At 40.7% G+C, this 271,100-nt stretch overlaps 4 protein-coding genes, 1 long non-coding RNA gene, 2 other non-coding genes and 2 pseudogenes across 15 annotated transcripts; 4 read left to right on the forward strand and 5 right to left on the reverse strand.

Moving 5' to 3' along the window:
* Positions 1-25,022: 25,022 nt before the first annotated feature.
* Positions 25,023-96,357, reverse strand: MCCC2 (methylcrotonyl-CoA carboxylase subunit 2). Of its 2 annotated transcripts, none has more exons than XM_025982129.2 (17): positions 96,040-96,357; positions 86,353-86,419; positions 81,329-81,413; positions 79,350-79,451; positions 73,131-73,258; positions 71,330-71,442; positions 59,323-59,436; positions 50,681-50,745; positions 44,713-44,812; positions 44,506-44,601; positions 40,409-40,481; positions 36,745-36,821; positions 36,011-36,077; positions 33,685-33,841; positions 32,716-32,830; positions 29,781-29,866; positions 25,023-27,116 (listed from the first exon to the last, which is right to left on the reverse strand). In XM_025982129.2, the coding sequence occupies exons 1-17, from the start codon at positions 96,166-96,168 to the stop codon at positions 26,999-27,001; spliced, it is 1,692 nt and encodes a 563-aa protein (XP_025837914.2). In that variant the 5' UTR covers positions 96,169-96,357; the 3' UTR covers positions 25,023-26,998. The 2 variants fall into 2 exon arrangements, with proteins under 2 accessions (XP_025837914.2, XP_072601457.1); XM_072745356.1 differs by having other exon boundaries at positions 73,215-73,258; positions 96,040-96,353.
* LOC112906991 (large ribosomal subunit protein uL15-like) lies at positions 66,238-66,698 on the forward strand (annotated as a pseudogene).
* On the reverse strand, positions 73,343-73,809 carry LOC112906981 (ATP synthase subunit g, mitochondrial pseudogene; annotated as a pseudogene).
* Positions 96,358-96,980: 623 nt separating the features above from the next.
* On the reverse strand, positions 96,981-103,155 carry LOC140597293 (uncharacterized). The gene is made up of 3 exons (XR_011999160.1): positions 103,027-103,155; positions 102,787-102,903; positions 96,981-97,094 (listed from the first exon to the last, which is right to left on the reverse strand). It is a non-coding gene; the product is annotated as an uncharacterized lncRNA (long non-coding RNA).
* Positions 103,156-105,298: 2,143 nt separating this feature from the next.
* BDP1 (BDP1 general transcription factor IIIB subunit) lies at positions 105,299-197,217 on the reverse strand. 3 transcript variants are annotated; one of them, XM_072745366.1, is made up of 39 exons: positions 196,829-197,217; positions 192,905-193,181; positions 190,804-190,913; positions 189,434-189,493; positions 187,172-187,300; positions 185,887-186,020; positions 184,700-184,794; positions 177,524-177,578; positions 174,262-174,405; positions 171,129-171,407; positions 168,727-168,874; positions 164,912-165,070; positions 164,047-164,206; positions 161,964-162,055; positions 160,712-160,910; positions 159,838-159,950; positions 155,790-157,623; positions 154,432-154,613; positions 153,767-153,989; positions 150,389-150,567; positions 148,663-148,867; positions 147,500-147,639; positions 142,652-142,850; positions 142,173-142,363; positions 140,751-141,138; positions 136,883-137,002; positions 133,704-133,740; positions 133,135-133,227; positions 131,479-131,704; positions 130,184-130,341; positions 124,121-124,271; positions 123,711-123,891; positions 120,521-120,581; positions 120,012-120,198; positions 118,789-118,996; positions 114,709-114,748; positions 113,823-114,090; positions 112,982-113,228; positions 105,299-108,071 (listed from the first exon to the last, which is right to left on the reverse strand). In XM_072745366.1, exons 1-39 carry the CDS (start codon positions 197,038-197,040, stop codon positions 107,940-107,942), a joined length of 8,016 nt encoding a protein of 2,671 aa, XP_072601467.1. In that variant the 5' UTR covers positions 197,041-197,217; the 3' UTR covers positions 105,299-107,939. The 3 variants fall into 3 exon arrangements, 2 of the variants coding, with proteins under 2 accessions (XP_072601467.1, XP_072601468.1); XR_011999159.1 differs by lacking the exons at positions 123,711-123,891; positions 124,121-124,271 and having other exon boundaries at positions 106,769-108,071; XM_072745367.1 differs by lacking the exons at positions 105,299-108,071; positions 112,982-113,228; positions 113,823-114,090; ... (2 more) ...; positions 120,012-120,198; positions 120,521-120,581 and adding an exon at positions 123,284-123,451.
* Positions 151,178-151,312, reverse strand: LOC112908513 (U4 spliceosomal RNA). Its single transcript, XR_011999167.1, has one exon. It is a non-coding gene; the product is annotated as a U4 spliceosomal RNA (small nuclear RNA).
* On the forward strand, positions 158,107-158,213 carry LOC112908328 (U6 spliceosomal RNA). The gene has a single exon (XR_003232896.2). It is a non-coding gene; the product is annotated as a U6 spliceosomal RNA (small nuclear RNA).
* A 1,360-nt stretch (positions 197,218-198,577) lies between the features above and the next one.
* SERF1B (small EDRK-rich factor 1B) lies at positions 198,578-204,316 on the forward strand. Of its 2 annotated transcripts, none has more exons than XM_072745368.1 (3): positions 198,578-198,766; positions 201,149-201,257; positions 204,056-204,316. In XM_072745368.1, exons 1-3 carry the CDS (start codon positions 198,718-198,720, stop codon positions 204,126-204,128), a joined length of 231 nt encoding a protein of 76 aa, XP_072601469.1. In that variant the 5' UTR covers positions 198,578-198,717; the 3' UTR covers positions 204,129-204,316. The 2 variants fall into 2 exon arrangements, with proteins under 2 accessions (XP_072601469.1, XP_072601470.1); XM_072745369.1 differs by lacking the exon at positions 198,578-198,766 and adding an exon at positions 200,098-200,208.
* A 10,278-nt stretch (positions 204,317-214,594) lies between these two features.
* Positions 214,595-257,031, forward strand: SMN2 (survival of motor neuron 2, centromeric). 5 transcript variants are annotated; one of them, XM_025982096.2, is made up of 10 exons: positions 214,604-214,743; positions 227,491-227,562; positions 229,376-229,495; positions 230,608-230,808; positions 230,958-231,113; positions 233,090-233,179; positions 235,210-235,320; positions 243,309-243,359; positions 249,090-249,113; positions 256,676-257,031. In XM_025982096.2, the coding sequence occupies exons 1-8, from the start codon at positions 214,672-214,674 to the stop codon at positions 243,354-243,356; spliced, it is 870 nt and encodes a 289-aa protein (XP_025837881.1). In that variant the 5' UTR covers positions 214,604-214,671; the 3' UTR covers positions 243,357-243,359; positions 249,090-249,113; positions 256,676-257,031. The 5 variants fall into 5 exon arrangements, 4 of the variants coding, with proteins under 4 accessions (XP_025837873.1, XP_025837881.1, XP_025837889.1 ...); XM_072745382.1 differs by lacking the exon at positions 256,676-257,031 and adding an exon at positions 250,604-251,062 and having other exon boundaries at positions 214,611-214,743; XM_025982104.2 differs by lacking the exon at positions 249,090-249,113.
* Positions 257,032-271,100: the final 14,069 nt, after the last annotated feature.

Here is a 271,100-nt window from a genome sequence, read left to right on the forward strand (position 1 = left end):
TGAGTCTCTCGTGAATAAATAAAGTCTTAAAAACTAATAACAACGTAGCCCTCATCTCCCATTAGCTTCCCCCACGTACTTCCCAGTCCCTTCTTCACCATTTATCGTGCCTTGGAGCCCACACCCTCTATCTTTTGGTAAGGGGGGTAGGCAAGCTCCCGAGGCCAACTGATCGAGGTTCTCTTGCTTTGTGAACCCCCACGCAGGTAAATACTCATAACAGTTGCGTGACATTTGTCGTGTGGACGTGCCTGTTGCCAGCTACATTTGCAGGCCCCTGGTCACTGAACCTAAGAGTCACGGAGAAGCTCTCCCCACCTTACATTCCTCCTCAAAGCAGGTTCTCAGGGACGCTGTACCAATATCCGAAACCTGAGGACCTGGAACCCTCCCTTGGAAGGTGAGAAAAGGGGGGGGGGGCCGGGGGGACTGCGTCTGCCTTCAGCTCAGGTCAGGATCCCGGGGGCCTGGGGTGGAGCCTGGCTGGGAGAGAGTCTGCTGCTCCCTCTGCCCCCGCCCCCTGTGTGTGCACTCGCTCGCTCCCTAATAAATAAGTAAAATTGTTTGAAAGATTTAGAATAAAGAAAAGCAAAGCTCGCTGCAGTTTTGGCGACCAGGACTGACAAGGGGCCCCTCCGTGCCGGGCGGTGGGCGGTCGCTGCACCTGCTCCTGAGCCAGGACGCCGCGGGGAGCGCGCTGAGCATCAGGCACCCACGGGACAGGTGAGCTGAGCCGGGGGGGGGGCAGGGGGGCCCAGTTCCCCCGCTTAGACCCTAGAAGCGCTACCTTTGCGCTGGGCCTGATTCTGGACCCCATCGTGGCGCACAGGATGCAGGGCGGCCTGGGCTTGCCCCCCCCCCTTGTGCGATGAGCGTCTCCTAGGCTGCAGGGCCCCCCACCCCGGCCGTGCTGCGTGGTTCTCCTCACCCCCCAGACCCCGGCTCTAAGGCCTCTCGGCCTGTCCCTCACCGGCTGCTATTCCTTATCACAGCATCCGCTTCTATGAATTCCCAGGACCCACGGCTCCCGGCTGCCGCCGCCACCCCCCCCCCCAACTCCATGCACGACATGGGCCCAGGAGAGCAGCCGCGGGCGGGGGGCACCGGAGCCTGGACCGTGCTGCGGCGGAGGGTGGGCGCCCCTCGGCAGGTGCGCAGGGCAGGTGCGCAGTGCAGGTGCGCAGGGCAGGTGCACACGGCAGGTGCGCAGGGCAGGTGCACACGGCAGGTGCACACGGCAGGTGCACACGGCAGGTGCGCAGGGCAGGTGCACAGAGCAGGCGCGCACAGCAGGTGCACACTGCCTGCGCCCTGGGCCGCCCTCGCAGCTACGCCCCCCGGGTGCCTGCCTCCCAGGCGAGCCCGAGCCAAGCCTGCTGGACGCAAGTGCAAGTACCAGCCCCCCCCCGCTCACCCCCACAGTGACACCCGCACCCGCACCCGCACCCGCACCCACTGAGGCTCCACACACTTCGACTGCCCGAGGCATCTCCCACGAGGCACAGTTTACCCCCCGGTGCCCAAGGAGCCCGTGCCAGGCTTCGGCCCCCAGGAGGTGGGGCGCAGGAGGACTCACCCCCAGAGCCGCTGCAGCACCCCTGGTGGGGGGGTCCCTAGGGACCTGGCGCTGGACTCCCCACGCGGCGCGCGCTCCATCGGATCCGGGAAACACGCCGTAGGGATCTCCCTCCCCAGGGATCCGACGGGCGGGGCCGCGTGGGGGTCCCCCCCCCCCCCCGCCCAGTCAAGGCCAGGCCGAGCCCACCCCAGGGCCGCACCCACCGCGCATGGTCCACAGCCGTGGGCAAGGACAGTCCCCGAGACCCGAGGGTCTCAGAAGCCGCTTGGACAGCGGCGCCCGGATGAGCAGCCCTCGTGCTCCGGGGAAAGGGGGCGAGTGGCCGATGGCACTTCCTGTGCAGAGCGGGAGTCGTGGGGTCGCCGGGGGGCTCAGCTGGAGCAGAGCCGGCCTTCGGCTCAGGCCAGGATCTCAGGGTGCGGGGATCCAGTCCCGCAGTGGGGCGCCCTGCGTGGAGCCTGCTTCCCCCTCTGCCTAGGTCTCTGCCTCTGTGTGTGTGTGTGTTCTCATGAATAAATGGATAAAATCTTTAAAAAAAACTATTCTCCTATTTTTTACATAAGGGAACTAAGGTGCAGGGAGGTCAGGTAGTCACACAGCCTGTCACTGGTGAATCTGGGCCCTTTGCCACGTGGCCCCATGGGTCCCTGCCGCCATCACTAGGAACTAAGGGATCAGCGAGAAACGCAGGGAAGGCCGTAGGCTTAAAAGCCACCATCCAGCAACCGCGGCCCATGCAGGTCGCCTCCACTCCAGCAGCCGCAGCAGGCGGCTCCCGGGTCTGCTGCCTCAAAACAAGATTTGCAGGAGCAGCGAGGGAAGTAAAGGGCAGGAAGGCACAAGCCTCAGGACCCTCATCTCCTATCTGCTTTTCGACCATCACACCGGCCGCCCAGACCTTGACCTCGAAACACTGACAGCACCAGCACTCATCACATTTTTTCTTACTGAACCAGAAAACAACATATTTTTTAAAAGCTGCTCTCTTTCGAAGTTCTAGGCACAGAAAGGAATATAAAGGTGCCCTTGGGTACAACCTAGCCCCGGTTCATTTCGTGATAGAATAAGGACGAATGGCTACTGCTCACTGAGGATCTACTCTGTGCCAGATGTTCTTTTTTTTTTTTTTTTTAAGATTTTATTTATTCATGAGAGACACAGAGAGGGAGGCAGAGACACAGGCAGAGGGAGAAACAGGCTCCACACAGGGAGCCCAACGTGGGACTCCATCCCCGGCCTCCAGGATCAAGCCCCAGACTGAAGGCGGCGCTAAACCGCTGAGCCACCAGGGCTGCCCTGAGCCAGATGTTCTACACACATATTCCTCTTACAAGTTCTATCACAGTCATGCACACTATACCCATATTTTAATCACCATCAATTTAATAGTTAATAATCTTACTAGTTTTGAATACACCATTAAAGTGTCTTATTCATCCCTTTTAAATTATTAGCAAAATCAACAATTCAATTCTTCAACCTTTATAGCAATTATAGCTTAGAACGGGGCCGGGTCCTACCAGGATGAACTCATCGAGTTCTAACAATGCTATGCTATTATCTCATGGGGTTTGGCGGAGGGGTTGTTTGTTTGTTTTGCAGATGAGGAAACTAAGGCCCAGGGAGCTTATGTAATTTGTTTAAGGTCACACAGCACATAAGAAGCAAAGCTGAGATTTGAACCCAAGCAATCGGATTTCAGAGGCCAAGCTTATGGCGTTCACGGTCTGCTGCTTCAAGTCCTTCACAATCCTAAAGGCTCTTAAGAGAGTAAATGATAAATGCACAAAACCAGTAATTGAAAAAAAAAAAAAAGAATAGCATATTCAGGGAAGAGTCCACTCTGGTGACAGAATCAAAATCATATGCAATTCAGAGAAACATACACTGCATTAAGATCAGAATTGACGATACGTGCTCAATGTCACATATTACAGAGATCCTAATTTTTTAAGATAAAGCAAAGACTTGGAAATGTTCACAACACAAGCATATCTCTCTGTAATTCAATAGCATTGACATTTATAAATCAACATCTATGATGTTCGTGACGCGTATGCAGGCAGTAACCAGTCACCTGAAACCCACATATAGGTGAGTCTTGGGGGGAACAGGCCACAGCGAAATAATCGTGGGTGTGAGACAGACACAGGCAAAACGGGCATCAGAATGCACGGTGCAGCCTGCAGGGTCCCCACAGGTGGTGGGACACTGAGGTAGAGCACAGGGCACCTGCGGTCCCACGGTTAGATGGGCGCCAGAGCCAGCATGTGAGTCAGAGCTGATCCAGGGCCCACCTGCTCTCTGCCCTCTGACCCACCTCTCTAGAAGAATGGGTGAGGGAGACTTCATTCAGTTAGGTTTTCCTATAAAATCTTGAATTTATGTTGACATCTATCTAATTGGGGTGACACAGCCCTCACACTCAGGAAGTAGAATTTCCCCGCCATTCTTGGATTAATTCTCCATCCTTTCACAGACTGGCTATTCCCAGGGGCTCTCATTTATCACACGGGCTACTATTTAAAAGGATTCTTTAACTGGTTGTTTTTAGTGTAAAATTCTGTGAAGTGTGCTCTGAGTTATTTGGAATCCACATCTTACATTATTTCTGTTTATCATAAACTGCTCCTTGCTCCCCTTTTTCTGGTCTTAAACCAAATGTAGAATAAAAGAAGCCAATGGGTTTTGTGGGAAACGCACCCGTAGATCTCGCTAGGAACGCATTGTCCATCCTTGCCACGGTGGTGATGAACCGGACAATTCTGGGTAAGCGTGCTCTACAAAGGAGGCAAGATTAGAGAGGGAGGAGGGAGGAGGAAATGGTTAGACTTCCTCGCACCCGGTTCATACAAGCAGAAAAAATGCCCATAAGCTGTGTGTCTTCCCTAAGACGCTTTATTAAAAAGCACATTCTGCTTTTCTTTGCCTTTAGCCACATCCTCAAGGCAGGTGTCTGCCCTCTGCTCTGTGTCAGGGGGCTGGCCAGCCCTGAGGTCCATCGAGATCATTTCCCAGATGGCAGGCGCACGTGGGACACCATACTGGCGGTCAGGGCAGTGACTGGGCTGTGCCCGCCCCGACTGGTCCCGCCTGCGGTGAGGCCTCCCCCCCTACCCCCACGAAGGAGCAAGGGCCCCATTTAGTGGGCATGCTTGCTCTACTCTCTGTTGTCTGTGACTGTATCGATTTCAAGCTCCTTCAGAGACTGAGGTCAAGGCTGGGGTCAAGGCTGGGGTCGGGGTCAGGAATAGGGATGAGCCAAAACAATGCCCTGACTTTTCCTAACCCAGAGCGACTTGCCTCTTGCTTTGCATACTCAAGTGTTCCTCAGGGGGATGTCCCAGGAAGCCACAAGGGGCGGCCTATGCCAGACACCCTCTGAGACTCCCCCACAGTACTGGGCGATTGGACGCAGGGAACTGTGTCGTTCGCACCTTTGCCCAGATGAGAGCATGAGGAACAGGCTGGGCCTGCACAAGCAGGCAGGCAGGCTGCACAGCCCACTACCAAGGACACAAGTCGGTCAGGTGAGCCCCCAGCACCCCTGCAGGCATCTCGGTACAGTTGGTAGAAGCACGAAGACTACGGGGCCAGGGATCTGGGGAGAGAAGCCCAAGCAGGGGACTGAGTGCCAAGGACAAGGTCATCACTGTCTGGACCATCCTCTCCACCCTGCGGGCCCTCAGATGTAAACAGAAGCTTCCAGAACTACCTCCGGGGACACCAGCTGGGTCCTCAGAGGCCTGAAGAGGGTGAAGAGGGGCTAGAACTGAATTTCCCAATGTCTTCTTGAGCCCACAGAAAGCTAAGAAGGGTCTGCTTGGGAGAGATGACCGAATGGGCCCTGGAAGCGGACCCTGAAGACAGAACAGGTGGTCCTGTCTCCAGGCCACTGGACTTTCCACCAAAGCAGGATGACGGCCCCCGCCCTGACCACCCACACCAGTGAGGTCCTCTCCTTCCCCTCCTGCCCCTGCCTTTCCCCCCTTTCTCGACAATTCTTCACTAATGCGACATTGTGCAATGCTCCACCACTCGTCTAACCCTCAGGCCCGGCAGCCCGAAAGTCCTTGAGCTCTCTGACATAAGGACGATTAACTGCCCCCTGGCTGGGGGAGAAGACGTACTGTGTCAGAATGAAAAAGAAATAATGTTTCAAAGCTTCTCGTCCCCACAAATCACCACACTTTCAAGTCTGCAGCAAACGTCTACAACCAAATGTCCATTAAACACATACAATCTTGAAAGCTTTTTTCTAATGGACCCTAATTCTTGCAGCAATAAAACCTGTCCGTGTGGCCAATATCCTTGTAAAAGTCCTTTCTTTGCCCTGTTGGTCTTCACATGCATCACATCCGACTCCATGCTCCATGTGGATGCATTTGTGGAGCGAGAAGACTTTTCACATCTCCTCTGCCCGAAGTCCCTCTGGATGGCTACTAGCCACGTCCGGGGATTTTTTTTCCTTTTTTTTTCTTTTAAAGATTTTATTTATTTATGATAGACAGAGAGAGAGAGAGAGAGAGAGAGAGGCAGAGACACAGGCAGAGGGAGAAGCAGGCTCCACGCAGGGAGCCCGACGTAGGACTCGATCCCGGGTCTCCAGGATCGCGCCCTGGGCCAAAGGCCGGCACCAAACTGCTGAGCCACCCAGGGATCCCCTTTTTTTCCATTAGCCACAGGTTATGGCCACTCTCAAAATTCATCAAGTTTATTACGTCTGTACATAATGCAGTGCTTTGCATTGAACAGACTTGAGTTCAAATCCCAACCCAGCAATTCTTTTTTTTTTTTTTTTTAAGATTTTATTTATTAAAAAAAAAAAAAAAAGATTTTATTTATTTATTCATGAGAGACAGAGAGAGAGAGGGAGAGGCAGAGACACAGGCAGAAGAAGAGGCAGGCTCCATGCAGGGAGCCCAATGTGGGACCCCATCCCGGGTCTCCAGGATCACGCCCTGGGCTGAAGGCAGCGCTAAACCGCTGAGCCACCGGGGCTGCCCCCAACCCAGCAATTCTATTCTTCCTCACATGCATGAAGAGCCACATACACAGATGAATATTGCAGTCGTATTTTTAATGGAAAAACATACAAAATAACCTAAATATCCACCCCAAAAGGCATGCATTGATATGGTAAAATATTACACAATATCTCTGTTCTATGGTTAATGATTTCTTTCTTTTTTTTTTTAAGATTTCATTTACTTGAGAGAGAGAAGGAGAGAGAGCACGAGCAGTGGGGAGGGGGGAGACGAGAGCAGGGAGCCCAACATGGAGCTCGATCCCAGGACCCCAGGATCACAACCGGAGTTGGAGTTGAAGGCAGATGCTTCGTTGACTGAGTGACCCAAGTATCCCTAGTTAATGATCTCAGGTGGACATCCCCCCCCCCCCACCCAGCAGTGTTGGTAAGACCTGCTGGACAACACAAGAGGGATTCAGGGGAAGTTCTGCATTACCCATCAAGAGCTCCATCCCTTTGTCCTAGCCATGGATGTTCAGGGGCCTCTTCAGTACAGCAGCACCAAAACTGGCTGCTATCCAGCACTTTCCAACAACTTTCTATGGACTGTATGTGTTTCAGCCCAATGTAGCCTACCAACAACCCAATAACTTGGGTTGAGACTTTTAGGACCCACATTTCACAGATAAAGAAATTAAGGCATCAAGGAGACAGGAAATTTGCCCCAGGTCACACAACTAGTAATAGGGGCACTGGAATTTAACCCAGCCAGTCCAATTCTAGATGCTGCAATCCTCTATTGGAATAAAAACGAACAAGTGCCAAAATAAAATGTGAGCAGGAAAGGAGGAGGATGCAATACTTTATGTGAGACCTCATTTATGGAAACTTCAAAAGCACATATATATCATAATACCTACTGTTGACTACTGATACACAAATGTATTATGTGAAACTATTTTTAAGTGGACTGTAACTCCCCAAGGTGGTTCATTAGGGAAAGAGGGGGCAACGAAGACATGGGGAGGCATCAATGAGAACAGAGGTTGAAGTCAGTCTCTAGCATTTTTTTTTAAGATTTTTTTTATTTATTCATGAGAGACAAGAAAGGCAGAGACACAGGCAGAGGGAGAAGCAGGCTCCCTGCGGGGAGCCTGATGTGGGACTGGATCCCAGGACCCTGGGGTCACAACCTGGGCCGAAGGCAGCCACCCAACTGCTGAGCCACCCAGGCGTCCCTCTAAGTATTTTTTTTTTCTTTAAAAAGATCTTAACTTTGATGAGTATATGAAGTTAATTCACTGCCCTTTCAGTTTTCCCAGGAGTCCAACCAAAGGTACCTATTTCCTCCCATCATTCATATTTACAAAGTCCAGAAACCACAAACATGCTTTAATCTTATCTATTAGCATTTGCATTATTAAGATACAGCTTAAATGACATTTACTTAAATTTTATTAAGCTGCGCATTTTAATGGTGTGAGACTATTAGAAGGAAGAAGCCAAATAAGGTTAAAACAAATATACTTTATTCTCTTCTGGTAAAAGTAATGCAGATTCACTTTAGCAACTTCAGAAAATTCCAATATCCGCAAGAAGACGACACTCTGCTGCTACATCACTGTTTGTGTTTCCAGGTCTGTTGTTCTAGGGTCTCTTATGATTAAATATACATAGAATTTGGATGCAAAATGACATTATAAGATATCTCTCTCCATAAACTGCTATTTTCCACTAATACAGACCCAATGTCTTTACATTTTTTTCTGCATTTTAAACAGTTGTGTCCATTTTATTCTCTCGATGCACATGTTTACCCAATGGTTATTGCCTCCCCCTCCCCCACAAAAGTTAAGACTTTTTCAGAAAAATGAAAGCTGGGGATGATCTGTTGCCAGCAGACCCGCATGACCAAAAAAATGTTAAAGGAAGTTCTGTGGCTGAAGGAAAATTATTCCAGATGGAAACCTCAGACCTACACAAAGGAGGGAAGAGCAGCAGATGGTAAGTATGTGGGTAAAACAACTTTTCTGTTGTTGGGTTGTTTTTTGTTTTGTTTTGTTTTGTTTTGTTTTTTTTACAGGTCTATAAAAAATAACTTACAATTTAAAGCCCAAAGGAGTAACAACATACTGTGGGTTTTTTTTTTTTTTTTTTTTTTTTTTATGATAGTCATACAGAGAGAGAAAGAGAGGAGAGACACAGGCAGAGGGAGAAGCAGGCTCCACGCACCGGGAGCCCGACGTGGGACTCGATCCCGGGTCTCCAGGATCGCGCCCTGGGCCAAAGGCAGGCGCCAAACCGCTGCGCCACCCAGGGATCCCCATACTGTGGGTTTTATAACAGATGTAAAATTAAAACACATGGCAACAATAGCACAAAAGATGGCAGGAGAGGATGGGAGCAAACTGGGGAAAGGTGCTTAATTCCGTCATGAATGCTTTAACGTTCCTGGCAGGAAAATGTGACAAGATGTGCACAGCAAACCCTAGAACCACTAAATTTCCAAACAAAAATTAGGAAATGACAACAAATACAGAATTCAAAGCAACAACTGGTGTGTCAGGCATGGAAGGACCCGTCACCAAGAGGTCTGGGCGGACTGCTGCACTACTTTCAACTGTTGCTCTTCCAGAAATGAAAATACCCTCAAACAATTCAACTCTGGCTTCATTCCTTCATCCCACCTTTCAACTCGAAAGAAAGAGGCGTCCACATCCACCTGAGCAAACTGCTGAAGAAACTGGACAGAGAGACCAACAGGCCACAGAGAACTGAACTAGACCAAATCCAAGTAGCCTCCTCACAAACACAAGAGCTAACCGGCGAAGCTTGGATCCTGAAGCTTTGACATTTATCCTTCTAATTTCCATTTTAGCATCATCACTATCAAAGAGACATTTTCAGTTTCACTTTGTAACACAGTTTGATGCATAATAACCCAAGTGGAACCACACTGGCATTTCGATACCGAGGGATCAATTTTTCTGAGGCTCAGTTCCTTTTTGCCTCCCTGCGTCCACAGACACAAAACCACAGTGACTTGGACTTGAACGAGCCCTTTAGGGAACATCCAGCTGTTGATGCCAAACACTTATCAGAGCTCCAGCGACGGAAATCAAGCAGACCTTCTGAATCATCCCATCCTGCTGCCTGGATACGGGCGTAGCTCTGAGTGTCTCTGGCAAGTCCTCTTGCTCAGGGAGATGCAGACAGTTGCTGCAGGCCTCTGGCAATGGGGATTTTTTTTTTTAAACTGTCCTTGAATCTCATAATATACAGTTATTACTCTTAGACCCACCCCAGACTTTCTTTGTGGCTTTAGACAAGCTGCCCAATCTAAAATCTGACATTATGGGATCCCTGGGTGGCGCAGCGGTTTGGCGCCTGCCTTTGGCCCAGGGCGCGATCCTGGAGACCCGGGATCGAATCCCACGTCGGGCTCCCGGTGCATGGAGCCTGCTTCTCCCTCTGCCTGTGTCTCTGCCTCTGTCTGTCTCTCTCTCTCTCTGTGACTACCATAAATAAATAAAAATTATAAAAAAAAAAAAAAAAAAAAAAAAAAATAAAATCTGACATTAGTCACCTGGTCATTATTATATTAATATCTAACACTTAAGGCTAACTGTGCCCTCCATGGGCTCTAAGTGACTGTGTATAGTACGTATACATAATTGTTATAAATATATATAATAATGTATAATGTTCACTTAATAATGAAACTGAGACACAGAATTTGAAAAACTTGCCCCCAAATTGTAAAGCTAACCAGTGGGGGCAAAGTCCCTGTCCAGGCGCTGGCGAGTCCAGCCGAGCCAACCTCCTTACCCTTAGGGAATATTTTCGTGTGCTCCTTCAGCAGATATGTGTCGAGCACCGATTTGGGGCCCTGCGGGAGCCGGAGCCAGAGCCGGAACCATGCGCTGGGAAGACCGGGCCGCACCAAGCAGTAGAGGCCCCAGCTTCGCAGAGCTTCCACCCATGACCATACTCCAACTGGAAGGGAGAGGGAAGCCCGGGAAGTGTAACCGGAGGGCACCTGACCTGAGGTTCCAGGGCCCGAGGTGGGCAGCGAAGGGCCCAGAGCGGGGGTGGGGGTGGGGGGTGGGAGTGCCCGCTTCCCCCCAGGGGGCCGGGGGAAGGTGCACAGGAGGGAGACCCAGGGCTGCCTGGGATGCTGCACCCAGCCCCTGGCAGCCACCCAGCGGAGAGGTGCCCCAAGCACGCCCTGGGCCAAAGGCGAGTGTGCAGGGAGCTTGTCTGGGAGGTGCTCCCGGAAAAGCAGGGTGGGTGCAGGGGATGGAGAGAGGGAGAAGAGGCCACAGAGTGCGGTTAACCCGAAGGCTCCCGCTGTGGCCAACTGGGAATCCCAGGGGGGGGTGGGATCAAGGGTCCACTTTAGAGCTGAAAGATTTGTTAAAAACCACCCTCCCAGGGATCCCTGGGGACTCAGGGGTTGAGCATTTGCCTTTGGCCCAGGGTGCGACCCCAGGGTCCCGGGTTCGAGTCCCACGGGCTCCCTGCTTGGAGCCTGCTGCTCCCTCTGCCTTTCTCTCTCTGTGTCTCTCATGAATAAATAAATATCTTTTTAAAAAAGCCTCCCTCAAAAAAAATAAAAAATAAAAAAAATAAAAAAGCCTCCCTCCCTCCAACAGGGTTGCCCGGGGCATCAGGCCACCAGCACCTCCGGGCCGCCCTGCACCCGGCAAAGCCCCGGGGATGAACGCAAATTCAGGCCCCCCAGTGAACCGTCTCCCGTGCGCGGCGGCCTGTGCAGCGGAACCATGGCCCTGCTCTTGCCCTATTATCCAACCCAAACTGAAATCCAAGTAGGTTTTCTCCAAAATTCTAAAAGGCCTGCCAGGGATTGTGCCCTTTATCGGTGGACCATGCAAGGTGCAGCAATGTACTGTGCACCTTGCAGGGCCTGCCCCAGCCGGACACCCTTCCCCCTCCCCTTGACGCCCCCCCCCCCCCCCCCCCCGGAAACTTCACTAAGAAGACAGGCCCTTCGATCATAATATGCTCCCCCACCTTGTGGGCCACCTACGTCTCATCACTAAGGCATCCTAAGTCCTTGCTTCTTTCTGCTCATCAGATCTAATTAACATAGTCATGAAAATAGTGACCCACTGGGGGCACCTGGATGGCTCAGTCAAGCATTTTTTTTTTTCAGTCAAGCATCTTGACTCCTGATTTCAGTTCAGGTCTTGATCTCAGGGTCTTGGGTTCAAACCCTGTGCTGGGCTCCATGTTGGCCTTGCAGCTTACTTAAAAATAAATAAAGCAAATTGCTTCCAGATGCTGTTGGTTGCACTAGATAGAAGCAAACTGCTTCTGGTGCTATTTGCAAATTGATAAAGAAAAAAAAAAATTCTGAGCCACTGTCTGCATACCAGGTACCAGGGGCTACGTTCCTGTGCAGCACTGGCTCTTTCCTCCCTCACTTTTTACTGCCGCATTTTGTGTTTCTTTCCTTAATTATGTGTCCAATGACAACAAGAAGAGACTAAAGTGACTCTTGAGGACAATGGGCACCCACTTATAAGGCAATTTCCCCAACTAAGAGGATTAGTCTTCAAGCCAGAGGCTAATCAACCCAGATGCAGAAAAAATAGCCTCCTTCCACCACCAAGGCAAGTTCTGAGTAACTGGGGATTCAGCATGGTCAGCTCTATCTGAGCCCATCAGAGGTCCTCGTTCTAAGACTGAAGGTCCCATTCCTTCTCAATGTTCTAACTGTCCCAAGAGAGTCATGGCAGGGCTATGAATTCAGTAGAAGTTTGAGTTTTGGGAACACTTGGGTGGCTCAGTCAGTTGAATAAGTCTATATTCAGCTTGGGCCATGATCTCAGGGTCCTGGGATCAAACCCTGTATCAGGCTCCCTGCTCAACGGGAGTCTGCTTCTCCCTCTGTCTCTGCCTCCTACCCCCAGTTCATGCTCTGTCTCTAATAAACAAAATATTTAAAAAAAAAAAAAGTTTGTGTTTCATTTTCAGCAAGACTGGCTATCAGAGAAGCTTCTGGTTCTCTATGACTAGAGCTTAGAAATGAAACCTCCAATCTTGTCATTTTCTTTCTCTTACTTTGGATCACAAAGTACCAAGAAGGATCCATCCCAGGCTACTGACCTCAGCCATCCATGCTGCCACAATGGTCAAGAGTACAGTAGCCATTCGTTCCCCAAAGTTACTGGCTTCAGTGGATGCTTCATCACAATTAACCAGGTGTGAAATAGTTTAGAGACTGAATTTGTCATCAAGTGGGTTTTGACACCAAGTTAAAAAAAAAAAGAAGTCTTCAAATTTCATAGCTTTGTGATTTTTTTTGAACTATAAAAGATTCTGAAAATGTGGGGAGAAGGGAAGAGAAACCACACAGAGGAGAGAAGAGGCTATGGGAGTGAGCTAAAATTTTTATTCCTTACAGCAAGAATAGACAAAGCTGAAAAGAAAATTATAAAACAGGCCCCTATAGAGGGATATCCCCAAAAGAAGAAAACAAAACTGTTTCAACGTGGCTGTCCCTGTGGATAGTGGATGGATGACAAACATGAACCAGCAGACTATGATGATCTTGTTGGTTCTATTTCTTCTTTAACCATTTGGCAATATTATTCGACTTTTTTTTTATTCTAAAGAGCATACGCCAGGCCCAGAGTACCCAGGTATGCCAAGGAAAGATATTTAAATTTCAACCCTAAGTGATAGGAAGCCAACAAAAGTCCTTAGGAGAGTGGTATGATGGAAATGTGCTTTTTAAAAAGGTCAGCAGGGTTGGCTGTATCACTCTTTAGGTCCTATGTGGAATCTAAATAAGTTGAACTTGTAGAAACAGTAGAATGGTGGTTCCCAGGGGCCAAGGGGTGGGCATGGGGGTGGGAAATGGGGAGATGCTGGTCAAAGGGCACAGACTTTCAGTGAGAAATAAATACACTACGGAGACCTAATGTAGAACATTGCAACCATAGTTAATAATGATGTACTTTATTCCTGACATTTGCTAACAGAGTAAATCTTAAGTGCTCTTATCACCTGCAAAAGAAAGGAAAAAATAACTATGTGAGGGAGTGGATATTAGCTTGATCGTGGTAATCATCTTAACCGTGTACACATTTATCAAAACATGTTGTACACTTTCAGAATATACAATTTTTTAGGGTCATACCAATAAAAATGGAAAAAAGTAAAGATTTTTTTTTTAAGTGTATATCTAAGGCCTATAGGAGGAGTGGGGCATAGGGTGTATGGAGACTGGTCAGAGGGAAACTTGCCACATGCATGGTTTCCATAGCAGCACAGTTCAGAATCTATTTCACCTGCAATTTCGAGTTCCAGCAGGGAGGCTACATAAACTCACCCAAGCAGACAGCACACGATTACAGGCCTTTTCTTTTATTCATTAATCCATCAGGTATCTTTATCACCTTGGGATATGAAGACCTGCCTATGGCCCCATACTACACTCGGACTCAGTATGGATGAATAGAGGAGAGAAACTTCCATTAGGAACCTAAAGAGGACAGACACCTGAGGTTTAATAACCACACGATAGTGGTATGGACAGAATGAGGGTCTGGATGGCAACCACGTGTCTCCTCTGGGGCCCTGCAAACACCTCCATGCCCAGTCCTCTGCTGGCACACACACGTGAGACTTGCAAGGGAGGTAATCCAGGTTGAACATACTCCGTCTTTGAAAGCATCAGTAATTGGCAAATCATATTTTAAAAGATTTCCTATTAAATTTTACCCCACATGTTTATGGCAGAATGTATGGATGAAGAGAGGAAGAAACAGTTTCAAATAGTGGTTCTGTGTGTGGCTCGATGACATGACCAAGGACTCAGATTCTTTCGTGGTGCTCTGGCACCTTCAACAGCAATTTCATCCCCTGACAGACAGCAACAAGGCTCCACGGATCCCAAGTCACATCCTCACATGACAAGATCCAGAGGAACTCAAAAAAATCAAATGCTCTCACTTTTCCCCGGGACAAAGATATATCTCCTAGAACCATCCTTCAACAGACTTCCTCCCATTCCAACCCCTGGGCTCATTCCTGGGAAAGGGAACAAGAAACACTTTAAACCAGTCAGGCCCACCCAGAGGTGAGGGCTGACTGGCTTCCCTGAAGCACGTGGATGTTTGTAAGCAGAAAAAACTGAAGTACCAAAACAACAACAAAAAACAAAAACAAACAAACAACAAAAAAACTATAGTTCTGTAGGAGAGACAACAAGGGAACGATGCGGGATAGATACCCAGCAGCATCCATTATAACATCTAACACAAGTACTTCCAGACTTAGGAGATCAGGAAATCAAATTATATTAAATTAAAATTTTGGAAAAAAATAAAAATTAAAAAAATTAAAATTTTGGTCAAAAGGAATAGAGAAAATATTAAGTTCCTGATTTGAGGAGGTGAGGGTAAGGGAAAAAATGGCACATCAACTAGTCTTCAACAAAGCAGAAAAGAATATCCAATAGAAAAGACAGTATCTTCAACAAATGGTGCTGGGAAAATTGGACAGTAACATGCAAAACAATGAAACTGGACCAGTCTTAAACTACACAAAAATAAACTCAAAATAGATTAAAGACTTAAATATGAGACAGGAATCCATCAAAGTCCTAGAGGAGAACACAGGCAGCAACCTCTTTGACCTCAGCTGCAGCAACTTCTTGCTAGACACATCTCCAAAGACAAGGGAAAGCAAAAATGAACTACTAGGACTTCATCAGGATAAAAAGGTTTTGCACAGCAAAGGAAACAGTCGACAAAACTAAAGGTAACCTACAGAATAGGCTATTCGCAGATGACATATTGAACAAAGGGCTAGTGTCTAAAACCTATCAAGAACTTACCAAACTTAACACCCTTCCTCAAAAAAATCAAGTAATGGACAGAAGACATGAGCATTTTTCCAAAGAACACATACACATGGCCAACAGACACATGAAAAAATGTTCAGTATCACTCAACATCAGGGAAATACAACTCAAAACCACAGATACCACCTCACACCCGTCAGAATGGCTAATGCTGACAACTCAGGAAACACAAGTGCCGGCAAGAATGTGGAGAAAGGGGAACCCTCTTACACTGTTGGTGGGAATGCAAACTGGTGCAGCCACTCTGGAAAACAGTGTGGAGGGTCCTCAAAAAGGTAAACATACAACCACCCTATGACCCAGCAGTTATATCCAAAAGATATAAATGTAGTCATTTGAAGGGGCACCTGTACCCCAATGTTTATAGCAGCAATGTCCACAATAGCCAAACCATGAAAAGAGCCCAAATGTCCATCAACTGATGAATGGATAAAGATGTGGTGATTATACACACACACACACACACACACACACGTATATATTTATGTTTACATATAGATAGGACTATTACTTTTTTTAAAAATTTTTTTATTTATGATAGTCACACAGAGAGAGAGAGAGAGGCAGAGACACAGGCAGAGGGAGAAACAGGCTCCATGCACCGGGAGCCGGACATGGGATTCGATCCGGGTCTCCAGGATCGCGCCCTGGGCCAAAGGCAGGCGCCAAACCGCTGCGCCACCCAGGGATCCCCGATAGGACTATTACTCAGCCAAAAAAAAGAATGAAATCTTGCCATTTGCAATGCCACGGATGGAACTAGATTCTATTATGTTAAATGAAATAAGTCAGAGAAAGACAAATACCGTATGATGTCACTCATACGAGGAATTTAACCAAACAGATGAATATAAGGGAAGGGAAGGAAAAATAATAAAAACGGAGGGAGGCAAACCATAAGAGACTTGTAACTCTAGGAAACAAACAGGGCTGCTGGAGGGGAGGAGGGATGGAGGGATGGGGTAACTGGGTGATGGGCATTAAGGAGAGGGCACGTGATGAAATGAGCAGAAGGTGTTTTATACAACTGATAAGTCACTACATTCTACCCCTGAAACTAATACTGTACTATCTGTTAACTGACTTGAATTTAAAGAACATCTTGAAAGAAAAGGAAAAAATGCCAACAGGGAAGACATGAGACCCTCAAAAGAAGTATTTCCAGTCATCTCACCAAAATCTGGGGAGAACACCTGCACTTTAAGAGCTCACTGGCATGTTGTATGACACTTTCAGAGATCTCAGGAATCCTCCAAAGATTTAGGAGTTGTCAGAAGGGTAGTAGGGCATGGTTAAATGAGTAAGTTAATAAAAAAATAATCACGGACAGCATGTATCAAGTACGTGCTCTGCATTAAGCACTTCACATACATTAACCCATGAAATGTTCATGAAAACCCAGGGAGAGGTTATTAGAAATGAGGAAAATGAGGCGCAGGTAGGTTACTCGCCCGATTTATAATCCTACTAATGGGCAAAGCAAGACATGAACAGGTTTATGTGACTCTGAAGCTTATGCTCTTGGCCACTCATCTATAATACCTAGTTTGTAGAGAAATCTAAGCGTTGACTAAGTAAATGAAAGTATGTCCCACATCATGTGTTCTGAAGGATTCCAGCGCAGTTCTGGTCACTTGTTTTCCTCCATCATCAACTGATCAACCTTTGCCGAATACCCACCCAGACCTGAGAGCTCATCTAGGCCATCTGGCCAATCTGGGCCAGAATCCCCTACGCCTTCTGCCAAAATGTGGTCCACAGACCAGAGGCATTGGCATCGGTGGAAGCCTCCTGGAAATGCAAAATCTAAGGCCCCACCCCAAATCTATTAGATTAGCATCTGCATTTTAATAAGACTCTCAGGTGATTCAGATGCACCCTGAAGTTTGAAGTATTGCTGCACAGCATCCCTGACACCTGGGCTCCTCTTTAATCTTTTCTCAGACAGCAGGTCTATAACCACACTGCTCTCATTCTCAGTAAATTATTACTAGAGCTCCCCTGATCATTCTACACCTTCCCCCTCAGTCTGCCGTTTCAATTATAAACAACCCTTCAAATTTTGCAAACACGTATTTCATCTCCCCATATAGTCCTCTCAAAACTAAATACCCACATCCTCCAATATTTCCTAGATCATGCTGTTCGTGTCTCCCATCTCAGTGGTACCCAACGTAAGATGTGCATCAGAATGACTTGAAAATATCCAAGGGTGGATCCCAGGAATCTATATTTTACATACTCCAGATGCATGGATCTCAGGACTCAGGACCAACGCCCCACATGCCCTCATAGAGCTAAAGACGATGGTCAAGCCAAAATATGTGATTATGGCCCATGATCAGAACATACTATTTTAATTAGTGCAGCCTAAAATGTGGCCAGCTCTTTTGAGAGAGCCTCATCACAGTGAACCTCTACCAAGCTGGCTGATAACCAAAAATCCAGCATCAATTCCCCTCCTCCCCCCATGAGTTGTTTCAAAGTCAGGTTTCCCTAGTTCTATGCATAAGCTTCCTATTTTCCTGAATTTAGATGTAAAACTCTGTGCTTTGTCCTCTTAAAAAGACACTTGTTTTGAATCCTTGATTTGTCACTGCCGCTAGTTCTGGATCTTTATTCCATCCTTTATTGGAAAGCAATGAATGGACTCGGAAAAGTTAGACTCTAGAATCAGACGTGCTTGGATAAAATCAGATTTTGGAGACAAATGGCCCAAATGGCTATGTCCTTGTAACTTAAGAGGCCCACTCAATGCCCAACAAGCAACATTCAGGTAACATAATACCTGCTGGATGGATTAAGGAAATAGTGACTGATGGCAGCGATACCGATAGGAGACTCGTTGGGTACTTATCCAAGGGAGAACAGATGAAGGTCTGAGACGCGACTAGGTCAGGGATAAAGGAGGAGGATTTAGAGAGCTCTTTGAGAGGCAGAGACAACAAGGTGTATTGGGCAATTGCATTTCAGTGTAAGGAGGAGTGAAGAGTCATGATGACGCCCCTGTTTCGGGGCTGGGCACAGAGGAGGACGTGGCTGCTGAGAGCAGGGTCGAGTGCAAACAAACCACCTCAGCCCACCCACAGGACTGCCTGAAGGCTCCAGGAGGACAGGAGCACCCTCCCACACCCATGTGTTTGATTGAAACAGGAATGATAACCTTTATGCACCTAACTCAGTGGTGACACAGATAATCATCAATTACAATCTCTGAATGAACCTTGAAGACATGATGCTAAATGAAGTAAGCCAGACACAAACGGATAAATATTTTATGATCCCACTTATATAAGAGACTTAGGACGGACAAATTCATAAGGACAGAAAGCAGAATAGTGTTGCCAGGGGCTGGGGAAAGGGAAGAATGGGGTGTTTGTGTCTAATGGGTACAGAGTTTCAGTTTGGGGTAATGAGTAAGTTCTGGAGTCAGGTGGTAGGATGGTGGCCCAGCAATGGGAACGTACTTAATGCCACCAAACTGTACAATGGTTACAGGGCAGCCCGGTGGCTCAGTGGTTTAGCGCCGTCTTCAGCCCAGGGCCTGATCCTGGGGTTCCGGGATCGAGTCCCATGTCAGGCTCCCTGCATGGAGCCTGCTTTTCCCTCTGCCTATGTCTCTGCCTCTCTCTCTGTGTCTCTCATGAATAAATAAATAAAATCTTTAAAAAAATGATAATGGTTACAATGGAAATTCTTGTTATATTTTACAATAACAAAATGTTTTAAATGTAATCTCAAGTTATCAATGATCCAGGTTGATCATTATTTTCCCTTTTTATCTGGTTAAGCTTAGTTGGGGAGTGAGGAACTGGCAAGTCCTCAGAGACTTAAATGTTCTGTTTAATCCACTGAGAAGTTACATCAAAGGCATCAGGGCATAAAAAGATGATTCAGAAAACAATTCTGTGGAAGCAAAATATCAACTGTTATTATACCCCATTACGTAAAAATACTTTTTCCTCCTTCTGCTTATATGTTTTTACTCTCATCTCACGCCTTTCCATCACCTTGAATCAATCTCATTAGAATCTTCTGCTTAAGTACTTTCAGCAGCTAGCCTAACATGAGGTGCGCACCGAAGTCAAAATAAGGCAAATCTTTATTGGGGCCGTAAATCGTACCTTGAAAAAAATGTTTCTACAAACTAAAATTTAAGATTTTAAATCCATGCAAGTGTTTTGAAATGAACAGCTGCTCCATTTAGAAATCCCCTGATGTAGCCTCACCCTGTGACGTGACCCCAAGCTTTGACCTATAATCACTGATGACTGCATCCCACCCTTGAGAGCCTGATTTAGTAACCTGGGGTCCCGTGCGGGCATCAGGATTTTTTTTGTAAGCCAAGTTCCTCAGGTGATTCTAATGCTTCACCTTGGCTTCGAACCAGTAACCAAGCTCTTAAGACAAATTCATTCTACCCTGAAAATGAGCGAGAGAGAGATAATGACCTAACTCAAAATATACAAGAGTGAGAAGACTACCAAAGCAGAAATTGATCTTAGAATCCTAATGTTTTACAACCTAGGAAGGAACATCAACCTGGCGCGGTCAGGGGTTTTCTTTTCTTTTCTTTTTCTTTTTTTTTGGTCAGGGGTTTTCAAAGCATGATCAGCATCAGCGGGAAATGTGTTAGGAATGCAGAATCGGAGGTGGAGCCCAGCAATCGGTCATTTAGTTATTTATCCAGCAATCTGTGTTTTAGGAAACCCTCCAGGAGATTCTGGTATCCGCTGAATTTTGAGGACCATTGTTCTAGAGCAGTGACGGGGGAGCTTTACAAAAATATCCCATCACTCCACAAAGATTCCAATTCAAGTATTTTTTTTTAAATCTCCTCAGCTAATTTTAATGTGAAATCAGGGTAGAGAACTAATTAAGTCCCACCCTGTACTGAAACAAGCAAAGAAGACCAGTTCAAGATTAGTTTGTCACCATCTGAACAAGAACCCAGATCCCGTGAATCCAAATTGAGCTCAGCGTCCAGTAAGTAATTCTAAGTCCATTCTAGTATGGATGTAACTTATGACTCCTTCAAACACTCCATTGCTCCTTTATTGATGATAGTGCTCTGGCCCAGGAACTTGATCCTCTGCTTCTCTTGCCTATGTCCCTCATGGTGGATGGAGAGGCTTAGAAGACAAACCACATCAAAATCAAGACAGAGTAAAAGTTAAAATGCCAATCGCTCCAAAATAAAAACAGGAGCCTCACAAGCATTTACATAACATCCACATAATACATGAAATTTGTTAACATTTCAAAAAAGAGATTATGGACAGTGTTTTGCATTCCTAGGAGAAGGCAGCTCCCCAACAGATCATACAGGTCTTTAAGAAATCCCCAGTTCAGCCTTCTGGGTTTTGGGATGGCTGTTCTTAAATTATCACCGATGGAAGCCTGTCAGATATTTTAGCCAGGTTTCAGTTAAAAGTAACCTAAAATCTTGCTCGGCAACACATTTCAGTTATCAAAACGTTGAAGTTGAGCTTCCCTTATAGCAGTTTTAACACTGGACCCACCCACAGTGAGATGGATTGACTGCTCTTACTTGAAAGCCAATACCCTCTACTTCTCAGGGGACGTGATATGCTTCAATATCCCACTGAAAAGTCTTTAAAACGCAGGTAGTAAAGCTTTCATCACAGCTGAAAAGAGAGTAACTGATTTCAGCCTTTGTCTTGTGGGACAGGCTACCAGCTCCTATTTGTGTCTGCAAGCCCTGGAGCCCAACTCCGGCAAGCTCACTTAGAGACGGGTGGATACAAGGCGCCAGGGCCCCGCACGCCCAGGGCCTTAGGAACCAGAGAGGCGCCAGGGACGCAGGCCTCTAAGCCCCTAACCGGCCACCGGCCACCGACCAACTCGGCCGCTGCCTCCCCCTCTCCCTCCGCTCAAGTCGGCAGGGCCAGGCCCCAGCAAGAGCCCAGCTCTTTGTTCCCGTCTGACGAAGGGCACTGGAGAGGGTTAGCACCCCGGGGTGGGGTGGGGACACAGAGCAGGCGACAACGGGCCTGTTATGACCCGACCCAAGGCTCCACAGCAAGGGGCCAGGCCACACCTACCTTGCGTATGAACCGCCCTCACCCGGAGCCAGACACAGCAGGCCTTCACTAAGTGTGTTCATTTGAAAAAACTAAACCCTGACAAAGCCCATCCTCCCTTGCGGGGTCCGCAGCTCACTGTCACCAGGCCAGCTGCTGCGTAGGAACAGGGCACCTGTGCGGCTCAGTGGGCTAAATGTCTGCCTCTGGTCGTGATCCCGGGGTCCTGGACAGAGTGCGCGCTCTCTCTCTCTAAAACAAAAGCTTTAATAATAATCGTTCCTAGCACACCCTATTTTTTCCCCAGCTTACTTCTAACAGGTCTGGTCATGTTTTCTCTTCAAGTTCTGTTAAATCCCCACCTTCCAGGGCCTTGCCCTGCCTCCAGTGCTGGCCCCTCAGCCCACTCGCCTCTGTAAGTAGCAGCAATAAAGGGGGCTCTGGGGAGGTGGAGAGAAAACTTGAGTAACTGGAGGGATGTAAGGAAACAACTGCTAGGTCAGAGGGGCTGAATTTGGTCCCCGCCCATGGTCCTCAAGGTCACAGAACTTTCTGGTAGCAGAACTAGCACTCAGCTGGCCTCCTCATCTTTGCCCAGTCCTTCCACAACCGTGACGCCATCCACGCATTTATGCGGAGTCTTCACGGCTTGTTGCTAAAGTGACCTTGTTACCTAGGCACAACTTTTAAAACTTAACGATAATGCTAGTTTCCTAAAAAATTAAATTCTAGGGGATCCCTGGGTGGCGCAGTGGTTTGGCGCTTGCCTTTGGCCCAGGGCGCGATCCTGGAGATCTGGGATCGAATCCCACATCAGGCTCCTGGTGCATGGAGCCTGCTTCTCCCTCTGCCTATGTCTCTGCCTCTCTCTCTCTCTCTCTGTGACTATCATAAATAAATAAAAATTAAAAAAAAAAATTAAATTCTACTGGAAGTTACTGCAGCATCTGAAAGCACCAGTGTCATCATGACATTCAGCAGTATGTGTACCACAAATATATTTTTGTAGAACAGAATCCAGCAATAGGTCTTAAAAGTCTACACACACTTTGATCCAACAATCTCAGGCCTAAGAATTTATATGAATTATCAGTTATGTAAAGACCCCACAAGGCACTTAGTGCAGCATTACCCATCACAGTGAGAACCCAGAAACAACGTAAGCACCCAACAACGGGGAAGAGGTTAAATCAAACAGGATGTCCTTACAATGTAGTATCATGCAACATCACAACTGTAGATGAAGTGGCACATGACATGGAAACATGTCAATATATTTACATTACATTCTGTGAAAACGAAGATAACATTTTTTTTGTGGAAAAAAAATGCCCAAGGATTGAAAAAAATAATAGTACAGTCTATCCATGAAATTAGTAATAGTAGCGGCTATCTCTGGGTGGTTAAATTATGGAGAATTTTCACTTTCTTAACGGTCTCTAAGTTTTCTAAAAAAAAAAAAAAAACAGCATGCTGGATTTTAAATCATAACGAATTCCAAAACAAACGTTATTTTTAATTACCTTAAAACATAGCAGTACGATGAAACTATTGGAAAATGTAGGATACATTTCCTATAGAAACCTCTTGAAATTAGCCCAAACGGCCAGTTCACGTCTTACAATTAACACTTGATTACAAACCTCACCTGGATTACAAACCTCACCTTTGCCTAGAAAGGTCAAAAGTGGATAGAAATTCCATTTAGCTCCAAGAGCAACTTTATCCTCAGCATTCCAATTCTATATATGAGGCACTTTAAATTTTAAAAATGTTTTTTCAAGTAGTTGGTGGTACTTTTTGTCAAAACAACAAAAACCTGTCATTAGATGCTGTTGACAATAAAAACCTGTCGCTATTGGATGCTGATCATTAATTTCTAACATTTGTGAAGAAATGTTGTAAATAACCAGAGACCATTCTCTAGCTGTTTTTCCAAATACTGAATTTCAGAACCAGTAATTAAGATTTGCAAGAACTGGTTTTGGTCAGAAAAATCAGCAATCATCATTCCAGGATACCGAGCACATTTCAGAGCTAACAAGGTCTACGTGACCTCTCCCCCCAAAAAAGTCTAATCGTTAATAGACTTTAAATCATTAAAAAACCTAACTACCCCTGTAAAGCTAATATCCAGCCTTTCTAGTTGTGCCTTACACATAAACATGCACATTTGGCAAATGGTAATTTTTTTACTTGCACATTCAGCAACATGCAACAACGCCTTCTGGTAGTGTAAAAAAAAAACCACATTTCAACACATTCTAAATTGAAATTTTTTCTTGAAAACTGAAAAATACAAGCAGTTTTGTCTCTGATTCTTTACGTAGCTACAGTGGCTCATTTAAATTAACTAGCTGTATACTACTTAAAATTCTAAGTTACTCCTATTATCCCGGCTGCAATTCTCATTTATAAAAACTGAAATGTACGAAAACAAAAATACTCTCCCTATACACACACACACAAAGTTCCAGGACGTGAATGTGTTAAGTAACCACACTGTAGTAACCATTTCACAAAATATGAATCATCACAACTGCACACCTTCTCCTTACCTGTGATGTCAGTTGTGTCTCGATAGTTTCAAGGGAGGAGACAAGAAATGCTGCCTATTTCAAGTGAAACAAAGTTTTTTTTTTCTTGGATATGGATAAGCTATGTAACATAATTTAAGTATTTTAGCTGTGGTATTGGTGAGGACTGTAATCTTTTTAGAAGAAACTATTTTTAGACAGGTAAAAACATTCCGAAAAAATCCATCAATCTCTGACTTGATGATTCATAACCAAGAAATATTGCCTACTCCGGATTTTTGAAAATTTTCGTTTTCTGACAAGGACATAAATTTTAACTGCAACTCTAGTATAATTTCCTATTTTAAAATACGTCACGGTTTTTTTTTTTTTTTTAAGATTTTATTTATTCATGAAAGGCAGAGAGACACAGGCAGAGGGAGAAGCAGGCTCCATGCAGGGAGCCTGATGTGGGACTCGATCCGGGGACCCCAGGATCACGCCCTGGGCTGAAGGCGGCGCTAAACCGCTGAGCCACCCAGGCATCCCATGATGTCACTCTGTTGATTCAAAAACTGGCCCCAGAACAGGGAGGCCAGGGGAGAGCGAAGCAGGCCATGCCACAGTGGTGGGTGATGAGAGCAGAGCGCTCCTGAGCAACAGGAGATCACCTCTGCACACATGCACAGGCCAATCTTCTTTATAAAGAGGTCTCAACTGCATTCAGATGGTCTCCACAACGCCTTACTCTCTCCCAAGGCTACACTCTTGAAATGGCTCCCTCTACAGAATGAGGAGCTTTCCAAGGAAAGGGGAGGGGGCGTGGAGCCGCCCACTGCACTGTTCTGTTTAGCGAGTGAAGGAGCAGTCAGGTCCTCTAGTCAGGTCTTCTCGGGGACCTCCTCTGACATCCTTCTGAAAATGCGGCCTGCCCCTGAACTGTGAACATCTGGGCACATCTCAAAAAACCTAAACTGACTTCTGATACACAAATGCTGCCTAAATGGAACATCACACACAATGTTTGAAATATTTTATTAGGAAAGCACCTGATAGTTGCATCAGATCATATAATCACACAATTTTAATGTGGTCTGAAGACATCCATTAAAGTATGGATTTCTCATTCATTCACCATATCATATAAGCACCTACAAGTGCTAGGGACTGGAGGGGCAGGCGAAGCAGGAGATCCTTGCTCTCAGAGAGCAAGGATCCTTGCTTACATCCTAACAGGAGGGCAATATTAAAGAAATGTTTGTGTTTCTCATAAATACGAAAGACAGAGAGAGTGGCTGGTGTTTTACAAGAGCACATACTGTCTGACCCAGCCCGGGGAGGTCATGGACAAAATGGTAAATGTTTAAGGGGAAGTAGAATGGTGCAGGCAGACGGATCCTTGCGGGGGAAGGACTCTGTAGGTTCAGGGAATGAGAAGTCCAGAGCAGCTGGAGCACCAAGGGTGAGGAAGAGTTAAAGAGATGAGACAGACGAAGGGACATGATGGCCACAATCCTGGAGACCATGGAGGGTCTCGCATTTTCACCGGGAGCCAGTGAGACATTGAAGCAAGGGGACAGCCTGACCAGACACGCACTTGGAATGAGACTAGCATGGCCACACTACTCTCCCCACGACGGAGAGGCAGTGCAAGCTACAACTGGACACAGACCACTTCTAAAGCCCGCCGCGGCGGAGAACAAAAGTGATGGGGAATTCAAGAGACAGGAGGCAAAATCAACAGACTCTGATGATTGAATCTGAGGCTCCTGTTAGACCATCATTGTGCACAAAACCAGGAAGGGACATACAGGTCTGGAGCTCAGGGAGATGTGTTGAGGCAGGAATCAGGTGCATTCAGGCAGCAACCAAAGCCAGAAAGGGCTAGACCAACCCAGTGAGAATAAACCAAACCATGAGAAACACATATATTTAAGAATGAGCAAAGCGCCGGGGGCTGGGGGAGAGGGAATGGGGAGTTACCAGTAACAGACTTTCAGCTCGGAATATTGAAAAGTTGTGGAGATGGATGTGGACGATGGTAGTGTAACCGTGTGAATGTTTTCAGGCCACAGAACACCTAAGAGGGTGAAAATGCTGTATTTTATGATACATACATTTTACCACAATTAAAAAAAAAGGATGAGGAGATACTTCCCTGTTATTTTTGTACCTTTTAAAGAATCTGTTCATCTTTTACTAGTGAAAAATCAGGATAAACGGTAAAGGGAGTGTAAGAGAAATCGGTAGAGGAACAGGGCCTGGCAAAGGAGATGAAACAAGAAAGGCCAAAGAGGTTGGTAGAAAACCTAGAGTTACGGTCCGGACGCTAAGGAGAGCACTGCTAGGGGGAAGCATTCCACCGCTCTTAATGGCGCAGAGAGTTCGGTCCAATAAAACCACGAAAGAACCCACTGGTTTCAGCAACGTGGAAGTCAGCCTTGGGGACGGCTGTTGGCAGTAGAAGCCGAGGAGGAGGAGGAGGATGAAGAGCGAAGCGAGCAAACAGGACCCCGAGCGCAGACAGCAACAAATCTGACTGTTACGGGAAGGAGTGGGATGATGGCTGAAAGGCAAAGTAACAGATGCTTTTAAAAACTGTGTTAAAATCGCATCGTGCACAATCAGCAAAACATTCATTTCAGTGGAAAAGCAACTTTCGGTGAATAATCTCCATCATATCTGCAATTTATAGGTTACAGAATTTTCCCCACTATGCGTGGGTGAGGAAGGGTAACTGTAAATCATTCTCTTCATTTTATGGGCGGCAAAGGTGAATCACAGAAAAATTTCTCTGGGAAAATTGACAAGGAATTGAAGTTCATCAAATAAATATCTTCACTGATTTTTTTTTTAAGGTAGAAAAATACAATGTACTGTGTTAAGAAAGCAATTTTACTCTTATAGCCACATGTTGGAGAAGTCTAAAATTTTAAGGCTACTAAGTCTATTAATTTTTGGTACATGTCCAGTGGAAGACGCCGTATGTTCCAGTTACATCCTGAAGATGCCAAAGTCAGTCTTCTGGATTGGTGCGTTGAGGGCTGCACTAAGACTGAGACCCAGGACCAGTCTGGTGTCCACTGGATCAATAATCCCATCATCCCATAGCCTGATAAAAAGAACAAAACACAAGTCATTAGGAATCTATCACCAAATTACCATTTACACAATTTATGCCCAGAGCTGCGGAGGTTATTCCTCAGGTACCATAGGGACCTACTTTGGTGTGCTACATTCTCACGACTGAGGCCACACTCAAAAGGAGGAGGAGAGAGAAAGGAAAATGACAGGACTTTCATCCCAGGCCCTTCCAGCACATCAGGGTGAGCTTCTGACTTTGGGAACTGCTTCAAGGAACCTCAAAATAATCCTTGATTTTAAAACATTTTTACTTATTCCAGAAAAATGCCTGCTGTGCCTCTTCTGTCCATACCTGGGTACAAGTTGCCATGTTCCTGGTAGTAACACGGAGAGGCACATGAACCCAGGTAATAATCTTAAACCAAAGTCTCTATTGGGAAAGGTGTATCTCCCCCAAACTCCCAAACTTTTAAGAAACTATGAAAATTACTGAATAGACTCCACTACATTTTCTTAATAAATGACCTTCCGTATATGTTCTTTATTTTTTGCTACAAGAGGAAAACAAGTTGTTGCTTGAAGTTGCTTACAAAAGAAACTCTGAGGTAGGAATGTGTTTGCTTTTCACTGACAACCTCAATTTTATAAAGAAACACGAATGAGAAATACTGCTTTTTAAAGGTCATTAAGTAGGTGGCAGTTTGGCTTTCTTTAAACAAACTGTCTTCGGTATCTGGACAATAGCATTAATTATTAAACCATACTTACATCGACAGGCCATGAATCAAATCTTTGCTCATAAAACATTCATAATAGGGACCCTGAAGTATCAACAGCCCATAAGGAAAGGCCACGGTTGCCATGCATGACCAGGTCGATTGATGACACTCCCTTCTGAAGCCTACAGCAGAATAATACAGCAGGCACAGTGATGCCGGGGCTGCTTCGGGGTGGTCGTTAAAAAGACCGCTCCAGGTAAGAGGGATAAAAGGACCTGATCAAATGCCTGAAAAAGTTCTGATTATAGAAGGAAGTTAGCAGAAGAAACCAGGCATGTACATGAAGGATGGAGAGAAACCCAGGTCACAGTAGCCCATCACGGACGAGCTCTCTGAAAAGATGGTTCCAACCCTCTGGTCAGCAGAGCCCAAGCAGACCAGAATTTTATTGAGAAGCTAAGATTTATTCAACCTGACAAAGGTGTCATAAACTGGCTTGAAAATCCTTTCATTTTGAAAGAAAATTGTTGTCCCCATGCCGCCAAGGGTTTCCACAGAAGGGTTCAGCATCTTTGGGTTATAGAGGAAAACTTTAGTGTCTGATATTTGTCTCCAAAGATAAATCTACCCAGGCCATTTGCTCTTCTGCCTTGAATACAGTCCATTAAAATAATACTAACACAAGTATGAAAATAATAAGGGATTCAGTCTTTCTCAAAAGATGATGTAATGATGTAGCCTGGGTTGAAAAAAAAGATGCACTATTTTTCAAAGTTTAATATTTCAACTGTCCTTGTGAATTTTACTCAAAATCTTCTGCAGAAACAAAAAACTGTAGGCGAGCTTACAATTTATTATTTTCTCTTATACCTTTCTTGGGGTTTTTCCATATCTTCTTTGCTTTTACTGGCTACTACAGAAGTCTATTTAAGTGATGGTAAAAAGAATGTGTTTAATGTCCCAAAGACTATAAAATACTTTGATCTTAATTAAATGAATCAATGACCTACAACAACAAAATATACCCATAAATTTGCTGGTGAAAATTCATATTAATAGGAAGAGAAATGGGCTTTCTGAAGATGTCAAATGGTGTTATTTTGATTCCGAAACTGATTATACTCTTGAGAATAAGTATGTTCAGCCCTTATGCCCCCAGCGCGAGAAGCAGCACCTGCCACAGACGTTGTGTTCAGATGACTGAAATAAATTTTAATTTATTTTTTCTCTTTCCAGTTTGCCTTCACCAGTAAATGACATAAATCACCGCATAACCCAATTTTAAAAGACACAAATAGTTATATGCTTTATTCCACCTGCCCAGGGGATAAAAGGAAGATAGGAATCTGAGATTATGCCTCAGAATGAAGAACATGAACATTGCTGAAAACAGAGGTCTGAGTGTACACACGCCAGCGAGTCTCCAGCCCGGGCAGGCCACGATCACTGATTACCTTGGTGAGCCATGCAAGAAACAAATAGAACCAAGAGCCACAACAGCATGTGAAGGGATTACTTGGTGTTGACACACAGACCCTGGCCATGAGTAATCACCTTCTGAACACACACACACCCTTGTCAGCAAGTGCCAACAAGTGTCCAACCATTCTCACATTCAAAATGGAGTAAACACGAAGTAATCAAAAGGGATGGTATGATGGGAATCCACGTGTTTAAGCAAAAATTATAGAAGAATGAATTAAAGGTTTCAGCCTCTGTGGGTCCAGGGACCTCACCTACAAGTGGGATGAGGAAGACGGGTGGGGAGACTGCAGAATCAGTCCTATGGTGGTGGATCCCCAGCCCAGCCCAGGGGAAGGGGTAGTATCTCAGCAGACAGTCCCATGATAGTGGTCACAGTACAAAATTAAATGTGTCCCAACGTTCCTGTCTGGTTCCCGTGAAGGCTGGACCAGCCCAACTGCCCAGATCTGTGTAAGGCTGCTGCCCTGAACCCCAGCCCTGGGCCCCACCTTGCACTGGAATAGTAAGGGTTTCCTTCTTCTTCAAACTTCTTAATGATGGGCTCTTTTAAAGCTGCTTCATCAGCACTGGACAACTGAAGAAAAAAAAAAAAAGGACCATAAGCCTTAAGTAAATCCACTGTAATAAAACAACAGACCCACTCAGGAGAACCTCAAGAAAAAAGCGTCAAGCATTTCATGAGTAATCATGTCACAACCAACATCTGCACAGTGACAGATGTGGAGTATAAGAGATGCCCGAACACTCAGGCCCTTACCTGAGACTTGAGAGTCTGGAGCGACATCCCCCTTACCAGACACAACAGCCTGAGACGTTTTAGGGTAAGATTCAAAACCACGGGTATTTAGGCTAGCAGGCTCCAGCAATGGATGTGAATTATACAGCATAGTGAAAGGGCGACCTTACATGTAGCACTTCCTTTTGAAGGTGGACAAATAGGGAATTTTCATTCAAAATAGCCAAATTCAAAGAATTTTAAGGCCTAAAGGATAAAACATCAACCACAACTTGAATAAACCCAAATAGATGAGAGGTATTTCTCCCTAACTAAAAATTTAGTGGCTTGCTCACCAGTATTGCCAGAAACAAGTGATAATTAATTCAGATGCAAAAATCTTTATGCAAACTAATTTTGAAACCCTGAAATATATTCTATTTCTTTTTTTTTTTTTTTTTTTTTAGATTTTATTTATTTATTCATGAGAGATACAGAGAGAGAGAGGCAGAGACACAGGCAGAGGGATGCAGGACTCGATCGTGGGTCTCCAGGATCACACCCTGGGCCGAAGGCAGATGCTCAACTGCTGAGCCACCCGGGCATCCCCCTAAAGAGTATTTTCAACATCAAAAAGTATTTCACACCAAAAACAAATGAGTTATTTCAATAAATCCAACCTTCTTTCATGTACCTTCATAGTTTAATATAATTAATATGTCAAGAATTTGGAGAGAGAACCACTAAAGTCCTGTACTTTCCTTTCATACATAAAAATAGAACGATTTATATATTGATCTGTCAAAGCAATCAAAGAACTTGTTAGTGAGAGACTAGTGCACTGGGCTATATGGTTTAAAATAACAGGTAGAGAGGCGCCTGGGTGGCTCAGTCCCTTAAGTGTCCAACTCTTGATTTTGGCTTAGGTCAGGATCTCAGGGTCATGAGATGGAGCCCACATCAGGCTCTGCACTCAGCACAGGTCTGCTTGAGACTCTTTGCCCCTCTGCCCTCCCACCACTCACGCTAACACGCTCTCTCTCTAAATGAAATCCTTAGGGATACATGTATCAGGGAGCATTTCATACCCCCCACGAGCCCTAACACACGCACACACGGAAACCTTTCATTTTGCTTGGATACTAGTCGGTACTGAAGTGAGTATGAAACCTCGGGTGAAGCCTGCAGAGTTCCTGCCGCTTGGAGAAGACAACTGAGGAAGTGGGGCACGGATGGGATGCGTTGAGAGAGGCAGAGCCCTGCCCTGCCCTTCTCTTATCCCCACTCTGCAAACTGGACAGTTGACTGGAGGATCCCTCAAGGGAGGAATGACAGTCTTAGAAGGAAAAGCCCTGTCCACGCTATGCCCTGTTACGGTAAAACAGCACACCCAAACCATTCCAGAAACACGCATCAACCACCAGAATGTGCGATACTTGCAGAAGATAGTTTTTAAGTTATAACTCATAAAAATTAATGAAGAGGCACCTGGGTGGTTCCGTAGGTTAAGCCTCCAACTCTTGATTTCAGCTCAGGCCACAATCTCAGGACCATGGGACTGAGCCCCGCACCGGGATTCTCTCCGGCTCTGCCAGGCCACCACTCCTCCCCATCCCCCATTGCACTCACGCACACACGCGCTCTCTCAGAAACAAAACTAATGAACTCGGAACTGCAGAAGGATCTCTGAGACACAAACAAAAGAATCCCCTTTGAAAACCTGCAGTGAAGAATTTGTCTTAATAAATTTTTTTGTTGTTCACTCAACCCCTAGACTGTAATGTGTCAGCCCCCAGGATGTCAGCTCCTCACAGGGGCAGGAACCACATTTTCTCTGAGTCATGTCAATTTTCTAGGGTGATTGGGAGCACGCCGGGCCGTGGAGTGCTCAGTACCTTTTGTCTGATGTTGCTGACAAGACCTAAAAAATAATCCCTTAAAGAGCCTACCATTAACACACAGTGAAACTAAAAGCAGCCTCTTGCTGACCTGCCTGTCATCAAGCTGCCAGTGACCTCTCCGTGATCCTTCATTCATCACATGCACAGGATAACATCACTCATTTCTCACTTGGAGGACTGAGCCCTCCCACACAAACACACTGTGAGGGAGACACTGAAACAACAAAATCCCACTCCTCTCAGTCATAAAATCAAAGGTGTAAGTCACATTTATTTAAGTCTCACTAACTGCAAACGACTCAGAGTCAAACTATGCCTCGGGTGCTCACAGGCAGGGTTTCTCAAGTGTTTTCTTGGAAATTCTGAAAAAATTACATGAAGGGACCTCAAAGACGGTGGCTCTGCGAAGAGAGACAGAGCATATGTAAGTCACACTGCTCAAGGTCAGCATCTTCTAACAATTTTTTTTTAAATTTTTATTTATTTTAATTTTATTTATTTAGGATAGGCAAACAGAGAGAGAGAGAGAGAGGCAGAGACACAGGCAGAGGGAGAAGCAGGCTCCATGCACCAGGAGCCTGACGTGGGATTCGATCCCGGGTCCCCAGGACCGCGCCCTGGGCCAAAGGCAGGCGCTAAACCGCTGCGCCACCCAGGGATCCCAAGGTCAGCATCTTCTAAAGGAAGCCAGGCTCTGGAGTGAGACCCTCACCCCTGAACACGGGGGGTTCCGGGCACGCGGCCCCGGCCGCGAGAGCACTCAGTGCTAAGGGCCAAACCCAGACAAGAAGGAGAAGTGGCATTTACCTGTTTCCCTCTGAGTGCTCTCTGGTTCTCTGCTACTGTGGCCAACACATTGGCCGCCTGCTCTCCTCCCATCACTGAGATGCGAGCGTTTGGCCACAGGTAGAGGAATCTTGGGCTGTGGGGGGACAGAAGAAAAAACTATCAGATTAATTCACGGAGGTTTGCACAGGCTTGTGTTTACTTCTAAATGAGTGGTTCTTTTTATCTAGCTGGACATTACAAGGGGATCAAAAAACAAAAACACACCCAAGCCTGGAACCCACCCCAGGCTCATCTCCAGAGGTGCGGCCTCAATATAGTGGGATTTCTACATTCTCTAGGTGATTGCGCTGTCTGCTTTGATAAATTTCATTTTCTCATTTTATCTTAATTTACTGAGCATAAAGACATTCAAATTATCCCCTTGTTATCTGCAGTCATGTCCTGTTTTCCATTTCTGATAAAAAGAATAAATAAAGCCTTTCTGTTTTATTTTTTTAGTTTTACTGAGAGATTGCCAAATTTGTTAACCTTTATAAACACGACAACTCTGGGCCTGATTGTTCTATCTTAATAACATCTTGTTTTCTATTTTTCTTGCATTTAATATGCTGTTCTTTGAACTTCCTGAGCTGGCTGCCTGGCTTATTGATTTCCAGCCTTCCTTCTTTTCCAATATATATACTTATGTCTACTACACACCCACCACAAAGCAAGACTTCAGCTGCATCACACGAGTTATGATATGTAGTATTGTCATTAGCAGCCATTTCAAAATATTTCCTGATTCCTGTTGTGGATTTCTTCCAAGTAGCACATTTAGCCTGAAAATTTCATCTCACCCCTCCAGATGATACCAATTATTGTATAACCGATCAAGATCTGGGAATGTCATTCTGTGTTTCAAATAAACTGGTAACAAACTGACCATTTATACTTATGCTTGAGGTGTGATTCATTCTTTCAGAGAAGACCATGACAACCACCAACCTATATGCTCTGCCACACATCCCGTAGTTTCCAGCCCCGTAAGACCCTCCAATGATGACAGTTATCTTGGGCACGTTGGCACAGGCCACAGCGGCCACCATCTTGGCACCATCCTTGGCAATTCCTTCAGCTTCATAGTCTCTACCAACCATAAATCCTAAGAGAGACAAAAGGAAAAGAGACTTATCCTCAACAAATTGTCTCAGCACAGGGGCTTGGTGATCAAAGAATGTGACAGGACAAGCCGAAGACCAAGGCCCGCGGCAAGCCCTGCTCTGAGGCCTGGTGCTCACGGGCCTGCTTCAGTACAGAAGCTGCTCCTTCTGGAGTGCTGCCTTAAAACTTTAATGTTTCAGAGACACTAAGAGCCTCTGCCAGGGGCTCCACCACCAGGTACAAGAATTTTTCACAATGACAAGGTTCCTCTACTTCCTCAAGCTCCCGACTCTGCTGAAGCTGCTCTGTGGCCGCATTGGGCCTTCTGGGTCTTGGGCACGTTCCTCCTCCCCTCGCAATACCCCCATCAGACTCACTCGTTATGGGACACCTGTACAAGCTGCGGAAACCACCATACTGACGGGACAGCCCTCGCCCTCGCTGGGCCCAACGTGCTTCCCTGTGGCCCCTCTGAGCAGGGCTCTCACTAGAGCTCACAGCTTCTCTTTCCGCCTTGTCTTGACTCCCTGAAACATTGCACTGAGGAGGGCACTTGATGGGATGAGCACTGGATGTTATACTACATGTCGGCAAATTGAATTTAAAAAAAAAAAAAAAAGCAGAAAGCCACCTTAAGCTATCTTCAAGCTCTCATCCCTCACCCGGCAGCCCACAGCCTCTCTGTTCCCTGCGGAGGATTTTGCCTCCAAGAAGACAGTGCCACCTCCCTTGTCTTTCTTCAACCCTTCCCAGTGTTAAAAACACCACAATCGAGCTCCCTTCCTTCCTCTACTCCCATCTCTGGAAGGAAGCAGAGTTACTCAAACACTGTCGCTGAGCCCTCTTCTCTCCTCTCGGGGTGTTCTTATCTCTTCCCACAGCTTTAAGTAACATCTACACATTCTGAGGTTGCCTACATTTTCACCTTGCAGCTGACACACATTTTCTGTGCTCAAGATTTATTCAACTGCCCTCTGCATACGTAGCTCCGTGAACGTCACACAAGTCTCTCAAATGCAAGGTCGCAGAATCAAACTCAACCTCTGTTCTCTGCCCCCATCGAACTGAAAAACCGAAAAACCACAATGTAAGTGTATCTTCCAAGAAGATAATTAATTTACTGTTGGTTAATAAACCATGAACCATTATAAGAAACGAGGCTCCTGGACTAGTGAAGCCTCAGAATCCTTTTTATCTGCCCTTTAATAAGGTTTGGCACCTAAGGCCCCCTCAGGCTGCTGTCTGGATATGACGCCTCTCAAAACTCATCTAACCAAGTAGCATAAACTTAAGAGTAGCACCAGACGGTTTAAAGCCCTGCTAACTGCTATGAGCCACTCTTTTTTGTTGTTGTTGTTTTTTTTTGGTGAAGGCTTCCCTGATTCTAACAAGTAATTAAGAGCCCTCCTTCCTTTGAGCCTGAGATAACTATGGATCACTTAGAAGATGGGGGGCAGGGGGGGTCAGCTAACCAATTATCTAACTGAAACATACAATACAAATAGTAGAACAAGAGAATTCTGGGGAAAAAGAAATCTACAACCATAAGAAACCTTCAAGATCGTTTCATGTACCCTATTAAGATCATGTGTGAAACATGAAATCCAGAGAGGTGATATTGATCATACCATTCTCTGGAGGCTAAACTCAAATCCCCAGACTGTTGTTCAGGATGGGCGTAGACCTTTTATAATATGTCACCTCGGGCAGAATTAACTACACAATAAACAATGAGGGAAAGGGGGAGCCACAGCATGTGCTTGAAATCCTTTTGGGAAAAAAAGTGCTAGGAAAGAGCTGGGTCAGAAAATATTTTCTGGCAGTGAGATCAGAGAACATTCCCGGCGGAGAACAGAGCCCTGCTGCTGCTGCTGCTGCTGCTGCTACTGCTGCTGCTGGAGGGACAGGTATACGTGTGGAGGGGTGAAGGGAGGCCACCAGACTGTATGACGCGGAACTCGGAAACTGCTTTATCCAAATATGGATAAACTTCTCATATATTTGATTCATAAAGTGTTAACCCTGAAAGAGACTCTATGAAAAGTATCCAATAGACCTTTTTGTTATGACAGAACCATCCTGGGTCTACACGGTCCAATACTGGAGTCATACCGCATGCACAGTGCAGCTCTGGGATAACGCAACAAAACTGATTAAGCTATTGTCTTACCAGTGATGTTTTGAAGGAACAGCAGAGGAATATTCCTTTGGCAGCATACCTGGATGAAGTGAGCCCCCTGTAAGCACATGAGATCATCTTTTTAAAGGAGTTAACAAACCTGCATCCAAGCATGCACCCTGCAAACATCATACTTGGGTCAACAATAACAGAGTCCCCTGTGCATGGCTAGTAGCAATATGACCACGCAGACCCACCGTCAGTGGCACGTGTGACCCTGGTGTACTGCGCTTGTTTTGCAGTCACCTGTGTGATCACTGGCACACAGCTGCAGGAACAAGGTCAATCGCTAGTGTTCTGAACAGGTTGCAACTAAAACCCAAGGAACTAAGAGAAGAACTGCTCATCCGTGGGAGCTACGAGGCAATTCTTTAGTTTTCCACTTCAAATCTCCACAGTATTCTTAGAGCCTAAGGATGTGTGCATGTCATCCGCAGCACTTGTAACTCAAGGATCTCATAAGAACTTTCCTAAGACATTTGATTTTTTAAATAGTGCTTTAGATAAAACAGGTTAATATAAATGTCTGTAAGAACTGTTTCAAACACTAACACACACACGTCCACATGCACATTCACACAGTGTTCAGCCTACTAAGGCATTTGGTTAAATGTTTTAAAGCTTTTAGGCCATAAACTTTCATTCATTACTTGACCTTCAAAAGTTAATTATGTTTCAATTAAAACAGAAAATCTTGCAACACGTTTAACATTAACAGTACTTGCCTTTTTTGCCGATTCAGAAAAGAGAACTCCATTATTTCCGATGATACCTATGGGGTATCCAAATATTCTAGCAAATCCTCAAAAGAAAATTGAAAAAAATATTTATTTTTTCTGAGGGCTTTTAATACACAGCTGACAGACATATTTATGCTTCCTTAATTTCAAATCAAAGTTTAAAATGTAGAGATCATATCTAGGGTACAGAACAGCTCCTGTCACAGTTTCTTATTTCTAAGGCCCCGGAGTCTAGGTTTTTTGCTTCCTTGGATGTGTCACAGGTAAGGCTATCACTTGTCTGACTGGCTGGTTTGGTTAGATGATGGGATTAGGGTGTTGCCCATTCATGGAACGTATGTCAGAGTGTCCACTCAGTCCCAGACGGAGGTTATTCTGGAATGCAATGGATCCCAGACGGAGGGGCCCTTCAAGGCCCACATTCAGAGCTCTCCTCCAGTTTCAGGTAAGTGGCTTGCTTGAAAATGCCTGTGGCGATGACACACACTTGTGGTAAAGGGGATAAAGCCAGCAAAGGCAGACTTGCTTTTAAAAGCGGGAACACAGGGCAGCCCCAGTGGCGCAGCGGTTTGGCGCCGCCTGCAGCCTGGGGTGTGATCCTGGAGACCCTGGATCGAGTCCCACATCGGGTTCCCTGCATGGAGCCTGCTTCTCCCTCTGCTTGTGTCTCTGCCTCTCTCTCTCTCTGTGTCTATGAATAAATAAATAAAATCTTAAAAAAAAAAAAAAAAAAGCAGGAACACAGTCAAGCCCAGAGGGTCATGAGTTTCAAGTAAAAAAATGGCTAAGCTTAGAAGAATGAATGTCACTCCCAGACCCATCGCTGCTGCAAACACCCGCTGCCCATTCGCACAGACACACGGAGCAAGGGAGAAGGAAAGGAAGGGAACTGGGGACGCCTGGGGGGCTCAGTGGTTGAGTGTCTGCCTTTAGCTCAGGGTGCGATCGTGGGATCTGGGATCGAGTCCCACATCGGGCTCCCTGCAAGGAGCCTCCTTCTCCCTCTCTCTATCTCTCATGAATAAATAAACAAAAATCTAAAATAAAATAAAATAAAATAATAAAATATAAAATAAAATAAAATAAAATAAAATAAAATAAAATAAATAAAATAAAATAAATAAAATAAAATAAATAAAATAAAATAAAATAAAATAAAATAAAAAAATAAAATAAAATAAAATAAAATAAAAAATAAAATAAAAAATAAAATAAAATAAAATAAAATAAAATAATAAAATAAAATAAAATAAAATAAAATAAAATAAAATAAAATAAAATAAAATAAAATAAAAAAAAGGAAGGGAACCAGTAGTCAGTATGTGAGGGAGACACTCTGAGGCGATTTCAGGAGGTTTTGTGAACCTGAACACTGTGGCTAGAGAGATCTTGAATTTCAACAAGCCTCTTTAGGACTCTAGGTAGGTGTCAAATACTTGGAAGCCAAGGTCCAAGAAGCCACGCAACCAAAGAGCCCAGAACCGGGCTCTGTCTTCAAGCTCAGGAGGCCCAGGCCGCCACTGACACATGTGTGATACGTGACACAAAGCAGGAGCTCAAAAAATTGCTGAAGAAGAATTAATGGGCAAGAGAGAATGTCAATCTACTGATGCACCAGAAACACTGAGTCGTTAAAAATGTGTTTTCTTTCTTTATTCTGGCCTTGTCTTGGTTTTCTTGGTCTTTCTGTCCTAAAATCCCAACCAAAAGCCAACGCTGTCCATCTTAGACAGCAATGCCACTCACGGAGGCAACAAAGAGGGGTGACGATCCCCCAAGGTCTAGCCATCCACTCTGACTTCCCTCATCCCACAAAAACAGTGAGGAATCTTGCACCCGTCCTGGCAGTGTGGTAACTGCCCCTAAAGTGTTACTGCCCTGTGAGCTGTCTAGACTTTTAACCTCAGCCTGGACTAGGATCTCCAGGCACAGGGCCTGCTAAGGAGGAAACATGCCCCACTATATCAGGGACACGGAGGAAGTACCTTTACCAAACTCCTTCGGGCCAAAAAGGAAAGCAGAATGTCCAAGAAACTACTAGGGCCTATGTGAGGTAAGTGCAGAGGCAGGAGGAAACTTCACAGCTGCCAGACATACCTGATCCTCAGAAAATCCATTCTTCTCCCTCCCTGCCAATACTTGCTCCTCTCACCACCCCCTGCGCCCCTCTTCTCCACCTCACGCCTCTTCCCTTTCTCCGATCTTATCTGAACTCCAGCACAGTCAAGGAGGGACACAGGCGCCACGTATATCCTTAGTACTCTAGGGGACAAAGGTACCACAAGTCTGTCAGCAAGTCTGGGGCAAATTCATAAAAACAGACAGCAAAGACAGCCCCACCCATCTTTGGGAAAGAAGCAGAAACAGCTCTGACTTGTTTCCAACTGCTGCGCGATGAGGGTTACGTCCTGAACTGTTTAGTCACAAATCCTGACTATGTATCAAACAAAAAGCTTCTAATCACTTAAACACCTCAAATACAAAAACATAAATTCCACTCCCAGTGTGAAGCCTTTTGTTGTTCATAAATCAGACCAGGAGAAAGTGCTGTGATTTATCCTTAAGCCTCAACGTATATTTGCAATTTGGATGTTTTGTAGGTTTTTTTCCCTCTGATATGTTGTCTCCAGGTTACTTACTACATTTTCTAGCTTTCATAAGACCTAATAAGATTCACAAAATTCATTTTGCCATTTGGCCAAGATAGATTATTATGGGCCTAGCATCAGTTTCAAATACCTTTCTTTAAAAGCCTACAAACTCAACACTTTAGATGAATGAACTTTTTATAAACTTTTAAAAACGTTTTGTTTTTTCAGATTTGGTTTTCTGTCCTATATTCTCAATCTAGTGTTTACATGGTTCACTGTTAGACCTACATAGAGGTTATGGGAAGGTGTAGCTCACTTTACATCCCTCTAGGAAGCTTATATCATATCACATAAAATCTGCTAGAAGAATTAAAGACTAAAGAACCAAGGAAACAGTGCTGAAATTTTCAAAAATACTACAAATTATCCAGAGAAACAAAAAGAACTACAATTATTTCTGCTAATTTTACTGTGATAAGAAGCTTTTTTTTTTTCTTTTTAAGAGGAGAGAGAAGTGGGGCGAGGGGCAGATAGAGAGGGAGGAAAAGAATCTTACGCAAGCTCTATGCCCAGTAGAGCCTGACATGGGGCTCCATCTCACAACCGTGAGATCATGACCTCAGCCAAAATCAAGAGTTGGATGCTTAACCGACTAAGCCACCCAGGGCCCCCCAATAAGCCTTCTATACAGTGAATGCCAAGCCCCAGACAAGGTCCAATCCCACAGCATCTAGCTGTCATCATCATAAACCCTCTCGATCTATGAAACCATTGAGCTACACATAACCTTCACAAAACAACTCCTTCTGAATAAGGACCCACACACTTGTGCTGCTCTAAATAACAAAGCTCACGCCAAGTACATCAATACCTTGAGACAAGAGATCACCTATTCTCAAAGCCATAGAAAATGTTCAGGGTACTTCGCTGGCTCAGTCGGTGGAACATATGACTCTTAACTGCAGGGTTGTGAGGTCAAGCCCAACTTTGGGGATAGAGATTATTTACAAATAAAATCTTTAAAAAAAAATGTTATTTTCAACTCTTTTCCTTTATACCTGTAACTAATGTGTCTCCATATAAGGCTTTGAACTCGTTGAATCTGCTTCCATCCACGATTCTAGCAATGACCTGAGAAGAAAAATAACAATGTCCCTGAAAGGTCATATTACAAAAAGATTTTTACATTAAGACATTCATAAGGAAAACAAGTTCCCTGTTAAGTTGTCACTCTCACAGAATTTTACCCTACACAGCAAGTCTTCTCTCTAGAATTTCGCTTTATACATGAGGTTAATCCTCTCAAGTCACTCTGGGCCCTGGTTTTACACTGCCCTCTAAGAGCCACAGAACCATGTAACATACCAGAAAAGCAGAGAGACTATAAGGGCTGGAAGGTAGACTCACAGCTTCAGGAACTACTAAAAAATATTAGCTAAGGGTCAGGGATTCAATCATAAAGCAAGGTATAGGCTTAGAGTGAGGAGATTTAGCCTCCAAATGAAGGGATCACACAGGATTTGCGGTCCTAGAGAGAGTCTCAGTTCTCACTTCTGCAAAGGTGGGACAAAGTTGTAAGGATGTGATGAACCTAAAAAGATAATGCTGAGATGAAGACCCAGCTCTGACACCCAGGTCTACTGCTGAGAAACTAGAGTCATAGGCTGATTCCCTAAAATCCTCTAAGCCTCAGTTTTTTCATCTATTTAAAAAAAAAGGTAAGGGGAACCCTCTTACAATGTTGGTAGGAATGCAAACTGATGCAGCCACCCTAAAAAACAGTATGGAGGTTCCTCAAAAAGTTAGAAATGAACTATCCTATGACCCAGCAATTGCATTACTAGGTATTTACCCAAAGGATACAAAAATACTGACTCGAAGGAATACGTGCACTCTGGTGTTTATAGCAACATTATCTACAATAGCCAAACTATGGAGAGAGCCCAAATGGCCACTGACTGATGAATGGATAAAGAAGATGTGGTATGCACATAAAAACTTAAAAAGTTAAAAAAAAAAAAAAGGATCATACTTTAAAAAGTGCTAACTAAAGCACACCACCTGGCCCTCACTGAAAAGTAGCTATTATTATTAAGGCTTCAATGAGGGTTCCTTGATTCTGTATCTGATATACTTGAAGGACCATCCACATATATACATATTTAATCTAAAAGGAGTAATTACTAAACAGTTTATCCTTGGGACTCATCATATACATCAGGACTATTTCAAAGAGTTCCAAACATATTCCAGATTTGTTCAGAAACTATTTTTGATGATACACACCATTTTCTATTTAGTTCAAACTTCCTTTTTCCTGTTAACCCCATCAAAGCCTTGTTTTGTAACATTCAAAGGCTGAATGATGAATGAATACTTCCCAACATCATTCTTTCCAAAAAGCAAGAGCTTACCCTGGAATTATTTTTTATTTTCTAAAAGATTCGATAATGTAACAGGAATGTAAGTTATCTGTTCTAAACACTATGTATTTCCAAAATTGTACCTTCTAAAAACACAATCAACAAATAACAACTACCATTCTTTCACACAAAAATAAATAATAAAGCCACTCAAAGAGCACAGCAATCTAGGGCCACTTAGTATGAAACTATCTTCTATTTGCTATAGGATGACCACCACCCAGCCACATATGATACATTAACTCGTCTTCACAAAGACTCAAACTTCAGGGAACAGACATAGCATTTGGTACTATACCTATTTCTAGAAGTGGAAAGCAATGCTCAGAGAGGTCCCATCCAGAACCACTGACTAGGGAAACAAGGACTACAAGCCAGGTTTTTGAATGAACATCACAGTTCTAGCTCCATAGTAAGACCTCCATACAAGGCTTATTTGCAATCATAGAAAAACATAGGGGATCCCTGGGTGGCTCAGCGGTTTAGCACCTGCCTTTGGCCCGGGGCGCGATCCTGGAGTCCCGGGATCAAGTCCCACGTCAGGCTCCCTGCATGGAGCCTGCTTCTCCCTCCCCCTGTTTCTCTGCCTCTCTCTCTCTCTCTCTATGTCTATCATAAATAAACAAATCTTTTAAAAAAAAGAAAAACATAGCATATTATCATCACAATGATATGCTGAATATGAATCAGCAAAAGGTAGAAAGTCTAGGATACTATTTAAGAAGGTAAAAGTCTAGGGGCGCCTGGTGACTCAGTCAGTCCTGGGATGGAGCCCCAGGTTGTCAGACTCCCTGCTCAGCAGGGGGTCTGCTTCTCCCTTTTCCTCTGTCCCTCCCCTTTGCTTGTGCTCTCTCCTCCTCTCTCTCTCTAATAAATAAATAAAAGAAAAAGAAAAAAGAAAGAAAAGGAGAAGAAAAGAAAAGGTGGGCACCTAGGTGGCTCAGTGGTTGAGCATCTGCCTTTGGCTCAGGTCCTGATCCCAGCGCCTAGGGATGAAGTCCCACATCAGGCTCCCCACAGGGAGCCTGCTTCTCCCTCTGCCTATGTCTCTGTCTCTCTCTGTATTTCTCAGGAATAAATAAATAAAATCTTTTAAAAAAAAAAAAAAAGAACAAAGAAAAGGTAAAAAGTCTATCTTTATAAAAAGACCTCCATGTAAATGAAATGGAACTACCATAAAGGCATGGATTTGCATCTGCTTTACTTATTTCTGTACCCCTGGTGTCTCAGACAATACCTTCACAGAACAAGCATTCAATAAATACTGTCGAATAAATGGAAAAAAGTGGTTACGCTTGATTGGATGAACTCTCAGCCATCTAGAAAACCTGGCTATCTGCAACAACTCATTTTTCAAGCACTTTGGATTGTAAGTACCAAACTCTCTATGCCTGTAATTAACTGAAGAGGCAAGCTAAAATCCTAATTCTATAGCTTGCAATTAACTAAGTCACCTTCCTAAAGTGAAATACCAGCTGGAGTTCCATAAAAATCCAGGATGTTAAGAACCCACAATATAGGGGTATTGCCTAAAATAAATGTGCACATTCACAGGTGGGATATTACATTCATCAATTTGTTCAAAAAAATATTTACTGAGTGCCTACCGTGTCACCAGGTATTATTATAGCAAATAAGACCTAGTCATGGTAAAAGGCTTCATGAAGAACTTTTAAATATTAGAGAAATGTTTATAAATTAAACTGGAAAAAGAATTTTTAAAATACACATGTGGGGGAACCTGAGTGGCTCAGTCAAGTGAAAGTCTGCCTTCGGCTCAGGTCATGATCTCAGGGTCCTGGGATCAAGTACCACATTGCACTTCTTGTTCAGTGGGGAGCCTGCTTCTCCCTCTCCCTCTGTCCTCCCCAACAACCCACTTGTGCTCTCTCTCAAATAAATAAAACCTTAATTAAAAAATTAAAAAACAAATAAAAATACACATGCATTTGTATGTATACATTATCACAGCTATGTAAAAATGTATACATACACAATAAGCCAAAACACCAAAATATTCGCTGCTTTCTCTGGAGGGTGGGATCATAAGCAATCTTATGTTTTTCTGCATTTTCTACAATTTTTCATACAATAACACAAAATAGTTTTATAGTCAAAGGGAAAACTAATAAATATTAAGGCACAGAACCTGATACTAAGATTATTTCCCCATTTAAAAAGTACTGTCAGATATGGATAGTGAACAAAAAGACTACATGCTATATGCACGCACTAAAAATTATTAATCGAGACCAAAGAAGACCATGTCAGCAATCTGTAACCATAGCAACATCTTCAGGCGTCATCAAAAGTCTAATCTCTGTTAAGGTCATATTGATCTGAAAGGGTGCGTTTTTTCCTTTCAACAACTTAATGACATTTCGTCCACTTCCCAAAATAAGAACACAAAAAAGAAATAGATGAAAATTAATAAAGTTGCCTACATCATTCCTAATGTCCACAGGAATAGGGAGTCCTATTGATGAACAAAGCAAGCGTCACCACTGTGCAATGAAAACTTTCCAACCAGTAAGAGATTTTTATCCCCCTCTTCCTTCTAGTAAGAGATCTTGCCCCTTACATGTCACTCCCTACTGAGAGCCACAAGGGGCTCTAGGCAGGAAAGTGGAAACCGATTTCAACCTTAAAAATGGATACACATAAAAAAAAAATGGATACAAACATAAAGAGACAGACAGCAGGGTTTATAGCTCACAGTTCACCCTACACACCTCTCGGACATCAAACTGCCTCTTAAGGTTTGTACCAACTATTCCATACAATTCATCAGCAGGGAATAAAGGATCTTCAGAAGGTTCTATAGTAACCTGCAGAAATATAAAACAATCATATTAATCCATTTAAAGACATAATTCAAGGTAACATAAGCCAAAATGCTTTGCAAGAAAATAAAAGATACAAGAACATAACCAACTCACATCTAATTTCTTCTGATAATTTAGATTCTTCACAATCTTCCTAGTTAAGTGAAGGGCATGATAATCATCCAAAGCATAGTAATCAGTTACTCCAGACTTTCTGCAGAGTAAAGCACACTAAAATAATCAGAACAGGAAAAAGGAAAATAAATATCTTAAACCCCAAAGACCCTCTCTCATCTAAAGATGACATCATTTTTACTTCCAAAATACTTTAATAAATGTCATCTAATTTGGGATGCCTGGGTGGCTCAGTGGTTGAGCGTCTGCCTTTGGCTCAAGGTGTGATGCCAGGGTCCTGGGATCGAGTCCCACATTGGGCTCCCCAGAGGGAGCCTGCTTCTCCCTCTGCCTGTGTCTCTACCTCTCTCTTTGAGGTCTCTTATGAATAAATAAATAAAATCTTAAAAAATAAACAAATAAAATAAACATACATCACCTGATTTGATTCTCATGTCCCTGGCAAGACAGTATTATCCTTTTATTACAAAGAGGAAAACCTGAGGTCTACATAAATTAAGTACCTTGCCCTAGGACTACCAGTAGCTAGCTGTGTAAGAATCCACACCTTCTATTTCTCAATCTTGACCTTCTTCTACTAGACCAGAGAGCCTTGCTGACGAGGACTTCTATTCAATGTGCATCCCATGCACCTCAAACAAAACTGTACATGATGGCAGTTCAATACCACAGATGGCACACTTCCATGATGTAGTCCATAACTACAAAGGGTCTGTAACTAACTGAGCTCCTAACAAAGATCCAACTATGGTCTCTCATTTCAGAGAGACTGCTGAGGCCCCTACCTTACAAGGTTACACCTTAAGGGTAAGCTTTCACAGGTAACTAAAGGCTTGAAGACTGTGTCTCTCAGATCAATGGCAAAAATGAGTATCACTAAAACAGAACTGTGATAAGGGCCACAGACGTTCCTGTTCAATTTCAAATTCACCGTGAATGAAGCATGGGCTTGCTCTGGTTATTAGTTTTGTTCTGATTAGATGGCTTTTTATCTCATATGTAGATATACTGATTCTATAATATGGTATTAAAAGAAACTGCACCTGGGTGGCATACCTAAATGAGCATCAGACTCTTGGTTTTGGCCCAGGCCATGATCTCAGGGTCATGGGATCGAGTCTGTTTGGGATTCTGTCTCCCTCTGCCCCTCCTCTCTTTGTATGTGCATGTGCATGCACTCTCTCTCTCTAAAATCAACCAATCAATCAGTAACTATAGGGGCACCTGGCTGGTTCAGTCAGTGGAGCATGCAACTAACTCTTCATCTCAGGGTTGTAAGTTTGAATCCCACTTTATCCCCCCTATGGGGATAAAGATTACTTAAAAATAAACTTTTTAAAAAATAAATCAATAAAATAACTGTAAAGGCAAAAATATCTATCTGAAAAAAATAGAATTTTGGCTCATTTTATGAGTAAGGACAAATCTGCTGCAATCTAAATTGTGATGTCTCGTCTAGGGAAAATGCCTTGACAGCGGTTTCGTAGGACTGGGTTCTCATGCTGGTTTCAGGGCACTCTCCACCTCTGGATTGGGTGCTTCTAAATGAAGAGTAAAGACCATGTTTACTCCTTGCTATAGCCCTGCAACATTCTGCAAATGGTAGACCCTTCAGTTTTTCGAACTTAACATGACATTTTACGACTAACCATTCCTTTAAATGCTTCATACACCATAACCTATAACTGCAGACCTCTAGCTACACTGCAGTAATTCAGAAAGCAAACAGAAGCAGAAGGAACTACTTTGCAAATCAGCCAATATTTAAAAGAAAACGCTTTCTTTTAAAAACTGCCTAGTATTTACCAAAACAGCAGGAAAGGGAAGCCTCTGATGAAACACTGTATTATGGAAGTCTTTGTGTCAAATTAATTCCTCAGGACGGCTAATCAGAGAGGCTTAAATATGTATTTACAAAGAGAAGAAACCCAAAGCAATTTGTGACTACTAAATCTTATTACACTGTTCAAAAAAAAGCTGTCACCACATAATCACTGTCCTGTGATTTTAAACAGGTTATTATGAGTAATCATAGCTAGTGGTAATAGGGCACTTACCAGGCACCAAACACTGTGCTATGAGGTGGGGACTGTTCTTATTTTCACTTTGCATGTGAAGTCATGAGGCTCAATGAAGTTAACTAGTTTATCCAGCCACAAGGTAGTAAGTAAAGCAAACAGAAGACGAATTCCAGAAGCTACCCCCCTAACTCGGTATACCACCAACAGCTTTTATGGGCACCAGGTGACTTTTGTTAAAATAGTCAAGATAAAAATTTTTAAATTAATGCTCCTCAAATACTTTCATCTCCTCATCCTCGTTAAGCAACCACAAGCAGTGGCAGCCCACTTTGTCCTGTACCCCACTCACCCTACTCTCCCTGCATCCTCGTCCCTCTAAGCTGAAACACCCAAGCCACTGTCTCCCTGCCATGGTCAGTGTGATCAAAGCAATGCAGTGTGGCCACTTGTACACTTCTGCTCACTGTAAATAAACAAGTGTTCTGTTCCACACACACGGAAACTCAGGCTCACCTTGAGCTTTTCCTGGCCAACCTAAACGCCACTCCCTTAACCACTTCTCCTAACTGGAAAATGAGAGCATGCTAGCAGATTCACTTTTGTAATTGTTTTTTAGCTCTGTTTATTTCTCTTATCTGTATAATGAAATTATTAATCCTTGAGGGCAGACACCAGGTGTAGAATTGTTCCATGTTACTCACAATACTTAGAGCCATCAATTTACCCACGGTGAACACTCAGAAAGGAATGAAGAGAAAATTGAGGCTGTGTAGATCCCTCAAATAACGTTTCTAAAGGCGTACCAGTGTTCTTTGATACTAAAGTAGAATGTTTTACCTGTCTCTCTTACCTACCTACCTACCAGGCTGCTCCCACAGTCACCTGCCTCCCTGGGTTTGAGGTCTGGCAGCACAAAGAGAGGTTTATGCACCTGCAGGCCACAGAGCTCAATGATTAGATCTCCTTGCCAGGTATGCCTGGCTTCTTCAGGGACGGTCCAAGGCTCTCTTCTTTATCTACACTCAGCTTGAGGTGAGCTAGATCATCTATTCCCGTAGGTTCAAATTCTACTTCTATGCTGACGATTCCCAAATAAAGATTTCCAGCACTGACTTTGGCTGCAGACTCGTCAATTAACTGCCCACTCAGCCAGCATGCCTACTTGATGTCTCAAGCACCTCAAACATATCAGGTCCAAAGAAAAACCTGACCCCCCCACCCCATCCCCAGATCTCCTCCTCCTCCCATCCTCCCAATCTCAGGAAGTGAAATCTTTTCTAGTCATCATCTTTGTCACCTCACTTTCCTACAGCCCTTGTATGAAATCCACCAACAAGTCCTTCAAACTTACTCTAAAACAGAGCTCAAAACTGATCACTTCCCATACGTGAACTACCACCAGAACCATCTAAGCCACTAGCATCTCTCACCTATTGCCACTGATAAAACTCCCTGACTGGTCCCTCAGGCAGACTCATGCCAACTCCCTAAATGTTCTGTTTAACAGCCAGAGTGACTTTCTAATGAAATATTTGATAATGGCACATCTCTCCTTAAAACTCTTCAATGGTTTCCTAATTGCTCTTAAAAAAATAAGTCCATTCTTGGGAAATATCAGAAAGGGAGACAGAACATGAGAGACTCCTAACTCTGGGAAACGAACTAGGGGTGGTAGAAAGGGAGGTGGGCAGGGGGGTGGGAGTGGCTGGGTGACAGGCACTGAGGGGGGCACTTGATGGGATGAGCACTGGGTGTTATTCTATATGTTGGCAAATTGAACACCAATAAAAAATAAATTTATAAAAAATATATATATAAATAAATATAAATAAATAAAATAAAATGGCAGCTCTTCAAACTTACCTGATCCTCAGTAAAATTGTTGGCAAATTGAACACCAATAAAAAAATAAATTTATATAAAAAAAAATAAGTCCACTCTTTAATGACCAGTTATGATAAACAACAACAATAAAAATAATGGCAGTTAAGATTTATAGGTACTTATTTAAAGCAGGTATTGTTTCAAGCAATTTACACCTATCATCTCATTTAATCCTCACAGAACTCTAGGTCTTTGTACCCCCTGAATACTAACCTCAAACGAATGGGCCAGGGACACGATGGAGCCAGCTGAGGACTGACTCATGAGAGCCAACTGTGTGCACCTCCTGCTGATTCCACACTCAGTGGTGTCCTGCTGGGGCCTTGCAATCAGCCTTGGTGGGATCATTTACACCACAGGAATTGGCAGATGCCACAAAGCAGGACTTTTTCCTTCCCCAGAGAACCAGCTTTTCTGCATTTACCTGATGTTGAGCATCTAGCTAAGCCGCTCCATGGTGCAGCTGCCTCAGCATCTGTTGTTTGGCTGAGCGGACTGCAGGCACCTTCAACTGCCTCCAGCCCACTTGTGTAAGCATATGTGCTAGAGAGCAGCCACAGATTCCCAGCACATCCAAGTCCTGATGGGACTTCCTGAACAACCCTTGTGAGCAAGTCTCCTCTGCCTCCCAGCTCCTCCCTGTATGCCTTATGTGCATAAGACCCATGGGGAACCAAACAAAATATCAATCTTTTAACTTGAACTGACTAAACTAGCCTTGGCCTGAGAACCCCCAGGCACTCCGCTCCAACAACAGACCCGAAGAAGAAAAATGTGCGCAGGTTCTGCCTCTGTCTGTACTCTGCCTTGAGCTCCCAGCGTAGCCCCTCGAGGCGTGCTGTGGACTTCCTCTAGGTTCTGTGAGTAATAAACTTGTCCATTTCAATTTCTCCTGTGGTCTGTTGTTGCTCACCATCCAGCACTCTGTGCTCCACTTAACAAATATTAATTTAACAATGCCACGGGGTGCCTGGGTGGCTCAGTCAATTGAGCATCCAACTCCTGATTTCGGCTCAGGTCACGATCTCAGGGTCATGAGACTGAGCCTCACATCAAGCTCCATGCTAAGCATGAAGCCTGCTTGGGATTCACTCTCTCTCCCTCTCCTGCTGCCCCTCCTTACTTGTGCTCTCTAAAAATAAAATAAAATCTTTTAAAAACCCCAAAAACCAAAGTCATAAGACCTGCACACCAGTGGGCTGGATCAGCCTTCTTTTATTTTTTAAAGATTTTATTTATTTATCAGAGACATACAGAGGGAGAGAGAGAGGCAGAAACACAGGCAGAGGGAGAAGCAGGCTCCATGCAGGGAGCCCAAGTGGGACTCGATCCCAGGTCTCTAGGATCACGCCCTGGGCCAAAGGCAGCGGCCAAACCACTGAACCACCCAGGGATCCCCTGGATCGACCTTCTATATGCTCTCCCTATACTTCTTTACAGGCCTTAACACATGTACACATATCATTTATCATTTTTTGGTAATTATTTATCAGCCACCTCCCTGACTAGCATGTTAAGCTCCCTGAGGTCAAAGACAATGTCTATCGTAAAACCTTGAACATCTAGAACAGTGTCTGCCACATAACAGGTGCTTGATGGATATTTGTTAAAGAAATGAGAAATGTGGGATGCTTGGGCAGCTTAGCAGTTGAGAGTCTGCCTTTGGCTCAGGGCGTGATCCTGGTCTGGGATCGAGTCCCACATCGGGTTCCCCTCAGGGAGTCTGCTTCTCCCTCTGCCTATGTATCTCCCTCTCTCTTTGGGTGTCTCATAAATAAATAAATAAATAAAATCTTAAAAAAAAAAAAAAAAGAAATGAGATACCTGTCTCTCCAGTCTTTTTAGGCTATAATGTAAAAGCTGACGTTCTAGCTTAGAAATGCAACTCTACAATTCAAAGAACTGAACCCTAACAATAGCTCAAGAACAGATAAACTGCGGTTGGATCTGGCAAGTTTAATTCTTAGAAAAAATAATCAAACTCTCTCTTCAACAAAGAGATGGCAATGAATCCTTGAAAGAAACAAGTGCTTCAGTCTCACCTGCAATGCAGATCGGCACCTCCAAGATCCTCAGCGGACACTTCTTCCTTGGTTGCAGCTTTCACCTACAGCAAGGATAAAAGTCCATGGTGAGTTGTGCCCAACTGAGACGTAAAAATGCTTACCTACCGTGCACGGCTTTCTAACCTGCCTATGCTTATTACCACTCCCTCTTCCACAGAGCTAAAGGTTTTATTTTCTCTTTTTTTACATTAAAAAAAAAATGTTTTTAAGTAGGCTCCACATCCAGCATGGAGCCCAGTGCAGGGATCAGACTCAAGACCCTGAGATCAAGACCTGAGCTGAGATCAAGAGGTGGACAGGACACTTTAACCAGCTGAGCCACCCACGCACCCCCAGATTTTGTTTTCTTATTCCACCTACTACTCAGCAAACCTAGAAAAAACTGTCTCTACTCTACAGATGAAAAATCTGAAGCCAGCCTAAGGAACTTCCCCACAGCTCCGGAGCAACAATGGAACCTGAAGTGAATCGGGGTATTTCCAGGCTAAAAGCCTGCTCTCCTTCTCCTACCTTATGCATGTTAAAGCTTTTGTGCTATGCATATGCTCTTCCCACTGCCTGCACTCCCTGCTCCCTGTCACTCACCTGGGGAATCCATGTGACCTTTCCTGACCTGTGCAGGACTTTTCATCATTAATGACACTCCAGAGCAATAAGAGAACAATGCTTGCTCATCTGTGGTCCAAGAATACTCCTTATGCGCCTCCAACAGGGCATCTGCAGACTGTGCATGTCAGTAATCTGCATGTGCCTCTGTTGGCTCCTTTCTACTGTGAATTCCTTGATGGCAGGAACTGTGTTGTATTCGTCTCTAAAAGTTCAGTACCCTTAATGAATTAATGCCTTTTTTGGACCATCCGGAAAAACTGCAGTAACTATCACAAATTCTTAAAAGTGCAATACCTTTAAGATGCCAAAAAAATCTCTAAGATTACCCACATCTAAGATTCAGCAGAAAAAGTAACAAGTCAGGAAATGACAGATGTTGGTGAGGATGTGGAGAAAGGGAAACCCTATTATACTGTTGGTGGGAATGTAAGCTGCTGCAGCCACTCTGAAAAACAGAGCTACCCTATGATCCAGCAATTGCACTACTGGTTATTTACCCCAAAGATACAAATGAAGTGATCTGAAGGGCACTTGCACCCCAATGTTTATAGCAGCAATCTCCCAACAGCCAAACCAGGGGAAGAGCCCAGATGTCCATCAACAGATGAACAGATAAAGATGTGGTGCGGTGTGGTGTGTCTGTGTGTATATGCAATGGACTGCTACTCAGCCATCAAAAAAATGAAATCTTGCCATTTGCAAAGACATGGATGGAACTAAAAGGTATTATGCAAAGCAAAATAAGTCAATCAGAAAGATAATCATCATATGATCTCATATGTGGAGTTTAATAAACAGAGGATCATAAGGGAAGAGAGGAAAAAATAAAGCGCGATGAAATCAGAGAGGGAGACAAACCAGAAGAGAATCTTTTTTTTTTTTTTTAAGATTTTATTTGTCCATTCACGAGAGAAACAGAGAGAGAGAGAGAGAGAGGCAGAAACACAGGCAGAGGGACAAGCAGGCTCTACACAGGGAGCCCGATGTGGGACTTGATCCTGGGTCTCTAGGATCACGCCCTGGGCTGAAGGCGGAGCCAAACCGCTGAGCCACCCAGGCTGCCCCAGAAGAGACTCTTGATCATAGGAAACAAACTGAGGGTTGCTGGAGGGGAGGTACATGTGGGGATGGGGTGTCTGGGTGATAGGCATTAAGGAGGGCACATGCTATAATGAGCACTGGTGTGATACAAGACTGATGAATCACTGACCTCTACCTCTGAAACTAATAATATACTATATGTTAATCAAATTTAAATAAAATTTAAAAAATAAAAAATGATTCAGCAGAAAATGATCAAAATGAAAGACCTCAAGTACTATATTAAGAATGACTTCATCAGAACCTGAGAAATTCTAACAGAAAAGAAAGAAAAACCATTTAGTGACAAATGCCAACCTGACCCCTTAGGAGTTGCTTACTGATTCCTACTTCTTTGGGTTGACTGATTTCTTATTCTTCAAATAGGAAAAGCTTTTGGAACAATGAACATTTATCTAAATTGCAGCACAGAAAGGACTTATTATTCACTACATCAAAAGCTCTGCCTTGGGCAACCCGGGTGGCTCAGCGGTTTAGCGCTGCCTTCGGCCCAGGGCCTGATCCTGGAGACCCGGGATCGAGTCCCATGTCGGGCTCCCTGCATGGAGCCTGCTTCTCCCTCTGCCTGTGTCTCTGCCTCTCTCTCTCTGTGTGTGTCTCTCATGAATAATAAAATCTTTAAAAAAAAAAAAAAAAGCTCTGTCTTAAACAAAATATTATCACACAGAGAAACAATTAAAATTTTCACCTCCAATTATTCCACCCACAGAACTGAATTCTTGGTTCTCTTCCTCCCAAAATATTCAGTGTAAAATAGCCTTCAGCCCAGACAATAATTATAAGAGGTGTCTGGATATTTAAAGTTGTATAAAGGAATAAGCCACCAATAGACTGTGTTTATTTCTAAGGATCTGACTAATATCAACTGATAAAATAAGGATTTGTCATTCGTTAATATTTACTGACCACCCACAACATATTTGATACTGTGACAGGTGCAAAGATGATAAATATCAAAACAAGTTCAGAAGACACAGGAACAAAAAGCTTCTTCAAAAGCTTGTCTTTAAAAAAAAAAAAAGCTTGTCTTATTGGTATGCATTTTTCCAACCACTTTAAGCAACAGAAAGCTATAACAACTCAACCAGACGTTATGCATGGTTTGTGATTTTCAGTAAAACATGTGTCAAAATTTAGAAGCCTCAAGCAGATAGATGAGATTTCTGCTGGTGCTTCCTTTTTTATTTAACCTGTAAACATAGTCTTTCAGGTCTTTCAATGTAGGCTACACAACAGAATTCAGTTGTCTAGGAAGACTGCCGACTTTGGCTGCTAAACTGCTCCTTGCTAAGGTAAATTTGCATCCACTGACCAAACTGCATGGAGCCTGCTTAGGCTGCAAGTGCACCCTTTCCACAAACTCTTCTCTTGAAAACCGCTAGTGTTATTTCAGTATTGTGATGCTACGCACAGTCCCAAAAAGGCGTGTTCAAATTTTAGTCCTATCTTTACTCATTCCTTAAGAAAAAACACCTAAAAACTACTGAAGGTTTGTACCCTTCACTAGACAAAGGTAAATTCCAAATGAATTCTCCTACCATTAACCAATGATAAGTATCACTCATAGCTAGAAAAATATCAAAGAATAACTGATACCACAGGCCTTTTGGATAATGCCTTGAAACTCTTATCACATTTAAAATAGCAGCTCTTGGGGACAGCTGGGTGGCTCAGTGGTTGAGCCTTTGGCTCAGGGCCTGATCCTGGAGTCCTGGGATCGAGTCCCACTCGGGCTCCCTGCATGGAGCCTGCTTCTCCCTCCGCCTGTGTCTCTGGCTCTGTCTGTGTGTCTCTGATGGATAAATAAATAAAATCTTTAAAAATAAATAAATAGAAACGACAAATACCCACCATCTGCTTCGACGTGGATGGAACTGGAGGGTATTATGCTGAGTGAAATAAGTCAATCGGAGAAGGACAAACATTATATGGTCTCATTCATTTGGGGAATATAAAAAATAGTGAAAGGGAATAAAGGGGAAAGGAGAAAAAATGAGTGGGAAATATCAGAAAGGGAGACAGAACATGAGAGACTCCTAACTGTGGGAAACGAACTAGGGGTGGTGGAAGGGGAGGTGGGCAGAGGGTGGGGGTGACTGGGTGATGGGCACTGAGGGGGGCACTTGATGGGATGAGCACTGGGTGTTATTCTATATGTTGGCAAATTGAACACCAATAAAAAATAAATTTATAAAAAATATATATATAAATAAATATAAATAAATAAAATAAAATGGCAGCTCTTCAAACTTACCTGATCCTCAGTAAAAATTTAAAATGAACATAATCATTTGGAAAATACACATACTTCACATCAAAGCAGGCACAAGCTCTTTTTAACGTACTTTTTAAAACATTTGTGTTACTATTCCAAAACCAAAGGTGACTTTTTTGTCAGACTTTTGAAGCAATAAGCTTACTTCCTGAGACAGAATTCATGTACCATAAAATTCACATTTGAAGAATCCAATTCAGTGGGGGTTTTTTTTGTATATTCACACGGTTGTGGAATCACCAACTCCACCTAATTCCAGAAGTTTCCTCACTCCCAAAAGAAAGCCCATACTCACTACAGTCACTCTCCATTCTACCCTCCTCTTGGTCCCTGGCAACCACTTACCTACTTGCAGTCTGTATGAGTTTGCTTATTCTATATATATCATGGAAGTGGAATTTTACAATATTTTTTCCTTTTGTGTCTCACATAATGTTTTCAAGGTTCATCTATGTTGTAGCAGGTGTCAGAACTTCATTCTTTTCTTATGGCTGAATCATATTCCATTGTGTGGATATTACGGTTTTATAATACCCTTGACATTCTTCTTACCTATATAATATTCTTAGATTTCACTTAGATAATGGGACATTTTGTTGTATGATGTAGTAATTATGTGTGGCTTCATCTGCCCTCTCTTTATCCAACTGAAGTGACACAAGCATAGCAAAGACAGCATTACTGAACATCACCAGCATGGAGCTGACCAAAGAGAAGATGGGGAAGAGCCCAAGATTACATAATCTACTCCTCAGTCCTGCAACACAGGCAGCTCACCAGTAAGGCTGCAGGATCTCACTCTCAGAAGGGCTCTGTGCTTGGCGTTTAATGGTCAGTGGTTACCCTACTGATATCCAAATCTTATCTTTAAATATGTGTTCTGTAAATGAAGTCTGATGGCACAATGGGGAGTCTGTGTTGGGGTTCAGAGCCTTGGCTCTTACTCGTCTGCCTCCCATCATCTTTCTGTAAAAGGTTCTTGGCCCCCTGCTTCCCTGCCATCTGGTGCCTAGGTCCAGGGCTCTGTCTTATTTGCTCCTCCCCATCCCTGTCTTGCGACTATTACACCTATCCCCCATGGGGGCCTGGTATGGGCAAAGGGAAGATCAGGATCAGGTGTGCACTCCCTGGTGTCTCACGGTGGAGCACAGCAGCAGCATCCCTTGGTGTCTCACGGTGGAGCACAGCAGCAGCATCCCTTTCCTGGGCTGGTGGTGCTGAGGTGTATTCTCCAGCATGTGACTCAGTGGATGTATGGGTGGGAGCTAAGGGACAGCGTTTCGCCCCTTGCCCATCTGGATATCAAGCACAACCCAACATGGAGGCTGCATATCCTTGGAGGGGTCACATGTCCACTAGGAGTTGAACAGTGGGCCCACTAAAAGCACAGATGCCTGAGAAGGGGAGTAGTCTATGCCTGAAGGAGCATGTACTTAAATAGCAAATAAAAAACATCAAGACAGGTAAAGGTACCAAAGAAGGAAATGTTTTATATTTTAGTACCTTTAACAGGTACTTTTTCCTCCTTTTTGAACAAGGGGTCCTGGACCTTCATTTTGCACTGCGGTCTGCAAATTATGTAGCTTGCCCTACCAGTGATTCATAAAGATTACTAGGATCAGAAATTTAGAGCACTTCTCACAGCTATTCTAACTTGTTCCTTCTTTTTTTAAACTTAACCTTTTTGAAAAGGTAATGTTTCCACAAGACTCAGAAAGTCAAAGGTCTCAAAATGTTTATGTTCAGCACACACACAAAAAGGCAAAGGTCTCTCTCCTGCCCTGTTTCAACTCCTCTGCATTAAAACTATGTTTATTGTATCTTTTCCAGAGTTTCTTTATGCATATACAAGCTTACAAATGTATAATCTGCCCTGTTTTATACAAAAGTTGACATAGTATGTGCAAGCACCTTGTTTACCAACTTCTAGTGATCCCGAGTCAAACAAAAGGACAATTGAGGTAGAAGAAAAAGTAAGTAAAAGTTTATTTCATTAGCCATTCAACAAATGATACTGGGCCAACTACATATCAGCATACAGAACAATGGTGGATTCCTTCCTTAAACCTACCCAAACTAAAAATGGATTATGAACCTAAAAGTAAGAGCTAAAACTTAGAAGAAACCAAAGTATTAAATCTTCATGATCTTGCAACAGGCAAAGCTTTCACAGATATTACACCAAAAGCACAGCAAAGAAAAAAATGCATAAATTGAACTTTATCAAAATTAAACATTTTCATGCTTCAAAGGAAGAAAGTGAAGATAATTCTCAGAAAGAAAATATTTGTATCCAGAACATATGAAGAATTCTCTCAATTCAACAAATAGCCCAATTTAAAATGTGGGCAAAGGGGATGCCTGGGTGGCTCAGTGATTGAGTGTCTGTCTGCCTTTGGCTCAGGGCATGATCCCAGGATCCTGGGATCAAGTCCCACATTAGGCTCCCCGCAGGGAGCCTGCTTCTCTCTCTGCCTCTCTGTGTCTCTCATGAATAAATAAATAAAAATCTTAAAAAAAAAAAAAAAAAAGTGGGCAAAGGAGCTGAATAGATATCTCTCCAAAGAAGATCTACAAACAACCAACAAGCAAGTGAAAGATGCTCAACATCATTAGACATTAGGGAAATGCAAATCAAAACCTAAATGAGGGACACCTGGGTAGCTCAGCAGTTGAACGTCTGCCTTTGGCTCAGGGCATGATCCCAGGGTCCTGGAATTGAGTCCCCATCAGGGCTCCCCGCAGGGAGCCTGCTTCTCCTTCTGCCTGTGTCTCTGTCTCTGTCTGTCTTTCATGAATAAATAAATAAAATATTAAAAAAACATGTGACCTAGCAATCGTACACCCTAGTATATAAACATTATAAAGGAAAACATACCCACTTAAACTTGGATATGAATGTGCACAGCAGTGTTATTCATAATATCCAAACACTGGAAACAACCCCAATGATTTATCAATGATAAATGAATAAACAAAATGCTGCCTATCCATACAATGAAATATTATTCAGCAATAAAATGAAATGAGTGGCTTCTCAAAAAATTATAACACATAATTAATTAAACACAATCCAGCAATTCCACTTCTGAGCATATACCCAAAAAAATGAAAGCAGGGACTTAAACAGCTATATTTGAACACTCATACAGCATTATTCATAATAGCCCCAAAATGGAAGCAACTCAAAAGTCCACTCATGGATGAGTTAATAAACAAAATGTTGTATATACATGCAATGGAATATTATTCAGCCTTAAAAGGAAGTTCTCATGTATGCAGCAACATGGTAAATCTTCAAGACATTATCCTGAGTAAAATATGCCAATCACAAAGGATATTGTATGATTCCACTTATACAATGTACCTAACAGTAATCAAATTCATAGAAAAAAGAGAATTATAGTAGCCAGGAGCAGTGGAGATTGGAGAGAATAGGGAGTTAATGTTTTTTGTTTTTTTATAAGATTTAATTTAAAAATCTTTAAAAGGGATCCCTGGGTGGCGCAGCGGTTTAGCGTCTGCCTTTGGCCCAGGGCGCGATCCTGGAGACCCGGGATCGAGTCCCACGTCGGGTTCCTGGTGCATGGAGCCTGCTTCTCCCTCTGCCTATGTCTCTGCCTCTCTCTCTCCCTCTCTGTGACTATCATAAATAAATAAAAATTAAAAAAAATTAAAAATAAATAAAAATAAAAATAAAAATCTTTAAAAGCCAGAGGCAGGCACTTAACCACTGAGCCACCCAGGCATCCCAGGAGTTAATGTTTAATGGTCACAGATTTTCAGCTGGAGCATATGAGAAAGTTCTAGAGATGGATGGTGGTGATGGTTGCACAATAATGTGAATATACTAGTGCCACAGAACTGTGCACTTAAAAATGGTTAGAATGGGGATGTGTGGGGGCAGCCCAGCTCATCGGTTTAGTGCCACCTTCAGCCCAGGGCCTGATCCTGAAGACCCAGGATCGAGTCCCGTGTCGGGCTCCCTGCAGGCAGCCTGCTTCTCCCTCTCCCTCTGCCTGTGCCTGTCTCTCTCTCTCTCTCTCTCTGTGTGTGTGTGTGTCTCTCATGAGTAAATAAGTAAGTAAATAAATAAAATCTTAAAAAAAATAATAATAAAAAGAATAGGGATGTGTGGGTGGCTCAGTCGGTTAAGCATCCAACTCTTGGTTTCCACTCAGGTCATGATCTCAGGGTTGTGAGATCGAGCCTCATGTCAGGCTCTGCACTCAGTGGAGTCTGTTTGAGGATTCTCTCCCTCTGTCTTGCCACACCCTGGTTGTGTTCTCTCTCTCTCTAAAAAAATAAATAGGGCAGCCCGGGTGGTTCAGCGGTTTAGCGCCACCTCAGCCCAGGGCGTGATCCTGGAGACCCGGAATCGAGTCCCACATTGGACTCCCTGCATGGAGCCTGCTTCTCCCTCTGCCTGTGTCTCTGCCTCTCTCTCTCTCTCCTCTCTGTGTTTCTCATGAATAAATAAATAAAATCTTTAAAAATAAAAAATAAATAAATCTTTGAAAACAATGTTTTGTTTTTTAAAGCAATGGTTTAAAAAATGGTTAGAAGGGTAAATTTTATATTATGTATATTTAACTTCACTCATTCACTCACTCAATCAAGACCATGTTCTTACCAACGGGGGTCCTGCCAAGAAAATGGTACCCTGCTTGCGTACAATGACGTTTTCATCAGCCATTGCAGGGACATAAGCACCACCGGCTGTACAGGAGCCCATGACCACCGCTATCTGAAATCCAAGCATACAAGAAACCCATGAGGTGCAGCTTAAACAGTTATAGTCTCTGGGTCTATCGAGCCATAAATGTTGCAGTACCAGAGGATATTATTAGCTGGTCCCTATACTTCATTTTTAAAATGGTCCTCTAAATGTTTGGAGTATGTTCTTAACTACTTTTACCAAAGCATTCTGAAGGATTTAGGTCACATTTTTACAAAATCTATGGACAGTCTCCCTGTTGGAGAGGACTGGCTCTTTAGGACATTAGCCTGATCAACTAATGGAGAGAAGAAAACTCTGCAATCCACCCACAAGTCAGCAAAACTCTGTTGAAACTAATAATAACCCTTCTCGATAATTACCACTTACCTCATAAGAATACAGAAATAATTCTCCAAATGAGTGTTAATACCTTGTGTTACCCAGAATATGGTATGTTATAAATATAAAACTAATGTCTGCATCACAGTTGAAAATCGCATTCAAAAGCAAATCAGCTGTGTGGAACCTAAGTGATGCATATGCTGAGAGTCCACAGTGCTGTTTTCTCTACTTTTACATATATTTAAAATGTTACATAAAAAGCTTAAAAAAAAAAAACAAAACAAAACTCCTGCTTAGAGTAAGACACAAAGAATAATGCATACGGGTTTGGCTGATTACCCTTGGGCAGAAATAAATAGTATCAGGGCAGCCCCGGTGGTGCAGCGGTTTAGCGCCGCCTTCAGCCCAGGGTGTGATCCTGGAAACCCAGGATCGAGTCCCCTGTCAGGCTCCCTGCATGGAGCCTGCTTCTCCCTCTGCCTGTGTCTCGGCCTCTCTCCCTCTCTCTGTCTCATGAATAAATAAATAAAATCTTAAAAAAAAAAAAAAAAAAAATAATAATAATAATAATAATACCAGAGAAAAATAAGAAAAACATGTAATGGTTATTTTCTTTTTTTTTTTAATTTTTTTAAAATTTATTTATGATAGTCACACAGAGAGAGAGAGAGAGAGGCAGAGACATAGGCAGAGGGAGAAGCAGGCTCCATGCACCGGAAGCCCGACGTGGGATTTGATCCCGGGTCTCCAGGATCGCGGCCTGGGCCAAAGGCAGGGGCTAAACCGCTGCGCCACCCAGGGATCCCCTGTAATGGTTATTTTCTTAAGTTACCACGTGAAAGCACTTATTGCTACTAATTCTAATATTCCAACAGTTTTCTTACGGTCATACAAAGATCCATTTTGGAATAAAAATGCTACATAGTATGAATCCAAAGACGCAGGGCAGCAGGAGTTAAAATTTTTCTATCAAAATGGCTGTCACAAAAAGCATTCTTCCCTACTTCACATATGTTATTAAAAATGCTGCAACATTTCACTGTCAACATTATCACAAACGTGCTTATCACATATCGTTTCTGCTTATCAATCATCCAGAAATTTATTTTCAAAATATCTATGGCAAGAAAAACTCTCACACAAGGAAAGGAACACAGGAAATATCCACAGTAACAGTGTTCACAATAGCGAAGATATGCAAATAATCAACACATCCATCAACACATCATTTTGAATGAATCAATGAACTGTGAATAAATAAGTTCTTTAAAAATCTGAGGGAAAAAACAAATGAAACGCAAACACTTTATGTAAATCCCAGTGGAGGGTACGCGAGTATTCCATTGTTACTGCACTATTCTCTACATTTTCTGCATATTTGAAATATTTCATGGGCTTTTTCTTTAAGGCTTGAGGAGTAAAGAACAGCAGATACAGCTCAAACCATTTCAGTACTAAAAAAAGCAAGGAAATAGAGAAGAGTTACAGTGAGGCAAAAATCTAAAAAGGGACAAATTTCAAAAGTAAGACCTAAATAACCAAACAGGCATAGCAAGGTTCCATGAAAGCAAATTGAAAGCAAAAGGAAAAAAGAGCAACCGTCAGCAAATATTCAGAGGATGGATGGGAGGTGGGGTGGGTGAGGTACCAAGAAAAAAGAATGCAGGTTTTGAAAGGTACTAAGACAATAATGAGGGAAATGAAGCTGAATGCCATGCTATCACAGGGGGAGAAAACATTTACCAATTTAGTAGAAAAGTTTCACAAGTGAAGAACTTATTAGTGCATCTACACCAGGGAAATTTTACCATATTCCTAAAGGCACTTCGCATAAGTTTTTTTTCCCCCACAAGTACTCCCAAAACCAAGGAACTCGACGATCCACTTCTCTCACACACACCGACAGTGGCCCCAATGATCCCTGGCTCTCGGTAGTCACATCCATCCAATCCCACCCTCTTAGGGTGTGGTGGATCGGGTAACAGACTTCTAGCCCACAGATTATAGCCAGTGTCACTGTGGTGATCCAGCTATGAGACCACGTCTTGCACCTTGCCAGCCCTCTCTCTTGCCCACTTGCTTGTTCGCTCTGAGGCAGCCAGCTACCACGTGCTGACTTGCTCTCTACATACAGGTGCCCACTTAGGAAGGAAGCTAGGGATGCTTTTGGCCAACAGCTCATAAGGAACCCAGTGAGGCCTGCAGAGAGCTGGGGCAGATCCTTCCCAGTCCAGCCTGGGGAGGACTGCAGCCACACCAACTCAGCTGTGCCACAGACACTGCAGAGTAATAAATTGCACTTTAAAGTACCAATGGTGGGGGCGCCTGGGTGGGTCAGTTGGTTAAGCGTCTGCCTTTGGCTCGGGTCATGATCTCAGGGTCCTGGGATCGAGCCCCACATGGGGCTCCCCACTCAGTGAGGAGTCCACTTCTCCCTTTCCCCAGTCTGTTTGTGTTTGCTTGCTCTCTCAAATCAATCAATCAATCCACCAAATTTGGGGTTAATTTGTTTTGCAGAGATAGATAACTAACACAGAGATCAAAAACCATCTACCTTAAGTAACTGCAACAGAGGCAAATCTGAAGCCTTGGGACAATCTTTGTTTAGAAGTACTCTGTTGTTGCTATTCTGCAGCACATCTGTTATAACTATTCCTCTGTTCCAGATGGGAGACAGACCATAATTCCAGAGAGTAATGAAAAACGAAGAGACATGGGTAAACCTTGAAACCATCATAGTAAATGAAAGGAACCACTTATTATATGATCCCTTTCAAATGAAATATGTCATGGGCAAATCCGTAGAGATAGAATGTAGATGAGTGGCTTCCCAGGGCTGGAAAGATTGGATAGAAATGGAGAGTAACTGTTAATGGATACGGCATTTCCTTTTGGAGTGATGAAAATGTTCTAAGATTGACTGAACTCTGTGAATATCCTAAAAACCACTGAACTGTACATATTAAGTGGGCAAGTTGTATGGTGTGTGAATTTGATCTTAATACAGCTGTTATAAAATTTAAAAAAGAGCTGGAATTACTAAGTATATAACATTCAAAATTCTCAAACTTTTCATCAAGAAGAAACAGGCTACTCTGGACATGAGTGTCTCATAAACACTAAAATCTCTAAAGCAAACTGACAATAGAAGTAAAGAGGAAATAAAAGAACAGAGATTAGAGAAGTCACCACTGTTACAGAATCTCCTCTTCTCATCATTTAATTCTAAGCAGATGCTCACTCATGAAACTGGGTGAATATGTCCCAAGAAGAGCCCAACCACTGTTTCTGCTCCTTCTTCTCACAAAGCACAGGAACCCCAGGGCCAAACAGCTCCAATAACTTTGTGTCCCAAAGCAGTCGTCTAGGGTACAACAAAGATCTCACAGGCTGAGCCACACTGGACAAATGATGTGGGACCCCGAAGGGAAACCCTGCTGCTCTGTCTACTAAGAGGACATGAAAAGGACATAAGTAAGGTGCAAGGGCATCACCTGTTCTGCACACACTCAGGGGAGAGATCTGGCTTGCAATGGAGGCTCAGCACAGGCACCCAATCAGGAGACCCAGGACAGTGACTCTCTTATCTGCTTCAGAACAAAGGGGAAGCCCCAAGAACTCCGTTGAGAGACTATAGCTCCCCCAGGCACCTGTGAGCAGGGCTTCCTGGGACATGGACAAACCAAGAGATCCCTCTAACAGGGTGGATGAGGGAAACAAAGGCAAGAGAGATGTAGCTTAAATTAAATCTCCTCACAGCGTGCAGACCACTGATAGATCCTGAGACACACAGGCCATGACCTTCCTTGGGAAACTCAGGGCAGCCTTAGTGTTCTCATGTTTAAAGGGAACCTTATCTTGGCAGCAGCTAGCCCCTTGGGGTCCTGAGAGCCTCCCTTCCAGAGTCCTTGGAGACTTATGCTCTCCCTCACTCCTACTAATGGAAAAGTACATAATCAGTCACTCCTCGCACTCCCAGGGCAGCTCTTCCTGCCCACAGGTCCTGTCCTTGGGCTTCAATAAAACCACCTTTCTGCACCAAAGACATCTCAAGAATTCCTTCTTGGCTGATGAACCCAAAAACTTCCAAATTTCACCAGGGTGAGGAGGTCCATGGTGATTCAAGACTTGCACCGAGAGCAAGACAGCAGCAAGAAGGCGAAGAGTGCAGTGTTTCTGACCATTACACTGCTTGCTGTCACTGCCACAGAGAGAACACGCAGAAATTCTGAGTAAAAGGAAACAAGATACTATACCACAGAGGTAAGAGTCTGCAAAAACATTCGACAAAATCTCATTACCCTCCAGGTCTTGCCTGAACAAATAGAGACTGATTCTCATTGCACCAAAACCAAATTACATATTGTAGGTCAGCAGCCTGCCCTATAGAAAGGGTCTCTGAGAGAGTCAAGAGGTTTTATATCTAATTCTGAAAAGCTGTGTAAACTCTAGACCTCCATCCTTCCACTGAAAAATTGCATAAGACTCTCCAGTTCAAGGGTACGTTATGATAAATGTAATAGAACTTAGAGGGGGGAAGGTCTCAGCTGCTTGATGGAAAAGCCATTAAAAATACAGTATGTAAAAAAATAAAAATAGAGTATGTTTTTAGGGGCGCCTGGGTGGCTCAGTAGGTTAAGTGTCCGACTCTTGATTTCACTTCAGATCATGACCTCAGGGTTGTGAGATTGAGCCCAGCATCGGGCTTGGGGCTCCGCAAGGAGACTACTTGAGTCTCTCTCTCTCCCTCTTCCTCTATTCCTCCTCTTGCTTGCTCTCTCTCCTTACCCACTCTTTAAAATAAATAAATAAATATTTGTAAAAAAATTTAGGGGTGCCTGGGTGGCTCAGTCGGTTAAGCGTCTGACTTCAGCTCAGGTCATGACCTAAGGATCCTGGGATGAGGCCCTGCATCAGGCTCTGCACCCAGCAGGGAGCCTGCTTCTCCCTCCCCCTCTGCCCCTACACCCACTCCTGCCCTGTCTTTCTTTCTCTCAAATAATTAAATAAGGTCTTTTTTTTTTTTAAAGCAAATGCAGAAAGCAATTATGTCTGTATCACACTGTTTCTTTCGCCTACCTACAGAGCCTCCATTAAAAAATAAAAGCCATAAAATACACACATTATTTCAACAGCTGTCTAAAATTTAAGAACATTATCAATTATACTGACTGATCATACCACTGATTCTGGAGTACTCGTACTTATCTGTGCTAAATAGGCTGAAATGTGCACAGAAAACAAAGTCCACCTTACCCAGAACGTCCTGTTTCTTCCCCAATCTGTTTGTCAGCCTCAAAGCCATCAGAGTGATTTCATCCCCCGCAGGCCTTATCTGACTTCATGGGCAGGAATGCATTTTAAAAATAATGAGCAGCTCTTTCTGCCCACAGGTCCTGTCCTTGTGCTTTAATAAAACCAACTTTTTTTGCACCCAGGAAAAATAAAACAGGGGTACCTAGGTGGCACAGTCAGTTGAGCTCCCAACTCTTGATCTCAGCTCAGGTCCTGATCTCAAGTCATGAGATCAAGCCCCACTTAGGGCTCTGTGCTCAGCAAAGTCTGCTTGAGATTCTCACTCTCTCTTGCCCTTTCCCTGCTCTCTCACAAAAAAAAAAAAAAAAAAATCATAAAAAAAAGATAGCGATATACAATGCCTGTCCTAACTCAGCCCCTCAAAACAATTACTATCATCTGAAGCAAAGAAACTAAATTTTAAAAATAATGATCCAAGCCAAGAGGGGGGAAGCGAGGGGAAGGAAGGAAAGAAGAAATCAAGAACATTCTGTTCCTGGTGCACTAAAAGATTACAGTCAAACAGGGTAAGAGGTGATGTGGCAAAGATGCATCTAGACCAGACCACTACTAATTTTAAAAGTTAATGGTGATGTGAGACCTAAAGAAAACAAAGGGTCCACCTCTGAAGAGAATTAGCAGTCTCACACTTCAAAAGCCAGCAACATGGACCCACAGTCTGGAAAATAAAAGAAGTGTGTTCCCAAGATCATCAAGACATCACTATGGATTTGCAGAAAGCCCACAGAAGGTCTCCTTAGGACAGGAGACTCTAAGCAAGACCACCAGACACCAGTATGCCAAATCTTTAAACTTCAAAAACAAAAAACAGGTCCTAAAGCATACCAGAAAGGAAGGAAAGATAAAACAGAAGAGAAACAGAGGCAGGTACCTTATATAACCATTTTTTCTCCTGGAGAGCAAAATCAAAAATGTTAAGCCATTTAGGTCTGTAGGAATCTGTCTACATTTTTACCACTGCAAAGATATAGGGAACAACAGAGATAGGGCTGTCAAGATACATACATCTTAGAAGTAAGTGGATAAGTGAATTTACAATAGGCAAAGGTTAATAACATTTAACAAAAACCAACCTTGGGTAGGAAAGCAGGAACTGAATGAGTAAGGAAGCTAGTGCTCCCTATCAATATGCACACATGACGGCCTCCCTCTTTTATCTGGGCTGCTGACATGACATCTAGACTGAGGAAGACCCAGATACTTCAGGGCCCCGTGAGCTGTGGCCAGAGCCACATCGGCAAGCACTCAGGAGGCTGGGCTAATGCTGGTGGCACGTATCACCACAGGGTCACCTTAGACAAATCTCACCCAGGTTACCGTGAAGAAGCTGGTACGAGACATTACCACTTAAAGAGGAACGAGAGCGTCTGTGCAACTGTCAACCTTCATAAACTGAGGACCTTCATCAGTGAGGAGACATGGGTAAAAGCTGCTAAAAACCAGAGTGGAACTGCTCCTAACGCTGATGTGGTGTGATCGGGCTACTACAGAGTTTTAAGAAATGGAAAGGTCCCAAAAGCATCTCTTCCATCATGAAGGCCAAATTCTTCAGTAGAAGAGCTGAGGAGAAGACTAAGGGTGTGCCTCTTAGTAGCTTGAAGCCACAAGGCGGGCGGGTCACTAAATGCTAACAAGTGTTTTTCAAAAACAAAAACAAAAACAAAACAAAACCCAAAATGCACATATAACATAACTGGAGTTACAACAAGTGATTGCTTTATGTAATAAAGTATATAAACAAAAACTTTAAAAGGAATAATCAAGTATAAAAACTTGTTTTTATCAAGCCATCTAAGTCAAAGTTTTAAGTAAATAATAAAGCATACATTAAAATTTAAGAACTAGGGCAGTTGGGGTGGCTCAGCAGTTTGGCGCCACCTTCAGCCCAGGGCCTGATCCTGGAGTCCCGGGATCGAGTCCCGTGTCAGGCTCCCTGCATGGAGCCTGCTTCTCCCTCTGCCTGTGTCTCTGCCTCTCTCTGTCTCTCTATCCCAAAAATAAAAAAATAAAAATCTTAAAAAAAATAAAATAAAATTTAAGAACTAGTACTCGGTATGTATGTCAGGTATCACTTCAATAGTTACAAAGAATTTCACTCTTTTAATAAATATGGAGGAAGTATCTTCTGATATTGTCTCTTATCTCAAGTGGCTTAGTCAAGTCAGCAAAATTAGTCAGGACACATCTAGATAAAATGAATAAATGCCATTAGTAAGGTATAACTCAGAAATTATGGGAGTTGGGAGGAAAAGATTACTTCCAGGAAGGGATTCTAGAAGTCTTCCTGGAAAAGACAGCATCTGAGATGCACTTGGAAAATGAAGAATAACTCAGACTATAAGGAATGCAGGAGGGAGGGCCCAGCATGGACCTGAGTGGTAGTCACAAAAGGCCATGGGGCATGTGAATTACAGTGACTGGTTCCGATCAACAGCCCTTGACAGTGAACAATAAGGCTAGAACGTATGACTGGAACCAGATCACAAAGGGTCTTAAGTATCAGGCTAATAAATATGAAGTTTGCTTTGTAGAAATTGTGGTTTACAGCCAGGGAACCAGATGAAGAATAACTTTCCAGTTAACACGTACAATGGACAGAAAAGGAGACATGAGGTAGTCGGGGACATAGGGCAGGCGAAGCTAGTGCCACAGCATAACCGGCAGCGCAGCTCTGAACTACCTGTGGTGATGGCAGTAGGAATGCAGTAGAGAGGACAAGGTATATTATATATTGATTATCTCTCAGCACCAAAGGAGCTCCTGGGAATACAAAAATTAGGAAGACAGATTTTTTTTTATTTTTAACCTGAGATGATTAGGTAGGGGCAGAAACAGAAGTCAGGAAGCTATTGAAGCTTCAATCCTAGGGATAAGACCAAGAAGGAAGAACCATCAAGACAAAACAGGGACATGGCTGAAGGAACCAGTCAGTGAAAAAGCAAACGTGCTCAAAGTCTAGTTTGAGCCTATAAGTATTAATGGGAAATCCATGCAGACAGAACACCCAAGGGGAAACAGAGGTGAAATGGGAGGTCAGCAAAGATCATGGAGATGAAAGGTAGGTCCTGAGCGTTTACAAAACTGTTCAGGACAAGTTCCTGGGTGGGGTAGGGTGGGGAGGATGACATGGAGACAGCGGGAAACAAGGAAAGGCCAGAGGCCTGAAGCCTAAGGAGGATTTCTGGGAAGGGAGCAAATGACAAGACCAAGGGGGCACATGGAGTGAGAATCTGGTCTCTAGGAGGCTAGCGGGAGAGTGAGCAGTCAGAAACAAAGGTCCTGGGCAAGTTGTTAAAGAGTCTGCTGGTCCAGGGAAGGAGAGAAGCTTCAGGGAACAGAAGCTAGGAAAGGTTCTGTTCTATTGGCAGTTTTTATGCTTTTTCTTTACCCTTTAAAAACAGAAGAAGTCGGGGGATCCCTGGGTGGCGCAGCGGTTTGGCGCCTGCCTTTGGCCCAGGGCGCGATCCTGGAGACCCGGGATCGAATCCCACATCAGGCTCCCGGTGCATGGAGCCTGCTTCTCCCTCCGCCTGTGTCTCTGCCTCTCTCTCTCTCTCTCTGTGACTATCATAAATAAATAAATAATTTAAAAAAAAAAATTAAAAAAAAAAAACCAGAAGAAGTCAATGTAGTTTATTGGCTGTGAGGGAATAAAAGGTGGATGAGAAAAAAATTAAAGTGAGAGAGAGAAGGGATAAATGATGAGGCACAAAGGAGAGGTTGGCATTAGGGTCATAAAGGACGAGTTCAGGCTCGGAGAGGAAGAGGGACAGTTGTTTCTGGGATAAAAGAAGGCAAAGCCACAGTGTTGTAGTTCAACAGTGCTCACACACAGCCTGATTTCTTCACTGAAGTAGAAGCAAGAGTTTCAGTGTAGACATGAGGGTTAGAGGTCACCTACTCAGGAAAAGATCAGAACAGGCGCTATGGAGACTAGTTCACAATAGCAATTGGAAATTTTCCTCAAATTCCAAGAGGTTCATCAGAATAAGGAAGGTAAACCTTTACCCTAAACTTCCTACTAGAGTGAAATAGAAAAAAGATATGATAAGAGAAGTGGCTAAACTAAAGAAATACTGATATTACAATGTTTAAGGGGATCCCTGGGTGGCTCAGCGGTTTAGCGCCTGCCTTTGGCCCAGAGCGTGATCCTGGAGTCCCAGGATCAAGTCCCATGTCGGGCTCCATGCATGGAGCCTGCCTCTCCCTCTGCCTGTGTCTCTGCCTCTCTCTCTCTCTCTCTTTCTCTCTCTCTCTCTCTGTCTCTCATGAATGAATAAGTAAAAATCTTTAAAAAAAAAAAAAAAAAGAAAAGAAAAGAAAAAACTAAGAGGCGTTAGGTATCTCAGTGGTTGAGTGACTGCCTTCAGCTCAGGTCATGATCCTGAGGTCCTAGGAGTATCTCCACCTGCCTCTTCCCCCACTCATGCTCTCTCGCTCTCACTCTCTGTCAAGTAAATAAATCTTTAAAAAAATAAATAAATAAAATAAAATAAAATAAAACAGGAAAAGGGAAAGCATTCAAATGCCCTTTAGACATTTTTAGATTTTTTTTTTAATCATAGGCAGGTCAGGTACTGCTTATTCAAAAATATATGAACATTTTCATTTTAAAAAGACCTTTTTTTTTTTTTTTAAGCACTTTAAGCTGTAGCTTCCACGGGAGCAGAAATCCTACTTGGTTTTATTTGCCAACAAAGTGCTTGGTTTACAGTAGGCTGTTTACAAGCTACACAAGTGGAAAGACAGGGCAAAGAATAAGCATGCAGAGTGGCTGGTCTATAGTGGATTGAATGATGGCCTCCCAAAAATATGTCCACACCTGAATCCCTAGAACCTTTGATTATGACCTTATTTGGAAGAAGAATCTTTGCGGATGTAATAAAGGTAAGGATCTTGAGATAAGATCATTCTGGATTCTATGGGTGGGCCTGAAATCCAATGACAAGTGTCCTTATAAGAGAGATCAGAGCCACAGAGTCACAAGCCAAAGAAACACCTGGAACACCAGAAAAGAAACTGGCAGAGGCAAGGAACACAATCTGCCCTAAAGCCTTCTGGAAAAGCCCAACACAGATGCCTCCTTGATTTCAGACTTCCAACCTCCTAAACTTGAGAATAAATTGTTATTTTCAGCCCCTCAGTTTGTGGCAATTTGTTATGGCAGCCCTAGGAAACTAACACAAGGCCCACACAACTATACAAGTTATAATACCAGATTAAATAGGCTGGTTTCCTCTCTAAAGATCACGGTAAGAATCTCATATCAGGTAATGGACGGACCCTCTGTGCAAAAGTGAGCACAGCTGAAGTTTCTATTTATTTATTAAAAAAGAATTTTTTTAAAGATTTTATTTATTTATTCATGAAAGGCATACATAGAGAATGAGAGAGAGGGCAGCCCCGGTGGCTCAGCGGTTTAGTGCCACCTTCGGCCCAGGGCGGGATCCTGGAAACCTGGGATCGAGTCCCAGGTCGGGCTCCCTGAATGGAGCCTGCTTCTCCCTCTGCCTGTGTCTCTGCCTTTCTCTCTCTCTATGTCTCTCATAAATAATAAAATAAATAAAAAAATAAATAAAATAAAATAAAATAAAATAAAATAAAATAAAATAAAATAAAATAAATAAAATAAAAAAATAAAATAAAATAATAAAATAAAATAAAATTAAATTAAATAAAATAAAATAAAATAAAATAAAATAAAATAAAATAAAATAAAATAAAATAAAATAAAATAAAATAAAATCAGAGAGAGAGAGAGAGAGAGAGAGGCAGTGACTGTCTATATACAAAGCAAGTAACTATGTATTTATTCTATATTTTACTTATTTTCTGAGACTTATGTTGATGCATGCAATTCTACATCATTCATTTTAACGGCTAAAAATTGTATTACTCACCTCCCAATACTGGCCACTTAGGTTGTTTGTTAACTTTTGCTGTGTCAATGCTACAGCAATCTTCCTTGCACCTATCTCCTCATATAGGCACTAGAGTGTCTCAGAGTATAATCCTAAAAAAGCAATTACTCAGTGCCCTTTCTTTTGAAAACCTCTTTTCCTATGGTGAACAGCCTTTATGACAGTATAAAAGTGTGCCCATAATTAAGAGGATAAACTGACTGGAGATAACTAACCTCAAGGCACTTTCTGTGTGGGGAAAAAAACCTAAATTGTGTACTAAGTTCTGTTTTAAGTCATCTCAGCAAACATAGTTAGCAAAAGCATTTGGAACAAAAAGCAGTACATTAATGAAAAGTTACCTGCGCAATATTTTGAGAAGACATAATTGCCTGGTTATAGAATATACGGCCAAAGTGATCTCGATCTGGAAATAGATCTGCTTGGAAAGATAAGTTTGCTCCTCCAGAATCAACTGAAGACAAGGGAAATGACAGAAGTAAGTACATCTGAGTGAACAAAATACCCTATACATAGAGAGACATGTGTCAATGACAACAACAGTTCTTAATCACATTCACCAAAAATATGCCCTACCATTCTAAACTATTACAGCATCTTTCTTCAGTTCTCCAACACAGCCAAAAACTTCTCTGTTTTCCCCAAATCTGTTAGGCTCTCCTCCCTGTGCAAAATTCCACTTGAAAGGTTTAGGACACTCTCTCCTTTAAGGGTGCAAGCCTCAGAAACACCATATATTCTTAACCATTTCAGCTAAAAAAAAGTGACTTTCCCTCTTTTAAACCACTACAAAAATACCTACGGAATTCATGGGAAAATTTATCATATAACTGGCCATGGGACTGTTTTTACTGCAGAGCAGAGAGGGGGATAAGAGCGTCTGCTAAATTTGGAACAGAGCATGATGACCTCATAGCTGTATGATTACTGGCATGTTTCCTAGTCATCCTATGCCTCGCTTTCCTCACCTGTGAAATGAAAGTGACAAAACTAGCTCTCCCAGGGAGCTGTTCCTGGGATGACATGAAATAATGTATGTAAAACACCTAGTTCAGCCCAGAGTGAGTGCACATAGCAATGCTACGAAAACTTAGCTAGTTCCAATGCCTACTACTCTTGCCTATGTCCACTGAGACCTTCATTGTTATTTAATACATGACATGCTGTCTCCAATTCATTCAAGCTTTTGCCCAAGACAGAGACAACGTAATATCCTTCACTCCATCCCCTATGGAGTTTGGCCCAGTACCTGTAAGCAGTAGGGCCCCATTTGCTGTTTTCTACACGTACAAAAAGAATTCACATTGTGAGTCAACCAGGTAAATACACTTTTGCAGGAAAAAAAAATCTCTACGTCAGGACCGGTTTAAATACCCACACAAATGAATAATATACATATGCTGGCATTTCATCAACCTAAACCAATATCCAGGCGGTATCAGCTTTAAACTGCCTTGCTTGGGATCCCTGGGTGGTGCAGCGGTTTGGCGCCTGCCTTTGGCCCAGGGCGCGATCCTGGAGACCCGGGATCGAATCCCACATCGGGCTCCCGGTGCATGGAGCCTGCTTCTCCCTCTGCCTGTGTCTCTGCCTCTCTCTCTCTCTGTGACTATCATAAATAAAAAAATTAAAAAATAAATAAATAATAATAAACTGCCTTGCTTTTATGTTGCTTTTGAAATACTCTTAGACTTAAATGTATTTTTAATTTCAAATATAAATTGACTTTCATTAAAAATTTAATTTCTTTAAACTGCATTTGCTGAAATTATTCAAGTAGTTAACAAAGTACCTAGCACTCAAGAGATACATAAATATTAGCTATTATTTTTTCATAGTTTGAACTCCTTAAGGTTAAGACAAAAACAAAATACATAGAAGGAAAAAATCCACACACATGTAAAGAAAAAACTGGCATACACGAAAATACTGTCAGAGGTTATTCCTGTGATGTTATTATGGGTAGTTCTTATTTACTTTTTCTTCCAGAGTTTTCAGCAAAGAACAATTATTTCTTCTGTAATTATGGAATAAATCAACAGTTTTTAAAAAATACCCATTGCTAATATCATATATAACCTTCTAAACAGTATTGTATTTTACCAGCTAAAAATAGTTCATTTTATGACTATTGTGACTTGCCCAAGTAGATGCAGGGGAGCCTGTTTTGCATTGCAATTTCTTGCGCCCGTAAATGTTTCTTCACAGTTACTGGGTAATAGGTACCTCCTTTGATGGTGGCATCATTGGCAATAATCATGCATTCCACTCTGAAAGGTAGAATTTGATTAGGAAGAGAATATGAGAGACTTCTTCAAAGTTTACTTATTTTTTTAATACATTATCTTATTTTATTCAAATATCAGTCTGATCACACATGGTCCAAAACACTCAAATAATAAGCCATATAGAGATGTTAAAGATTGGTCTTCAAACATTACAGACAATGATGCCACACTTGCCTATGATCTCACTGACATAAAACCACATCCACACCTCGGTGGCCACCAAATCATTCAGCAGAGCTTCCCAGTGAACTGTTTGAAGCTACCAGTTTGAGCACTCTTGACTATTTTTTTCAAGCTGTAGCTTGAAATAGCTGTAGGGATCTCAGCAGGGGTTGGAAGAACCAGCTTAACCCTGGCATAGTGCCCAAATGTGGCCGATCGAGGCTTCAAGTAAGTGACAGCAGCGTTCACCAGTGTCAGAGCCTTCTCAGCGAGGTTACGGATGAACTGGGCCATGGTTCCAGGATGGAAGTTCCGTCACCCCAGACCTTTTTCAAAGTTTAAAGGCCAATTACATCTCATTACAAGACACCCCAATACAACATTCAACTTCTAGTACATTCCACCAATGACAATCATTAGCAGACAATCTCATGATACAAAAACAAGCTTTAATCACAGTTCACACACTCACTTATGTAATATAAAATGATTACTATGAACAACTTTACAAACTCACACTTGATTTTTAAAAAGTCATCAGTCCTGGGGGCGCCTGAGTGGCTCTCTCCGTTAAGCATCTGCCTTTGACTCAAGTCAGGATCTTGGGGTCCTGGGATTGAGCCCTGGGTCAGGTTTCCTGCTCAGCAGGGAGTTTGTTTCTCCCTCTTTGCCCCTCCCCTTGCTTGTGTGCTTGCTCTCTCTCAAATAATCTCTAAAAAGTAAACAGTCATCAGTGCTGTATTAGCTGTGAAAAACTAACAACCTCAGCCACAGTTCATATGAAGGTTCTTTTACAGTAAGATGATGATACAAAAAAAAAAAAAATATCCAAGTCTCAAGAGTGAGAAAATCCATCATAGTAAACCACTAAATTTCCTTGTTAGGAAGGTTATTTTGCAAAAATGAAAGTTGACACACCAAAGGAATTTATTTTTTTACATTTTCAAAAGTTTTTCAATGCTACTACCACATGCTTTTCTATAAAACTAAAAGATGTTTAAAATACAGTATCTTGCTTAAAGTAACAATAAAAGCAAACTATAAGAAGAGTGTATTGAAAACATATACTATAATGCATCATCAATGGTACTTTCTCACCAAGACCAGTTGGTTGAGTGTTACACCCACAAACACCACATAAAGAGCAGAATGGTGAACGCAGACCACCTGTAAGGGAAACTGCTTACCACTGCCAGGAAATGGGAAGGTCAGGGGGCTGCCTGGAAACTTGGGTGAACAGTTTGTTCTTTATAAAACGTAATCTTCTTTAAGTTTACAATATTATTATTATTTTTTAAGATTTTATTTTTAAGCAATCTCTACACCCAACATGGGGCTCAAACTTACAACCCCGAGATCAAGAGTCCTATGCTCGACCAACTGAGCCAGCCAGGTACCCATATTTATGGTTATTTTTAAAACTCTCACTTTATATTCTTTTTAATTGTAAAAATCAAGTCATTGAATTCCTGTTTGCAAAGAAAGTAGGGAAGAGTGGCTGAACAGTGGCCTGAGATAGCACTGTGCTCCCCTCACACGGTGTGTGGCCAATTAGAGCATCAATGTTAACCACTATAAAGCACTTATCCACATTATAGTTAATATTTTAAAGTGGAATGCCAATTCTTCATGGCTTTAAAAACAAACTAGACTTCAAAGGGAATTTAAGCTTACAGTGGTTGCTAAGGCTATCATCTCATACCCCCAGAGCGTATTCACGCTCTCCCGCCCTGGGGGTGGGGCCCTGCAAAAGCTCACCAAGCTCTGATACCAGAAAGGACCTATGGAGTCAGAAAAGCTGTGGTGAAATTCTGGCTCTGCCACTTGCTAGACATGTGACCTTCCATAAGAGACAGAGCCACTTGTCTATGAAAAGGTCACAGACATGTTACAGAGTGAAAAATAAAATGAGTCCACAAAAAGACCTGCACTGTACACCTACTGGTTCTACCTACCCAGGATCTACTACTTTGGTGACAGAACTAAATTTTCTTTCTTTTTTTTTTTTTTTTTAAAGATTTTATTTATTTATTCATGATAGACAGAGAGAGAGAGAGGCAGAGACACAGGCAGAGGCAGAAGCAGGCTCCATGCAGGGAGTGTGATGTGGAACTCACACCCGGGCTGCCCCAGGACTAAACTTTCTTTCAGAAACTGCCTCTTACCTAATTCATGTGGAATGACCCCTAAAGCCTATCTTCAAAGGTATATCCAAGAACCAGGCCTTTCTACCCAGAGTCTACCCTGTGGTTCAGTAATGGGCTTGGACCCCAAATCTAACCCCGTACGAGCTCTCCTACTTCAGCTACTGATCCTCCGGAATAGAAACCAGGAATGCCTATGGCTAGCTCTGTCTCTGGGTTTAAAAAGCTTATCTAGGAATAAAACCAAAAACCAGTCTGTGACAACACTGTTTGAACTCCTAAGTTCCAGCGATACTGACACCTGTCAGTTAAGGGTCAATAAATTCCTCGTTTTCCTCAAACTAGTTTGAGCATCTACCATTTGCCAGAGAAAGAGTGGTGACGATACATACAAACACACTATTTATGTAAAAAAGATCCATTTAAACTATTATGAACTACGACTTTACACCTAGTAAATAAGTGAACCTTTTTCAGTCATAATATCCAACACTACTAGCACAGCCCCTTTTCTAGGGAAAAGGGAAGTCTTTCCTTGGCCTCGCCAAAATGGAGAGGAGTCTCGTGGGAAAAATGCATACGCTCAATATGAAACTAAGATGGTTTATAAATAAATTCTATACAAGTTTTCTCATTAAATTTCTTGGGGTCGGGCAGCCCGGGTGGCTCAACGGTTTAGCGCAGCCTTCGGACCAGGGCCTGAACCTGGAGACCCGGGATCGAGTCCAATGTCAGGCTTCCTGCATGGAGCCTGCTTCTCTCTCTGCCTGTGTCTCTGCCTCTCTCTCTCTCTCTATGTCTCTCATGAATAAATAAATAAAGTCTTTAAAAAAAATAAAAAATAAATAAAAAGACAAAAACATGTTAAAAAAAATAAAAAATAAAAATAAATTTCTTGGGGTCTATTAAGAAATGATCATGGAGGGGATCCCTGGGTGGCTCAGCGGTTTAATGCCTGCCTTTGGCCCAGGGTGTGATCCTGGGGTCCCGGGATCAAGTTCCACATTGGGCTCCCTGCATGGGGCCTGCTTCTCCCTCTGCCTGTGTCTCTGCCTCTCTCTCCTCTGTGTGTCTCTCATGAATAAATAAATAAAATCTTAAAAAAAAAAAAAAAAGAAAGAAAGAAATGATCATGGAGCCTGTATCAATATACCTAACACTACTGTAAAATATATAAAAAAAGCAATAAAGGTATAAAAGTTTTTAATGACTTTCCAAATAGCTTTGGCTCTAAGTTTCCAGGCTGCAAGGAAGAAAGCTTCTATCTACTCTGTTATCCACAACTGCCTGTCTACCCTCAGTGGCAAGAGTATCAACTGTATTGTAAATCTCTTAAAGGACAGAGGTGTTTCTCTTCGTTTCCTCGTTTCTTCTTCTTGTTTCAGGACAACCCTCTAATGGTAGCTACTATGACTGTTTCATTTTATAACGAATCATATTTTCCTGATGGGAAAACCAAGGTAGAGAGTGGTCAAGGAATTTGCTAAAGGTGAATGAAACAGCTACAAAATGCTGAAGCCAGGATTCTAACTGAGGCTGATAACTCCTGAACTCATACGATTCCTAAGTGCAATTCAATTTCCTTCCAAACTGAGAACCTTATAAACTGAGAACAAGGCACAAGAAAAAAAAAAATGAACATGAAAAACACAAAAAGCATCAATAATAATGAAATAGTAGTACATGCACAGGAAAAGTAGAAGGGCATGTTCCAACATGTTGACCATCATTATCACTGGAGAATATAATTCACAGTACCTACCCTACTTACTTAGTTATTTCATGATTATGAATTTAGTTTAGTGCTGCATTAAGTTTATTCTTTTTTTTTAAAAGATTTATTTATTTATTTATGATAGATATAGAGAGAGAAAGAGAGGCAGAGACACAGGAGGAGGGAGAAACAGGCTCCATGCCGGGAGCCCGATGTGGGACTCGATCCCAGGACTCCAGGATCGCGCCCTGGGCCAAAGGCAGGCGCCAAACGGCTGAGCCACCCAGGGATTCCTGAGTTTATTCTTTTTTTAAAGGTTTATTTGTAAGCATCCCCTAAGACTCTAAGAAAAAAAAAAGTCTTCATACTGGGTGAATATTAAGCAAATCATAGCTTGCAAAGAGTTGTGGAGGAGTGTTGGGGATACAGGAAGGAAGAAGCTACAATGGCCAGTGGCTGTAGCTGTACCTCCCCCGAAGGCACCAATCATAGGAAGAAGGTGGAGGAACACACACCATAAACCAGCATCTGTGTCAAATATAACTTTAGCAGGCTCAGGATCCAACCACCTGAGGTCCAAGCTGAGCTCCACCAGTGGCTTGATCTCAGGTAAGTTATTTACCTTGCTAAGTCATTGACCAGGCTTCCTTACCTGCCTAATGGTGATGATGACAATAATACCCATTCTCACAGAACTGCGGTGATGGTTACAACTAACCAGTGGGAAGTGTTTATTACAATGCCTGCCGTGCTATCCTGAGATGGTAAATGTCAGGCCGTACATAAATATACACAAGTAAATTTAACTTCTAGCAATCAAGATTTCCTAAGTCTACAGTGGTTCTCAAATGTTAGCATTCGAGAAGCTTGGAGGGCTTATTAAAAGCACTGAATGCTTGGTTCCACCCTCAAAATTTGGTTTAGTTATTTTTTTTTTTAAGATTTTATTTATTCATCAGAGACAGACAGAGAGAGAGAGAGAGAGAGAGAGAGAGAGGCAGAGACAGGCAGAGGGAGAAGCAGGCTCTATGTAGGGAGCCAGATGTGGCACTCAATCCCAGGACTCTAGGATCACAACCTGGGCCAAAGATGGCACTAAATCGCTGAGCCCCCCGGGCTGCCCTAGTTACTTCTTTTTAAGTAGGCTCCATTCCCAGCATGGAGCCCAATGAGGGGCTTGAACTCACAACCTTGAGATCGAGACCAGACCTAAGATCAAGACTTGGGCACTTAACCAACTGTGCCACTTACATGCCCCTAATTTGGTAACTTCATGAGAAGACCTAGTAATCTATGTTTCTTTTTTTTTTCCCAAAGATTTTATGTATTTATTCATGAGAGACACACAGAGAGAGGGGCAGAGAAACAGGCAGAGGGAGAAGCAGGCTCCACGCAGGGAGCCCGACTTGGGACTCGATCCCGGGTCTCCACAGGATCACGCCCTGGGCTGAAGGCGGCGCTAAACCGCTGAGCCACCCAGGCTGCCCATAATCTATGTTTCTAACAAGTTCTAAGGTGATGCCAATGCTACCTGGGGAGCCACACTTGAAGAACAACTTCTCTATGACACTGGTTTTTCACCCTAAATGTGCAAGAGATCCTTGGAAAATGATAGAAGCCAAGCCCACACCTGAATATTCTGATTAAGGAAGAAGGCTGGGGGATCCCTGGGTGGCGCAGCGGTTTGGCGCCTGCCTTTGGCCCAGGGCGCGATCCTGGAGACCCGGGATCGAATCCCACGTCGGGCTCCCAGTGCATGGAGCCTGCTTCTCCCTCTGCCTGTGTCTCTGCCTCTCTCTTTCTCACTGTGTGCCTATCATAAATAAATAAAAATTTAAAAAAAAAAAAAAAGGAAGAAGGCTGGGATTCAAGACCCAGGACCTGTGCTAGGTTTTCTTTCCCTCCTTCAATCTTTGTCTCTAAAGCTCCACAGGTCAATCTAATACACGTCAGGGTAGAAAGCCTTAGTCCTACATAATACAAACAGCAGAAAACTTGCACATTCATACGCAAAGCCGTGACGTGCATTATCGAGTTGAAGTAGAATACTCACCCTGATACTCTCCCAATGCCTGTAATAATGCTACCAGCAGGGACCTCCTCATTAACATATAACTTGTAACCTGCAAACTGAGATAATTCCAGAAACGGAGACCTGAAGGGAAGAAAGGATATCGCTTGAATTAAAGTCATTAAAAAAAAAAAGCATATTTAAACAGTTATACATGGAAAAGAGTAATGAGCCAATGTTTCAAGCATGCATGCTGTACACATACAAAATCTACAAAAAAAGGAATATTTACCCAAAATCTAGTGTGAATATTTTGAGGATTTACATGTTATAGCCATATAACAGAACACGAGGTACCTATTTTTAAAAGATGTTGTACAAATTTGTTTATTAGTAGGGAAAGAGACCAGCACCTAACACTCACGGAAGCTCCTACCCCACGCCAGGCTCTCTTTTAGGAGTTCCAGAAACCTGACGCATCTGTTCCTCAGAACCACCGCCTGTGGTGGAGCCTATCATGATCCCCAATGATGTATGAGGAAACTAGAGCACAGAAATTAAGTAACTTGTCTAAAGTCACACAACTAGTAAGTGGCAAAGCTGGGTTTTAATAAGCAATTTAACCCCAAAGACCAGGCTCTTTGCCAATTTATTACTCTACCTTTCACTTACTTAAATGTCCAAGATCCAGCAAGTAGGAGGAAAAAGGTGTTATAAAATATCACATTTAGTATGATTCTGTTTCTCTAGTTAAAAAAAAAAAGTGTCTAAAAAAAAGGGGTACCTGTGTGGCTCAGTCAGTTAAGCAACCGACTCCTGGCTTCAACTCAGTTCTGGCTCAGGTCATGATCTCAGGGTCATGAGACTGGCCCCACCGCAGGCTCCCTGCTCAGTAGGGAGTCCACCTCCACCCGCCCTGCTCATGCTGTCTCGCAAATAAATAAATCTTTTTTAAAAATGTGTCTAACACCTATACACACAAGAATATTCTAGAAGGATATAAACCTCGTGTTAACAGTGCCCGTCTCCAGGTTGGGAGTACGGGTACATGTCGTAAGAAATTCTTTTGGGGTCCTCATTCCCTTTTCTTCACCTGCACTCTCCACCTCCCACTCCAATCCTTCAGGTAATCCATTGGGTTAGCTCTGTCTTGACAACATGTCTAGTCCCTAACATTCTCATCACTGCCACTACTATGACCCTCATCCAAGTCACCACTGTATCTCCTTTAAATCACTGCCACAGTGCTCTCTAAACTCATCTTGGTGCTTCCACCCCTGCTGCCCACAGTATTCTCCCAAAACAGCAGCTACAATAACTCTTTTCAAATTCATGTCAGATAGATCATAATAGTCTCCTGTTCAAAACCCCACAGAGTCTCCTCACTTCTCCCAGATAAAAGCTGAAATTCTTACACTGACCTACAAGATCTTACAGAATTGAACCCCACCTCCTACTACTTTCCCCTTTGTGCCTTCAACCCCTAACCCACTGGCACCCAGGGTTCTTGAGTCTATCAACATACCCCACACAGTCCTACCTCCGGGCCTTGCACTGGCCATTCCTTCTGTCTGTAACACCCTTACACCAGTATTTTCAGGGCTCTCTCTCTCATTACTCCTTCAAATCGTTACTCAGATGTCATCTGCTCAATGAGGCCTATACCCTCACCATCTTACTTAAAACTACCACTTGACCCTCACCTTCCCTTACTCTGTTCTTGCTTTCTTCCCATGACATTTATCACCTACTATACTATGTAACTTACCACAATAATCATTTATTTTCCATCCCCTCCTGCTACAATGTAAACTGCATCTAGGCAAGAACCTTTGTCCGTTTTGTTCACTGACCTATCACTAGCACCTAGCACAGTGTCTGACACTTAGTAGCCTCTCAATAAACATTTACTGTCAAATCTTACGGAAAGAACCAGAATTTAAAATCATTTATTTATAAAACTGTCTAAGCAAGTACTACAGACGAGAGAACACAGAGTTAAGCACTAGGGCTTTACCAACCCTGGGTCTATGAGATTGTCCACTCTTTCTCTGGCTAAAAGTTTTCCTCTTGATATGTGGAGTTCTCGGGCTTTCTGGCTGCCTCCTATGATAAAAAACATGATTCGATTAGACTGACATCATGTAAGGTCTCCAATTAATTTAAGGCCAGAAAAACATAAAACAGTACCAAACAGAGCACGATTTTAAAACTTCAAAGTGTCTTTTGAGAAATGGCTAATTTTCAGATCCACTCAACTTACAAACTTTATTTTCTGATGTACACAAATGGGAATTTAGAAAAATAAAAAACAAAACAAAAAACAAAAATAAATAAATAAATAAAACAACTGATATCTGATTTCATACATTTTCTGAATTCATTGGAAATTACTTAACAACATATTTAATTAGTAACATAAATAAGTAAATAAATAACAATAAGTAATAGCATAGATTACCTAAATACCATACTATCTTCTCTGCAACTCCTAAGTTGTAAACACACTGTAAATACCTCCTCACCTCGTGGTTATTTATTAAGTACCTATCACAAATACCTAGCCTCTGCTACATACTACAAAATTTGAAAAATTTCAACCTTCATGTATACCAGGCAAAAAGCACTATTTTAGAAATGACCTCCACAACAAGCACCGCAGGACTTGCCTAAAGGCACGCGGCCCACGTTTCACACGGTCTCCAAATGGGAGACAGTTGCACACCTAATACATCAACTAAAATTTAGTCCACCTGTGTTAGCATCTTCACTCAGATGGTCTTCGGTGTTTCCTGCTGTTGTTCTAGACCAAGGACATGAGGGCAGGTGAGGAGCCTGCCAGGGTAACCAGGGAGGCTGCCTAGGTGCACAGCACACCAAAGCCCACCCAGCCACAAGGATGGCCGCTGGCTTACTGGCTCAGGAATATGGACAGCTCGCTCTCAGCAAGCCAAGGGGTCAGACCAGAAGCAGAAGGATCATACAGTCCCTCAGTATGTGCAGTTTCACTGCTGCCTACAAATTTTATCTTAATGTGCTCTCGTGCTAATGAAGTGTTTGGCTATTTAAGAAAGTTACTTCTTTGGGGTTCTTTTTTTAGGAAAGAAAACGAGTTCTTGTCTTTTTCAAAACAAGCTCCCAAGTATTACCTTGCTTTTCAAACCAGGCTTCTTTACTCTATCCAGGGGAATTTTTTTTTTTTTTACTGAAGAGAAAGATGGCATATTTCTAAGACTGTATCTGCCTTAAGCTTACCAAGAAAATTCTATCACACATCTCACCTTCTTTTAAAATGAAAATAACTCTGGGAGGCAAAGCTTTACTTCCAAAAGAGTGTAATGAGGTCAAATCACAATATTGTCTAAGGGGCACCTGGGTGGCTCAGTGGTTGAGCATCTATCTGCCTTTGGCTCAGGGAGTGATCCTGAAGTCCCAGGATCAAGTCTTCCATCGGGCTCCCCATGAGCAGGGAGCCTGCTTCTCCCTCTGCCTGCGTCTCTCTCTGTGTCTCTCATGAATAAATAAATAAAATCTTTAAAAAAATAATAATATTTAAAGAAAAAATGAACCTAAGGCACTGAAAGGAAAGCCAGGCCTTGGTGCGGGTTTTTGGGGAGTTGGGTGACATAAACGCCTACAAAGAGGACAGGAGGGGAGGGGTGGCCAGAGAGGGTGGCATATCACCGAGGTGATAAGATACACACACATTCTTTCGCAACAACTTAAGACAATATCACTTTTCCTTAATTCTGCCTAGAGTTCCAATTTGCAATTTGGAATAGCTAGTGAATTCCAGTTTTGTTAGGAAAAATCAGAAAGAGGGTCATCCTTGATACAGATTCTCAGATCATAGAATTAAGCTCCTTCCTCTGGCTTTTAAACTAGCCTAGGGTATGTGGGCAGCCACCATAATAGTGTGACACAGCACATTCACTTTTCCAAAGATTCTTCTTAAAGACCCTACACCGTCCCTATTCCCACAGACTTGGAGACAGGAGGAAAACCAGTTTCCTTCAATCTCCTACAGCATATTATACTGATTCTAGTACATACATTTTGTTCACATTTTAACATCCCTGAAATCGGGAAGCATTTTGGAGTTTACGGGATCTTTTCATTGCTGTTACCAGGGGACAGTCACAACACATCTGCCTGCCTCTGGCAGCATAGCACAAACGTCACTTCAACTGTGCTATACGCATTGTTAGAACTACATACAGAGAGTTAACTTCCATTTTAAAATGTCTTTGGGGATGCCTGGGTGGCTCAGGGTGCTGGGGTCGAGCCCTGAGTTAGGCTCCTTGCTCAGCGGGGTGTCTACTTGCCCCTCTCCCTCTGTCCTTCCCTCCACTCATGCTCCCGCTCTAATAAATAAATAAAATCTTTGAAAAAATTAAATTAAATATCTTCAAAAACTACATAAGCAGGCAGCCCAGGTGGCTCAGCGTTTTAGCGCTGCCTTCAGCCCAGGGCGTGATCCTGGAGAACCGGGATCGGGTCCCGCGTCAGGCTCTCTGTGTGGAGCCTGCTTCTCCCTCTGCCTGTGTCTCTGCCTCTCTCTCCCTCTCTCTGTGTATCTCATGAATAAATAAATAAAAAATCATTAAAAAAAAATCCTCACAGAAAGAAATGATATAAATAACATTTTTATTTAAGCTAAAGAGAAACTCAAGATTTCTCTAAATTAATTCCCTAATGACTGGTCCTGGAAGTGTATCCTCTAAATGTGATAAGATCATACCTAAGAAGGCAACAGTACTATTAAATCACAGGTTTACGTATAAAACAGATGCCATCTCTGAGAGCATTGGGAAGAACTCTTTTACTCTTTTTTCTCACTTACTCATTTATTTATTTTACACTCATTGAGAACTAAAAGGACAATCCAGGAGCAATCAAGGCAAAATTATTTTCCTTGTGGGCATGTTATCACTAAGGGGAGGCTGGCAAAAAAGAAATAGGCAGGTTAATATACAGTATAGTATTAGGTGGTGATAATGTGTTGAAGAAAAATAAAGCATAAGAAAGAGAATGAGGCATTAGGAGGTAAGCATCATCAAGAAGGGTCTGTGGGGAGGTGACTTAGTTTTCCTTTTTTTCATGTTTCATTTTTTAAATTTAAATGCAACTAATTAACATATAATGTATTACTGGTTTCAGAGATAGACGTCAGAGATTCATCAGTCTCATGTAAGACCCAGTACTCATTAAAATACATGCTCTCCTTAATGTCCATCACCCAGTTACCCCATCCTCCCACCCTAGAGCTCTTTTTAAATGAAGGCTATAAAATTCATACAGCTCTTCCTAAGTTAGCTACTTATAATATATTAAGAAACTTATTTTGGAAATGGCTTTCAGTTTCAAGTCACCTAGGCTTCTTTTTTTTTTTTTTTTTTTTTTTAAAGATTTATTTATTTATTCATGAGAAACACACAGAGAGAGAGAGAGAGAGAGAGAGAGGCAGAGACACAGGCAGAGGGAGAAGCAGGCTCCATGCAGGGAGCCTGATGCGGGACTCGATCCTGGGTCTCCAGGATCACACCCCGGGCTGAAGGCGGCACTAAACCGCTGAGCCACCGGGGCTGCCCAAAGTCACCTAGGCTTCTAAAGTAAACTGTCACATTGACCAATATGGCACTGTAGAGTTCAGTGTGGTATTTGTTTATAAATTAATATTTTACATTCCCCACATGATTCAATTTCTTCCAAGCAAAAGGAGGTCTATTATGCTCACAACTTAAAAACAGAAAATATGGAAAAGAGGGAACCCTCTTGCACTGTTGGTGGGAATGCAAACTGGTGCAGCCACTCTGGAAAACTGTGTGGAGGTTCCTCAAGAAGTTAAAAACAGAGCTACCCTACCGCCCAGCAATGGCACTGCTGGGTATTTACCCCAAAGATACAGATGCAGTGAAACGGCAGGACACCTGCACCCCAATGTTTATAGCAGCAACATCCACAATAGTCAAACTGTGGAAGGAGCCACGACATCCTTCGACAGATGATGGATAAAGAAGATGCGGTCTATGTATACAATGGAATATTACTCAGCCATTAGAAACGACGAATATCCACCATTTGCTTCAAGGTGGATGGAACTGGAGGGTATTATGCTGATTGAAGTCAGTCGGAGGACAGTCATATGGTTTCATTCATATGTGAAATATAAGACATACTGAAAGGGACTATAAAGGAAGGAGGGGAACTGAGTGGGGAAGAATGAGAGAGGAAGACAAACCATGAGAGACTCCTAACTCTGGGAGACAAAGGGTTGCAGAAGGAGGTGGGGGGTGGGTGGGGGATGGGTTAACTGGGTAATAGGCACTGAGGAGGGCACAAGATGGGATGAACACTGAGTATTATACTATATGTTGGCAAACTGAACTTAAATAAAAACAAATGCTGGGAAGCCCAGGTGGCTCGGTGGTTTAGCACTGCCTTCGGCTCAGGGCGTGATCCCGGAGTTCCCAGGATCGAGTCTCACATCGGGCTCCCTGCACGGAGCCTGCTTCTCCCTCTGCCTGTGTCTCTGCCTCTGTCTCTCTGTGTCTCTCATGAATAAACAAATAAAATCTTTTTTAAAAAATGTAAAATACATAAAATAAAATGATAACTAAAAAAACAGAAAATAATGACACCGCAAAGTTCTTATCTCATTAGCAATAAACCCACATAGGAATTATTTCCAAGTTATATAACAAAGCAAAAAATGCATAATCATACAAAATTAGTATATAGGATGAATAAAAACAACGAACAGAAAATATTTCCAGTGCTTCAGGAGAAACAAAAATTTCAATGGATGCTATCACTGAAAATAAAACTGCAAGAAGCAATACTTTAAAAAGTGATGGACCTGATATTTTACTGTTCCCCAGATAGTGGCAATGCTACAGGGGCAGAAAAATTGGCCAAGTAAAAGGAAAAAATAAAATGGCAACATTCGAGTCAAAGCCTACTGCTACTAGTTTTTCCTAAAACCAGTAACTATCAAGGAGCATCTTCATTAACAGCATAAAATGAAGAATAACTGAGTGCTTACCTAATCTTATTTTCTCTGCTCGTTCATGGAGTTGATTTACTAGTGCTTTCATCTGTTCATAGTTCTCCTAAAACAGAAACAAAGACAGAAAGGGAGAGTAATATTAGAAAACGATTATCTTTTCTTTTTCAGTCATAGTAAGATAAGAGTTGATGAGAACATCATGTGCCAACTCCATGTGGCTTCATGTGGGGCCACCTGCCACCCATGTGGCCTCCATCGTGTGTCACTCCATCGGATGGGAAAGAGGCATTCTCGCCTCTCCATTTCTACCCAAGCTCCTCTTCACCACTACCTTCCCTCTCTGGTCCACGAATCCAAATCTTACCCTCTCTGAATCAGACACCATGTTCCCTCTCATCTCTAACCCCATTTCTGGTCACTCCTATTCATTTTAGCATCTTTCTTCCGTAAGCATCAAGTGAACTTAATTGATTTCTGTTTCCCTATTTTAAGGAACATAAGCCCTTTGAGAGTCAGAATGCCATCTTACCTTTTGTGTCCCATCAATCACTGCCCTGAGGGAGTTTCTAACCAATGCACAAACACTGACAAATTATACTTAAAAAACAGAGCCCAAAGAAAACAACAGATCCTATTTTGTTTTAAAAGGAACAAGATTCTATGTTCGCATGTCTTGAAAAATTTTCTAGGGGATCCCTGGGTGGCTCAGTGGTTTAGCGCCTGCCTTTGGCCCAGGGCATGATCCTGGAGACCTGGGATCAAGTCCCCCATCAGGCTCCCTACATGAAGCCTGCTTCTCCCTCTCTCTCTCTCTCTCTCTCTCTCATGATGAATAAATAAAATCTTTTAAAAATAATAAAAATAAAAGTTTTCTAGAGTAATATACAGGAAAATATAAACTGTGAGAGGTGGAAAAAGGGTAGAGGGCCTAACACACCACTGTTCTGTCAATTTTGTTTGATCAGCTCATTCTTTTAAAACAAGTAGCTAGTTATTTTTGAATATTCAGAGTTTAATCCACTAACACATTTTGCTTCCCACCATGTCTTTCACATCTCTGGTGGTTTAATTCCTTTTACATGATGTGATACTAAGCAGCCTTCCAGCTGTTCAAAATAAAATTTTTTTTAAAGATTTTATTTACTTATTTATGAGAGACACAGAAAGGCAGAGGCACAGGCAGGCTCCCTGCGGGGAACCAGATGTGGGACTCAATCCCAGGACCCCAGGATCATGACCTGAGCCAAAGGCAGACGCTCAACCGCTGACCCAATCAGGTATCCCCCAGCTGTTCAAAATTAGATGAATTTACAGTCTGCATAGTAGAGCTCTATTATTTATTTCCTACAGCTCTAAGAGCTCCCAAGGTCAAAGTTTATGCTACATTCTCTTGCTCTGCAAAATCCAGAAAACAAAAGAGAGAAGCAGCATATTATGAGGGAAAGAATCTTTGCCCTTAAGTAGGGAAGTCCCAACCCCTGAACAATCCCTGTCTACTGGGGATCCCTGGGTGGCTCAGCGGTTTAGCGCCTGCCTTTAGCCCAGGCCGTGATCCTGGAGTCCCGGGATAGAGTCCCACATTGGGCTCCCAGCGTGGAGCCTGCTTCTCCCTCCTTCTGTTTCTCTGCCTCTCTCTCTCTCTCTCTCTCATAAATAAATAAATCTTTAAAAAAAAAAAAATCCCTGTCTACTCACCCTGTGATCACTTCTCTTCCAGGCCCAAGCCCTGTCTGAGGGCAGATAGCCTGCCAGAAGCAAACTCCAGAATCTGCCTAGAACATTGTTTCCCAACCTTGTCTGGACACTGGAATCACTGGGAAGCTTCAAAAAATAAAAATAAACCCTCAGAGATTCTGATGTCATCATTCACACATGTGGCCTGGGCATTAGGCACTTTAAAATTTCCCTGAGAGGGACGCCTGGGTGGCTCAGTGGTTGACCGTCTGCCTTCAGCTCAGGTCATGATCCTGGGGTCCCAGGATCAAGTCCCACATCAGGCTCCCTGCAGGGAGCCTGCTTCTCCCTCTGCCTGTGTCTCTGCCTCTCTCTGTGTCTTTCATGAATAAATACACAAAATCTTTTTAAAAATAAAAATAAAATAAAAGTTCCACAAGGATTCAAATGGCCAAAAATAGAGCAACACTGGCCCATAGTCTCCATTTCTAAGTTCGACTCAAGGCAAACTGGAAACCCACCCCAAAAGGGGGTTTGGTAATAGGCCAAGAGTTCTTTCATCACCAGAACCTCTTCAGATTACCATAGTATTTGCTGATATGAATAGCATGAAGCAGTGGAAGCCAAGAGCTTTGCTCTCCTATTGAGCCCAAGATACAGATCCTTTTCATTCACATTTGGCAAATTCAGAAACCCCTAGCTTTATGAATCGCCTTAGAAAGAAACAAAGCTCTTGCACCAAAGCAGGTCTGTTCAGCCTGTCACCAAGAGGTGGCATCAGAGCAACACGTACAGTGCCACTTGACGTGTACGAAGAGACTTAAACAGCCTAACATCTCAAGCCTAAAGGGAGCCACCTTTGTATGGAGAGCCTCCTGCCACCTTTGTATGGAGAGCCTCCTGGGTTGAGAACTAGTCCTAGTAAGCGGGGGCTGCGTCCTCAACTCCTCTGTCATCTGCAAGACCCAGCAGAAAACGTTTAAAATGAAGGGGCTCCTTATATAAACAAAACCAAAGGACAGAGAAGAGCTCTGGGACAGAATCAGGGGGCAGCTCCTACCTGGAGCCAAAGGGCATCTTCTCTGTGGGGCTCTCTCACCTGACCCTGAGCTGCCACTGCCACCCTGAAGCTCACAGGCAGGTGCTACTCTGGCCTCAGGCCCTGGCCTCTGTCTACCTGCTGCTCAGCACACAGGGTGAAGAAAAGATCTCACCACCATGTTGCCAAATAGAAAGGGAAGCAGATCACTCCACTGCCCAGGGAAAGTCATTTTTTGCTTATTTTCTGCTTAAAGTCCATCTTGTCAACTTCTACCTTTACTCTAAAGTTAAAAATCCACCTCATAGGTGGCTGTTTCAAAAACCTTTTTTTAAAGTATGCTCTCAACCTAAAATGGGGCTTGAACTCATAATCCCTGGGGTCAAGAGTTGCATGCTGTACTGACTAGGCCAGCCAGGCGCCCGCCCTCAGGAACCCTGATCTTAAGAATCCCCACAGATGGTGAAGCACCTTCATCAGGGAGGCAGCCTTCCCAAATGCTCCATTGTTTGGAATTCTACTTTCTCTGCCACTCTCAGCTCAGTAATTTCTTCAATTCACAGACTGATTCTGTGATTTTTTTTTTAAGATTTTATTTATTTATTCATGAAAGAGAGAGAGAAAGAGAGAGGCAGAGACACAGGAGGAAGGAGAAGCAGGCTCCACGCCGGGAGCCCAACGTGGGACTCGATCCCGGGCCTCCAGGATCGCGCCCTGGGCCAAAGGCAAGCGCTAAACCACTGAGCCACCCAGGGATCCCCTATTTTATTTTGTTTTTTTAAGATTTTATTTATTTATTCATGAGAGAGACACAGAGAGGCAGAGACACAGGCAGAGGAAGAAGCAGGCTCCATGCAGGGACCCCAATGTGGGACTCGATCCTGGGACCGTGGAATCATGCCCTGAGCCGAAGGCAGACGCTCAACCGCTGAGCCAGCCAGGTGTCCCTGTTTTTTTCCTTAAATGGAGAGAGAGAATCTTTTTTTTTTTTTTTTTTTAAAAAGAGCTTTAAAAAAAAAAAAAGATTTTATTTATTTATTCATGAGAGACATAGAGCGAGAGAGGCAGAGACACAGGCAGAGGGAGAAGCAGGCTCCTCGCAGGGAGCCCAACGTTGGACTTGATCCCGGGACTCCAGGATCACAACCTGGGCTGAGGTGGCACTAAACCACTGGGCCACCTGGGCTGCCCCAGAGAGAGAGAGAATCTTAATTAAGCAGGCTCTGTGCCCAGTGTGGAGCCTGATGTGGGGCTTGATCTTACGACCTCGTGATCATGACCTGGACAGAAATCAAGAGTTGGATGCTTAACTGAGTGAGCCACCCAGGTGCCCCATTAAGTTCCTCCATTGAACATGGAGTCACATATTGAACAATATACATGGCCTGCCTTTTCATACAATGTATTTATCAGATTATTTTTTAATCCAACCACTAGCAAGTAAAGAGATACAAGGTTAAGAGTTGGGATGAGATTCATTTCCACAAATGCCTTAAGCTCACAATGAGCAAGTCTTTTGTTAAAAATCACAGAATCAGGGATCCCTGGGTGGCTCAGTGGTTTGGTGCCTGCCTTTGACCCAGGGCACGATCCTGGAGGCTCGGGATCGAGTCCCACGTTGGGCTCTCGGCATGGAGCCTGCTTCTCCCTCCTCCTGTGTCTCTGCCTCTCTCTCTCTCTCTCTCTCATAAATAAATAAATAAATAAATAAATAAATAAATAAATAAATAAATAAAATCTTTAAAAAAATAAAAATAAAAGATGAACATAGGGGAAGGGAGAGAAAAATAAAACAAGACGAGATAGAGATAAACCGTAAGAGACTCTTAAGTCTAGGGAACAAACAGGGTTGCTGGAGGGGAGGTTGGGTGGGGGGGATGGGTTAAGTGGGTGATGGGCATTAAGGGGGGGCATGTGATGTGATGAGCATTGGGTGTTCTATGCAACTGATGAATCACTGACCTCTACCTCTGAAATGAATAATACATTATATGTTAATTTATTATAAACTTTAAAAATAAAAACAAATTTTTAAAATAAAGATTGTCTCCCTCTGCCCCCCCCAATAAATAAATAAATAAATGGAATTTAATGCAAATGGAAAAAAATCTGAATACCTGTTATCTCAACAAGGTATGTGAAAGGGTAACACATTTACCTAAGAATAATCCTACTCTGTTAGTTTAAAATTGATAAAATGAAGAAAAAAAGGTTTTTTCCAGTGACATATGGGGCTAATTCTCGAGCTAGTCCATCCAGTCATTATGACATTCTATCGTCTGCTCAGCCCTGCTTAGCCCAACACACTAGGAAACAAAGACAGGTTACAGCATGGCAAAGCAAAGACGCAGGGGTTTCGCTAACATATTCCACTCCTCTTAAATGGAGTTCTTAACTCTTAATGGAAAAACACTGGGATGCCTGGGTTTACAAATAAATAAATAGGGACGCCTGGGTGGCTCAGTGGTGGAGTGTCTGCCTTGGGCTCAGGGCATGATCCCAGGGTCCTGGGATTGAGTCTCACATCAGGCTCCCCACAGGGACCCTGCTTCCCCCTCTGCCTGTGTCCCTACCTCTCTCTCATGAATAAATAAAATCTTTGAAAATAAGTAAATGAAATATATATATATATATATATTTTTTTTTTTTTAATTTATGATAGTCACAGAGAGAGAGAGAGAGAGAGAGGCAGAGACACAGGCAGAGGGAGAAGCAGGCTCCATGCAGGGAGCCTGATGTGGGACTTGATCCGGGGTCTCCAGGAACACGCCCTGGGCCAAAGGCAGGTGCCAAACCACTGTGCCACCCAGGGATCCCTGAAATATATTTTTTTAAAGTTAACTTTCTTCCATGGAAATTTTCAAACATATACAAAAACAAAAAGACTAGCATGGAATGCAGCCAATGTCATTCAACAATTACCCACATAAGGCCGAAGTTGTTTTTCTTGCCCCCCACCCTGAATCATTCATTCATTCATTCATTCATTCATTCATTCATTTAGAGTGAGCGAGGGAGAGAGAGAGAGCACAAGTGGGGTGGGGGGAGCAGAGTGAGAGGGGCAAGCAGACTGCCCACTGAGCAGAGAGCCCGATCCAGCTGGCGAGACTCCATCCCAGGATCCCCCGACCCGGGCTGAAGCCAGATGCCCAACCCACTGAGCCCCCAGGCACCCCACCCTGAATTATTCTGAAGAAAATCCTAGACATAGCACTCCATCCGTAGTCAGTGTTTCCAAATCTCCAAAAGATGAGGGCCATTTTTGAATATCAATAATCTGCTAATAACATCAAATATCCATTAGTGAAGACATTTCCTCAACTGGCAGATGGATGTTTTTTTAGTTTGCTTATTTGAATAGGATTCTATGGAAGGTCCATATACCCACAGGTGGATGCTGTTTCTTAAGTCTTTTCTGAAATGTAAGTTCTCCCATCTTTTTTGGTCTTGATAGGTTCTGTGTGTCCCATAGGTTTCTCCCACGATGCTAAGTGTGTCCTCTCAGTGTCCTTTAACCAGTCCTCCTTCCCTTGCTGATGGAGAGGCTGATGGGATTCTGCTGTGCCTTTAGCTTCTTTTGTCATCATCGTCATCCACCTCCCCCCCCCCATCATCAAGAAGTAGCTGAGCTCCTCCACCCGCACTTTTACCTCCCAGTCTCCTATCAACTTTGTAAAACACAGGCACCAGAGTTCTAGAAGTGATGAAAAGTGGTTCCCACAGGCACAAAGGAAACAAGTAACGCTCTACTAAAGTGTACTCACACTCAAGACACCACCACTACAGCCTAGGACATTGCCCAATCTAGAACAAAGTCAATCGAAATTACAGCTAGTTACACAAGGGATCTTTACCCTAGCTAAGCCAGCCTCCCAGTCAAGAAATAAAGGAAACTGTCACTAATTGCCAAGGCTTTCTAAGGCCCACGGCCATGAGAAGTGACAGTGGGCAGGACAGATTCCTAGCCACTGAGAAAACTGGGACACCCAGGCATCCCCATCTCTTAACCCGTCATCTCCAAACCCTAAGCCCTCTCCTCTCTCTCCTCCCCAGCCCTGAACATGCCCAGCTGGAAAAGTAACATATCCTGCCCTCCTTCCATAGACATGTGTCGCCCTGTGATTTAATTCTAACCAGTGAAGGGACGCCTGGGTGGCTCAGTGATTGAGCGTCTGCCTTGGGCTCAGGGCATGATCCAGGGGTTCCGGGATCAAGTTTTGCATCAGGGTCCCTGCAGGGAGTCTGCTTCTCCCTCTCCCTGTGTCTCTGCCTCTGTCTCTCTCCATGAATAAATAAATAAAATCTTAAAAAAAAATTTTCTAACTGGTGAAATGGAGGCAGAAGTTGTTAGGCGTGACTTCTAGAAAGGCTTCTTAAAAAAGAGAACAAGCAGGTGAAGGTGTCCTTTTGCCTACTCACCTTCTTCCTCCTTTACCTGAACTCTTACCTAATAGGTGGAGCTTAAGCAGCCACCTCGAGAGCATGAGGCCGAATGTACTTCTTGTTCAAATTTCTTCCATCCCTCCCCTCCCTGCTAAGGTTTAATGTGAGATTATACTTCCCCACCCCCCCAGTCTATAAATCTGTCCATTGTACTCGCTTTGACCAGTGGAATGTGGGCAAAAGTGACAGTGTACTAACTGCAAGTAGAGGCTCTGAGAGGGACAGTGTTTCCATACTGTCCTCAGACTTCCATAACGAGAGGAGCATCCCTCAGTAGCCACTGTCCCTTCAGTCTGGGATCTGGAATAAAAAACAAATAGAGCAAACCTGAATTTGATGCACTGCCTAGAGAGAACTGCCACAGCCAACCTACAGATGGCATGGCAAAAAGGAAATATTTGTTGTTTCGGACACAGAGATCTTGGGGCCGTCTCTTGCTGAAGCAAAGGCCGGCTAAACAGATCCTTACATGACAATGTGGAGAGAAGGAAAACTTATTTCCCTCCAGGTTTTTTCTTTCCTCTGTGGAAATGCGTTGGTAGTTTTTAACAAGCATGAAATACTAGACCAATGCCTTTTCTTTTTTTTTCTTTAAAGATTTTATCTACTTATTCATGAGAGACACAGGGAGAGAGAGAGGCAGAGAGACACAGACAGAGGGAGAAGAAGGCTCCATGCAGGGAGCCCAAAGTGGGACTCGATCCTGGGTCCCCAGGATCAGGCTCTGGGCCAAGGGCAGCACTAAACCCCTGAGCCACGCGGGCTGCCCACCAATGCCTTTTCCATCCGACCACAACTACTTCCCTCCTCCAACTGCGAGGGCACAGAATGGATCAGAACATTATTTGACACAGAGAAAGAAGTTCTACACTCAGGCCCACACTCCCTAATCCCTAGTTAACAGCCATTATCAAAAACATAGGCCCTAACCTGAAGCCAAAAGAAATGGCAGACTGTGAAGCTCCAGAGCCTCAAGCTCCAAGCCCTCATTCTCCCACAGAGACATCCCCACAGGATCAAAAACTAGCAAAAACAACCTTACAGGAGCTCCAAAAAAAAAATAGCCAAAGGCCTATGGCAACCAGGAGAACACCCAGCCAAGAAGCCATGCTCAAAATGGGAGGAGATCTATCCTTCGAACGCTGGTGATCCTAACACATCTACAGGATCTTGCTACTTCCCTACTTATGTACCTTTGCAGGCAGCCCGCAAGGTGAAATTTGAATGTGGCTTCTGCAGAGCAAGGCCCTCCATCATTTGATCTCATCTGTTCCATCAATTCCACACCCTGGTGATGACTTCCAAGTCCTCAAAACTAGTAGACACTTTCAGGACTCCGTCAATCTTGCCTCTCCTCCCCCGCCCGGAGGCTGGCCAGCCCAACCACTAAGATGCAACTCACTCATCGCCCGCAACCTGCAGCTCTCTGTAACTTCCCTTTTCAAGCTTTAGACGCTGCGCTTTCCCAATGCACCTGCTTTCCCATCCAACCTCCCTACATGTAGGCACCTAATTCCACGCTTACACACCTACACCAAATACCTAACATATAGGGCAGCCCGGGTGGCTCAGCAGTTGAGCACCTGCCTTCAGCCCAGGTCGTGACCCCGGGGGTCCTGGGATCGAGTCCTGCATTGGGCTCCCTGCATGGAGCCTGCTTCTCCCTCTGCCTGTGTCTCTCATGAATAAATAAAATCTTAAAAAAAAAAAAAAAAAAAAACTAACATACTGCCTGACCGCAGACACTACTTAGTATTTCCGAATTAAACATTCTCTCCTGACCCTCCCCCCCGAAAAAATAAATAAATAAAATCTAGACTCCTGGAAGCCTCTTCTCCAGTACTGTTTCTGTCTCGCCCTGCGTATCTTCTTTCAATTTAAGGAAACTGCGTAAAACATCTTTTCTGAAAATGACCCTTACGATTTTTTTTTAAAGATGTTATTTATTTACTCATGAGAGACACAGAGAGAGAGAGAGAGAGAGAGAGAGAGAGAGAGAGGTAGAGGCACAGGCAGAGGGAGAAGCAGGCTGGACGCAGGGAGCCCGACGCGGGACTCAATCCCGGGACCTGGGGTCACGCCCTGGGCTGCAGGCGGCGCTGAACCGCTGAGCCCCCGCGGGCTGCCCGGCCCGTTACGACTTCAAGGCTCCCTGGACACGGGCTGAAACTTTCCAGCTCGGATACTTCACCAGCTGTGTCTCTGACCTTGCCACACCAGTTCCAAGAAAGGCCGCTCCAAGATAAGCATGTTGTTCTACGAACAGCTTTTCAACTGACGTCAGTTAAGTGCACCCCGGGGCGACCCGGGCTAAGCCAGGCCGTCCCGGGGTTTCGGGGCAACGCCAACACCGAGCCCCCGGAGGTCCGGGGCCCGAGGCTTCAGGCAGCCGGCACGTGTTACAAGAGGCAAACACCGTCCCGGGCTAACGGGGTTTGCGATTGTTCTGCAGACTGCAAGGGCCGCCCCTGCGCCCCAGGACCACGACGCGGGATCCGCAACAACGCACAGGGCCGGGCAAGCCGACAGGTGCAAGCGGGGACCCAGGGGTCGCTGACCCAGCCTACCTGGTAGACGGCAGAGCCCGAGTCCAGCTGGGTGCCAAGCCTGCCCGGAGAGTCGCCGTGATAAGCGCGCGGCCGGGGGATGAGGGCGCGGGCGCACGGCCGTGGGGCCAACCTCAGGGCAGCCCACATGACGGCCGGCACGGAGCGACGGCGAGCGCTAGCCGCAGAGCGGCCCGGGCAGCCTCACGCTTGCTCCTCCCCCGCTCCGGCTGCCCCGCGCCGGGAGGCGGCCCCTCAGCGAGCCTCCCCGCGGGCCCCGCCGACCCACACCACTCCCAGACTCCGGCCAGCCATGGCGCGCGCCTGCGCACGCCGGGCGTCAAAGGTCGTCGCTGCGCGCCACGCCCCCTGAGCTCGGCCAATCAGGGGCAGAGGCACAGTCCCGCGAGATCCGGTCGCCACAGGAGTTCCGGAGCTGTGCGGTCCGGGGGCGGGGCCACGGGCCGCGCTGCGCCTCCGGAAAGGCAGGGCTGGAGGGGCGGGCTTCCGTTTCTTAGGTGTGCCCTTTGGGTTCATTTTCTACCTGTTGTTTTCTTTTTGTCCTTTTTTTTTTTCTTTTTTTTTTTTTTTAGATTTTATTTATTCATGAGACACAGAGGCAGAGACCCAGGCAGGGGGATAAGCAGGCTCCCTGCAGGGAACCCGATGCGGGACTTGACCCCGGGGTCACGACCTGGGCCCAAGGTAGATGCTCAATCGCTGGGCCCCCCAGGCGCCCTTTTTGCCTTAATAGAAGGGGACTTCTATTAATAGAAGGGGACTGGGAACTTGAAAAAATCTTACCCTTATAGGAGAGCTGGCAACCGAACAGGAATTAGGCTGTCCTAAGAAACAAAAGTCCTTGGAGGAGATGCATGTTTACTCATCCAACAAATGTTTTTTTTCCCGTGTCCCTTGTGTCAGTTGCTCTTCTGGCGCTGGGTCTTAACAACTTGGCGAGTCTTCCAGCTTCGTCTTCAAGTGTTTTTGTTTGTTTCGTTTTGTTTTTGTTTTTGGCTAGTTAGGATCGGTTTCTTGAGATTCCGTATTAACTTTAGTATGGGTTTTTCTGTTTTCTGCAAAAAAAAAAAAAAAAAAAAGTCACTGGGGTTTTGATAGGGGTTACATTGATCTGTTGCTCACCGTTGTTAGTGTTGACATCTTAACAGTATTAAGTTTTACAATCCATGGACACGAGATGTGTTCCAATGTATTTGTGTCTAATTTCTTTTTTCTTTTTTTAAATTGTATTTACTTACTCATGAGAGACAGAGAGAGAGAGGCAGAGACACAGGCAGAGGGAGAAGCAGGCTCCATGCAGGGAGCCCGATACCAGACTCCATCCCAGAACCCCAGGAATCTTGCCCTAAGCTGAAGGCAGCGCTAAACCGCTGAGCCCCCCTGGGTGCCCGTGTCTAATTTCTTTCCATAATGTTTTGTGGTTTTCATCATGCAAATCTTACACCTCCTTGGTTAATTCCTATTTTATTCTCTTGAGTACTGTTGTAAGTGGGATTATCATCGTAATTTCCTTTTCAACCTGTTACTAGTGTGTAATGCAGCTGATTTTTGTGTGTTGACTTTATATCCTGCTGCTTTGTTGAATTCGTCCTTTAGTTATAGAAAGTTTTGGAGGAGGAGGTTCTTTAGGGTTTTCTACATATTTGTCATCTGCAAAGTGATTGTTTTACTTCTCCCTTTTCACTTTGAATGCCTTTTATTTCTCTTTATTTCTTCCCTAATTGCTCTGACTAGGTGATATTTGCTGTCCGTCAAGAATGTGTCGAGCTTGGAGATCAGCTCCTCCACCTTCAGTCAGAAGATGAAATTGCCATTATCTCCCCCATTAGTGGAGGGTAATGCTCTGGAGCCACTTAGGAAAGATCTGAATGAAGTTGAAGAGAAACCTAAAGATATAATAAAATTCACTGCTGAGAACTTCTCCATAGATGAAGTCTCACAATTGGTGATTTCTTCACTCTGTGGTGCAGTCTATTTGTAGGGACTACAAGAAACAACTTTGAAGGGAAAAAAACTCATTAGTTTAGAATATGAAGCATATTTACCGATGCCAGAAAATGAAATCAGAAAGATCTGTAGTGACATTAGGCAGAAACGGCCAAACACATAGCAGTGTTTCATAGACTTGGCTTAGTTCCAGTATCAGAACCGAGTGTTATCATTACTATGTCCTCAGTCCATAGGGCCTCATCCCTCCAGGCTGTGAGCTATGCCATTGATACTTTATTTTTTAAGATTTCATTTTTATTTATTCATGAGAGACTGAGAGAGAGAGAGGCAGAGACACAGGCAGAGGGAGAAGCAGGCTCCAGGCGGGAAGCCCAATGTGGGACTCGATCCCAGGTTTCCAGGATCAGGCCCTGGGCTGAAGGCAGCAGTAAACTGCTGAGCCACGCAGGCTGCCCTGCCATTGATACTTTAAAAGCCAAGGTGCCCATATGGAAAAAGGAAATTTATGAAGAATTATCATCATCTTGGAAAAGAAACAAAGAATGCTTTTGGGCAACTGATGATTAAGTCACACATTTTTTTGAGTACTAAAATTAAATTTGGTGAACTGCCTTAAAAAAAAAAAAAGTACTATGTTGAATAGCAGTGACAAAAGTGAAGTTTCTTGCCTTGTTCCCAATCCTCAGAGGAAACGCTGTGAGTCGTTCACCATTGAATATGACGTTTGCTGTGCGTTTTTCGTATGTGGCCTTTACAATGGTAAGGTAGTTTTCTTCTATTTCTAGTTAGTTGGTCGTTTTTATGGTGTAAGAGTGTTGAATTTTGCCAAATGCTTTTTCGGCAGTAATTGAGATGATCCTATGTGCGTTTTTTTCTTTATTCTGTTCATGTGTGTTTTAGGGATCAATCTTGGCATATTGAACATGATCCTTGCATTCCAGGAAAAAAAAAACCCACTTGGTCATGGTGCATAATCCTTTTAATATGCTGAAGGGGATCTCTGGGTAGCTCAGTGGTTTAGCACCTGCCTTCAGCCCAGGGCGTGATCCTGGGGTCCCGGGATCGAGTCCCATGTTGGGCTCCCTGCATGGAGCCTGCTTCTCCCTCTGCCTGTGTCTCTGCCTCTCTCTCTCTTTCTCTCATGAATAAATAAAATCTTAAAAAATAATATGCTGCTAAATTCATTTCACCAGTATTTTATTGAGGATTTTTGCATCAACATGCATAAAGGATATTGGTCCATATGGTTCTTCTATCTTTGTCTGGCTTTGGTATCAAGATTATGGTGGCCCCAGAATGGGTCAGAGTGTGTTCTCATCAATTTTTTGTAAAAGTTTGAGGAGGATTGGTATTAGTTGTTTTTTACTTTTATTTTTTTAAGTTTTTATTTATTCATGAAAGACACAGAGAGACAGAGACACAGGCAGAGGGAGAAGCAGGCTCCATGCAGGGAGCCCAACATGGGACTCGATCCTGGGATACCAGAATCACACCCTGAGCTGAAGGCTCAACCTCTGAGCCACCCAGGTGCCTCAGTATTAGTTCTTTTTTAAATGTTTGGTAAGATTTACCAGTGAAGCTATAAAGTCCAGCTTTTTTATAAAGCTATAAAAGTGAAGCTTTTCCCTGTCAGGAGGTTTTTGTTTTGGTGTTGGTTGTTTGTTATTGTTATTGTTATTGATTACTGATTCGATCTTCTTACCATAGATCTATTCGAATTTTTTCTTTGTGAAATAGTCTTGGTAGATTTTTGTATTGGTAGGATTTGTCCATTTCATCTAGTTACCCAGTTTGTGGGCGTACAGTTGTTCATAGTGTTCAGTTTACTTTTTCTTTTAGGGAATATAGTATGTCAACTTACAAAATGGAAATAAAGATGTTTTTACCTCTTTCTCTCATAAATGATCTCAAAGCAACAAAGGAATATTAAAAAAAAATCCATATCCTACCTTCAATTAAAATAGGATATGGGATGCCTGGGTGCCTCAGCTGGTTAAGCAACTGACCAACTCTTGATTCTGTGTCAAGTCATGACCTCAGGGTCATGAGATTCAGCCCCTTGTCAGGCTCCACACTGGGTATGAAGCCTGCTTGGGATTCTCCCTCCCTCTCTCTCTGCTCCCCTGCCCCTTACAGGTACATACACTCTCTCTCTAAAATAATAATAATAATAATAATAATATAGGAGATATATGAAGACAGCAGGCAAAAAAATAGGAAAAATAAACTTTTTTCCCCAAAGATTTTATTTATTTATTCATGATAGAAACAGAGAGAGAAAGAGAGGCAGAGACACAGGCAGAGGGAGAAGCAGGCTCCATGCCGGGAGCCCGATGCGGGACTCGATCCCGGGTCTCCAGGATCACGCCCTGGGCCAAAGGCAGGCGCCAAACTGCCGAGCCCCAGGGATCCCCGGAAAAATAAATTTAGAAGGAAAAGAGGAAGCTGATATCTGAGTGCTTGCACTGGAAGATTAAAAAAACAAGTAAACAAGTTGATTTGCCTCCCGGAAATCCCTACAAGGCTCGGGAATTGGTGGTACTGGAAACAGAAGAAGGTGTGGGTGGGTGTGGGGAGCAGTGGTAGAGACAGGAAACAATGAAAGTACTTGAAAATCTGTGTCAGAAGCAGTTAGAACCCTAGGTTTTCACTCCTACTTTGCCCAGAAGTTAGGAGATATATTTTACCTGGAGAAACTGAATATCGGATGTTCCTTTTTTTTTTTTTAAAGATAATTTATTTATTCATAGAGACAGAGACAGAGAGAGAGAGAGAGGCAGAGACACAGGCAGAGGGAGAAGCAGGCTCCATGCAGGGAGCCTGACGTGGTACTCGATCCCGGTCTCCAGGATCACGCCCTAGGCTGCAGACGGCGATAAACCGGGGCTGCCCTCGGATGTTCCAAATACAGGAACAGTAGGCAAGAGTGAAGCGCCAGATTGAAACCACCAAGATTAACTAAAAGTCTGGAGGCCAAGTCAAGAAAGTTCTGTTCCCCAATGCCCGTTTTCCTCCGAGTTCTAAAATGTTGGCTACTGGGTTTTAATAGGAAGGCATCTGGAGAAACCTTGCCACCTCACAGAAAGGTTAAACTGATATTTGAGGTTTCCCAGTGGAGAAGCACCTTGGAAAATAATACACCTACAGTGTAATCTACAAATTAACGTGTCCTATCTGCACGTCAGGAAGCTTGTAAAATCTCCCAACTTTTTAGAAACTTTCTCTAACATATGCATGGATAGCCAAGGATCAACAGGCATTGGAGCAAATTCTTCAAAATGAAAAAGACCCCCACCACAACCAAGAAAACCTCAGAAGAAACCAGCAGTACAAGGAACAGAAGCAACTGGAACATCCTTAGAGAAATGAAAAAACATTGCACTTGTGAAACAAGAACAGGATTATGAAAAAATTTCTAAGCTTTTGGAAGTAAAAATGAGATTAAGAATTTTTAAAATCTATAAAAAGGGAAGGAAATGTGGAAATAAAATTTTAAGCCTCATTTCCAATTTAAACCTTGGCTAGAGGAATGCCTGGGTGGCTCAGTGGTTGAGTAGCTGCCTTCGGCTCAGGTTGTGATCCCAGGGTCCTGGGATCGAGTCCTGCATTAGGTTCCCTATAGGGAGCCTACTTCTCCCTCTGCCTGTGCCTCTGCCTCACTATGTCTCTCATGAATAAATATATAAAATCCTTTAAAAAAATAAACTTTGGCTAGAAAATGTAATCAAAGCTAGAGATTACAAGCTTTGTAGACATTTAATGAGAAATTATTAGGATGGGAATACATGTTATAAGGAGACTAGATACTCTGCTAGCCACCAAATTTATTAAATGAGAGGTTAGCAATTATTTCCTGGTTGGCATAAATTTAAGTTTATATCTAATGTATACTTATTAAAAATTTTAATAGTTTATGCTTATCCTGTGTATCTTATTATAATTGAGTTTCTAAATCTGTTTGCTGTAGTCAAATAGCATTCTATAATATTGAAAGGCCTGCTTTAATAGAGCCAGGCTTGGTTTGAAAACATAAGACTATGAATGGATGTTATAGAAAATATCATTGTTAAAATCTTAATTTTAATATAATAATAATAAATTATTAATAAATATTTATTAATAAAATAATAATTGTAATAAAAATTAATTATTTCTTAATATCTCAGCAATAAACAATTAGAAAATAAACATTTTAAAGACCATTTATAATGGCATCAAAGAACACCAAGTACTGGGGCACCTGGCTGGCTCAGTTGGTAGACCATGCAACTCTTGATTTTGGGGTTGTAAGTTTGAGCCCCATGTTGGTGTAAAGAGTACTTAAAAATCTTAAAAAAAAAAAGTACTTAGGAGTGTACCTCACAAATGAGGTGATACTGCTATGTATTTACATAAGAGAAATAAAAACATGTCTACAAAAGAATATTTATATAGCTTTATTTAAAAAAACAGCCAAATTTGCAAACAATCCCACAGGAAAATAGAAAGAAAATTCGGTGTGATCATATAATGTGTTATATTTATAAAATGGAATACAACTCAGCAACATAAGCAAACAACTACTAACAGGGATGAATCTCAAAAACATACTGAGCAAAAATAATCAGATACAAAAAAAATAAATGCATCATATGTGATTCCACAAAGTTTAAGACCAGGTGAAACTACTCTTTGTGGATGACCAAGGAGAAGGGGCTTAAGGGAACTTCCTAGGGTGTTGAACATGTAAGATCTGTATATTTTATTAAATGTAAACTATGCCTGGGGCACCTGGGTGGCTCAGTCAGTCAAGTGTACCTTCAGCTCAGGTCATGATCCTGGGGTCCTGGGATCAAGCCCCACATCAGGCTCCCTTCTCGGCAGGGGAGTCTGCTCTCTCTCCTCTGCTGCTTCCTCTGCTTGTGCTCTCTCGATCTGTCAAATAAATAAATATGTTTCTTTAAAAAATAATAAATGCAAACTATGCCTTAAAAACACTAATAAAGAAAACAGTGTTGATTCAAAATTATGAACTAAGTCAAAGGATGATGGTTTTACCTGATGGCTCATTCTGTGATTTGATTCTACAAATGTGTTAGAAGCATCAAGACTGTCTTGGCCTTCTCTCTACCCATTCTGTGATTACCAAAGTCACTTCTGAAAAGAAATAGATGCTTACATTTTTCTCCAGAAATCAAAATTGAGACACTCTTCCCCTCCCCAAAACAGGATAACAAAAGTGAAGAAAAGAGAGGGAGGGAGGAAGAAATGGGAAACAGTATAGAAAAGATAACTTAGAGACCCAATAAAAGTGCTAAAAAAAATGATTAATAGAAAGGGCAGATATGAGAACAGTGCAAATGGAAGGGACAAAATTATCAAAACAATAATACAAGAACATTTCCCAGAAGGGAAGTAAATGAGTTTCCCTATTAAAAAGGTCCATTAAGTATTCAGCAGCATGAATGTAGAGGCAGGAAAGATGGACGGGCTTACACCAAAGTTCATTATTGTGCAGAATATAGCAGGTCAAAACACTGTAAACAGGCAAGCCACATTCAAAGGAGAGAGAATCAGAATGGCACGAAACTCTTAAACACTGACAACTGGAAGACGATGGAACATGCCTTCAAAATGACATAAAAATTATTTTCAAATTATTTAGGAATTCTATTCATAGCCCAACTAAGAGTAGAATAAATTTCAGACATTAAATAATGTTACCACCCATGTACCCTTTTGCAGTAAATAGTGGAACATGTACCTCCCCAAACAAATCAGGAACGACAGTGAAATGGGCTCAAGACACAGCATCTAAACCAGGAAAGAGAGGCAGGAGGTTCACAGAGTAACGGCACAGAGAAGTCTCATGATGACAGTTGTGCTGCACACAGAGACCTGGAAAGCCCCTAATCTAGTTCACAACAGGAAGAGCAATCTCTAGAAAGTTTTCCAGGAAAAAAAAGAAGAAAACAGTTTAAGTGATGGTTTGACCATGTGCAAAATTATACGCAGAGGCATTTTACAGACTTGCTAGAGGGTGTGGAAAGTTAAAAGAGGGTAAACAAAACCCAAAGCAAATGAAAGAGTGAAACAAGTATTAACTCCAAGAAAAACAAATGCTTGTCCCATAAATGTCACCTTAGTACATAGAGTGGTACAGCACTGAATAATTACGATCAATACAGTAACAACAGTAAATATGGATTAAACCTTATGATTAACATATAGGAAGGGGAGAGCTTTAAGAAACCCAAAAGTCTTAAGTACCAGTGACAATTAACAATGTCTCACATTTGTGAACAAGAGATAACAGAATAACCATATTTAGAAGTAGGTAATAACAGAAGAAACAGCTTGTTTGAAATCTAGCACTACTTAAGCCATGTATACTAATTTTTTAAAATGCGAAATAATGCATTACTAAAAGGTTAGTACCATGCCTACATAATAAATGGCAGCCTGTTGTTTTAAAAAAGTGAGTTTTTAAAAAGTCAGACCAGGGTGTCTGGGTGGCTCAGGCGGTTCACCATCTGCCTTCAGCTCAGGTCATGATCTTAGGGTCCTGGGAACACGCCCTCTGTAGGGCTCCTAGCTTGATGGGGAGCTTGCTTCTCCCTCTCCTGCTCCCCCTGCTTGTGTTCTTTGTCAAATAAACTTTAAAAAAAAATCTTAAAAAAAAAAAAAAAAAGAATCAGACCAGTTGTACAGAAGCCCAATTATTCCTGGCACTGAAGCCAAAGAGAAATATTTCCTATAGATTCTCATACATAGGATATTGAGTGAAACATTTTTTAAAACTCTGTAATATCATTATAGTAAAAATAACAATTTCTTTAGGCTTTTATTCTATTTCACATAAAGTCCCTCAACACAAGCAGACAGAACAATGGAGGCAGCCCATATATATAGCTTTCTGATGATCTGACCAAATTCAAGATAAAAATTCTGTCGACTTCATAAGTCCAGGATTCTATTATATCCAGGACTAAAGTTTCCCATTTATCTTTCTCTACAGAGAAAACAAAGTAGGAGGAAAAAAGAGCAAGAGATTGAGTTCTTTTACCTAAAAATTCATGATATAAGGAATAAATGAACAAGAAAGCAACCCTTCACAGGTCCTAAATGGGACGGAGGGGATGTCTATTCTTTACTCTTGCAAGATCAAAAAAAATTTCCTTCACAGCATGCATATAAGACAAAAGATTAATTCTTCAGTTCTATTTTTATGAAAGGAAGGAAGTACACACTATAGGAGAAAAATGGACGAGTTTTGGATAAACATTAATATCTTTAAGTCATTAGAAAAGAAAAAGAAAAAAAACAGAAATAGTATAAAATAACTTTTATTTACATAATTTATATCTATAGAACATAACTGCTTTCTTTAGAACAAGAAAATTTACAAATGACAGATATTGCTTTTTTGTCAAAAACTCCTTCAAGTAAGAGTATACATAGTCACTTCTATTTCAAATAATGTGGTGGTAAACAGTGAATATTCATATTATGTATGATCTGTGCCTCAATCATTTACCAACAATTAGGCTTTTAAAACCATCATGTTGATCACTTGCTAATACATAAGTATTCAGGACAAAAAGTCAAGAAAACAAACCATTATTCATACCTCCTTTAAGATTTACAAAATAATTCTTCACAACATCATCTTTACATGAATTAGATATAAACAAAGGGTGTGACTAATTCTTTCCACCTTATAAAGTAAATACAATGATTGAGTTTCTCATTTTCCCCGGATTAGCTTTAAAGATATGACAATTTAGATTGGCTGACTTGATTCTCTTACACAATGAATGAAAGATAGAATTATTTCTTATATAGTGAGAAGTTACATCTTCCATAAAATTAATTCATTATAGATGAGCAAGAGATGGATATTAACAAAGTTAAAAATAAATATTACACTAGGGATAAAATAATAGTTTAACTGTGGCAACTTAACACCAAACTAACATTAAATGAAAGAAACTCTTTCAGAATATGAGACCTTAAAAAATTTATAAAAACAGAGCATTAAAATAGTAATGTGATTTATTACCATGATTTTTGTGACATATTAGTCACATGAAATAAATTAACACATACCTAATTGAGAATTTCCACTCAGATTTATAGATCCTCCTTTATGACAAAAAAGTTCAATTGTAAATTTCACTATAAAGTAATGAATAAGAAATGCTTTGATAGCAATTTTAGGATTACTGTTACACTTGCTGAGCCATATCCTATTTTACTAATGAACTTGAAAATTGGCCACTATTTTTCTCAATATACAAACACAATTATCTAAACATTAAAATATTTTCCAGTTAAAATACTGATCATTTTGTAATGAAATCAACACAGTTTTAATTGTGATGCACAACTTATAACTGTCAATGACAAATAATATGTCATAGATAAAATGTCAGCACCTGAAGGTAAGAAAATTACCATCCAAAGTAGGGGTCAAACTAAAAAGCCCATTCCAGCCATGTCAACCACTTCCGTATCATCTGTAGCTGTTTTCACACTGAAGCAGCAGAACTGAACAGTTGCCACAGAAGCCATGTGGCCCGCAAATTCAAAAATACTTTGCAGAAAATGTTTCTGATTCCTGCTCTGAGGCTTTTCAAATAAAAGAATAAATCTGTTTTTGAGAAGTTTGATTGGAACCACCGAAGATTTCCTTGGGTGGAAAATGGAATTACATAAGTAAATAACAATATTTGAAAATTAAAAACAACCCTTAAATTAATACTGATGATAATCACTGTACTAAAGTCTTATTATCTTATTTTCTGTTTTTTTTTTTTTAATTTTCTGTTTTAACATCACAATTATGTTCTGTGCTTAAAGGCCTATGTGTTCCCTAATCAAAATTTAATGGGGATAAAAAAAAAACTATCAAGAAATTAGTTTTAAAAAAAGGAATGTGTGTGAGTGTATACGTGTGTAAAAGGGACTGAGTTTTCTATGTGAATCACCCTCATAAATTAAAGGTTTTTCCCCCATACAAATCCTGAGATTATCCAAAAATAAGAAAAACAAAACTTCACAGTACAAATTCAATATACTAAACTATGAGAAAAGAAATTGCATCTAAAACATATATACTATCCAAATACTTTTAGTGATATAACTTTAAATATCTTTAAAATTAAAGAGGGAAAGGGACAAACATAAATTTGTCAATGTCTTCTTTACCCATAATCTGAGTGGTGAAAATAATTAAAACTGAATATTCTTTTAAATAAAAAACTTTAAAAATAAATAAATTTTTTGATGTTTCATTTTTATAAATAAGTTTAAATACTACTTGTTCAATTAGGACTAATGTTACATCAACATGAATTAGAAAAATACATATTTTCCAGTCAAATAGCTGATAATAGAAAAATTTTAACATTTACCATACTAAAGTGGAGTTTCACAATATGCTCTCGTATACTGAGAGGCAACTGAAAAGGCCTTCAGTAAAACAAACAAAACATAAAACAAACAAAACCAAAAAACCAGAAAAAAACCTTTACAAAAGAAGTTCGTTAAATGTTAAATACAATCCACCTCCAAATATGTCGGCACTGTGATTTATACAGACATTTATCCACAACATTCCAACATGTCCATGAGTGTTCAGCACAGGAAGAGTCAAAATGTAAACAAGAGAAGCTATTTTTGTCTCAAGAGCAGTCTTATTAATTGCTTTGTATTTCCAAAATGCTAAATCAATCAGAATGAAAGGAACCTCAGCAATGTTTTCCACTGATTATAAAAGCTTCAAATCAAGTTCATTAAATATTCAAAATCAATCTAAAGAAAAATAGCCATAGATGTTCTTTTCTAAATACTACTTAGTTGATAATTTGACTCTGGAAATCCTAGATATAAAAACCAAAGCCAAAACCAAACCAAAACAAACCAAACCAAACCAAAACAAAACAAAACAAAAAAAAAAACAAACAATTTTATTCTGTTTGATCTACTTCAATAAAGATATCACTAAAGAAATATTCAGAGACTGTGGTTGGCTCCTCTTCAGGTACCCGGTTTTGGACACTTTTACATTCTTCTTTTGGTAAGGGACGATCACAAGAAACCTAAAACGATAATTAAAAAAAATACGCAATATAACATTTATGTATTGGATAGTGATCATCTAAATTGATTCTCTGTTTGAAAATCAATACAGTGATAAATATTAAGAGCTTTAAATATGTTCATATGCTTTAACCCAAAAATTTCATGCCTATGCTGTTAGGAAAATAATACTAAACATAGTAAAAATTTTATGAATAAGATAACCTTTGAAGCATTAGTTAAAATAACAAAACTGGACTCAACAAGCCTGGACATGATAATAGGCACGATTATAGTGTACACCTGGTCCATTATTTTACCCTAATTTCCATGAAAAAAATTTAATACAGAAAAATGTAACACTATCAAATCTATAATGAAGAATTTTAACAATCTGCATAAGAATAGACAGATCCACAAAACAGAACAGTATCCCCAACTGTATCCCGCAACTACAAAATAAAGCAATCCTATCAAAAGTTAGCCTTTTTTTTTTTTTAAGATTTTATTTATTCATGAGAGACACAGAGAAAAAGAGAGAGGCAGAGACACAGGTAGAGGGAGAAGCAGGCTCCATGCAAGGAGCCCGATGTGGGGCTCGATCCCGGGACTCCAGGATCACACCCTGAGCTGAAGGCAGATGCTCAACCGCTGAGCCACCCAGGCGTCGCAAAAGTTAGCCTATCTAGAAATCTATAAAAAATTAAGACAACGTGGTATTGGCATTAGAACAGACTTATGTATTAATGAAAAACGAAGACTAGAAATATCCCCAACGCATATAACTGCAAATTCAGTATCTGAGAATAGTTAGGTTATTTAATAAATGATGTAGGACAACTGTATAACCATCTCAGAAAAAAAAAAGTCAAACCTATACCTCACCAAAATAAATTCATCTATGTAAAAATTTTTAAAAAATCTCTGCATGACAAAAACTACTGTACATAAAATCAAAAGACAAGTGACATATAGGTTAAAAAAATTACAATCTTTATCACAAAGGTTTTTTTTTTTTAAGATTTTATTTTTTTTGACAGAGAGAGAGCGGGCACACAAGCAGGGGGAATAGCAGGCAGAGGGAGAAGCAGGCTCCCCACAGAGCAGAGAGCTCAATATGGGGCTTGATCCCAGGACCCTGGGACCATGACCTGAGCTGAAGGCAGATGCTTAACTGACTGAGCCACCCAGGCGCCCCACAAGGGTTTTCTTTAATATAAGAGCTTCTACAGATCATCAAGAAAAAAGAGTAATAATGTAATTTTTTTAAAAAATCAGACATATTGGACAGATGGTTCATAGAGAATGCATAAATGATTCAAATATATGAAGACGTACTCAACCTCATTCATATGCTCATTAAATCTATGAAGAATGACAAAAGTGAAAAAAATTGGTTACATGCTAGTGTAAGGAAAAAGGCCCTTTCATATGCTGCTGCTAAGAATAAAAACAGATATATTCCCTATGGAAGATAATCAAGCAGTATCTGTCAAAAGAATAATGATTCCTTTTGATCAATAATTCAACTTCTAGGAATTCAACCTATAAAGTGGAAAAGCACTTATTCATAGGTTAGCTATTACCACATTATTTGAAATAACAAATCATTAGGAATAACCTATATGCCTACCAGTGTGAGACTATTCTTGCTCTATGGTACATTAAATGATAATAGTAATTAAAAATAATGAGGGCACTCTTGGGAGGGCACTTTCCTGAAAAATCAATTTATGTTCATACAAGAACTTATATATGAATGTGCACAACAGATTTTTTTTTGAATGTGCACAACAGATTTATTCATAATAGCCAAACACTGGAAATAACACTGATGTCCTTTAATCAGTAAAAGGATAAACATGACTGGTATATATAGACTATGGAATACTATTCACCAATAAAAAGGAACAAATATATAAAACCATCTAGGGGACTCTCTAGGGAACTATGCTGAGTGGGGGGGGGGGGGGGGGAGCAAATTCCAGATGTATGATTCCGTTTACACAACTGTATACAACATTCCACTGACATAACATTCTCAGAATGACAAACTTAATGGTATAGAACAAGTTACCAGAAGTTAAGGAGAGTGTGGGGGTGCAATGTGTCTAAAAAGGCAACACAAAGGATCCCTGTGGTAACAGAAGTCGTCTTCTGTATCTTTACTGTGACAATATCAATATCCTGGTTGTGATGCTGTACCACACTTTGCAAGATGTTAATACTGGAGAAAACTGGATGGAGGGTACATGAAATCTCTCTGTATTGTGTTTTACAACTGCATGTGAATCTACAATGATCCCAAAATAAAAAATTTAATTTAAATTTTTAAAAAATGAGAGAGGTATGTAGGTGTCTCAGCTGGTTGATCTTCAGACTCTTGATTTTGGCTCAGGTACTGATCTCAGGATCCTGAGACTGGGCCTGAGTCTGGCTTCATGCTCAGCACAGAGTCTGCTTAGATTTCTCTCTCTCCCCTACTCCCTTTGCCCCTCACCTCACTCACACTCCTGCTCTTTCTCTCTCTCTCAAATAAGTCAATAAAATCTTTAAACTAAAAAAAAAAAGAGAACAAGACACAGAAAGAGGAAGCTCTCTTTATCTATTGTTTTGCAAAGATCTCCAAGACATAGTGTTATAGTGAAAACAGCAAGGAAGAGAACAGTATGGTATTATTTATGAAAAAAAGAAAAATATTTATATATATATATTTTTAAAGATTTATTTATTCGTGAGAGACACACAGAGAGAGAGGCAGAGACATAGGCAGAGGGGGGAAGCAGGTTCCTCGCAGGGAGCCCGATGTGGGACTCGATCCCAGACCTCAGGATCACGCTCTGAGTCAAAGGCAGACGCTCAACTGCTGAGCCACCCAGGCATCCAAAAAAATATTTATATTTGTATACACATATTGTATGTCTGGAAAAGTAAACCTGAAGCTGATTAATACCATACACTTATAAAAAGGGGAAACTAGGAAGCTAAAGGACAGATGTGGAAAACTTCATACTGTCAACTTTTTTGGTAAATCATGAATTTTAAATCTTGGAATACATTACTTATTTCAAAAATAATAAAATAGCAATTTGAGAATAATGTTTAGAGTCTTGCCTCATACTCTTTACAGAAGCCAACCATGATTTGTTTTTTGTTTTGTTTTTTTTTCTAGAAAGAGTACACACACACACACACACACACACACACACACACACACACACACACACAAGACAGGGAAGCAGGACAGGGCCAGAGGGAGAGAGAATCCCAAGCAGGTTCCACAGAGCTCCATCTCAGGACTCTGAGGGACGACCTGAGCTGAAACAAAGAGTCAGACACTTAACCAAAGGAGCCACCCAGGCACCCCTGAACAGGGTTAGCTTTAAAACTGATTACTAAATGTTTTATTATCTATGGAGAAAAACCTTCCTAATTATAAAAGCAATATAAGAAATTGTAAAGAAGGGTAGCCCGGGTGACTCAGCGGTTTAGCGCTGCCTTCAGTCCAGAGCCTGATCCTGGAGATCAGAGATCGAGTCCCACGTCTGGATCCCTGCATGGGGCCTGCTTCTCTCCCTCTCCCTCTCTCTCTATCTCTGTGTCTGTCCTTCATGAACAAATAAAATCTTAAAAAAAAAAAAAAAAAGAAATTGTAAAGAAAAAACAGATCTGACTAAACATTTAAAGCTTATGTGTAGGGCAGCCCCGGTGGCTTAGCAGTTTAGCGCTGCCTTCAGCCCAGGGCGTGATCCTGGAGACCCGGGATCGAGTCCCATGTTGGGCTCCCTGCATGGAGCCTGCTTCTCCCCCTCTGCCTGTGTCTGTACCTCTCTTTCTCTGTGTCTCTCATGAATAAAGTCTTACAAATAAATAAATAAAGCTTATGTATATACTAAAAACCCTACAAAAATTAAAAAGTAAATGAATTTTTAAAAATTACTTGCAGTAAAGAGCTAAGAGGTATGTGGCTTTCTTACATAAGAATCTCACATAAATTGGTAAAGAAAACTACCTAGATCCCAAAAGCTCTAAATCAGTGAAAGACAGGAACAAAAAAGAAAAGAGAAAAAAACCTAGTAAACATATGGGAAAAACCTAGTCACTAATAACTAAAGAGGTGCAAATTAAACAAATGAAATTACATTTCCACTCTCTATTATTGTATTAAGTACAAGTATTCCTCTTGAGGCTTACGCTATCCAAGAGATGGTCACCAGCCTTTTCTGCATGGAGATCCTATGTAACCAACACCCATATTCTTTCAAAGTTTTTGAAATACTAGCTCATGTATTTTTCCTTCCCACATATTGCCAAATGAACATCTTCAGAATGCAGAGAAAGGAAACATGCAAACAAATTCTAACTTTACCATTCCTTGCCTTTTTTTTTTTTTCGATTTTATTTTTTTATTAGAGACACACAGAGAGAGAGGGAGAGAGAGAGAGGCAGAGACACAGGCAGAGGGAGAAGCAGGCTCCATGCAGAGAGCCCGATGTGGGACTCGATCCCGGGTCTCCAGGATCACGCCCTGGGCTGAAGGCAGCGCTAAACTGCTAAGCCACCGGGGCTGCCCCCATTCTTTGAATTCTTATGGGTATCAGGACATCTCCCTAAATGCAAATAAAACTCTAGCGCTGTTCTGTTTTGCTTCCACAGGTCAGAAAGTTCTTTGCATTAAAGGAATGGCAATTCAGCGTCCATTTATGGCTAGCTTAAATGACCTTATATTAAAGGAGCTGCTGGAACTTCCTACCTCAGCAGTTTATCTTCTTCTCTTATAGTGAGGTATGATGGGGAGGAGATAAACAGGAAATGCTCTGAAATAACTTCTGACATCCAAATGAAAGTACCAATTGGCAAGTGTTTCCTAGTTGAGTATGATTTCTAGCCCATTCCATACAAATAGTAACAAAGAACAGTTACTACGCACCTGAGCTGCTGAACTGTCAATACTCTCAGACTGAGTATTCACAACACTTGGAGATGGAAGCTGGTCAGAGGACTCATGGACTTTTTTCTGGCTTTCATGGAGTGGATTTGATCTTCTCAGATTCTGTCTTGGTGCAGGTATAAGAGGCCTTAGGCGTTTCTTATTAGAAACATGAGTAGGTTCATCAGACTCCAAACTATTCCTTGAACATATTAAAGACAAGAATCCCAGGGGCCTCCTGCCAGGCCTAGAAATGCAAACGTAAAGATATTTAATACCAACTTCTTCCACGATGGTTAAAATGGCACATGTGACAGATACCATCTTAGTGGCACCAGCGTATCTACTAAATATCATTATTATTTTGATCATTGTACCAGTAGCTGCCAATGTAGAGTTTCTACCTAAAAAGTTAGTCTCAGTTAAAGTCAAGCTCTTATTATATGGAATATTGTATTTATCTGAAGAGTCTTACCAAAATGTTGACACTACTGAATTTCCTTAGATGAAACTCCTTCCCTTTACATTACTGACAGAGGAATATGTTTATTTATTTTTTTTATTTTTATTTTTTATTTATTTATGATAGTCACAGAGAGAGAGAGAGAGAGGCAGAGACATAGGCAGAGGGAGAAGCAGGCTCCAAGTACCAGGAGCCCAACGTGGGACTCGATCCCAGGTCTCCAGGATCGCGCCCTGAGCCAAAGGCAGGCGCTAAACCGCTGTGCCACCCAGGGACTTAGTCTTTACGTATATGTCGTATCTGCTGCATATATATTACATTTACGCTTTGAGAAAGAGAAAAGGAGAGAAACATTTGTTAAAGATCATCTCATGGTACCTGGTTAATGGGGTTTTTGAAGATGATGTGATGCTAGTCACTTGTTCAGACTTTGAAGCAGCACAAGTTTTCTCTTCCTTATCAGACACAATCCTCTCATCCTGAGGTAACTGTGATGTACTCTTTTCTGTATGTGTATCTGTTACTTTATCAGGAGATCCAGATCCTATATTCTGTAAAGTTGGTTCAAGTTGTTCTTTCTGAGGTTCTGAAGTTGTATGTGTGCTTCCTGAGGTAGGGAAGGTATCTTGTGCTGTGTAAGACTCCCCTTCAAAAAATGAAGACAACTGGTAAGCACAGAGAACACATATTGAAATTTATACATCCAATTGAACTGCAACATTTGAAGGAAAAATCATGACATTCTTCCATAAACCTATTGTAGTAAGAGTAGGCTAAGTGATAAATTAATATATAAGTTATCTATTAAGAACATTGTAGCTGGTAAAAAAAAGTATGGTTTCTGCATTCAGATAAAAAATAACCGTATCAACATATCAACATATTTTGATCTGGAAAATCTTTCTCCATAAATGTATCTTCAACTAGCAAAATGAGAGTTATCACTTTCTAATCTCTAGATAAACCTAAGGAACTATAAAAACTTTTTTATGCTCAGCTTTCTAATTCCTAAAATATAGTTGTTAAGCTTTTATAGAAAATCCTGTAGCCACGTGGTTTTCTATTAATTACAAGATTAAAGTAACTTCTTATGACTATGAAAGTGCCAAATACAAGATCTCAGCTAAGAAGAAAAATTTCTAATAATAAAAGCAAGATTCTTGGAGAAAGCAAGCAAGACTCTTCTTTAATTCCAAATTTGAATAGATGCATCAAAAATAATCCAAAAATAGCAAAATATCACAGTAAAATTTATTTCACTTACCTGTTTCCTCGGAAACATTTATCATTTCCTTTGAGCACACCTGTTTTAAGTAAATTTACAAAAAAATAATTTAAAAATCCATTTATCACGTAAATTGTTCTTGCCTTTTTTTTTTTTAAATAAAGAAAGCATGTTGAGATACAGAAAGCTATAGGGTAAAAGTTATCTTGTGGAAATTCTACCAAACATATACAAAGAATACATTGCTACTGTTACTGAAACCGTTCCAGAGCACAGTGAAGGGGGGGTGATTTCCAAATGCTTTTTATAAACCAAGATTAATATTAATTCCAATTCCAATTAATATTAATTCCAATTATAACCAGTACAAAAATATAATGAATTAGTACAAGCATAATTCAGCAACACATTGAAACACTAACACATAATAATCAAGCAGAGTTTTTTCAGGAATGCAAAGATGATTCAATATGAGAAATCTAATATAATTCAAAATAAGTGAGGAGAAAATAGTGTCATAATGTAGGGAAAGTGTCCAAAAATGTTCATGCTTGAAAAATAGGCATTTTCTTAACACCATAAGCTATAATTACTACAATTCAAAAACCAGAATCCCACGTCATAAACACTGGAAATATTCCCTTTTAAATTAGGAATAAGAAAAAGATGTCTACTATCAGGACTATTTTCTGACATTTTTTTGAGTTTATTAGGCAATATAGAAAAAAGAAAGAAATTAAAGATATACAAAGTACACGAGACAAATTAAAACTGTTATTTGCAGATGATATATGACTATTTACTTAGAAAGCCCAGCAGAATCAAGTGAAAATGTACTGTATATAAGGGGAATTCAGTAAGCTCTCTACATAGAAAAGAATTCAATGATAATGGCAACAAAAAAGATAAAATTCTCCTTAGGAGATAACCTAATAAGAAATGAACCAGAATTTTATTTTATTTATTTATTTATTTAAGATTTATTTATGAGAGAGAGAGAGAAAGAGGCAGACACAGGCAGAGGGAGAAGTAGGCTCCTCACAGGGAGCCCAATGCAGGACTTGATCCTGGATCCTGGGATCAGGCCCTGAGCCAAAGGCAGATGCCCAACTGCTGAGCCACCCATGCATCCCTGGACCAGAATTTTAAAGAAGAGCTGAAAATACCATTGAGACATAAAAGAATAATTACACAAATGGAAAGTCATTCTATGTTTTTGGAATAAAAAAATCCAACATCACAAATCTGACACCAATTTTCTCTATGTTAACTGGTCAAGTTAATATGATCCTAATATAAGTAACAAAAGGGTTTTTTATTTTCAAGCTCAGAACAAGTGAATTATAAAATTAATATAAATTTAGAAATATATACCCAACTAGGAAAAACATGAAAAAAAAAAGTCATGTGGAGGGGACAGAGAAACTTTCCATTTAAAATAGCAAAGCAGGGAATCCCTGGGTGGCTTAGGGATTTAGTGCCTGCCTTTGGCCCACGGAGTGATCCTGGAGTCCCGGGATCAAGTCCCACATCAGGCTCCCTGCATGGAGCCTGTTTCTCCCTCTGCCTGTGTCTCTGCCTCTCTCTCTCTGTGTCTTTCATGAATAAATGAATGAATGAATGAATGAAAGAAAGAAAAGGAAGGAAAGGAAGGAAAGGAAGGAAAGGAAGGAAAGGGAAGAAAGAAAGGAAGAAAGAAAGAAACTGAATAAAATAGCAAAGCATTTAAAAACTGTAACTTAAAACAGTGAGATACTGGCCCCAGAACAAATAGGTGAATCTCAAAGTAGAAGAAAATTCAGGAATATACCCAAATATGGGATTTAATATCCAGTAAGTGTAATTTTAAATCAGTGGAGAAAAAGATGAATTTTTCAATAAAGAGTGCTGGGACAATTCGGTAGGCACCTGGAGAACATGAAGTTGGTTCCACTCTTCCTAACACCAAAATAAATTCTAACCAAATCATTAATATTAACTCTAAGAATTTATACTGTATCTTGAGGCAGACTTTGAATGTATAACAAAGTCCCCTGAAGCCATACATAAAGACTGAAAAATGGGATTACATAAAAATAAAAAAAGTTTGTATGTGTATGTGAATGCAGTATGTGTGCATTCTAGAATTTACAATTGTAACTTCAACATTTTATAAGCATCCTTTTATTGTTAGAACGCTGAAAACAAAGTTTAAAAAATAAAAAACACAAGATCAAAAGACATTATACTGTTCTTACATAGTCACATCAACTTATATCTATCATTTTTAAAGGTATGTTATAAACTGGGGGCCTAGTTTTGCATATAGTAATGTACTGTGATCCTTTTCTCATGTCATTAAATATACTTTTAAAACAAAAGAGAATAATAATAATAATGTTTGTAAGGAATGCTGATAAACTGATCAAACTGGGTTAACTGATACACAGGGATACATTATACTTCTCTTTTAAATGCTTGAAATTTTTCAGATTAAAAAAATCAGGGCATCTGGCTGGCTCAGTGGGTAGATAATGAGACTCTTATCTCGGGGTTGTAAATTCAAGCCCCACGTGCGTAGAGAGTACTTGAAAATAAAATCTTATGTCCCCCCTCCCAACCAAAATCAACCAAAAAAAAGCATGCAAGAAGAAAAACTCACAAAAAGTAGTTAAAAGACAAACCAAGAAAAAATATATGCAACTCGTTCATGGACATACGATACACAGAGTTCCTCTAAATCAACACAAATGAAAAATGGGTAAAGAATATAGAGTCATTTCACTGAGAAAGGAATACAAATGGCTCCTAAGCATATGAAAGACATTCAACCTTACTCATAGTAAGAGAAATTAAAAGCATTCTGGGATACCATCTTCCACCTGTCAGATATACAGGGATACACTGCCTCTGTTGTCTGTTCTTCAACTGTCCCTGAGAATATAGATTCTAAATCAACTTTTCCGAAAATAAGTTAATTAACTTTTCCACAATGTAGCTACATAGTGAGATAAATTATTATGCATACTGGGAACAAAAACAAGTAGGTGCTAAAAAACCGTTAACATAGTGGCTGGTGATCAAATCTACATAGTATCTTCAGGTATCTCTGAGGTAGTGATGACTAGCTACTGATGACAAAGAAGTTTGTGTTTGGCAAAGAAATGTCTCAGAAAGAGACCAAAAAAATAATGCTGGGGCATGAAGAAGTATGGTGCATTCAAGAAACTGAAAGATGGGGGCACCTGGGTGGCTCAACGGTTGAACTTCTGCCTTCGGCTCAGGTCATGATCCCGGGGTCCTGGAATTAAGTCCTACATCAGGCTCCCTGTAGGGAGTCTCCCCCCTTCTCCCTCTGCTATGTCTTTGCCCCCTCTCTTTGTCTCATAAATAAATAAAATCTTAAAAAAAAAAAAAAAAAGAAATGGAAAGATTATCAATTCAATATGGTTAGAGAGTGAGGGACAAAGTAAGATTAGAGACAGAAACAGGTTCTGGTTTTCTTCCTCAGAGCAAGGGATAGCTTTAAGCACTGTGGTAACAGTGGTGGTGATACTACTATTACTATTTTACACAATAGGAAACTCATTCACGGAGAGAACATTATCTTTACTCAGGTCCCACAGCTGTTCAAGGGTATAGCCAGGATCCAGATCTACAGGACACTTTTTTTTTTTTTAAGATTTTATTTATTTATTTATTCACAAGACACACAGATTGAGAGAGGTAGAGACATAGGCAGAGACACAGGCAGAGGGAGAAGCAGGCTCTATGTAGGGAGCCCGACATGGGACTTGATCCCAGGACTCCAGGATCACACCCTGGGCCAAAGGCAGGCTCTAAACTGCTGAGCCACACAGGGACCCCCTACAGGACACTTTTGGCCTTGTTCTCAGCTAATAACAGAACTGGGGATGGATTTTCTGATTAATGGCCATCAATTTTCATTTAGAACTGGTTGAAAGTGATAATCCAAAACTGGTTTTAGATGGATTATTTATGGTTAAAAGTATTGGAACTATCTTTATATAAAGAGTCTTTTTTTTTTTTTTTTTTTTTTTTTAATATAAAGAGTCTTAAGAAACCAAAATGGACCTCTTATAATATAGCCATCTTATTTGCTTGATGATTTTCTCTTACCTCAGAGGTGTAATTTTGACAATCATCTCCTGATGTGAGTGAAGTTTTCTTGGCAGGAGGAACATGGTCACTTTCATCGAGTGTACAGTGAAATCTCTTCCTAGATGTAAGATCCAAATTAGCAGGAGGAGGCTTTTCAGAACCATCTTTTCCAGAATCAGACAAACACATGGCATCTTGACCAAATGAAGTTACTGGAAAATTCATACTGCATAGAAAATGCATACATATGAAATCAGCAAATTAGAATCTACTTAATGAGGTTAAAGGCTGAGCTATTCCAATGAAAACTGCCAAAAAACTTCCAAGTAATTAATATATATGTGGCCAAGGTCACAAAAATGTTAGTTTTCCAATCAATTCATACTTGAAAACTCACAACTTGAATTCCATTAATACTGAATTAAATCCAAGGTATAAAAATAGCATTTTCTTTGTCAAGTTAAACTTTTAATCTAAAATGTCTCTTACAAAAAAAAAACAAAAACAAAAACAAAAAACACACACTTCAACATCTAATGCTACTTGACAATTAAGTGTCTTAAACCAGTGACTGTCTTAATACATCAATTCTATAGTAAAGAATTTATTTTTTTATATGCAGTATATGTTTTTTTAAAACACATTTTATTTATTTATTCATGAGAGACAGAAAGAGAAAGAGAGAGAGAGATAGAGAGGCAGAGGGAGAAGCAGGCTCCATGCAGAGAGCCCGACATGGGACCCAATCCCAGGTCTCCAGGATCATGCCCTGGGCCAAAGGCAGGTGCTAAACCGCTGAGCCACCCAGGCTGCCCTATAGTAAAGAATTTAAAAAGCCCAGGATCCCTGGGTGGCTCAGTGGTTTAGCGCTGCCTTCAGCCCAACTGCCATATTTTTTTAGCTTTCAAAATATTTAAGATACCAAACAAGTTTCATACAAAACTATTATATTATACGTTTAAATGGCAGCTTTATCAGGTACAAAATCAACAATTTCTTCTCTAACTTATAACTATTAAATAAGATCTTCAGGACAATTACAATAATGCTTGTGAATGGCTTATTCAGTCAATACTATTCAATTCATAAAGTAATGAATTCTTTCCTCCTAGTAAAAACAGTTTAACTCCCAGGTAATATCTGGAAGTGTACATCACTATATTGTACACTGGGAATTAATACTGCACTGTATGTTAAATGGAATTTAAATAAAAAATAAAATAGTTTAGCTCAATCATTACCTCAAGTCACTCCTTCCTTCTGTATTCACGGATTTGATCAATATAGGTGCTGGCAGTAAAGGGTTTGGCATTAACTGTGCAGTGGTATCATTAAAGTCTTCTACAGCATTGGTTGGAATTTCCACCAGAGTTAAAATGAACGCTTGTTCATCCTCACCATCTTGATGTACGTTAGCAACTAGATTCACTATCAAAGTTTAAAAGTTAGTAATGAAAAGATGAACTATAAAAATCATTAATTTGTTAATTTATTACATTTCTAAAAAGTCTCACTATAACTTACCCCCACAAATAAAAACAAATTACACCCACAAAAATAAAAAGTAATTTAATAAAGGATAAGATGGTTAACCATAGAGAGGATTTGCAATTCTGAATAACAATTTTTTTTTTGTTTGTAAGACTGTCATAGACTAAAAAATTATTTTGTTTTTCATAGTCAAATGGGGTATGGGAGTAAAAGCCAAACTATTCGCTTCTGTGATCTTTATCAAAGCAAATTATCATACCTGTTAAGTCTTGAGAACTGATTACATTCTCTTGTTGTATTTCCGGCATAGTTGGCGTACCCTAAAAAAATTAAAATGCAGGAATGAGGCAGACCAAATTCTAGTTGTTTTTTTTGTTTTTGTTTTTCCAAATTCTAGTTTTAAAAAGTCTTCCAGACAACTGGATATAGTAAGAACTGTTTCAAAACTCAGCAACTCGTTAACCATATACAATTTTCCAAGTGTTTTGAAACTTTTTAGTTGTACCAGTAACTTCTGATTCATTTAAAGGTTTTTTAAAATTTATCTCTTTGAGAGCAAGAGGGAGAGAGGGAGGGAAGAGAGAGAGAGAAAGAGAGAGAGAGAGAGAACATGCACAATGCAGGGGGGAGAGGCAGAGGGAAATGGAGAAGCTGACTCTCCTTTGAGCAGGGAGCCTGATGCAGGGCTTGATCCCAGGACCCTGAAATCATGACCCAAGCAGAAGGCAGACACTTAACCAAATAAGCCACCCAGGCACCTCACTTTTGATTCATTTAAATAAACATATATATATGCATAAAGGGATTACAACTAAATTGTTGAATATGTGAATTTTATGAAATTTTTTTCAAAGTAACAAGAAAGGGAGATTCAAACTCCTCAACCTTCCCTCTATCCCCAGCACAGCAGCTCTTGTACTATCAGTAGGTGAGACCAGAATGGAAGCAAACTGTCTCTCCTTGCCTCCAGCATTGCTCCTTCCGATCTGTTATCCACAAAATTGCAAACACTGTATTCTCTAAGATGCAATTCTTTTTTTTTTTTTTTAAGATTTTATTTATTTATTCATGAGAGACACAGGGAGAGAGAGAGGCAGAGACACAGGCAGAGGGAGAAGCAGGCTCCATGCAGGGAGCCTGATGTGGGACTTGAGGGGTCTCCAGGATCATGCCCTGGGCTGAAGGCAGTAGTAAACCGCTGAGCCACCAGAACTGCCCTAAAATGCAATTCTTTTTTTTTTTTTTTTGCAATTCTTATTATAATTTTCCACTGCTTGAATCTTCAAACTTTCATTTTGTAACCAACAAAGTCAGTAACTGATTCCGGCAAGCATCATCAATGGATACTAAAAGTACTAGGTATAAGATTGTAGAGTCTCAAATTACTTACTAACACAGTGCATAAAACATGCTGTTATTGGAAGAAATCTGGCAGGCCCAGGCTTGCCAGTCAACATCACCAAAAATGGGACAAACTGACATTTACATGCCTATTGAGGTAATACAAAAGGAAGAACACATCAACTAAATAGTAATTGTGCCAAAAATGTTCAATCTGAATCTAATACTGAGGAATAACCACAAAAATCCAGATTGTGAATTACCCTGGAATGTCAAGTTCACAAAAGAAGGTAAAGGGCAGGAAGAACTACTCTAGATGAAAAGAGAATAAGGAGGACTACTAAGAACAATGTGAGCTGAGTGAAATAAGTCAATCGGAGAAGGACAAACAGTGTATGTTCTCATTCATTTGGGGAATATAAATAATAGTGAAAGGGAATATAAAGGAAAGGAAAAGAAATGTTGGGAAATATCAGGAAGGGAGACAACATAAAGACTCCTAACTCGGGGAAACGAACTAGGGGTGGTGGAAGGGGAGGAGGGCAGGTGTTGGAGGGGAATGGGTGACGGGCACTGAGGTGGACACTTGACGGGATGAGCACTGGGTGTTTTTCTGTATGCTGGTAAATTGAACACCAATAAAAATTAATTAAAAAAAATAAGAACAATGTGAGAGCCTTGAATGAAACTATGTTATTACATATTATTTTTAAATCCTTGTTAGATAGTATGGTAATACTGAATGTGACAACAGTACTATCATTTCTCTGTAAGAAACATCCTTGTTGATATAAGATATAAGCTGGAGTATGTATAGGTAAAGGCTCATGTCTGCAACTTCCAAATGGTTCAGTTTCTTACAAGTATGTATCTATATAAATGGAGAGCAAGACAGAGTAAGCAAATGAAGTAAAATGTTAATAACTAACAAACCTAAGTAAAGGGCATATGAGAATTCTCTTTTATTTTTAAAAGATTTTTATTTATTTATTCATGAGAGACACACAGAGAGGCAGAGACAGGGGCAGAGGGAGAAGCAGGCTCTCTGCAGGGAGCCCAATGCTCTGGGATCAGGCCCTGAGCCACCCAGGATTCCCATATATGGGAATTCTATATAAGATCTCTGCAACTTTTCTATGAGTTTGAAATTATTTCAAAATAAAAAAGTTAAAATAAACAACTTGGGGGTCAGGGAAAATCCCTTAACTCTGGATATAGCCCAAACTCTTGTAGCAAGTCCTAAACATTCCGTTTATGGTCTGCTCCCAGGCTACCCAGCTCACTCATCTCGAACTACTTCATATATATCCTACTCGTAACTATTTATAGTCCCTGATATGAAATGATGTTTCTTACATATTTTTTACATATGTTCCTCTCATTTTTCCTGGCTAATTCATACCTGTTCTTCTAGATCAAGGATTCTTTCAGTCCTGGCTGCTCATCAGAATAACCTTAGTAACTTTAACAGCAACAAAAAGCAAATGCCTACACCCTACTTCCAGAGACTGATTTTACTGGATTGGGTTGAGGACCACTCCTTTACAGTCTTAAGCAACTTGCCTTCATAGCACCTATTCATTTAGCAACCATTCATTTACTAATCTGTTTTCCCACAACTCTGCCTCCCCACTACCTTACACAGTATCGAACATGTAGTAGTAACATCTCAAAATAATACCTGCAACATGACTGTATTTCTCAGATTCAGTGGCCAGCAAGCAGGAGGTAAATACTCTGTACAAACACTTCCTTTTTCATAACTTTCACTGGCTATTTTATCTAGGTTCCAAAGACTAAAGACACACTCAATAAAAGTTCAGTCACAATACATTCTTGCAAGGCAAAACTATAGGAAAAGAAAACAGATCCATGATTGCCAAGCAGTGGGGGTGGCAAGGGAATGTGTGACTTAAAAAGGGCCCTGGGGCATTTGAGGGATGATGGAACTGTTAATGTGTTGCTTACATGACCATATATGTTTGTCACAACTTGTAGAAGTACACACTAAAAAGGGTGAAGTTTACTGTGTGTAAGTTATACCTTAATTTTTTTTAAATGGAGAATAAACACCCAGCCACCCCATGTTATATTTGATATTCTTTTACCTCTGACACATGAAATGTAAGCATACTGTCTCCATCAGAGTCCTCTCTCTGGGGCTCTTTGATAGAACTCTCAGTGAGACCCATATCTGAACCAAGAGTATGGGGCCTTGTCTCAGGGGAAACAATTGGAGCAACTGACAATATCTGAACCTTTTGAGATTCCTCTTCTTGATCATCATTTCTGAAAAAGAAATTAATATATATTCGACTTTCAGAGTATGTATTACAGTTCTGTATTGAAATCAAGTGGACAACTACAGCATAATGTTTAGAGCTAAGTGAGTCAAAGATTTAATGCTGTTCAAATTTCTAAAATATTTTTAATGCAACAGAACCCCCTTTTTCCAATCAAATTCTTACAGATGTAGCTAATGACTATAGTTGAAACAAAATCCCAGAACCTCTTTTACCTTTCAGTTAAATTTGCTTCCTGAGAAACAGTAGTCTCTTCAATACCATGTTCACATGCCAATTTATTCTGCTCCTTATTTTCCGCTGCTGTAAGTGATCCAAGGCTTTTATCTTGTAATTCTGTCGCTTCAGAAACATTTTTCTCAGGTTCTTAAACAAAAAACACACTTAAGATGTAGTCTAAAGTAATACAGCTAAAACCTCAATATAAGAAATAAGTTCTCTATTCAAAGACAGATCACTATACTGTGGCTCTTCCAAATTTCTCTTAATCCAAAAATCAAGCTTATCCACATGGAAGAAGAGTGGTACTGGCCAATGAGATTGTTGAAGCAGATGATTAATGAATCCTACACTGCACGTTTCACTGGTGGCTGCCACAACAATTTTATGTCCACTCTATGGTGACAGTAATGTAATTACAAATCCACATACAAAACAAGTTTAGAGGAGGGTACACATGAGGTCTGGCTAGTTCTACCTTGGGCAAAGTGTTGGGGAGGGAATTATTTTGCAAAGAATGCCCCAAAAAGAAGAAAAAAGATTTCTACATAAAAGAGTTACTTTCAACTTGCTATTAAAATATCAACAGCAATTATCACAATACTGTATCAAATAACACTAAAATTTGTATGAAACCACAAAAGACTCTAAAGAGTCAAAGTAATCTTGAAAAAGAAAAAGTTAAGAAGTATGACAATCACAGATTTCAAGATATCCTACAAAGCTATAGTAATTAAAACAGTATTATAAAGACACAAAAGTAGATCAATGAAAAAAAAAAGAGTCCAGAAGTAAACCCACAGCTATATGGCCAATTAATCTAGGACAAAGGAAGCAAGAATATACAATGGGGAAAAGACAGTCTCTTCAGTAAATAAATGGTGGTGGGAAAACTGGAAAGCTACATGCCAAAGAATGAAACTGGACCACCTTCTAACTCTGCACACAAAAAGTAAACTCAAATGGACTAGAGATCTAAATGGGAGATGAAACCATAAAAATCCTAGGAAAAAACCACAGGCAATAATTTCTCTTACATCAGCTATAGCAACATTTATCTAGATATGTCTCCAGAAGTAAGGGAAACAAAAGCAAAAATAAACTATTGGGACAACATAAAAATAAAAAGCTTTACGGAAAAGGAAATCATTCACAAAATGAAAAGTCAACTACTGAATAGAAATGTGCAAATGGCATATCTGATAAGGGGTTCATATACAACATATATAAAGAACTTACACAACTCAACAGCAAAAACAAAACATTTTCATTAAAAAATGGGCACAGATGGGGCACCTGGGTGGCTCAGTTGGTTAAATGTCTGACTCTTTATCTCAGCTCAGGTCTTGATCTCAGGGTCATGAGTTCAAGCACTGCACTGGGCTCCATGCTAGGAGTGGAGCCTAGTTTTTTTAAAAAAAAAAAAAAAAAAAAGGGGGGGGGGGGCAGCCCCGGTGGCGCAGCGGTTTAGCACCCTGCAGCCCAGGGCGTGATCCTGGAGACCCGGGATCGAGTCCCACGTCGGGCTCTCTGTATTATGCCTGCTTCTCCCTCTGCCTATGTCTCTGCCTCTCTATGAATAAATAAATAAAAAGCTTAAAAAAAAAAAAAAGGGAGGGGGGGTGCATAGGATCTGCATAGACATTCTTCCAAAGACATACAGATGGACAGCAGACAAATGAAAAGATGCTCAACATCACTAATCATCAAGGAAACGCAAATCAAAACCACAAGATATCACAACAAGAATGGCTAAATACAAACACACACACACACACACAAAATAACAAGTGTGGATAGGGATGTAGAAAAAAAGGCATCTTGTGTACTATTAGTGAGAATGTAAATTGGTGCAGCTGCTGTGGAAAACTGTAAGGCTGTTTCTCTAAAACTTAAAAATACAAATACCATATCATTCAATAAATTCCACTAATAGGTATTTACACAAAGAAACCAAAAACACTAATTCAAAAGATATATGTACCACCCCGACATTTACTGTAGCATTACTTACAATAGCCAAAATATGGAAGCAACCCAAGTGTCCATTAGCACATGAATGGATATGGAAGATGGGATATCTACACACAATGGGAAACAACAGGACTACAAAGCCATTAAAAGGATGAGATTGGGCCATTTGTGACAACAGCTATAGATGGATGGACCTAGAAGGCATTATGTTAAGTGAAGTAAGTCAGAGAAATAAATACCGTATAATTTCACTCATATATGGAATCTTAAAAAAAGCAAGTGAGGAAACAAATGAAGAGCATTATCATATCTACAAATAGAGAACAAACTGGTGGCTTCCAGAGGGGAAGAAGTAGGAGAATAAAGTGGGTGAAAGAGAGTGGAAGATACAGGCTTCCAGTTATAAAATGAATAAGTCATGAGAATAAAAGGCATAGCATAGGGAATACAGTCAATGTTATTGTAATAGCATCGTATAGTGAGAAATGGTACCTCTACTTGTGTAAGCATAGCATAACATACAAACGTATTGAATCACTACATTGTACACCTGAAACTAATGTAACCCTGTGTGTCAACCACACTCAAATTAAAAAATACTGAATAAAAATATAAAAGGTAACTTCAGCCTGCACATTGAAATAGCTTCTGGGTATTTCTGAACCAAGAGTAAGTAATGAATTAACTAACTGAATCATCAGAGTTCCTGGTTGAAAGGAAATTCCAAAAATCAGGAACCACAAAGTAGGGAAAAGATGATGCTAACTATCCAGATCTTCTACCTACAGAGCTTAAGACAATCTAGATAACTTATTAAGTGCACTGTTTGTCCTGCTCTTACTAACACATGAAAGATTTGGGCTCTTGGCAGATGGTGGGGGTTGGTATAGGAGTAGGATTCCACATGAACATCACAATACAGTGAGGCTATTAAAAAAAAAAGAAAGCACTAGGTGATCACACAGAAAGATTTTTAAAATATACTAATCTTTAAATACAGAGTGCTACTATATAAAGAACTCAATTTAAAAAAAAACACCAAAGGCAGCTTGGGTGGCTCAGTGGTTTAGCGCCGCCTTCAGCCCAGGGCGTGATCCTAGAGACCCAGGATCGGGATCGAATCCCACCATCAGGCTCCCTGCATAAAGCCTGCTTCTCCTTCTGCCTGTGTCTCTGCCTCTCTCTCTCTCTGTCTCTCATGAATAAATAAAATCTTAAAAAATAAATAAATAAATAAGCACATGAAAAGATATTCAATATCACTGGCCACAAGGGAAATAGAAATCAAAGCCACAATGAGATACTAGTTTAAGTCCCCTGGCATATCTCATAACAAGTGTCTAGGAGGATATAGAAACTGAAACCGTCACAGAATGTTGGTGAAAACAGACAACGGTGGGGTACCTGGCTGGCTCTGTTGGTAGACCATGTGACTCTTGATGTGAGTTATAAGTTCAAGCCCCACACTGGGTATAGATTACTTAAAAATAAAACAAAAAAAAAATATTTTTAAAAAGAAAGGAAAAAGAAAACCAAAGGAAATACATAATGTTGCCACTTTCAGGGTTTTTTTTGGTGTGTTTTGTGTTTTAAAACAGTTTATTTATTTGTTCATGAAAACACAGAGAGAGAGGCAGAGACACAGGCAGAGGGAGAAGCAGGCTCCATGCAGGGAGCCCAATGCAGAACTCGATCCCAGGACCCTGGGATCACCACCTAAGCCAAAGGCAGGTGCTCAACCACTGAGCCACCCAAGCTTCTTGATTGCTACCTCTTTTGAAACAGTATGGCAGTTCCTCAAAAAGTGAAATACAGAATTACCATATGACCCAGCAATTCCACTTGTAGATATAAATCCAAAACAAATGAAATCTTATGTCCACACAAAAACTTACACGAATGTCCTTAGCAGCATTACTTCTAATAGCCATAAGATAGAAAACAACCTAAATGCCCATCAACAGATGAATGAGTAAACAAAAAGTAGTATATTTATATAATGGAATATTTGGCAAGAAAAAGAAATGGACTATTTGACACATGCTACAACATAGATGAGCCTTGAAAATATGCTAGTAAAAGACACCAGACACAAAAGGCCACATATTATATGATTTCATCTAAACAAAATGTCCCAAATAGGCAAAGCTACAGAAGGTAGATTACTGGTTGCCTAGGGTTGAAAAGGGTTGAAGAAAAAAAAAAAAAAAAAAGGGGTTGAAGGATATGGGGAGTGCATGCTCCAACTGTTAATGGTGAGGTTACATAACTTTTAAACACCATAAGTATACGCTTCAAATGGGTTAACTATATAGAATTATCTCAGTAAAACGGTTATTTTTAAGAGCTGAACAAGGAGTGCCTGGCTAACACAGTTGGATAAGTGTTTGACTCTTGGTTTTGGCTCAAGTCATTCTCCTGAAATGATGGGATCAAGTCCTGTGTAGGGCTCCATGCTCAGCCCAGAGATTGCATGGGACTCTCTTTCCCTCTCCCTCTGCCTCTTGACCCCATGTTTGCTCTCTCTAATAAATAATCTTTTAAAAATTAGTTAATTAATTAAAATAAAACAGAAGTGCTGAACATATATTATGTATGATATAGTATGCTTATATTTTTGTTCTGAAAATACACATATATTTTTATACATATATGTGTGTATGTGTATATGTGCGTGTGAATGTATCTACGTACCCAGTCCCACATTTAGATGCTTATACATATAAAACACTTTTGGAAGTCTACAATAAAAACATAAAGGCAGTTTACTACTAGATGTAAGGTTAGGGGACTGGGAACCAAAGTTTATTAAATTTTAAACTTGTGGACAGTGTCTTATTCTTTGCCACACACGTTTATCTTTCTAAAAAAAAAATGCTTGAATATTCATGTACACAAAAAAATACACAAGAAAATGTTTAATCAAGTAAATATAGCTAACTCTTGAAAAACATGGGGTTTGAGTGCAGAAAACCTCTCATGCAGTAAAAAATCTGCATATTTGATTCTCAAAAACCCTAACCACTAATAGTACACTGTTGACCGGATGCCTTATTGGTGACATAGTCAACCAACACATAATTGCATGTTAAGTATATTAGATACTGTACTCTTACAATAAAGTAAACTAGAACAAATAATGTTAAGAAAATCATAAGGAAGAGAGCAAATACAGTTATAATACTATACTGTATTTATTTAAAAAAAAAAATCCATGTATAAGGGTGCCTGGGTGGCTCAGTCAGTTAAGCATCCAACTCTTTTTTTTTTTTTTTTTTTTATTTTATTTTATTTATGATAGTCACAGAGAGAGAGAGAGAGAGAGAGGCAGAGACATAGGCAGAGGGAGAAGCAGGCTCCATGCACCGGGAGCCCGATGTGGGATTCGATCCCGGGTCGCCAGGATCGCGCCCTGGGCCAAATGCAGGCGCCAAACCGCTGCGCCACCCAGGGATCCCAGCATCCAACTCTTGATTTCAGCTCAGGTCATGATCTCAGGGTCAAGATCAAGCCCCACATGGGGCTCCACACTCCATATGGAGTCTGCTTGGGATTCTCATATTCCCTCTCCTTCTCCTGCTCCCTCCACTCTTGCTCTAAATAAATAAATAAAATCTTTTTAAAAATCTGGGGTGAAAAAAAAAAAAAATCTGGGGTGTGTTGTTGGCTCAGATAGTTGGGCATCTGCCTTCGGCTCAGGTCATGATCTCCAGGTCCTGGGATCAAGCCCCACAGTGGGCTCCCAAGTCAGCACAGAGTCTACTTCTCCCTCTCCTTCGGCCTCTTCCTCCCCCTGCTTGTGCTCTCTCTCTCTCTCTCAAACGAATAAATTTTTAAAAAACTTTTAAAAAGCCATGAAGAGTGGACTCATGCAGTTCAAACGTGTGTTATTTCGGGTCAACAAAACACAAAATGATAATGAAGCTAGTTGATGCATTTAATGGTGTTTATCTTATAGTTCACTCCCCATTTTGAAAATTTTAATACTAAATTAAAGTAACTTTAACCGAATATTCCACTTGAAATGTTAATGCAATTTCTCTTGTAAAAGTAATTTTGTAGCTATTTAAGGGAATAAAATTTACCTCTTTGACTTTCTATTACTTCTCCTCTGTTTACAAACAAATTGGGAACTTCCTGATGAACATTCAACCTGTTCGTTCTCACAGCCTTAAGATTTGGTTTAGGCTTGGGAAATCTACTTCTCATTCTCAAATTACTGGTCACATCAGAAGTTGTATTCCTAGAAAAAGAAAGAGGGGAAGAGAGAAAAATTCATCAACCATGTGAGAATTCCATCTCATTTCATACATTATGATAGTTATATGTCACCTACTCAGGTGCCACAGTATCTCTAAGTGTTCATTTTTTAATGCTGAAAACACACAGCAGTAATTTTATTCAAAATCTAGAAGGGGGATGTCTGGGTGGCTCAATGGTTGAGCGTCTGCCTTCAGCTCAGTGTGTGATCCAGGTGTCCAGGCACGAGTCCCACCCACATCGGGCTCCCTGCAAGGAGATTACTTCTCCCTCCCCCTGAGTCTCTGCCCCTCTCTGTGTCTCTCATGAGTAAAGAAAGAAAATCTTAAAAAAAAAAAAAAAAAAGTCTAGAGAAGGGAAGAGAATCTGGACCAAGTTTGGAAAACAGAATATATTTACATAAAACTATTTCACTAAAGCTTCAAAGATGCACACGTTGCATTAACCAGTAGGGGTGCCTCTCTGGCTCAGTGAGTAGACACTGTGGCTTCTGATCTCTAAGTCATGAATTCAAGCCCCATGATCAGTGTGGAATCTACTTTAAAAAAATAAATTAAAAAAAAAAAAAAAAGGCAAGCCAGGGGCACCTGGGGGGCTCAGATGGTTAAACATCTGTCTTAGGCTCAGGTCATGATCCCAGAGTCCTGGGATCGAGCCCCCTGTCAGGTCCCTGCTAACAGGGAGTCTGCTATCCCTCTCACTTGTCCCCCCTTTCCCTGTTCATGCTCATACGCTCTCAAATAAGTAAAACCTTTAAAAAAAATGCAAACCATTACACTGAAATCAAACCAGCCAATCCTCACTTTAAAGGCTGAGAAATTAGCAGTGCCTACTTCACACTTATACAAGTATTACTCAAAAGCTATTAACTAAATTGATAGTTGGTTTAAATGTATTTATTAGGGTTGGCTCATTGGTTGAGTGAGCATCTGCCTTTGGCTCAGGTCATGATCCCAGGGTCCTGGGATGAAGTCCCCCCGTCAGGCTCCCTGCAGGGAGCCTGCTTCTCCCTCTGCCTATGTCTCTGCCTCTCATGAATAAATAAATAAAAATCTTTTTTAAAAATATATTTATTAATTGCATACTATAAAACTTAAGAGTTTAAGAAAGCAAAATAAACCTGATGGATATAGCGTTTTCCTTTACTTTCTCCATTAAATCAGTTTCTTCTTTAGTACTTTGCTCTTCCAATACAATCTTGTTTTCTTCTAATGATGATGGAGATGTAGTATTGACAGCTGAAGAAAGTTCCTGACATTCAGGAATAATTTTGTGATTTACATTATGTGGGCTAAAAGGAACACAGCTTTTATCCTTTGAATGAACATCAAGAAGTACGCATACTCCTATTACAGAAAAAAAGAGAAAATTAAAAATGACCCAATACAAGTAGGTGTCCAAAGAAAATAAATCCCTCTACATTAAGCAACTGTAAAATTCTATATCATTTTTAAAGTTTACTCTTTTTGGCTCCAAATTTAAATATAAGATCATATATTTTATACCAGAGATTTGACTTGTTCTAAGCCTAATAATTCTTAGACTATAATTTTTGTGCTATTATAAGGAAAAATGAATCTGTTACCTTCAGTAACTACATAGCCTCAAATAAGTTTCAAGGTAGGATTATCTTCATTTACAATTTTTCAAAACCTGCATATTATTTTCTAAAGATTTGTGACAAGCTCCAAAGCAATACTCTGTCATTGAGAAACGAGCTATATATGGGCACCTGGATGGCTCAGTTGGTAGAATATGTCACTCTTGATCTTGGGGACATGAGTTTGAGCCCCACACTGGGTGTATAATTTACTCAAAAAAAAACCCCACAAAAACAAAAAAACAAACATGAGAGAGTAAATAAGTCTATATAAGGAACACCAACCAGAAAACTCCTTAATAAATATATAGATATGGGTCTAGAAGTCTAAAGCCTAAAATAAATGGCAGGCAACTCATCTCCAGACAAAATAATGAGGACGAATATAATTAGCATAACTATCCATTTAGTATACGTAAACTAGAAGGGTCCTCAGACAGTAAAGATCATAACTTCTCTGTAAGGTTAGTCTAATACTTATGGGTTGACATATATTTTGGGTCAGTCCAAAGTAACAGAATAGTCACAACTAGATTATTTCAATGACTGCTATTGTCCCTTCATACTATATTCGATTGTCAGGTAACTGTGAAGACAATCCAAAGCAGGAACTCCTTTGCTAAAGTAACATGTATAAAGTGATCAGTGACCAATGAGATGAGTTAACCCATGTTTATGATGCTTATGTTTATCATGTTTATGATGAATAAAGTGTAAGACTCACTATATTATTCCAGGAATAAAACTTTTTTAAAATAAACCAAGCATACTACTTTGAAATGGTGGCTACTACATCTAAAGGGGTAAGTTAGATGGATCAATACACACATATTACCTTTTTCTGGAAAAAAACAAAATTATGCCAAATGTTAAAGGGAGATACTGCCTTATTAGTCAAATGTGGGTATAATTTCTTGAAAGCCAAAAAAGGCTTTTTTTGAAGCACCTGGCTGGCTCAGTCAGTTAAGCATTTGCTTTCGAATCAGGTTATGATTCCAAGGTCCTGGGATCAAGTCCTGCTTCCAGTTGTCTGCTCAGCAGGGAGCCTCCTTATCCCTCTCTCTCTGTCCTTCCCCCTCATGTTCACTCTCTCATGCTCTCTCTCTCTCTCTCAAATAAATAAAATCTTTAAAAAATAAAAGGCTTTTTTTGGTAGGACTTAGATTTTATCCTTACCATCACTCTGCTCTGTACCAATCTCTGACTGCAACACTAGATCTCCCATTGTAAGTAAAGTTATAGCAGCTTCAGTGCTTCCATCACTGGTACCTTGTGAGGAAATATACCAACATTAAAATAGAAAAATGAAGCTGAAAATTGAAGTTTGTTTACTTAGAAAACATTTTTAATTCAAATATTTATCCTCTAGCAACAAGTTTCAATATCCTCCATACCACTAATGTCTTACTAGGGCAATGTTTTGTTACTACAAAAAAGAAATCATTGATTGTTAGCTTTTACTCATTGAAAATGCCTCCTTCTCATTAAGTAATTTACTAACTACAAAGAAAGTACAACTGTGCAGATAGAGGAAATAAGTAATATTTCTTTACTAAACATTTAATTCTTAACTCACTTCATAATTATTCCAAGAATCCAAGTTTCTCCTGGATATAACACATTCAACAGTGGAACATATTGTTCAACTCTCCAGTAAAATGATTCATTTGCTAACAAATACCAATACGAAATTACCCTGTTAGTGTTAACCAAGTAGTTTTAGCAGTTCCCTTATTAACAGTTACCTGTTTCATCTTGGATATGTTCACCTGTGTTCACTTCCTAAAAGAGGAAAAGATAAACAATGTCTTATATATTTTGCCAAATATATGTTCTGTCTCAAAAAACCATGATTTTTACAGTTCTTCAATATTATTTATTACAAAGGAATGGAAACTGTTAAACATAGGTCATGATGTTATATGTAGAAAAGTCTAAGGAATAAACTAAAAAAGCTACTAGAACTAAAGAGTTCAACAAAGTTCCAGGATGTAAGACCAATATTTCTCTACATTTGCAATAAAGAACCTGAAAGCGAAATTGAAAATACAGTTCCATTCACAACAGTATCAAAAATAACATGCTTGATAATAAATTTAACAAAGGAAGTGCAAAGTCTATACTGTGCAAACTATGAAACACTGTTGAAAAAAATCAAAACCTAAGTAAATGGGCAAATACTCATGTTCATTCATTGGAAGACAATATTGTGAAGAGGGACTAGCCCCCACCACAAAGTGATCTACAGATTCAATGTAATCCTAATCAGAATCCTACATAATGTGCAAAAATGACAAGTTTTTAAAATCCATATGGAATTGCCAAGAGCTCCACAACAGTCAAAACAATCCTAAACAAAGAATCAAGTAGGATGACATATTCTTTCTAATTCCAAAACATTAAGCAACCATAATCAATAGAGCATCACTGGTATAAGGATAGACATATAAATCAATGGAATAGAACTGAGAATCCAGATATACAGTCAACTGATTTTTGACACGAATCCAAGATAATTCAATGGAGGAGGAGTCTTTTCAAAGAAATACTGCAACAACTGTACAGTTATACACAATGAAGAAGGACTCTAACCTCACACAATATACAAAATTTAATTCAAAATTGATTAGACTTAAATGTAAAACTATAGGAAAATCTGGGCAGCCCTGGTGGCGCAGAGGTTTAGCGCCGCCTGCAGCCCAGGGTGTGATCCTGGAGACCCAGGATCAAGTCCCACGTCGGGCTCCCTGCATGGAGCCTGCTTCTCCCTCTGCCTGTGTCTCTGCCTCTCTCTCTCTGTGTATCTCTCATGAATAAATAAATAAAATCTTTTTAAAAAAACTATAGGAAAATCTATAAAACTATTAGGATGGCTCAGTTAGTTGAGCATCTGACTCTTAATTTCTTAGGTCATGATTTCAGGGTCGTGAGATTGAACTCCATGTCAGGCTCTACACCCAGCTTAAGATTTTCTCTCTCCCTCTGCTCCTGCCCCCCAAACTCGGCAGGCGTGCTCTCTAAAAAAATAAAAAATAAGTAAAACTAATAGAAGAAAAATTGGAGTCAATCTTGAGGACCTTGGCTTTCACAAAGAATTCTTAGATATTACAGAAAAGCATGAGCAACAAAAAAGATAAACTGGATTTCATAACTAAAAACCTTTTTATTGAAGATTTTACTTATTTATTTGTGAGAGACAAAGAGAGAGAGAGGCAGAGACAAAAGGAGAGGGAGAAGCAGGCTCCCTGTGAGGAGCCCAATGTGGGACTCGATCCCAGCACCCTGGGATCACGACCTGAGCCAAAGGCAGACACTCAACTACTGAGCCACTCGGGTGCTCGAAATTTTGTACTTTAAAGTGAACCATCAAGAAAATGAAAAGACAATTCACAGAATAGGAGAAAATATTTGCAAACATGTAAGTGACAAAAGACTTGTATCCAGACAATATAAGAAAATTCTTACAATTCAATAATAAAAAGACAAACCATGAATTTTAAAAAATGGGAAAAGGCTATGAATAGACATTTCTACAAAGATGATCTACAAACGGTCAATAAGCACATGAAAACATGCTTGATGTCATTAGCCATTAGAGAATGCAAATAATCAAAACCACAGGAAGGTACCATTTCATATTCACTAAAGATGGCTAGATCCAAAAAGTCAAATAAAAAGTGTTTGCAAGGATGTGAAACTGGAACCTTTATACACTGCTAGTGGGAATGTTAAAATGGTACATCAGCTTTGGAAAACAGTTTGCTACTTCCTCAAATTATTAAACACAGAGTTACCATATGAGCCAGCAATTACACTCCTGGGAAGGTATCCAAGAAATATGAAAATGTACTTACTGTCAATAGAGAAACTTCTACATAAATGTTTACAGTAGCATTCTTTATAATAGCCAAAAGATGGAAACGACCTAAATGTTCATGAATACATAAACAGATAAACAAAATGTGGTATTATCCATATGGAGTATTACCTGACCAAAAAAAGGAATAAAGTACTAATACATGCTAGAACATGGCTGAATCTTGAAAATATTATGCTAAGTGAAAAAAGCCAGGCACAAAAGTCCATACTGTATGAGTTAATTTATATGAAACATCCAGAACAGACAAATCTATAGAGACAAAAAGTAAATTACTGGTTATCTAGTAACCAGTAGGAGGAAATAGGGAGCAACTACTTTGTGGCCACAAGGTTTCTTTCTGAGGTGACAAAAATGCTCTAAAATTGACCATGACAATGTTTGCAAATATCTATAAATATACCAAAACCCACTAAATTGTAAACTTTCAATGGGTGACTTACATGGTGTGTGAGTTTTATCTTAATAGTTGTTAAAGAGTATAATTCCCAGTCTTCATTTCCAAAAACAAGATAAATACTAATCAAATAAGGAAGAGTACCAAACAAAATGCAACTAAATATATTTTAAGTAATTTGTATTTAATATGGATTTAATGGAACAGAACCTTTACCTCAGTTTATAAGGATATTAAGAGTTATTCATGCATACACCAAAAATCAATACTTTCAAGCGAAATACAAAATCCATGATTATTCACCAGTTTCTACTATGGCTCCCTATAATGATAGAAATTGTAGTAAGAATGGTTTGTAAACTTAAAGCTTTCTTTTTTTTTTTTTAAAGATTTTATTTATTTATTCATGAGTATACACAGAGAGGAGAGAGAGAGAGAGGCAGAGACACAGGCAGAGGGAGAAGCAGGCTTCACGCAGGGAGCCTGACGTGGGACTCGATCCAGGGTCTCCAGGATCACACCCCAGGATGCAGGCTGCACTAAACCGCTGAGCCACCAGGGCTGCCCAACTTAAAGCTTTCAAAATAAACTTCCATTCATTTGAAATAAAACAAAGAGTTAAAACAAAACACATTAAAATGGATGCTTACAACAGATAATGCCTTTATACTTTCTTCTTTCATTTCCTGAGTAGTCACATCTGTGTTTGAGAGTGGATGTTCAACAACAGCTATGCATCCTATATCTGGTGCGTTCACGGTTATTTCAAGCTGTCAAAAACAAGAAGTTTCATTATTTCATTTTGGCATACCACACTCAGTAAAACACCATGACAGGATAAAATAAAGTGTTAAACTGAAGAAACAATCCACATTCATACACAATTTAAAAATGAAATACAGTAATTCTTAGATTGACTGACATCAACTTGGCAAAAGTTAAAACATTTAAGGTTTTCAAAGGGTCTGTGATCCTTACAAACAGTAGGCAAAATTTCCAAGGCAATTTTCTTAGTACCTAGCATTTCACTTTTACTATCCCCACTTTGGTCTACTTACCTATAATTTCTCTCATCAATCTATTTATGGAGTGCTTTCTAAAAACTAGAGGGCAATAGATACAAGGATACAAAGCTGAGTAAGGCAAGTTTGGTCTCTGCTCTCAAGGAACTCACAATCCGAGAAAAACAGACATGCAACTATCTAACTATATACATTCTTCAACGGTTTAAGAGAGAGGAGTGGAAACCCACCCTTGCACCACGGCAACTATCCTCTCCCACAACTCCATGATAGCCATAGCAATGGACGTAAGAAGAAAAAAATGAATTCATTCACATTTACTCACTTAGTAGTCTTTTGGTCAAAGGCCCCTATAATCTGGGGATTAAAGGACTAAGATTTATCTCCTGACTGTATACAAGACAGTCTGGCTTCTACTCCCTTATTAACAGAGAGAGAAGTATAAAAAATCATGATTCAGGGGCACCCGGGTGGCTCAGGTGGTTGAGCGTCTGCCTCCTGCTCAGGTCATGATCCCAGAGCCCTGGGATCGAGTCTGTCATCAAGCTCCTTGCTCAATGAGAGCCTGCTTCTCCCTCTCCCTCTGTGGGCCACTCCCCCTGCTCATGCTCTGTCAAATAAATAAAATCTTTAAAAAAAAAAAAAAAGTACAATTCAACAGAAACAAAGTAAAGAGTCAAGAATGAAAATCTGGGGATCCCTGGGTGGCGTAGTGGTTTAGCGCCTGCCTCTGGCCCAGGGCGCGATCCTGGAGACCCGGGATCGAATCCCAGGTCGGGCTCCCTGGATGGAGCCTGCTTCTCCCTCTGCCTGTGTCTCTGCCTCTCTCTCTCTCTCTCTCTCTCTCTCTCTCTCTCTGTGTGACTATCATGAATGGATAAATAAAATCTTAAAAAAAAAAAAAAGAATGAAAATCTGCCTTCATGATATAATTACTATAGTAACACTTCTGCGTCTTTTTTCAGGAGCAAATATTAGAGAAAATCTTTGCTACTACTCTATAGACCTGGGATCAATGAAAAAGTTCAAGTGACTTGAAAAAAAATTTTTTCTGAAGAGTTGAGAATGAATGATAAATGGAAATATTGTAGATATTCCACTTTTAGAACATTTTCATTATTTCAAGAACCCCATATCCATTAGTTATCACTTTTTTTTTTTTAAGATTTTATTTTTATTTTTTCATGAGAGACACAGAGAGAAAGAGAGACAGAGACACAGGCAGAGGGAGAAGCAGACTCCATGCAGGGAGCCCGACGTGGGACTAGATCCCGGGTCTCCAGGATCAGGCCCTGGCTGAAGGCGGTGGTGCTAAACCGCTGAGCCATCTGGGCTGCCCTCACTTTTTTTTTAAAGATTTTATTTATTTATTCATGAGAGATACAGAGAGAGAGGCAGAGACACAGGCAGAGGGAGAAGCAGGCTTCTCACATGGAGCCCAATGTGGGACTTCATCCCAGGTCTCCAGGATCACCCCCTGGGCCGAAGGCAGATACTCAACCACTGAGCCACCCAGGCGTCCCCAGTTATCACTCTCTTAACCCCTCACCTCCAAATCCCTAAGCCAAACCACTAATTTACTTTCTGTCTCTACAGATTTTCCTGTTTAAGACATTTCATGTGAATGGAATTATATGTGATTCTTTTGCAACTGGCTTCTTTCTCTTAACAATCTGCCTTTCAAACCAATGAAATTTGTAAAACACAAAACATACAGCTAAATCATTTTTTATGCAGTATTAATCAGCTGTCCTTGTGATTATTAACAGTGAATAAATAAAGGTGGCTGTGGACTTCCATTTACAATAAATATGAACTTACAGATTCAATAATCTATTACTTCTGGATTCAACATTACTTGAATTGATTTAAGTTTCCTACTTTTATTTATTTTTTTTTTAATTTTTTTAATTTATTTATGATAGTCACACACACACACACAGAGAGAGAGAGAGAGAGAGAGGCAGAGACACAGGCAGAGGGAGATGCAGGCTCCAAGCACCGGAAGCCTGACGTGGGATTCGATCCCGGGTCTCCAGGATCACACCCTGGGCCAAAGGCAGGCGCTAAACCGCTGCGCCACCCAGGGATCCCTCCTACTTCTTTTATTATTATCATCACAACTATCTCAGCTCCAAATTCTGTTGCAAATGACTCAGAAATTATCACAAATCCTCAATACAGAAGAGATGCAGTTGTGCTGCTCTTTAAGCCGAGTAATTTACTGAAAATTGAGGCAGAAACAAAGCTGGAATACTAGACCCAAGAAGCCAAAAAAGGAGCTCTTATAACAAAGTAAGTTAAAATATTATGTCCCTCCACCTCCTATCCATTAGGATGGCTACTCCAAGAAAAAAAAAAAGAAAAAGAAAAGGAAAGAAAAGAAAAGAAAAAAGAAAGAAAGAAGAAAGAAAGAAAGAAAGAAAGAAAGAAAGAAAGAAAGAAAGAAAGAAAGAAAGAAAGGAAGGAAGGAGAGCTGGTGAGAATGTGGAGAAATCAGAAACCTTGTACACTGCTGATAGGAAGGGGAAATGATGCAACTGTTATAGAAACAGTATGGAGGTTTTTCAAAAGAGTAAAAATCGGTGTACACTTTACCATATAATACAGTGACTCCACTTCTAGGTATATGCCCCAAAGAACTGAGAACAGGGTTTAGAAGAGGCATTTGTACACCCATGTTCATAGCACCACTCTCTGCAGTACCGAAAAGATGGAAGCAATCCAACTGTCCATTGACAGATGAAAAGATAAACTGTGGCATAGTACATGATGAAATATCATTCAACCTTAAAGAACATTCTGACAAATGCTACAACATGGATGAGGACAGATACTGTATGATTCTAGTTACATGAAGTACCTAAAGTCCTAAAGATGAATGTAGAATAGTGCTTGCCATAATCAAGAGGGGAGGAGGTAATGGGAATATACTGTTTAATGGGTAAAGATTTAGTTTTGCAAGACAAAAAAGTTCTGTGGATAGATGGTAGTGATGGTGCAGCACAATAATATGGATACACTTAATACCACTAAACTACACACTTTAGAATAGCTAAGATGGTAAATTTTATGTTATGTGTATTTTACCACAATTAAAAAAAGAAAATAAAGGAATACGTCCCTTCTACTTTCTTTACCAACTAAAACTTAGCCTCAGCCTATCAGATAGTTAACAAAAAACACCTGTCAAAATGAAAAAGAGAACTTAATCAGAAAGTAGATTAATCAACCTCCACATATTAAATGAAACTAATTGTTCCTTATTATTATACTACCTCACAGTGGGCCTGGGTCATAAAGCTTAAGTAACCACAGGAGCCTCCTTCTACTCCTTCCTTCAGATATCCACCAGGCCTCAAATAAATTACATACAGTAGAGGCTATTTAGAAAACAAACTTTTCAAATCAAAATAATCACTAAGAAGAAACAATACTATAAGACACACTCTAAGAAAAAAAGACAAAGTTTCAAGAATTGAAAAAAACAAACCACCTCTTCCATTGTTTCCTCTATTTGAGCAGAAACAGGTTCTGGAGATCTGAGACCAATGGGAACAAACACTGGAGCTTTGTTTACTTCTTCTGGGGCAAGATGGTAACTTTCGTCTTCATAATCAGGCTCAAAATCTTCAGCATCATCTTCATCTTCTTCCTGTGAAGCCCGAAGAGTCACCAGCGTGGCCTTAGAAGCACGAGGTTCCTTCTTAGAGGTCTTACTTCGAACTCGTTTAGATCCACGCCCTCTGGTGACACTTGGTTTCATCTTGCGATGCATTCTCCTTCCACTATGATCTACCTCACACTCTGAAGCAGAGGAGATAGTTGTTCTTCGTTCCAGACCAATTTTAGAGTAATTTGATTCTTTTAACAGCTGTGGAGAGCTGGACGTTTAATCAAAATAACAGTATAGTCATTACAGGCACAAGGAGAAAGATATTGTAATGAAAACCAAATCTTAGAAAGAAGTCCCACTTCAAGCCATTAAAATGAAAACACCCACAATCCATTATGTCAAAGTTACTCTGTGAAATGAAGAAAGAAATGTACTATTACTACTAGTTTCTTATTCAGAGTTCATTCTTAGTTCTACCTACACATTTTTCATAGTAAGTTTTTAATTCTGGGGCCATTTTTTCCTTGTTATTTAAATGAGGATAAGACATGAGACTAGAAATTATTAGAAGAAAATGAGAAAAGGAAAATGATCCAGTAAAACAGAATATGGGATCAAAAAGTGATATTGGTGTATCCTAGTGGGTAAACAGAAGAGGTTAAAATAAAGAAGGGAAGGCAGAAAATCCATCAGAACAAAGTTGTTTTTTAGAATTTAAGTTCCTTTTCACTCCCCTTAAAAACTATAGAACGTGGGGATCCCTGGGTGGCACAGCGGTTTGGCGCCTGCCTTTGGCCCAGGGCGCGATCCTGGAGACCCGGGATCGAATCCCACATCAGGCTCCCGGTACATGGAGCCTGCTTCTCCCTCTGCCTATGTCTCTGCCTCTCTCTCTCTCTCTCTCTCTGACTATCATAAATAAAATAAAAATTAAAAAAAAAAAAAAAAACTATAGAACGTGAGTACCCTTCACCTATGTTTATGGCCCAAATCAAACTATCACCTTAATTATTTAGGGAATTCATACTACTTTGGTCACGTTTTTCTGCTCATGTCTAATACACTTAATATCCAGAAACTGTAAATGTAGGAAAGAAATATCTTCCTAAGAACATCAGAAAAAGGTAAACTTTAAGTAAATAAAAATCCTAAGTGGGAAAGGAACAGACCTGTAAATAAAAAACCTTCTACATTTCTGTTAACAGATCTTTTTACTCTATCAATAAGTTAAGGTAGGATATCTATAAAGAGTAAGTTATTTTTATTTCTTATTCTGAAAGTATTTGTTAAATAAAACTTTACCTTGATAGTTTACTGACACATTGCTCCTCAACAACTAAAGACACAGAATTATCTCTTCCAGTTTTTTCTCCAACACTTCCTGATGGTCCAACTTCTGAATGAGCTTTTTTTTTTGCCAAACAAGCCTCTTTGGAATCTATACAATCTTTTCTTGATGAAACTTCTGAAGATGTCAGAAAACCAGCCTTTTCCTTAAATTTAAGAAGAAACAGCTAATGTTACCATAGAAACAATCTCTATGATAATTTGGTTCAGTAGCTGTGCCTAAAGCTCTAAGCTTATTCACACACACACACACACACACACACACACACACACACACACGTGTGACTGGTTTCTAACTTTTTATAATATTAGAAGGTCATTCTATTTTTATAAAATTTACAGTACAAAAAACAAAATTTGTATTCTTAAAAATTCTCTTAATGATCTTGACAAAACAGAACCCAATGATAAAAAAGTATTTTTTCCAAACTTACTTTTTGAAGATGGGTGTCAGAATCCCTTGGCTGCAGCAAATTATTTTCTGGCTTCCTTGCCTCACTCTGATCTGCTCTGTCTCTTCCAATGTCTGGTTCCTCTTTCTTACCATGTGCTCTTCCCAAATTTGGCTTAACCTTTTGGAATCGCCTTCTTACCAAATGTGCTGGACTAGGAATGGAACTTTTAGGTTCATCTCTAGAATGAAGCACAAATTATGATGAAAAACCAAAATCAGGATATTCCTTATTGATGTAACAGCTGTTATATCAAACAATTTTGAACACAAACCATTTTCAAACAACTATATATAAATTGGCTTTAAAACCAAGCACATAGAATGAAATCACAGACTGATATAAAGACTCCAAAAGCCTTTATAATTTCCATTTTCTGTATAGTCTGGGAAATAGTTTTACAGTAATACTAATATTTTTTTTTAACTTTAATTGATTCTGGTGTGTAGCATCATAGTACTTCATGTAATTTTTCAAAGAAACAACTAGATACCAAAAAAATCAAAGTAGTTAAACATGGATTTCATAAAGTTACTTTAAACAATTATCTTCAACTGGGCTCTGAAGCATAAGCAAATATACAATGGTCACAATATCGTTGGCCCTTCTGGTTCAAGACCAAGCTTGAAAGCCAGAATCTGTTCTCCCATCACAGGCCTTTCATTTATGGAAAAGGGTTTACAGACAGTCATGTCATAGGATCTCAAAATAATCTATTCGTATCTGCCAAATCAGAAAAAGACAAGGTTTGACGTTCAATAGAATAGGTATAACTCCCAAAACAACCCTTAAACAGCTGTCTTATTTTCCTAGAAAATATTTTAATAATTAACAAGAATCTGAATTCTGAATTGGGAAGCTTAAAACCAATATAAACTTGGATATTTTTTTTTAAACTTGGATATTATAAAGAAAATTAGGTATATACATATCAAGAGTTCAATGAAACATATATGCTGGAGACTAATCTTAAGTGCAATTCTACAAAGGCAAATAAGAATAAAATAGATATATAAACCTAACATGCTACTGATAACAAAAGGAACAAGACAATACTGAACTTAGGAACAGTCTAACATTAAAACTATAAAGGTTTTTACTCTGAAGAAATTACCATTCACGATAAAGCAAATAAGTGGTATAAATTTCATGAAGAGAAAAAGGTTGTTCTGGGCACCTGAGTGGCTCAGTGGTTGAGTGTCTGCCTTTGATTCAGGTTGTGATCCCAGGATCCTGGGATGGAGTCCCACATTGGTACTCACAGGGAGCTTGCTTCTCCCTCTGCCTGTGTCTCTGCCTCTCTGAGTCTCTCATGAATAAATACATAAAATCTTTAGAAGAAAAAAAAAAGGAGTGTGGTTTTCCATAAAAAAATTTTAAAGTTTGATATCTTCCAGTTGCATTTATATACTATGAGACAAAACAAAGAGAAATTAAGGAGTTGATCCCATTTACAACCACACCAAAAACCGTAAGATACCTAGGAATAAACCTAACTGAAGAGGCCAAGAATCTGTACTCAGAAAACCATAGAACACTCATGAAAGAAATTGAGAAAGATACAAAGAAATGGAAAAACGTTCCATGCTCATGGAAGAACAAATGCTGTTAAAATGTCTACACTACCTAGAGCAATCTATAAATTCAGTGCAATCCCTATCAAAATACCATCAACTTTTTCACAGAGTTGGAACAAATAATCCTAAAATTTGTATGGAACCAGAAAGAAGACCATGAACAGCCAAAGGAATCCTGGAAAAGAAAACCAAAGCTGATGGCATCATAATGCCTCACTTCAAGCTACATTACAAGATCATGATCATCAAATGCACAAATCAATGGAACAGAACAGAGAACCCAGAAATGAACCCTCAACTCTATGTTCAACTCATCTTTGACAAAGCAGGAAAGAACATCCAATGGAAAAAATGGAAATAAACGTCTCTCAACAAATGGCATTGGGAAAATTGGACAGCCATGCGAAACTAGACTAAGTCCTTACACCAGACACAAAAAGAGACTCAAAATGGATGAAAGATATAAATATGAGACAGGAATCCATCAAAATCCTAGAGAACACAGGCAGCAACCTTCTTGACCTCGGCTGTAGCAAGTTCTTGCTAGACATGTCTCCAAAGGCAAGGGAAACAAAGGCAAAAATGGACTACTAGGACTTCGTCTATTGAGACTTCATCATGAGAAAAAACTTCGGCACAGCAAACAGCTGACAAAACCAAAAGGCAATCTACAGAATGGAAGAAGACACTTGCAAATATCTTATCAGATAAAGGACTGATATCCAAAATCTATAAAGAACTTATCAAACTCAGCACCCAAAGGACAAATAATCCAATCAAGAAATGGTCAGAAGATATGAACAGACATTTCTCCAAAGACATACAAATGGCCAACAGACACACGAAAAAATGCTCCCCATCACTCGGCATCAGAAAACTACAAATCAAAATCACAATGAGATACCACCTCACACTAGTCAGAATGACTAAAATTAACAAGTCAGGAAACGACAGATGGTGGTGAGGATGCGGAGAAAGGGAAACCCTATTATACTGTTGGTGGGAATGTAAGCTGCTGCAGCCACTCTGGAAAACATAGCTACCCTACCACCCAGCAATTGCACTACTGGTTATTTACCCCAAAGATACAAATGTAGTGATCTGAAGGGCACTTGCACCCCAATGTTTATAGCAGCAATGCCCCAACAGCCAAACTAGGGGAAGAGCCCAGATGTCCATCAACAGATGAACAGATAAAGATATGATGTGTGTGTGTGTTGTTTGTGTGTGTATACAATGGACTACTATTCCACCACCAAAAAAAAAAAATCTTGTGATTTGCAATGATGTGGATGGAACTGAAGGTGTTATGCTAAGCGAAATAAGCCAATCAGAGGAAGATAATTATATGATCTCACTCATATGGGGAATTTAACAAACAAAACAGAGGATCATGGGGGAAGGGAGAAAAAAAGTAAAACAGAATGAAATCAGAGAGTGAGACAAACCAGAAGAGACTCTTGACCACAGGAAACAAACTAAGGGTTGTTGGAGGGGAGGTGGGTGTGGGGATGGGGTGTCTGGGTGATGGGCATTAAGGAGGGTACCTGATATAATGAGCACTGGGTGTGATATAAGACTTATCACTGACCTCTACCTCTAAAACTAATAATACCGTGTATGTTAATTAATTGAATTTAAATTAAAAATGTGTTGGAAAGTTTGATTTCTCTCATTAAAAAACACAAAAGTTCAAAATAAAATCTCTTGAAATACGCAGTTTCTTTTAGGATGGTCTGCCTATGTAACTACAGGAATCTGCCGGTCTGAAAGTCATAAATCCTAAAAACTTAAGTTTAAAAACTAATTTGGCAATGTTATTTTGAAAAGCCATTTAAATCCTCTAGGTCTCCCTAGTCAATTATAAATAAGAGTATATGAAAGGCTGACCTTGAAGGTCACTGCTTCTTTAAAGGCTCACTTAGAGTCAAAATCAAATTCCTTACAATGGTCCTATATCATCTGCCATTCTCCTCGGTCAGCCTTTACACCTTCCTACATCTACTACTCTCCCTTCTCTTTCCCTGTTTCACACTAGCTCCCTTTACTATTCCTCAAACAAGCCAGGTATGCTCTTGCCTTAAGTACTTTGGAACTGCTGTTCCCTCTCCCCCAGACATCCCGCTGGCCCTGCTATTCTTTCACTTTTTTGGGGTCCTCTCTCCATTGGTACCCTTGCAATGAGGCATTCTTGGATCACTGCTGAACAAAAAGTAGTATCAAGGCACCTGGGTAGCTCAGTTGGTTAAGAGTCTAAGTCCTGATTCTGGCTCAAGTTATGATTTCATAACTTGAAAGATCAAGTAAGAAAGTTGATCTTGTAAGATCAAGCCCTGCATGGGGCTCCGTGTTGGGGAATCTGCTTGAGATTCTTTTTCTCCCTCTGCCCCTCTCCCCACTCACTCACACAGGAGCATGCTAAATAAATCTTTTTTTTTAAAGTAGTATCAATAATAATAAAGCAAATTACAAGCAATAAATAAAAGTGGTAGTACTGAACTATCTTCACCTTTCTAGTGTAACTCATTTAAAAGATACCATTCTAAAAAAAAAAAAAGATAATAACATTCTTACCATTTGGTTTGGGACACAATTCTAAATACAGCATATATTAAGTAATTCATAGTACTTCCTATTCATGAATTTAAGAAGGATATAAATTTGTAATTTGTAAATATACAAAGAACTTAAGAACTTCTGTCTAGGGATGCCTGGGTGGCTCAGGGGTTGAACATTTGCCTTTGGCTCAGGTCACAATCCTGGAGTTCTAGGATAAATCCCACATTGGGCTCCCTGCATGGAAGCTGCTTCTCACTCTGCCTATGTCTCTGCCTCTCTCTCTGTCTGTGTCTCTCATGAATAAATAAAATATTTTAAAAAAATAAAATAAAAAACAGAACCTCTGTCTCCTATTAAATTTAGTTAAAAAAAAATTTAGTTTTAAAATAAAAAATGAAGATGCTCACTAAACTGTGGAGAAGCTATAAATTAAGAGTATCAATCATACAATTCTTATAGTATTTGAAGAAGCATATTTAAAAAAAAAATTTTCCCCCCACATCTCTCTGGGATCCAGCCCCAGGCTGAAGGCAGCACTAAACCACTGAGCCACCCAGGCTGCCCAAAATATTCAATTTCATAATTAACTACTACTTTACCCTTTCACAATATTTTCTTGATGTAAAATTTTATCTTTATCTTTAAACTTGATCTTTAAAAAGTTTTATGCTTTTCTGATTAAAAGCAAACTCACCTCATCTTTTCATCTACAACATTTACTTTGTTAAGATGAAGAGGTTCTACAAGAACCATGTGACTCTGGTTTTCATAAATTCTATCTTCTGAAACTTTAGAGGATACAACTTCGATTTTAGTTCCAACTGGAGAATTTGGCTAAAAGGACAAAAAAATAGTTTTTGTTTTTGTTTTAACAAATGAACATATCTCCTAAAATACTTCAATCATTAAGAATGGTACTGAGTTTTTCAAAACTAGGAGTCAAACTAGGTATGCACTGTTCATTCTTTGCTGTCCAAAAGAAAATTGTCTAATTCAGAGAAAAAGTTTCAATTACTGCAATTACTATCTTTACACAATGCTTTAAAAACTAAATAACTAACTGTTGTGAACACCCACTGACCCCCCCCCACCCTGCCACCAAGGGGTAAGGGAGGGTCCAAACAAGGATTACAATCACTCTAGATATAGATTTTCCCTTGGTAAATTAAAAAAGGACAAAGAAACAAGCTCTGTTGAAAAGGGCATTACACTACTTTGATGTGTATCAAAACATACATCAATAAAAGATTGGTTTAACCATCAAAGAGCAAACTGTTATGCAGCAATGAAAAATGATGTACTCTCCGTAGTTCTTGACATAGAAAGTCATTTAATATATTAAGTAAAAAATAAGTCAAATAACATGCACACAATTATTTATTAATTTTTAAAATATTTTATTTTATGTTTAGGTAATCTCTACACCCAGTGGGGCTTGAACTTACAAACCCAAGATCAAGAGTTGCATGCTCCACCACCTGAGTAAGCCAGGTGCCCCAGTGATTTTATTATTTAAAGTTACATTAGTGTACACACATGTATGCATGGAGATATACCTAGTAAGGTACGTCAAAAGGTTTTCAGTGGTTACCTAAGGGTGTTATGACCAGGATAATCATTATATTTTGTACTAATTGAACATTTTCACAATGAACAGGTTCATTAGTTAGGGAAAAAATATATCTATTTTCACTTAAAAAAAAAAAACAGAATGGTCAATCTGGAACAGAACTAGGTATGTTATATACTCATTGAGCAGAGGTGTCAGATGCCTATATTCTAAGCCCAGTGTGAGTTGTCATTTTGTGTTTCAAAATGCATTAAAAGGCTCAATTTAATTATGTAACAATAACTCACCACAGTCAAGAGTTTTTTAGTTTCATCATTTTGTACAATTGTTCTGTCTTCCTTAAGGATGCCTTCAGCTTCACTTTTTCCTATCTGCGTCTGTCCAGTCTTTCTTATGTTTGGTCTGGGTCTCTGAAGTCGGCTCCTTACTATTCGAGCAGGTGGGATAATGCTTTCCTTCTCTTCTTGCTGGAAAGTATTCGTATTTTGAGCCCTAAAAAAAGAGGATAGGGAGAGAAGGAATTAGATTGTAAAAAAATGAAAACTAAAATCATAAAACTTGAGTCTCCTTTCATAAACTATACATTTTTGTGCAATTAGAGGAAAATCAAATTATATTGATAAGTATATCTTCTTTTATTTAAAAAATAGTTAATTTTCAAAAGGCAATGAATTTATATGAGGTAGCTAAAAGATTCAAATTCACAGAGACAATGTACAAAGGTAGCTGTCAGGGAATAAAAGAGGAGGGATGAGGTGGTATTGTTAATGGATAGAGTTTTAGTTTGAGAAGATGAAAATGTTCAGGAGATACATGAGGTAATTGTTGCAAAACAATGTGAATGTATGATAATGCCACTAGATAACATACATAAAAAATGGTTAAAATGGTAAATAAGTCTTCTACTACAATATTTAAGAAGATAATGAATATAATCCTTACAAACATGTATTTTTAAATGCAATGATTTGTATAAATCCTTAAGTAGCTAACAGTGAATACAAGCAGGGAAGCATTAAAAAGTGTAACTCAATGTGTTTTCTATTTTAGGCAGTCTGACATATGAATAAAAATAAATGAAGTAACCTTGGAGCCTCTGTGGGGCACAGTCCGTTAAGCATTCAACTCTTGGTTTCAGCTCAAGTTGTGATCTCAGGGTGAAGAGATCAAGCCCCATGTAGGACTCTGAGCTTAGCGTGGAGTCTACTTATGACTCTCTCTCCCTCTGCCCCTCCTCCCTGAGCACTTACCCTTCTCTCAAACAAATAAATCAGGAAGGAAGGAAGGAACGAAGGAAGGAAGGAAGGAAAGAAGGAAGGAGAGAGAGAAAGAGAAAGAAAGAAAGAAAGAAAGAGAAAGAAAGAAAGAAAGAAAGAAAGAAAGAAAGAAAGAAAGAAAGAAAGAAAGAAAGAAAGAAAAAGTCAGTCAGTCAAGTATGCTTGGTATTCACTTTTAAAATATAGTAACATGGGACGCCTGGGTGGCTCAGCAGTTGAGCATCTGCCTTCAGCCCACGGTGTGATCCTGGGGTTCCGGGATCAAGTCCCACATTGGGCTCCCTGCATGGAGCCTGGTTCTCCCTCTGCCTGTGTCTCTGCCTCTCTCTGTGTCTCTCATGAATGGATAAATAAAATCTTTAAAAACAATAATAATAAATAAAATAAAGTAAAATAAATAAAAGAAATAAATGAAATGAAATAAAGTAACAGATCTGAATAACAATGAAGAAATAGGGCAGCCCCGGTGGCGCAGCGGTTTAGCGCCGCCTGCAGCCCGGGGTGTGATCCTGGAGACCCCGGGATCGAGTCCCACATCGGGCTTCCTGCATGGAGCCTGCTTCTCCCTCTGCCTGTGTCTCTGCCTCTCTCTTCACTCTCTCTGAATGAATGAATAAATAAATCTTTAAAAAAAAAAAAAAAACAATGAAGAAATACTTGAAAGATTTCTCTCTCAAATTTCCTTATTTTTTTTAAAAAATATAGTTTAGATTCTCAAAAAAGTATCACTGTTTACCTCATATAAACAACTAATTCCTTTTCCTGGGCCTTTGTAGGCTGAGCCTTCTCTTCAGGATCACAAGAACTCGCAGGTGAAAGGTCCTTTTCAGTCTGTATACATGGTAATATCAGAGCCTCCTCCTGCCTGTAACCTGATTTGTCTTTTTCTCTTGATGTCGTTAGGGAAGCCACACCCTAGAAGGCCGGTAAGAAAAATTTCATCAAGGGTTGATAAAAGTATAGGGAAACAAGAACTTTCATATACTACTAGCAAAATAAACTGGTCAAGTCTATATAGAAGACAACAGTATCCACCAAAAGTTTAAATTCCCAGCACTTCTAGAAATGTATCTTATAAAAATACTCAAGTATACAGAAAATTATACACAAGGATATTTACTATACCGATTTAATAGCCCTCCAAAAAAGCAAGAACAAAATAAAAAAACTGGAAACAAGACAAACCTATCAGTAGAGTATTAAATAAATTATAATTTGTTTATAATGGAACAGTCCAGAGCCATTTAGAAGACAAATTTGTATATACTGATCCAAAAATAATACTGTATTAAGTGAAAAAACGAGAAGTTATTATGCCATTTTTGGAAAACAATGAAAATACCAACACATTATTTATATATAAATTCCTATACAGAAAGGGTTGGGTGGATATACTCAAAATAGCTACATGATTGATTAGCTTGGGAGGGAGAAATGGGACATTACAATAGACTCTCATATTTTAGATTACATATTTTTTCAATTGGAAATTTTTATAATCAGATAAAATAAAAAAAATTATACCTCTTAACATATAAGAAGAAAAAGTACAAATTGTCAAACATAGTAAGAGCTAAGCTATTCTATTTTATATTTCAATTAGCAATAATCACGCCTCAGATAAACCTCATTGGCTATGATACTGCCATTGTGCAAAGCTTATTTATTTTTAAGTAAGATCCACACCAGTCTTGAACTCACGATCCTGAAATAAAGACCTGAGCTGAAATCAGGGGTCAGATGCTTAAACAACCAAGCTACTCGGGAGCCCCAGAACTAATAAGCTACTTTAAAATATAAAAGAAGAATTCTGGGACGCCTGGGTGGCTCAGCGGGTTGAGCGGCTGCCTTCGGCTCAGAGCATGATCTTGGGTCCTGGGATGGAGTCCCACACTGGGCTCCGTGTGAGAAGCCTGCTTCTCCCTCTGCCTATCTTTGCCTCTCTCTCTCTCTCTCTGTCTCTCATAAATAAATATTTTTTAATAAACAAAATAAAACCATAAAAGAATTTTAATCCAAAATGGTTCTTCTACAATCATTTTTTTCAAGATTTTATTTATTTATTCATGAGAGACACACAGAGAGAGAGAGAGAGAGAGAGAGAGAGAGAGAGAGAGAGAGAGGCAGAGACATAGACAGAGGGAGAAGCAGGCTCCCTTTGTGGAGCCCAGTGCAGGACTTGATCCCAAGACACTGGGATCACCACCTGAGCCAAAGGCAGACACTCAACCACTGAGCCACCCAGCCATCCTCCAAAATGGTACTTTTAGAAAATTTATTCTTTTATTATTTTTTGCGAACTAGTCTTTATTAATTATTGAAATATAGTTGACATACCATGCTTTATTAGTTTTACAACACAGTGACTCAACAATTTTACATTATTCAATATTCACCATGGTAAGTATAGTCACTACCTGTCACCATTCACAATTACTATATTATTAACTATATTCCCTATGCTATACTTTTTTTTCTCTGTGACTTATTTCAGGACTGAAAGTTTGTACTTCTTGAAGATTTTAAGTAATCTCTACACCTAACATGGGGTTCAAATTTATAACCTGAAGATCAAGAGTTGCATGGTTTACCAACTAAGTCAGCCAGGCACCCTGGGAAGTCTATATCTCTTAATCCCCTTTTCCTATTTCCTCCATCCCCCCACCCACTTCTCCTCTGGCAACCACCAGTTTATTCTCTGTATTCGAGTCTGCTTCTGGTTTTTTGTTGTTTTTTAGAGTCCACATGTTAAGTGAAATTACATGGTAGTTGCCTTTCTCTGGCTTATTTCTCTTAGCATAATATTTCACTTGGCAAAATGGACTCCTAGGTCCATCCATGTTACTGTAAATGGCAACATCTCTCTCTTTTTTTTTTTTAATGGCTGGGTAACACTTCATTGTACATACATAATTCATTTTCCTTATCCATTCATCTATTGGTAGACACTTCGGTTGCCCTCCTATCTTGTCTACTGTAAATAATGCTATGATAAACATAAGGGTCCATTAGTGGGAATGTAAATTGATGCAACCACTGTGGAAAACAGTGTGGATGTTCTTTAAAAAATAAGGATCCAGGAATTCTAGTAGTGGACATTTGCCCAAATCTTTCCATATTCTTTTTTTTTTTTTTTAATTTTTATTTATTTATTTATGATAGTCACAGAGAGAGAGAGAGAGAGAGAGAGAGAGAGAGGCAGAGACACAGGCAGAGGGAGAAACCGGCTCCATGCACCGGGAGCCCGATGTGGGATTCGATCCCGGGTCGCCAGGATCGCGCCCTGGGCCAAAGGCAGGCGCTAAACCGCTGCGCCACCCAGGGATCCCCCTCTTTCCATATTCTTTGGGCAAATGTCCACTACTAGAATTCCTGGATCCTTATTTTTTAAAGAACATCCACACTGTTTTCCACAGTGGTTGCATCAATTTACATTCCCACTAATAGTGCATGACAGTTTCTCTCCACATCTTTGCCGACACTTGTTATTTCTTGTCTTTCTGATATTAGTTATTCTGTCTGTTGTAAGGTGATAGCTTATTGTGGTTTTGATTTGCATTTTCCTGATGATCAGTGATGTTGAGTATCTCTTCATGTACCTGTTGCCATCTATATGGCCAAAAAAGTACTTACATGCTTAGAACAATCAACTTAGGAGTGTTAACACTTCCTTTCAAAGTTTTTGATACTGTATCACACGATCTTAATTTGTTATGGACCAAGTTAACAAAGTAAATAAAATATCTCCTTTAATTCCCATCAAGCTTCTAACTCTTTACCTTAACAACCAAGTAAAATAAAGAATGACTATCAATCTCAGTTTTTCCTGTGAAGAAGCCAGCCGCATCATTGGCTACGGTCACATGATGAATAAAGGGTCAAAACTGGAGCCTAGGCTTCTTAAATTCCTTCCCATGACATATCTGCCCATTGTGAGACCTACGAGATTTTTATAAAACCACATGGCATATGAGGGACATTAAGTACAGCAAGAACAGTACCACAGGCAGCAGAAATTACAAGAGAAAATATTTGTGAAATGTTACTCCCAGTTCTTTTACTTTAATAACCATAAGAGCTAACACAAAAAACATCCACCTTGAATAGTACTCACATGTTGAGAAGGGGAAGTATTCATCTCTTCACTGCTCTGTGGTACCACAACTATCTCAGTTTTATCAGTTTCCGATTTCTTCCCACGTACATGTTTTTCTGCTTCTGTAGTCTCTCTCTTTAAAGTTGCTCTTGCTAAGTTTGGTTTTGGTCTTTTGAATCGACTTCTCACAAAAGGTGCTGGTCTAACTTCAAGTGGCTTCTGCTCTTGAGGAAGAGATTTGCTTTTGGAAAAAGGATTATCAACCTTTAGAATGAGTTGAAGGGGCAATGAGAACAGAGTCGAAGGACAACTTGAGAAACTAGCAGTAAATATTAATTCTAATTCTTCAGAGGAAAACAAACTGGACTATTTGGTAGATCCTGAAAAACATGAGTACAATCCAAATATAAGCCTACAAATAACATCTTTGCAAAAATACAGGTTGTCTCACACCCACGTTGACATAGGATTGTGTATAACGTAAAATTCCGACGTTAGTAATTCTCTCAATCTACTGTCACGACGACCTCAAAATTCCCTTCCAATCATCCCAAACCCAGCTTAAAATCTAGAACACTATGCTATAGAGGATAGGTCTTAAAACCTTACTTAGTTTCACACAATCTGAAACTATAACTCTAAACGCTTTGTCTTTAAAAGCACACAGATCAATACACTTGTACCTTAAATTAGTATCTGAAAACTGCTCTGGAACATCTGAAGATAGTATCCCCTGGTCTTCTGTTTTATCAGGTTCAGAAATCTGCAAAGTTTTCAAACGGCTCAAGTGATCTGATAGTTCCTTTTCAGAATTTGTTTCTTCTTCAGGTGTATGCACCATGGACAGTACTTCACTGCTAATGTTCTGGAGGAAGTTATAGAAATCAACCAAAGTAAATCAGCACAAATGGAAAATGTCACAACAGTGTGAACTTCCAGTAACTGGAAACTTTTGTTTTTTCTTAAAGATCTTATTTTTAAGTAATCTCTATACTCAACATACGGCTCAAACCTACAACCCCAAGATCAAGAGTCACATGCTTAAAAAAAAAGGGGGGGGGCAGCCTGGGTGGCTCAGCGGTTTGGTGCCGCCTTCAGCCCAGGGTGTGAATCTGGGGACCCGGGATCAGGATCAAGTCCCACGTCGGGCTCCCTGCATGGAGCCTGCTTCTCCCTCTTCCTGTGTCCCTCTGTGTCTCTCATGGATAAATAAAATCTTAAAAAAAAAAAAAAAAGTTGTATGATTGATCCACCAACTGAGCTAATAACCAAGTACCTCAACTGGAAACTTTTAACAAAAGGAAATTTTAGGGGCACCTGGGTGGCTCAGTCAGTTGGGAGTCCAACTCTTGATTTCAGCTCAGGTCATGATCCCAAGGTCGTGGGATCAAGCCCCAAACTGGGCTTCTTGATGACCATGGAGCTGCTTGAGATTCTGTCTCTCTCTGCCCCTGTCCCATTCATACTCATTCTCACTCTAAAATGAAATTTGAAAAAAAATTTTAAATAAGAAAATTTAAAAGTGGAATAGGGGGGCACCTGAGTGGCTCAGTCAGTTAAGCAACCAACTCTTGGTTTAGGCTCAGGTCATGATCTCAGGGTTGTAAGATGGAGCCCCACATTGGACTCCCTGCTCAATGCAGAGTCTGCTTGGGATTGTCTTTCTCCTTCTGCTCCTTCCCCTTGCTCTAAATAAATAAAAACTTAGAAAGATGTGGTCAAAAGAAATAATTCTAATGTATGTTCATACTAGCGTTAGCACAAATTCAGTCCAACCCCCTACACTCCTTTTAGCTAAAAGAATAACTTCAAACTTACATTAAGAATGGTTTACTTCTCCATAATTAAATATTTTTAAATTATTTTTTTAAAGATATATAATTTAAGGTCCTATAACATAGAATTTACAGCTGAGAAAGACTTTAAGCTTTTAGAGATTTTAAATGTTGTGGGATTTAAAAGCAATAATCACAAATTTTTATTTTGATAATTTTCTATGAAAAAGTGTTCAAAATTTTATAAAGACCAGAAAAATACATACTTTGATATTTAGTGAAGGCACAGTGCTGCAGCAACTACTACTGCTCTGTATTAAATCAGTCTCAGTTTGTCTTGAGGTCTTAGTCTCCTCTGCTCCATTTTTCCTTAAAGAAATGTCTATTTTTCCAGTTTTTTCCAAATCTGCAGCCATTTCTTCAGGAGGACTAATCTCTTCTAATCTGCTTTCCCTCAAGCAAATGTCTCCTCCAGTTTCTTTCAAATCTGCTTCTGTTTCTTCAATAGCAGTTATCTTTCCTGATTGCTTTTCCATCAGAGAAAGGTTTCTTTCTTCAGTTTCTTTCAAATCAATCTCCTTTTCCCTTATGGCACTGATATCCATTGGTACCTTTTCCCTTGGGGAAGTTTCTTTTCCAATTTCTTTCCAATCTGTCTCCATTTCACCTTGAGTCTTGACCTCTCCTTCTATGTCTATTTCTCCTCTTTCAGTTTCTTCCAAATGTATTTCTCTCTCCTCAGTGGCATCAACCATCTCTGGAACATTCTCCCTTATAGAAATCTCGCTTCTAGTTTCTTCTAAACCTGTTTCTACTTCATCTGTAGTGCTGACCTCTGGGGCATTTTCCTGTAAGGATATTTCTCTTCTTCCAGTTTCTTCCAAATTTATCACTCTTTCCTCAGTGAGCTCAGATACCTCCGATATAGTATCCTTTGGGGAAGCCTCTCTTCCAGTTTCTTCCAAATTTACCACTCTTTCCTCTGTGAGCTCAGATACCTCCAATATAGTATCCCTTGGAGAAACCTCTTTTCCAGTTTCTTCCAAATTTATCACTCTTTCCTCTGTGAGCTCAGATACCTCCAATATAGTATCCCTTGGAGAAACGTCTTTTCCAGTTTCTTCCAAATTTATCACTCTTTCTTCAGTGAGCTCAGATACCTCCGATATACTATCCCTTGGAGAAACCGCTCTTCCAGTTTCTTCCAAATTTATCACTCTTTCCTCCGTGAGCTCAGATACCTCCAATATAGTATCCCTTGGGGAACCCTCTCTTCCAGTTTCTTCCAAATTTATCACTCTTTCCTCAGTGAGCTCAGATACCTCCAATGTAATATCCCTTGGAGAAACCGCTCTTCCAGTTTCTTCCAAATTTATCACTCTTTCCTCCGTGAGCTCAGATACCTCCAATATAGTATCCCTTGGGGAACCCTCTCTTCCAGTTTCTTCCAAATTTATCACTCTTTCCTCAGTGAGCTCAGATACCTCCAATGTAATATCCCTTGGGGAAACCTCTCTTCCAGTTTCCTCCAAATTTATCACTCTTTCCTCAGTGAGCTCAGATACCTCCAATATAGTATCTCTTGGTGAAACCGCTCTTCCAGTTTCCTCCAAATTTATCACTCTTTCCTCAGTGAGCTCAGATACCTCCAATATAGTATCTCTTGGTGAAACCGCTCTTTCAGTTTCTTTCAAACTTATCACTCTTTCCTCAGTGACATCAGACACCCCTGATACACTGTCCCCTGGGGAAACTTCCCTTCCAGTTTCTTTCAAATCTGTCTCCATTTCCACACTGTTATCCATTATTTCTGGTATCTTCTCTCTGGGAGAGTTGTCTCTTCCAGTTTTTTTTAAATATGACTCCATTTCCTTAGGAGTATTAGTAGTACTAGCCTCTACTGATACCCTCTCCTTTGGTAAGGTTTCTTCCACTCTCACAGTTTCCCTCAAAGGTGCTGTGAACTGCTCAGATGCAACAATCTCCTCTGACACCTCCTCCTTTGAGAAAACTTCTCTTCTTCTAGCTCCTCTTCCTATATTTGGTTTTGGTTTCTGAAATCGAGTCTTTAGAACTGGGACTTTATTATCCTCTTGAATACTAAATAATAAAAAAGAAAGACACACAATCAAATTTTAAACCATATTGCCAGCTGAAGAGAGAATGGTTGGGAAAATACTACTGAAAGACCAGGAATTCTCAAATAAAATTAATTAATTAATTAATTAATTAATTAAAGCCTCAGGCAGCTCTGGGTAAAACCTAAAAATTAAGAGGGGGGAACACCATGTTTTGAAATTTAAAATTTTTTATTTTCTACTTATTTTTTTTTAAATGTCCGGTTTTCTAAATTTCTAAATGTTTTTTTTTAATTTTTATTTATTTATGATAGTCACACAGAGAGAGAGGGGGGTGGGGAGGGCAGAGACACAGGCAAAGAGAGAAGCAGGCTCCATGCACCGGGAGCCCGACGTGGGATTCGATCCCGGGTCTCCAGGATCGCGCCCTGGGCCAAAGGCAGGCGCTAAACCGCTGCGCCACCCAGGGATCCCTTTAAAATTTTTTAAATAAATATATCAGGACGTGCTCGCTTCGGCAGCACATATACTAAAATTGGAACGATACAGAGAAGATTAGCACGGCCCCTGCGCAAGGATGACACGCAAATTCATGAATAAAGACTCCTAACTCGGGGAAACGAACTAGGGGTGGTGGAAGGGGAGGAGGGCGGGTGTTGGAGGGGAATGGGTGACGGGCACTGAGGTGGACACTTGACGGGATGGGCACTGGGTGTTTTTCTGTATATTGGTAAATTGAACACCAATAAAAAATAATTTTTAAAAAAAATTAAAAAAATAAAAATTTAAAATAAATAAATAAATAAATATATCAGGACGCCTAGGTGGCTCAGCGGTTGAGTGTCTGCCTTTGACTCAGGGAATAGTGATCCCTGGGTCTAGGATCAAGTCCCACATTGGGCTCCTGTGAGGAGCCTGCTTCTCCCTTTGCCAGTCTCTCTCATTAATAAATAAATAAAATCTTTAAAGAAAAATAAAATAAAATAAATATACCTACTCATACAGAGATATGTATAAAGAGAAATCAGTAAGGTCAATTAGAGTAGTGGCCAAGTGGCTCTGAACAATCTCTAATTGTCATGCATATGATCCTTCCCAAATACTGGCCAAGTCTCCAGTCCTCTGCATTGGAGCTGAACCAATCTGTGCCTACTATGCCTACCTCTTTGCCCCTATTATCCTTTATCCAGATATATGCCTTAAGAGTTAAGCAACAAAATTAAATGGCCAGATTTGAGCAGCATCTCAAATAGCCAGATGGAAGTATGATCTAAACAAGGGAGTAAAAAATAATAATAATAAATAAATAAATAATAATTAAAAAAATAAACGAGAGTAAAAAAAAATAAAAATAAAAAAATAAACAAGAGAGTATAAGAAAGCCCAGACTTTAAATGTAAAGATTCTTAAAATTCTAGTAATAGTTGAAACTACATAGTAGTACATGAGAGTCCCATTATTCTGTTCTCACTACTTTTGTGTACATTGAACATTTCCAAAGACATTTTCAAAAGTATTCTACTAGTTCCACTGATTTTGTTAGGTACCATCCAGAGGGGAAATAACAAATATAAAGAGCCACATGTGGCTAAGAGACATATGAGTTTCTACATAAAATTTCTGTGAACCTGGGATCCCTGGGTGGCGCAGCGGTTTGGCGCCTGCCTTTGGCCCAGGGCGCGATCCTGGAGACCCGGGATTGAATCCCACATCGGGCTCCCGGTGCATGGAGCCTGCTTCTCCCTCTGCCTGTGTCTCTGCCTCTCTCTCTCTCTCTCTCTCTCTCTCTGTGACTATCATAAATAAATAAAAATTAAAAAAAAAAAAATTTCTGTGAACCTTAAATAAAGGTCATATGTAGATCAATCTAATCCAAAGAAACAAATAGAATAAGCTGCATTTCACATCTGGACATATACATTTAATCTAATATGCATGTTAACTGATACTGCTAATTGCTAATTCAGGTCTAATTTCTTTTTTTAAATTCAGGTCTAATTTATGAGTAAATTAACTCATCAAATCACACATAACTGGGAAATTAGCATGAAAGCTATGACATAAATTGCCTTGAAAAATGAAGTTATATTTGTGAATATTATGTAATTTGATACAGAAAACATATCAATATGATTTGCTTTTATTTTTTCTTGCTTTTGTTTTAGTAAACAGATTAAATACTTCTAAAACTTTATACAAAATTCAAAGATTACATAACCCATAAGTTGATGCTTACCTTAGACATTCATTAACATTCATTTGAAAAAAATTATCTTCTTTCTCAGATTGTGATATGATGTCTTCAGAGTCAAAATCTTTACTTGACTTATCTTCTATTTGTTCAGGACTCTTAATAACAAACATATTTTTAAGATTTCACAATGAACCACCCATTTATAAAAAAGTTGCATTGAAAATCTTATCCAATTTGAGTACAGGGAAAATGGTGAACATTTCAGAACTATATGATGATATTCAAGGGACACTTTTTAATATTACTTAAATATCTTTAAAAATTTCGTAAGCTGCCACCTTCTACCTTATCTCAAAGCCCCCATCCTTTCTCTCCTAATCAGAAACAAGTTACTGCACACTCTAGTCTCATCTGTTAGAATTATTCCCAGGGGTCTATCTTCTGATTATTACCATTACAGTATAGACTTTGAGAATTATAACAAAAGAAATTCAAATCTCAAACTATGACTTGAATTCTTACTCTTAACACAAAGACTAGTTACTATGTAAATAACCTAAAATTTATAATCTTTGTTATTGGAATTCTATTTTAGAAGGAAGCTGTTTAAGCCAGAGTTAAAATTCACCTACCTAGCTATATTTTCAAAAAAGGAGTGTAATTCAAACATCTAAATGATGGACGGGGGGAGTCAAGTCAAACATGAGGTATCATCAAAGCAGATGCTCCATTATGAAAATACTCAAAATCTAGATTGCGGTTAAGTGGCTTTACAAGTAGCAGAGCTACTGGCTCTGAGAGTTTTAAATACGCAATGTACACAATTGTATAGTCTTGCGGTTTAAATGGGTGGGGGTTAAAGAAGGTTTAAGCAGTTGTTTTACAAAAAAAAACTGGGATGAATCAGAGTACTTACCTCTCTAGAAATACAGGATTCACTTTCATTCTTTTTTACACTGCCCTCAATTTTTTCCTGTGATGCAAGAATTTCTTTTCTTTCAGCAGCTTTACGTACATTTGGCTTTGGCCTTTGCAATCGGCCCCTCAGTCGTGCTGGTCTGAGAGCCTTTGTTTGATCATCTTCCTGCACACAAAGTTTTTCATTCAAGCTAGAACTACAAGAGAATAAAATCATGGTTATTCTGAAATCCCATATTTGTTTTCAGTATTCCATTCTCCAAGGTATAAGTAAACAATTTGGAAAACAAATATAATAACAAGTGTCCTCAAAAACATCTTCAAAGATACATTTCTGGGCAGCCCTGGTGGCGCAGCAGTTTAGTGCCGCCTGCAGGCCGGGGTGTGATCCTGGAGACCCGGGATCGAGTCCCACATCGGGCTCCCTGCATGGGGCCTGCTTCTCCCTCTGCCTGTGTCTCTGCCTCTCTCTCTCTCGCTCTGTGTCTCTCATGAATAAATAAAAAAATAAAATAAAATCTTTAAAAAAAAAAAAAGATACATTTCTATACCCTAATATTTTGGAACAAACATAATCCCAGAACCCTAAATATAAAAATCACTTGCTCACAAAACTGAAACAGTCTATACCTGACACATATTTAATACTATTCTCCACTAAGAATACTAGTTTTTCATGTATACCTCCAGGGTACTACACAAAGATTATAAATATAGTCCAGAATCCAATGGCTCAGATTCATATTAGAATAAGAATCTACCTTCCAAGTTAAATATTCCCTCTTGACATCTCCTGCTGTAAATAAAACTACCCAGCTTAACCATTAATTAAGCTAACAAAACTTTGTTAAAATCTTGTTAATAAGTAGAGGAAGAAATGTAATTGTTAACTCAATGGATTTGTATCATAATTTATTTCTCCAGTAACACAAAGAACACTACTGAATGTTTCAATACACTTAAAGTTAAAAGATTACTTTTTTTAAGATTTTGTTTATTTATTCATGAGAGACAAACAGAGAGAGGCAGAGACACAGGCAGAGGGAGAAGCAGGCTCCCTGTGGGGAGCCCGATACGGGACTCAATCATGCTCTGAGCCAAAGGCAGATGCCCAATCGCTGAGCCACTCAGGTGCCCCTAAAAGAAGACTTAAGTACACTAACCGGAAATAAAATTCAGACATTATCCAGTAGAGAAGTTATTACAGTCACTCTTAAAAGCTACTAGTTTCTCTACTTCTAAATACTTACTTAGAAACAGTCTCAGCTTCTGGGTTCTCTCTCTCTGTTTTCTCCATTCCAGAAATGTCCAATGTATTGACTTTATCCTTTTCCATGTGATTCTATAAATTCAATTTTTTACATTTTATCAACTTAACATAGAAAAGTCCAAATTTGATAAATGGAAATTAAAAACAATGAATTTCATTTTTTGTTCATAGAGTTTTAAAAATCATCAATGCAGTTGTGAATATTATAAAACACATAATCCCATCTATTACTGACAGGAGCAAAAACTGGCCTACCCTTTCTGGAAAGCCTTTTGCTTTCCAGAGCTTTAAAAATGTTCATTCCCTAATACCATTTCTAAGACTCTAAGTAAATATTCAGACAAAGTACAAGAATATTCACGAGAACATTATATAAAATACCAAACACTATGGAGTGGACAAAATATCCAATAATGAGTAAATGGTTAAATTCAGTTATACCCATTGACAGACTATTATGAAGTCACTGAAGACCACAGTTTCAAAGAATATTTAATAATATGGAAAAATATTCATGAAATGTAAAGCACCAAAGAAGGGTACAAAACTGAATTAATACTAAATTTTGTAATAGAAAAGCTGGAAGGACATTTGCTAAAAGGTTATTTGCATCTGAATAATGAAATTACAAGTAATTTTTGTCTTAATTTTTTTTTTAAGATTTTATTTATTTATTCATTAGAGACAAAGAGAGAGGGGCAGAGACACAGGCAGAGGGAGAAGCAGGTTCCATTCAGAGACCCTGACATGGGACTCAATCCCGGGTCTCCAGGATCACACCCTGGGCTGAAGGCAGCACCAAACCGCTGAGCCATCGGGGCTGCCCTGTCTTAATTTTTATATGAATCTTTAAAAAAAAAATAAAAATAAAAACAAAAATAAAAAAATAAAAAATAATTTTTATATGAATCTGTAATTTCCCAATTTTCTTGATTTTCACAAAATTATACTAATATAATTTTATTATAAAAAGTATAATAAAAAAGATACTTCACAGACAAGGGGATAAAGCTAGTATTTTAAATGTATTTTAGCAAAAATTTAAACAATATAATGCTAGCAGAAATATACATAAACAGGAACATTCATTTAGTGCCTATAACAATGTAAATAAATTCTTTTTTTTTGAATGTCATTTGACAATAACAAAAGCCAAATAAATTTAAAATACTCTGACCCATTAATCACATCTCCTTTGGAAATTTATCTTCTGCCTTTTTCCTAAAGAAATTGCTATTTAGAGATCCCTGGGTGGCACAGCGGTTTAGCGCCTGCCTTTCGCCCAGGGCGCGATCCTGGAGATCGGGGATCGAGTCCTGTGTCGGGCTCCCTGCATGGAGCCTGCTTCTCCCTCTGCATGTGTCTCTGCCTCTCTTTCTCTCTCTCTCTCTCTCTCTCTATGACTATCATGAATAAATAAATAAAATCTTTAAAAAAAAAAAAAAAGAAATTGCTATTTACAAAATCATTTGCTCTTATTTATGGGAGTTAAAAAAATGGAAACAAATTAAATGACTACCATTAGAAAATGCTTAGGTAAATCAGTAATGTGTTAATCTGATACAGCTATTAAAAGATTAAGCCCAAAAAAAAAAAAAAAAAGATTAAGCCCAAGAAAATGTTAATTAAGTAGTTTCAGAGAAAGAAGTTTTAAATATTTTGAATGTTATGATTTAAAACTACAAAAATGTTTACATACATAAAAAGAAAGACAAAGTTTATGAAGGATAAAGGACGTCTGTGTTTGGGAAATGATTGTGGATATAATTTTATGTAAAACTGGTTAAAAATATTTTTAATACAAAGTTTATATAAATGAGAGAGATCTGTTGCTAATGAGTATAATTGAAATGATTTGTCCTAGGTTCTTAAATGCATCAACAGGAAATAATTAAGATTATTTAATATTAATATTAACATTTAATATTCATATGTAAGTTCTTGTATCTTTGTTCTAGTATCAGTTACACTATCATGTACTTATTATAAGTTACACAATTTTACTCCCAACTAGGGAAAATTTTTGTGATTTTATTTTCCATAAAGTGTTTTTTAGTCTGTACCTTTTCTTTTGACATTTCTGCATGTAACATCTTGGTCTCTGCATCTGTTTTATCTTGTGAAAGAACAGTTTTCTTCCCAACTGCCCTTGATAAATTGGGTTTAGGTCTCTGTAATTGTCTTCTTCCTACCAGTTTAACATTTCTGGACTGATCAGTTTCCCTAAAAAACAATTATTATTTATCATTATTTAAAATGAACATTATGTAATAAATTGCACTAATATGCAGGTATAATCCAACAAAATTCTCAAAATAATTCTTTAAAAACTCACTCAAAAGTAGAAAAGAAGTCCCTTAAGCTTACTTACAATAAGGATAGCAAAGACAACTGAAAGAGCCAAGAGAGGTAACTAATTTATTCTATTAGATATTAAAAACAAGTTATTCAGCATCAATATTTTTTAAGATTTTACTTAGGGGTACCTGGGTGGCTCATTTGGTTAAGTATCTGCCTTCAGCTCAGGTCATGATCCCGAGGTTCTTCTCCCTCTCTCACTCCCCCTACTTGAGCACTATCTCTCTGTCAAATACATAAATAAAATCTTAAAAAAAATTTTAAATTTATTGAGAGACAGCATGCACACCCATAAGCAGGGGGAGCTGCAGGCAGATTATTTTAGAATTTCAGTGTAAGTCACCACTATGCATAAAATTCCTATCATGATTATACATTTGATATGAAAGAAAATTTTCTGTAATCAAATACAAAGTGATAAGCCTTTATGTCACATTCAGACCACGGTACAACTATACATTAAATGGTGTACCATCCCTTTCTAATCCCTAAAGAAAACATTATCATTTCTTAAGAAATCATTACAATTTTGCAAATAAATTTTAAAATCCTACCATGTAAAATACTTACAGTGATTTATTTTTTAGGTCAACACTCCTTTCTTCTGTACAATTACTTTCAGCATTATCCACTTCACACAGTGCACTAATTACAGCTTCTGATGAAGGCAAATCTGAAGGGCTTGATTCTGAAGCTTCAGTTGCTGATGACACAGCATCTTGTTGACCACTAAGCAGATGAAAACATCAGGAAGAATAGAATCCATAGTAATACATGTTTTACTACTTAAAATACTTTTCTAATATATAAAACCACTTCGGAAAATGATATTTCATATTTTGGAATTATCAATATCAATATTTTGGCTTTTCTATGATCCATCTTGTATCATCTCATTAAAAACTGTACCTTCAGGAGTGCCTGAGTGGCTTGGTCTGTTAAGCATCCAACTCTTGATTTAGGCTCAGATCATATCTTAAGATCATGAGATCGAGCCCTGAGTCAGGCTCCAGAATGAGCATGGAGCCTGCTGACAATACTTTACTATAGGGAACAACCTGAGGGTTGCTAGAGGGGAGGTGGACTGGGAATGGGATAATAGGGTGATGGACATGATTCCCCCCCCTCATTTTTTCTATTGTCTTTTCCCAACTAATCAGTAAGAGCTCTTTAAGTATTATTTTTTGATTAGATATTACCCATAAAACATCCCAAACAGTAGCTTGTCTTTCACTTTCTCTACAAAAACTTTTACCAAATATCTGAGTTTACTGCAATCAAATTCGTCAATTTTACCTTTTAAAGTTTTGCTTTTTATATCTTAAGAAATCCTTGACATCAGAAAGATACTTCCCAACACCTTCTCTAAAAGTTTTAAAGATTTGCCTTTTACGTGTACCCTTTAATCAATCAGAAATTTAGCATGCAGGGTAAAATAAGGATCTAACATTATTTAGTATTACTTAATATTAGATCTAACATCTAATGAATAGTTCACTCAATCTTCGTTCACTAATTTCTACTGCTATCTTTGCTATGTACAGATTCCTACATTTTATTCCCTAGATTTTATATTCAGTTTTCCTGAGTCAATTTGTCCCTGGGCCAGTAATACACTGCTATAATTACTCTAGCTTTTTTTTTTGTTTTTTTACTTTTAAAATATATGTTTTTACTCTAGCTTTAGAGTAAGTATTAATGTATTTCCTCCTCAGAAATATTGTTTTTCAAATTATATTTACTACTCATGACCCTTTGCTCTTGGGTGATTAATAATTTTAGAATCAGCTCATTGTTTTATAAAACCAGTTAGGATATTAGTCACTGCAGGGTTGTTTTTCCGCTAAAAAAAGGCATAGTATCTTTTGCATGTAGTTTATAAAATTAGTTGTATCTCTGAAGTCATAATTTAGATGTCCATCACTTAGCAAATTAAGGACCCAAGGTCCATGGCTCAGCTTCAAAGAAACTATTAATCTTCCAAACTGATGAAAAAACTAGCACAAAGGGACAAGTGGGACAATATCAAACTAAACAGCTTCAGCACAGCAAAGGAAATAATCAACGAAATCAAAAGACAACCTATGGAATGGGAGAATATATTTGTAAACTATCTGACACAAGCTTAATATCTAAAATATAAAAAGAATGCTATAATTCAATTAAAATAACCTAATTAAAAATATGAAAAGGAAATGAAGAGATATTTCTCCAAAGACAACACACAAACAGCCAATAAGTATATGTAAAGATCCTCAATATCACTAATTAAGGAAATGCAAATCAAAACTATAATGAAGGGGCACCTGGGTGGCTCAGTGGTTGAGCACCTGCGTTTGGCTCAGGGCGTGATCCCTGGGGTCCTGGGATCGAGTCCCACATCAGGCTCTCGGCAGCAGAGAGCCTGCTTCTCCCTCTGCCTGTGTCTGTGCCTCTCTCACTCTGTGTCTCATAAATAAATAAATAAAATAAAAATATATACATAGCAAAAACCATAATGAAGTATCACCTCACACAGGTCTGAATAACCGTTTTCAAAACACAAAGAAAATAGAAAATAACAAGTATTGGTGAGGACAAGGAAAACTGGTATCTGGGACACCTGGGTGGCTCAGCAGTTGAGCGTCTGCCTTTGGCTCAGGGTGTGATCCCAGAGTTCCAGGATCGAGTCCCACATCGGGCTTCCTGCATGGAGCCTGCTTCTCTATGCCTCTGCCTCTCATGAATAAATAAATAAAATCTTAAAAAAAAAAAAAAACTGGTATCTCTGTGCACTGTTGATGGGAAGGTAAAACAGCATGGCCACTGTGACAAAGAGCAGGGAGGCTCCTCAAAAAATTAAAAATAGAGGGATGCCTGGTTGGCTCAGTCGGTAGAGCATGTGGCTCTCAATCTTGGGGTTGTATGAGCCCCACGATGGGGGTTGAGATTATCTTAAAAAAATAATAAAATATCAAAAAATTAAAAACAGAACTATATGATTCATCAATCCCTCTTCTGGGTATTTATCTATAAGAAAAGGAAATAAGACCTCAAATAGCTTTCTGCATTCCAATGTTTATTAGAGTAATATTTAAAAGAGCTGAGAGATGGAAACAATCTAAATGTTCACTGACAGATGAAAGAATAAAGAAAATGTGATACATGCACACAATGTGATACATGCACACAATTATTTTAGCCATAAAAAAGAAGAAAACATCATCATATGCTGCAACACAGGTGAAACCTGAAAACATTATGCTAAGTGAAATAAGCCAGTCAGAGGCACCAGCATGGCTCAGCTGATTAAGCATCCCACTTCTGATTTCAGCATAGGTTATAATCTCAGGGCCACCTCTAACTTGCCCCACCCTTGTGCTCGCTCTCGGAAAGGAAAGGAAAGGAAAGGAAAGGAAAGGAAAGGAAAGGAAAAAGGAAAGGAAAAAGGAAAGGAAAAAGGAAAGGAAAAAGGAAAGGAAAAAGGAAAGGAAAAAGGAAAGGAAAAAGGAAAGGAAAAAGGAAAGGAAAAAGGAAAGGAAAAAGGAAAGGAAAAAGGAAAGGAAAAAGGAAAGGAAAAAGGAAAGGAAAAAGGAAAGGAAAAAGGAAAGGAAAAAAGGAAAGGAAAAAGGAAAGGAAAAAGGAAAGGAAAAAGGAAAGGAAAAAGGAAAGGAAAAAGGAAAGGAAAAAGGAAAGGAAAAAGGAAAGGAAAAAGGAAAGGAAAAAGGAAAGGAAAAAGGAAAGGAAAAAGGAAAGGAAAGGAAAGGAAAAAGGAAAGGAAAGGAAAGGAAAGGAAAGGAAAGGAAAGGAAAGGAAAGGAAAAAGGAAAGGAAAGGAAAAAAGGAAAGGAAAGGAAAAAGGAAAGGAAAGGAAAAAGGAAAGGAAAGGAAAAAGGAAAGGAAAGGAAAAAGGAAAGGAAAGGAAAAAGGAAAGGAAAGGAAAAAGGAAAGGAAAGGAAAGGAAAAGGAAAGGAAAGGAAAGGAAAGGAAAGGAAAGGAAAGGAAAGGAAAGGAAAGGAAAGGAAAAAGGAAAGGAAAAAGGAAAGGAAAAAGGAAACGAAAGGAAACGAAAGGAAACGAAAGGAAACAAAGGAAAAGAAAAAAGAAACCCAGGCAAACACTAACAACCATAAGACAACAGATGTAGCAAAGTAAGCACGAAAACAAACAGCAATATCAAATAACACACACAAATGATAAAAGGGTGATTTCATCAAGATACAACAATCTTAGATATGTAGGTACCTAACAGGAGCTTCAAAAGACATGAAAAAAAAAACAAAAAAAAAACAAATTGAGCAGAAAAGAGTAAAGAAAAGGCAAATTCATAATTAGAGTTGGAGACTTCACACTCCCCTCTCAGTAACAGAAGATGTAAACGAAGCCAGTAAAGGTATAGAAAAATACCTTGATAAAAGCATAGGGTCAGTTCTGTTCTCAGCCTTTTCAATGGAGGATAAATCCACAATGTCATCAATGTTTTGTATGCAAGGAAGTTTCTGTTCCTTATTGCCTTCATCTTCATTTATCTCAGGCCTTAAAGACTGACCTTTATCTACAAATACAAAATGCATGTTATTCTAAAAAATGAAAACATCTACCTTTTAAAGCATAAATGAAGTTATATAAAATGGTCTTTTTCCCTACAAATTATTCATCCATTCCACATTTAAGTTCCTATATAAAAGGCAGAGGTTTTAATTTTAGAACATTTATGAAAAGTTAATCAACACAGAACTGTGTAAGTTGTAACTGTGTTTTGAGAATCAGCCCAAATTCCCTCGGTAGTCTGCAGCATTTTTCTTTCATCTTGCTTAAATTTTAAATAGTTAAATTGACTTCTATATAGATGGTTAGGAAGCTACAGGTGGACTTGCCTATTCTCCTTCTGAAGAATCGTAATTAATAACACAGGAAAAGCTATCATTTATTAATAGTGATAAAAATTTTAAGTCCAACAAATGCATTATCTCATTTAATACAGAAAATAGACCTATTAAAAGGTGTTAAACCCATCACAAAAAAAAAAAAAAACAAAACAAAAAAAAAAAACATCACAGAGAAAAAGAACCTAAGTTCAAGATCTTAGCTGACTTATCCAAGGTCATAATTAGCAAATAAAAGAGCTGGAATCTAAACCAAGGTCTACTTGATTTCCAAAATCCAACTTCCTAATTACTGAGCTTTTCTGCTTTTTATGTAATATCTTTAATAGAAAAACCACAAAAAAGAGGGGCACCCGGGTGGCTAAGTGCTTGAGTGTCATCCTTTGGCTCAGGTCGTGATCTGGGATCAAGTCCCACATTTGGCTTCCTGCATGGGGCCTGCTTCACCCTCTGCCTATGCCTCTGCCTCTCTCTGTGTCTCATGAATAAAATATTTAAAAGTGAAGGAAGAGAAAGGAAGGAAGGAGGGAAGGAAAAGAAAGAAAGCTTATTCTAGTAGTTCTTTTAGATAAATTAACTCATTGTGGACTCTGAGGTGCTCTGTAGAGGTAGAACATGAACACCTATGATTTATTAAGAGACACAAGCAATATACAGCTAACTATATACACTGTTATGATTCTAATCACTGTTTGGTTTTAACTAAAAAAAAAATTAAAAATGTGGGGATCCCAGGCTCCATGTGGGGAGCCTGCTTCTCACTCTGCCTATGTCTCTGTCTCTCATGAATGAATAAATTAAAATCTTAAAAAAAAAAAAAAATCAAGACCTAAGATCAAGACCTGAACTGAAATCAAGAGGTAGATGCTTAACTGACTAAGCCACCTGGGCTCCAGAAACATATTTTAGGGAAAATCTCCCCAGTTTACTATGGTTTCCTTACCAGTCAACAATAAACTTCTTTCCTTTAAACTAAAAACCAGGGATGCCTGGGTGGCTCAGCGGTTGAGCATCTGCCTTTGTTTTTTTTGTTTTTGTTTTTTTTTTTTTAATATTTTATTTATTTATTCATGAAAGACAGAGAGAGAGAGGCAGAGACACAGGCAGAGGGAGAAGCAGGCTCCATGCAGGGAGCCAGACGTGGAACTCGATCCCAGGACTCCAGGATCAGGCCCCGGGCTGAAGGCAGCGCCAAACCGCTGAGCCACCCGGGCTGCCAGAGCATCTGCCTTTGGCTCAGGGTGTGATCCCGGAGTCCCAGGATCGAGTCCCACATCGGGCTCCCTGCATGGAACCTGCTTCTCCCTCTGCCTGTGTCTCTGCCTCTCTTTCTCTCTGTGTCTCTCATGAATAAAGTCTTTTTAAAAAAATAAAAATAAGGGATCCCTGGGTGGCTCAGTGGTTTAGCGCCACCTTCAGCTCAGGGCCTGATCCTGGAGATCCCGGATTGAGTCCCACATCAGGTTCTCTGCATGGAGCCGGCTTCACCCTCTGCCTGTGTCTCTGCCTCTCTCCCTGTGTATCTCATGAATAAATAAATAAAATCTTAAAAAATAAAAACCAAAGGACTTAACACAGTAACATGAATATAAAATACAAAATTTAAGCGTTACTAGTTGCTACTACCCAGAAGTATTTAAATTACACATCAGGGATCCCTGGGTGGCGCAGCGGTTTAGCGCCTGCCTTTGGCCCGGGGCGCGATCCTGGAGACCCGGGATTGAATCCCACGTCAGGCTCCCGGTGCATGGAGCCTGCTTCTCCCTCTGACTATGTCTCTGCCTCTCTCTCTCTCTCACTGTGTGCCTATCATAAATAAATAAAAAAAATTTAAAAAAATAAAAAAAAATAAATTACACATCATACTACAATACACATCTTCTTAAGTAATATAGGGACTATTAATATATTTTAAAAACTTACTTTTGCATTTTTCTCCTGTAGAATGACCTGATTGAACAGTGGGACTTTCTGAAAGATTTTTTACTTGTTTGCCAACTTCATCCTGATTCTTTCTTCTTCTTTTCTTTTGATTTAGGTCTGGTTCTAATGCAATCTGTTCTGAATCCTGTCCTGTTAAAGTCTGAGACTCTTGTCCTTCAACTATCTGAGCATCCTTTTGAGATGGTTCTGGGTCTGAAATTTTGGTGCTCAGAGATACATCTGGATCATCATTTCGTCCTTCGCTGGCAACTTTTTTCACTTTGAAAATAAGAGATGTTGTTATAAACATAGAAATAATCTACAGAAAAATTCTTAAAGATGGAGAAGATAAATACTCGAGGATATGTGGGCAAAAGTTTGAAGACAACCTAAAACAGCCAACTGGAAATGACTCAAGAACTTTAATATACTTATGCTATAAAACTTCTCACAACAGGGGATCCCTGGGTGGCGCAGCGGTTTGGCGCCTGCCTTTGGCCCAGGGCGCGATCCTGGAGACCCGGGATCGAATCCCACATCGGGCTCCCGGTGCATGGAGCCTGCTTCTCCCTCTGCCTGTGTCTCTGCCTCTCTCTCTCTCTCTCTCTCTCTCTGTGTGACTATCATAAATAAATAAATAAATTTAAAAAAAAAAAAAACTTCTCACAACAAATAATAATGAAGTATGCTTATAAGCAGTAATGTAAAAGATTTCAAGAACTATAGTTGCACAAAAAACTCAAGCTGCAGAAGAACATATACATAGTATGATACCATTTTTATTAAGCAAAAATAATTACATATTTCTAAGACACACATACACTTGAACAGAAGTGTTTACTCATAGTTATTCCTAGAAAATCTGGACAATTTTATTTGAGGGCAGGATACAATAGAGAATTCAACAAATTTATTTTCCACATCATTTATTTTTCAATGAATAATCTTTCTAACAAATATTTTTAAACCATTTCTAGTGCCCTTTTTATGAAGGGATATTAACAGTGAACTGTATCAAAAGATGAAAACAATAAATTTTTAAAAATCAAGTAAGAAAGAGCACCATGGAGACATCAATCGAAAGCAAACATAACATCACAACCACAATCGACCAAGACATCTTCCCTAAAAATACCTAATTTAAAAAATAATAAAATTCAATGTCATTTATTTTTGCTCAGAAGAAAAAAAAAAGCCATAACAAGATTTTAAAACTGAAAAGGTAACACTGGATTCTCTACCAGAGTAATAAACAGTAATTTTGAAATTATGAGACTTACAATAATATATCTCAAAATTCTCACATTAAGATACAATGAGTTATGTATGCTATCACCTGTAATAGGATGATGTTAATCTATCTATTTTAATATATCTATCTCCCATAGCCAAATATAGTAAGTCAAAGAAACGACTAAAGAATGAAATAATTTTGTAGTTACCAATACTATTTTTTAAATGATACAGACATCAAACTCCAGAAAAAATAAATGCTGGATTACTCTGTGCAGAAGAGAGTTAATGTAGCAGACCTCACTGCTATCCCTTCAAACACCTGCTTAAAAGGTTGGCCTTTGGGCTGTGCCTAGAAAGGTGAGGTCAGGAGAATCCACAAAAGTGGTTCACTGTGCCTAAAATGTTCATATTGGGCAGCTCCGGTGGCTCAGCGGTTTAGCGCCACCTTTTGGTCTAGGGTGTGATCCCGGAGACCCGGGATCCAGTCCCGCATCAGGCTCCCTGCATGGAGCCTGCTTCTCCCTCTGCCTGTATCTCTGCCTCTCTCTTTCTGCGTCTCTATGAATAAATTAATAAAATCTTTAAAAAATAAAAAATAAAATAAAATGTTCGTACCAACAATGTGATTTATGCCAATTATTTTTGTTTTGCGAGTTCCAAATTCCTTATGTACAAGGCAGAGATGGTGTCTACATGACCAGTGTCCAATAAAAATCTTAGATATTTTCTTTTTTTTTTTTTTTTAAGATTTTACTTATTTATTTATTCATGAGACACAGAGAGAGAGATGGAGAGGCAGAGACACAGGCAGAGGGAGAAGCAGGCTCCATGCAGGGAGCCCAACATGGGACTCGATCCCGCGTCCCAGGATCACGCCCTGAGCTGAAGGTGGCGCTAAACCGCTGAGCCACCGGGCTGCCCGGATACTGAGTTTCTAATAAGCTTTGCTGATAGACAACTTGCTACATATCTCTTCATGACTTGCTGCTACACAAATGAAGCACATTCTGTGTGACTCTAGGGGAAAGGACTTTTGTAAGCTTGCACCTAGATTCCCCTACACTTTGAGCCACGTCTTTTCTCTCTGCTGATTTTATTCCATATCCTTTCACTCTAACAAATCTCAGCTGTTTGTATAACCATATGCTGGATCTTATGAGTCTACTAGCAAGAAATCAAACCTAGCAGTAGTCTTGCAGACCCCCAGTGCAGGCACTTACGGCCCCAGGTTCAAGTTTTGCCTCTGCCACTACTAAAACTGTGAGACACAAGGTAAAAGAACAATATCTCCAGGGCTGTTTCCAAGTGACAACAAATGGAAAGGGTCTGGAATGCAGACTACCTAACATACAAAATTCCGTACAGTTCCATGATTCTTTAAAGCTCTAGAATATAACCACTGTCCTCTTAGATCACAATTCAAATAATTAAGAAATTACATGTCTAAAAATAGTAAAACCTACATATAAACAAGTTTCTACCTAGTACAGGTCAACATTAACCCTCAGATATAAATTGTACTCAAACAATACAATTCAGTCAAAAGCAGAAGTATCAGAGTTCCAGTTTTTAAATATTAGAATTTTGTACCAGGTTTTACAAAGGAAAATGACAGTAAGTAACCAAACATGACACCTCCAAATTCCAACGCTCTTTTATTAGCTACAACTACACTCTAGTTCAAGAAAGATGTCAAATAACCCCACCATGCCAATCATAAAATTTACAAAGAAGTACTATTTTGGGCCAGATAACCGAAAGCCAAGAAAAATCAATTCTCCCCTATTGGATGCCCTAATGATCTCAACTACCTGAACTACAAAGGAATGCTCAAGACCTGAGTGATAAGACTCTAAGTCTATTTTTAAATAACAGAACACACTTTCTTTTACTCTACCTTTTACATTTTTCCGTGGTTTAGAGGATTTCTTCTCCTTTACGCTCTGATTTTTAACAGATTTTTGTTTTCTTTTCTCTTCTTCAGCAAGAACTTTCTGAAGCAAATGAGCAAAAAAATCGAAGTCAAAAGGGCGCTTTTCCTCTGTTTAAAAAAAGAAAGAAAAAGAAACTTCAAGTTTTTATTTTTAAAGAAGAATTTAAGTATCATGATATGACATCAAAAGCAAATGGGCTTATGAGGAGAATGGATAACCAACTCTAATCACTATACTACAGTCAAACAAAGGAAAACAGCAATAAAGAGGAATAAGCTGCAGTTTAAAAAAAATTTTAAAAAAATAATAAAATAATAAAAAAAAATTAAAAAGGGGGATCCCTGGGTGGCTCAGCGGTTCGGCAGCTGCCTTTGGCTCAGGGCGCGATCCTCGAGTCCCGGGATCGAGTCCCGCATCGGGCTCCCGGCATGGACCCTGCTTCTCCTTCTGCCTATGTCTCTGCCTCTCTCTCTATCATAAATAAATAAATGTTTAAAAAAAAAAAATTAAAAAGGAACCACATACTGATATAAGTGATATTGTAAGAGAATCTCAAAAATGCTAAGTCAGATATAAAAGAGTACAAAAAAAAAAATAAAAGAATAAAAGACTACATAGTGTATGATGCCATGAATAAGAAGTTCTAGTACAGGCTAAGCCAACTAACCGATGATGATTCAAATAAAAACGATGGTTGCCCTGCATCAGGATGGCTGTGGAAACTGACTAGAAAGGGATACAAGGGACCTTTCTAGAGTGGTGAAAATGTTTCATACCTTTGTTTCAGGTGGTGGTTACACGGGTATACTCTTTGTCAAAGCTCAAAATATAAATTGCACTGTAAGTATATTATCAACCAACTTTAAGACAACTTAGATGACTAATTCCTCAAAAGCCTCTCCACCACCACATGTCCTCTGTTCATTACACCCCTTTCACTATTTATCCAAGTATAAGCAAACAAGGAAACAAATGAATTGCGATCAGGATCACATTTACTAAATACTTATCAACATCCATTACATAAGGAAGAGCCATGAATGGGGTGACTTGCAGGCTCAGTCAGGAGACTGAGTCATGTGACTCTTGATCTCAAGGTCTTGAGTTCAAGGCCGTGTTACATGTGGAGCCTACTTTTAAAAATTTTTTAAAAAAAAAGGAGAAGGAGAGGAGGAGGAGACCAAGACGGAGGAGAGGAAGAGAGAGCCACAAATAAATCAGGAATCAAAACATTACAGGAGTCAAATCTTTGTCTAACATCTACATCTAAATTACAATGAATGTAGAGAAAATTATGTTCTATACACATAAGCCCCAAGATTGGTTTAATTGCAAGATGGTTACAACATGGCCTCAAAAACATATATATATATCATAAAAAAGTAAATTAGCCTCAAGAAACCAACCCCAAACCTGGGATTCCTGAAGGCCCTGATTATTGTGGATTCAGCCTTTTTCTGTTCTGACCCTCCACAACAATGATTCTGAAAAATACAGCATTAAAATCATTCTCAGAGGATGGGGCACCTGGCTGTGACTCAGTCAGTAGAACATGCAGCTCTTAATCTTGGGGTTGGAGTTTAAACCCCACGTTGGGACTAGAAATTGCTTAAATAAATAAACTTTTAAAAAATAAAATAATTTTCAAAGGAATTGAACATAGAAGTTATAAAAGAAAAAAAAAATGGGGGACTTAATTTTTTTTTAATTTTCCACTACAAAGCACCCAAATCAGTGAATATAGCTACAATAACGGTTTTAACAATGGCTCCACACCCCATAAAGCCTTTACAGATATATGGATTCTTTTTTTCTTATAATGCACTCAACATAATACACAGTTTCAGGACCACCTCTCCAAAATGGAGAAGGATGAGGACCAAAACAATTCTTCCAGGAGCCACTCCTGGAAGGGTGTCCCTGAGAATCCTGTACAACACTGGGTGTAGAGTCTAGTCATCTACCTTAGTGTCTACTCATAAAGTAAACACACAGGCTATATAACATCAATCCTCAGTAGAAGTTTTGTTCTCAGATTAGCACTACAGGAAATGGACACGGAGTTCATTTATTTATCATGAAACATTGAGAACTGTCTTCCACACAAAGAATATAAGTACTACTTTATTATTTTTTTAAATAAGTGTCAAATCTTTTTGTTTTTTTTTTAAGTTTACTTTTTTAGTAATCTGTACAGCCAACATAGGGCTCTAATGCATGATCCCAAAATCAAGAGTCACATGCTCTTCTGACTGAGCTAGCCAGGCATCCTTATAGGAACTATTTTAAACAATGCACTCAATTTTGTTTTGCTGTACAGATCCCTTGACGTTTTCCTCTGGACTCAAACAAAAAACAAAAAAAAGTTAATTTTAATGAGGCTTTTACTTAAAAGCTGAAAAATGTATAGCACTCTTTCAAATCAGGTCAAAATTAAAATGCCATCTTTTCGGAGAAAACTTTCCTGACCACTCAATCTACACATCCACTCTTCACTCCCTCTTCTTCTTAGAAATTACTCACTTTCTGCTTATTTTCTCCTCTCAGCTATCTAATTAGACTGACAGCTCTAAAAACAGGTTTCTCAAATGCCCTGTTCACCATTACATCCTCTGCCTAGAACATTAAGTAGCACACAGGAGGTGTTCAGTATTGTTAAGTTAATGAATGACCACTAGAAGGAATCATCTATAGTATAAGTTCTTCAGAAACAACTTCTTGAATACAGATCCCTCAAAAAAAAAAAAAAAATTTAGAAATGGTGTCTTCAGGGACACATGGATGGCTCAGTCAGTTGAGCATTCAACTCTTGATTTTGGCTCAGGTCATGATCTCAGGGTTCTGGAAGGTAGCACTGGGTTAGACAGCTTGAGATTCTCTCTCTCCCTCACTCTCTGCCCCTCCCCCAGAGGAGCTCTCTCCATCTCTCTCTAAAATAAATAAATAAATCTTAAAAAAAAAATAGTTATCTTCAGTTCCTCTTTAACTTCTGGAACTCAGAACTCGGCTTACTTGGGCTTCTTGATGTTTTAGCTAATCCCTTGCCTATAGATCTGTTATCAGCTCCCAGACCTGCACTGCTGAAGAGAAAAATCTCCAGCCTCATTCTTCCTATGACAATAAAGAGACAAAACAAATCTAAAACACAGTGAATCCAAAGATAAAACATTGGTCATTTTTTAAGATCTCCAGTGATAACGTTTCAAAAGAGGTCTTAATACTTACGAAAGGCTTTGTCTATTCTCCATCCATTTGTTTTCTCTTCACGTTTAAATTTATTCTGTTAATAAAAGAAGACAAAAGCCTATGGTAATTTTCTCCCATTAAAAAAGTGAAGATTACAGGGGTGTCTGGGTGGCTCAATGGTTAGGCATCTGACTCTTGATTTCTGCTCAGGTCATGATCTCAGGGTCATGAGACAGAGTCTCATATCAGGCTCTGCACTGGGCGTGAAGTCTGTTTGAGATTCTCTCTCACTCTCCCTCTGCCCCTCCTCACTCACACATGTTTTCTTTCTCTCTCTCTCTCTCTCTCTCTCTCTCAAAAAAAAGAAAAAAAAAATGGGACACCTGGGTGATTCAGTCAGTTAAGCATCTGCCTTCAGCTCAGGTAATGATGTCAGAGTCCTGGGATGGAGCGCCGGATCCGGCTCCATGCTCAGTAGGGAGCCTGCTTCTCCCTCTCCCTCCACCACTCCCCCTACTTGTAATCTCTCTCTCAAATAAATAAGTAAATTCTTTAAAAATAAAAAAGATCTGAAGATCTTCAAAAAAAAGCAGATTACATTTAAAAGTAAGTATTAAAACAAATTCTTATAATAACAAATGGTTCTCTTCTAAATAACATCTTTGCCAATAGGCAAGCAACTTAAACCTTCAGTGTTTTAATAATAGGGATAAAGATTTATACTGAACTCTTTGAACCTCCTTATAATCAACAGCATAAATCAGCAATGGAAGCTAGATTTATAGAAGATACAAAAAAATAAAGCCAACTAGCCTAGTAACAAATCAAACTGTCAATCAATTAAGCTAACTAATATTAGCACTTCAAAAACTAATATATTCTTCACATCAAGTTAAATATGTTATTATTCTAATGATTTTTAGGCATTGAGGAGAGACTATAAAGAAGCAAAATAATTTTTTAGTAAGGCTAAGTTTATCTTTTGAGTCTTCTTTATATTAAGGCACATTTCTTGATTTTCTGAGAATAAACGATCACACCATTCTAAGTTGCACTCCAGATTACTTTCATTAAGATGGAGATGGTTAAAATTTAAGGTTCAATCCATCCTGAAGTCATTATGAAGTGTGAAAGTATACACTTGTGTTTGAGAATGTCTAATCATGCATAAATATCCTGGAGAGAAGAAATCACCAATTTCTCTTTTCCATAAATTAGTAGTCTAAAAACGTTTATTGAAAACACAAAAATCAAACTTTATATTGGGAAAAAAGAGAAAATCACACAAAACAAAGTACTTCATGGCCTCTTTCTTCCCGAAAAGAACCCAACCCGTACTGTGACTTAAAAAAGAAATTCAATTTCTTGTCTTCCTTTACTATTTATCATTCAAGGGCACATTTTTAATCTCTTTAGTTTATCCTTGCCCATTCTTTAAACAACTTCACAGGATTTTAATATCTTTTTATCTAATTGTTACTCTTTTTTCCCAGTCTTTTCTTTTTTTTTTCTCCCAGTCTTTTCTTCATAAATCTTACTACCAAGTAACATACAACTTTTCAAAGATCATCATCTTTCTCCTACAAAGATATTATTCTTTAAACATCTCCTTGAAAAAAATAAAAAACTCCTTGAAAGTTACTTCCATAAATGACAGGCTATCATCACTAAATTAAATATCCTAGGAAAAATGTCAGTAAGCTTTAGGTATTATTCAATTTTAAAACAATACTGCAGCATATTTTACCTAAATGGGAATATAATTGATAACTTTTAAGACATTTTTAAAGAATGTATTATTATTCATTGAATTTATAGACAGAAACTCTTCCAGACTAAATTCCATGATTGTAAAATAAATCCCATTATATCCAACTCTAACACTGATAAAATAATTGGTTATAGGCTTACTCAACACATCCAGCCACACCAAAAATTACTTTACCACTGAACAAAATAAATGAATCAACTATTTCCAAACCCTGGACAATAGCAAGAGCAAAACTACAACCCCATATTTCCGGAGAGAATGGAAATACCTAAGATGTACCAACATTCACCCTGGCTCTCTGACTGGGCTAAATTTCCTAAACAGTGAAGAAGAAATAAAGGTCAAAGAGAGGAGAGCTCTCACTGAGCTAAGGAAGTAGAGAATCATTAGGAATTCTAGAAAGACTGCTATTTAAAAGGGGAGCCTCACAAGCCCAGGAGAAGTATCCCATGGGTCCTTATTCTACATCTGGGTTCCACATGCCACAGCATGTGGCCTAGTAGAGAACTCCAGGAATGAGAGCATAACACACGGAGGTAACAGAATTCTAGCCCACACAAATGGAAAGTTAACACCCAAACATTTACTTCAGATACCAGAAGAGCCACCTCTTAGAGATAAGGACCAGTCTTGGAGCAGCCTTTCTCAACTGGGGTTCTAGCCATGAGAATTAGACCCTAATCCCCTAAAGAATACACTATGAGTCACCTTCTCTCCCATGCATCTAGAACAGTACTAATATGACAGTCCTTGGAGAACTTAGAAAAAAGTAATTCAAATTATTTTGATGGTTCAGATGAGAAACCCAGAATAAGGATCAATCTAGATTTGCCTTATTAAAGCCTAAAACCAAGCCTTGACAGGAACAAGGAGGGGTGGGAAGACATTGGCTGCCTTTTAGAATAAAATTTAACACTCCTTAAAGGAAAAAAACAAACAATCCAGACATTATCAAATATATCATCCACAATGTCTAGTACTCAATTTACAAAACTCCGTAACATGAGAAAAGACAGAAAAATGTGATACACAAGGAAAAAAAGGAGACTCAACAGAAATAGATCTCAACACGACATAAACATTGAAATTAGCAGACAAAAAAATTAAAGTACCTGTTATTAATGTGTTCAATGATTTAAAGGAAAATACAGAATGAACAGATAGGGAAATCTCAGCAGAAGAAAGGAAACTAAGAAAAATAACCAAGTGGAAATTACAGAAATAAAAAATAGAACATGAGAAACGAAGCATTCACTGAATATGCTTATCTGCAGATCAAAGAAAGTAAAGACACTCAACTTGTGAATAGAGTAATGGAAACTAACCAAGTTAAATACAAAACATAACAACAACAAAAAAAAATCTAACAGAGCCTGAAGTATAATCTTATGTACACTAACACACGTAAGTGGGATCCCAGAGAGAGAGCAAAACAATGTATCACATACAGAGGAAGAATAACATAAATATGACCGATTCTTCATCAGAAACACTGGAAGTCAGTGGACAATGGAATGACCATTTTAAAACACTGAAAGGAAAAACTGTTAAATCACTTGGCTATCCAGCAAAATATCCTGCAAAAGTGAAGCTGAAATAGAGACCTCAGATAAATCAAAGTTGAGAGAATTTTTCAACAGCAGATCTGCCTTTCAAACCTGTAAGACATTATAAGCATCAAAAAATGGTGGCTAAATACTAAACGTGGCTATGTACTAAAACTAGTTTCCTTTTTCTACTCCATTTCCTTTAAAGATAAAAGACTTTAAAATAAGTTTGACATAAAACTGGGTTACGTAAAAAGTGAAATATACAATAGCACAAAGGCTGAAGGGTAAATGGAATATACTTTTAAGAGTTTATTACTTGTGGAATATGAAGTATAAAGAATGAAATTGTACAAAAGAAAAAATTAAATACAATTTATCTGAGTAACCCAAAAGGCGGCAGCAAACAAGGAGTAAAAAACATAAGAGGAAAATATTGAGATGGCAGACGTAAACCCAGTCATATCAATTATTACATTAAAGTAAATGAATTTTAAAGTAAATTACATGGAAATGTACAACAGACATCTCATGCTATTTTTAATCAAAGGTCAACGTAAGAATTCAATTAACATTTTTTCATGCCAGAAATGCAACCTATAACATAATTAAATTAAAAAGTAGAGCATCAGACTGGATAAATTGCTGCAGCGACTGGAAAATAGTGTGGATATTCTTCAAAAAAATAAAACAAAATTATCATGATACAGCAATCTTACCTCTGCATCTTTACCTGAAACAAACAAAATTATCTTCTTGAAAAGATATACTATCCCCCTGTTCACTGTAACATTATTTACAAAGCCAAGACAATCTAGTGTCCAGTGACAAATGAATAAAGAAAATATGGCATATAGGTGTGTGTATAGGAATATTAGTGGTAAAGAAATCCTGCCATTTGTAACATCGTGAATTGGCACTGAAAACATTATGCCAAGTGAAATATATCAGAGAAGGACTTATGATATATTATCAATTCGATAAAATATTAAAAGCCAATGCACTCAAAGAACTTCAATATACATGAACTTCAATATATATTAAAAACTGATAAATAGGGTCACCTGGGTGGCTCAGTCAGTTAAGCATCTGCCTTTAGCACAGGTTATGATCTCAGGGTTTTGGGATTGAGCCCTGCGTTGGGTCTCCCTGCTCAGCAGGAGAGCCTCCTTCTCCCTCGCCCTTTGCCCTTCCCCGTCATTCGTGCTTGCTCACTCACTCTCAAAATTTTTTTAAATCTTAAAAAAAAAACAAAAAAAACCAGATAGATATAAACACAGAAACAGACAAATCTGTAATTATGGTTGCAGATGTCAATTCTTCTCTCAGTTAACTGATAGAGAACTAGATAAAACATCCAACAACTAGAGGACACACTCATTTAAAGTGCACCAGGAATACTGACCAAGTATAAAAGATTTTAAAATAAATCTCAGAAAATGGAAATCTTATAGATCGTCTTATTTCACACTCACAATGGAATTAAGGTAGAGGGATCCCTGGGTGGCGCAGCGGTTTGGCGCCTGCCTTTGGCCCAGGGCGCGATCCTGGAGACCCGGGATCGAATCCCACGTCAGGCTCCTGGTGCATGGAGCCTGCTTCTCCCTCTGCCTGTGTCTCTGCCTCTCTCTCTCTCTCTCTCTCTGTGACTATCATAAATAAATAAAAATTAAAAAAAAAAAAAAAGAATTAAGGTAGAAAACAGTAAGATATTTACCAATGTCCCAAATATTTGGAAATTAACACACTTCTAAATAACTGACATGTAAAGAAATCACAAGGAAGGGGCACCTGGGAGGCTCAGTGGTTGAGTGTCTGCCTTTGGCTCAGGTCGTGATCCTGGGATCCTGGGATTGAGTCCCGCATCAGGCTCCCCAGAGGGAGCCTGCTTCTCCCTCTGCCTATGTCTCTGCCTCTCTCTCTCTCTGTGTCTCTCATGAATAAATAAATAAAATCTTAAAAAAAAAAAAAAAAGGAAAGAAATCACAAGGAAAACTAGAAAATACTTTTAACTTAATAATGAAAAAACCTCAAAATTTATGAAATGCAACAAAAGCAGTGCTCAGATAAAAATGTATACCTTTGTACGTCTAATTAGAAAAGAAAAAGGGGTTAAAATCAATTTTCCAAATTTTCATCTTAAGAAGAAAAATAGAGAAAATTAAAGGCACAGTAAATAAAAGAAATGAAATGTTAAAGAGTTAAAAAAATAAAAGTCATTCATTAAAAATACTTTTGGAAGTCAAAATACCCTTAGCAAGAAAAAGGAAAAAGAGAGAGAGAGAAGGAAAATATCAATTATCAATCAAAGAGGAAAACATTAAAATTATTAGTAAACAGTACGAAAACTTCATGCCTATAAATTCAGCAGCTTAGCATCAAAACTGACACAAGAAACTGCAAATCTAAATATACCTATAGATATTAAAGAAATGGAATGTATAATCAAATTCTTCCTGCAAAGAAAATTACAGGCCCAGATGGTTTCACTGTTGAATTCTATCAAACATTAAAGGAGAAATACCACTAATCTTAAATTTGTTCACATAAAAGAGGGAACATGTTCCAGCTCAATTTCTATCCCCACAATAATCCAAAACATTTTAGACAAAGATATTAAAAAAAAACTACAGGAATGCCTGGGTGGCTCAGTGGTTGAGCGTCTGCCTTCAGCTCAGGCCACGGTCCCAGGGTTGTGGGATCAAATCCCGCATCAGGCTCCCCGTGACGAGCCTGCTTCCCCTTTGCCTATGTCTCTGCCTCTCTCTCTGTGTCTCAGGAGTAAACAGACAAAATGTTTGAAAAAAACAAAATTACAAGATATTTCTCATAAACAAATATGCAAAAAGCCCTCAGGAAAATACAATAAAATTAAACATACCAAAGGAATAATACAATTTTGGTTCAACATTTGAAAATCAATATAACTGACTAGTCCATTTTTACTTTTTACTCTTCTATACTTTTGCCCAAAGACCTGTGGGAACTGCACCAACCTTAGGAGAGGAATCTAAATAATTTGAGAAAAACAGTCTAGTGACAAATTTATCATTAATTACTCAGATCAGAAAGCTCCCTAGACAATCAATTTCTAGCCTTCACAGTTTAACATTTTGTTCTCTTTATAAAGATCAACATTAGGAAAAGAACATAAATAATATAAACAATTCTTCATCTTTTGCAGAAACAGAATGACAATTACACTATACAATGGTCCACAGGTAAAGGATCCATACCTAGTCTAGTTCAAGAAAAAATCTTTCATAGTATTCTTTTAATTAATGAAACAAAAAACCCATGGTTGAATAAAGATCTCACCATAAATTAGAAATGCATTACAGCAACATAGTGTGCACTCCAAAAGAATAAAATAGAGAATGCTCATTCTTTCAGACATAATAAAGCACTAACTTGCATCATTGTTGTTAATAGTGTCCCTGACTGTCCAAAAGTTAAGGCAGCATAGGAAATCAATGGTTAGATGAGATAATAAGAATTATTTAACTTAGCGTACTTCTCTTCATGCCTTCCTAGGAAATTCAGAAATACATTGTGTTCAGAAGCCATCCTTAACCCAAAAATTCTAGTACATTTATCTTCCCTCTCCAATATTCAGCTCTTCTTTTATCTTATATTTGGTGGTTTTAGGGGTACTCCCTCAAATCCATTTTAGAAGTGGGCAAGAAAACAAATAATATGCTAAAGCTAAGGAGACTGTACTCATATTAGAATTGAGTAATACTGCATTACTTTCTGAGCTATGAAAAGGGAAAGATCTACCCAAAACATAGTAGACAACAAGAATTGACTGAGGTTTACATAAAGTAAAAAAAAAAAAAAAAAACCTAGTAATTTTTGGTCCTTTTCCAATCAACGAATATCATGGGTGTACTTTACCTTAATTTCTATCCTTGCTCTGTGAGGAAAAAGCTGTCCAATCATAGAAAAGTCAGTTCCTACCATGCTGATGGCTAAAAAAAACATATCCGTTTCTGTAAAAATAAAAGATTTACAAAGAATGAAATTAAACTCAATGTTTCAGAGGAAAAAATCTTAGATTAAGTATACATTTTGGGTTAAAAATAAATGAGTACTTAACAGTCTTTAGGAAATATTTAGTGAATTTTATTGCAAAGAACTTCAAGAATTTAAAATATTTCTAAATTTTCATACAGAAATTAATATAAGAAATTTGTATGCTCATACCAAAGCAACTGGAATAAAAAAAAATAAAGATGACAACAACATTCTGCCTTCTGGTCTCAAAGTGTCCTTAAGAAAACTGTCAGTCACAGTCAGTATATTACTGCTTTAATGGAAGCAACCAAGATGTGCTAATTAGTATGTGTAAGAAAGTAGCTAGAAAAACACACAAGAAACCCAAACAGAATAGGATCAAGGAAGTCAGAGGAAGAAAGCATAGAATCTTTCTTGTTGCCCTCATTATTCTGTTATGTTTTTCCCCCCAAATGAATTATTTTTATAAGAATATGCAATACCAGGGGGCACCTGAGTGGCTCAGTCAGTTAAGCATCTTCCTTTGGTTCAGGTCACGATCCCAGGGTCCTGGGATTGAGCCCTACATCAGGCTTTGCTAGCAGGGAGTCTGCTTCTCCCTCTGACCCTCTCCCCTACTCATGCTTGCTTGCTTGCTTTCTCTCTCTCTCTCTCTCTCTCCCCCTCGAATAAATAAAAACCATAAAAATAATAAGCAATACCATTCAATAGGTAGTACAGGCTTTTTTAACAGCCTGGTCTTTATTCTTAAAATTTTTATTATGCCATAAAAGTATAACATTATTGAGAATTAAAAATATTAATTTTCCATAAAATTTTTTTTTTATATAAGGATTTGACAGAGAGGAATACTCCAGCATGACCATAATGCTAATTCTTAAAAAGAGTACTAAGACAAAGCCAGAGATACAGTGTTCCACAGCATTAGGAGAGGGGGTTCCCACTGGAAGGTACCAATAAAATTACCTAAAGAGAAAATAATATGGCTTGCATTTTATTTACCTTAAGAAAATAATTCACTTTATTTCAAATAAATAACCTACACAATTTAAAATGAAATTAGTTACCTTTATTTGACCATGGTTTAGAATAATAGTTTTTCCTAAAGCTCGAATATGTAGTTGTAGAACCACGCTCAAATATGGGGTCATTTTCCTCAACAACACAGGGTCCTTTCGTCCTTAAAACTTCTACAGTTAAACTGAAAGAAACACATTTTTAAATAGCTCTGCACTAAAAACAAGAAAAAAAAATGATATTCGAATAGTTATATTTTGAAATTTACCATGGCAGACTCATATCACAAGTATAATATATATATGAGATATGCATATTTTCTAAGAATCCGCTAATTTTCCCTTAAAAAGTGATTGCCAAGGAATAAAAATAAATGCTAACACTTTCTCAAAATCCTTAACAGCAATATAAAATTTATAAATTATCTTTGGGCCATCAAAAAAAATTTTTGTTTTATTAACTTGGGCATGTCTCCTATATTTAATATATATTTTCATATCATGCTAGACCCAGAATATCAAGAATATAAGCACCTGACATTTATGTTCTATGTTCCTGCACACAAATAAGTTAAATGTTTTTAACTATTTAATGACCAGTATATCATCACAATACAAGAGAAAACACAGAAATAATTACTAATAGGATTGCATTAATGTTTAATCAAAGAACTTTATATTTATAAAAAAGATTTCTTTTTTTATAAGAAAGATATTTTAACCAACTGTAAGATGACTTTCTATCACCCTTTTTTATTTACTTACTTATGATTAATCTTCTTTTTAAAAAAACATACTTTGGACAAACAAATTTCACAATGCCAAATTTGAAAATTTTAATGTTGTAACTGAGAAATGAAACTACAAGGTGATTTAAACTTTGTCATAACAGAAATTATAGAATATTAAACCCATGATTCATTGCATTTTCATTACTTATTTCCAGACAACAAAGTATGGTATTAGTTAATAATATGAAAACATGAATTTTGACTCTGAGACTCAGTCAATTTTTGATACCTATCCATCAGCAGAGGCCAGCATATGATTAGTTCAGTAGTTCATCCCAATTATCGGTAAAGTTAGTAAAACAATGGTGGTTGGTTAATGGATGATAGGTCAAAAGTACAGTCTTCTCATATAAAACATAGCATAAAAACAGCTAAAAATTATAAATGAATCTAACTCACTTTTCCATTTACAACATCCATTAGAAAAATATAAACATCAGTGTCTAAGCAACAATAACTGATGTGGAAACACTCTCTCTGATTAGACAAAGCACATTTATTCTCAGGTTTGAAACCACAATCTGTGTTTGTTTGTTTTAACTTACCTTTCTTCATCCAAAATAATGGATCCATCTTCTGCCACTTTTACTCGAGGAACCAGCAATGGTCCATCATCCACATCATCTTCTGGTACTTCATTATCTGCAGTATCAGGAGTACTCTTACCTTCTTGTCTACCACATGTAAAAGATAGGTTAATTCATATATCCATGACAAGTATTTTCTGAATACTATGAACTTGTGAAATAAATTACTTCAAATCCAATATTCTATTTATTTCCAACTTTCCCTAAAATGTAATTAAAGATCCTACCTGGTAAGGACAGGACTAGAAGAATTTCTCTAATTCTATCCAGGAGCATTTATTAAGAACTCTATATTCTCTTTTGAAAATAGAGAATTGAGCAGCCTGGGTGGCTCAGTGGTTTAGCGCCACCTTCGGCCCAGGGCGTGATCCTGGAGATCTGGGATTGAGTCCCGCATTGCGTTCCCTGCATGGGGCCTGCTTCTGTCTCTGCCTCTCTCTTTCTCACTCTGTGTGTCTCTCATGAATTAATAAAATAAAAAAAAAAAAGAAAAAGAAATAGAGAATTAAATTTTCATTTTTTTAAAATGTTTTTTAAATTTTATTTATTCATGAGAGACAGAGGGGGAGAGCAAGAGAGAGAGAGAGACAGAGAAACAGAGAGGCAGAGACACAGGCAGAGGGAGAAGCACACAAGCTCCATGCAGGGAGCCCAATGTGGGACTCGATCCCTAGTCCCCAGGATCACGCCCTGGACTGAAGGTGGTGCTAAACCACTGAGCCACCCAGGCTGTCTAAATTCTCATTCTTTCTGTCTTAACAGAGTATCAGATAAACCAAACAGATATTGGGAAATTAAAAAAAAAAAAAAAAAAACCTTACAGTTATAAAGCGTTAGTTTCCAGATCATTTATTAACTCTTCATAACAACCCTTGGGCATTGGTATTTTCAAACACACTTGAGGTCTGCAGTAATAAATAATCTTTGCTCTAGGTTACACAACAGTAAAGGCATACCAAGAAGCTAAACACAATTTTCCAAATAATGACTCTGATTCCCAATTACCTTCCATTCAACTACATGGTTTCCTTGGGGTTTCACAGAAGCAAACATAACCTATTAATCTATAAAAATGCAACTAACTGCTAAAGTCTGAGAGTTCTGCTTTAAAACAATATAAGTTCTAAGCAAAATAGCAATCATTACTTAATAACCTTTGAAGTAACAACCAAAAAATCCCAATGTTTCTGGCAATTTTCCATAATCCTTCATCTTGAATTACAAAACTACAATAACTTCCTAGGAAGCCTCTTGGAGACATTTCTTAGTGGTAAGCTAACATTACAGGGCAGTGTGGAAGGCAACAAGAAGCTTATACAAAAAAAATAGATTCTCTAGTGGCATCAAACTATAAAAAGAAAGGTAAAGAAAAGGAAAAAGCAAAATATATAGAAGCTTGTTTGGATAGACACAGAATGGGATAAGAATGATACATTAAACAACTGGTAACATTTGTTGCCTCCATAGAAGAACAAGATGACAGGAAAACAGTTGGAAGATTTTTCTAGGTCTACTTTTGTTCCTTTTGGTTTTTGTACCATTGTATTATTCTAAAACAAAACAAAATCCTTTTTAATACTAAACGCTTTAACTGAAATCATATGACTGGTCATTTCCATATATAATACACGAATAGTGTGGACCTTTCATCTTGATTTAAATCACACATTAACTCTTGTGATTCTATTTAAATATTCCTAGCACATGTAACTTGACTGTAACAAAAAATATCATTTGATTTCATTTTTTAAAAACTCTACCCACCAAAGATTTTATTAAAAAAAAACAGGGATCCCTGGGTGGCGCAGCGGTTTAGCGCCTGCCTTTGGCCCAGGGCGCGATCCTGGAGACCCGGGATCGAATCCCACGTCGGGCTCTCGGTGCATGGAGCCTGCTTCTCCCTCTGCTGTGTCTCTGCCTCTCTCTCTTTCTCTCTGTGTGACTATCATAAATAAGTAAAAAAAATTTAAAAAAAAAAAAAAAAAACAGTAAGAGGGATCCCTGGGTGGCGCAGCGGTTTGGCACCTGCCTTTGGCCCAGGGCGCGATCCTGGAGACCCGGGATCGAATCCCACGTCGGGCTCCCGGTGCCTGGAGCCTGCTTCTCCCTCTGCCTGTGTCTCTGCCTGTCTCTCTCTCTCTCTCTGTGTGACTATCATAAATAAAAAAATAAAAAATAAAAACATTTAAAAAAAAAAAAACAGTAAGATAAAACACTTACTCTCTTGTCTGGACTGGTGTCAATGATTTTTCAGTTTTCTTTTCTTGCTCCAATGAGGAACTAAAAAAAAAAAAAAATTCATTTTTAAATATGTAAAAGATTTAATATTTAACATAAAAAATATTTTAAGGTAATTTACATCATGCCTATTCCCATCCAGCAGCAGAAAAAGAAATTTTAACTTACTTTTTATAAAATGATACACCATAACATCATTATTAATGACAGGATGGTCCAGGAGTCAATTTCTTAGTCAAAAACCTTTATCTTCAAGTGTAAATAATATACAACAGCCTAAGTAAGTAATGTTTTTACTCTCCACTCTTTAGTAAAGGGAGGCTCTCCCGGTCCTGAGGCCTAAAGCAACTTACAGGGCTTGTCTCCCAAATCCTAGACGTCAAATAACTCAAAACCTAGGTGTTTGGCCCTTCCTTCAATAGGCCAAAGACCTGATAAACCTGAAAAAGGCTAGAGTGAAAACAGGCTACTATTCCTACATCCATCTACAAAACCACCAAACATAACAATGAGACATCTGCTTCTCCAGGCTAACTCTGACTAAAGAAGCTTTGTTCCAGGCCCTTGGGTGGCTCAGTTAGGTGGGCATCTGTCTTCAAATCAGTTCATAATACCAAGGTCCTGGGATTGGGCCCCAAGTTGGGCTCCCTGAACCCGCTTCTCCCCTCCCTCTGCCTGCCGCTCCCCATGTTTGTGTGCACACTGTCAAATAAATAAAATCTTTAAAATTGATTAGTTAAAAAAGCTTTCTTCTTGGAGAATTTGTTAATCAAATGCCACTATAATTAGGAGATAGGACATAAAAATTAGACCATTCCTTTAGAATTGGGTTATATATAGTATATAAAGAATGGAAACCATAATAGCAATTAGAGAAAAGTTGTTTAGTTGGTCTTACACAGCTTAGAAATATAATGAAACTTATTTTTAACCTCAGAGGTGATGGATACCAACCCAAGAAAGAAGTTACCTGAAATACCACTAAACTTTCTTAAAAAATTCTACCTAGGGCAGCCCGGGTGGATCAGCGGTTTAGCGCCGCCTTCGGCCCAGGGCATGATCCTGGGGACCCGGGATTGAGTTCCACATCGGGCTGCCTGAGAGGGGCCTGCTTCTCCCTATGCCTGTGTCTTTGCCTCTCTCTCTCTCTCTCTCTTTCTCTCTGCCTCTCTCTCTGTGTGTGTGTCTCTCTCATGAATAAATAAATAAAATTAAGAAAAAAATTCTACCTAAAAGAACATGGTATGTGCTATAAATTTTGTCAACACACTTTTAGAAAACACGGAAACTGTACTCTAAAAGTGGTACTTACAACACACTCAAAGAAAGAAAAACAAGTAGAGTTTACTTACGTCATTGGGTTGTTATCTGGCAGGTAATATATGAAATCTCTCATAGTCATTTTTGAACGATCTGGTGGCTTCTGACTTTCATTTATGGCATATTTGTTTTTCCATTGCTTCTAGACACACAAACACAAATGAAGACCTACTTTTATTTTACAAATATAGAAGAAATTCACATGTACTAGAATGTAAGGTATAGCCCACTATTGCATTCATTCCAAGTGATTTGTTATTCCTACCATAATCATTCCTAATTTAAGGAAGAGCTTTCCTAAACTGAATATAAAGAAGTTGTAGCACATCAAGAAACCTTAGAAACTGGGGGATGCCAGGATGGCTCAGTGTTTTAGCACCTGCCTGTGTGCCAGGGCATGATCCTGGAGTCCCGGAATCGAGTCCTGTATTGGGCTCCCTGCATGGAGCTTGCTTCTCCCTCTGCCTATGTCTCTGCCTCTCTCTCTCTGTGTCTCTCATGAAGAAAAAAATAAAATCTTAAAAAAAAAAAAAGAAAAGAAAAGAAAAGAAACCTTAAAAACTAAAGTGTCTAGGACTGGATAAAAGCTCATTATATAAAAAAATAATAAAAATAATAATAATAAAATAAATAAAAAGCCCTCATTATATAAAATCACCCTAATGTCTTCTAACTACAATAGTTCACTAAGATTTATAAACATATAGCTTTTGTTGACCCTGTAATGAACTGGATTTCTGTGAATTTTATAAAATTCTTGAAGGAAATGTTTAATTTTTTAATTCCCCAGAACAAATCTACCTAAGCATATTGTATTAACATAGAACATTTTGAAACACTTAGATTTTAGAGGTTATACATTCAAAACCCCTTGATGTTTGATAAAAAGCAAATAACCTCTGTGAAGCTATTTCTGTGTAAAAAGTGACGTCTACTTCACAAATATGATAGAATTAAATAACAAAGTACCTCTTAATTAAAAAGGGCATCCAGGGCAGCCCCGGTGGCGCAGCGGTTTAGCACCGCCTGCAGCCCGGGGTGTGATCCTGGAGACCCGAGATCGAGTCCCACATCGGGCTCCTTGCATGGAGCCTGCTTCTCCCTCTTCCTGTGTCTCTGCCTCTCTCTCTCTCTCTGTTTCTCTCTTTTTTTTTTTTTTTAATTTTTATTTATTTATGATAGAGAGAGAGAGAGAGAGGCGCAGAGACACAGGCAGAGGGAGAAGCAGGCTCCATGCACCGGGAGCCCGACGTGGGATTCGATCCCGGGTCTCCAGGATCGCGCCCTGGGCCAAAGGCAGGCGCTAAACCGCTGCGCCACCCAGGGATCCCTCTCTCTGTGTTTCTCATGAATAAATAAATAAATAAATCTTTTGAAAAATAAATAAATAAATAAATAAAAATAAAAATGGCATCCTATAATAAAGAGCTGACATGTGTTGGATTCTATTTGCCAGACACTAGTCTAAATATGTTTGACATGTATTAAGTCAGCTAATCTTTACAACCCTCCAATAAGATACATACCATCCTCAGTCTTACTTTGCAGATGAAGATACAGAAAAGTTAATTAAATGCACAGGTCACATAGTACAGGATGACTCTAAGATTCAAATCCTAAGTATTTAACTGTAGACTTACATGCTTCACTCTTGGTACCATGTTCTCTCAGAAAAATCCATTCTCAAGGTTAAAAAGAAGATGGACTCTACTATACACATACATGCAAATTCTTCCCGTTTATAATTTCCATATTGTCACCTTAGAAAATACTACGAATTCACGTTGCTCAAGTATACCTATCTTAATTCAAATTAATATAACTCGTGTCACTTAGACATCATGAAAAATCAGATTAAAGGCTTAATTTATAAATATGCTTTGTATGCTTTCCATGTGTCTGTGTGTACAGAAATTCTATCTGTGGCCTTCACCAAAAACAATAAAGATACAGATGAATATATAAAAATTAACATACTAGAGAAATTAAGTCTATTGTGCTTATTAATCAATTAACAAGAGATATTAATTGATTATGTGCCATTAAATGCTATAGATATTTTTCCTCCAAATCATGCCTGACGAACATATAAACGGAATTCTAGCCAAGAAAGTAATTTTTTTTCTCCCTTACCTTCTCTTTTCTCAATTCTTCTTTTAACATTTCTCTTAGTTTCTGGGCTTTATAAATTCGGTATCTGTCTGAACATGGCTGTTTCTCTTTTGTTAAAACAGGATTTGGCTGTGGAACTTCTTGATTAACTGTAGATAAGGGATGAGATTCTGAAGGAACACTGACATCAGGCTTAACCAGAGTAGGAGGACTTGATATTCGCTTTCTTCTCTGTGAAACAGTAGAGGAAGATTTACTGGATTCTTCAACATAATTCTCACTGTCAGTCTTTTCATCACTGTTGAAATTTAAAAAAAGAAAAAAAAGGGCACCATGGATCTTTAATATTCTAGTTTCAAAAACTAATGTAATGAAAATCTTTTTTTTAATCAAATGAAAACCTAAAACAGTAAAATTTCATTATCAAAAAAATCAGTGACTTGAGATATAGATTAATGACTACTGCAATAAAAATTGTATTTAGTAAATGTTTTTAACAGACATGTAAATTCTAAAAAGAGACTATTAATCTTTTTTGAACTTCAAGTCCCCTAGGGCAATAGAACATAAAATAGAAATAAGTAATTTCATGCTCGTGTTAACTCCTTCAAGAAAAACAAAAGGCCAAGTTACAAATTAAAGCTTAATCACCCTATTTTGAATCACGAGATAACTGACAATCATTTTTCTAGAAAGTTTATACTGACATCCCCCTGAACGGATCTAAATTACTGAAATTTTACTCTATCAACCTGAGATCAGTCAAACCAAATATACAAAACTTCAAACTTCTAAAATATCTCTACTGCAGTATTTGAGAATATACATTTAGCTACATTAATCAAGCCAAACATTGTCTGAGGCAGAAATCATTTATCTTTGGTTGGGCATAACTACTCACACTGCTATCAAACTCCACTTAAAAACAATACTCAGTCACTCCAAATTACATATTAGGTATGTAGCTCAGATTGGATATACATATTTCAAAAATAGCCTGAAAACGGGATCTCTGGGTGGCTCAGCAGTTTAGCGCCTGCCTTGGGCCCAGGGCGTGACCCTGGGGTCCCAGGATCGAGTCTCACGTGGGGCTCCCGGCATGGAGCCTGCTTCTCCCTCTACCTGTGTCTCTGCCTCTCTCCCTCTCTCTCTCTCATGAATAAATAAAATCTTTGAAAACAAAAAGGCCTGAAAGCAAATTAAGTCAAAGAGATAATTAGATAAGAATTAAAAGCAGTCTACATTTTTCATGTTATGATTAGTTTTACATAACAATGGAAAATGCCTAAAACTATAGAATAAACTTTCCAAGAAATTTCCTTTTGAAACTCCCCCCACCCCCGTAATCTCTGCACTCAATGTAGGACCCAAACTTAGAACCCCAAGTTCAAGAGTCTCATGCTCTTCCTACTAAACCAGCCAGGCACCCAAAGAAATCTCCAATTTAAATTCTTATCTCAGCCTTTATAACCTGATCCTTGCATCATGTGCCATTTCACTCAATTTCATTGAAACTTTTTTTTTTCATTGAAACTTTAAGGACAAAACTTACACTCTGTTTTTACCACTTACATTTACAACTGCAAACACACACACACACACACACACACACACAAAACACCATACTAAACAACAACAAAAAAAAAAAAATCAAAAGTACTCCATAAATGCCCACTGTCAAAAACCAAATATCCTCAACCTCAAATGTCTCAACTACAGAACCTCAATAATTCATTAAATTACAATCATGACACACTAATGTGTAATTAACAGGATCTCTGCCAACTTTATTAACAATGATTAATACCTGTATTTCCTTTTTTAGAAGTTTTGAAAGAAATATTCATGTAAGAAACCTGGAAATCTCTAAAGCATCACTAAGCTAGCAAAATAACACCCCGTACCCAGCACCAGTTTAGGCGAACAGAGGAAGATTGGACAAAAAGGAATAAAATCTTCACCTTCCTGTCAGAGCATACAGAGAATTTACACCATCTCATTGTCATTTAATAGGGTCAGGTTTTATTGTTCTCCTCACATATATATTATAGAAAGAGAGGCTATTAATAGCCCAACATGTCTTAACTTTAATTACTTTGTTAATCACTACCATCACATTTACTTTAAACAATTAATTTTTTGTACACAATTATTCTGCAAGGTCCTACACAAGACAGCTTGTCAGGTTTTTCCTAAAACTCCACGACAACTCTCCAAAGCAGGTAATGTTACCTCCATTTTAACAGGTAAATAAATCCTGCCTGGTCACGTCTAGTAAACGGTTAAATAAAGAAAAAACAAAAACACCCTGAATCCAAATGTGGTCCTGGCACATGTTTTTTCCCTTCAGAAACCATGGCCACTCTAAAGGGGCAGGCCCTCAAACCAAAGCAAGGAACAAGGGGCAGCCCGGGTGGCTCAGCAGTTGAGCACCTGCCTTCAGCCCAGGGCGTGACCCCGGAGTCCGGGATTGAGACCCACGACGGGCTCCCTGTAGGGAGCCTGCTTCTCCCTCCTCCTGTGTCTCTGCCTCTCTCTCCGTGTCTCTCATGAATAAATAACTTTTTTTAAAGATTTATTTATTCATTTATGATAGACATAAAGAAAGAGGGATCCCTGGGTGGCGCAGCGGTTTGGCGCCTGCCTTTGGCCCAGGGCGCGATCCTGGAGACTCGGGATCGAATCCCACATCAGGCTTCCGGTGCATGGAGCCTGCTTCTCCCTCTGCCTGTGTCTCTGCCTCTCTCTCTCTGTGTGTGTGACTATCATAAATTTAAAAAAAAAAAAAATTAAAAAAAAAAAGAAAGAGAGAAGCAGAGACACAGGAGGAAGGAGAAGCAGGCTCCATGCCAGGAGCCCGACGAGGGACTCGATCCCGGGACTCCAGGATCGCGCCCTGGGCCAAAGGCAGGGGCTAAACCGCTGAGCCACCCAGGGATCCCCGAATAAATAAATCTTAAAAAAAAAAAAGGGGGATCCCTGGGTGGCGCAGCGATTTGACGCCTGCCTTTGGCCCATGGCGCGATCCTGGAGACCCGGGTTCGAATCCCACGTCGGGCTCCCGGTGCATGGAGCCTGCTTCTGCCTATGCCTATGTCTCTGCCTCTCTCTCTCTCCTTCTGTGACTATCATAAATAAATAAAAATTAAAAAAAAAAAAAAAAGGTGAGGGCAGCCCGGGTGGCTCAGCGGTTTAGCACTGCCTTGAGCCCAGGGCCTGATGCTGGAGACCCAGGACTGAGTCCCGCGTCAGGCCCCCTGCATGGAGCCTGCTTCTCCCTCTGCCTGTGTCTCTGCCTCTCTCTCTGTGTGTGTCTCTCATGAATAAATAAATAAAATCTTTTTTTAAAAAAAGTGAAAATCCATATCCTGGGACACCCGGGTGGCCCAGCGGTTGAGCACCTGCCTTCGGCCCAGGGCGTGACCCCGGGATCCCGGGATGGAGTCCCACATCGGGCTCCCCGCAGAGAGCCTGCTTCTCCCTCTGCCTGTCTCTCACTAAAAAATAAATAACATCTTAAAAAAAAAAAAAAAAAGCAAGGAACATCTCCCTTCAACGGCCACAAACCAGCAGAACCGAAGTCACACTGGTCTTTTAGGGTGAAATGAGTGTTTTCAAATTTGTTGGAACTACAGCTCCTCGCCGAGGACTCCAGCGGAAGAGAAACGACGGGAAGGCCGCCCGAGCCGTGCCATGAACGACAGCACGTGTGGGCACCTTGGGCTTCCAAGTCGTCCCCTCCGGATCTCCCACCGCTGCGGAGGACGCGGGCCCCTCCCGACCACACAGCCCACGCCTTGCGGACGGAGCCACAAACTGCAGCTCGCGGCGGGCGCCCAGGGCCTCCCGGGCGCGGGTGCCGGCGGCGGAGTCCTCCACCGCGCAGCCTGCGGTCGGCTCTCGCGGGTCGGCCCCGCCGTGGTGCGCCCCTCCGCGCGCGCTTACCTGCTCCGGGGGGCCTCCGCCCGGGGCTCGCTCCCCCCGCAGGCGGCCGCCGGCACATCCGTGGACTCCGCGGGCTTCGGGGAAGGGACCGCCGCCGGGGCCTGGGGCCCGGGGACCTCCGGCCTGCGGTGCGCGGTGGGGGCGGTGGAAGCCCGGGCGCCTGCGGCAGGCCTGACATTCGGCTTCACGCTAAGGCGTGCCCTGCGGAACATGGCGGAGCCAGGGGGCCCGGGGAGGCGGCCCCGCGGCCGCTCTCAGCCCCGAGCCCCGGCCGCTGCCCGGGGAAGGGATTAAGAGCTACGCCCTCTCCACGCGGCCACGCACCAGCCCCGCGGGCAGCTACCGCAGCTTCGCACCCCCGCCGCCGCCGCCTTCCTCCCGCCGCCGCCTCTTCTTCATGACCCTGCCACACTGAGAGCTAAGTCTCCGCCGTACCTCGCTTCCCCGCCCTCGAGGGGGCGCCGGAACTGATGACGCCATCAGCCAGCGCCGCAGGAGGACGTCAGACGCACGGCTCCCGGAGCCATGGTAACTGTCAAGCTACAGGGGCCCCAGCAAACCGGAAATGGGGCCGCGCGGCGAAGCGTCCCTCCGTCCCACCCCCGCCGCAGGAATCCCTGGGAGTTACTGGCGAGGGCGCAGAGAGGGAGGGATTCCTGCAAGCCGCTGGGCCCAAAGCGTAAGGAGACCAGTGCAATCAGGCGGCGCCCGCATGCTCAGCCAGAGAAGCGTGGGACTCTTGATCCGGGGGTCGTATGTTCAGGCCCACGCCTGGGGGGACGGGAAGGTGTTAGAGTATTTTAAAAAAATTTTTTTGACTTTACAAAAATAAGGTCTTGCAGAGTAACGCCTGTTCACCAGCACATCCCCAGAACTTAGAAACTTCAAAGTGAGTAGGGACGCTTGGGGGGCTGCCTTGCGCCCAGGGCCTGATCCTGGAGTGGGGGGGGGGGTCTTGCATGGGGCCCCCTGCATGGAGCCTGCTCCTCCCTCTGCCTGTGTCTCTGCTTCTCTCTCTCATGAATAAATAAATAAAATCGAAAAAAAAAAAGAGAAAAAAGATATTCTAAAGTGAGTAGAACATAGATGACAAATTCAGGTGTGAAGGAACTGGTAAGTGACCTCCTCCAAGAGGAACACGTCGTGGGAGGAAGACTATTCACTTTGTACCTTTGTTTACTTTTTACTGTACCTGTTCAGAAATTATTATAGCTAAAAGTATATAGTTATGTAGTAAATTAACATAAGTATTCCCCAGTCTGCTTCGGGAGATGGCAGTGGAGCCATAAGCAAGGCGTTCTGGTTGGGGAGGGAAAAAGAGTACAACAAAAGAACAAGATAACTTAAGAATTAATTAAATGCTATGAAAGAAACGTAAAGGATAGTATCACAGAGATTAAGGGAAGGCTGGCTTGCTTTTAGTAGGATGGTTAGGGAAGGTTTCTATAAGGAGAAGAAAAATGGCCATAGATGACGTCGGTTTTACACAGTATGGATGGGCCAGTTCTCAAACCGGCTATATAAATCCCCTGACTCATTGCAGCAGACAGGTCTGACTTCTTTCTTGGAAAGGCAAGTTTTTTTTTTTTTTTTTGAAGGACAAGATTTTACAAGAATATCCTGTTAATAACAAAATGTCAAAGGAATCTAATCCTTTATTAATTAATCCTTGCTATGTCATCAAGACAGGGGAAAGAGAGACAAGGGCTTTTCAAAGTTTAAATAACAAGGATGAAAGCATAGAAGAGAGAAGAGATTCCTCTAAGACTGGAAAGAAAATAGAGGTCTCTGGATTCTGTGGGCTCCCTCCGGTACCCTGAGGGAGTGAACAGGACTTCAGATGCTTTTCAAGAAGTTCAACAACTAGACAAAGGAACCCCCTACTGAAGATGTCTCAGGAATCCTGGAGCCACCGGCAGGACCACGGGGTTTTGTACGGTATATTCTGATGATGCATTGTCTTTCCCCAAACATTCCGATTCCACCTGACACTCTAGGGCATTCCCACAATTCTATACCTAAGGCAGTGGACAATGACAAAGATTTAACTTCTCATTAGTATCAGGATGGGAACAAAGTCGGATTTCATTTTATTATTGAACTATAAAGTCAGGCACACCTGGGTGGCTCAGTTGGTTAAGCGACAGACTCTTGATTTTGGTTCCAGTCACGACCTCTGGGTCATTAGGTCCAGTCCAGAATGGAGGCTCTGCACTCAGCTTAGAGTCCACCTATCCTTTCTCCCTCTGCTCCTCCCTCTGCACATTCACTCTCTACCCACCCCACCCTCTGTCTCAAATAAACAAAATCCTTTAAAATAAAGTCCTAAGATATTTCTTACACTCCCAAGTTTGTGGAGTAAGTTCATAATGGCATCACAGTAACTTCAAAAGTCTTCAGTTTTCTCTGGCAGACAATCCCAACTTTTCTTGTGTACATCAGCTGTATCCTTAACAACTTGCAGTGTATTTTCAGCCATAAAAAAAAAACCCTCAATTAGACTGGACATTAAGACCACATACAGAAGCAAGAACGCTGCCACTTCTCTTCCAATCCCACATTCTCTTCCCATCACACAACCCGAGCACAGAGACAGTAACCTAAAACTCCCAAAGTCGTGTCGACCGTGACAAAGGCCCTGGGATCAAATGGGAAAATGAGCAGATTCAAGAGTCCGTCGTAAATCTGAATCTCCCTTGTACGAGTCCCTGCCTGTTAGGTCGCTCGCTCTTAGTCTCAGGGTCTCCATCTCCTCCGTAAAATGAGAACAATGAGGTCTACCTTACAGGCTTGGTGTAGGAATAGCGTAAGAAAACGTGTCAAGAGCCACACAGCTGCCTGCTGCAGAGTCCCCCTCAATCTGTCCTGCCCCCTTCCCGCTCCTCCCGCTTCTGCAAGGCATACTCGAGAGAAAGGTAACGTCCGCCGTCGAACCCTTAGATACAGCTGCACTTAGTGTGGTTTCTGTCGTTAGCAAACAAATGAGGGCTGGCCAGGCACCAGCGCTCGGCCCGCAGCGGGTGACGTCCGCGGACGCCCGGCCCGCCTTCCAGGGAGCGCCCCGGGTGCGGACTCGCCTCGCCGCGAGCCTGCAGGTCCCAGCCCCAGCTCCGCGGCGGAGGCTGCCCCGCCTCCCCGCGGCGCACGCGCAGTCGCTCTCCCTGCTCGCGGGAGGCGGGGCCACGGACGGTGGGGGCGGGGCCCGGCGGAGGGTCGGCGTGGGGGCGGGGCCACGGGCGGCGCGGGGAGCGGAGCCCGGCGGAGGGGCGGGGCGGGTTCCGCGTTCCCGGGCGGCGGGTGTGGACGGCCGCTGAGCGTGTCTGGAGGCGGTTGCTCTCGCGCGGAGCTCTCTCCCGGCGGGGCCGCCGTCGGCATGGCCCGTGAGTGCGGGCGGGGAGGGCGGCGGGGAGCGTCCGCGGAGGAAGCCTCGCTGCGGGGCTGGCGGGGCGCGGGGGCCGGGACTGGCGGGGGCCGGGGAGGGGGACCCTGTCCTCCGTCCGCCGGGGACCGGGACGCTTAGCCTCGGCCGCGCCTCCGACGTGGGCCGCCGCTGCCGGGGTGCGAGCGTCCGCGGTAGAGAGCCGCTCCCGGGAGGGGGGGCTAGAGGACCGCGGCCCCCGGAGGGGCCTTAAGGACGGGAAGCCCCGACGGAGCCCGCTCCCTGGTTCTTTTGTTTGTCCCTTTCAGTCCGTCCTCCTTCCCGTCCACGCGTTTCAAAAAGGTAGAGCTGCGGTCGCCCGGGGGGCTCCGCGGTGGAGCGTCTGCCCTCGGCCCAGGGCGTGACCCCGGGGTCCCGGGATCGAGTCCTGCGTCGGGCTCCCTGCACGGAGCCTGCTTCTCCCTCTGCCTGGGTCTCTGCTTCTCTCGCTGTCTCATGAATAAATAAAATCTTAAAACAAAAACAGACCAAAAAAAAGAAAAAACTAGAGCTTAGTTTGATGCAGCGAGCCGTGTGGACCGAGGAGCGGAATGCCCGTTGTGCTTACAGCCCGAGAGCACGCCGCCCGGTGGGATAACTCGCCTTAGGCGTCCACCCCACGGGCGCATCTGCTCGACAGCTACAACTTCAGATGCGTTTTTAAACGAGTGGTTTTTTGTTTTTTAAAAAAATCTTATTTATTTTCTTATGAGAGAGAGAGAGAGGCAGAGGGAGAAGCAAGCTCCATGCAGGGAGCCCGATGTGGGACTCGATCCCGGGGCCAAAGGCAGACGCTGAACCGCTGGGCCACCCAGGGATCTCCTAAAGTACGAGCGGCCTAACGGGATTAGTGTGGAGTTTTGAGATGGGAAAATTAGAGCAGGACTGTTTGACTTTTGTAGGAGGAAACCAGCGAGAACTCGCCCGCCAGAAAAACATGAAGAAATCCCAGGAAATTAGCAAGGGAAAAAGAAAAGAAGATAGCTTGACCACCTCTCAGAGAAAGCAGAGGTAAGTGAGTGACACTAATGGGATTTTCAAGTCACTGAAGCTGTCATTTTGGAGAATGGAAAGAAATGTTTTTTCTCCCCCCCCCCCCTTGGTAGAACTAGTCTTAGCCTGCATAGAGGGGTAGACAGTGGAACGTCTGTGAGGCGCATGCCAGAATTATGTAGCCTTCCCGAACCACGGGTGAAAAATTGCCAGCTCTCAAGCTATAGTCTTTCTTTTTTTTTTTTTTTTTTTTTTTTAAGATTTTATTTATTTATTCATAGAGAAACAGGCAGAGGGAGAAGCAGGCATCATACAGAGAGCCTGATGTGGGACTCGATCCAGGGTCTTCAGGATCATGCCCTGGGCTGCAGGCGTCGCTAAACCACCGCACAACGGGGGCTGCCCTAGACTTTTTTCTTTCTTTAAGATTTTATTTTTTAATTCGTGAGAGACACAGAGGGAAAGACAGAGGGAGAAGCAGGCTCACTATGCAGAGCCCGATGCAGGACTCAATTCTGGGACCACTAAGCCACCCTGGCGTCCCTCAAACTATAGTCTTGAGGAGAATCTCATGCTGATTCATCACTACAACCCTAAGAACTTCATTTAGCAAAATAGCCGAATGCCTTGCCTATGGAGGGCACTTGTTCAGTGCTAGGGATACAGTGTTTTCAAAGTGGACACCCTACCCAAACTGGTGAAGATGACTGGTTGACTCAATCATAGGGATAAAGGTTCTGAAGAAAACACTTAGCTATCTTGTCTTCCGAAGATCCATTGCGTTAAAGAAAAATGCAGGTGCACAGCCTTGATATATGATTACTTGTGAGAAATAATACAAAACTGCTACAGAAATACTTTGGGAGTATAGCTTGAATTTTTTCAATGCATATTTATAAACAAGTTTAATTTTATTCTAAAATCAAATTTTGTCTATGTACAACTTGGAGGTCACTTGAAGAATTGACCAGACATGCTTCAGTGGGGCTTCTCGGTTGTCTGCGAGCCTGCGTATTAGAACCACCTGGGAAACCCTGAGGGCTACTCAAGCCTGTGCCTTAAATCCAGTTTTGGTTTAATTGGTCTGGGGCTGAGCATAACAGGTGCTCTAGGTATATCTTATTGTGCCTAAGTTAAACCTGCCTTTAGAAAAAGCTCCTCAGGTGATGCTGATGGGCACCTATAGTTAAGAATCATCGTTTAGAGGTGCGTGGCTAGCTCAATTAGTGGAGCATGCAACTCTTGACGCCTGACTTCAAGCCCCACATTGGGTTAATGATCACCTCTCTTTCTATGTTAAAGTGATGAGGTTTGCCTTCAATTTCTGTTTACCCACACTGGAGTAAAAATGAGCGTGGTACAAATCAATGAACATGAAATTTTTAATGGAGAACCCTAGTCCATCTTGGCTCAGTAATAGTCCCTGTTAAGAGGATATCCACAGGTTAGAAAGCTCTGTGCTGGCTACTCTACATGTATTGTCTCTCTTGTTATCCTGAAAAGCAGCATTAGCCTCAATGTATAGAATAGGAAGCTGAGGCTCTGAACTTCAATAACATTGCTAAGAGTACAGCAAGCACAACAGAGCTCCATTTCAAACAGAAAAATAGCTATCACTATTTTCCATGATACTTAATTTCTTTGTAGTCTTGTTTTTCCTTCATTCTCTTTGCTATTGGCTTTACAGAAATGTCTACTGTCATGGACAGAGCTACTCACCCTGAATTAAAATCTTAAACTAAATCTGTGTGATAATAGGGAAGAGCTTGAACTTTGAAATTGGACAAGGGCAGCCCCAGTGGCTCGTGGAGGTTTAGCGCAGCCTTCAGCCCAGGGTGTGATCCTGGAAACCCAGGATGGAGTCCCGTGGCGCGCTTCCTGCATGGAGCCTGCTTCTCCCTCTGCCTGTGTCTCTGCCTCTCTCTCTCTTTGTGTCTCTCATGAATAAATAAGTAAAATCTTAGGAGGGAGGGAGGAAGGAAGGACGGAAGGAAGGAAGGAATTGGACAGACTTGAATTTTATGTGATTTGAGGCAAATTATTTAGCTCTAAGCTTTTAGTTTTTTGTTTTTTTAATCCGAATCAGGAGAATAACAACAGAGTTGCTATAGGACTTAATCCAGAGCCAGCAAAGTGGCACATAGTGGGGATTGGTTACAAAGTCATTTCATGTATTTTTTAAAATAAGGATTTCCTGGACCATCTAGCCCAGGTAGTCTGGTTGTAGTTCACAGTTAATATGATATATGGAGGTTCAGCTAGAGACACAAAAGGTTAAGGAAATGCCCTAATATCTTTTGTTTTTTAGTGTAACCCATTTTTAAATCATTTGCTATCAGGCTTTTAGGTTTGCTGTGAGGCAATTCAGTTTCTTACAGCGATATCCTAACGTTGGGTACCATTTTGGATATCTATGAGACTTAAATGCTTCTTCTTTCAGGGAAAAATAGAGAACATTAACTTTGTTGACAACCAGGAGTAATTGCCATTATTCCTGTAGATAGCTACCTAATGTCAGATGTATATATTGATAGCTATTTTACAAAACAACCCAAATAAGTACTGTTCTGATTTTGAAATGTTCTTATTTGCCCAAGAATGTGGTAGCAATAGAGATGGTTTTCAAAATAAGATGTGGCTTCAGAGCCCTTCTATTCCTTGCTTTCCCATTCTCTTGCCATGAAAACAAAGACATGACTCTTTTATATCTTTTAATTTGTTTTTTAATATGCTTAATGGGTTATGTATAGAAAACAAGTGACAACATATAACCAATTTCTCTATAACAACCTAACAGCCGTTTTCCCCCATTTTAGGGACTCTGAGATAATGCAACAAAAGCAGAAGGCAGCTAATGAGAAGAAGTCTATGCAGACAAGAGAAAAATGATGACTATGGAAAAACCTGGGTGCTACTGCCAACTAGGTGTATCATAGGCTCTAAGGTCAAAATTTTGTGGAGCGAACAATCATATGTTATATCCTTACAAAACTATTTTAGACTTTACCTTTCAGCCTGACTTAGTGTAATGTTTCATAACCATTCTTCAAATAATAAAACACTAACTGTGCATGTGACATATTGGTGAATGTTGTTTTTTTTAATCAGTGAGCATTTATATAATTTAATAGAGAAGTAATCTGATGAGATAATAGAATCTCCTATAAATCTAGAATCTTTGTCATAAACTTTGTTAAAGTAAATCTTAAAGTCAACTTGATTGTATAATAGAGTTTAAAATACATTTATCTCATGTTGCTTTGTGATTAACTAGTTTGCTTGAAGAATTTACAAGATAGTACAGTCCCACCTGGAATAGCAACTAAGTGAATACAAACTAAATGAAAAGTAACTTACTGAGAAACCTCTCAGTGAGAGTTTTGCTTACAGCTTTAAAATTGTCTAGAATAAGTGCTTTTTTTTTTAAGGTTTTATTTATTTATTTATGAGAGACACAGAGAGAGGCAGAAACACAGCCAGAGGGAGGAGTAGGCTTCCTGTAGGGAGTCCAATGCAGGACTCCATCCTAGACCCCAGGATCATGACCTGAGGCAAAGACAGAAGCTCAACTGCTGAGCCACCAAGGCTGCCCAAGTACATAGTTTATTAGTGCAATGTACAAAGGATTCACTCTTTGTGTTTTAAGAGTGCCATTTTCTAAGGCTGTTCTAAGACTCTGGGAAAAAAAATTGAGGGTTAAAAATATGGAAGTATGGGACCCCTGGATGGCTTAGCGGTTTAGAGCCTGCCTTTGGCCCAGGGTGTGATCCTGGAGACCCAGGATCGAGTCTCATATCGGGCTCCCTGCAGGGAGCCTGCTTCTCTCTCTGCCTGTGTCTCAGCCTGCCTCTCTCTCTCTCTCTCTCTCTCTCTCTCTCATATGAGTAAATTAAAAAAATCTGGAAAAAAAAAATGGAAGTACATTAACCTGATAATCTTGAGATAGGTCACTTAGCAATGATACCACCCATTAATGGAGTGGAATCCAAACTGTCTTTAATACTTAAAGACGCAAATGTGAAGTTTTTCACATTAGGTACAGCTTTTCAGTTAAAGTAAAATTTTGTTCTACTTTTTGGGGTTAAGTCTTCAAACTCTATATGATGGTAGTAATAAGAGCAAAAGGATTACAACAGCTTAAGTTACTTTCCAATAAAAGATGATGAAGTCTGTACCACAAAGATTTTTTATGGATCTCATTTCTGTAATCTTATCTCAAGAATTTCTACATAGTTATAAGTCATGAGTACAAAGAATTTGTTATGCTTTCAACTGTATACTATATTCATCACAAAAACAATTTCCTTTTTTTTTTTTTCAAGATTTTTGAGAGAGAGAGAGAGAGGGAACATGAGAGGTGAGAGGGATCAGAGAAGCAGACTCCCCACTGAGAGGGGACTCCTGATCATGACCTGGACCAAAGGCAGAGGCTTAACTGACTGAGCCACCCAGGTTCCCCACAATTTCTCTGTTTAAAATACCTTATGTAGTGAAATAATTTTAAACTTTTAAAAGGTAATCCTTACAAATCTGGGGAAAACTACAATTTCCAAAACAATATGGATATTAGGATAAGAAAGATCTCTACATTGGAATTAGTCATTAAGACTTAATCCAAACTACATCTTAGCAATGAATTAATTGTTAAAGGATTTGGTTTTGTTTTTTTAAAGATTTTATTTATTTATTGAGACACAGAGAGAGGCAGAGACACAGGAAAGAGAAAGAGAAGCAGGCTCCATGCAGGGAGCTGGACGTGGGACTCGATCCCGGACCTCCAGGACCACACCCCAGGCTGCAGGTGGCGCTAAACTGCCACACCACCAGGGCTGCCCTGTGCATTTGGTTTTTAACTGAAACATGACCACATACTTCCTCAAGGCAGACAGAAGACTTATCTGAGAGGAAGAAAAATAATTATGTAATATATTGACACTTTAGTGTCTTGTAGTATATTTAAGCAAGGTAACTAAAATAGGTAAACTTCTAAAGATAGTAACTGGTCAAGATATTTCTGTTAATATCTGAAAAATGAGATATTAAGGGAAAATACAGGCCTCCAGTCAGTTATGCACGAATTTTAGGTCATTCTTTTGGCATGTTGTTAAAGCAAGATAAAATTACTTAGATGAAGTAGTGCTGGCTTTACAGTGTTGTTTAGAAAATACTGAGTTCCATGGAACACCCTTGTAGGCATTAGCAATCTTCATTAGTTCTGCTGAGAAATAAGAGGGAGTGGCTTCTACTGCCCAAGGTGGTTAACAGGTCAGCTTCATCAATTACTTGATCGCTTTTGAATATCTATCTTTTCTATTGTATATGTAAGAAATTGTTACCCACTTACATTATAGCTCATTTTTGAAAAATATAGCTGATTGTTGATAAGTTTTCTGACATTTTAAATATATATATATATATTAAAGATTTTATTTATTTGTGAGAGACAGAGAGATGCAGAGACAGGCAGAGGGAGAAGCAGGTTCCATGCAGGGTGTCTGACGTGGGACTCGATCCCAGGTCTCTAGGATCAGGCACTGGGCTGGAGGAGGCCCTAAATCACTGAGCCACCCGGACTGCCCTATTTTGTTCTTTTTCTGGATGTTTTTATGGATGGGAAGAGGTTACTCCCTTGTAGAAAGAGAATCGTTACTTATTTTCAAGTGTACCTTGTAAAGAGTTTTTCTGTTTCAAGGCAGGGGTAATACAGCTGCCCTTAGCTTTGAGTCAAAAAGCTGTTTGAAAACTATTGAAGGGGGGCAGCCCCAGTGGTGCAGCGGTTTAGCGCCACCTGCAGCCCAGGGCGTAATCCTGGAGACCCGGAATCGAGGTCCCATGTCAGGCTTCCTGCACGGAGCTTGCTTCTCCCTCTGCCTGTGTCTTTGCCTCTCTCTCTCTCTCTCTGTGTCAAATAATAAATAAATAAATAAATAAATAAATAAATAAATAAATAAATAAGTAAGTAAGTAAGTAAGTAAGTAAGTAAGTAAGTAAGTAAGTAAATATAATCAATCTATTGAAGGGGCACCTGGCTGGCTCAGTCAGTAGAGCATGTGACTCTTGATCTCAGGGTTGTAAATACCACCCCCATGTTGGGTGTGGAGACTACTTAAAAAAAAAAAAAAAAAAACTATTGAACCTTAAAAAGGCTATCCCTCCTTGGGATGCCTGAGTGGCTCAGTGGTTGAGTGCCTTCCTCTGGCTTGGGTCATGATGCTGGGGTCCTGGGATTGAATCCCACTTTGGGCTCCCTGCATGGAGCCTGCTTCTCCCCCTGCCTATGTCTCTGTCTCTTTTTGTGTTTCATGAATAAATATTTAAAAAATAAGGCCTCTCCCCTCACAATGTATACATATGTCAAATACATCATACACCTTAAATATATACAATTTTATTGGTAAATCATACCTCGATGAAGCAGTAGGAGGGTAAAAATCCCTAAAGTGAAAACCTAATATAAAATTGACTTTGGGAGTCAGAATTTAAGATGTGTACATTTGGGCAGCCCCGGTGGCGCAGCGGTTTAGCGCCGCCTGCAGTCCAGGGTGTGATCCTGGAGACCAGGGATCGAGTCCCACGTGGGGCTCCCTGCATGGAGCCTGCTTCTCCCTCTGCCTGTGTCTCTGCCTCTCTCTCTCTGACTATCATGAATAAATAAATCTTTAAAAAAAAAAAAGTGTACGTTTTAACATCTGTGTCAGGGTCCTAGCAGTGATGTAAATTAAGCAAGGAGCATGTCCACTTCTTAGGTAAGTTCCTAATTACCTTTGATGAGGATCTTAAAAAAAAAAAAAAAAAACTAATTAAGGGCAGCCCAGGTGGCACCAGTGGTTTAGCACCGCCTGCAGCCCAGGGCGTGTTCCTAGAGACCAGGGATCGAGTCCCACGTCGGGCTCCCTGCATGGAGCCTGCTTCTCCCTCTGCCTGTGTCTCTGCCTCTCTCTCTTTCTCTCTGTGACTATCATGAATAAATAAAATCTTTTAAAAAAAACTAATTAAATTGAAAAAATTAACTTTATGAACTTATGAAAATGAAGTTAATGAAAATGAAGTTAACTTTCATAAAGTTAATGAAAATTAACTTTATGAACTAATGAAAAACATCATAGTTTTTCATTAGAACAAAATGGAGTAAGGAAATTTTTTTTTAAGAGACATGAGAGACACAGAGAGAGGCAGAGACCTGGGCAGAGGGAGAAGTAGGCTCCCTATGGGGAACCCAATGCGGGACTTGATCCCAGGACTCCAGGATCGAGTCCCCCATCAGGATCCTTGCATGGAGCCTGCTTCTCCCTCTGCCCAGGTCTCTGCCTCTCTCTCTCTCTTTCTGTGTCTCTCATGAATGAATGAATGAATAAATAAATAAATAGAATCTTTGAATAAAAAATAAAGTCGCTTCCTGCGACTTTACCTACTAAAGTACTTGCTGTTTAGTAAACACATATTGGAATATATTATCTTTACAGATGGCCAAGTCATGAAAATGTCAGTGGGAAAAGAAGAATGACTCTTAAGTTGCTGAAATGCACTTTCCCATAAATCGCCGCAAGGTTTAAAACTTCATATAGGCTTTTCCTTACAACTTTGCTTCTTAAAAACAAAAAACTTTTACATACCACAAAATGAGCATGAAAAGTTCACAAATAGCCTGCTTTTAAACGATTTGCCCAGGAAAATCGAGGTTTTCAAAATTTGATTTTGATTATAACATACAGAAATATTTTCCATGCCAGATACCATCCATGCTACTTTATCAATTGGACATGATTCTGCTTGCCATTGTATCCATGTGGGAACATTTCCTTGAGTATTACTGAATGGAGTTTTTTTACACAAAAAAATTTTTTTTCAATTTGAGAGAGATAGCAAGCCCTCAAACATGAGCAGGGGAGAGGAACAGAGGGAGAGGAAGAGACAGACTCCCTGCTGAGCAGGGAGCCTGATGTGGGACTTGAACCCAGGACTGCAGGATCATGACCCAAGCCAAAGTAACCACTGGAGCCATCCAGGCGCCCCTACAGAGTTTTTTAGTTTACAAGAAATTGGCTACTAACCTGAGTATAATTGAGACAAACTCCTATTGAATACTTGTTTTTATAAACATACATTTCATGACTAAGGCTTTTGTAAAGGCCTTGGATCGGAATGGGGGGAGTTACTGGCCAAAAAGCTCATTTGGCCTTGTACTGCTCAAGATGACTGTTAAGGTGGCTTATGAATGGACATTTAACGTAGATTATGTACTTTAATGTATGAAAAAATACAAGCACATCAAACCCGTGATTTTGGGAGACCTTGGGGCTCAGTGGTTGAGCATCTGCCTTTGCCTCAGGTTGAGATTCAGGGGTCCTGGGATCGAGTCCTGCATCGGGCTCCCCGGGTGGAGTCTGCTTCTCCCTCTGCCTGTGTCTCTGCCTCTCTCTCTCTGTATCTCTCATGAATAAATAAATAAAAATCTTTTAAACAAAACTGTGATTTGATGATATATTGAAATTTCTAGTTGCAAATAATCATTAATTATAAATAACCACGTTAGTTGCAACAGTTGAGTGGGTGAGAGACTTCAGAGTCTAAGGAAAAGTTGAAGACTCAAGGCTTTGGAAAGATCAAGAGTTAGAACAGCTCCAGGCACTATGAGAATTTTTTTTTCACAATATTGCTATCAGGGTGAAATTTTGACAACTATTTTCAGTCTTTATGTCATTCAGAATTTCTCCAAATGAACTTGTTTGGGTTACATGCCTACTCTTCAAAAAGGGGAGGGCAAGCATCTGAGATGATATAATCAAGAGTGTATCCAGTGAGGAATAGGTAGTTCTTCTAACAAATCTGGGGGTCTCTTGCCAGAAAGAGGGGTGAATGGATGCTGGGCAGCCTAAAAGAGTCCACTACTCTCATTGCAAGGCTAAAATTAAATTTAAAAAATGAAGATACATGAATGATAAGGCAACTCATGAAGGTGGTAAGTAAAGTTCTGAAGTGTAAAATGAAGTTCATGCCATTCATACTTCTACCAGCTTTCAAACCCCAAAAATTCAGTGCCAACTCATTATAAAAAATTGGGGAAAATGAGCTGTAATAATTTAAGCCATGAATTAGTTACTCAGAAAACTAAACATACTATATAATCCAGTAATTGTGTTCCTGGATATTTTTTCCCAGTAAAATGATAATAAAGAGCATAATTAAGTGTACATTTTTATTGACTTGTACTAGACTCTACCCAGATCAAGATCCATAGACATGGGATGCCTGGGTGGCTCAGCAGTTGAGCATCTGCCTTTGGCTGAGGGCATGATCCTGAAGTCCTGGGATCGAGTCCCACATTGGGCTCCCTGCATGGAGCCTGTTTCTCCCTCTGCCTGTGTCTCTGCCTCTCTCTCTCTGTGTCTCTCATGAATAAATAAATAAAATCTTTATTTTAGAAAAAAGATCCATAGGCATTTCTATCACCCTAGCAGGCTCCCTTGTGACTATCACTATAGATTAGCTTTGCATATTTTTTATTTTCACATTAGTGGAATCCTACAGTATGCACTAGGGTGAATCTGGCTTCATTTGTTTAACATCATGTCTGTGAGAATGCTTTGTCTTTTGTGTGTCTGTAGCTCCATCTTTTTCTTTGCTGTGTAGTATTCTGTTAAATAAATATACCATAAGTTAGTTACCCACTCTATTTTCCGTGGATGTTTGGGTTGCTCTTAGTTTGGAGCTTTTAAGAATAATTATGCTATAGATAGATCTTTCAGTGGTCATAAATAAATATTTATTTCTAATACATACTTAAGAGAAATATTTATTTCTAATACATAAGAATTTCTGGGTCATAGAGTATATAAAATTGTTGTATAGTTTTTCTTAATGCTCACCTAAGTAAGCATTTGTAAAACATATAACTAAGGGATGTGAAGAATTTCCTTGGGTTGTCATAATTACCACAAACTTGGTGATTTACAACAACAAAAATTTATTCTGTCACAGTTCTATAGGCCAGAAGTCCAAAAGCAAGTTGTCACCAGGACCACATGCCCTCTGAAGATTGTATGGGAAAATCTTTGCTTTCCTCTTCCAGAAGCTTCAGGCATTATTTTGCTTGTGTCAGCATTACTCCTATCTCCATCTTCACATAGCCTTTTTTCCTCAGGCTTCTTCCTGTTATTTAGCCACCACCACTAATTCTAGAACGTCTCATCACCCCAAAAGAAGCCTTGTACCCATTAGCAGTCCCTGTTTTTCCCTCCTTCCATCCCCTCGCAACTAATCACTTTTTATCTGTACTGATTACTTATTTTGGATATTTATGTAAATGGAATAACTGGCCTTTGATGTCTGGGTTTTTCTCTCAGCATAAAGTTTTCAAGGAGGAATAATATTTTAATAAATTTAGAATGGCAGATTCTTTGTTGAAAGAATTTTAAAGCTATTTTGGGCACTTCTGCTATAAACATTGGGGTGCACTGCCGCTTTGGATCACTACACTTGTATCTTTGGGGTGTATACCTAGTGCAATTGCTGGGTTGTAAAACACATGTATTTCTGATCTCCATAGAAGCCAGAGGGAAGCTGTCAAATTTCCTTGGGTAGATTCTTTATTTTTTTTTAAGATTTTATTTATTTATTCATGAGAGACACAGAGAGAGAGGCAGCGACACAGAGAACCCGATGTGGGACTCGATCCCAGGTCTCCAGGATCACACCCGGACCTGAAGGCAGTGCTAAACAGCTGAGCCACCCAGGCTGCCCTAGGTAGATTTTTTAAAGAAAATTACTAAAAAAAAAAAAAATTACTAGTACATGGAATCTACATGGCAGTCTTAAATACCTAAAGAATCTGGAAAAGTAAATGATAAATTCCTACTAAGATCTAAAACCCTGCTTGATCCATGTAAAGATAGGGGGGAAATATGTACCTCCTTAAACATGGGACATTTGATCCCATTTTTCTTCTCTATCCCATTATCTATCCCCATACTCCCCTCCCCTCCATCCCCTGACAATTGTCAGTTCTCTGTGAATCTGTTTCATACGTTTTTTAGCTTTCATATATAAGTGAAATCATATGGTATTTCTTTCTCTGACTTATTTCACTTAGCATGGTACTACTGTCTGGGTCTGTCCATGTTGTTGTAAATGGAAAGATTTCATTGTTTTTATGGTTGAATTATATTCCATCAGGCATACATGTATAAACACATGTTTATCCACTCATCTAGTGTTTGCATCAATTTATATTCTCACCAGATTCCCTTTTCTTAATCCTTACTCTCATTAAAAAAAAATATATATATATATATATATACACACACACACACATACATACATACACATATTTGGGCAGCCCGGGTGGCTCAGCGGTTTAGCGCCTGCCTTCAGCCCAGGCGCTGCCTTCAGTCCCATGTCGGGCTCCCTGCATGGAGCATGCTTCTCCCTCTGTGTCTCTGTCTCTCTCTCTTTAAATAAATAAAATCTTAAAAAAAAAAATATATATATATATATATATATTTAAGAGAAAGACAGCATGAGCAGGGGCAGGGGCAGAGGGAGAAGGAGATGGCAACTCCCTGCTGAGTGGGGAGCCCGATACAGGACTGGATCCCAGGACCCTGGGATCAGGACCAGAGCCAAGGACAGACGCTTAACCGCCTGAGTACCCAGGTGCCCCATCTCACTTGTTATTTCTTGTCTTTTGAAAATAGCTATTCTGGGATCCCTGGGTGGCGCAGCGGTTTAGCGCCTGCCTTTGGCCCAGAGCACGATCCTGGAGACCCGGGATCGAATCCCACGTTGGGCTCTCGATGTAGGGAGCCTGTTTCTCCCTCTGCCTGTGTCTCTGCCTCTCTCTCTCTCTGTGTGACTATCATAAATAAAAATTAAATAAATGAAAATAGCTATTCTATTTTAATAGAATAGCTCAATTTTTGTTTGAATTGCATTTTCCTGATGGTTGGTGATATTGATCATCTTTTCATGTACCTGTTGACATCTGTAGGTGTTCTTTGGAAAAATGTCCATGCACTGCGCCTCACCATATTTTTAATGGGATTTCTGGGATTTTTTCTGTGTGATTTTTTTTTTTTAACATTGAGTTGTAGGAGTTCTTTATAGATTTTGGATATTAACCCCTCATCAGATAAATCATGTGAGAATGTCTAGGCCCTTTCGGTAGGTTTTCTTTTCCTTTTGTTGGTTTCCTTCATTGCGCAAAGCTCGTTGCAGTTCCATTTGTTTATTTTGATCCCCCCCTTTTTTTTTTAAAAAAAGATTTTATTTATTCATGAAAGACAGAGAGAGACAGAGACACAAGCAAGCTCCACACAGGGAGCCCCATGCGGGACTCAATCCTGGGACTCCAGGATCACACCCTGGGCCAAAGGCAGCCGCCAAACCGCTGAGCCACCCAGGGATTCCTGATCCCTTTTTAAATTTTAAATATTTACTAGAGAAGACTTGGGAGAACGGATACTAGCGTAAATGTTAGGGTTGAGAAGTGGATAAAGACATGAACTCTATTTCAAATCCGGGCAGCTGTGTAGAAGCTCTGTGCCTGTTCCCTCCTCTCTCTCTTTTTGGACATCAATAGTTCATTACTTAAAAAAAAATAAAAATAAAAAAAATTAATGTCTACCACCTAAGGTGGGGCTCTAACTCAGAGGCCCAAGATCCAGCCTTGCACGCTCTACCCACGGAGCCAGCCCGGGGCCCCTCATTCCTTTTTTACCTAATTGCTGAGTAGTAGTCTACACCTGCACCACAGTAAATTTCCTATATGATTAAAATGGGAATAGTAATCCTTCCTTTATGGGGTTGCAAAAATTAACATAAAACTTTATAAAGCGCTTTTTTAAAAAAATGGTAGCTATAGGTTACCTGTGAACCAAATTCTGTATTTCTTACCCATATTTCCTAAATTATCCGCAATGGACACTATTTTCCTTTACAAAAATATTTATTTATTTATTCATTCATTCATTCATTCATTCATTCATTCATTCATGGGAGACGCAGAGAGAGGCAGAGACCCAGAGGAGGGAGGAGCAGGCTCCATGCAGGGAGCCCAACGCTGAACTGGATCCCAGGACCTGGGGTCACGACCTGGGTGGAAGGCAGGTGCTCACCCGCTGAGCCCCCCGGGGGGGCCCCTGGACACTATTTTCCTTGGAAATTTGTTTAAAACAGAAACACCCTGTTCGCATCACTCTACCAACATAGGAAACGGTGAAGTCAAGCAATTGAAAGGGGGCGGGACAGCAACGCGCCCGAGCGGAGCGGCGGGAGCGCTCCTACCTGGGCGGAGGCGGACGCGGACGAGGACGCGGACGCCGTGTGGCGCCCCCAGGCCACCGTCCTCCGCTTCCGCTCCCAGAGGCCCGAGCGCCGGAAGTTGTCACTGCGAGGGAGACACAGCCCACGCCGCGCACCCGGCGGTGTCCACGCCATGGCGATGGGCGGAGGCGGCGGGCTGCCGGAGCCCGAGGACTCGGTGCTGTTCCGGCGCGGCACTGGCCAGGTGAGGCCTCCGACGGCTCCGCCTTCGGCCGGGAGCCCCGAGCGGGCTCCCGGTGGTCCCCGTCCACCCCCCCCCGCGGGCCCGGCGGTGGGGCAGCCGCGGCAGCCTTCTCGGTTACTGCACCTGTACACGTTTGGGAGCATTAGCCCCGAGCTGCCCCCTCGTGCCCCTTGGGCTCTCTGGTAGCCACGAGCCGACTCCCCACCTCCTTGTGTCCCTTCTCCCTGACCGGGGAGCGTGTAGTGTGCGCGGGCCGGCCGCGGTGAGGCAGGCCGTTGAAATGATGGAGAGGAGAGCCAGGGATAACTCCGGGGTTGTCTTGAAGCGCTGAAAAGATGAAATTGCTTTTTACTGAGGTGTGCCAGGGAAGACGGCAGGTGGAGAAGGGTTTCCAAGGGGGAAGATCGACCTTGGGTAAAATCTGATTGGAGTGGATTCGGATTGGGAGAGGACAAAGTCGGGGCAACGTCTGTAAATACTTCGAGTTGTAGCCTGAAGGTAGAGGAATTGGCCAATAGACGGAGGGGGAGCGAAATAAACGCGGTTCCTAATTGCGTTTCTTGTTCGTAAGAGGATAGAAGCCTGTTTCCGCATTTCGTGGGCCCGTGGGAAAGATCCGGTAAGGACGGGAAGTTTCTCGGGGTCCTGGGATCGAGTCCCGCATCGGGCTCCCTGCGCGGAGCCTGCTTCTCCCTCGGCCTGTCTCTCTCTCTCTCTCTCTCTCATAAATAAAATCTTTAAAATAAAATTAAAAATAAATTAAAATAAAATAAAATAAGTAGAAAAAAGAAGAATCGACCCTGGAATTTAAGCTAAGAGACGGAGTGAGGACCTTAGGATAGAGTAAGAGTTTAAAAAGCTGGAGGATCAGTGTTTTGTCCCAGTGAAGTGAAATGATTGACATCATGCGGCTGCCAGAAGGCGTAAGTTGCAGAGGCTATAAGGTGATGGATGGTTAAAGAGGAGGATTTTTTTTTTAAGTTTTTTATTTTGATTCCAGTGTCCTTAACATGGAGTGTTGTATTAGTTTCAGCTGTACAACATAGGGGTTCAGCACGTCTCTGCCTTACTCAGGGCTCATCACAGTAAGCTTACTACTGTTCATCCTCTTCCCCTATTTCACCATCCTCCAACTCCTCTCCCCTCTGGTAACCCTCGTGTGTTCCCAATAGTTAAGAGTCTATTTGTTGGTTTGTCCCTTTTTTTCCTCTGTTCTTTGTTTTCTTTTCAGTAGGCTCCATGCCCAACATGGGGCTTGAACTCCTTACCCTAAGATCAAGAATTGCATTTCCTGCTGACTGAGCAGCTTGGTGCCCCCGTTCCTGATACTTCATTCTTTTTTATGGCTAAATAACATTCCACTGTGTATACGTGCCACATTTTCTTTATCCGTTCATCCATCAGTGGACACTTGGGCCGCTTCCTGTGTGGCTAGCGTAAATACTGCTATTTTAATACGTGCACCTATAAACATAGGAGTGCGTGTATTCCTGTGACTTAAGAGTTTTTGTATTTTGGTGGGTAAATACCCAGTAGTATGATTCCCAGATCATAAGGTAGTTCTGTTTAATTTTTTGAGGAACCTGCATTCTCTTTTCCATAGTGGCTGCACCAATTTGCATTCCCACCAGCAGTACAAAGGTGTTCCATTTTCTGCACATGCTAACCCACATCTGTTTCTTATTTTAGCTGATAATGACAGGTGAGGTGATACCTCATTGTATGTATGGTTTTGTTTTTTAAGTAAACTCTGTGCCCAATGTGGGGGTCAAACTCTTGACTCCAAGATCCAGAGTCACATACTCTACCCACTGAGCTAGCCACACACAGCACACATTATGGTTTTGATTTGCATATCCCTCATCTGTCTTTGGAGAAATGACTGTTCATGTCTTCTACCCATTCTTTTTTTAGTTTTTAGCTAATTTTTTAAAAGATTTTATTTATTTATTCATGAAAAACACAGAGAAAGAGAGGCACAGACGCAGGCAGAGGGAGAAGCAGGCTCCATGCAGGGAACCCAACGTGGGACTCCATCCCAGGACCCTGGGGTCATGCCCTGGGCCGAAGGCAGGCGCTCAACCACTGAGCCACCTGGGCTGCCCAATTTTTTTCTTTTTTAAAGATTTTATGTATTTATTCATGATAGACCCAGAGAGAGAGGCAGAGACACAGGCAGAGGGAGAAGCAGGCTCCCTACCGGGAGCCCAATGTGGGACTCGATCCCAGGACCCCAAGGTCACTCCCTAAGCCAAAAGGCAGAGGCCCAACTGCTGAGCCACCCAGGCATCTGGAGATTGTCTTTTTTTCATTGTATATTCATTTCTCCTTGGTCAAGTATTAATTGACCACACAATTGTGAGTTTATGCTGTCTTAATTATTACCACTCTGTTTCATAACTTGAAATCTGGAATTGGGATACCTCCAGTTTTTTGTTTTTTTTTTTTCTTTTTCAAGATTGCTCTAGCTATTCAAGGTCTCTTGTAGTACCATACAATTTTGGGATTGTTTGTTCTAGTTCTGTGAAAAATGCTGTTGATATATTTTTTTTTTCTGTTAGTATTTTGGTAGGGATTACATTAGATCTGTAGATTACTTTGGGTAGTAAAGACATTTTAACGATATTTGTTCTTCCAACCCATAAGCGTGAAATGAAATGTTTTTCCATTTCTTTGTGTTATCTTGAATTTATTTCGTCAGTATTTCACTTCTGTGTTTATTGCAGCATTATTTACAGTAGCCACATTATGGAAACAGCCCAGATGTCTACTGATGAATGGATAAAGAAAATGTGGTATTGTGCTCACTGTGGCAGCACATATACTAAAAAAAAGATGTGTTATATATACAACAGAGTATTATTCAGCTATAAAAATGAAAGAAGTCTTACCACTGCAACAACAAGAGTAGGTGTAGAGAGTATAATACTAAGTGAATTGGTCAGAGAAAGACCATATGATTTCACTCTTACATGGAATTTAAGAAAACGAATGAGGACCTGGGTGTTTCAGACTCTTGATCTCAGCTCAGTTCTCTATCTCAGAGTTGTGAGTTTAAGCCCCACATTGGGTTCCACACCTAGCTCCTTTTACTTTAAAAAAGGAAGAAGACAAAACAAAGGAAAAAAGAGACAAATCAAGAAAGGCTCTTATTGGGGATCCCTGGGTGGCTCAGCGGTTTAGCGCCTGCCTTTGGCCCAGGGCGTGATCCTGGAGACCTGGGATCGAGTCCCACGTCGGGCTCCCGGCATGGAACCTGCTTCTCCCTCCTCCTGTGTCTCTGCCTCTCTCTCTCTCTCTCTTTCTCTATCATAAAATAAATATTTATTTAAAAAAAAAAAAAAGAAAGGCTCTTATTTATTTACTTAGGATTTTATTTATTCCTGAGAGACACAGAATGAGAGGGAGAGGCAGAGACACAGGCAAAGGGAGAAGCAGGCTCCATGTGGGGAGCCCAATGTGGGACTCAATCCCGTGACCCTGGGATCATGCCCTGAGCAGAAGACAGATACTCGGGATCCCTGGGTGGCGCAGCGGTTTGGCGCCTGCCTTTGGCCCAGGGCGCGATCCTGGAGACCCGGGATCGAATCCCACATCAGGCTCCCGGTGCATGGAGCCTGCTTCTCCCTCTGCCTGTGTCTCTGCCTCTCTCTCTCTCTGTGACTATCATAAATAAATAAAAATTTAAAAATTAAAAAAAAAAAAAGGACAGATACTCAATCACTGAGCCACCCAGGCGTCCCATTTTTTAATTTAAATTCAATTTGCCAACGTACAGTATAATACCCAGTGCTTATCACATTATGTGCCCTCCTTAACACCTGTTACCCAGTTAACCCATCCCCTAACTCCCCTCCCCTTCTGCAACCCTTCATTTCCCAGAGTCTGAAATCTCTGATAGTTTGTCTTCCTCTCTAATTTTTCACCACTCAGTCCCCGCCCTTCCCTTATGGTCCCTTTCATTATTTCTTATATTCCACATAAGACTAAAATCATTTGATAATTGTCTTTCTCCAATTGACTTATTTCATTCAGCATAATATCCTCTAGTTCCATCCACATGGATATAAATGAAAGGTATTCGTCGTTTCTAATGGCTGAGTAATAATGCATTGTATATATAGACCATGTCTTCTTTTTTATCCATTCATCTGTCGAAGGATATCGTGGCTCCTTCCACAATTTGACTGTTGTGGACATTGCTGCTGTGAACACTGGGGTGCAGGTTTCCCATCATTTCACTACATCTGTATCTTTGGGATAAATACCCAGTAGTGCAGTTGCTGGGTTGTAGGGTATTCTCAAGGAACCTCTACACTGTTTTCCAGAGTGGCTATACTTGCATTCCTGCCAGCAGCGTAAGAGAGTTCCCCTCCCAGAAAGGCTCTTACCATAGAGAACAAACTGATGGTTATGAGAGGGGAGGTGGGTGGTAATGGGGATTAAAGAGTACACCTATGATGAAGTAAAATGATTTTTTTTTTTGTAGACTTTAAGAGCACATGCACACACAAGCAGAGGAATGGGCAGAGGGACAAGCAGACTCCCCACTGAGCAGGGAGCCCTACAATGTGGGGCTCCATCCCAGGACCCTGACATCACGACCTGAGCCGAGGCAGATGCTTAACTGACTGAGCCACCCAGGCACACCAGTAAAATGACTTTTAAAATAAACGTAGGGGTGCATATATCCTTTCAAGTTAGTCTTTTTGTATTCTTTGGGTAAATACCTAGTGCGATTATTGGATCATAGGATAGTTCTTTTTGTCAGAGGCATGGGGTTGGGGAGAGGGAAAGAGCTCTATTTTTAATTTTTTTGAGAAATCTCCATACTGTTTTCCATGGTGGCTGGTCCAGTTTGCATTCCCACCAGCAATGCATGGGGATTTCTTTTTCTCCACATCTTCACCAAACCTTGCTTCTTGTGGTTTTCATTTAGCCATTATGAATGTGAGGTGATACATCGTTGGGGTTTTGATTTGCATTTGCCTATTGGTGAGTGATGTTGAGCAATTTTTCATGTGTGTTTTGGCTCTCTGTGTCTACCAAGAAATACCTGTTTGTGTTTTCTACCCAGGAGAGTAGAATTCTTTAAACTGAGTTTTTGGAAGGGTTGTAGTTATTGATTACAGTAAGTAAGGACGGTAGAAGTTAGTAGCTGCGATTGAGTGATGTGCAAGATCATTGGTAGGGAGGAGTTTAAAGACCTGCAGTGATAGGGTATTGCAGGGATCATCTCCATGGGTTTTTAAATAATCAGGAATGATAGGAATAACATTGGAGAGCGTACTGGGATATAAACCTCAGGGAATGAGGAAGGATGGCTCAGATGGCTGTAGATGATTGCATGAAGAAGATTAGTAGACAGTGGAGTCTGGTAACAGGATTTTGAAAACTGTGTTCAAGAAGGAAGGAGAGAGAAAATTCTGAAAGTGGATGTGAGGAGCAAGGAAGGTTGCTTTCCCATCTGTGGTACAATGATTTGAGGGATATTGAGAAAATATTTCATTGAGATGTCTGCAGAGAAAGAGGCATCTTTGGGGAAAGCTAGATTTTAAAGCAAGAAGATAAAGGGTTAAAGATATTGGAAGCAAGATTTGCTGATTACTGAAGACCTCACAACAGAAGTGTCAGCTACTGAGAATTGTAGAAGATGGCAGAACTTGAGAAACTGAGGCCACTAGTGCTGACCAAGCAACAGAAATGTAAAGGCAGTGTCATGGCCTGTTCTGGCTACTGTGTAACACATCACCCGAAACTCAGTAGCTTGAAACAGTAATAATTGTACATAGTAGTTCATTTCTTTTTACTACTATAGTATCCCATTGCTTTAATATACTATGATTTGTTTATTCACTTGTTTGAGGACATTTGGATTGTTTTCATTTGAGGACTGTTACTAATAGAGCTGCTGTATTAGTGGAATAGACTTTGTATGGACATAGGCTTTCATTTCTCTTGGAAATCTACTCATGGAGTAGTTGTATTTTAACTCTAGTAAGAAGCTGCCTTGGCGGGTACCTGGCTGACCAGTTAGAGCGTGTAACTCTTGATCTCAGGGTCATGAATTCAAACACCGTGTTGGATGTGTCCCACTTTTAAAAAAAGCTGCCTAGGAGTACCCTTCTCTTTGTTAAATAGGATGCTACCCATTAAATAAATCCAATTAAACCTTAAGGGGGTAGGGGGATGCCAAGCCCTTCTTCAAAGTGGTTGTACCATTTTACATTTTGACTAGCAATGTGTGATGTTTCCAGTTTTTCCACATATTTGTTAATATTTGGAATGGTTATTCTCATTAATTTTAGACATTTTTTTTTTAATTTTAGACATTCTAATAGATGTTACTGCCATCTCAAGATTTTATTGTTTTTAAGTTTTGTGGGGTTTTTTGTTTTTGTTTTTTAAGTAATCTCTATACCCAACGTGAGGGTCACTTCACAACTCGGATATCAAGAGTTGCAAGCTCCATGGACTGAGCCAGCTAGGCACCCCTGTGTCAGGAATTTTGCTGTTATTTCCCTAACGACTGGTGATATTGATCACCATTTTATGTGCTTATTTACTATGTATATACTATCTTCTTTGACAAAGTACTGAGATCTTTTGTTATTTTTTTATCTCTTACTATTTAAGAGCATGAGCAAAGAGAAGCACACTCCCCCCTGAGCATGGAGCCTAAGGGGGCTCAATCTCAGAACCCTGAGATCATGACCTGAACTGAAGTCACTTAACCAACTGAGCCACCCAGGCTTCCCCTTTTGTCTGTTTTTTGGTATTTTAAATTTTTTTTTTTAATTTTTATTTATTTATGATAGTCACACAGAGAGAGAGAGAGAGGCAGAGACATAGGCAGAGGGAGAAGCAGGCTCCATGCACCAGGAGCCCGACGTGGGATTCGATCCCGGGTCTCCAGGATCGCGCCCTGGGCCAAAGGCAGGCACTAAACCTCTGCGCCACCCAGGGATCCCTGTTTTTTGGTATTTTAAAATTAGATTGTTTTTGTCAGTATTTGCAAGTTCTTCAAATATGCTAGCTAGATACAAAACCTTTACCAATTAGGTAATTTGCAAATATTTTCTCCCAATGTGTGGTGTGGTTTTTCAGTCTCTTAACATCATCTTTCTAGGAAAGAAATCTTCATTTTGCCGAAATCTAATTTTTAAGATTTTTCCCCCCACTATTTTTGTGTAGACAATGTAAGTTCACAGAGATTTTTCTCTTAAGTTTTACAGTTTTATGTTTTCCATTTCTATGATCCATTATGAATTAATTTTTGAGTATAAATTAAGATATGGATGCAGATTCTTTTCTCTGCATGAGAGTTTCCAATTGTTTCAGCACCATTTGTTAACACTACTTTGCTTTCTCTACTAAATTGCATTTGTACTTTTGTTTCAAATCAGTAATATGTGTATGGGACTATTTCTGACTCAGTTTTGTTGTGTTGGTATATTTCTCTACCTTGATGCTAGTATCACACTTTCGATTACTATAGCTTCACAGTACATCTTGAAGTCAGATAACGTAAGTCCTCCAGATTTACTTTGTTTTTTCAAAATTGTTTTGACTATTCTTGGTCCTTTGTATTTCCATATGAGTTTTACAATCAGCTCATTAATTTAATAGATGTTCACTCTTGAACAACACTGGTTTGAGCTGTGCATGTCCACCTATATGTGAAATTTTTTTGCCATAAATATAGTACAGTACTATAAATGCATTTTCCTTAGGAGTTTAACATTTTCTTTATTGTAAGAATACAGTGTATAATACTTATACGAAATGTGTGTTAATGGGATGTTTATGTTATCTCTAAGGCTTTCAGTCAACAGTAGGCTATTAGTGGTTAAGGTTTTGGGAGGTCAAAAGTTAAACACAGAGGGGTGCTTGGTTGGCTTAGTCAATAGAGCATGTGACTCTTGATTTTGGGTCATGATTTCGACCCCATGTTGGGTATAGAGCCCACTTAAAAAATTTTTCTACACAGATTTTTTTTTTTAAGATTTTTTTAATTTATTTATTCTTGAGAGATAGAAGGAGAGACAGAGCCAGAGACACAGGCAGAGGGAGGAGCAGGCTCCATGCACCGGGAGCCCGACGTGGGATTCGATCCCGGGTCTCCAGGATCGCGCCCTGGGCCAAAGGCAGGCGCCAAACCTATGCGCCACCCAGGGATCCCCTCTACACAGATTTTTGAATGAGGGGAGGATTTAGGGAGGAGTCAGCGCCCCTTACCCTCTACCCTTCATTGTTCAAGGGTCAAATATACTTTACTTTTCTCTTAGAACTGCAATTAAATATATTTGTTGCTAACCAGCATTGGATTTTCTCTTTTTAATTTTTTTAAAAGATTTTATTTATTTACTCAGAGAGAGAGGCAGAGACACAGGCAGAGGGAGAAGCAGGTTCCATGCAGGGAGCCCGACATGGGACTTGATCCCGGGACTCCAGGATCACGCCCTGGGCCGAAGGCAGGCGCCAAACCGCTGCGCCACCCAGGGATTCCCCCTGGATTTTTTCTTTTTAAACCCAAGATTTCTCTATTCATATCTTGGTTGATTAAAGCTTATATTCAGGGGATCCCTGAATACACATTAAATATTCTTTGCTAGTCATCCATATTTATCATTTCACTTGTTTCTTCTTTCTTTCTTTTATGTCTTTTCTTCTGTACCTCTTTTTTTGTTGTTGTTTTTTCTTCAGTACCTCTTAAATTTTCAGCCAAATGTATTCTTTGGGTACCTTGTAGGCAATGTTATTTTTTCTTCCATTTCTTTCTTGATTTTTTTTTTTTAAGATTTTATTTATTTATTCATGAGAGACACAGGGAGAGAGAGGCAGAGACACAGGTAGAGGGAGAAGCAGGCTCCATGCAGGGACCCCGATGTGGAACTTGATCCTGGGACTCCAGTATCACGCCCTGGGCCAAAGGCAGCACCAAACCGCTGAGCTACCTGGGCTGCCTCTGTTTTCTTTTTGTAATTGTTATTTGGGAAGTTTTATCAGCTAAAATATTTTTTGTTATAACAGCTTTGTATAAAACTGCAGTGACTTTTCTTTTCATTTTGAAATATCCTGTTTTCCCTGATCTGACAATAACCATTGTGATGTGAGGATTTTGAGTTGTTTGTGTTTCACTTTTAAGAATGCCCTCTCCTGGGGTGCCTGAGTGGCTCAATTATTTAAGTGTCTGACTCTTGATCTCAGCTCAGGTCTTGATCTCAGGGTCTTGAGTGAGTTCAAGGCCCACATTGGATGGAGCTCATTAAAAAAAAAAAAAAAAAGCCTTCTTTTGATACAGTGGAATTTTCATTATCAGCACTACATTTTGCAGCTGCAGGGAAATTGGTATGTCTTCTAATTATGTGATTTTTTAAAAATATCTTCATTATCCTTAATTTCTGTTTGCTTTCTTGCCCTTCACCAAATCTCAAAGGAACATCTCCCCTCTCCAAGTGTAACCTTGGACAAATCAGTTACCTCTGTGATTAGTTTTCTTATCTACACAAAGATTTAATGATTTTTTAAAAGGTTTTATTTATTTATTTATTTATTCATGAGAGACACAGAGATAGAGAGAGACAGACAGGCAGAGGGAGAACCAGGCTACATGCAAGGAGCCCAATACAGGACTCAGTCCCAGTACCCCAGGATCATGACCTGAGCTGAAGGCAAATGTGCAACCACTGAGCCACCCAGGCATCCCATGATTTAATGATTTTTTTAAAGACTTATATCAAAAAGTGAGATTAGGGACACCTGGGTAGCTCAGTGGTTCAGCGTCTAACTGTTGGCTCAGGTTGTGATCCTGGGGCCCTGGGATTGAGTTCTGCATTGGGCTTCCTGCAGGGAGCCTCCTTCTCCCTCTGCCTGTGTCTCTGCCTCTCTCTGTGTCTCTCATGAATAAATAAAAATCTTTTTTTGGGGATCCCTGGGTGGCGCAGCAGTTTGGCGCCTGCCTTTGGCCCGGGGCGCGATCCTGGAGACCCGGGATCGAATCCCACGTTGGGCTCCCGGTGCATGGAGCCTGCTTCTCCCTCTGCCTATGTCTCTGCTTCTCTCTCTCTCACTGTGTGCCTATCATAAATAAATAAAATTTAAAAAAAAATCTTTTTTTTTTTAAGTGAGATTAACAGTTGTACATGGAACCTATTTTTCTTAATATAATGGATATTATCAGCAAAGTCACCTAGTTTTACAGCTAAATGAATTTTATTACAGACTTCTTTAGAACTCCTTGATTAACATTGTACCAAATCCTAGGTACTACAGGTGTTTTGTAACTTATCTTCTCATTACCAACATTATGTATCTAAACTTATCTTAAGCTGTTATATAGAATAAACCTGATTCTAGTCGGACTTGTAGCCTCACAGATCAAAATACATTGTTTTAATTGTGGTTTAAAAGCACACACGTAGGGATCCCTGGGTGGCGCAGCGGTTTGGCGCCTGCCTTTGGCCCAGGGCGCGATCCTGGAGACCTGGGATCGAATCCCACGTCGGGCTCCCGGTGCATGGAGCCTGCTTCTCCCTCTGCCTGTGTCTCTGCCTTTCTCTCTCTTTCTGATGACTATCATAGATAAATAAAAATTTAAAAAAAAAAAAAAAAGCACACACGTAACAGAATTTATCCCCTTAACCATTGAAGGAGGGAGAGAGAATCCACAAGCAGGCCCCCTACTGAGTGCAGAGCTAGATCCTGAGATCATGATCTGAGCCACCCAGGTGCCCCAATAAAAATATACCTCTCAGCAATGAATGCTTAGGAGATAATGGATGTTCAAAAATATATCTTTTTAAATTGAATTAAAGTAAAAATAGGAATAACTGATACCTGAGTACTTTATTGTTTTTTAATGTGGGACTTAAACTTACAACCCTTAGATCAAGACCTGAACTGAGATCAAGAGTTGGATACTTAACCAACTGAGTCTCCCAGTCACTCCATGAATCCCCATTTTGTTTCGTTTTAATTAGAGCATGTGCATGGTGAGGAGGGGAGGGGGAAATGGAAGGAGAGGGAGAGAATCTCTGCTGATCCCAGAGCCCAACTTGGGACTTGATCTCACAACCCTGAGATCATGACCTGAATTGAAATCAGAGCCAGACGTTTATAGCTGAACCACCCAGGCAGCCCACCACCCTCCCCGAGATTTTAAAGCTAGATGTTTTGGGGGCTCATCTCTCAGGTGCAGGTCTTAAAAGTTGAGGTGCTCAGTTTGGGCTTCAAACTCTTTGCCCTTCAGGGAGAAGCCCTGGGTTTTGAGTTTCTTCTCTATTATGGGTCCCTGTACCAGGGAGGGGTTTATGGCAAGGCTGTGTCTCTGTTTCTTTTACCACTTCAATGTAGGGTTTGTTTGTTTGTTTTCCATATTTGCCTAATGGGAATTGCTTAACTAGTTTTTAGGTGTATTTCTTCTTATTGTTTTCTCCTTAGAGGAATTTGTTCCATATGTAGCTGTAAATTTTGGTGTGTTGGCAGATGAGTTCAGGACCTTGCTAAGTTGGTATTTTGAAACAGAGAAAATTCGTTTCTTTTAATTCAGACGTTTATTGTTGTACTTCACATCATAGTATTACATCATATGTTTTATATTTTCTTTTTGTTTTATGTGACACTTTTTTTTTTTTTTTTTTTTTTTTTTTTTTTTTTTTTTTTTTTTTGTGACACTGTTTTAAATTCCTATTTAGACCATCTCTCTTGAGAACAGGTAGGATGGGATCCCTGGGTGGCTCAGTTGTTGAGCATCTGCCTTTGGCTCAGGGCGTGATCCTGGAGACCCGGGATCAAGTCCCACATCGGGCTCTCTGCATGGAGCCTGCTTCTCCCTCTGCCTGTGTCTCTGCCTCTCTCTGTGTCTCTCATGAATAAATGAATAAAATCTTTAAAAAAAAAAAAAAAGGAACAGGATGATTTCATATATTTCTCAGCAATCAGTGCTTAGGAAATAATGGATATTCAAAAATAGTACTTTTTAAATTGAATTAAATTTAAGTAAAAATAGGAATTACTGATACCTGAGTGTTTTCCAGATTACTTAATACCACTCCTGTTTAAAATGAAAATTGAGGGGGATCCCTGGGTGGCTCAGTGATTTCACGCCTGCCTTGGGCCCAGGGTGTGATCCTGGAGCCCCGGGATCGAGTCCCACATCAGGCTCCCTGCATGGAGCCTGCTTCTCCATCTGCCGGTGTCTCTGCCTCTCTCTTTGCCTCTCATGAATAAATAAATTTTTTTTAAAAATGAAAATTGATTGATCACTATTGATAATTTGCCACCCCCTGAACATTTTGGGAATTCTTTGAATGATCTAGACATAGTGTAAGTGAAGGGGAAAAGAATATTCTTTAGACCACAGACTCTGTGGTCAGAATTACATTACTATAGTCTGTATAAAGTCAAGTGAATAGCCAGATATTTTCCTACACTGCCAAACAAAACCCTTTATCAGCTCTTAGAAAAGATTGAAACATGGACCCTTGGTCAGATCGGCTTACTCATTAAATTGTGGAGCATTCACTTTTCAGTATACATCTTAGAACATTGACATATCCTTTGAGGATAATGTCACATACTTTCTAAGTAGGTAGCCTTCTTGTAGTTTTATTTAGGATTTAAAATACCTGTTTGTAGCATAATTTCATTATGTGTGGGGTAAGATGGCTCTTGATGGTATCTAATGTACATTTTTTTATGAAATTCATTTAAACACTAATTATTTTTGTTCTTTACCCTTCCCAGAGTGATGATTCTGACATTTGGGATGATACAGCATTGATAAAAGCTTATGATAAAGCTGTGGCTTCATTTAAGGTATGAAATATTTATTCTTTTCCTTATTTCCTCACGTTAATCATTTGGGAAAAAAATTAACTGATAACATACTTAGATGTCAAAGTACATATTATTCAGTTGTAATTTTGAAGACCAGTAGATATCATTGGTTAGTTAACTTAGCTGATCATCTTCCTTCAGAAGTTGGTAGGCTCTCTGGATGTCATCCCTTTCGCAAAGGCAACTGAAGTAGAATTTTAAACATTAATTACTTTTAATGTGTTTGCATTGTATCAAACTATAGAAGTCCTCTAACTCAGATTAGTGGAAGGGAAGCCTGAGTTATGATTTTCATTTAACAAGCCTTCACTGAAATAATAATAATACCAATAGTCTTATAATTAGCACTTGTAGAATGTTTACAACATATTATGCACCATTCTAAGTGCTTTACTTAAATTAATCCTCCCCAAATCCTGTGAGTTCATTATCAAGTCAAGTGTTCCTCATGGTAGGAATATACAATTCTTTTAGGGGATGAGTTCTGTTGTTGTGGCTCAAAAAAGACATTTACACAGTTGACCAGCGTCATCCCTTTCCTACCATGCGAGGTATTTAGTTTTTTGAGCATGATGCATGGACCATCAATAGTCCAAGAAAAGAGCATATCTCATAGAGAGCACCAAGTAGAAAGTCCACTTCTTTCCCTCATGAGGTAAAGATCAAACCTGTATGTTATCCTTGAAGCGGAATTCAGATTTGTCAGTAATGCTTTTCTATATACCCTTAGAGTAGAAGCATGCTAATACAAGGTTCTGTAAAATGCATATTAAAGTGGGTCTCAGCATTGGATGGAATTGACAATATTGCAGAGGGAAGTAGTCTGAGTAGAGGAAAAGATAGTTAATTTTTATTTATCTTTAAAGATTTACTTTTTCAGAAAGAGAGCAAACGAGCAGAAGGAGAGGAAAAGGGGAAGGAGAGAAAGAATCCCAAGCAGACTCTATCCATGCTGAGGACAGAGCCTAATGTTGAACTCTCTCACAACCCTGAGATCATGCCCAGGGCTGAAATCAAGAGTCAGATACTTAACCATTTGAGCCACCCAGGCACCCCGATAGTTTACTTTTAATTGTGTTAAGTTTAAAGTAAATGTAAAGATATGAAATTGGTATTTGGAGATGTTGGATTAATAAAGAAGAAATGACTGCTGGATAATAGTTTTAGAAGTCTGCTTATAGGGCAGCCCGGGTGGCTCAGCGGTTTAGCGCCGCCTTCAGCCCAGGGTGTGGTCCTGGAGACCCAGGATCTAGGCCCAAGTCCCATGTCGGACTCCCTGCATGGAGCCTGCTTCTCTCTGCCTGTGTCTCTACCTCTTTCTCTCTCTCTCTGTGTGTCTTTCATGAATAAATAAATTAAATTTTTAAAAAGTCTGCTTATATAGAAGTTATAATAGTTGATAGGAATAGATGATCATAAGCCAATAAAGAAGGATGGACAGTTGTTTTGGGGAATGCCCAAGTTTAAGACTCAATCAGAGAGGTAATAAAGTATTGAGTTCTGCATTGCTATATCATCCAAAATGTCATGAATTTCAAGACAATCAACAGAATTTAATATTACAAAAAGGTTGAGAGTGAGGACTTGATTAAAAGTGTCCTTAGGGCTGCTGATCGGATATATGATTCCCTCCAGAATAGTTTCTGTAGCATGTGGGAAGATGAAAAGAGGAAATAGAGGCTGTCTGAATTGATGGGGCCTTGAAGATCAGCTTGCAGTGAACGGATTATATTGTTACACTTCTTTCATGTCTTACCCTTTAACATGTACCTTTCTATTCATGTTTTCATAGCATGCGCTAAAGAATGGTGACATTTCTGAAGCTTCAGATAAACCAAAAAGCACACCTAAAAGAAAGCCTGCTAAGAAGAATAAAAGCCAAAAAAAGAATGCTACCACAGCCCTGAAGCAGGTTATTTTTAAAACATTGAGTTTGAGCTTCAAAGAATTTCTTGTTACTGTTTTTAATAATAGTGAAAATCTCTTTAACTTAAATGATTAGTATGATGTTTTCCATTGACATGTAATCATAACATTTCTAAGATAGCTATTAAACTTTCTATAGTTTAGAAACATGCATGTTAATAAGAGTATAATGAAGTAAGTGGGAATGATGCATTGAAGATCGCGTTTACTTTCTGTGAGGGGTGGGGTTGAGGAACCCAGTGCTATTTGGGAGGAGTAGCCTGAAACTCAGGGCCTGAAACTGACTTGGCAGTATTCTGCTTAAACTGATAGATGGCCATGCTTTTTTTTTTTCTTTTTTCCGTCAAAAACGATTAAACTAATACTCAGGAACCAAAAATCTGGGTAGAATCTTTTGTTATTTAAAACACTAGACCTGGGCAGCCCCGGTGGTGCAGCGGTTTAGCGGTTTAGCGCCACCTGCAGCCCAGGGTGTGACCCTGGAGACCTGGGATCGAGTCCCACATCGGGCTCCCTGCATGGAGCCTGCCTCTCCCCCTCTCTCTCTCTCTCTCTCTCTCTCTCTCTGAATAAATAAATAAATAAATATTAAAAAATAAATAAATAAAACACTAGACCTGAAAGCTAAATATTTTGATGTCTCATCTGTTCCTTTAGTTTTATCATCACTAAGGGGAAAGAAAGGTAACTTTGATAAGCTCTCGCTATGTGCTGAACCAGAGTGTAGTACACTTTAGACACTTTCTCCCCTTTCTGTTCTTCACTACAAATATATATGAGGTAGATTTTATTATAATTACTTAACAGATGAAAATGAGACCTAAAGAGATTAAGAAACTTATCCATGATTATAAAAATTGCAGAATTTGTATTTATGGCAAATATGTGGCATGAGTATATAAACAATTATATTTATATAGGAAATTTAGATTTCTTTGTTTTTCTCCCAAGCCTTTTCGATTATGTCATTCTGCCTTCCAGATCAGTTAGTCAGAGACTGTCCCCTCCACAACCTGCTATACCCTACCTAAACAAGATTGCAGTTTATCCTCTTTAAAAGAGATATGTACATGTATATATCTTTGGTTTCTTTTATAGTGGAAAGTTGGTGACAAATGTTCTGCTGTTTGGTCAGAAGACGGGTGCATTTACCCAGCTACCATTGCTTCAATTGATTTTAAGAGAGAAACCTGCGTTGTGGTTTATACTGGATATGGAAATAGGGAGGAGCAAAATGTGTCTGATCTACTTTCCCCAGCCTGTGAAGTAGCAAATAATGTAGAACAGGATACTCAGGAGGTAAGGATACAGAAGAAAAAAAAAAAGAATTCTTAGAAGCCAAGAGGGCATGAGAAATTAAACAATTAGTTGTTAGTTTGATCTGAGGATTAATTTTTTTTTAATGATACCTTTATAACAAGAATACGTCTATTTTTTTCATTTTAAAGAATGAAAATGAAAGTCAAATTTCAACAGATGAAAGTGAGAACTCCTCCAGGTCTCCTGGAAATAAACCAAATAACATCAAGTCAAAAGCTGCTCCGTGGAACTCTTTTCTCCCTCCACCACCCCCAATGTCAGGATCGGGACTGGGACCAGGAAAGGTAATTTCTACCCAGAAAAGGTTTCCCAGAAAATAGTTAATAATTCTAGAACTTAAGAAAAAAAATACTATATTAAATGAGTTTTAGCTTTTCTACGAAACTTTTGTAGTTTTTTGTAGGTATTCTAAATCTACACTTGAAAAAAAAATTTTTTTTTAAGATTTTATTTATTTATTCATGAGACACACAGAAAGGCAGAGACACAGGCAGAGGGAGAAGCAAGCTCCATGCAGGGAGCCCAGTGTGGGACTCGATCCCGGGACTCTGGGGTCACGCCCTGAGCCAAAGGCAGATGCTCAACCACTGAGCCACCCAGGCATCCCACACACTTGAAAATTCTTTACAAAGGAAATGAGATAGTAATTCAGAGTAGCTTATACTGAAAGACCTTCCTGACTTTTTTTTTTTAAGATTTTATTTATTTATTCTTACTCTATGAGAGACACAGAGAGTGGCAGAGATATAGGCAGAGGATGAAGCAGGCTCCCTGTGGGGAGCCTGATGCAGGATTCCATCCCCAAACCCCAGGATCATGGCCTGAGCCAAAGGCAGATGCTCAACAGCTGAGCCACCCAGGTGTCCCTCCCAACTATTTTTTTATGGAGGATTGAGTATTAGACTAATAAATTTGTGAACTTAAATTAGAAACTATTATGGTGTTTTACCGTCTAGGTGTTATACTCTAGTTCTCCACATCACTTCGGTAAGTGTATTAAAATTGGAAGAAAACACAATATTTACACCTAATAATATAGATTAAATCCTTAGGTGCTCTCAGATTGTTTTATAGATGAAAATGTAAATATTGTTTTCCTTTATGGTTCTTTTGGTTTTAAGTAACAAGATTTTTAAGTTATATCATAGAACCCAAGTAGGTGTGTTTATACAGTTGTTTTGTGTAAAGCATTGATTTCTTCCTGGCAGTGATAGTATTCAGACAGTGATAGTAATAAATAAAATTAAAAATCACAACTTATTAAAGCTTTTCCTGAAGATTTTCTGTGAGAGATTTTTTTTGTGTGTGAGAGATTTCTTATTAGATTTATACTATATTACAATTTCGAGAATGATTAAACTTCTTGGTTTATATATCATACTTCATTGGTTTCAGAGGGCTGATCTTTCTTATTAAATGAGGGGCTTACTAATTTTTGTACAATATATGATTTACAGTAGTGTATGTAACTCAAAGGATATTCATAAAAAGATTATACAGTTTAGGGGCCTGGTTGGCTCAGTTGGTTAAATATCCTTTGGCTCAGGTCATAGTTCCAGGGTTCTGAGATCGAGCCCCACATCAGGCTCCCTGCTGAGCAGGGAGCCTACGTCTCCCTGTCTTTCTGCCTGCAGCTCCCACTGCTTGTGTTCTCTCTGTGTTTCAAATAAATAAATCTTAAAAAAGGGGGGGGGATTATACAACTTAATTAGCAAAATTGTGAGGGGCAATAGTCTTTTATGATTGAAATATCTTGCTAAATATCACTGTCTCTTATTTTAAAAAAGGCAGGGGGTGGGGGGACACCTGGGTGGCTCAGCGGTTGGGCTCCTGCCTTTGGCTCAGGTCGTGATCCTGGGATCTGGGATCAAGTCCTGCATCAGGCCTCCTACATGGAGCCTGCTTCTCTCTCTGCTTATGTCTCTGCCTCTCTCTCTCTCAGTCTGTCTCTCTCATGAATAAATAAATAAATCTTTAAAATAAATAAATGAATGAATAAATAAATACCACTGTCTCTGATTTATGAGGTAATTAGGAATCTTTCTTATTTTGAACTACTTTCTGAATGTTTATTATAGAAAGGAAATGAGGAAAATCTAGATGTATAAGTCTTTACTATTTGATATATGAAACTCTATTTCATCTTTTTTGATATGTATATTATTCTGGGTGATTATTTTGACTCTGTGGTATTGAATCTTTTTTCCCCCTTTCATGTGTAAATTGGTAAATTAATCTTCCTTTGAAATTTTCTTTACAGCCTGGTGTAAAATTCAGTGGCCCACCACCACCTCCACCACCACCACACTTCCTATCATGCTGGCTGCCTCCATTTCCTTCTGGACCGCCAGTAAGTGCAAAAGGATTCAGATTAAACTTTGCTTTCATACATTCTTGGGGATTTAGCACATAGGTTGTTGGGAAATGTCATTTTTAGACTATCCCTGTGGTCACATTCTAATGGGTAAAAATTTGAACTAAACCTTAAGGTTTTTGTTTTTAATGCCCGTCTGCTACCCAGACTCAGTCCTCTTATTAGCCCCAACTCTGAGGCCCATATTGCCTGCTTCCTTCCTCTCAGAAACTGTTTCCCATTCTGTACGGAGGTAGCTCCTATTTGAAAGGATTTAATTACACCATAAATAAGGATTAATAGCGGGCAGCTGAGTGGCTCAGTGGTTAAATATCTGCCTTTGACTCAGATCGTGATCCTGGGATCAAGTCCCATGTCAGGCTCCCACTGTGGAGCCTGCTTCTCCCTCTGCCTGTCTCTGCCTCTCTCTGTGTGTTGCTCATGAGTAAATAAAACCTTTTTTAAAGAAAGGATTAATAGTTTGCTCTTTCCAGATATGCTTGGATGTTAACTTCACATAGACTATTTGGCTATCTAATGGTAGACTTCTGGTTATCAGTGATAGACTAGATATAAGATGCTTTGTGTGTTCCAGTGGGAGCAACACAGGACCTTTACTTAAAATGTTGTATGGGAAAAAAAAAATGTTGTATGGGTATTTTTCGAGTAAAACCATAAAAGTATTTATATTTGTGACACATGGATGGCTCAGTCAGCTGGGCATCCGATTCTTGATTTTGGTTCAAGTCGCAATCTCAGGGTTGTGGGATTGAGCCCCTTCAAGGGTTCCATGCTCAGTGCAGAGTCTCCTTGAGATTCTCTCCTTCTCCATCTTCCCCTATGCCCACTCGCATGCATGCACATGCTCTTTATTTATTCGGAGAGAGAGAGAGAAATAAAATCTTGGGGGGAGGGATCCCTGGGTGGCGCAGCGGTTTGGCGCCTGCCTTTGGCCCAGGGCGCGATCCTGGAGACCCAAGATCGAATCCCACGTCAGGCTCCTGGTGCATGGAGCCTGCTTCTCCCTCTGCCTGTGTCTCTGCCTCTCTCTCTCTCTGTGTGACTATCATAATTTAAAAAAAAAAAAAAAAAAAAAAAAAAATCTTGGGGGGGACAAAAGTATAATATTCTTGGTCTTTTACCCATAGCTTCGTAATGGAACAATAATAATTGAAAAATGAAAGTATCTAAACATTTTATGTGATCTGTTGTCTTTTGATTCTTATTTTTTTTTAAAGATTTTATTTATTTATTGATGAAAGACACACACAGAGAGAGAGTGTGTGTGTGTAAGGCAGAGACACAGGCAGAGGGAGAAGCAGGCTCCATGCAGGGAGCCTGACGCGGGACTCCATCCTGAGTCTCCAGGATTAGACCCTGGACTGAAGGTGGCACTAAACTGCTGAGCCAACCTGGCTGTCCTTTTTTTGGAAAAAAAAAAAAGATTTTTATTATTCATGAGAGACACAGAGAGAGAGGCAGAGAGAAAAGCAGGTTCCCCATGGGGAGCCTGATATGGAACTCAGTCACAGGACCTGGGGATCACAACCTGAGCCAAAGGCAGATGCGCAACCACTGAGCCACCCAGGTGTCCCGATTCTAACTCATTTAAATTTTGTTGGTCTTTTTTTTTTTTTTAAACATTTTTTTTTAATCTTTATTTATTTATGATAGTCACAGAGAGAGAGAGAGAGAGAGAGAGAGGCAGAGACACAGGCAGAGGGAGAAGCAGACTCCATGCACCGGGAGCCCGATGTGGGATTCGATCCCGGGTCTCCAGGATTGCGCCCTGGGCCAAAGGCAGGCGCCAAACCACTGCGCCACCCAGGGATCCCAATTTTGTTGGTCTTTTGTGTTGTTACTGGTTAGCTTTTTCAAAATGTCAGATTTTTTTTTAAGTTTTAAGTAGGAAATGGCATGAAATGTAGGGAAAGATACCACTAATCCAGCATTCTCTATGTAAAATGGATGTCCAGACTTCAGTTCTTGTTTATTGACTTTAGAATATTGACTTTCTCCATTTCCAGATAATTCCTCCACCACCTCCGATATGTCCAGATTCTCTTGATGATGCTGATGCTTTGGGAAGTATGTTAATCTCTTGGTACATGAGTGGCTATCATACTGGTTACTATATGGTAAGTGATCACTGAGCATCTTTCCTGACAGTCACATTGTGATTATGTGACTTTGTTTTGTTTGCTTGCTTGTTTTGACTTTGTTTTGTTTGTGACTAAAAATGGTTTGTTAAGTTTGACAAATCCTAAGCATTGGAAACTACCCCTGAGTTTAAAACTATACAATTATTTAAGGCTTACATTATTCTTGTATTATCCCTGCTAAGTGTAATTGTAGCGCATTTAAAATTTTTTCATTTTGTTATTTTGTGATTATATATTTTCTAATTTAATGATACTCTTTCTAAATTATTTTCCAATTTCATTAGTCTTTCTCTTTCAATTTGAAATAAAAATACATTGTAGGAGATAGAGAAAGACAAAGAGTGTTAGTTTCTGTGCATAGAGAAAGGTCTGAGGTGATAAATCCCAAACTGGACTTTAGGGACCGAAGCTCCAAACTTGTCCTTTTATACATCAATCTGTGGCAGACATGTTGTATTATGATTTAGCAGGAAATTTTTAGTTTTTTAAATTTAAAGTCAATAAGCTGGGGATCCCTGGGTGGCTCAGCTGTTTAGCGCCTGCCTTCGGCTCAGGGCGTGACCCCGGGGTCCCGGGATCGAGTCCCACATCAGGCTCCCTGCATGGAGCCTGCTTCTCCCTCTGCCTGTGTTTCTGCCTCTCTCTGTGTTTCTCATGAATAAATAAAATCTCTTAAAAAAAATACGTAAATACAGTCAGTAAGTTCTTTTTTTTTTTTTAGTAAGTTTTTATTTAAGGAATTTTACATGTGATTTCTTCCACTGCTAATCACCATACTTCCTCCAAAGTCAGAATCATAATCTTCAGAATAGCCCTTTTAGAAGGAACTTTTGTTCAGTCCACAGTTGTCGCTGTCAGTCTAGAGTTCTTTCAGCTGGGCTTCTTTGATCTCCACTTGAATATAGACATACTTCATAAATTCCCTTCCAGTAACCAAGAAGTCAAATTGTAGGAAATACACTGATAGCTATTTTGTCAAGTGATCTAAAATTTTTATTCCTTATTTTTTTCTAATATTCAACGTCTTACTACTTCTCTTTACTCCATGAGCCTAGCAGAAAACATTACAGGTCTCATTTTCACCACAGCAAGTATGGAAACATAATTTGTGTCTCAGTGTAGTGACAATTTATAAATTTTTTAGAAGGAAGCTGTTGAATGAATGAATGAATAAATAAATAAATAAAAGGAAGCTGTTATATCATGCTGAGATTATGATATTATAGGTACTTGAATTTCTAATTAATTAATATGTAAAAGAAAAAAAAACAGGTAACTTAAATGTATTACCTGTACATGCTCCCATTAATACTGTTATTTAAAAGCTAATCTTGGGGGATCCCTGGGTGGCGCAGCGGTTTAGCGCCTGCCTTTGGCCCAGGGCGCGATCCTGGAGATCCGGGATCGAATCCCACGTCAGGCTCCCAGGGCATGGAGCCTGCTTCTCCCTCTGCCTGTGTCTCTGCCTCTCTCTCTCTGTGATGACTATCATAAATAAATAAAAATTTAAAAAAATAAAAAAATAAAAAAATAAAAGCTAATCTTGGGGCAGCCCGGGTGGCTCGGCGGTTTAGCGCCGCCTTCAGTCCAGGGCCTGGGCCTGGAGACCGGGATCAAGTCCCACGTGGGGCTCCCTGCTTGGGCCTGCTTCTCCCTCTGCCTGTGTCTCTGCCTCTCTTCTCTGTCTCTCATGTATAAATGAATAAAATCCTTAAAAAAATAAAAAAAAATAAATAAAGCTAATCTTGAGCTATTGTGTAACCTTGATATGTTTGTATTGTATGATGAAGTTCCCCTTTTAATGACCAAAAAGATAACGGAACGTGACAAATTAACAGTTTGTAATTTGAGACCAATCACTTAACTTGCTAAGCTTCCCTTATCTACACTTCACCTTTCCCTGCATGATTTTTTTTATTATGAAATACTTTGAACAATATTTTGTAGGGGCACCTGGGTGGCACAGTTGGTTACGGAGCAGACTCTTGGTTTCACCTCAGATTGTAGTCTTGAGTCCTGCATCAGGCTCAATGCAGGGTCTGCTTGGGATTCATTTGTTCTCTCTCTCTTTCCCTCTCTCCTCCTCCCTTCCCTCTCCCTATCTTTCTCCCTCCGTCCCTCCCTCCTCCTTCCTTTTCCTCTCTCTCTGCCCTTCCCCTCTGTGTCTGCTTGCACACATGCTCTCACTTGCTCTGTCTCAAATAAATCTAAAAAAAATATATATATATATTATATTATGTGTAATACATAAACTTTTGATGTAATTTGTGTTTACTTTTCAATTTTTTTTAAGATTTTATTTATTTATTCATGAGAGACACACAGATTGAGAGAGAGAGAGAGAGCGAGGGAGGGAGGGAGAGAGAGAGGGAGAGACACAGGCAGAGGGAGAAGCAGGCTCCATGCAGGGAGCCTGATGTAGGACTTGATCCTGGAACTCTAGGATCATGCCCTGGGCTGAAGGCAGGTGCTAAATTGCTGAGCCACCCAGGGATCTCCATGAATATTCTGACTTCTAACGTCACAGATCAGTTTTGCCCTTCTTGGAACTTTTATACTTAGACTTAGACATACAACTCCTTTGTGACTGGCTTATTTTGCTCAACACTTAGAGTAATACACGTTGTTTATAGTTATAGTTTTATTGCATCCACCATAATCTATTTATTTATTTTAACCATTGATGGACATTTGTATTATATCCATTTTGGAAAATATCCTCTGATTTTTTTTTTCTATTTAAGCTTTATTGAAATAGAGTTTACATGGCATACAATTCACCTTATAAAATGTACAGCTCAGTGATTTGGGTTTTTAGTATGTTCACAATTACAAAGCCATGACTACAGTCAGTTACAGAATGTCTTCATAATGTATCCTCCTCTCCTAAAAAAACTAACACGTACTCTATTTTCCAACTTTGCCAGGCCTAGGCAATGACTGACCTATTTTCTCTGTGGACTTGCTTGTTGTAGACATTTTGAATAAATTATACCATATATAGTGCTTTGTGTTTGGCTTTTTTCACTTAATGTTTTCTAGATCCATCTGTGTTGCAGCATGTACCCATTTTCGTTTTTGCTGAATGATAATCCATTGTGTATGCCACATATTTTTTGTTGGGACTATTTCCATTCGGGGGCTCTAATGAATGATGCTGTGATGAACATCCATATACAAATTTTTGTATGGATGTATGTTTTCATTTCTCTTGGGTATACACCTAGAAGTGGAATTGCTGTGCCATATGGTATGTGAAAGGTCACCTTTGGCAGATAACCAAACCAAAATACAATTGCATGTAGTTATTTGCTTGTAACTTAAAAAAAAAAAAAAAAAGTTTTTTCAGACTTAAAGTTGTGAAAATAGCACTAGAATTTCCATGTGTCCTTCAACCACTTTCCCCCAGTGTTAGCTTTTTAATACTTTAGATTTCTTCTCATTTATTTCATGTTTATTTCTCTTTCTTCTTTGTCTCTGTGTATATTTTCCCCCAAAACAATTGACAGTTACACACATTATGCCCCTTTACATTTAAATATAGCATGTTCCCTAGATTCAGAAACACTGTTTTATATAACCACACTATAGTTATCAAATGAGGAATTAAGATTGACATAATTCTGTGATCTGATCTGCACCCCTTATTTGAATCTTGCCTGTTGTCTTACAAATATCCTTTACAACAAAAGAAAGAGTTGATTTTGTTGATCCAGGATTGAGTCCAGGGCCACATGTTATATTTTATTGTCCTGTGTCTGGAGTCTTTATTACATGGTTTATTTTTTTTTATATTGTTCTCATACCGTTTACTTTGTTTTATATCTTTAAAGAATATATGTATTTCTTAATCATAAATGATACGTGAACACATTACCTTCTAAAAATTGCACAAATTAGGTATGCCTGAGTGGTTCAGTGGTTAGACGTCTCCCTTCGGCTCAGGGCATGATCCCGGAGTTCTGGGATTGAGTTCCACATCGGGCTACCTGTGGGGAGCCTGCTTCCCCTTCTGCCTATGTCTGTGCCTTCTCTCTGTGTCTCTCATGAATGAATAAATAAAATCATTTAAAAATTGCACAAATTAGGCCACCTGGGTAGATCAGTTGGTTAAGTGTCTGCCTTCGGTGCAGGTCATGATCCCAGGGTCCTGGGATGGCATCGCACATTGGGCTCCCTGCTCAGGGGAGTCTGTTTCTCCCTCTGCCCTTACCCCCCTTCCTTGTGATAGCTCTCTTTCTCAAATAAATCTTTTTTTTTTTTTTTTAAGATTTTATTTATTTATTCATGAGAGACAGAGAGAGAGACAGAGACACAGGCAGAGGAAGAAGCAGGCTCCATGCAGGGAGCCCGATGTGGGACTCAATCCCCGGTCTCCAGGATCACGCCCTGAACCGAAGGCAGACGCTCAACCACTGAGCCACCCAGGCATCCCTGTATACATCTTTTTTAATAAATAAATTTTTTATATTTCACAAATTACAAATAAGACAAAAATCCCATTGGTGACCAAAGCCAGTCCCACTTCCTACCCTTTTCCATAGGTCACCACTAAAATTAGTTTGCTCTATAGCCTATCAAATCTATTTCTCTGTCTTCAAGTATGTATGAGTGGTGTTAGAAAATGTATTGTTTATGTTCCTCTTTCTTTATATAAAGACATATTATGAGGCACCTGGATGGCTCAGTTGGTTGAGCATCCAACCCTTATTTGGGCTCAGGTCATGATTCACATTTGTAAATTTGAGTCCTTGCTCTGCACTTAGTGGGGAGCCTGCTTCTCCTTCTCCTTTTAGTATCTGAGATAGTGCCTGATTCCTATTATGTCTGGTTCAGAGAAAGTTCATAGTTAGCCGAATGCTGAACACTAGCAAGTTTTTCCTCTGATAATTAGATAAACATTTTTATATATGAAACTTCTTATAGATTATTTCCTTTTGATTTCTAGAAGTACTGTTATTGCATCAAAAAGTATAAACATTGGGTAGCCCCGGTGGCGCAGCGGCACCTTCAGTCCAGGGCGTGATCCTGGAGACCCGGGATCGAGTCCCATGTCAGGCTTCCTGCATGGAGTCTGTTTCTCCCTCTGCCTGTGCCTCTGCCTCTCTCTCTCTCTCTGAATAAATAAATCTTAAAAATATATATATATAAACATTTTAATAGCTTTTGAGATGACTGACTGGCTTTCCATGATTATTTCCACATGTATTGACACTTGAAAATAGGTATTTTCCCATAGCTTTAAACTGTTACGGTCTTATTTTCTATTTTGATAGATCTAGCAACCGTTAAAATATATAAGTGTACTAACCTTTTGATTTTTTTTTTTTTAAGAGATTTATTATTTGTTTGGGGAGAGGTGCCTAGGTGGCTCAGTCAGTTAAGCATCTGCCTTCAGCTTAGGTCATGATCTCGGTCCTGGAATAGAGCCTCTCCCTCTGCTCATGCTCGCGTGCTCTCTCTCTCTCAAATAAATAAAAATTTTAAAAATGAGAGTAGAGGGGGAGAGAGAATATCAAGCAGACTTCTCCCCGAGCATAGAGTCCAATGCAGGGCTCAGTGTCCTGTCATCTTGAGATCATGACCTGAGCCAAAATCAGTCAGACACTTACCGACTAAGTCACCCAGGCTTCAACATTTTGAATATATTTAACTTGAAGAATGGCATGAATGAAAATTAGACTTGGTTAAATTATATTTTTAAGCACCCTTATTTCAAGTACTTGTACTATTATTAAAACCTAGCAGATTTTTTTCTAGATGTTTAACTATGATAACCATTAAATTGCAGATGTTATAGGTTTTTTTTCATGAGTTCAAGCAACTCTTGGGAGTGCAACCTTGTCCAGAATATTTGCCACAAAATAAGGACCAATCTATGACTAATTGTTCCTAAGAAAGGATCTTTACCTTTAGGAGTATTATTGGGGTGCCTGGCTTAGTTGGTTAAGTGTCTGCCTTCCACTCAGGTCATGTCCCAGGGTCCTGCATCAGGCTCTATGCTCAGCATGGAATCTGCTTGTCCCTCTCCCTCAGTGCCCTCCCCGCCCCCCAGCTTGTGCTTTCTCAAAGAAATAAATACAGTCTTAAAAAATAAAAACGCTGGGGCAGCCCCGGTGGCGCAGCGGTTTAGCGCCTCCTGCAGCCCCGGGTGTGATCCTGGAGACCTGGGATCAAGTCCCACATCGGGCTCCCTGCATGGTGCCTGCTTCTCCCTCTGCCTGTGTCTCTGCCTCTCTCTCTCTAGCTGTGTCTCTATGAATAAATAAATAAAATCTTTAAAAAAAATAAAAATAAAAACGCGATGGGGTACCTGGGTGGCTCAATGTGTTCTGTGTCTGCCTTCACTTGGGTTATCATCCTGGGGTTCTAGGATCGAGTCCCTAGGTTTGAACAGGGAGCCTGCTTCTCCCTTTCCTCTGCCTGTAGCTCCCCCTGCTTGTGCTGTCTCACCCACGTGCAAACTCTCTCTCCATCAAATAAATAAAATCTTTAAAAAATAAAAATAAGAGGCACCTAGGTGGCTTAGTCAGTTAAGCGTCTGCCTTTACCTCAGGTCATGCTTCTTGGGGAGCCAGGCTCTCCCTCTGTCTCCCAATCTCTCTGTCTCTAATGAATAAATAAATAAAATATTTTTAAAAAAGAAAATAAGGCATCCCTGGGTGGCTCAGCGATTTAGCGCCACCTTCAGCCCAGGGTGTGATCCTGGAGACCTAGGATCGAGTCCCACGTCGGGCTCCCTACATGGAGCCTGCTTCTTCCTCTGCCTGTGTCTCACCCTCTCTCTGTGTGTGTATCTCTCGTGAATAAATAAATAAAATCTTTTTTAAATTTTTTAAATTAAAATTAAAAAATAAAACAGCCAGTGCTCATTATGTTTTCTAACAGCTTAAATATGTTTTACCCACCATTGCCTTCAGCTAGTTTTGTTTTGTTTTGGTACAAAAAGGTGGTTTTATTAAAGCCCAGAGACAGGACCCATGGGGGAGCCTTGGGCCTCACTACCGTCTCAGCTTGATACAGGGCTCAATCTCATGACCCTGAGATCATCATAACCTGAGCCGAAATTAAGGGTTGGACACTCAGCTGACTGAGTCACCCAGGCACTCTTCAGCAAGCAGTACTTAACCATTGCTTTACAGAATCACGTGCCAGACAACTTTTGTGTTAGCAACCTGTTCCCAGTAAAGCAGCCACGTAAGATTTGGGTCCACCTCTTAACCTCTAGAAATCTAGAAATCCAAACAGAATACAAGTGACTTAAGAGTAACAAAATAGGCTATAACTTGGATACTTATTAAGAACAAATTATTTTTAATACATCTTATAGCCTCTAAGGTATAGATTAATAGTAAAGTGGGAAGCTCATAGGAGACCTGGAAGCTAGAAGAGAGGAATAGGACATTTGGATCAGGTCTGACCAGGTAAAACAAATATTTGAGTGCTGATCTTGCTTTTTTTTTTCTTTTTTTTTTTTTTAAGATTTTATTTATTTCTTCATGAGAGACACAGGTAGAGGGAGAAGCAGGCTCCCTGCGGGGAGCCCGATGAGGGACTCCATCCCAGGATCCCGGGATCATGCCCTGAGCGAAGGCAGACACTCAAACACTGAGCCACACAGATGTCCTGCTTTTTTTTCATTTCTAAACTGTTGTTTAGTATGTAGTGTTCTCCAATGGCTTTATTTTAGTAAACAAGTATGATGCAGTGTGTATTTTACTTGACAGAATTAATAAGTTGACTCAGGAACTTCATGGGACTATGTGAAAGAAAATTTCTTAATTACAGGGCAATTGTTAACTCTGGAATCACTTTTGAAGTACATTTGAAGGCTGTTAACTTATTTTCTGATAATACTTTGTTAAATAGAGAGTTAGTAAAATGTCATATGAACAAAGTGTTTATTTACATCTGTATAATATGTGTATACTATTGTTTTAAATTCCTTTATGTTGCCTTTACAGGGTTTCAAACAAAACCAAAAAGAAGGAAGGTGCTCACATTTCAATTAAGGAGTAAGTCTACCATCATTATAAAAGTGAATCTTTCATATAAGTTTCACAGTTTGTGGAAAACATGTTTAAAAATTGAAGTGTTAAAAAATGGAGAAGTTAATAAGAAAACTTAAATACATTTTTAATTAAAGTACATTTAACATACAGTGTTATATTAGTGTCAGGTGTAAAACAGTGATTCAACAATTGTACACACTGTTCAGTGCTCATCACAGGTTCAGTCATTTCACCCATGGCCTTATCAACCACCCCCCTGTCAACCACAATTTTGCTTTCTATATTTAAGAGTTTGTTTTAGGGCACCTGGGTGGCACAGTCCGTTAAGCGTCTGACTCATGGTTTAGACTCAGGTCATCATCTCAGGGTTAGGGCTGTGAGATCGAGCCCCATGTCTGGCTCTGTTCAGTGCACAGTCTGCTTGAGTTTCTCTTTCTCTTTGTCCCTATTCCCCTCTTGCTCATGTGTTCGCTCTCTTATTCTCTCTAAACTAAATAAATCTTTTTTTTTTAGTGGGGTTTTTTTGTTTCCTTTTTTCTTTGATCATTGGTTTTGTTTCTTGAATTCCACATATGAGTGAAATCATATGATATTTATCTTTCTCCAACTGACTTATTTCACTTATTCTCATTACACTCTCTACATCCATCATTATTGTCTCAAATGGTGAAATCTTTTATGTCCAAGTAATATTCCATTGTGTGTGTGTATGTATGCACCACATCATCTTTATGCCTTTGCCTATCAATGAACAGTTGAGTTGCTTCCATATCTTGACTGCTGTAGGTAATGCTGTAATATACATAGGGATGCATATATCTTTTTGAATCAGTGTTTTCACTTTCCTTGGGTTACCACCTACCGGTGGACTTACTGAATCATGTGATAATTCCATTTTTAATTTTTTGAGGAATGTCCATACCATTTTCCATAATGGCTGTATCAGTTTGCAGTCCCAACAACAGTGCATGGGGGTTCCTTTTTCTCTACATCCATACCAGTATTTGTTATTTCTTGTGTTTTTTATTTTAGCCATTCTAACTGCTATGAGGTGTATCTCATTCTGGTTTTGAAATGCATTTCCCTGATGATTAGTGATGTTGAGCATCTTTTTAATTTGTCTGTTGACTATGTCTTCCTGTCATCTTACCATTTTTCAACTGGATTGTTTGATTTGTGTGTGTGTTGAGTTGTACACATTCTTTATATATTTTGGATATTAACCCTTAATCAAATATATCATTTGCAAATATCTTCTCCATTCAGTAGGTTTCCTTTTTGTTTTGTTGGGTTTCTTTCACTGTGCAAAACCTTTTTATTTTGCTGTAATCTGAGTAGTTTATTTTTGTTTTTCTTTGCCTTACCAAAGGAGACATATCTAGAAAAATGTTTCTATAACCTAATGTCAGAGTGATTATTGCCTATGTTTTCTTCTAGGAATTTTATGGTTCGGGTCTCACATTTAGGTGTTTAATTCGTGTTGAGTTTATTTTTGTGTATAGTATAGTATACTTTTTGTATACTATAATATATATATACTATATATAGTATACTATATATAGTATACTATACTATATACTATAATATAGTATATTTTTGTGTATAGTATAGTTTTATTTTGTATAGCATAATACAAATACAATATAATATAATACAAATACTATAATATAGTATTTATATTATAATACAGTAATACAGTATAGTATAATACAGTATAATATAATACAAATACTATATTTTGTATAGTATAATACAAATACAATATAATATAATGCAAATACTATAATATAGTATTTATATTATACAGTAATACAGTATAGTATAATACAGTATAATATAATACAAATACTATATTTTGTATAGTATAATTCTTCAGTTTCATTCTTCTGTATATAGCTGTCCAATTTTCCCAATACCATTTTCCCAATACCATTTGTTCAAGGCATTTCCCAATACCATTTGTTTCCCCATTGTATATTCTTACCTCCTCTGTCAAATTAATAATTTCCATGTAAGTGTGGGCTTATTTCTGGTTTCTCAGTTCTGTTCCATTGACATTGGTGTTTTGTTTGTGTGCCAGTACAGTACTGTTTAGATCAGTACAGCTTTGTAGTCTGTTTTGAAATCTGAGATTGTGATGCCTCCAGTTTGATTCGTCTTTTTCAAGATTGCTTTAACTATTCAACGTCTGTTGTGGTTCCATACAAATTTTAGGATTATTTGTTATAGTTCTGTGGATGATGCTATATATTTTGATAGTTAAGTTTATAGATTGCTTTGGGTAGTGTAGACATTTATTATTCCCCCAGTCCAAAAAAAAATATATATATATATTCCCCCAGTCCATGAGCATGGATCATTTGTGTGATCTTCAATTTCTTTTTTTTTTTTTTTTTGATCTTCAATTTCTTTAATCGGTTTTTTATAGTTTTTGGTGTACAGATCTATTTAATCGCCTTGGTTAATTTTATTCTTAAGGGTTTTATTGATTTTGGTGCAGTCGTAAATGGGATTGTTTCTTATTTTGTATTTCTACTAGCTTATTATTACTATATAGAAATGCAACAGATTTCTGTCATTGATTTTGTATTCTGTGACTACTGAATTCATTTATAAATCCTGGTAGTTTTGTGATGTAGTCTTTAGGGTTTTCTATATTTAGTAGTATTAAATACATTTTGATGTCAAAACAATTTGATAAAAAGTTGATCTACATTCTCTAATGATGTCAAAGTATCATCTTAGCAAATAGTGGTTTGGAAAGAAAAACATCTTTATGGTAGAGAGATCCTTAGAATTAGCGATGAGATTGCACCACTGTGGTGGGGCAGCCAGACTTGGTTTTTGATTTGTGATTCGGTTTGAAATAGACTGAATTATCTATGAAGTGTTTTGATCAAAAGAGTTTAAGTGGAATTTAATTGAATCTAGGGAAAAGATCTACTTTTCCTTTCACTGGAAATAATTGGGAATAGAGCCACATTCGTTTCATTAAATAAAATAAGGTAATTATTGCTAATTTTACAAGCTATGATGAGGGTGTTGTAATTTATAAAAGTAATTTATGTACTCAAGTATTTATAAGTGAAGTGTTATAATGTCTTGAATATCTTTTTAAATGGTTTAGCAAAATGTATGTGAATGTGCAGGAAGCATATATGACTGTTGAATCTTTGTGGTGTGCACATGGGTGTTCATTGTCCTATTTTTTCTGCTTTCTGTGTTTGAAAAGTATGTAAGAAAAATGTTCAGTGTTTTAAATAAGTAAAAGCTGTGTGTCTATCATTGCATTCCTTTTTCACAGATTATCTTACGCTTTCAGTCCATATTCATCTATATTTTATACAGATGTCATCATAGCATTTTGTGCACACATTTATATCCTCACTTAACATGACATTTTAATGTTTTTTACATGTTATTTCTGTTGGATTGTTTGCCTATACGTTATGCCGCTGTTTGTTTAGTTAGTAGTTTTTAGCATTCTGGATAACGTTGCAGTGGGTACCTTCTAAGTTTTATTTTATCTTTTTTTTTTTTTTTTAATTTTTTTTTTTATTTATTTATGATAGTCACAGAGAGAGAGAGAGAGAGGCAGAGGGAGAAGCAGGCTCCATGCACCGGGAGCCTGATGTGGGATTCGATCCCGGGTCTCCAGGATCGCGCCCTGGGCCAAAGGCAGGCGCCAAACTGCTGCGCCACCCAGGGATCCCTTCCTTCTAAGTTTTAAAACAAGCATTGCATTCCTGGGAGGAGTATTTTTAAAATTACATAAATCATCATACTTAAAAACATAATTACCCAGGGGCGCTTGGCTGGCTTAGTTGGTAGAGCATGTGACTCTTGATCATGGGGTTGTGAGTTTGAGCCCCATGTTGAATATAGAGATTGCTTAAAAATAAAATCTTAAAAAAAATTTTTTTAAGGATAGTTACCCATAATTCATTCTTTGATTAAAGGTGTTTTCATTTAGTTGAAGTTCTTTAGCTAGGTTATTCAGCCAAGTCTAAAGAGGTAAATGGCAAAATTAGGGCCTAAATGGGCTAAAATGTTCCAGGCAGAGATTGTATAAAGCCGGACCGACCAGTAGGTCATTGTATTTCAAGGCCTAAGTTGATCTACTGTCATTTCCCTGTTCCTCATGTCACTTGGCCTCCTTATTATCCACCCCCATCCATGGTAATTTCCCCTTTGAGTCTGCTCTCTGGTTATTTCTGTTATAATTTATGCATGCGTCTTTCCTCTATCATTAGAGGCAAGGCACTACATTTTAGTCTTAATTATGTCTTTGATATCTGGCATAGGTTCTTCAAGTCTAGGATGGGCTTAGAGCATAGACAAGAGGATGTCATAGGAAAGAGGAAATGAGGGAAGCCTGAGTGACTCAGTGTTTGAGCATCTGCCTTCGATTCAGGCGTGATCCTGGGGTCTTAGGATTGAGTCCCACATCAGGCTCCCCACAGGGCCACCCAGGTATCCCTTAAGTTTATTCTGTAGAGATCACTGTATGCTGTCATATTGCTTTCCCCAAAGAATAAACTAGTTAATAATGCCTTTATTCTTCCCACTTATCTAATTGCTAGAATATCTATTTGTTATCATTTAAGAGTTATTTCTTTTTCCATTGTTATTTATAAAATACATGATCTAAGGTAGTTTGAATCTATTTTTGAACATATTACAGGTTTTCCCCAATACCTGAAAGTAGAGCATTTCTGTGAAACCTTTCATGATCTGAAATGGCATAAAGCCAAGAAGCAATTACCATTTACCATTACTTTAAATGGAAAATTTTTTAGTATCCCAAATGACAAAAATAACCACTCAGGATTTTCTGGTATCTTAGTACACAACTTGCTATCGGATGCACAGACTAAATGGAGCACAGATGCTCACAGTTCATAAATACAGCAGCTGGATGCTGACTGAGATGCCGGGGAAGGAGCCTGGCAGTGCCTCCAGAACAGCCTCTGCAAAAACACATGCCAAACATGATTTTTGTTTTTTGCCTTTTTCACAAAAACATAAATCCTCTTTGGATTTCTTTTGGTTAGTGAAAACAGGTGCTACTAGTGTAGGTCTTCAGTACAAAGCGGAGTGGCCTACCACAAACTTTTGAAAAGCATGGAGATACTTATATTCAGTTTATTCTTTTAATTATTATTATTTTTTAAACTACATTGTTGGGGTGCCTGGGTCTCTTAGTTAGGCCTCCAACTCTTGCTTTCGGCTCAGGTCACGATTTTGGGGCCATGGGGATGAGCTCTGCTCTCAACATGGTCTGCTTGTCCTTCTCCTTCTGCTCTTCCTCCAGCTCATGCACTCTGCGCGCACTCTCTCTCTCTCTCTCTCATTGTGTCTCTGAAATAAATAAAAAACTACATCATTGCTTGTTATGTTGAGCAATTTGATAGTAAGATATGTGTAAATGAAAAACAATGCAGAAATATATTATGCTACCTGCCATTTATGTAAGTAAATGTTTGTATACATATACGTGTGTGCATTGATGGTTACCTCAGGGTGATACTCAAAGTAGCTCTGAAGTGGGACTAAAAGGTACATGTGCAAGGGACACTTCACAGCATACCCTTCAATGTTTTGTGTTTGTATGTATGTGTGTGCTGTGTATGTTTAGTGAGAGTAAAAATAAATGATACGTAGTTGAAATAAATCTAAGATGTTTCTATCATCATTACATCTTTCAACTTTGTAAATTTTTCATTCTTCTAGGTAATTCATACAGTGTTCTCTGTGGTGAGTGCGTTTTCCTCCATGTTTTTTTGGAGAATACTCCATACCAGCATATAAAACTGCCTTGCTTTTTAAAATTGCATGATCTTTTTATATGGAGATGTGTACTATATACTTCTTTAATTGAGCTCTTATGGATGGAATTTTAGGTTGTTCCCAATTGTTTGCTATTTAATGCTACAGTTAGTATCCTTTTACACAGTTCTTTGTGTAGATTTAGGATTACCTCAATAGAATCTAGGATTCTAATCTAGATTTGGATTTTAGAATTAGAACTGCTAGATTGAAGAGAACATGTATCTTTAATTTTAATAGTTTTTTGCCATGTTGCTCTCAGTAGAGACTATTAATATTCTTACCGACATTGTTTAAAAGCTGTTGGCCACATTCTATTTAATGTCTGAAATCTTTGGATCATTGTCAATCTAATAGTTGGAAATGGTTATATAACTATAACTTTTTATTATTATAAAGTTCAGCATCTTTTCATATGTTTAAGAGCTATAGGTTTTTGCTGAAAACTTTATGAATGTCACCTTTGCCCACTTTTTTTTTTTTTTTAAGATTTTATTTATTTATTTATGAGAGACACAGAGAGAGAGAGGCAGGGACACAGGCAGAGTGAGAAGCTCCTTGCAGGGAGCCCGATGTGGGATTCGATCCCCGGTCTCCAGGATCACTCCCTGGGCCGAAGGCGGCGCTAAACCACTGGGCCACTGGGGCTGCCCTTTGCCCACTTTTTAATTGGGATGTATGTTTTTCCTTTTTGACTTGCAAGAATTCTTGATATATTATGGAAACCATTCCTCTGGGATAGGAGTTACAAATACTTGTTTCTAGTTTATCTTTTATTGATCTTATTTTTGGTGTAATCGTTGCCATCTTGACCGAAATGTTTAATTTCCTATATCTATATGATTTTTTTCCTTTTATCATTTTACATATTTCTGTTTACTCTCTTTAAATTCTGGTTTTTCGGGCAGCCCGGGTAGCTCAGCGGTTTAGCGCTGCCTTCGGTCCAGGGCGTGATCCTGGAGACCTGGGAACAAGTCCCATGTCAGGCTCCCTGCATGGAACCTGCTTCTCCCTCTACCTGTGTCTCTGCCTCTCTCTCTCTCTCTCTCTCTCTCTCTCTGTGTGTCTTTCATAAATAAAATCTTTAAAAAATAATAATAATAATTTAAAAATAAATTCTTGTTTTTCGGTGCACCTGGCTCAGGTTGTGATCCCAGGGTTCTGGGATCGAGTTTCGCTTGAGCTCCCCACAGGGAGCCTGCTTCTCCCTCTGCCTGTGTCTCTCTGCCTCTCTGCCTCTCTCTGTGTGTCTCTCATGAATAAATAAATAAAATCTTAAAAAATAATAATTCTTGTTTTTCAAATTTTACATAGTTGATTCTCATTCACAGGTTGTGTATAGGCAAATTTGCCTGCTTGCTGAAATTTATCTATAATGCCCAAATCAATAATCATGGTGCTTTTGCCATCATTTGCAGACAAGTGCAAAGTGGCAAGAAATTGGAGTCCTCTGACACAGACATTCACAGTTGAGCTGAGCAGTGCTTGGTCTTCATCTTTCTTTTTTTAAAGACTCATTTATGTATTTGGAGAGAGAGAGAGGGAAAGAGTATGCGCGCGCACCAGGGGAGGGAAAGAAGATCCCAAGCAGACTCCACGCTGAGTGCAGTGCGCTACCGAAAGATCATGACCTAAGCCAAAGTCATGAGTCGGATGCTTAACTGACTGAGCCACCAAGGCACTCCTCCGTATTCATCTCTGAGCCACCAAGGCACCCATCTGTCACCATCTTTCTTTTTTTTTTTTAAAGATTTATTTTTATTTATTTATGATAGAGAGAGAGAGAGAGATGCAGAGAGAGAAGCAGGCTCCATGCCGGGAGCCTGACACGGGACTTGATCCCGGGACTCCAGGATCGCACCCTGGGCCAAAGGCAGGCGCAAAACCATCTTTCATCTCATACTATAAACCAGCATTCCTTGCACAGCTTTTTAGTGCTACATTTTTCACATTTCTGTGCTTTTTCTCTCTTTAAGGTGACCCCCAAACTTTGTGCATTATGTTCCCAAGTGCAAGAAGGCTGTGAGGTGCCTTACAGAGAAAAATACATGTGTTGGTTAAGCTTTATTCAGGCATAAGTTATAGTGCTTTTGGCTGTGATTCAGTGTTAATGAATCCTCAGTATAAAGTAACGTGTCTTTCAACAGAAACACAACATTTTAAAAGGTATTTTTATCAGTTGATAGAAATGTGACTAGAGGCTTGCCTGAACGTAGCTCTATTATATCTTCTAAAAGCAATGGCTCATTATTCACAAGTTTATTGTTGTGTTGTTGTTGTTGTTGTAAGATTATATTTATTCGGGATCCCTGGGTGGCACAGCAGTTTAGCGCCTGCCTTTGGCCCAGGGCGCGATCTTGGAGACCCGGGATCGAATCCCACATCGGGCTCCCAGTGCATGGAGCCTGCTTCTCCCTCTGCCTGTGTCTCTGCCTCTCTCTCTCTCTGTGACTATCATACATAAATAAAAATTAAAAAAAAAAAGATTATATTTATTTATTTGAGAGAGTATGAGTGTGAGGGGAAGGGCAAAAGGAGAGGGAGAAAACGACCCCCGCTGAGCAGGAAGCCTGATGTGGGACTCGATCCCAGGAGCCTGAGATCATGATTTAAGCTGAAGGCAGATGCTTCACTAGCTGAGCCACCCAAGCACCCACAAATTCATTGTTTATAGTGACTTTTTAGGGGCACCTGGGTGGCTCAGTTGGTTAACTGTCCAACTCATCATCTCAGCTCAGGTCTTGATCTCAGGGTTGTGAGTTCAAGCCTCACGTTGGGCTCCACTGGAGCCTGCCACCCCCTCCCCCCAAAATGACTTTTTAGAACATGACTACTGGGAATAATGAGAATCAAGTGCATTTAAGTTGTTTTATAAGCAGTTTACCCAAGAATAGAGATAATGAAAATAACTTTGTTAGCAATTCCAGTGAGAATTCAGAAACCGCAAACCCAAGTTTTTATTCCATATTTTCCCGATATTTAATATGTGTGTGTATCACAAATGGGTAACATTCTTTGGATGCATCTAACTGTTCACTAGTTGTTATGCATGAGCCTACAATATATTTATCTTCTAAATATTGATTCCAGATTTCAGGTACATTTTTACTGTGTTCTAGCTTATCATTACCTTGATGATTGTTCACGGATTTCATCAAAACATTTTTGAAATTTCATGGCTCATAATTTTAAGTGGACAGATTATAGCTACCTTCTTTGTTGGATTACAGCAAAAATATTTCATTTTTATATTAGCACCAGTAAGAATGATCAGTCTAATTACTGTTTTTCATTTCTGTAACATCTGTTAGCTTCCATTTACTTCTGTATACACATCTGTCTTTTATATTTGTCCACTCACAAACTTTATTAAGTGAATTTGGGTGTACAGGCATCATAAAAGGTGAATACTGGCAGGGGGCAGGAAAAAAGATGAATACTATCATGTTTTTTTAACAAAGTAAGAGAGTTCACATTTTTACCACAAAATATTACAATGGAATCCTTCCTGTTGAAGGATTGAATGACACTACTGTACTTCCTTTTTTGTCCTCAGAAATATATCACTTCTTGAGTTGGGAGAAAATGCACCTAGGTAGTATATACCATTTGAAGACTCATCATCTGAGATTTTGCTTATAGGGACAAGTTCACCACCACTCTTAGTCTACAGTAGGGGTCACAACTTTTTCTTAGGGGCAGCTGACTCAGAAGAGCATGTGGCTCTTGATCTGAGTCGTGAATTTGAGCCCCACATTGAGTGTAGAGATTACTTTAAAAATTTTAAAAATAGGGATGCCTGAGTTCAGTCAGTTAAATGTCTGCTTTCAGCTGACGTCATGACCCCAGGGTCCTGGGATCGAGCCCTACATGGGGCTCCCTGCTCAATGGGGAGCCTGCTTCTTCCCCTCCCTCTGAGCCTCCTTCCTGCTGTGCTCTCTCTCTAATAAATAAATGAAATTTTTAAAGAAAATAAAAATAGGGCAGCCCCTGTGGTGCAGCAGTTTAGTGCCGCCTGCGGCCTAGGGTGTGGTCCTGGAGGCCCAGGATCAAGTCCCACGTTGGGCTCCCTGCATGGAGCCTGCTTCTCCCTCTGCCTATGTCTCTGCCTCTCTCTCTCTCTCTCTCTCTCTCTCTCTCTCTCTCTATGAATAAATAAATAAAATCTTAAAAAAAGAAAAAGAAAAAGGGATACCTGGAGTGGCTCAGTGGTTGAGCCTTCTGCCTTTGGCCCAGGGCGTGATCCTGGAGTCTTGGGATCGAGTCCCGCATGGAGCTCCCCACAGGGAACCTGCTTCTCCCTCTGTCTCTGCCTCTCTCTGTGTGTCTCTCATGAATACATAAATAAATAAAATATTTTAAAATAATAATAAAAAGACTAAGAAATAATTTAAAATTTTTTCTCTTAAAAATTTTTTTTTCTCTTATAGGACTGGGTAGTAAATACATTAGGTCATAGTTTTCTAACTGCTGGTCTAGATGTTGCTGTCTCTTCACATTCGTCTTCTAATTGGTTTAATAATTATGAAAATATTTCCTTTGCCAATTTTGTTCTTTATGCTATTATAGAGAATAAAAAGTCTAAACTTTTGGGGCACCTGAGTGGCTCAGTGAAGCATCTGCCTTCAGCTCAGGTCATGATCCTGGGGTCCTGGGATCAAGCGAGTTGGGCTCCCTGCTCAGCGGGAGGTCTGCTTCTCCCTCTGCTCCCCTCCGCTGCCCCCCTGATTGTGCTCATGCTCACTCGCTCTCTTTCAACTAAGTAAATAAATTCTTTAAAAAAAAAAGTCTGAATTCTGTTTTCAAGGAGGGCTTAAAAGAAAAAAAAAAAAGACCACAAGGATGAAAGACAATGTCTCCCTACTTCTGTTAAAACTTCTTCTTAAAAGAAAATCTGTACCTTGGGCAACAGAATAAGAAAACGGAAGGATGATGCAATAATGATCATCTTTTGTGATGATTTATTTCATCATTGTTTTAGGTGAACTCTGTCCTTGCATGTTCTTACTATTTCAGTCTTTTTAAAAAAATCATAACTGCAGATAATCAGTGAATGTTATCTATTGTTACATGACAAAATACCCCAAAATTTACACCTTAAAATGGTACATTTATTATTTCTAGTTTTTGTTGATCAGGAGTCCAGGAGCAGCTTATTAGCTGGGTGGTTCTCATGAGACTACATCTCAAGTTTTTGCTGGGGCTGGAGGATCTGCTTCCAAGCTCACTCACTCCTTTTTGTTTGGAGACCTGAGTACCCTAGCTTCTTGGGGCTTTCCATACTCAGCCTGAGAGTCACATCATGGCAGCGGGATTCCCCAGAGTGAGTGACCCGATAGAGAGTGAGCAACACCACACCCACTTTATAAATTTTTTTTTTAAGATTTTATTTATTTACTAATGAGAGACACAGAGAGGCAGAAACACAGGCAAAGGGAGAAGCAGGCCACATGCAGGGAGTCTGATGCGGGACTCAATCCCCAGACTTGAGGATCATGCCCTGAGCTGAAGGCAGATGCTCAACTGCTGAGTTACTCAGGCTTCCCCACACCCACTTTAATAACTCAGTTTCTGCATCACACCCTGCCCCTTCCGCCTTTTTCTATTCTTTAGAAGTAAGTCCAACTCACTAAAGTCACGGGAATAGGATGACACTGTCAACTGGAGGGGATTATACAAGGGCATGCATACCAGAAGGCAGGTATCATTGGGGACAATCTTAAAGGCTCGCTACCACAATGAGCTACAGTAAAATAAATACAGAGATGAAGAATAATAAAATATTCAAGATGTGATAATAAAATCACTAAAATTCTATATTTTAGATTTATAAAAGAATCCAGTAGCATTATAGCATAATTGCAAGATAGGAGTTTTATCCTTATTCTTTTTAAAAGAAATTTTTTTTAAACATTTTTTTTATTCATGAGAGACACAGAGAGAGAGAGAGAGGCAGAGACACAGGCAGAGGGAGAAGCAGGCTCCTTCAGGGAGCCCGACGTAGGACTCGATCCCGGGACTCCAAGATCACACCCTGGGCTGAAGGCGGCGCTGAACTGCTGAGCCACCCGGGCTGCCCTATGTTTATTATTCTAAGTAAAGTTTCTCTGTTCTTTGGCAGACCTCTAACAAAGAGTGAGTCATGAGGCCTTACAAATTGTTATTAGAACTGCTCAAAACAGAAACTCAAAAACTAAGATAGGACCCATTGGACCCAGATGATATACCAGGAATTAATTTCCTCTTTTTGCTTTCCTTATAAATTTACAGATTCCTTCTTATGGATTTATTAAAAGATTATCATAGGACAATGAATTTTTTTCTGGACAGTGATGTAGTTGTATTCTGTAGATTCTGTTACGTAGAATCGTTACCATTTTCTACGTACTCTAAAACTTTGAGTTTTGTTTTCAACTCTAGAAAAGTGTAGTATTTTAATTTCTTGGTGATTAGGTTTAATTACCAGTTGTATTATAGTTGGATGATGTTTGTATTGTAATCACTGTTGTTTTTTTAAGATTTGAGAGAGCAAGAGCGAGCATAAGCGGGGGACAGAGGAAGGATGGCGTGGTTGAGGACCAGAGGGAGAGAGGGACAAGCATACTCGCCGCTGAGCAGGGATCTGAACTCTGGGCTCAGTCCCAGGACCCCAGGATCATGACCTAAACCAAAGGCAGATGCTGAACCAACTGAGCCACCCAGGCGCCCTGGTTTTTTTGTGTTTAATACATGATTTTTTTTTCCCCGAAAGATTTTATTTATTTATTTGAAAGAGAGAATAAGCGAGAAAGTGAGCGCAAGCAGAGGGAAAGCAGTAGGAGAGGGCAGACTGAGAGGGGAAAAGCAGACTCTCTGCAGAGCAGAAAGTGGACGCAGCTCTATCCTGGGACTCTGGCATCATCATGACCTGAGCCAAGGCAGACACTTAACTGACTGAGCCACCCAGGCACCCCTTTAATACATAGTTTTGATCATTGTTTTATATAAATGTGTTTAATCCTGTTAGGAACCAGTGTTCCTTAAATTTTTTTGAATAATTTTGCATATTCTATGAATTTCACAATTTGTGTGATTATCCCATAAAGATTGAATTTAGTATCGCATTAAGTCTTTATATTAGCATATTTTCTTCTAGTTTTATTTATCTTGATGAGTATATTGCTTTCTGTTTTTCTTTTGATTTTATAAGAAAATAGATTTTTTTTTGTTTTGTTTTGTTTTTTCTTTTAAAGTTAATATCTTTTTTTTTTAAATTTTTATTTATTTATGATAGTCACAGAGAGAGAGAGAGAGAGAGAGAGAGAGAGAGGCAGACACAGGCAGAGGGAGAAGCAGGCTCCATGCACCCGGAGCCCGACGTGGGATTCGATCCCGGGTCTCCAGGATCGGGCCCTGGGCCAAAGGCAGGCGCTAAACCGCTGCGCCACCTAGGGGTCCAAGAAAATAGATTTTGAAACTGCATACTTATATTAGATCTTTTTTACCCCCAGATTCAGGTGCAGCTCTCTCCCAAGGAGAATGGTATTTTGATGCGCCACGGTCAATGTGAACAAAATTTCATCTTTTTCTTCATGAAGAGTTGGTTGGGTGGCACAGTCACCTGTATTTCCACATGTTGTATGTGACTCATGCTTAAATAACAAGCTGTGTGTTTCAAGGGAATCATCAGTTTAAATAACTCAGTAATGGAAATGTGAGTAATTAACTCAGTCACATGTAGTACAGAAAAGTCAACCTGTGAAAATTTCGACTCAGCACATTTGTATATTGTAACTTCCCTAGTATAAAGTGTGTTAAGCTTTTTATTAATGCCTTTAAAATAAATGGTAAATTTTTTTAACCTTGACTGAGTATTTTTCTTTAGAATATATCTGGTGAGACAAATCTGTATAAAAACGTAGGAAGAGAACTACTTGAACTTATTTAGGTAGGGGTAATAGTGTAAAGATGTAAGCAATTATAAAGCAATGTTGTTGATAATCCAAGGTTGGGAAACAAAGCTCGTGAAGCCGGGTGTCTCAGGACTGGACCCAGCCAGTCGGGGACCACGGCTCTTTTCTGCTTCTTGGAAGTCATCTTGTAGATTGTCATCATGCCACTGCCTGACGTCGCTGCCCACGCTTTTGTGCTTTCGCCACAGCCTTGCAGTTCCATCCACGGTCCATTTGACAGTATCTCCATCAGTTCAGAGTCTCAGGAGGGATAGAGAATCCTGTTGCTTCAGTTGAGTCTGAGGCTTGGTATCTGTGCGCCTGGGATTCTCCGTCGCCTTTTTATCTGTGGGAGAAGTTGTTAATATAAAAAGTTCTGTTTCCTTCAGAAGTTTCACCTGGACAAACTAAATGTACCTAACATAGTTGTAGCTGCCCAGTACACATTTGTTGAATAACATGAATATTCAATTCCTGGTAAGTAAACTTCACAGGGTGGGGTGTTTTATAGCTTAAGCTTTCTTGTACAGGTGAGTAGATTTTTATTTTACTGGACACCTAGTATTTTAAACTTATTTCATTGCCTAAGTAAGTGTGCCAGCTTAAATTTAGTTACAAGGATAGCTTACTTGCGTTCTCCAACATTTTTAGAAACCTTTTTATTTGTGTGTGTGTGTGTGTGTGTATTTAAATTCAATTAACATGGAATGTATTACTGGTTTCAGAGGTAGAGGTCAGGGATCCATCAGTCTTAGGTAACACCCAGTGCTAATGACATCATGTGCCCTCCTTAATGTCCATCACCCAGTTACCCCATCCGCACACCTGCCTCCTCTCCAGTGATCCTCACTTTGTTTCTTATGATTAAGAGTCTCTTACAGGGAAGCCCTGTTATAATACCTAATACAGTTGGAAAGTGGTTGTAGGTTCAGGCAAGTCATTCACTTCAGCAATTATTTTTTTTTTTTAATTTTTATTTATTTATGAGAGTCACACAGAGAGAGAGAGAGGCAGAGACACAGGCAGAGGGTTCAGAAGCAGGCTCCATGCACCGGGAGCCTGACGTGGGATTTGATCCTGGGTCTCCAGGATTGCGCCCTGGGCCAAAGGCAGGCGCCAAACCGTTGCGCCACCCAGGGATCCCCACTTCAGCAATTATTTACTCAGTTTTATGTGCTAGGTACTCTTCTACGTGCTTGGAGATAGCAATTAAAAAAAAAAAAGATGAAAGTTCCTGCTTACAGCAGTCGGGACCACTGGCAAACAAGTGAAATGTATAAGGTGCCAGATAGTAATACATGCTATAGAAAAAAATGAAGTAGAGAAAGACGTTAGGCAGAGTGCAGTTGGAATGTGGATGCTTTTTAAAAAAAGAATGGTCAAGGGGCACCTGGCAAGCTCGGTCATGTGACTCTGATGTCAGGAAAGTATGTGACTGTTCATCTCGGGGTTGTAAGTTCAAGCCCCATTTTGGTAGTAGAGATTACTTTAAAAAATTTTTTTAAAAAGGGCAGCCCGGGTGGCTCAGCGGTTTAGCACTGCCTTCAGCCCAGGGCCTGATCCTGGAGCCCCAGGATCGAGTCCCATGTCAGGTTCCCTGCATGGAGCCTGCTTCTCCCTCTGCCTATGTCTCTGCCTCTGTGTGTGTGTGTGTGTCTCATGAATAAATAAATAAAATCCATAATAATAAATAAATAAATAAATAAATAAATAAATAAATAAATAAATAAATAAATAAATAAAATTCATAAAAAAGAATGGCCAGGGAAGCTGAGGTAACATCTGAGCAGGGATGTGAAGGAAATGAAAGCCATTCACATAAGTAGAGAGAGCACCTCTCTGTCAAAGGAAACAAGTACAAAGGCCCTAAGGGTGAGTTTGGCATGTTCAGGGAATGGCGAAACCAGTGTGGCTGGAATGGAAGTGAGTGAGGAGGAGAGATTAAAGTGTTGGGATTTCGGGAGGTAACTAGGGGTCAGGTCACATGTAGGCCACTGTAAGGTCTTTTGTGTTTGTATTCATCTGAGATCCACTGGAAAGTTTTGTTTTGTTTTTAAAGATGTATTTATTCATGAGAGACACAGAGAGGAGAGACGCAGAGACACAGGTAGAGGGAAAGCAGGCTCCCTGCAGGGAGTCCGATGCAGGACTTGATCCTGGATCCTGGGATCACACCCTGAGCTGAAGGCAAACGCTAAACCAGTGAGCCACTCAGGTGTTCCCATTGGAAAGTTTTGAACCAAAAGTATAGCATGATCTGATTTATTTTAAAATGTCTTAGGACTACTATGTGTTGAAAATAGATCATAAGTATCAAGAGAGGCAGCAGGCTGACTAGTTAGTGGTTAGTAGTGGTTGGATCTGAGTGTATTTTTTAAGTAGAGCTCAGCCTTTGCCAGTAGATGACATAGGGAGAAGCAAGAGAAATTAAGGATGACTCCCTAGGTTTGGGGCCTCAACAAGTGAAAGAACAAAGGTGGAATTTAATAGAGAAGTTGGCATAAAGGGTACTTGTGGGAAAGGAAGGATAGGAGCTGGGTTTAGACAGGTGAAATCTGAGTCGAAACTCATAATACGAGGAGTTAGATACGATTCAAGATTTCAGAGTAGATAACTCTGGGAAACGAACAAGGGGTAGTGGAAGGGGAGGTAGGCGGGGGGGCTGGGGTGACTGGGTGATGGGCACTGAGTGGGGCACTTGAGATGAGCACTGGGTGTTATGCTATATGTTGGCAAATTGAACTCCAAAAAAAATAAAAATAAAAAAAGATTTCAGAGGAGAGAACTGGGCTAGAGATGAAAATGTAGAAGTTAAGTTAGCATAGACTTGGAATTTCAAGCTGTTCATCAGGACCACATCTCCAAGCAGGGTCTTTCTTTCTTTTCTTTTCTTTCTTTTCTTTTCTTTCTTTTCTTTCTTTTTTTTTAAGATTTTATTTATTTATTCATGAAAGACAGAGAGAGAGAGGGGCAGAGACACAGGCAGAGGGAGAAGCATGCTCCATGCAGGGAGCCTGATGTGGGACTTGATCCTGGGATTCCAGGATCACGCCCTGGGCCAAAGGTAGGCGCTAAAACCACTGAGCCACCCAGGGATTCCCAAGCAGGGTATTTCCGTAGAGATGTCAGAGAACTCTGGAATACCCCTAGCGTTCAGAGGTCAGACATGAGAAAAAGCAGTAAAGGAGACTGAGGGAAATCTCGGTGAGTTAGGAGAAAACCAGAAAGGGTCCCCTGGAAGCCAAATGAAGCATTTGAGGAGGGAGTGATGGGCCACATCTACTGGGTCAGCTGTTGTTAACGAGTAATGGATGAGGAGTGAGAAGTGTTTATTGAATTGAGTGATGTCGAGCTCATCGGTAACTCTCCTGAGAGCTGCTTAGGTGGAATGAAGGGAAAAGCCTTGTGGGAGAGAACGTAAGAACAACTGAATATAGCCCCATACGAACAACTCTCTCAAAGATTTTTTTTAAATTTTATTTATTCATGAGAGACACAGAGAGGCGGAGACACAGGCAGAGGGAGAAGCAGGCTCCCTGCGGGGAGCCCGATGTGGGACTCATCCAGGGACCCCAAGATGCTTGACCCAGTGAGCCACCCAGGCATCCCTCTCAAGAAATTTTGTTTTCCTGAATTGGTTATATTTTGGTTTTAGTAAAATCATTTACAACATTTAGAGTTTTTGTGAACTTCGGTCCATTTGTATACATGTTTATGAATGTGTCAGTTGTTTAGATGAAATTTCTTACTGGAAGTCATGGTAGGGGGCAGCCCCGATGGTGCAGCGGTTTGGCGCCGTCTGCAGCCCCGGGTGTGATCCTGGAGACCCGGGATCGAGTCCCGCCTCGGGCTCCCTGCCTGGAGCCTGCTTCTCCCTCTGCCTGTGTCTCTGCCTCTCTCTGTCTCTCTGTGTGTCTTAATGAATAAATAAATAAAAATTTAAAAAGAAAAGAAAAGAAAGTCATGGTAGGGCAGCCCGGCTTGTTTAGCAGTTTAGCGCCCCCTTCGGCCCTGGGCCTGGTCCTGGAGACCCGGGATCAAGTGCTGCGTCGGGCTCCCTACATGGAGCCTGCTTTTCCCTCTGCCTGTATCTCTGCCTCTGTGTGTGTCTCTATGAATAAGTGAATAAAATCCTTTAAAAATATATAAATAAATAAATGAAAGTCATGGTAAAAATTTGAAAAATATGGAATTAGAACGAGAAATTGTAGGTATCGTTTGGATAAGAGGTTGAGGATCGTAGGAGATGTTTCGACGTGGGTACCATGCAAGGATTTAGGGAGTTGGAGAGGATTGGAAGACGTGATCAGAAAGGGAGAAGTTTAGAAACGTCAGGCTGAGCGCCAGGGCAGGGAGGGATGGCCTGGGTGTCCTGTGGAAACAATGTGGACTAGAATAAAAGGGCCCAGTACTCTTCTAGTCTAAAAATACTTTGTCATGGCCGTATTCCATTGTTTGTAAAGGGCCGGAGTTATTTTAGCTTTGCAGGTTATCTAGGATAGTCTCTGTCACCTATTTTTGAAACCTTTAAAAATGTAAAAAAGAGTCGTAGCGCAGACTGCACAGGCTCAGGCCATACTTTGCTGCCCTGCCTTACCCTAGAAGCCCTCATCAGAAGCTTTAGAGAGATTATTGACATGGAGTTCTATTTGTTTTTTTTTTCTATTTGTTTTTAAAATACCACTTTTAAGATCTACAAGAGAGAGAGGAGTCAAACCTGCCCCTTCCTATCCGCGGCCTCCTGGCCCCCTCCTGGAAACCAGCCGCTACCCGTCTTGTAGATCATATGTGAGAAGTTTGCTGTAACGTGCGCTCGCGTATACCCCATCAGTCAAGCTTAAAAAAAATTCTAGGTTCTTTTTGCTTTAAGTCTGAATTATTTAGTCAGTATTAGTTTTATCAGGTTGTTGCTTTTCATGTCCAAATGCCCCCTTCACCACCTTCCCTGCAGTAGTAGATCTGGGCTCTATAGAGACCTGTCCCCCCAGCAGGCACCTGGAAAGCTTGGTCACTGGGGGGTCCTGGTGAGACCCAAGGAGCTAGCACCGTCCCTCCCGCCCAGCTGCTGGCAGCTCCTCCACCCGAGATCTTTCTAGCAGCCCATGATGGCAGAGCCGGCACCACCGCCTGAACGGGCTCCTCTGATACCCCCGGGCTCCCGGAGGGGCCAAGGCGGGCGAGACCAGGGTGGGGGGGCGGGGGGGCGGTGCTTGGTAGGATGAGGCCTGAGCTCACGGCCGAGGATTGTTGAGTGGCCTTCGGTGCCCGAAGCCGGGGAGGGCAGGGCCCAAGGCGGGCAGACGGCCGGGGAGTCGGGGCCCGGTCCGAGGCCTTGCCTCCCGCAGCTGAGCCGTCCTTCCCTCTGGAAGAGCCTTAACAGCACGACCGTAGGGAGTTGCTCCTGGAATGGGGGCCCGGGAAGATCGCCTATTTCTTGCAAACCACGGCACGTTCTGTAAACTGAGGCCGCTCGGGTGCTGCTGAGCCCCGGCCTCCTGGAGTCGCCGTGTGTTTCTCCCCTCAGCTCCCGGCCGCCCCGTCAGCCTGGGGCGGTCACTGTCCCCGGGGTCCCTGCTCGCCGTCAGACGACACCCTGTTCTGTCCTGAACGTCACGGTGCAGACGGGACCAGAGAGGAGGAGCAGAGCACACGGTCCTGTGGCCGGCAGGGACATCGCAGAGGTTCGGGCCCCCGGTCCCTTGCAGGCTAAAGGCTGCCAGGGGCCGTCAGCGGGGAGCCTGCTGCTCCCCTGCCTGGGTCTCTGCCTCTCTCTGTCTCTCTGTCATGAATAAATAAATAAAATCTAAAAAATAAATAAATAAATAAATAAACAAAACAAAAAAAAATAAATAAAATCTTTAAAAAAACAACAACAAAACAGCCTTTTGCATCAAAGACGTCTCAGGAATTCTTTCTTGGCCATCAGATCAAAACCCCAACGTCTTTCCTAGATCAGTTATACTAAGTTACTGGCAAGCAGAGAAATCACAATAAAAAAATAATATGCAGGTTTCCTGTGCTGCTCCAAAGTAGAGCAGGCCCATTTTCATAGACCAAAACAGCAGAAAGCAAAGAAGCAAATGATTGACATGGAAAACTTTCTGAGCTTCCTCAGACCCCAGAGATGACCTCTGTGAGACTGCTTGGATCGCCTCCTGCTACCGAGAGTGCAGACGGATGGGGGGAGGGGGCAGACGCCCACATGGCCCAAGGGGACTCCCCACGGGGCCCCTCAGCTTAGGCGGCCCCGCGAGGACTTGCTGTGGCACGCAGGCTGGGCAATCTTTGTTCCTTTCTTTTTTTTTTTTTAATATTTTATTTATTTATTCATAGAGACAGAGAGAGAGAGGCAGAGACACAGGCAGAGGGAGAAGCAGGCTCCATGCAGGGAGCCTGATGTGGGACTCGATCCAGGGTCTCCAGGATCACGCCCTGGGCTGTAGGTGGCGCTAAACCGCTGCACCACCAGGGCTGCCCGGGAATAAAGATTTTTTTTTAATTTTTATTTATTTATGATAGTCACACAGAGAGAGAGAGGGAGGGAGGGGGCAGAGACACAGTCAGAGGGAGAAGCAGGCTCCATGCACCGGGAGCCCGACGTGGGACTCGATCCTGGGTCTCCAGGATCACGCCCTGGGCCGAAGGCAGGCGCCAAACCGCTGCGCCACCCAGGGATCCCTCTTTGTTCCTTTCTTTGTAAAAGTGAAAACCCTCCCTGGATCTTCTTTTTTTTTTTTTTTTTTTTTTTTTTTTAAGATTTATTTGTATTTATTTATTCATGATAGAGGGAGAGAGAGGCAGAGACACACAGGAGGAGGGAGAAGCAGGCTCCATGCAGGGAGCCGGATGTGGGACCCAATCCCAGGTCTTCAGGATCGCACCCTGGGCCAAAGGCAGGCGCTAAACCGCTGAGCCACCCAGGGATCCCCTCCCTGGATCTTCTAAGAGGTATTTATTTTAGAGTGAGACAGTGAGTATGCACAAGCTGTGGGAGGGTCGGGGGGAGCAGACTCCCCTGCTTGGGGTGCAGCCTGGCTCAGTGCTCCCTGCAACCTCAGGTCATGACCTGAGCTGAAATCAAGAGTTGGCTGCTTCACCCACTAGGCTACTGGCACTTCAGGGGTCTACAGGTTAAAGAAACAGGTGGCGATGGAGGCCTCTGTAGGACTGATGAGGATGAAGGCTTGTGAGAAGTGGGATACTTGTATTTCAGCTACTGAACAAAACAACAGAACTCCCTACAAATGGAAGCTGAGGGGCACTGACGTCGCCTCAGCCGCCCAGACCACTTGGGCCAGACCACTGGGGCTCAGTGGCTGCCTTGGGCTCAGGGCGTGACCCTGGGGTCTCAGCCGCCCAGACCACTTGGGCCAGACCACTGGGGCTCAGTGGCTGCCTTGGGCTCAGGGCGTGACCCTGGGGTCTCGGGATCAAGTCCCATGTCGTCGGGCCTCCTGCAGGGAGCAGGAGGATCTGCCTGGGTCTGTGCTTCTCTCTCTGGGTCTCTCATGAATAAATAAAATCTTAAAAATATATATAAAAAATTAAACACTGTAATTTAAAATTTTTTTTAGGGCAGCCTGGGTGGCTCAGCGGTTTAGTGCCGCCTTTAGCCCAGGGCCTGATCCTGGAGACCCAAGATCGAGTCCCATGTCAGGCTCCCTGCATGGAGCCTGCTTCTCCCTCTGCCTGTGTCTCTGTCCCTCTCTCTCTCTCTCTCTCTCTCTCTCTGTGTGTCTCTCATTAATAAATAAATACAATCTTTAAAAAAAATAAAATAAAATTTTATTTAAAAATTTTAAAAGATAAACTCTAGTTCAAAACTAAGGCTCCTTCCGAGTGGTGGTAGAGCAACAAGTGGTCTGGGCGGCCGAGGCGAGTCAGGCCCAGTTCCACCCCGGGTGGGCTGTGACCCTTCTGTGGTCATCATGTGAAGGACCTGGGTGATCCGCTGATGCCCTTCGGGCCACGTCCTCTGGAGGCCCGGGTCAGTCGAGGTGGGGGGGGGCGGGGCCCAGGCAGAGGGAGCAGAGGCGCCCCGCGGGGAGCCGACGGGACTCGATCCGGGCCGGCCGCCCTGGGCTCAGCGCGCGCCTCCCCCTGCTTTGCGGAGAACCCTGCAGGGACCGCGGGGCGCCCAGGGTCGGGGAGGGGAGCGGCCCCCCGCGGCCCCCCCCTCCCGCGCCCTCCCGGCCGCACCCTGCCCTCCGCCCAAGGTCACGGCGCGGCGGGAGAGGCGCGCGGAGACACGGAGCCCCAGGGAAGGCCGAGGCAGGCCGGGCCCCAGCCGTGCAGAGGGGTGGGCGCCCGGAGCCCCCACACTGGGGACGAGAGGACGGAGGGGGAGGGCGGGGGAGGGCGGGGCAGGATGAGGAGGACGGGGAGGACGAGGAGGAGGTGGCGTCCAGTCTGACGGGCCGGAGCCCGAGCGACACCCCGGGCACTTGAGCGGCTCGTGGCCCCCCTCCCTTCTCCCCTGCCCCCCTCCCTTCTCGCTCCCCCTCCCCTCCCCCTTCCTTCCCACTCCCAGAGGACACTGGTTTCCAAAACCTCAAGCACGAGGAGGAGGAGGAGCGGGGCGAGGTGTGAAAGCGCCCGCGGAACCTGCGGCCCACTGACCCGCGGGGACCCGCCCCGCCCCGCCCCTTCCCGCGCGGAGCAGGTGCACGACCGAGAGGCGGGACCCAGGGGCCGCCAGCACCTCCGCCCACCGGGCCTGGCGCTTCCAGGACCCGCCCCTCGAGAACGACTGACGAGTCGGGGGAGAAATCGATCCACCGAAAGTCTTCGGGGCTCCTGGGCTGCCCGCGCGGGGCCCAGGTCGAGACCCGGGTCCGGGGTTCGGGTCCGGGGTTCGAGTCCCGTGTCGGGGCCGCGGGGCGCCTGCTGCTCCCTCTGCCTGGGGCTCGGCCTCGCTCTCTCTCAGGAATAAATACGTAAAATCTTTAATAATAATAATATTAGGGATCCCTGGGTGACGCAGCGCTTTGGCGCCTGCCTTCGGCCCAGGGCCTGATCCTGGAGACCTGGGATGGAGTCCCACGTCGGGCTCCCCGCATGGAGCCTGCCTCTCCCTCTGCCTATGTCTCTGCCTCTCTCTCTCTCTCTCTCTCTCTCTCTCTCTCTCTCTCTGTGTGTGTGTGACTATCATAAAAAAAAAAATTAAAAAATAAATTAAAACAAAAAAATTAACACCGGGTCTAATGCGGGAGCCTTGGGCTCAGCGTCTTTGCCTCCCTGCGGGGGCAGCACCCATCCCCACAGGTGCTGCCAGCTGGCGGGCCGGTGTCCGCTGCAGGCCGCTGCCCGCATGGCCATCTGTCACCTGCAGCACCTGCTCCCCAGGCTCTTGGTCTCCAGACCACCTACCCCACGAGCCGAGCCCCTTGGGCCCTGAGGACAGAGCTGGGGGGGCTGGCGGGGTGGGGGCCGCAGCCGGGAGCGTCCATTGGGGCTGGGCCTGGCGCCTGCACCACCCACGTGGGGCAGGAGCCCTGCGGACCCCAGGCCAGCAAGCCAGCGGCACCCACAGCTGACCACCCAGGCCCCAGGGACCTGAGACGGGCTGGCCCCGGGCCCAGTTGATCCTTCTCTTGGGAAAAAAATACAGTGAATGAAGTGTTTCAACTGCCTTGGAGGAGCCAGTGTGGACACCCACGCCCCAGACTCCGGCGGTGACCGTGTCACGCTCCAGGATGCCAAAAGTGAGCCTTCAGCTACCGGCTCCGTCTTTGCAGGGGACTTGAACTCACTTCCTGAGATGTTCGTGAAACAGGGCGGGCTTGTCCCGGGTGGACGTTGGCCTCCCGGTCTGTTCCCCACTAAGTAAGGCACCTGGTAGGTTCAAGTCGCACGCATGTAACTTCATTTATTTTTATATTTTAAGATTTTATTTATTCATGAGAGAGAGAGGCAGAGACACAGGCAGAGGGAGAAGCAGGCTCCCTGTGGGGAAGGGTCCCGGGACCCGGGGTCACGCCCTGGGCCGAAGGGAGACGCTCGCTCAACCGCTGCGCCCCCAGGCAGCCCGGATTGGATCCTTTTAAACGTAAAATTCTACCTTCTACATATTTACTGATGACGTACACGATTCCTTCTGGTCCGTTTTTAACATTGATTGTGAACCTTCTTGTCTATTATAAGGACATACTTGTATCCGCTGAACATTAGGATCCCGCCCTGGGCCGGAGGCAGGTCTAAGGTGCCGAGCCACCCAGGGATCCCCTAAAACCTGCTTTTAAATTCTGGGCACGTCCGCTACACGACGAGGGGCAGCGGTCTTCCTACCTCCGCGTCGATCACAGTCGCCAGAGGACCTGCCGAGATGCCACCTGCGGCCCGAGCCCAGGGGCCAATGCAGGTCTGTGACAGCCGAGAACGGGCCTCCCTAATGAGTTCCAGGCTTTTTTAAAAGTCATTTTAATTCTAGTATAGTTGTCAGTGTCTTATTTGACACTTAGAACTCATTTAGGATTTTATTTTCAGAGAGAGAGTGTGTGAGCGTGGTGGGGGGAGGGGCAGAGGCAAAACCTTTGTTTCGTTTACAAGATTTTTTTTTTTTTAATTTTTATTTACTTATGATAGTCACAGAGAGAGAGAGAGGCAGAGACACAGGCAGAGGGAGAAGCAGGCTCCATGCAGGGAGCCCGACACAGGACTCGATCCCGGGACTCCAGGACTGTGCCCGGGGCCGAAGGCAGGCGTTAAACCACTGGGCCACCCAGGGATCCCCTTCTTACAAGATTTTATTTGAGAGTGAACGAGTTCTCACTCGTGAGAGCATGAGCGAGGGAGCACGGGCGGGAGCACAGGGAAGAGCAGAGGCAGAGGGAGAAGCGGGCTCCCCGCTGAGCAGGGCACCGATGCGGGTGGTGCCGGGACCCCGGGAACCTGACCTGAGCCGAGGGCTGCTGCGTACCCCACCCAGCACCCCCAGGAGGAGAATCTCAAGCAGACCCCACAACCCCAAGGTCATGACCTGAGCCGAAACCAAGAGCTGGGCACTTAACCGAGCCACCCGGGAACCCCTAGAACTCATTTAAAAATCCAGTTTCAGCATCAAAATATATGGCACGAGGGGAACTCTGTTCCCAGAAGAGAAAGGCCTGGGCTGAGTACTGTCACTTCCCCTAAAAACCCCGGAGCGGTGACCCACGCGCACCTACAGAATCCCCGAGGCACACGGGACCCTGCGAGCCTCTCGGCCTCCTGGCTCAGGGTCCCCGCCGCCTCCGTTAGGCCCGCGGCGTTGCCTCAGCTGGACCCCGGCACCCGGTGCCTTTGGGGGACCCTGAGGGGACCTCCCGGCGGCCTCCCAGCTCCTCCCGGCCATTCTCAGCACTGCCAGGTCATTACCCTCCACAGGACTGCCACTGGGCCCGAGGGTGCACTGACCCCGGTTAGGGCTTGGGGCCCTTTCTCGGGGTGCATCCCAACGCCCAGGAGCCCCAGGGAGGTGGCGGAGGGCCAGGGTTAGAGGATTAGTAACGACGCAGCTGGGCTGGATTCCCAGGACCCTGGCCTGAGGGGTCTCAAATAGCAACTTATTCAGGGGAAATAAAGAATTTAAAGCTCATAAAAGCCTCCACCGGGCCCGTCACCCCTGCAGGAGGGCGCCCCGGGGGGGGGGGGGGGACATGGAAAGGCGCCTCTTCCCTTACTCGAGGAGTTCCCTTACTCTTCCCTCCTCCTTGGCGTGAGGATTCGGCCCCCCTTCAACTACGTTCATTGGCTTCACTACGGCTTCCCAGAATGCCACACACTTCATTATTCTTGACTAATTTGCTTATATAGCTCATAAAACTTGAACTCTATAAAACCATTTTTAAGAATTCTCACCCTCCTCCTTGCACCCACCCGGTTCTATGCCACCACCTCAGACAACCACCCTTACGAGCTCCCTGGGTATCTTGTTTTTTAAGAGCCTTACTGAGAGAAACTTCACATACCACACACCTGAACTAGCAGAGTGTACAATTTAATAGTTTTTAGTCGGCTCACTGAGTTGCACAATCATCGCTACCACCGTCTTAGATTATTTCCATCGTTCCAGAAAGCGGCCGTATGCCCGCCCGTTAACAGTCGCTCGTTGTCCCAGCTGTTCACAGCACTCATGGTACGATCTTTATTTTCAACAGCTCCAGAGTGATGACATCTTTTTCTTTTTTGTCCAAAAAAAACTCCTCACAACCCCAAGATCAAGCCACATGCTCTACCGAGTGAGCCAGCCACATGCCCCAAAATATAGTTTTTGGTTTCTTTGTTTTTTAAGTAATTTCTATGCCCAACGTGAGGTTTGTCATGCTTGAGCCTAGTAATTTGACTCTTTTTTTTTCTTGGTCAATCTAGCTAAAGATTTGTTGAGTTTGTTGAACCAACTTTTGGGTTTACTGATTATCTCTATTGTCTTCCAGTGTTTCCTTGCACTAATACAAACATAATTTTATTTTTCCTTTTTCCTTACACTAATAGGTAGCACATGGTATACTCTGAGCACTACCTAGTATATTCTAAAGGATGTACTTGAGGTAGAAGGAAAATGATCCTAAATAAATCTGAGATGTAGGAAGAAATGAAAAGCCACAAAAGTGGTAAATGTTATTTTTTCAAATATGTAAATATGTCATGGGGGGGATGCAAAAAGGAGGTCTTATTAAAACATGGGGACAGGACCCATGGGCACAAAGAGCTGCCTATGTGTGAGATTTTATTTTATTTTTTTAAAGATTTTATTTATTTATTCATGAGAGAGAAAGAGAGAGAGGCAGAGACATAGGCAGAGGGAGAAGCAGGCTCCTTCAGGGAGCCCGACGTAGGACTCGATCCCAGGTCTCCAGGACTGTGCCCTGGACTGAAGGTGGCACCAAACTGCTGAGCCACCCAGGCTGCCCTATGTGTGAGATTTTAATAAACACTCATTGATTAACACAAGTAATAATACAAATAACAAAGGAAAGAATTATATATACAGTAACAATAATACAGAAATGAGGAGAAAGGTAAATGAGGTTTGGTGTATTATCTGGGGGAGGGGAGGGGAGGGGAATATATCAACTTTGGAGTCTTGATGTTATACATATTAGACATACATTTCTTTTTTGTTGTTGTTGGAAAGTGAGCGAGCGAGCAAGCGGAGGGACAAGGAAAGATGATCTGAAACAGACTTTGTACTGAGGGCAGAACTGGACGCGCAGCTCGATCCCACAACCCTGAGATCATTGTCTGAGCCGAAATCAAGGGTCGGATGCTTACTTGACTGAGGCACCCAGGTGCCCCAGAACACAAATTTCTGGTGCCTCCTCACATTCTGGTGGCTGCTTACTTCTTTCCCAGCCCTTGCCCACCTCCCCATCGAAGTACACCCCGCCTATGTGCCCCGGCTGCCTCTCCACCGTCCAGAGTCAGCTGCCAAGCCACACCCCTGCGCATGAGCTCTGGCTTTCTTTTTTTTTTTTCATGATAGTCACACAGAGAGAGAGAGAGACAGAGACACAGGCAGAGGGAGAAGCAGGCTCCATGCAGGGAGCCTGACATGGGACTCAATCCCGGGTCTCCAGGATTGCGCCCCGGGCCAAAGGCAGGCACTGAACCACTGCGCCACCCAGGGATCCCGAGCTCTGGCTTTCTGAGCAGCTTCCGGACGACAATGGCCCAGCTGTGTGTGGCAGGCCTCGGCCAATGGGTAAGGCGCGATGAAGACGTTAGGAAATCACACGGCCCTCCTTCTTCCCTTCAAAGGACCACTCAGAGGGTCAGTTTCTCCTTATAAACCTCCTGAGAGGGCAGCCCGGTGGCACAGTGGTTTAGCGCCGCCTGCAGCCCAAGGCGTGATCCTGGAGACCCGGGATCGAGTCCCACGTCGGGCTCTCTGTATGATGCCTGCTTCTCCCTCTGCCTGTGTCTCTGCCTCTCTCTCTCTCTGTCTCTATGAATAAATAAATAAAGTCTTTAAAAAAAATAAAAATAAAATAAAAATAAATAAACC

The sequence above is a fragment of the Vulpes vulpes genome, unplaced genomic scaffold, assembly GCF_048418805.1.
Source record: "Vulpes vulpes isolate BD-2025 unplaced genomic scaffold, VulVul3 u000000652, whole genome shotgun sequence".
Classification (NCBI taxonomy): domain Eukaryota; kingdom Metazoa; phylum Chordata; class Mammalia; order Carnivora; family Canidae; genus Vulpes; species Vulpes vulpes.

What these genes read in the sequence shown, in the direction of transcription:
- SMN2 (XM_025982088.2), top strand. Translation starts at nt 214,672, where the DNA reads ATGGCGATGGGCGGAGGCGGCGGGCTGCCGGAGCCCGAGGACTCGGTG. An exon ending in CTACCACAGCCCTGAAGCAG is followed by an intron (nt 229,496 to 230,607) that starts GTTATTTTTAAA and finishes TTTCTTTTATAG; the next exon opens with TGGAAAGTTGGTGACAAATG. An exon ending in ATCATACTGGTTACTATATG is followed by an intron (nt 235,321 to 256,675) that starts GTAAGTGATCAC and finishes TTTTACCCCCAG; the next exon opens with ATTCAGGTGCAGCTCTCTCC.
- BDP1 (XM_072745366.1), bottom strand. Translation starts at nt 197,040, where the DNA reads ATGTTCCGCAGGGCACGCCTTAGCGTGAAGCCGAATGTCAGGCCTGCC. An exon ending in TGCCTTCACTAAATATCAAA is followed by an intron (nt 154,614 to 155,789) that starts GTATGTATTTTT and finishes AACTTCCTCCAG; the next exon opens with AACATTAGCAGTGAAGTACT. An exon ending in AGTAATAGAAAGTCAAAGAG is followed by an intron (nt 124,272 to 130,183) that starts GTAAATTTTATT and finishes TTTTTGTTTAAG; the next exon opens with AACCTGAGAAAAATGTTTCT.
- SERF1B (XM_072745368.1), top strand. Translation starts at nt 198,718, where the DNA reads ATGTCTCAGGAATCCTGGAGCCACCGGCAGGACCACGGGGTTTTGTAC. An exon ending in GGACCACGGGGTTTTGTACG is followed by an intron (nt 198,767 to 201,148) that starts GTATATTCTGAT and finishes TGACTTTTGTAG; the next exon opens with GAGGAAACCAGCGAGAACTC. An exon ending in ACCTCTCAGAGAAAGCAGAG is followed by an intron (nt 201,258 to 204,055) that starts GTAAGTGAGTGA and finishes CCCCCATTTTAG; the next exon opens with GGACTCTGAGATAATGCAAC.
- MCCC2 (XM_025982129.2), bottom strand. Translation starts at nt 96,168, where the DNA reads ATGTGGGCTGCCCTGAGGTTGGCCCCACGGCCGTGCGCCCGCGCCCTC. An exon ending in CGGGCTCTGCCGTCTACCAG is followed by an intron (nt 86,420 to 96,039) that starts GTAGGCTGGGTC and finishes TTTCTGTTTTAG; the next exon opens with GAGAACTATGAACAGATGAA. An exon ending in GCTCCCCTGCATCTACTTGG is followed by an intron (nt 71,443 to 73,130) that starts GCAAGTCACAAT and finishes CCTTGTCTTCAG; the next exon opens with TTGATTCTGGAGGAGCAAAC.